Genomic DNA, 288,358 nt, shown 5'->3' with positions numbered 1-288,358 from the left:
TCTGAATAGACTGTAACTTTACAGAATGTTCCCTTTGTTCTTTAAAGTGCTGAATCATTTATTTTTAAATCTAGTTTAACCTAAAATGACTTTTATTTTTGTTTTTCTGTGCTTTATTTGACTTCATGTAACCTTTTGAAACTGATTGGGGATAGATTTATAACCAATGTAGCTTGAACCTGGCTTGGTAAGTCAACAGTTGCAAGCAATGAAAATCATAATTTTTTTTCTCTCTTGCAATGCTTAATATATTCATGCTTTTTATATTCATGCTTATTATACGTCTTCTCACAATAACTAGGTCAAATGGACCACTTGATGCAAACTTAATCCTACTGGTCTCTAAAATGCATCCGTACTTTAAACCAAGGCATATGAGAAGGTCAGTCTTAACCTGGAACCCCACCTTTAGCCAAGTCTACTGCTGTTACTGACCATGTTCTCCAGTTCCAAGGACTGCTGTTTCCCTCTCACCTCTGTGCCTGAGCCAGTCAGTGATAACCCAGTTTCCCCACAATGTGGTAAATAATTTGCTTTTATCCATTTTTTAAAAACATTTTATCCAGGAGTTGAAGCTGAGTTCTTTAACTTCATTTTTCAAAATGTTTAAGTATTTTTTGTTTAAGATTTTAACTGTAGAAATAAAAAACACTGTCACATTGGTTGTTCTTAATTTTCATGGACAATGTATTACTCTTTTTTGTATAATCTCTGTTCAATTCAAATACTTTTGAGTACTCACTGTATGTAGGAACTTTTTGAATTTGTTAGTAAATACAAAGGTGAGTGAGAAATTGAATTGCTAGCTTTCTGCATTTTTTTCTCTGATCTCTTTTTGCAGTGTTTACAGTCTAAAAAAAGAGATGATTGATATGCACAAAAATTATAAAGCAATACAAAAAATAATAAAGCAGAGCTCCAAGAGATGCTCACATAATGTTCTGTGAGGACCTCTGTGTTTCCAGCTGTGGAAACTCAGGAGGTTTTCTACTAGATGAGTCACATTTGAAATCATACTGAAAGTATGGGTAAGATTTTAATAGTAGAAGTAATAAGCCACTGGAAAAGGGAAAAGCATGAGAAGACTTGGGGAAGAAGGCAAGTCTAAAGAATGTCAAATGGGTTTGTTATACCGAAACATAATGTACAAATAACAAACGCATGGAGGTAGATATTGTAAGAATAGGGCACACCAGGGACATATTATGCAGCTTGGCGAACTTTTCTTTCCCAAAATATGGGAAACCATAAACCATATTTTGGCCCCCTAATTTTTGTGGGACTAACAAATGACCCTGTTTAATCTTTGTTCTACCCCAGAGCTTAGATATCCCTTTGACTTGTTTTCTGAAGAGAAGAACATAGTGACTTATTTTTCCTGTTCCTGGCTTAATGCTGAGTTCTAGTATTTACAAAATAAAATTATTTCCTGATGATTCATATGCTGGTTAGAAAGAAATGACTGCTTATCAACCCAAATGTTAGGATTCTGCTTTATAAATTTTATGCCTTTATAAATTCAGATTTTAGAATTGGAGATGTCTTTCTCAAAAGATACCAGTTCTAAACTTAACCTAGATTTTCCTGATTTGACTCCTTATCCAAACTTTTCTTTCCTTGGTTCTTTCAGGAAGTGGTCATACATCTTAGGGTTTCTGTTTGGTTCACAATGACCCCCCCTTAACCATATCTGCTCCCAGAGCCTACAGACTATGCTCCTGGAAGCCAGTGAACTCGATGATCCCCTCATCCAGTATGAGATATAATTGATAGGACCAGGACTCAACTGCATCCAAGCTGGGCCAGTTGGAGTCCTTATCTGCAGCTGGGTTTAGAAAAGGGTCTGTTTCTTCATATGGCAGGTACCATCATTTCTGAAAAGGAAAATGTTGTAAGTAAGTTATTATCCAGAAAATTTAGTTTGATTGCTCTTGATGACAAAGAAAGCCATAGCAGTGGTCAGGGAAAAATTATGTTTGAAAAGTTAGAACCAAAAGAGTCACTTCATGCTCAGTCATGGCATCACTGAGGCAGGGACAAGTTTGATCAGTTTTCACCCTGCTCAAGAGCCCTTGGGCCACAAGCAGGGCCCCCTATCTGATTATCTCTGTGTATACTGGGGCTGGTAGGAAGTAGGCTAGGAGGGCATGAAAATTTAACATTTAAATAGCTTGTGGTTTGTGACATCTAAATGGAGCTAGCAAACAGGCAATTGGATGAAGGCATTTAAATCTGAATTTTGAATGAAAACATAAATTTAGGCATTATCTATATAGAGCTTTCACTGCCTTTGAAGCCAGGGTAATGGATAAGTTAATGATATTATAGCAAGTCTGAAATTGTACCACTGACCTCTCTTTTTTACCCTGAACCTATAGTTTTTATTGCACAATTTTTGATGAGAGGTTACTTTTGGAATACCACTCTGGCATTACTTGTTAACAGACTATACTACCTTATGTTCTTTTCAGCAATGTGTTTCAGCTCTTATTTCTGTGCATCCCTGGCAATATTGTGTGTTAATTTTTCAAATCTTTACTAGATTTATATTTTAAAAAAAACAGAGAACATTGTTTTCTTTTAAAGATGTGTTTTTATTTATACAAGAACTGGGGTGTACGCCAGACATGCTGGGGGTGAGATGATTTACCAGAGACAGAGTGGGGAACAGACCAGGAGGATTTACTGAAATACACTGCTGAGGGGAGCAGCAGGCGAGACAGGAGAAGTCTGCTGCGCCATGTGGGTTAGTTTCCTGCCAGGGATCAAATTAATGCAGCAGTGGTGGTGATAGCTTGACCCTGCGCTACCAGGGAGGCCCCAGAGAACATTGTTTTGATCTGTATTTTTTGGGGGGGCTGTCAAGATTGAGCATTTTTCATTTATTTATTGATCATCTGTCTTTCTCCTTACATGAATTGCCTGTACATATCTTCTTGCTAATTAAATTTTTGTATTAACAATTAGTGAATTGAAAAATGAACAATGATGTAAAAAATAAAAAAAAGAAATTAAAAAGAAAATTAAACACTTGGCATAAGAAAAAAAAACAATTTGTGAACATTTTGCTATAACAAAGACATAATTCCTGTGGATGTCTTTTATACTGGAAATTTTACATTTCATTAAAAATTAAAAATTACTCTTGATTAATCTACATAATTAAGCTTATTAAACTTCAATCAATTATTTTGTTATTTTGTGGTTTTTACCTTTGGTATGTTGAGAAAAAGTACTTTTCTAACCAGATACTTAATATTTGCCTATTGTCTTAGTATAACAATTTCATTGGAAAAATTAATTCATCTTAGATTTATTTTGGTGTATGGTGAGATAAGGGTCTATTTTTGCCAAATAGTTTAATGTTATTACAGCATGGTATGTTTCTGTTCTGCTTATTTGGCAATTTAGGTCATCTAATAACATGATACAAAATAACCTATCTTTGACATGTTTCTGCCTCTAAGGGTTATTAAAACTTTTATTGATGATTTGGGGAAGGTAAAGTTTTAAGTCTTTAAGAGGAAAAAAACAAGAACACTTAAACTCCATTTTTCTCTGACATTATTACTATTACTACCTCCTCATAGTAAGCACGTTAGCACCCCAGATGCCATTTGAGGAACCCCTTTTGTTTTTTTTTTTTTGTTTTTTTGTTTTTTTTCTTGTGGAAGATTTTCTTCTTTTTTTTTTTTCCTTTTTAAATAATAAATTTTATTTTGTAATCGCCCTTGTGCTCTGAGCATTCTAGCACCTTCGTACATGACTGCTTTGTCCATCAGTTCACTTTTAGTAGAAAGATTGTAAAGATACTTGTAAAGATACAAGATGAGAGTGTGTATCTTCAATAGTCTAACTTACTCTTGTGAAAGTAAGAACATCCTACTGAAGGTGAGATTTACAAGCAAGAATGCTTAGGTAATTTTTCCTAACTATTTTTAAACTTCTCATTTTTCCATTAAAATCTTTTAAATTTTTTTGGACTTTTCCTAAACCTAAGAATATGAAATCAAATATCTTCTTGTAACAAGTTAAATGTCCATATCTATGTTCCCATTTTGTCAAAGCAGAGCACTCCTGGAATAAATGTGACTATTTCTATCTATGCTTGTCTACTCCTCTCTGTCTATCTAGTGAGACTAATTTAGTAAGAATAATAAGGAAATCCCAGTATAATGTAACACAAAGAGTAGGTTAAAAAGCATTTTTTATTTATAGACAATCATAAAGATAATGCTCATAAAATAACTTCCATATGCTTTTATGGTCTTGGATACAAGGAATGTTGATAGTTTTTAAAGTGAATTTTGCCTGTTACTAACCTGATATCTTCCTCAATTGAATTTTTTCTTCTATGCTCTTTTTACTTTTTTTTTTTTAACTCTTTGTTAGTTTACCCTTGATAAATGAACAATTCACTAAGGTTTGGATTCTCTTTTATCCCCCCATCCTTTTTTTAAATGTCTTCTACAATGGAACCTTATATCAATGCCAAATTATATTTGGAAAGGAGGAAAAACCAAAATAATAACTTATGAACTACACTAGAATTATACTGCCATTCCATTTCCAGGGAATGCTATATAGAATGAGGTAAAAAAGCAAAAATAAGTGGAAACTGAGTCCTTGTAGCTTATTTAAAAAGAAAAAAAGTTTAGAACTATGCTCTTATCTAGGATTCATGATTGACTTTGTGATGGGGAAGAAAGGAATGAGGTGAATTCCTAAGTACCCTAAAATTTGGTGCAAAATTTGCTATATATAATTATTTACATCTTGGGAGGGAGGTAGGGAAGATGTTTCATAGCTTTAATAATATATTCATAGGATTCTGTGATTACAAAATGGTGAAGAACCACTGATACAGAGTAACCAGAATTATAATAAATAGAAAGTTCCTCTCTTGAGTCTTGTAAAAAAGTTATTTTTTTTAAAGATTTTATTTATTTATTTATTTATTTATTTATTTATTTATACAAGCACTGGGTACAGTCAGAAGCGCGGGAGGGTGAGAGAATTCACCAGAGCCAGAGCAGGGAGCAGAGCAGGCAGAAGGACCGAAGTACACTGCTGAGGGGAGCAGTGGGCAGCAGGAGAGGTCTGCGCGCCATGTGGGACCCTCCTCTGGTGGCCGGGGAGCAGCCGGGGATCAAACCAGTGCTGCAGAGGCTGCGGGCAGCTTCACAACCCAGCGCTCAACCACTGCGCCACCGGGGAGGCCCTAAAAATGTTATTTTTAAAGATGTTTCTCTTCCTGCCTTTCCTTTCCTTTGCCCTTATTTTCTTGTTGGTAATTAAATATTTTGAGAGTTATTTTGTAAAAACTTACAGAAAATGAGCCATTTAGAAAAAATCTTGAGCTATTTGAGCTCACAAATCAGCAAAGGGCGCCTTAAATGTTCAGCATTGTATTTCTGAAGGGTGTGAGTGTGTGTGTGTGTGTGTGTGTGTGTGTAAGACAGAAAGCAGCAGGAAGTAGAAGCACCCTTCTACATTTGAGCCTATGCTGGGCCCCATCAGCTGACACTGTCATTCTGGATAATTTAGAAGCTCAATAAATTTGGCATAGGGAAAGTCAGTTGCCAAGCATCATGGAAAAATCATAGAATTCTTGCAGGATATTAATCCTCTACCTAAGTTGGCAAAGGGGAGAGGGCACATACCAGGAGGGTGAGTCAAAAAAACCATGGGTTGCATTCTTAGATGATCCAATGACTTGTCTGCGTATCAGCAGCTGCTGTTATCGGCTACTTCAGAGAAATATGGCAATCCCCCATAATGCACCTGCAAGTTCTGCCAAATATATGAAATTTTGGCAGAAGCGGTAAGGGTTACATGCTCCGCAGTTGGCATTCAGCTTAGGGATAAAGTTTGATGACTATCACATATCTCCTGTCACTTCTTTGCCCTTTCCATAATAAGAAAGACTTATATTTAAATCCAGAAATCCATTTTAACCCTAAAAATTATATGTAATTTAAAAATTACATTATATTAAATATATGCCCATACTTTTATCAAGTCAAGTATATTTCAAGATTTTGCTGTGAAATTTATTTTTAAATTGCTCAAGTGTTTTTAGAAAATATTTTCCAACATTGTCTGTCCTTAGCATCTTTGTAGATACATTGGTCAAATTAAAGTCATACCAGCCTTTTCTTTTTGGCTGCTGTAATGACCTTTGATAACTTTAGAATTAAGATCCTGTCTGTACCTCATGTAAAACAAGAGGATCATAGAATAGTTATAACTACTTCAGGCTCTCTCAATATCTCACAAGTAGATAGTAATATGCATAAATTACTTTTGCACAGAATTTTACATTTATAGAATGTTTATGGGATTGCTAAATTGTCATTTGTTATTCGGGGCCATCAAAATTTAATGAAGTGGATGTATTTTAATTCAAGGTTTCACGTCAAAAACTTCAAAAGAATTCTCCTTAGTATGGTTTTTAGGTACAAAATAAACATAGTCTTTACCAAAGTCTCCCTCAGAGCAATGAAAAATCTGTTTTGTCTGCCTTTGTTTAAGTCTGATTATAGTTATTTAGAGGTTTTGACTGATTCTATGACATTGGACAAGATTAGAATACTGAAATGGAATGGATATGGGCTTTGGTCTCCATTATGATTTCTTAGAGAAGACAAAGTAAGTAGAATTTTAGATGTAGACATGGCTTCAGAAAGAGCTGACATCAGGTGAAGTACATCTAACTTTAAAATACTGGTGACTTTTCTTCCAGTTTTGCAGTATGGATTCTCCATGCAAACTAACTAGTTGTAACAATAGGAAAAAAATCATTGGCCTTATTAATGGGGGGCCGGGAAGAAGGGAGGAAAATAGAAGCAATAACTAGAAGCATCATCTTCCTAAATGAAATATATCTATTTTATTACAGAGAACACAAATGGTAGTAATATTGAGCCAGCAAAATAATATTAAATCCAGTTTTCATCTGAGCTATATATTTGTTTTCAAAAGTAAGCAAATGAATCTCTCAATTTCTTTTCAAGCTCCCCTCCAATTATTATATTTGAGGCAAAATGAAAATTGAACTAAGACATTTAGTCAAATGTAAATGGGATAGAAATTTAATATTTTCTTTTAAAAATAGAGTACATACTAGACAAGAAGAAAAAGATAAAAATATTTTATTGGTTCAATTACATGGAATAAAGTGGGAGAGTGTACAAATCACAAAGAAATCATTTTTCATACATTAATTGCAATTACAAAAAATTCCACTTGAACTTAAGGACAAGTTTTGCAGGTTTACAGATTACTATTTGGGTTAAGCAATAAGAACAAATGTTAGTTTTTGGTTCTACAGATTAAATTGCAGGATACTGTCTCACCGGTATTGAAGTAAATTTGTTTCTTAAAAACTTTTACTGAATTATGTCAAAAGCAGGATTATATTCCTTATGGGAGGACAGGTTCTTTTGATCCATCAGAATGAAATTGTCACTGTCTGTCCTGCTCTGCCCTTCAAGAGGCTGGGGTGGTTGATTGTTGCCTGAATGACAGTTTTATCACCATCAACCTGTGATAGAAGACTGTAAAACTGCGGCAGCTGGGAGAAAAGATGAACTATTTAAAGAATATGAAGTTACTAAAGTTACACAAAGTACTTTGTATCCAGCATTATTAATGCATTGATATTTTAGAAAATTGGCTTGGGAGTGCAATGGTTTCATCAATGAAAAGGAAAGAAGCCAGATAATTTCTTTACATTTCTTTAAACTGATTGGATGAGAATACCAGCTTTCTTACTTGCTAATTGGGAAACCCTGAGTGAGTGACTTATCTGCTTGGTGCCTCCATGTCTACTTCATTGGTCATATTATTATAAATTAAGAACTGATATCTGCATAGATTTATTTCTGGGCTTTTGATTCTGTTCTGCTCATCCATGTATCTATTTTTCTGCCAATACCATATTGCTTTAATAATATCGCTTTATATTATAGTTTAAAGTTAGATAATATGATGCATCTGTGTCTCTTCTTTTTTCCTCAGGATTGCTTTTGCTTTTCAAGGCCTTTCATGATTCCATATAAAATACAATAATTTTTCTTCAATTTCTTTGAAAAATATTGTCAGTATTGCTGGTACATACCAGCAACTAATTTATGATTTGGTATGACTCTCACAATGTTCCCTAAATCCCTACCTTTCCATATTTAGTATTGTTTACTGTGGAGAAGTGGATCATGGGAAATGGTAGAACTGCCTTGGACATTTCTGTAGGAAGATAGCTGGAAATTCTGACAGCAATTCATATGACAGGATAGTCCATCTGAGTTACAAAGCTGTGATTTCCTCCAAATTGATCTTTCTGTTCACTAGTGACAAGCCATCGTACCAATTTTTTTTAAAGGTTCATTTACTTATGCACACAAGAACTGGGGTTCAGGACAGAGGTGAGGGGGTGGGGGTGAGATGATTCAACAGAGAGAGCGGGGAGCAGAACAGGCAGATCCACTGAAATACACTGCTGAGGGGAGAGGTCTGCTATGCCATGTTGGCTGCTCCCTGGCCCCATCTTACCAATTTTGTTGTTTCCAGTGGATGTCATTGTCAACCATCCATACTAATGTATGGAATTTTGTCCTTGCTGTTTTCTGGGTTGCTCTATACACAGATCTTCTCTGTATCGTTCCAATTTTAGTATATGTGCTGCCGAAGCGAGCACTATACACAGATCTTTCCTTTTAGATGGCTTTCCAGACATCTAAGTGTAACATAGCCCCCTCTTTCCAGTCACTTTATTATATGATCTGTCTTCTTTCTTTTATAGGACTTACTGAAATTAATTTACTTGCTTAATGTCTATAACCATCTCTGTAGTGACATCTCCATAACTGTAGGAACTTTTAATGTTTTTAAGCCCTATATTCACGTCAGTGATGTTCAATCCTTTAGAAAGAATGATGAAATGGCCATTTCTAACTTCAATTATTGTATTTAAGTCCAGTCAGCTTGCCCAACAGAGTCCATACTTGACCCACCCCATGCAGTGATATGCACTCAGGGGTTTGAGACACACTATGTTTGGGCTTGTAAGTATGTTTTGCTGGAGGTGCGTTCATGTTTGTATTTGAAACTAAGGAAAAGGGTCTTTCCCAACTCAGTACTATAAGTGGAGGTATGAAGTTAACTGTATCGTCACTCTTCATCTTATCAACTGTAACTGGAGTATTTATGAGCCCTTTTATAATAGATGACAATTTTTTTCATCTACAAAGAAAATAACATACACAATGTTTTGCAAGCCATAAAATACTGTACAAATGTAAACAATTAACTGTAGTCTCAAAACAAAACAAAACAAAAATCCCTTGATTTTAACTCTCAGGTAAATACATGATTAAATAAAGTCAAATAGTTCAAGTGATCTTAGGTGGCATGAAGTTCAAAGAATTGCATAACAGAACTCTGCATGCCACAGATCAAAATAAACCCTACATGTAAATATGAAAGTAGATAAGTTTTCAAGTGTAAATATTAAGAAAGATGAAGGTCATTTTGTAACGTCTTTCATGCAACTGTTTTTGGGGTCCACTACCTAAAAGCTAAATTAAGATTTTTAAAAAGTTTTTGTAACTCCCCTAATAATTTTGTTAGCTCTCAAATGCTTTTATCAGAGACTAGTTTTCTAAAACACATTTGCAATAGAATATCCAGCTTTTCTTAATCCAGGTGTTTCTTAATGTGTGTGGTCTGTAGATCACCTGCTTCAGAGTCACATGCATATAAATTAAAGTGCACAGGTATGTGGCTCACCCAATCCCTTACTTTTGTGAAATGACCTAATTTGAATGGCTAACAAAGAGCAAGCTCTTTTAGTAAATATTGGCAGCCTTATTAAATATATCTGGGGCTAGAAGGATCTACCTCCCCATTCTAATTATCAAGAGATATGTTTCAAGAAAAGCAAGTCTCTGACCAGATTCCCAAACTGTACATCCATTATTTACAGGCACAAAATAGTCATATGATTTGTCTTTGATTTTAGAAAGGTCATCAGCAAGTGAGGTTCACCAACCAGCACCTTGAATGAAGGGCTTATTCCAAACAGTTTCCTTGACATTGGGACACATGATCGTTGTTGTGTCAGTCAGCTGGGTCTGCGTAGGGCCAGAGGGCCTAGATTTATGCACTACATCAATGGCATATCAGTGCTGGACTTGCCCACGCAATTTTCTAGCTTATGTATAAGCTGTGGTCTAACAAATTTTCCCTATTCTTTATGCCACAATTTCATGAGTACAAAATTATTTATGTCCTTCAGAGTAAATAATACACTTTTCAGGGAAAATAGATGCAAACATGATAAGTAGCTACCTCTGAAGACACTAGGTTATGATTAGGATGCTATTAAACATGCCTATTGATCATTAATTTTGTGAACGAATACTTCATTGATACAGAAATAAAGCAAATATAATGCATCTATATAAATGTTTGCACAAGAGACCTGGAAATCTGTATTTATAACAAACATTCCCAAGTGATACTTTATCTTTTTAAAATATTTTATTTATTTATTTATACAAGCACTGGGTATAGTCAGAAGCGCGGGAGGGTGAGAGAATTCATCAGAGTCAGAGTGGAGAGCAGAGCAGGCAGACTGACGAAGTACACTGCTGAGGGGAGCAGTGGGCAGCAGGGGAGGTCTGCGCACCATGTGGGACCCTCGCCAGTGGCTGGGGATTGAACCAGTGCTGTAGAGGCTGTGGGCAGATTCGCAACCCAGCGCTCAACGGCTGAGCCACCACGGAGGCCCCCCAGGTGATACTTTAAAAACACATTTGGATACTTTTAAAAACACTTTAAGAGCTGGAATACCACCTTCCTGGCATGCCTTCTCCTATAGGAAGATAATTGACTGTCAACATTCATTTGAAAAAATATTTATTGTTCACTAAATTCGTCTTTTTTCCCACAAGATTTCTAAAATCCTTTAATGCTTGTACCAATATCCAAGTGCAGAGGAAATATTCCTTTTTCAATTTATTTTTTGCAATGTCCTTTTATCTGTTGGGTCAACAGCTAAAAAAAGCAATGCTGACTTGCTCTGCAGTGGTTTGTGAATCAAATACTCAGGTCAGACCCATAATTAAGTGGACAAGTAGACAAGTAAAATAACCAAATGCCATGTAATAGTGAAAATATCCAATGCTATAGGTAGGGGGTTGTCATTTTAATCCACATTTTACTGACCTAGTCCTGTCAGGCCTATCATTGAATACTGACAAGAGTGTTACTTGAACCAATGGTTTACAAAATGATTCATTATTCAAGGGCAGAGTGCATAGAAATACATTACAGAGATTCTCTTTACTAATCTTAAAAGAGTGAACACTCTAATGGGGATGAAGTAATATCTACAGTGGGCCTTCACTCTCCAAAGACTTCTTTAGCTTCACAGCTCTGTTCAAATGTAAGTTTTACCTATAAAATTCCTTATCTGTCTATTCCAATTTCTTTGAGTAATGCTGTGTCTTTGTGTCAATTGGGTTATTAATAATAGCCACCTGAGAGACTTTTTTTTCTTTGAATGAGGATTAGAGGTAAAGCTATACAGCAGAAGCACAGTAAGAGAGAGCTATTATATTTAACTGAGTGTGCTAATAATTATGGATGACTTTGCAGTCTGTGTTGTTTAGAATGGAAGAGTTAAGTGCCACTAAGAGTTAAAGAGGACACAGGGCTGTGTCAGAACTTCCAAAATTTTGATTGATGAAGACTATTTCTAAGAAATAAATAAGGAATAAATGGAATGATTTCAGGTGCTTTTTAAGAAAAAAATTCTTTGATTAACCTCATGTAATAGGTTTGTAATTTACGCACATGATTTTTTTTTGTTATTTTAAAGAAATCCGTGAGCTGGATAGAGTAAATATCAGTCTCCTTGTTTCAAAATGAAGAAAGGGCTTTCACCAATGAGGAGGTTAAGCCTTTATCCAAAATCAGATGTGTTAGAATACCAAGTGTTCAAACTCTATCAAGCATTAATTTCACTATGACTAATTATTAAATCAAACTAATAATAACTTTTCTTTCATAACTTTTTGCTTCTTATGAAGGAGTTCAGTTATAGAGTAAAGCATTACCCCAAAACAGTCACTGTGGTTTCTTAAAAAGAGACTCTATAATGTCCACAGAGATAGGACTTGGTTTTGTCCACTGGGGCTCCAGGCATGAAGGGACCATCATCTCTATTGAATCAGTGGATGCTGTGGCTTTTTTGCACTGTGGTCTGTGATACATGTCCAGATCTGTGGTGTGAACACACACATCCCTCCTAATACTCTCTAAGTGCCCAACCTCCCAATGTTTCTCTAGAGAAACCGAGCTAAACATGATTTAAATCTCATGGTTTCAGTTTAGCTAGTCAGTGCATATTTTCATATTTTCACAAAAGTCTACTTTATTCTTTCAGTCTTAGGGTTGAAAGATCAGACCACTGGATGGACATAATAGATCCTTCTTCTTTCTATTTCTAGTGCAGACAGAAACAAAAAGTTATGTTAGACTCCCCACCAGATTTAGGAAAGATTCTGGTCCTTTTAGCTAAAGGTGAAATAGCAAGATTCTAATGAAAGTCCTTTCTGATTTTGACTCCCTTGTACAAAAGTTTACTTTTGCAATTAATTTAGCCAGTAGAGTCTATATGCCTTACTCTGAATTTCCCCTCCTTTTCTTAAATTTTTTTCTCATAATGTTTCAGATGCACTGATCTCTAAAATGGCTGTGACTCTAAATAAATGAAGAACTTAAGAACTTTGAAAGATCTCTGATAGAGCATAACCCTTCCTTCAGCAATGACCCCAATAGAAAGGGCCTATAGGGTCTTCTCCTGGGACTTTTAGGACTCTGTTAGCTTCTAGAACCAGAAAACTTTGGAAAGGCTCTTAGGCAACAGTTTTCAACTGTGACTTGAAAGACAGTGGGTTTCAAAACTCCAGGGTTAAGAGTGAAAAGGTGTTGATTGCATTCCCTTACACCTAGTTTATCTGGCCCTGTGGTGGAGTTCCTTAATATGCAATACTAAGGCATTGCAATAGCAGTTCTAAATCCTTTAACACTATCCCAGACTCTGACTTTAACTAGTTGGTAAAGTTCCACATAACCTTTGTGCAACTGCTTGAAGATTACAAAATGCGGGAATGACAGATTGGCAAGTGCCTTAGTTTTCCGTCATCACCCAGGAGGCAGCCGGAACGAGTCTGGTGAGAAAGAACTCCAGGAAAAACACCTCCGAGATTCATGACTAAATTGCTTTTGAAATGGAGACCCACAGAGTCCAAAGGAGTTCTTGTGGGCCCTTGTGGCTAAGGCCCAAGCTCCAGTTAGAATGCAGCTTATGAGTGCGGTTGTCCAAGAAAAAAAAGGGCTGATTTTACACAGTGGTTTGATCTAGGGAAGATTAAATCCTGGCAGTGTTATCAATTCCTCATGTTGATAATTTTGGGGATGCCAGCTAGCCAGGTTAAGTTTGACATCCTTACAATGCAGTCTTTTGTTGCTCCAGTGCCAGGCTCCAAGAGTTCTCATAGATCCCCCCTGCAGAGCTGGTATGTGGTTGCTTGCAGCTGGCATTGCCGTTGCTACACTTTTCTATCCTATTTTTGTTTTTCGGTTAAGACTGTGTTTCTAGTCCTTTCCCCACTTCAATACTATACATATAGTGCCAAATTGTGTGCTGGTAAACATGAAGTTATTAGTAAAGGCCTTGGCTTCTTCCAAGGGTGCTCTAACTAGTAACATAGTTATTTTTGGGTATGGGGTTGACTGTGCCATTTATTTTGGTAGTTATGATATTTTTAAAGAATCATTTTAATTTTAAAATAAGATGTGGCAAATGAAACTTAGCTAAAAGTTTAAGCCCTTAGAGCATAAAGTTGGGTGGTGAGGAAGAAAGGTATCTTTTAGCAGCAGCTAGACGTAATAAAGGTTGAAGAAGAGAAAAAGAGGGTGTCTTTTATTAGATCAAGTATTGGCAGAATGTTCTAGCATGATAAACATGCCTTCTGTATGAGATGAGTATGACATCTACTCAAAAAACAGCCCAGTACAGGGAGAAATGCCAAGGGTAATAGAGATGACCTTTTAGTGTCTTGGCCATTGGCATTGCCCGAGGGTAATCCTAGATCACCCCTTTTTCCATTTGGATATAGATGAGACTGACAGGGCAGGTGTCCTGCCTAAAACAACTGATTTATGATCTGTTTTCAATATCCTTCCTACTACCTCTTTCAAAGTGAGCTTGAAAATCGGTTCTTTTTTTGTAGATCTACAAAGTACCTAGAGGTGAAGATCTGATATGTTATTTGTTGTAAAGCTGCTGTTGAACCCATGCAAGGATCAATGGTAAATGAATGCACTTTAGAGTTTTTTAGTATTGCTATTACGCTTAATAGGATTGAAATGCAAGCCACTGACAGAGGACTTGAACTGCAGTGTCTAGATGAAGCTAAATCAAGCACAACATAATCCCTTCATCATAAAATGAACAAGGAACAAAACAAAAGGTACCATGGCAGTTGGACACTGCCTGAGGCACCACAGTTTCTGGTCATTGAAATGAGGAGTGGATTGGCATTATAGCTCAGTTACTATAACACTGATGTCACCTGTCTGCCTTCTTAAACATCAGGGTTGTACCCCAAAAAATTCATCCCAAATCCAGGAGATGGACAGTAAAAGTTTGTTGGCATCTCAGTGAACCATGGCTCTCAGAGTATAAAACTGGGACTAGACAACACTGAATAGGGGAAGGAGAAACACATTCAGTTCCAATACATATCACAAACAGCACTTTTCGAATCCTGCCTCTCTTTGCTTTTTGTTCTCAACAGTAAACATGTTTAAAACCAATCCAGGGCAATGTCATGATTCCATTTGGGAGTGGATATATGTGAAGCTGTCTTTTCTGGATACTGAACTCCTGTCAGTGACTTGAATGGCAAACCTTTACCTCCACGGTCAGTTTCAGTTCTGTCTATTACCGTCCAGAACAGTTTTGCTGTCTGGACATTAGCACCGCACTGGTCTTTGCACCTAGACTTGGACTTCACTTTTGATTTGGAGTTGACCTTCTCTCACAGACACTGACTGTTTTACCTGCCTGGGGATCTTGCTTTGCGCCACCCACTCCCTTGCCTGCTAGCTCAGCCCGGCTTTGAATCCAGGATCCTTTTATCCTAGCCTGTTCTGTGACCTAGTTGAGTTAGACTCAGATGGCTATTTGACTAGAGGCTGGGAGTTCAGGCCGAGTGTCAACACTGTCCAGGGCCCCAAAGAACAGAGGAAAAGTGCAGGCTGGCTTGTCTGTGCAGTTCAGTGTTAAAAATCAAAGGGAAAACGTCTGGTGTAATTGGGAAAAGAGTGATAGCACTAAGAATGAGCCATTAATTATGTGCCACACAAATGACGTGTCCGAGGTTATGTGCTTGTAACTCAGGCGACATGAGTGGCCTTTGCATTTTAAGTTTCTCCACATTGTGAAAGATAATTTATAGGTATTTTCACTTTCAACTTAAATTTTTTGGAAGGGTAATAAGTTCATGTGGTTATAAAGTCGAAAGTATAAAAGGGTACACATTTTAAGAAATATCCCTCCTAAACTGCTATCTCAAAGAGAACAAAGTTATCAATTTCTTTCAAGTTCTTTAAGAGATATTTGATACATGTATATAGGAATAGCTGCATGTATTTTCTATTTTTAAAGATACAAATAGTATTATACTATATACATATTTTAACACCTTTCCCATGTTGAAATTTGATTACAGCAGAATTTATAAAGACTGCTTTTGTCTAGGAGGGGGAAACTTTATAGCATTGCATGGTATGGATTGACATTGTTTATTTAGTCATTCCTCAACTGATGGCATATAGATTACTTCTGATCACTATAAATTATGTTGAAATTAATGGCATTTATCTTTGGCACTGAGAGGAAAACTACTGGATAAAGAAAAAGGAGTTCAATAATATAAGTACCTTATAAATATAGGTTTTTGTTCTTTTTAGTGTGTTCTCATCTATATTTTATTAATACTATAGTAATGATATTTACATAGAAATAAAGATTATATTTATATGAGGAAAATCATGCATAAGAGAGTTTAGTGACATTTTTTAATTTTTTTAAGATTTATTTTATTTATTTATGCATACAAGAACTGGGATATAGGCCAGAGGTTCTGGGGCTGAGAGGATTCACCAGAGACAGAGTGGGGAGCTGAACAGGTGGATCTACTGAAATACACTGCTGAGGGGAGCAGTGGGTAAGACAGGAAAAGTCTGCTGCACCATGTGGGTAGCTCCCTGGCTGGGGATCGAACTTGTGCAGCAGTGGCTGTTGGTAGTGCTGAGACTTAACCCCTGTACCACCAGAGAGGCCCAGGTTAGTGAAATTTAGAAAAGGAAAGTTATCTTTTTGATACATCCTGAGTATCACTTTTTGGTGAAGTCCATTCTTACTTTCAGTGAAGGTGCTCAGACAAAATCCTTTTTGAGGCAATCTTCTTTTTTCAGGGCTTTTAAAAAATACCTGCTTCCTCACTAATATACAAAGTAAAAGAAAGAAAATATAGAATAAGGAATACTTACATGTTATCAAGTGCAGATTCCATCTAGAGTTACCTGTGGAAATTACTGAGACAATAGTAATTTGTCTAGAGAAGAGAGGTGTTTTTAAGGTAGTATGATAATAACCGCCTCAACTCTGTGTGTCTGTTTTTATTCCAACACCATATTATTTTTACTATTATGCTATTGCTCTGTAGAGTGTCAGAATTGAGTTTAATTACAGAACATCCAACTGGGGTCCAAAATTGCTTAGTGAACCGCCCACAACCCTCCCACTCATGTTGTAATTGATAATAGAATCCGTTTAAGAGATGAATTATTTTCTGATCTGATGTTGGTGGGGGCAGTAAGGAGACAGAACATTCTGTGCTTATGAGTAGCTATCAGATCCCCCTTTTCTATGTGTTATGAAGAGAGAGAGCGAGTGTTGAGAATCAGTGTTGATAACTAGAAATACAGCAAAATCAGAGAAGGTATTGATTGTTGAGCAAGGAAAACTCATAGCTGTGAATGAAGATTGCTATGCATAAACCTTGAAAAATATCATTCCAAAGTTGATTTTATGTAATTTAAGATTAAGGGTGAATATATAAAGAAAAAACACTTTAAAAGCATAGTGAGAAAGTTAACAAGTGGTTATTTAATTTTTTTATTTTAAAAATACACATACATTCTGTTATTTTAATAACTTAAAGCTAAACATTTGTTTTAATCAAACAATTTTACCAGTAATAAGCAAACTGTTTTTCCCCCTATTATTGAAAGATTAAGAACCTCTGCATATATTGATTGGCTGGGCTCTCTTCAGTGTCATTTAATTCTCAATTATTTGACTTAATTATCATGACACTATGTGGACTGAAAATTATATTCATTTCACAAATGGAGTGATTGAGGATGAAATATTTTGTCACTTTGCTGAAGTGACATTCTAGAATGGCAGTGTCGATATTTGATTCCATATCTTGCACATTCAGCTCAAGGATCTTTCCACTACATTCAGGAGTTTTAAGATTAAAAACACTTTGAATTTTCTCATCTAATATTTGCAAGAATCTGCACACAACCCTCCTGCAGTTCATCAGTGGGGTAAACTAGCTCAGGAGAAGATGTTGTATCACACCAGGGAGGACCTGGCCCCCCATTCCTCACCCTCAGCATCCACTTGTGCATTTGGAAGCATATTGAGCTTATTGAGCCTTAGTTTCCTTATCTGTAAAACAGATATAACAATATCAACTTAAAAGACTTATAAGCATCAGTAACGCTGTATTTAAAGAATCTGATGAAAAGAAAGCTCTAGGCAAATGGTAATTTTCTTCATATGAGATTATATAAGAGGAAAATGCTTTACAACCTATTAACTGATATAAGAATGCAAGGTACTATTACTTTATTTTCTTATATTTTCCAATATTCAGTCATGAATTTTGAATAATTTTAATAGCCAGGACCATTTAGTGCATTTACTTTAGTATGAAATTTCTTCTATGTCATAATTTTAAATTCAAATTTAGACATTAATTTAGGTGAAACAAATATCAGTACTTCAAAAATGCTTTCCCCCACTTTCATGTTATTTATTTATTTTTTTAAAAGATTTATTTATTTATTTATACAAGCACTGGGTACAGCCAGAAGCAGGGGAGGGTGAGAGAATTCACCAGAGCCAGAGTGGAGAGCAGAACAGGCAGACTGACGAAATACACTGCTGAGGGGAGCAGCGGGCGGCAGGCGAGGTCTGCACGCCATGTGGCACCCTCGCCCAGCGGCCAGGGATTGAACTGGCGCTGCAGAGGCTGCGGGCAGCCTCGCAGCCCAATGCTCAACTGCTGTGCCACCAGGGGAGGCCCTCATGTTATTTAATTTTAAAACTACTTTCTGCATGAACAAATAACCCTCAACTTTCCTTGGGATCAAGTATGATTAATACCCTGAAATCAGGGCATAGAGCTGCTTTATAGAAAAGTAAGAGAATAAAAGCACATGAAAATTCCCTAAATTCTTGTGCACTAGAGATAATGAAAGTAAAATTCCATCAACTCTTAAAAAACTTTATGCACTATAAAGTAATTCAGAAGTATTACATATTGCAGATTCTCACTTATCTGAAATTCCTTAAGTCATTTATGTTTCAGAATTCAGAATTTTCAGATCATATAAGACCACTACAAGGTCAATATTATGAAAGTAATTCCCTAAGTGGGGCCGGGGAGTACTCTCTGTAATTCTAACACTAATTTTTGGAACTAAATATATGAATAGTCATAATAAGTAGAATAAACAAGGGCTATAAAGAGATATGCATCTGTGTAGGTTAGGTTTGGCTCACAGGTGAGTTCAGTCAAGTCATACCAAATTTTTTGCAGAAAACTTTTGGTTTTCAGAAAGTTTTGCTTTGAAGAACAGGTTTATTAGAAAAGGCACAAAAGAGTAAAAGACACTTGCATAGACACAAGCGGGCAGGAAGAGCTTCCCCGAAAGGGGCAGGTTTGCTGAGAGGCCTGCATGGTTGGAGGCGGGCGGCCTTGAGGAGACCTGCCTCTGCTGAGGGAGGTCAGTGAAGAGAAGTCCCGGCAGGGTACAGGTCACAGGCAGGCAGGAAGCTGCTGCTCTGCAGAGGGAAAGAGTTGCTGAAAAGAAGCACCTGCATAGTCATGGGTGGACAGAGGGACAGCTGCTGGTTTTCAGAAAGTTTTGAATTTCAGAACTCTAGCCAAGGTCTTTCCATCCCCAATGCTGAATGGGTCAACACAATGACAATGTGAGTGGTAGGTAGGAAGACTACTGGATCTAGACTCAGGTGAAACTGAAGACCTGACCTCCCATTTGCTCCTTGGATGTCATTAAGGAAGTTGACTGACCTCTGTAAGCCTCTGTTTCCTTATCTGTTTTCTGATAGCTGGTGGGCACACTGTGTTATCATTGTTCATGGGAAGAGGTGTCCAAAGAAAATAGAATTGCATTTTCTTTTTCGTAAAGAATTTGAAGTAGCAGAAGAAAATGGTAGGAATTTTATATAAGAATTTCAGAAGAGTCCTTTAAGGAAAACAAGATTTTGACATTTCTTTCTGGGATTTAAACTTATTAAAACCTACTGAGCTATGCAGGGGAGTGCTGACCTAAACTCAGACTCTGGGAAGTTCCAAAGAACATCTGAAATGAAACCTCCAGAAAGAATTTGCTCAGTGTTCTTGGTACCACCTTCAAAAGAGAGGGGGCAAGAGTATCTGGGCCCATCAGGAATTAGATATAGGAAACTGTTCCACTCCAGGTATCTTGTGATCTCTCTTTTAGCAAGTGGGGTAACTATGCAAATTCACTTATTTATTTAGCATTTTTTGAACGTTGGATAATCAGTTTTATGAAAATATTTGAGAAACATACAGATATTTTCAAGGGTAGTATAGTTTATTGGTGACTTAAACAAGCAAATCACTAACATTGTAGTAAATTCTCTAAAGGATCAATGTAAGTAGGACTGGTAAGGGCAGGATGGACTACTTTAGATGAGGCAGACAGAGAAAGCCTATGGAATGAAGTGATTTTTTTAGCTGAGTTAAGAAGACACCAGTTGTGCAGGGGGAAGTGGGGTTATTTCTTTTGGCTGGAACGCTCCTTGCCTCTTATGTCACAAGCCTGGCTCTTTCCCATAATTCAGATTTCAGATCCAGTGGCCTTCCTGACCTCACTGAACTTAGCTTCTCTACTTTTGCCAGTCACTTTCTACCCATTACCCTGATTTATTTCTTCACAATTCTTCTCACCATCTAAAATTACCTTGTTTATTTTTACATTTGCTTATTGTGTGCATTCCCCCTTTAGAAGGAAAGTTTCATGAGAACCTTTGGCATTTTGTCCAGTGTCTGTGTCTAAATATTTGTTGAATGAATAATGGCAGACACTACACAGAGACCCTAAGGAAAAAAAGAGCTTTGCGTGTTCTAGGAAATCGGGTTTTTGATTGTGGGCTTTGTCACCCTAATTGCTCCCAATGAGTCCTGTTTCCAGGTGTCCCTTCTCATATTGACTCTGGGATTGACCACATGGCTCTTTTTGGCCAAGGGGACATCAGCAAACAACAAAAGCCAGCTTGACATGTGCCTCCTTCAAACACCAATTTGTCTCATGAGAATGCCATTCTTGCTCCTGTCCCCTTCAAAAGATATACCAGTGGGACAGCAAGTCTAGATTATCTTCACTGCCCCAACTAATTCAACCCTGACCAACTGGTCCTTTAGTTAAATACAGTTGCATGACTGAATCCAGGCGAAACTAGTAGAATAACCTCTTTATCTCTCCCACCACTCTACAGTGGCAGAAAGGGAAGCTGAAGAAAACAGACCAGTTTTGTCAAAGGTTTGTTTCTGTTTCTCTTCATCTGTGAAAGAACCCAGTGGAAGCCTCTTGCAATGGTGCTTTACATCTTGCTGACAATTTCATGGGGATTCTAACAAAGCCCATTCCACCACTACCCATGATAATGTGGGCATGTCTATTACCTTTGAAAGCTGGTCTCCATTAGACACCCTGGAACACTCAGATTCTGTGAAAACTTAGTCCTTAGGTGAATGTAAGCTGGCTCAAAACCCAGCCAGCTGGTACTGTGAATGATATACCAATGAGGAAATTAAATTCTTTGGAGGAATATGGAGAGCATGTGTTAATATCACATACAGATGCTTCCTGGTAGTATTTGGTTAAAAAGGGAAAATTTAAAAACAAAATGAAAGAGGATACAGAAAGAAATCTTGTGTTTCATTAAATCCTTGTCAATGTCATAACCCTTCATAAATCCTTTCAGAAAGATAAACAAATATGAAATTTTGTAGTCTTTTATCTGTTAAAATTTTTAATTATTTATTTTTTACATCATTGTTCATTTTTAAACAATATTTGCTTTGCCTCCCCCCACCAGGTGTAGTCCTTGTAGAATTTCCTTCACCAGTGCACCTGTGCACCATCACCTCAGTCCCCTGTGCTCCTCCCTCCCTATCTCATACCCTTCTCCTCTCCTCCTCCCCTGAAGGATGTCTCTGATTTATAATTGTCTGTTTTTGTTTTGTTGTGTTTTGTATTGTTATTATTTTTTTACACTGATGTCTTATTTGGGTTCCCTATATTCCTGCTATAAGTGAAACCATTAGACATTTTTCTCTTTAACACCACTTGCTTGAAAAATTCACTAACTTTGCTTCTTCAATAACAGCAACCAAGTCAACCTAATTTCATTTATAAGATGATGAAATATCGTTCCCTGAAAATAGGCATGTATATGTTCTAAAGACTCTTTTCTAGTCAGTATAAAAGGAAAAATTATATATCAAAATTGGCCTAAGCACTGAGCATTAAAACTTTTTTTAAAAATAAAAATGGAAGCTAGCAAAGTTAGAACATTCAAACTGTAACTTTTCTCCCATCTTCTATGGTTCTTCTTCCCAGTATTCCTGCTGCAAAGTCCTATTTTTAAAAAAGATTTATTTATTTATGCATATAAGAGCTGGGGTATAGGCCAGAGATGCAGAGGAGAGTGAGAGGATTCACCAGAGACAGAGTGGGGAATGGAACAGGCAGACTGAGTGAAATACACTGCTGAGGGGAGCAGTGGGAGAGGCAGGAGAGGTCTGCTGTGCCATGTGGGTTGCTCCGTGGCTGGCTGGGGACTGAACTCGTGCTGCAGAGGCTTTGGATTGCTTCATAGTGCGGTGCTTAACCCCTTGCAACACCAGGGAGGCCCAAGTCCTATTTCTTCTATCTATCTATCTATCTATCTATCTATCTATCTATCTATCTATCTATCTATCTATCTATTTTTGTAGAGAAGAACTAGGGTGTAGGCCAGAGGTGTGAGAGGTCAGAGGATTCACCAAAGATAGATGGGGAGCAGAACAGGTGCATTTGCTGAAATACACTGCTAAGGGGAGCAGAGGGCGAGACAAAGGAGGTCTGCTGTACCATATGTGGGTTCCATCCCTGACAGGGGATCAAACTCAGGCTTTAGAGGTGATAGCACTGAGACTTAACCCCTAGGCCATTAGGGAGGCCCTGAATTCCTATTTCTTGAGGAAGAACTCTAGGGATCCTCATTGAGAATTTCCCTTGATAAAATGTCCATATCAAATCACCAACAAGTTTGTTTCTTCTTCCTGAATATATTTTTATATTAGTTACATTCCTCAACTCCAAAGCCAACTCCTCATTTGCCACCATTTTCTTTTTTTTTTTTTTTTTTTGTTTAAAGATTTATTTATTTTTTATTTATTTATACAAGCACTGGGTACAGTCAGAAGCACGGAAGGGTGAGAGAATTCACCAGAGCCAGAGTGGAGAGCAGAGCAGGCAGACTGACGAAGTACACTGCTGAGGGGAGCAGCGGGCGGCAGGAGAGGTCTGCGCACCTGTGGGACCCTGACCCGGTGGCCAGGGATCGAACCGGCACTGCAGAGGCTGTGGACAACTTAACTAAGCACTCAACCGCTGCGCCACTGGGAAGGCCCAAGCCACCATTTTCTTTTGCAGAATCACTAGGTCCTAAAGAGATCACTCTTTCAAAGAAAATACTGGTTTTTCAAAAGTAATTAATCCCTCCGGGAAATGCACCCTCTCCCTTAAAAAACAAAATGAGGCTATAGAAACAAAGAGTTAGCTTTAGAGTATCATGTGGAGATGGTGCTGATGACAGTTCTGAGATGTAGGGCACTGGAATCCCAACACATAGTTCTCTCACTGAGACTTTTTTTTTAAGATTTATTTATTTATGCATACAATAGCTAGGGTACAGGCCAGAGTTGCGGGGGCAGAGGGGCTGTGAGAGGAGTCACCAGAGACAGAGTGGGGAACAGAACAGGCAGATCCACTGAAATACACTGCTGAGGGGAGCAGTGGGTGAGGCGGGAGAGGTCTGCTTTGTTGCTTCCTGGCCGGCCAGGGTCATAGTGTGATGCTTATCCCCTTGAGCCACAAGGGAGGCCTTGAGCCAAGACTCTTAAGGGAACTGAGCTGTTCAATGATTGGTGATGACTTTTGACTACCAACTTCTCTGATGGAACAAGGAACAAGGAACTTAGGAACAAGGAACTTAACAATTTGGAACTTAGAACTCCCTAATAATGTTGGAATGATGAGCTCACAATAATTCCAAATAATTTTGGAATTACGAGTTCACAATCAAAAACCACCAATGACTCAAGAAGACAAGCATATTATATCTCAGATATTTTAAAAGTTTGAAGAGATAAACACGTAATGCATTTAGCACATCTGAAATGCAATGGGGGCTCAATACATGGAAACTATTTGGATCCCACTACTTTTTTTTCTGAACCAAAACTTTTAGCACCAATTCTCCAGTCAATCTCAACCTGAGCAATGCATTATTCAAAAAATTTACCTCCCCCTGGGCTGGCAGTTCACAGCTTCGTGGTCCAGAGTGTATGGCAAGTGAGGTGTAATATAGTTCCTTATTGCTGCCACAACAAATTACCCAAAACCTAGGGACTTAAACGAATGAACAGTTATTCTCTAGTGAGAGAAATTGCAGTTTTCTTAATATTTAATCTCAAAATAAATGTTGGCCCATATTTTCCCAATCCCTGGTGGGGTGTCACGCACAGGAGCACAGTGCAACAAATATTTGTGTTCATGCAGGTAACGAATGCTGTCAAGTTCTCCCTATGCTAATCATTTAAGCAATGTAGACTTACATATTTTCCATGCAGATTTGTGAAAATGTTACTCCTTTAACTAAAAACTCAGTCTTTCTGCTAACAGCTCAACACTAACTGAATGACTTACTTGCCTGCACTCTGAGTTCTTCCTGCCTCCAGATAAACTCATCATTGTTCTCTGCCTCCAACGAGTCTATTGTTGCCACTATCATCTGGGCTCAAGCTAAGCCCACAGATTTAGAGTTACCTCTTATCCTTCCCTTTCCTTATTCCCACACATAAATGCTGTCAATTTTATTGCCACAGCACCTCTGACAGTTCTTCCTCCTTTTTACATTTTTACTTTCCATTGTCTTCACTGTCCGAGACTTCAAAGTCCTACTGTGAGAATAATAGCTTTGAAGGCCAGTTCCGGCCAACTTTCTCCTGGTCCCTTCATTTTAAAAACTTCCCACTGATTTGCATAAAAAGGTAAATTAAAAAAAAATTCAAGGGTGGGGAAAGGGCTAATACCACTACTAGTGGCCTTCAAGGGCCTCAAATCTACTTTTTCAGTCATTTCTCTCTAATTCTTACTATATTGCTTATGATTCAGTAAAGGAGAGTTATGTGATCTCCAAATTCTTGTTTTTCTCCATCTTCAGGTTTTGTCATGTGCTGCTCTTTCATGTGAAGCACCTAGTTTCCCATTCCAAACACGCAGAGGCACTTGTGAAAATAACCTGTGCTCCAAGTGCCTCTCACATGTTAAGTTTTCCTTAATGAAGTTCTTCATTAAACTCATTCTCATCTCTGTATTGCCATAGAATTTGTTTTTTTACCTCTTTTTGACACTTCTCCTATTCAAACCTTGATTAGATGTCTGTGCATATTTATCTTTCTACCAGATGATAGTAAGATTCTAGGGATCTTCCACCATCCTCAGTAGATACTAAAAAAAAAAAAAAAATTGTTAAATGTTTGGATGGACAAACAAGTGAATTGAATTTATTAATTTATTTCCTTGGGACATTTGTAACACTGTGAGCAAGCAATTTAGACCCACCAGGATAAAAGCCACCTGGACCTGGAATAACAGAATTTTAAGTAATCAGGTAAGACTACTATATAATACATACTCAGCAATGAAATATCTCATCTCTGAAAAATGTGTCAGAATCTTAGTACATCACTTTCAGTAGAGAGATACCATCTCTTTACCTAAGACTTGGTCTAATCTTAGTACCAGGAACCTGAACCCTCTTAACTGGAGAATAAATAAGTTTCAATTTTTGATACATCATAAACTGTGACAGAGCTGAGAGTATCGAATTAGCCCAAGCCTTAGTCACCCTGCAGTGCAAGGTGAGGATGGCATGGCTAGAGGATGCTGGGAGCTAGTGGGGCTCAGCTTCTAGGGGATGTAGTGGCAGCAACAGCTGCTACTTGGCTCTGAAGATATCCTCTGTTCTCCCTCTGTGGGCAAGAGATGCATGAGACCGCCAACCAAGAAGAGATCAAGATGAGACTAGAAGGTGGGTGGACAGATGGCATGGGAACACTTTATGAGGAACACTTTGGTCTCAGAAATGTGACTGAGATGTGTAAAACAGGATGATTAGTTAGATCATTATCATTTTATAAAACCATGGACATCTTTGAATTGAGCTATTATATCTGCTGAGAGACTACATGACCTCATTTGGGAGAAAGAATAACTTCTATATTCCAGAAACACAGGGTTATCTACAGAGTAAACTGACAGGCGCCTCATTTCAGAGCCACATGGACAAATTGCAGGCACATAAATCTACAAGTAGGTCATTTTAGCTCCATCTTAATGGATGATGAAATATGAGATTAAATGATTCTGAAACTTTGCTTGACCTGATAAACCTCCGTGACTTGAGAAAGTGAACCCTGCCTGGCTGGACACAGCCTCCCTGATATTATGGTAAAAGGAATTTCTCACGTTGCAGGCCGGGAAAGCGTCACACACCAGAGTGTCACACACCCATTCTTACACACAACTTTTACTTTAAGATCAACAATTGGTAGAATTGGCAAATTGCTTATTAGTCCTTGCTTGTGTTTTATTCTAAATACATTTAAAAAGGGTTGATTCACTTTTAATATACACCTGTAAAAGAGTTTAGACTTGTTAATTTATTTTTAAATTTATGGGGAACAACTGTGGCCATAATCTCTGACACAGATGAAGAAAACACAGATATTGAGAAAGAGAAAAATCTGATTGCACATCCTTGACTCCCTCCCTTTGCCAATGCCTGCTGGCAAGATTCAACCAGCAGAATAAGCTAAGTCTGGGGCCTCCAAAAAGGCATGGGTATCAGTGTTTATAGAACCTGGGGGATGGCAGTGGCTCCACACTGGACTAGGTTTGCTATTCTAGCCTGAGGTTAGAAACTCAGAAGCTTTGGCTACCTGAGTAGGCACAACCAATTAAGCCAGGTAGATTTCTTTAGGTCTTCAAAGAAAATTTGCCCTCTGCTGGTTTCCTGTGTACAGTCTGATTCTTCAGGTCACTTCCAGCAATGGTGGGGAAGAAATACAACTTTGAGCACAACTTGCTAATCTATACAGTTGAGGGAAGGAGAAACCCACCATGCCCTTTCTCACCCAGAACACAAAGAGGCCACCTTTTCCCCTTTGATGCCAAAAGAAGGTTGTTTGTTTTTGTTTTAGAAACTGCTTACCAATGACTGACAATATGTGAAAAAAAATGCTTTATGTGACCAATGTGCAGGAAAATGAAAATCAAGACTGTGATAAACCATAGGGGTGAAAGGCAAAATTCAAAATATTGATAATATTCCTCATGGGAACATGAAGTGCTGTAAATGATTGCTGTAAATCATTTATTGATAATACTTATTTGAATTATAAATGGATATAGTGTTGGGTGCCAAGTCTCATTTTTAGAACTCCATGCTAAAATTAACAAGAGTGATTTGAAATATCTGTACAAGGATGCTCATTAAACCAGTTTGTCAGAGCAGGCATTTCAAAATAACCCAAAGGCAGATGGATGAAATAATGATACTAAACAACTGTGTTTGTGATATTTTAAGTGTAAAAGATGAATTGCAGAGCAGTAACATAATATGATCCTGATTTTGCTTATAAAAACCATTTTTTATTGTGCATATACACATGCTTTCAGTGAGGAAAGAGTGGAAGGGTATCATCAACCTTGCAACGTTTGCTGCTTTAAGGGTAGTTTATTGGAAGAGACAAGAGATGAGTGACTATAGCTTGATTTACATGTATTGGTTAATAGTTACAATGAATGTATATTATTTTTGTAATAAAATTATTCTTTAAGACAAGAATTTAAACTCTATTTAAACTCAAAAGAGGAATAAGATCCATTTCTGCAGTTTCTCTGAGTCCACAGACATCTGCGAATACAGTTGTTGAGCTTCTTTTTAAATACCATTTGATTATTTTATAAAATGGCAAATGTACTCACCAAATGAACACATGGAGATTTTATTTTGTGAGATCTACACGATATTTATACTCCTATGTGGGAAAATACGTCCTTGTTTGACAAAAATCAAGGGAAAATATCCCACTCTATTCCATGGCATTAGGGAGGAAATGTCAGAAACTGATTAGAAAAAGAAAAAAGGAGTCATGAGCTCTGAAGCTCATAGTTACTTTAATACATTGACTCTCAAGGTTAGCGAATGTCAGAATTAACTGGAAGACTAAATAGATCAGAGATCATCTAGCCTCATCTTCAGAGTTTCTGATTCAGTAGTTCTAGGATAGAAACTGAGAATTTGCTTTTCTAACATATCCCCCAAATGATTTTAATGGTGCTGGGATGAAGGTCATAGAGAACCACTGCTTTAAAATTTTTCCTGTATAGGGGCCTTCCTGGTGGCACAAGGGGTTAAGACACAACCTATGAAGCTGTCTGCAGCCTCTGCAGCACGAGTTTGATTCCCCAGCCAGGGAGCTACCTACATGGTGCAGCAGACCTCTCCTGACTGGCCTGCTGCTCCCCTCAGCAGTGTATTTCAATCTGCCTATTCTGTTCCCCACTCTGTCTCTGGTGAATCCTTTCACCCACCCCCCCAGCTCTGGTCTGTACCCCAGTTCTTGTCTGCATAAATAAATAAATATAAAAAAAATTTTCCTGTATACTCTTTGTTAGAAATGACTTATATTTCCAGAAACAAGTATAGAAATACCAGCAAAAGGTACACAATTGCTATCTGATATTGGTATAGAAAATAAAGCAAGATTACCACTAAACTGTTACACTACATATGCTGAGATACTATTTTGTATATTATATAAGACAAATGAACAAATCAAAAGGATATAAGTGTATTAAAATTATTTGTTATTAAGTCTCGTTTTCTCTTCTTTGCCTATTTTAACTTTACAGTTTTCCAGCTAGCAGTTCACTTTAGAAAATAAACAGAGTATTGGGGAAAAAAGGGAAGGCAGAATATTTGTGAATTGCATTTGTAACTAAAATATATTCTATTTGTCTTTATTTTAGTATATAATACAAACATGTATTATTTTCTCATTTTCTTTGTATAAAACAAATACCTTTTTGATGATTGTGTTTATTATGGTTGAGGCAGTTGACATGTTCAGTATGGTCTTTGGGTTTCTATATAATTTAACTTTTCTTTTTTGGAAAAAGCAAAACATATTTCTAAGAGTTGCAGAGAAATATAATTCTGTAACATGTTTCTAAGATGATCTGACAGTGATACATGAAGCCTGGAGCTTCCAGACTTGTCACCAGCATGCCAGCCTCACAGCTTTCCTAACAAGGCCCTCCCTCCCAGAAAATAAATCAAACTTTCTCTTTGGACCTGAACCAAGTCTCTATACAAAGCTCCAAGGAGAGGGTTTTGGGGTCATGGGCTTTCTCCAGGGAGGTTCGGAATTTGCTTTCCTTGCAGCTGGAGTTTGAAGGTTGCAGCTCAGTGACAGACTGGGACAACTGACATTTTCAAAGAAGTAGCCACTTCTCTCCCTTCTCAGCTTTGTACCCTGCCCTTGGGATAATTCCCTCTGAGGGTCTCCCCCCTCTCCCAGTTAAATTGTGCATCGCAATTTGCATAGCCCTCTCAGATATAACTTTAAAACAACATGTTTACTTTGTGAAAGCTCTTTCTCACTTTAGGAAAATCAGAGGTCAGGATTGCATTTGGTTGACAGATCTGTGAAATGGTTTTGCCCTCCTACCTCCTTGTTCGTGTCCATTTCATCTTTCATGGTATTCTCTCCTTTCCAAGTTCACAGTTCCCTAATGCTGTCTCTTCAGTACCCCACTTTGGAGATCATTCCAGCTTGCCTAGGGCCTATCTCTCTAGCTTGCAACCAAGGTTAGTCATATTGTAATAAGTTCATATCACTGTATTAGAAACAGAAAATAGTTTAATATGTTTGCTTCTTCCAGTCACATCTGTTTTTTTATGGTAATTTTAAGATCAAAGAATCTTAAGTGGAAGAATACATTTATAACAATGGAATGACATGGACTAGTATTGGCTGGCAACGGAGAGATTTTTGATCTGAGTAGCTTCACAGGACCCCTCACATCTTAAACTCTAACTTGAGTTGCTGCAAGAGTTGTGCTAAATAGGAAGAAAAGTGATTTTTTTTTTAAACATACAAGAATCTAAGGTGGTGTAATATGAGTTCTTTGGTGGTGGGTAAGTTATGGTAACAATGCCAGAAGGGAGGGATCGTACACCTCTATTATGGAAACAACAACACAAACCAGTATTAATGAAAAATATTTTTTAAAAAGTACCTCTCAATATCTACCTGAAGGGGAAATAAGTGGGCAATATGGTATTGTGATGGATGGTTCCAATGTGTTCCCTTCCCCACCTACAACGGTTACTCATGTTAGTATATTGCTAATAGATTAGAACTTATGTTTATTTATGGTTAAGAAATTGTTACAGTCTCAGAGATGTATTTAGAGGGAAGGATTACAGTTCAATAAGAGGCCAGCTTTATATGATCAGCTAAGTTCAGATCTGTGGGCTTTTGCTCCAGAGAGGTTATGGTATCACTTTATGTGTAGTGATAAATAACATGCGCTGACTCTATTGGAAGAGAAAGCTGAAGTTACTTTCTATTTAATTTGTATACATTAAAAAAAAATCATCCCTATTTTTATGAGCATGCCAAGTCTCCCTAGTGGCATAGGGGTTAAAGACAGCACTAGCAAGCTATGGCCAGCCACTGCAGCACAAGTTCGATCCCCAGCCAGGGAACAACCCACATGGTGCAGCAGATCTCTCCTGCCTCACCTACTGCTCCCCTCAGCAGTGTATTTCAGTGAATCTGCCTTTTCTGCTCCCCACTCTCTGGTGAATCCTCTCACTCCCCACACCTCTGGCTTATACCCCAGTTCTTGTATGCATAAATAAATCAATCTTTAAAAATATTTTAAGGAACCTCTTAAAAAGAGCTGTGTGATCCCCCCCTGAAAGAAAAGGGCGTTGGATCAGTTTGCCTATGAAGCTGAGCCACTTCCTTAAGGGCTAGATGGTATGTAGAAGGGGTTAAGACTATTTTAGACAGGAATGGTTGTGTGTAAAATCTGTAACTTAGACACTCATAGAGTTTAGACTTCTGTTTATTCATGTTTATTTATATTGTTTTTCTATTCTGTTTGAAAATTCCAGATTAGCTCTGCAGGGGGAGTAAAGAAAAATAGTCTGTGGTCAGACAGCCACTTCTGGGGATAAGAATCATGGCAGTGGCTATCATGTGAACAATGAGAATCAAAGGAAACCAGGTTGAAGTCCTCTATATGTGTAAATTTCCCTTCCAGGATAAAACCTTAGAGGTTCCTTAAAATTTTTTTCAATGCATTTTCCTATTTTATTTTGAATATTTAACCAAGGGAGGGAGGATCCTTGTGATTACAATGGCTGATTCTATTCTTGTTAGCAGTTATGAAGCATCCTAGTTAATTTCTATAGCATGGAACTCAGTAACCATCTCTTAGTTTGTCCACTTGACTTGGCATGCTTATAAAAATAGGTATGATTGTTTTTATTTATACAAAGTATACAAAGTAACTTCAGCTTTCTATAAATGATAGGTCCTGTCTCTACAGTGTATATAGATATTCTATTTTTCATTTATGTCTTGAGTTTTCTTCCTCAATATTTGTTTATTGTCTTTTTTAAAGAATTTTTTTCAGTTCTACAAATTAAAGAATTATTTTTCAGTACTTAAAGATGCACAATTTAAAATTTCTTATTAGATCAAGACATAATTGACATACAAAGAAAAAAGCCTTTGTTAGGCAAAAATGGATCTTAAAGGTGTTTATGTTTTATACTGTTTTTCTGGATATTTGGGGAGTTTTTAATTTGATGCCATAGTTCTATATTTTTCCTTGTCTGTGCCTAGCATATATATTTCCAATAGAATATGATCCCTACGTGCCTCTCTATAAAACCCCCAACTGTTATGACTTCACCTCCATCTTTAGGATTGATTCACAAACTCTGGATCAACCATGTGTGGAGGTAGAGGGAATTTAAGGAGATTTAAATTAGATGCAAGATTCAATTACATTTCACACTGCTAAACTGATTTTGTGACCTGAGCCTGTATCACAGTGTGTATGAAGGGCTATATTTCTTTGCATAAATCTAAGACTCTGGCTTGGCAGTGGGTCCAGTGTCCCAGTCTTTGAGACTTTTTTTAATTCCTCTATTCACAGTGCCTAAAAGTTTTGGGACCTGTGATCTGCAGATTTTTTAAGCTCTACTATCAAACATTTATTAAACACCAACTCTGTTTACTACCTGCAAAACCCTTTCAAGGTTTTATAGATAAAAATATGAGTGAGAAGCTCAAAATATATTACAGGAGATAGATATAGAAATAAACAATAAAAAGTATTGCTTCTCTCTAAGCATAGACACAAGGCTAAGGGTTTTTCTTGTTTTTGTTCACCATATCTTCAAAGCAATTCTAGAGGAAGATGTATTATCTGCAAATAAAAAAAAAAAGCAAAATTGAGTGGATTGCACATCTGCCATGGATGAGTTGAAGATCAGACTTGAATCCAGGAAGGGCCATATTTTGGGGAATCCTGTTTGAGAAAAGCACATTACACTCATTAGATGATTATTATCAAAGACAAAGCAAAGCAAAACAAACAGAAGCTAAAATAGCAAGCTTTGGCAATGATGTGGAGAAATTGTAACCCCTTAGGCATTACTAATGAGAACAGGTAATGGTGCAACCACTGTGGGAAAATGGTGGTTCCTGAAATGTTAAACAAAATGACCATATGGTCCAACAATTCCACTTCTAGCCATAAACGTAAAAAATCAAAACTTCCTTGATATAACCACATATTTGTAACTTGCAGCATTATTCATAATAGTCAAACAATGGAAACAATCTACATGTTCATTGGAAGATGAATGGATAAGTAAAATGTAGTATATACAGGCAATGAATTATCATTCAGTGTTCAAAAGAAATGATGCATACTGCAACATGGGTTAACCGTGAAGACTATGCTAAGTGAAAAAGCCACACACAAAGGACAAAGAAATTTAATAAAATGGGGCCTGCCCTGATGGCACAGGTGGTTGAACAGAGCACTGTGAAGCTGTCTGCTGCCTCTGCAAAATAGGTTCGATCCCAGATGGCTGGCGAGAATCCCACATGGCGCAGCAGACCTCTCCTGTCTCACCCGCTGCTCCCCTCAGCAGTGTATTTCAGTCAATCTGCCTGTTCTGTTCCTCGCTCTGTCTCTGGTGAATCCTCTCACCTTCCCACACATCTGGCCTATGCTACAGTTCTTGTATGCATGAATAAATAAATCTTTTTTTAAAAAGAAATTTAATAAAATAGGTTTTGACTGTCATAGTAAAAGTTGTTTTTTCTAGGATTTTTGTAAAATAGTCAAATTCACAGACAGAAAGTGGTATAGTGATTGCCAGGGACTGAGGGAAGGGGGATTGGGTCATGGAGTCCTGGTTTGGGAAGATGAAATGGATACACTGGTGACAGTTGTGTGGCAATGCCAACAAACCTAGTGCCACAGGTCTATCTAAGATGCTTAAGATGGTAAATTTGGATTTGCCACAAAAAGGGATGTAAAACTGATAATAAAAATTAGTTACCAATAGTTTTGCCTTTTCCAAAATATCATTAGTTGAAACAATATAGTATATATCCTTTTAAGACTGACTTAATTACTTAACAATATGTATTTAAGGTTACTCCATGTCTTTCTATGACTTGATAGCTCATTTCTTGTAGCACTGAATAATATCCCCTTGACTGAATGCACCACAGTTTATTCATTCACTTACTGATTGCTCTGAAGTTCTGGCAGTTATTAATAAAGCTGTTATAAATATATATGTTCAGGACTGTGAGTAGTCATGTGTTTTGTGTTCATCCAGGCATATATCAAGGAACCTTAAGTGCTGGTTGTAGAAAAAAAGGAACACTATATACACTGTTGGTAATGTGAACTGGTGAAACCATTATAGAAAGCAATCTGGATTTATCTTAAAATATTAATAATGGAAATTCTATACAACCCATAATCCCCATCTTAGAAGTATATCCACAGAATACAAAACCATTAACAAAAAAATTCTATATCTTCCACCATATTCACAGCTGCATCATTTACAATAGCTAGGACATGGAAGCAATCTAAACGTCCATCAGTGGATGTTTGGATCAAGATGATATGGTATATAAACAACATGGAGTATTATATATCCATAAGAAAGGGTAAAATGTAATCATTTTCAACAGAGTTGAAGGAATTTGAGAGAATTATGTGCAGCAAAAAACAAATTTGATAAAAACAAATAATGGACATTTACATAACAGAAAAGTCAATAACATAAAATACTTTCAAAAACTAATGGGCATTTTGAGTTGATTTTTGTACCACTATGGAGAACTGTGTGGAGATTTCTTGACCTACTAAACATAGAGCTTCCATATGATCCAGCAATTCCACTCCTAGATATTTACCCAAAGGACACAGAAACATCAATTCCAAAGAGCACCTGCACACCTATGTTTATAGCAGCACTGTTTACAATAGCTAAGCTTTGGAAACAGCCCAAATGCCCAAAAAGAGATGACTGGATCAAGAAGATGTGGTACATATACACCATGGAATATTACTCAGCATTCAAAAAAGATAAACACATGCAATTTGCAGCAACATGGATGGCGCTGGAAGGGATCATGCTCAGCGAAATAAGCCAGAAAGAAAAAGAAAAATACCAGATGGTCTCACTCATAGCAGGAATCTAGAAAACTTAAATAAGGGACCAGGAAAATGAATAACTATAAGAAAGTGAAAATCAAAATCAACAAACAACTATGAACCAGAGACTCTATGGGGGGTAGGAGGCAGGAGGGGAGGGCTTGGGGTCAAAGTAAGGGGGTTGTAATTGTATGGGGAATATAAAAATAAAATTTATTATTAAAAAAACTAATGGGCATTAATAGACATCCTATTAATGAGGTTTAGAGGTTTAGAGGGAAGGGGAATGAAATGGACAAGGGGAGACAAGAAATGATGTGATGGTGGGGAAAGAAAACAAATGAGACTCAGATGGTTTGTAGTTTGCCTAGGATCAAAGATAACATAAGAATTGAATGAGCTGGAGCCAAGATTCAGGTCCAGGACTTCTGATTTCACAAATACTCTTTTTCCTACTTCCACATATGGTGAAGAGGGAATTTTTCAATTGGGTAGAGAACTGGACCAGATGAATTATAAGTTTTGAGATTGTGTTCTATGAATAACATCACTGAAGTGCTTTGACTTTGCAAATAATGCTTCTATAAGTTCTGACATTTACCATCTATGACACCTGTTTAGAGAAACCCTTTAAAGATGGAGCAGTTTCTAAAAATTTTCTGCAATAACTGAGTAGAGAGTATCAAATGTAAACACACAGAAGGAATATTTGAATATTCTGCTCTTACGTTAACACCAGGACCAGGCTGGCTAAATGTCTGTCTCTGGTGAGGACACATAGCTAGGCTGAGAGAAACTGACTTGGGCAGTATTTGCAAGTCATAGACAACTGGTCTACTTAGGGGTAATGGAAATGCACTGGCCTGGAATTGAGGCTGACACTGAAATCACCACAAAGGTTCTAAGGCAAGACAATAGTAATTCAACGGCCAGGTAATAGTTCCAAATTTACTTTAACTGGTCTACAGATCAAAATTTCTTTGTGACAAACTAGTTAACTGACAAGTTTTTCACCAAAAAAAAAAAGCAAATAAATATCTTTGTTACAGGTTAACAGGAAAAGGGTTCATACATATAAAAAAAAAATCTACAGGTAGTTTGAAGTTAATCATGTTAATTTCAATTTGTTTTCCTATTTCTTTATTCTCTATGGAGCTTTTAAAAGCTAGCCAACAGCCACCTAAGAACAAAAAAGAAACATACAAATATATATAATTTGTAAATTTTACAGTCAGCTCTTACTTTAGTGTGGAATTGGTTATAATACTTTAGAGGCAATTTACTCTAGATTTTTATAATTATAGTAGTTTGAAAATGTATTATTATAGAAAAATATTAAACTATGTGTTTTTCTGAATCAGTCCTGAGGTTAAAATGACACTCAAACTAAACATCACTTCTCTCTAAGTAAGAAAACACAGTAAAAATAAAAATATTCTTCATAAATCTCAAAGAAAGGGGTGAAAGTTAATTTCTTTAAATCATCATTGTGAAAGTTGCCAAGTCCACAAGTGTACAATCAATCAATCTTGCTCTTAGATTCAGTGCCATGACTCTGTAGAATTCAGACGAAGCTCTTTCTGATCTCAGATTTAATCGTCCATTTGGAACTATCACTCAAGATACAGGACTCTGAAGCTAGAGTCTCAAAATCCTTATCGGCAATGATGACATTTCTTTCTGCAGACAAGTGACTCCACCTGAAATTTAAGTCTGGCTTATGACTGTATTTAATGTCCGGTATCATATAATCATCACTGGCTGTCTCTGACCACCTCGCCTTTTGGAAAATGTCATCATATTTTTAGGTAACACAGAATTTAGTTCTGACAGAAGAAAGACAAGTGAAAAAAGATCAGTCAGACCTATTAGAAGATAAACGATAAATTAAAACCACCTAATAAGTAATGTGGTAAAAACATCCCTCTTTTTTTCCATGTGATTTATGTTGTAAGTTACTTTGTTCATATCATGAACTGATAACCATGTCAGCAGGTATCAGTATTAGGAGCCCTGCATCGTTAAGGCAAGTCCCCATCTTGGTTTGCACCACTGACTTGTTCCCTATGTCTCTCAGATTTAGTTGTATTACCTGTAAATGACTGGTTCTAAATACCATAGGGTGCTTGTAAGGCTTAACTAAGAGAATGTTCTAAAGTACTTATAGATGCCTACAGACTTCCAAGCTTTCAATAAACTGTAGATATTATAATTTTAAAATATTTTGCATACTGCATTAGCACGCATGATTTTTGTGTCCAACCACTATTTCTATCTAAAGTGTTTGATTCAAAATGATCTTTTTTTCCATAAATAATCATAACTTCGAGGATGGAGTCTTTGTAAAGAAAAAAGGCCTCTTACATTTTAATTTTGTTCATTTGTAAATTTAGTCATTTCATACAGTTTTTCTTAATTTCACCAAATCTTCTGAAATTTAATATACTACATGTAAACAAGATATGTGTATTTCCAGTTTAAGTAATTTCTGATTTTAAGTACAATCCTAAAATATGTTACTTATGCAATGTTCATGTTATGTTTTTAACAGCTCTTTCAATAAGATCTCCTTTTAAACTTTGAAAACATTAAAGACAGGAACAAGGAAGTGACAAACTTCCTCTGTTCTGGAAGTCAGAGCTATGCCATAGATCATAGCTTCTATTCTGGCCCTGATTTTCATATGCTCATTCCACTAGTCCTTAACTATTTTTTTTTTAAAGATTTATTGATTTATGCATATAAGAACTGGTGTACAGGCCAGAAGGGCGGGGGTGATAGGATTCGCCAGAGACAGTGGGGAGAAGAACAGGCAAATTTACTTAAATACACTACTGAGGGAAGCAGGGGGCAAGACAGGAGAGGTCTACAGCACCATGTGGGTCATCTCCCTGGCTGAGGCTGCAGATAGCTTCATAGTGCTGTGCTTAACCCCTTGTGCCACCAAGGAGGCCCCACTAGTCCTTAATTCTAATTTCCTATTTCTATTTTCTTAAATTCATACCTGTATAGTTTAATTTATGTAATTTCCATGTTTTCTAAAAATAAGTGGTACATTGTTAAAGAGTTTTATAACTACTATAAACTCAACAATGTGGGTTTCTGGCACTTCTGGGAGGTTTTCATTTGGGCATTTTTACTTTACAGTAGCTCTGTGATTGTACCATGTATATGATTCTTCTCTACTTAGGCTCAAGGGCAATAATTTCTCTCTTTCTTTCTTTTACTTCTTTTGTCTTATAAGAAATTTTTATTTTTGTTTCTACAAACCATTTATTGAGTGGATTCCACAAGCCAGGCACTGGATGAGGTGCTGAATACACAAAGATGAATCAGGCCCCATTGCGGCCCTCAATGAGGGTGCAGAGCAATGGAAGGGACAAGAATGAAAATTACTAAAATTCAATTATGACACATTTTATTTTGGAAATAGTTCTTGAAACAGCAAAGGAATAAGTGAGGAAGCAGGTAATTCTATTTTCTTTTATAACCACCCTTCAAGATATGTTAAGATATGATAAATATAATAAGCCACATTCAAAGGACTTATCTTTTGGGAATAACTCTCTGTGTGGCTCCATATCAATTAAACAAAATATAATATTGTAGTAATTTATGAATATTGTTCATAAAATTACAAATCTTTATTTGAAGTCCTACCAAAACTAAAAGAAATTTTATTTCTCTAGTTTACAGTCCTCTTGAGTTTTTCTGTGACTGCCACTTCCCAATCAGTTTTTCAAAGGTCAACATAAATATGGCTCCATAGTTGGAAGTGACTGAGAATGAACCCCAGGTTACTTCTGTCCAAACAATATAGATCTGTTTGTTTTTCTAGAGGACCCAGAAACAGAAAGAATTTTTCCTCCATTTACACTAGAGTAGTGAAAATTAGGTAGTGAATTTATTCAGGCACATTCAGGGTCAAATTTGGGAGCAGAGGGGCAAAGTTCTCCACTCACAGCAAATGTTCAATAAACTTTTGCTCAATGAATTCCCTGAAGGCATGTGTCCCCTAGAACTCTCACCTGGGTTATAATTATTTAAGAGACTGTCTTCTAGCCTCTGGCTTAGTAGTGTCAATGCCCAGAGGTTTAAGCTCTGTTCTAAAGTGTCTTGCAGAGCATGCTCAAATGTATTGGGACAGGGACCAGCTTTGTATTCGAGGAACCTGCCTGCACAAATGTCACTGAGGTTCAAGAAACTAGCCTTGTAAAGGAGAAGAAGCTGCCAGCCCTGGAGAGCTTGCAGAACCACCTACAGTTGACTGCCAACAGCTGTATAGGGCCCTGGGATGGGAAGGAGAGAGATCATCTAACTACAGAGAAAGTGTTCATAAATGGCCCACAGAACAGGATCTTTTCTCTACCCTGGGATTATAGAGACTCAGAGAAAAAGAAAAACTCACCTCAGAACCCTGTGTATGATTTGTTAAAGGAGTCATCAAAATGGAGGCAGTGCATACCTATCATAATTATAGATAAATTAGAATGCACAGGACATTGTGAAAAATTGTTTCTGCATTTTGGCTTAATTTTTCTGAACTTGATATTTTGATTGATAAACATAGATACCATGGATATGTGTGAATATATTTACCTAATGTGTATACTGGAAAAAGATAGAAACAAGAATAAGACCGAGAGAAATAATTGCAAACTTTCTAAATGTTATATATTGAAATTATTGGGTCACTTGACCCTGAAGGATGATGAGTTTTGGCTACTGATAGTTACGATCAGTGTCTGTAATAGTTATGATTAATGTCTATAATAAATGTCTGTGTGTAAATACCTAGACATAGCTAAACATGAGTAATGTTAATGAATTTAAAATCATTCATTCATTTAGTCAACAAATATTTTAATGCTCCTATGTGCTAGATAGATCGACCTCAAGAATATACTGCTAGGGCCTACCCGGTAGCGCAGCGGTTGAGCGCTGGGTTGCGAAGCTGCCCGCAGCCTCTGCAGCGCCAGTTCGATCCCCGGCTGCCGGGTGAGGGTCCCACATGGCGCAGACCTCTCCTGCCGCCCGCTGCTCCCCTCAGCAGTGTACTTCGGTCCTTCTGCCTGCTCTGCTCCCTGCTCTGGCTCTGGTGAATTCTCTCACCCTCCCACGCTTCTGACTGTACCCAGTGCTTGTATAAATAAATCTTAAAAAAAAAAAAAAAAGAATATACTGCTAAAGGAGAAAACACACTAACACACGGTAGGAGCATAGGGTGAGCTCTGCTGTTTTATATAAAGATATACCTGTTTGTAGTGGAAGTAATTACATCTGTTTTAGGGCAAATGAGGTAACACCTGTAAGATAAACAAGTGGAAAATTGAAAGTAAGAAATCTCACAGTTGGGGAAAGAGTTACAGAGGCATAAAATAATGAGAAAACAAGCTGGGTACACTGGACAGGATACTGTGTTGCAAGCAATAGAAACCAATGCTGGTTAACTTGAGCAGAAAAATAATGTATTAATAGAATATTTGCATTGCTCCCAGAATTCTCAGAAAGTCCAAAGACTAAGCTCAGAATAGAGAAAAATCAAGGGGCCACTGGGTGGCTAGAGTTGACTTGGGTAGATTCTGGATGTCTTTGTTAGTCATCCCATCACTGGCCCTGTCGCTGGTCACCATGACTGCCTCTTCTGAGGTCACTGCCTCTCACCAAAGAGTGTAAGGTGTAGTTGAACCAAGGAAGTTTTATTAGAGAGACAAATGCATGACTACGTCAGTGGGGAAAGGAGAATTTAACCTGACTCCTCAAAGGAAGTTAGGGGCCTCTCTGGTGGCACCAGGGGTTAAGCACAGCACTGTGAAGCTATAGACAGCCACTGCAGCACGATTTTGATCCCTGGCCAGGGAGCTACCCTCATGGCACAGCAGACCACTCCTGTCTCACCCGCTGTTCCCCTCAGCAGTGTATTTCAGTCAGTCTGGCTGTTCTATTCCCCTCTTCATCTCTGGTGAATCCTCTCACCCCCCACACCTTTGGCCTGGACCCCAGTTCTTGTATGCATAAATAAATCTTTAAAAAAAAAAGCTTTAAAAAAAATGAACGCAGTTAGGAGGAGATCTTTAAGGGTAAGTCCACAAGATGGTGAACAGTGTCATAGCTTGCTCTGGATTGGGCTATACCTGTGTATGTGCAGAAGGGTTTCAACTGTGCATATCAGCTCACAGCCTTTCCCTTCAGAAAACTGGGAGATAACCATTAGTCAGCAGGATCTAATGCTTTTTGTCTATCATGGTGCCTCATGGTCAGTGTGTGGGGCCAAATTGCTTGGACAGGGTTCCTCAGGCCATGAGTTAGTCCACTTGTTCAAACAGGACTTGGAGCAACTCATCCTATTAGTTGACAATTTCTTTCACCTGAGCTGTCTCACTATTATTATCAGCTACTTTTGTCCATATTGAAGCTCTGTAAAAAATTATCCCAAATCTAGTAGCTTAAACAACACCATTTATTATACATCATGAAACACTGGATAGTGGGTGGTTCTACTGACCTGGCTGCATCCTGCCATCTAGTCAGGGTTCACTCAGGCATCTGTGACCAACTGTTCAGTAGCTGGGGGCTGTCTGGTTCATGGGCTCAGCTAAGATGACTTGTATCTACTCTATGTGAAATCTCATCTTCACTCAAATTGATCTGGGAATGGTTTATGGCAGAGGCAGTGTTCTAAGAGAGAACACAAGCACATAGGCACTCTGGAGGACAACACTAGGAACAAGCACACCATCACATTCTATATGGCCATGCAAGTCACTAGGCCATTATATACTCAGGGAGTGAGAAAACTGGTAGATGCTTCAGGGTCACCCAGCAGTCCAGAGAGGTAGGGATCTCAGGTCATTTTTGCTCTTTATCTATGTCATTATGTGGGAATGCAAGAAGTATGTAACAGTGTAGTAGGAGGAGAGTGTGGGAAGTTTATAGTTTACTAGATCTTATAAATTGAGGTAAGAAATGTGAACTGGTGGGTCAAGAGAGGCTTGAAAGGACTGGAGGCAGAGTGGTGATAGGACCTGTTTAGCATGCTTTTGGAAAATAACTCTGGCAGCAATAAAGAGGATAGATGGGAGGGATTAGAACTTTTTCCTATAAACAAATATCTGAGATGGAATTCTGCATAGTTATTGAATTATTTATATCCCTACTTGTTTCAAAAGAGATAAGAAACCACAAATCTTCTACCATTGCTATCAAAAATATATGTGTTCATGCCCCGTCTTCTTCTGAAAGGAATTTGAAGCAGCTAGAGTTGAATTCTGCCCAAAGGCCATTTGGAAGTATGTTGCTCTCTGTATTAACTGAGGCTCCTAGAGTTTCTAGCCAAAGAATATTCCTGGAGGTGAAATAAACAGAGATGAATCTGGCTGCTTAAAAATACATGTAAGCTCTTTATTTAGAACTCTGATTCCATGGTGGCTGAAGAGAAAGAAAGGTATGGTAGGCAGGGTGAGTTCAAAAAGAATATTTACTATTCCAGTCATCTTTGGAAACACGGCAATGATTTCTGCTTAGCAGACACAAAAATAGGCTGGTCAAACTGATAGCTTGCTTGTAGAACAAAGCTTAAATAACCAAAAGACTCTGCAGAGATTGAACAAGCAACTGGCAAAGCTAAAGTTGCTTTTCAGCCTCTTGTTAATGTTGGAACAAACTTGAAAAGATCTATTTTGCTTTCACTCTCACATTTGCATATGAAAGCAAAGTAAAGTAGAAGTGAGTGTTAAGAGTACTCAGATTTTCATAGGAAGTTCTTCCTGAAATTCAATCAGTTTTATTTTTAATAACCAAGAAGGGAAATTCATTCTTAAGTTCAATATAGTAAGTCCCATAATTTCAGGATTCAGATACTTAGTCCTACCTTTTCATTCACTTCACATGCATTTATTGTGCAGCCCTGTTAAATACTGGGGCTACAGCGATGAATAAGATACCATCCTTATTCTTGAGAGTTTGTTTGGAAGTTCTAACAGGGGACGCAGATACTCATATACCCTTGACCAAAGAACTGCTCTGGTTCATCTCTATTCAGGGAAAGTTTTTCTCTTTGATCAAGTGCATAGCTTCTTGTGGAATGCTTGTGAAACAACGAGGGAGGAACAGCATATCCTCTGCTAGCCAGATCAGTCAAATCAACCCTGGCTATCAACAGATTGACAACATTATAGCCAGATCACCTTGACAACCAGATCTTTGTTTTTGAGTTGCTCACTGATAGTCACAGAATAAGAAAAAGGGCCGCACATCTTTTTAAGTGTTAGGGCCTATGTCTGGACAAAATGCTACAAAGCCATAGGAAAGAGGCAAAAGCTTTGGTTTCTCTGTATTACTGCCCTTTTGTCTTAGAGTTTATATTCTTGGGACAAAAGGTAAAACAGAACAATGTTCTTGCTTGCTGCACACTAACATGTCCTGAAGCTCACTTTATCAAGGACCTCTGTTACTTAAATGAAAGGCTGTGTGTCTAGCCAGTTCTAACTAGTGGACTTCTCTCATCCACATGGACTTCTGTCATCTAAAAAGACTCCAGAGAGTTTGGGACACTATGTGATGGATGTATGCAGTCTAGATGTTTGAGTTCTTCACATTTACCAAGATGCTTCTAATAGGTAAGTCCTCCAATTCCTAGTTCAAGGCCAGTTTGTCATCTCAGAGTATTTTTTAATAACACCTCCTCAAAAGAGCCCTGGTTTGAATGAAAAATAATATGGTCACTGGCAGCTCTGGTTGAACCTGAACAAGAAATCTGGTTTTCTCCAGTTGTGATTCTTTTTTGTGGGTTCCAAATTATCCATACTCTCTTATGCAAGCTCCTTTTTGAGCAGAGATGTGAACTTTCATGATGTCTGGCCTGGTTTACAATGTTGTTTGTAGTTGTGCAACCAAGTTTCTCTCAGAGCAGAATTGATTACTCTGGAGATCACAACCGTGGGGACCCATCGCTCTTCTGGACTAAGCGGGAAGTTGGCTCAGTAACAGACTGATATTTACAATGTTGGCAAAGGGAGGAGAGATACTCCCTTGGTACACTTTGCATCTCAATGAAAATTCACGTACCAATCCTGAATTTTCACCACTATCTGATATTTCAATATTTGTGTATTTGTTAAATTCTTGTCATGCTTCCCAAATATTATGAAAATAAAGTTTTGAAGAGAATTTTTAAGTACTGGGGTAAAACCTTTTCTGATTTGTGTGTCGGGGGAGGGCAGAGATTTTAGTCTCTGTCTTCTGCCTGTCCTAAATAATGTTTTGTTTTTTTATGTATATTGATGGTTCTTTAATTGACTAGACTTGGGTACTTTACAATTTGAATTTAATGCAACCATTATTTGGTTAGTAAGCTTTTATGGTTTGAATTTCTATACTAACTATTCTTTGGGATGGGCCTAGTTTGTGTTCTGTTATTACATAAACTACTATGAAATTAGACCATGATCTTTAGCTGATTTTGAGTAGGAGATGAGATTTCCCAGTCTGTAGCTTTAAGTTACTTATTTTTTCTGACCTCATTTGTATCTAAAATGGGGATACTAGAGTCTAGCTTTTTGTGTTGCTGTGAGAATTAATATAGGGATTTATATACAGTAGAGACTCAGTAAATGCTCACTTTCTCCTCTGCATCCTATTCCTAACCTTTGAGTGCTGCTACTCTACAATTTTAGGGATGTTAACTTATCGCATAAAACTTCCTATAATGAAAAAATTCCTTGAATATATATATATATATATATTCTGAGGATAATGTAAATATCTTTGGACACCAATGGTTCTTCAGATTGCAGATTTGGGGAACTCTTTCATTAATTCAAATGAAGTTGTATTTCTTAAGTAAATGAAAAAAAATAGGCTGCTTGCTATGTGTACATTTGTACAAATATATTGAATTTAACATTTATCAATTAATTTATAGATTTCCAAAATTAGCTAAAATATATTTTATAATTAATTATAAAACATTAATAACATGTAAAAAGACAGGCTCCACTAGTAAGAGAAAATCAGAGTCCACATAAAAATAATAGACACTGGCACCTTGTATTAGAAGAAACATATTGCAGCCTGTGAGGAAGATTCAGAAGGATGAACTTAGAGAGTATGTCATAAAGGAGAGTCTTCAGAGGGCATATATCTATTATCAGACACTCCTCATATAAATCAAAAGTTTCCTTGAATGCCATTGAGAGGAATAAATCTGTCTCCAGCTGGGAGAAAACACCTTCCATAGCACAGTGGAAAGATATTTGATGACGACTGGAAAAGGGTCAAGTATGCATGGAGGTGCTGGAGGTGGAAGAGCAGCACACAGAAACAGTGGTGTGTTTTACACGGGTAGCAGAGCTGCATGACAAATGGAAACACTGAAGGGGAAACATTTACCAATAGGGAAGTTATGTCAAGAAAAAAACCTTCTAGTTATTTGTACAAATATCACCCTCACAAATTGTAAAATCATGCTCACACATTTTTTCCTCAAAATTACTTTCATATTTTAAAATTCTATATAATTTATTTATCCATTTTGTGTATTATCTATCTCCCCTTGCTAAACATGCTTAGAAGGTCTAGCACATTCTGACAGCAATCAGACCTTGTTGGGGGTGGGCAGGAGTTTCTATCTGTTTCCATGCTCCTGAAAGTGAATATGGCAAATTATATATGAAAAAATAGAGAGTTTTAAAGACTGTTAGGAATTAGATATGGTATGAATGTTAATATTTCTAAATATTTCTTACTTTTACATATCTTAGCATAGAAAAAGGTGGTATCTTTAAAAGAAAGGAAAAATGTATATTAATTCTATTCAAAATTTATTGAGTTGCACACTTAAATGCATAAATACTGGCAGCATGTGAGGTGGATAGAAGGTCTCCAAATTATATAAAAACTTTCATGTTAATATACACCTGGAAAAGATTCCTTAGAATGAATCCTTTGTTAAGTTGCTTTGGGGGCCTTTTATTTGTTTTTGTGTATTTGTTTCCCCGACATAATTACTGATATGCCATATCCATCTGCATTGGATACATTAAAAAAAAATAAGAGGGAACATGTCCAGATATAAAATAATCAACATGAAACAGATATCTGTATGACATAATTCTCCATTGGACTGGCTCACAAATTAAAAACTATTTTGTAAATTAAGGAAGAGATGTTCAGAGAGGTTAAAACTGGCTTAAGGGCACACAGGTAGAGAATGATAAAGCAGGAATTTGAACCCAAATTTGACCAAAAGTTCATGGTGTTCCATTATATCATGCTTCCAACAGCAGCATGCTTGTGGGTAAGCATAAAAACTAAGTAACAGTGTAATTAGGTAAATTCACAAAGACTTGACTATACGCAAAACATGTTAATTCTTAGACTGACCTCATTCTGGTGAGATTTCCCCGGAGTGAAGGCCAGGTTCTAACTAGGGCTAGATTCCATTTGATGACCTTATGAACAATATAAATGAAGACAGAGAAGGTAGGCTGACCACATTTGCTGTTGACATAAAACTGGATGTGATAGTTAATATGCTCAATGACAGAAACAGGATTCGAAAAGATTTCATCAGAGTGGAATTCTGGCTGATATTAATACATGGTGGAGAGAGAATGGGTTAAAAAGGAATTTACATGAAAAAGACTCGGATATTTTAATTGAGAACCAGCTTAATATAATCCAAAGGTGTGAGCCAAAAAAGTTAAGACATTTTTATCCTGCATCAAAAGAAATGTGGTGTCCAGGAAAAGGAATGTAATTGTATTTCTGGTCACAACCCTTATCAGAAAAATTCTGAAGTCATTTGTTTCGTTTTATTTTGTTATTGTTAAGAAAAGAATCGACAAATTGGAATATATTCAAAGGAAAGAGATCAGGAGAGTGAAACTGTGTCAGGTGAAAAACTGGGGATATTGGCTTAATATAAAGACTTGGAAGGTGGGAGAAAGGAAGTAAAATACCTGTTTTCAAAGATTTGAAGGGATATATTAGGGTTGATAGTTTAATCTAATTCTATTTACTTTGAAGGACAGGATCAGGATCCACATCAACTGGTAAAACAGACATGCTCATAAATTAGTTTCAAATAATTGGAGTTCTGGAAAATAGAATAATATACTTAGGAATTTATTGAGCTGTTCATGGGAATCATTCAGGAATGGTTTGAATGACCACTTGTAGAGAGTTTACAGGCAATTCCTACTTCATTGAAGGTTAAACTCAAGGACCCAAAATTAAATTCACTTGACCTCAAAGAGCAAATAACAATAATTATCATCATCATCATCGTCATTATCACTCCTATTGTATCAGCTAATATCTAGTGAGAAATCGTCTGTAGTACGTATTCTATGTGCATTATTTAGCCCTGACAATACTGTAATGAAGTAGTTTTTTATCTCATTTATAGATGAGGAAGCCAGGGCCTTAGAATGACTTTCCCAAAGATGCATGTCTTTAGGAATAGAACAAACACAAAGTGAAGGTGCTATACTTTCAGAGCCTCAGACCTTAAATGCTCTCCTAAAAACTCTTTCAATCTTTGTTACTTAATGTGTTTTAATAGATAATGAGCTCATTTGTCTCAAATTTTATCTGTTCAGAGTGAATACATATGGGAGGGTGTTGTATTGTAAGATAGCCGAATAATTCAAGGTCAATAGGAACTCTTATCTTTGCGGAGAGTAAATGCCTCTTCAGTGGAATTTTAGGATTGACGTGTTTGGTGTTTAAAAAAGAAAATGGTTTAGCTCGTATTTTCATTCTTGGATTATTTTAAAGGAAACATTGCCAGAGTACACAAAAGCAGATAGCTTGGTTTCATATTTTCATTCCTGAATAGGGTTTTCAATAAGCGTGCCATGCTAGCAGATGCCTACTGGAGAATGGAAGGAGAAAGAAATGGAAATTACCATATTTACTCTTGTGTTAGGCAGCTGGCTTTCTGCAATTTTATTGATAATCTTATTCACCCATAAGTAGTGAACTAGTGATTAGCATGTTCTGTCTGATATGCCATTTGGGAAAATAAGTGTTTAACTTGAATATATAGGTCCTACCACAGGTTTAAGTCTTGGGAAGAAAGGAAGGGGACAATGTTTGCTTCAATAAATCATTATTTAGTTCAGAGGAACTGTGGGACATCAAATCTTAAGTAAATTCATTCATTGACTCATTGATTGATTTTAGAACACAAATAGTAAGTTAAATAACAATAAATTTTGACAAATAAAATTAAGAATATATATATAGAGCTTCCATATGATCCAGCAATTCCACTCCTAGGTATTTACCCAAAGGACACAGAAACATCAATTCCAAAGAGCACCTGTACCCCTATGTTTATAGCAGCACTGTTTACAATAGCTAAGCTTTGGAAACAACCCAAATGCCCAAAAAGAGATGACTGGATCAAGAAGATGTGGTACATATACACCATGGAATATTACTCAGCATTCAAAAAAGATAAACACATGCAATTTGCAGCAACATGGATGGTGCTGGAAGGGATCATGCTCAGCGAAATAAGCCAGAAAGAAAAAGAAAAATACCAGATGGTCTCACTCATAGCAGGAATTTAGAAAACCTAAATAAGGGACCAGGAAAATGAATAACTATAAGAAAGTGAAAATAAAAATCAACAAACAACTATGAACCAGAGACACTTTTTGGGGGGTGGAGGGCGGGGAGGGGAGCGATTGGGGTCAAAATAAGGGGGTTGCAATTGTATGGGGAATATAAAAATAAAATTTATTAATAAAAAAAGATGTGAAAAAAAAGAATATATTTGATGTTCTCATAAACTCAAGAATGAGTCTACTTTGATGGGGTGGCCAAGATACATTAATTTGAGTTTGTGATTTTTTAAGCGGAAGCCTGAATGATGGGTAAGAAATTGCTGTGTGTAGAATGCAGGGGGATGAACAATCTAGATAAAGTTTAGGGAAAGCCAACGTCCTGTGTCTGGGAGGAGTGTAGTACATTCTAGTCACACATGAATGGATGACCAAAGCCTGGATGAGGGATATCTATGACTTTAACTAGGATGCTGGCAGTGGAAGTGGAATAACTGGAGACATAGTTTGGAAATTGAAATCAAATAGTAGAATGAACTCTAAACATTTTTATAATGTCCAGATTGATCACAGATGTATACAAATAAATCTAGAATCCATATTATAGATTCTCTAATCACAAAAAGTCTCCAACATATTTCAGCTTTTATCAAAAAGTTTTAAAAAAACAAAGACAATTCCTTTTCCTTAAAGGGAGAGCATTACTCCTTCAGATAAATCACTTTCTGTTAGTTAGAACTCCCCCCCTCCCTACAGTCCTGCCTTCTTGGCTGTCAACCTTCCTTCATCAGTATTAACTGCATGACTACTTGCTGACAAAAGCTGGGCTAAGTATAGGGCATATGGTTATGAGCAAAACTGTCCTGATTTTTGCTTTCATGAAGTTACCATTTCATTGGCAGCTGATTACCCCAGGAAAAAAAATTATTTTATTTTGCTGTTTTTGAACCTAGTAATTACTTAAAGTTGATAAATGCTAGGTGCTGTTTTATGGGCTTTACATGTATTACCTTAATTAATCCTTAAAACAAACAAATCCCTGTTCTACTAATTCTAAGGAGGAAGCTGAAGCTCAAGGAAGTTGCTAGCCCTAAGTGGCAAAGATGGGTTTGGCACTCAGTCAGTTCTCTGAAACTCTAAGTTCTAGTTTTTAATTGCAATGCCTTGTGATTTCACTAGTTCTGTTTAAAAAAAACAAAAGTATTGAAGCAACTGTTCTAAACTAACATAAATAAATATAATACAATACATAAATAAAAATGAATGAACAATTAAACACTTACTCAATCATCAGTTGTTTCTTGCTACAGCTGAATCTGTATTCTTTAGTTGGGAGTGAACTGAGAAGTTTTCTACCTCCTTATTGCTGGTATTTCTGGTCTATCTGCATTTTAACTATATTTTAAGAGAAGTCAAGAAATGGACCTCACTAGGGGAAATATCAATGATCTGTTAGTTAACTTAAGTCTGATCTCCTACTGTGAAAAAAAAAAAAAAAGCATGTTTTGATATTTTCATTTTCTTTTTAAAATGGCAACCATGTTAAAATGCAAACTTGAATTTCATTTTTTCTTCTATGTGCAGTCATACAAATTTCACTAGTGGTACTGTGAACTCTATGTGAGATCTGCAGTAACATCACATGAAGGAAATGTTTGACTAGATCATAATAATGCTAATTATTATTCCTTGCTTGCTTTCTACATCCACTTCCACTCTATTTCCCATGAAGTCATTAGAACGATCTGCAAATTAGATCATGTCCTGTAGCATTATACTCTCCAACAACTTGCCACAGCTCTTCACTATGACTTACCTGGCCCTATCTGACCTGGACTCTGCCACCCTTTCTAAGGTTATCTTAATGTAGCACCTCTGGGGATTACTACCTTCTATCTGGGTGAGGTAGAATGTTGTGGTTGTGAGCAAAACTGTCCTGATTTTTGCTTTCATGTAGTTTTTATTTCATTGGAAGATGATTAATCCAGGAAAAAAAATTATCTTGTTTACTGTTTTTGAACTAGTAATTACTGAAATTTGATAGATGCTAGGCATTAGCAGGGTCAGGTGGAATTTTCTCTCCCTAAATTATTCTTTTTTTTTTTTTTTAAAGATTTACCCATTTATTTATATAAGCACTGGGTACAGTCAGAAGCATGGGAGGGTGAGAGAATTCACCAGAGCCAGAGCGGGGAACAGAACAGGGAGACTGACGAAACACACTGCTGAGGGGAGCAGGAGAGGTCTGCTGCGCAATGTGGGACCCTCGCCAGTGGCCAGGTATCGAACCAGCACTGCAAAGGCTGTGGGCAGCTTCTCAGCCCAGCGCTCAACCACTGTGCCACCAGGGGAGGCCCTCTTTTTTTTTTCTTAGGGTTTATTTATTTTTGCATACAAGAGCTGGGGTACAGACCAGTGATGCAGGTGTGTGTGTGAGAGAGGATTCACCAGAGACAGAGTGGGGAACAGACAGCAGATTGACTGAAGTAGTACACTGCTGAGGTGAGCAGCGGGTGAGTCAGGAGAGGTCTGCTGTGCCATGTGGGTTGCTCCCTGGCTGGCCGGGGATCGAACTCATGCTGCAGAGGCTGCGGATTGCTTCATAGTGTGGTGCTTAACCCCTTGTGCCACCAGAGAAGCCCCCTAAAACATTCGTTCTGAAAATTCTTTCAATAATGATATCCCATACTTTAGTTCTTTTATTTCACCCCCTTGGGAAAATGCTTCCATAATTACATCTACAGATCCCTCTTTTCCAATCTCCCCAGTGGATTTTTCTCTATAAGACACAATGCTAATTATTTGACTGTTTTTTGTCAATTTCTTTCTGGCTTACCACTACTCGGCTAGAAGGTCAATTGAATGAGAAGTATTTCTTCTCTATCTCTTTTAAAAAATATGTCTCTGCAGGCAGCAGGGAAAAGAAAAACTACAAGCAAAGTAACAACGCCTCAGAAAAAAGACACACCACAAAAAAAAAAAAAAAAAAACCCAAAAAAAACCACCAACCAGATGAGTGGGAGATCTTCTGAGCCTTCCAGAAAAAGAATTTAAAATTTCCGTGATGAAAAAACTGATCGAAGTCATTAAGGAAAACAATGCTCAGAAGAATGAAATTGAGTCCCTAAAGAGGGAAGTAAAAGAAATGGAGGAGATCAAAGAATTAATGGATGTGCTAAAGAACTCTGGGAAAAGCAATGAAAGCAGAATAGATGAAATGGAAGAACAAATAAGTACTCTTGAAGACACAGAAATAAAAAGAACCAAAACAGAAAAGGAAAGAGAAGTACGAAGGAAAAAGACCAAAGAAAGACTTTGGGAACTATCTGACTCCATGAGGAAAGGAAATATAAGAGTTATAGGAATCCCAGAAGGAGAGGAGAGAGATGTAGGAACAGAGAAAATATTCCAGGAGACAATTGAAGAGAATTTCCCAAACGTGAAGAAGGAGCTGAAAATTGATATATAAGAAGCAAAAAGAACACCAAACTTCCATGACGAAAGGAAAAACACAGCAAGACACATAATAGTAAAGCTCCCAAGAATCCAAGACAAGGAAAAAATAATGAAGCTGACAAGAGGGAAGAAACAGGTAACAGTCAAAGGAAAACCAATCAGACTGACATCAGACTTCTCCAAAGAAACACTACGGGCAAGGAGAGAGTGGAGGGACAAAGTCAACAGACTCCAAGAAAAAAGATGCCAACCAAGAATACTCTATCCCGCAAAGCTCTCCTTCCTCTATGAAGAAAGAATAAGGACCTTGGGCCTCCCCGGTGGCGCAGTGGTTGAGCGCTGGGTTGCGAAGCTGCCCACAGCCTCTGCAGCACCAGTTCAATCCCCGGCCGCCGGCGAGGGTCCCACATGGCGTGCAGACCTCTCCTGCCTCCCGCTGCTCCCCTCAGCAGTGTGCTTTGGTACTTCTGCCTATTCTGCTCCCCGCTCTGGCTCTGGTGAATTCTCTCACCCTCCCGCACTTCTGACTGTACCCAGTGCTTGTATAAATAAATAAATAAATCTTTAAAAAAAAAAAAAAAAAAGAATAAGGACCTTCCCAGACAAACAGAAACTCTGGAATTTCATTACGACTAAACCCCCACTCCAAAAAATACTACAAGGAGTCCTAAAGCCAGAACCTCAGAGGGAAGAATAACAAAGAAAGAAGGCCAAAAAAAAAAAGTCATTAAAAGAATAAATAAATAAAATCAAAGGAAAGAAACACAATGGCAAATACAGATGCTAACATATCAATATTAACTCTAAATGTAAATGAACTAAACTCTTCAATAAAAAGACACATAGTTGCAGGCTGGATTAAGAAACAAAACCCCGGCCTCCACGGTTGCGCAGCAGTTGAGCGCTGGGTTGCGAAGCTGCCTGCAGCCTCTGCAGCACCAGTTCGATCCCTGGCTGCTCCCCGGCCACCAAAGGAGGGTCCCACATGGCGCGCAGACATCTCCTGCTGCCCGCTGCTCCCCTCAGCAGTGTGCTTCGGTCCTTCTGCCTGCTCTGCTCCCTGCTCTGGCTCTGGTGAATTCTCTCACCCTCCCATGCTTCTGACTGTACCCAGTGCTTGTATAAATAAATAAATAAATAAATAAATAAAATAAATCTTAAAAAAAAAAAGAAACAAACAAACAAAACCCAACCTTTTGCTGTCTCCAGGAAGCACATTTAGCTACAAAAGATAAAAATAGACTCAAAGTTAAAGGATGGAAAACAATCCTACAAGCAAATGGACCAAAAAAGAAAGCAGGAACAGCTATACTTATATCAGTTAAAACAGATTTCAAACTCAAAAAGGTAAAAAGAGACCCCAATGGTCACTACATTATGATCAAGGGGACAATAATTCAAGAAGAAATAACACTCATTAACATATACTCACCAAACGAAGGAGCACCAAAATACATCAGACAACTATTATTATCTTTGAAAACAGACATCAGAGAAATCACATACGTAGTGGGAGACTTCAACACACCACTATCAACAATGGATAGATCAACAAGACAAAAAATAAGTAAAGACACTAAAGCTCTAAATAAGGATCTAGAGCGCTTGGGCTTACCAAACATCTATAGAACTCTAAACCCCCAAAAATCTGAATACACGTTTTTCTCAAGTGCACACGGATCATTCTCCAGGATCGATCACATATTGAGACTCAAGACAAACATCAACAGATACACCAAGATTGAAATCATACCAACCATCTTTTCTGACCATGAAGGCATCAAACTAGAAATAAACCATAAAAAGAAGGCAAGGAAATCTCCTACCTCATGGAGATTGAAAACCACACTACTGGAAGACCACTGGACTAATGAGGAGATCAAAGAAGAAATTAAAAAATTCTTTGAATTGAATGACAAGGAGGACACCAATTTCCTAAATGTATGAGATGCAGCAAAAGCAGTAATAAGAGGAATATAAATAGCAACAGAGGCTCACATCAAGAAACAAGAAAGAACTCAAAGAAACAACCTAATCTCAAAGCTCAAAGATCTAGAAAAAGAACAACAAAAAAAACCCAAAACCAGTGGAAGAAAAGAAATAATAAAAACCAAAGCAGAAATAAATGAAATTGAAATTAAAAAAACAATCCAAAAGATCAATGAAACCAAGAGCTGGTTCTTCAAAAAAATAAATAAAATAAATAAACCCCTAGCCAAGCTCACAAAGGAAAAAAGGGAGAAAGCACAAATAAACAGGATCATAAATGAAAGAGGAGAAATCACAACGGACACAGCAGAAATCAAAAGAATAATCAGAAACTACTATGAACAGTTATATGGAAACAAGTTCAACAATCTAGAGGAGATGGACAAATTCCGACAACTCTACAATCACCCAAAGCTAGATAAAGAAGAAATAGAACACCTAAGCAGACCAATTACAATTAGCAAAATTTAAATGGTAATCAAAAACCTCCCCAAAAACAAAAGCCCAGGACCTGATGGATTTACAAATGAATTCTACCAAACATTCAGAGACGAATTAGTGCCTATCCTTCACAAACTCTTCCAAAAAATTGAGAAGGAAGGGATAATATCAAACACATTCTATGAAGCCAACATTATACTAATATCAAAACTGAACAAGGACAACACAAAAAAAGAAAATTACAGGCCAATCTCGCTAATGAACACTGATGCAAAAATCCTCAATAAAATTTTAGCTATCAGAATCCAACAATGTATCCATAAGATAATTCACCACGACCAAGTAGGATTCATTCCAGGAACACAAGGATGGTTCAACATCCGAAAATCAATCAACGTTATCCAACATATCAACAAAAAGAAATATAAAAACCATATGATAATATCAATAGATGCCGAGAAAGCTTTTGACAAAATGCAACACCCATTCATGATAAAAGCCCTTGAAATTCTTGGGATACAAGGAACATACCTCAACATCATAAAGGCCATATATGACCAGCCAACAGCCAGTATCATTCTCAATGGTGAAAAGCTGAAAGCATTCCCATTAAGATCTGGAACAAGACAAGGATGTCCACTCTCACCACTGCTTTTCAATATAATACTGGAAGTCCTAGCCAGAGCAATAAGACAAGAGAAAGATATATAAGGAATCCAAATAGGAAAAGAAGTCAAACTATCACTATTTGCAGATGATATGATAATATACATAGAACCCCAAAAACTCCACAGAAAAACTAATTCAACTAATCAATCAGTTCAGTAAAGTGGCAGGATACAAAATCAACATGCAAAAGTTAGTAGCCTTCCTACACACAAACATAAATCTGAAGAAGAAGAAATCAATAAACCATCCCTTTTATTATCAAAACAAAAAAAATCAAATACTTGGGAATAAATCTAACAGAAGAGGTAAAGGACCTATACAAAGAAAACTATAAAACACTGTTAAAAGAAATAGAAGAAGACACAAAGAAATGGAAAGACATCCCCTGCTCATGGATTGGAAGAATAAACATTATTAAAATGGCCATCCTACCAAAAGCAATATACAGATTCAATGATATTCCAATAAAAATTTCAATGTCATTCTTCAAAGAAATAGAACAATTATTGATGAAATTCATATGGAATCACCAAAAACCCCGAATAGCCAAAGCTCTTCTGAAAAAAAAAAGAAGGGAATGGAGGCATCATACTTCCAGACTTCAAACTCTACTACAAAGCCATAATCATCAAAACTGCATGGTATTGGAACAAGAACAGACATACAGACCAATGGAATCGAATAGAAAATCCAGAAATAAACCCCCATATTTATGATCAACTAATCTTTGACAAAGGAGCAAAGAATATGCATTGGAGCAAAGAAAGTTTGTTCAATAAATAGTTTTGGGAAAACTGGGTCGCTACATGCAAAAGAATGAAGCTTGACTACCACCTCACACCATGCACAAAAAGCAACTCAAAATGGATTAAAGAACTAGACATAAGACCTGAAACCATAAAATACATAGAAGGAAATATAGGCAAAACACTACATGATATGCACATCAAAGACATCTTTATGGACACATCACCCAAAGCAGTGATAGTGAAGGCAAAGATCAACAGCTGGGACTACATCAAATTAAAGAGCTTCTGCACAGTAGAAGAGACAATAACCAAAACAAAGAGAAACCCCACTGTCTGGGAGAACATTTTTGCACACAACACTAATGATAAAGGACTGATCACAAAAATCTACAAAGAGCTGATGAGACTCAACAACAACAAAGAAAATAATCCAGTCAAAAAATGGGCAGAAGAGCTAAAAAGAAACTTCTCTGAAGAGAAAATGCAAATGGCCAACAGGCATATGAAAAAATGTTCAGCATCACTTGTAATCAGGGAAATGCAAATCAAAACTACCATGAGATACCATCTTACACCAGTGAGAATGGCACATATTAAAAAAACTAGCAACAACAAATGTTGGCGAGGATGTGGAGAAAAAGGAACTCTTCTGCACTGTTGGTGGGAGTGCAAACTGGTCCAACCACTATGGAGAGCTGTGTGGAGATTTCTGGACCTACTAAACATAGAGCTTCCATATGATCCAGCAATTCCACTCCTAGGTATTTACCCAAAGGACACAGAAACATCAATTCCAAAGAGCACCTGCATCCCTATGTTTATAGCAGCACTGTTTACAATAGCTAAGCTTTGGAAACAACCCAAATGCCCAAAAATAGATGACTGGATCAAGAAGATGTGGTACATATACACCATGGAATATTACTCAGCATTCAAAAAAGATAAACACATGCAATTTGCAGCAACATGGATGGCGCTGGAAGGGATCATGCTCAGCGAAATAAGCCAGAAAGAAAAAGAAAAATACCGGATGGTCTCACTCATAGCAGGAATCTAGAAAACTTAAATAAGGGACCAGGAAAATGAATAACTATAAGAAAGTGAAAATCAAAATCAACAAACAACTATGAACCAGAGACACTCTATGGGGGGTGGGGAGCGGGAAAAGGAGGACTTGGAGTCAAATAAGGGGGTTGTAATTGTATGGGGAATATAAAAATAAAATTTAAATAATAATAAATAAATAAATAAGAAAGGAATATAAAAGAAAATAGAGTAAAAACTAAAAAAAAAGAAAAAAAAGAAAAATATGTCTCTAGTGCCTAGACCAGATCTTAGCACATAGAAGGCATTAAATAACTGTGTTGAAAGGATATACTTTCAATTGTGTTCTTTAGGTATATTTTTAAATATTTAAAAAATCATTCCATTTGGCATTTATTACATTTGGTGGGTCAAATGTGCTCGTGGGAGTTTTAAAAGCAATAGGTATGTTTAGTCACCTGTATCCTGGGCTAGAGAACAATGTCAGGTCAGTCACTGAACAAAATAAATTCACTCTGCACCTTAGTGACTTAAAAAGTCATGGAGTGGAATGCAGTGACCTCAGAAGTTTCTGTCTGTTGGCAAAGAAATAATTTCTGAAAGATGAGATTGTGACATATCATTTATCAATGACTACAGTAAAAATCTAAGCTGAAGATATACACTCATCTCAAAGTATATTAAATTTATTAAATAAATTATTATAATATATATTTTCTATGAAATCCAATCCTTCAACATTGTTTTCAGTACTATTTCTGGATTTTTAAACATACCCCTTTTAAAAGAAAAGTACATTTTTTTACAGGACAAGTAATATTTACCCAGACAAGTAATATTTAACAATTCTATCTGGTTTACCACTGCCAAGGAAAATTTCTTTATTTCCTTAAATCATGTACCTTTCAAAAAGTCAACATAAATTTAAAGACCCATCATTTCAACAATGTGAAAGTGTGAAGAAATGATTATTACTGAATCAGAACTGAAGGATTCGCTTTTTATAATTCAATTTTGAGCCCATGCCACTTTCTAATTACAGTTTGTGCTGTATCAGACGTGCTTGGCTGATATCCATTTCTCTCATCACCCTGTCCCAGACTGGGCAGTGTTACGGATTGCAATTTGAGTACTGAACCCCAGACAATCATCCCATTATTCATCCTCTCAACTTCAAGGTGGGAAGTTTGTGACTTAGGCAAAAGATAAAAAAATCTGACCAGCTGTTCCGCTCAGGCTCAGTTCTGATCCCTGCGTGAAAAGGAGAATACCTTAGAAATGTAATCATGAGTGCAAAAACAATGCCAAACAAAGAATATCACCCTGTTTATTTTGGAAGAGCCATGTGCATCCATCTGGCTGTGAGCAAGGTATTCATATGTATGTTTCTGCCCAAGAGGGACAGAGGGATTCATCCATCTTATTTGAATGGCGATTTCTCTGTGTGAATTGTTTGTTTTCTCTAACCCTTCCTTGGCACCTTCTAAAAAGATGAATGTCTTTAAAGTCAATAATAAATGATTACTACCGTGTGTGAAAGTGAAAATCAAAAATCTCGTCAGAATAGCCACCCTTGAGGATTCAGGTTCTCTCAGGACAAAGGAATAAACTGTCCTAAGGGTTAATGGTGGTAGAATCTGGGAGTTTAATGAGGGATTTACTGGGAAGGCGGCAAGATAGATCTCCTCCAACCAACAGTAGGACACTCCTGGTCCCTGATCGTATTAGTTCCCATTGACCCACCATTTTCCCACTGGGAAAATGTCTGACCTTCTTATATAACAAGTCTAGATTAAACATTTCTTGGCCCTGAAATGTAGATATGCTTTCCAATTTTTTCATGTTGTTGGTATGTGAAAATACTAACAATGATAGATTCTCTGGTGTAAGGAGAAAGGAAATGTTTTCATTACACTGATAAAGGTGATCTGACTCTTCCATGCATTGCAATTCACCTCCACATAGCTTACAAGTACTTTTCATTCAGTTATATTCCATTTGCAATAGTATATTCTGAAGAGGTAAAGTTACAAAGACCAGTTCTAACTTCTCTTAATGTTGTGTTTCAAGGTTAAAATGCATTGGACCTTACAGAAGAATTTATTTAATGTTAGATACAAATTTGTGAGTCTTTTGAATTCACACAATACTTCTAATGTATAAAGAAAAACATTTTATTACATTTTATCTGACATGGAACTGTAATTCCTAAAGTCTTGATTCTAGTTACACTTTGAGTTGGCTCCTGGAAAGTATTTATCCTAGAATGTTACAAAACACATTTGTTTTAGACATAAATATTTATATTGATTGTCCTCTTTTAGCATTTTTACTTTTGCAGGGTTTCGTATGATTAGCCATTCACATTGCATTATGCTTTTCAAGAGCACAGAGAGACAAGATAGGGTGTGTTCAGAGTTGATGGCCATACACTGAAGGTTGCAGAGAGAGAAGTGTCTCTTTTTCTTGGGGAGAAACTGAAGCAGCATTTCAGAGCGGATATATTACAATTTTCATGATAAAATTCCTCTTCTAAAACTAGGTAAATGGCTTATATACCAGCACACATACAAGCAATAACTCAGTGTAGCTGTTTGCTCTCAAACTGGAATTTCCCCTTCCTAATTTTGGTTTCATACAAATGAGTTATGTATCATAATCACCTAGAAAACTTATGCAGCTTATCATATTGTGCTCCGTGATTGCATTTCTCCTTACAGTGATAATCATAAAAGAAGGAAGTTTCTGGTTTGAGAAAATTTACCTTGAGATTCAATACAGGTTTGAAATGATTTAAATGCCAAAGATGAAACTGCATGCCAGGGATTTCAATTGATGGTAATTTGTATGACAAACTACATGATACAGTATATAATGAATTTTTTTCCAAAACATTATAAATCAAAAGGATGGATTGGGCTAAGTAAATGTAATAAACAATATAGTAAAATTATGTCTAAACAAAAATACATTTTTTGAATAATGACAGGATAGTTATCATCATTAGAGACTAAATGACAAGTGCCAAATAACTTTCTAAAGACAACAGATAAAAATTGATCATAATTCAGCCTTAGTGTGTGAGCTAGGCTGATACACTATGGATGGGATTTTAAAATGCAGTGTATGAGTGAATCAACAACTTTTTTTTTTAGTGGAACACAGGATAATACCTCCTTTTAGAATAAACAGCATCTACATTTGAGGAATTTCAGATTTTAAGTAGCATTTCCTATAGAAGGAACTTTTTACTATTAAAAATACTAAAATTAGAAATAAAGAAAACTTGATAAAAGATTATAAACTTTCAGCTATAAGATCAAGTGTGAAAATCCAATATATAATATGGTAACTATAGTTAATAATATTTCATAGTATAATTGAAATTGCTTAGAGTAGAATTTAAATGTTCTCACACATTAAAAAAAGAACAAATATGTGAGGTGATGTGTTAACTAGACTGAGAAATTCTTTCACAATGTATAGGTATATCAGATCACCAAAATGCATACTTCCAATAGTTTGTGCTTTTGTCCATTATATCTCAACAAACATGATATCATGCATGCCATGATATCAACTGAAAATATTTTAAAAATAGGTTGTTTGATTAGTTTTTTGATAAAATAGCTGTCTAGTATTATGTTTCACTAATTCAAACATTCCTATTAGTCTTGATAGCTGAATTCTGAAAAAAAAATAATGATATTAAAAGGCTTTATTAGAAAATTAAATTAATGCAGATACTTTTCTGCTCTGTTATTCAGAAACTAGATGAAAAGTAATCTTTTATATCTCAATGCTTTCAAAGATGCCACAATTTCAGATTTACTAGGTTTGTGCTTTGCAAAATAGCCCTACAATTTAAAAAATGATGTTTTGAATTTCTTGCACAAAGCTCCTGCTCTTAAAATATTTATCCAATATTAAATGTATAACATGGTAACAATGACAAATGCAAATGTTAGTTTTTAGACTGCTTGCACATATATTACTTTGTCTGGGTCTAATAGCCAAGTGATGTTGCCAGGGCTGTCATTATTGTGAGACGTCACCTCAGCAGCAAGGACAACAATGTTTCACAGGAAAAGCCAGAAGTGGAACTGAGATTTTTCTAGTCCCTGTAGACCTCAAGTTGGGGCTTGATTTTTTTTCCCCAGAGAAGCAAAATAATTTGCATCACACTAGATGTGCATCACACATACCCATAAAACAATTAACACTGAAACAAATCAAAGTAACTCTAATAGCCTTGCCTTGGAATGAAAGCAGGGAGGAAAAGCAAGCAGTTTTATGAGACTGACAGCGCAGCCTCCTGTGCTAAGAGGTCTGGCCAAAAGCAAGCAGTTTTAATAGAGAGCAGATCTTAAAGATGAATACATGCTTTTCAGTGTGAAATCTTACATAAACACTCACTATACAATCTGCAAAACTGTTAATATAAGCAGTTTAGTTCTTTAGCAGGTACTGCAGGTGGTAAGGACAACAAATGAATCAAGGAGAATAGTCAGTGAGTAAACAGTGTGTGAAAAGCCATGGGGGGCGGGCAGGAGAAGTAAACTGTTGTGGGAAAAGTGAATGAAGCTCTGTAGCTGCGGCAGAAGGTGGGCAAATTTGGAAGGAAAGGATAGAATAAGACTGAAAGTAGGTACCATGGACTTCTGAAGAACTCGGAATGAATGCCATTTTGAAGAGTTGTAGGAATGATATTATTTTTAGTCCTTATCATCAGGAATTTTATTTAATTTTGCTATATTAGTTTAATGCATTGTGCATTAAATGCATTGTACATTGGTTGCATTCAGTTAAAAGGGCTTACTTTGATACCCACTGTGTGAAGGGACAACTGGCAATTCGATGGAGCCATTCAAAATAGTTTAAGGGTGAATGCTGTGGGATTCAATTTTATCTTTCATAAGCAGAAAGCGTCCTTATCTAAGTGGTTTCTGAGGGTTAGCATCTATGCTTTGAGACATGCACAGGAAGCCCTGTTTATGATGAATAAGGAACTAGGATTGTTTAGGGTAGGCGACTGCTCAGAGAGAAATTAGATAAAATGTATAAGGCACCATGCAAACTTTGCTGAGTGACTTACGCTGTGATAGTGCTTTAATATAATACCTCACTAAAGCCTCACAAGAATCTTGCAAGGCAGGCATTTATTCGCTCCATGTCAAGATGAGGTTCCTGATGCCAAAGATAATGTTAGGCAAATGCCACATAATGAAATATCAAAGCAAAACAAAACAAATTTCCACTTGCTAATGTTACAAGCATATACCATCATTGTTATTGAAAGCTAGACCTGATAATCTATATTTGATACTAAGAAAGTTATCATGAAGTTTAAGTAATGAGTTTTCCTCCATTGAAAATGCTAACGCTATACTTTAAAAGAATTTGTATTTGCAGGAAAAGAATTAAATTTATGAACCCTGATGATCAGATCTTACTTTATATTTGAGGAGTACTCACCTTTTGGATTCACACTCTCAGTTTCAAATGAAGTGACAGCTTAGATCGATACAGTTTAGTGAGAGACACCAATTGGGAGAAGGCCTCAGGCTACTCTCCTGCAAAGTTGCCATGAATAGGAGCCAAAATTTAAGATCTGATCCAAGAGACTCAGCTGTCATTGGTGACAAGCTCAAGAACTGGGACTATCATGTTCCTATAAAACATAGTGAGACAAGATCCTTGCCAATGTTCTTTTGGAACAATAAGATTATAGGAGAGGAAGGTAAAATTATATGTGACAGTTGAGTACATTAATTTATAATTTTATTAGTCATTTGTACATTTTGATCCTAGAGCTTGTTTCAATGAAAATAAAAATGAGTATAAAATACCTGCCTCTACAACATATAAATCATTAAAGCAAAATTACATAATTACTTCAAATCCCAATTTATACTTTGATCTCAGCTAAAAAAGTAAGCAATTCTCACTCTTTTTTCTTTTTTTCTAAGGTACTGAAAACACCTAGTGGTATCAACTTACAATGACTTGTTTACATTACTTTGCACCCTGAAAAATAAAATGTCAAATCAAGAGTAAAAATATATTTATATTTTATCACCTTAAAGCTTTTGAATTTATAATTTTAACAGAAACGTAGTTGATACTTCCAAAGGTAGACATTCTCTCCCACCATCTCACAATAACTTTTGTTTACCCAAATTTTTGTGCTCTCTCCCCCCCCAACTTTCACATTAATTCATACTAATTGTCCAATACATCCACTTTCCCATTATAGTATTGAACATTATCAATATTCTCGGGGATAATCTGCAGTTAATCATTCCTAGATTTTTCTGGCCTTTTTGGCCTAACAGTTTGCTTTTTTAACCCAGTTCCAGAAACCTCAAAAGTCTTGGCACAACTCGGAATTATCTTTTTGCTTTGTTGACTGGGAATTTTAAATTTATAAACAAACATGCCTGAGTAAATCAATTTAGATACAGATGATTAATTGGTGGTTTTGAAAAATAGATTATCAGCTAAAATGACACGATTCGATATAAATGGTCTTGAAATTCTAATTATTAACTTTCTCTTAAGAAAATATAATGAACACACCAATTATCATTTTCAAGACCATACACCTGAAATTATTAAATATTTCACTTTGCAAATTTTATGCAGTGTTTAAGATTACACGCCATTGTATGCATTATTATTTATTCATTATGCAGAGGCATGTATTTTAATGAATGACAAAGAGTCCATTTTTAACTATGAGTACATAGTAATAATATGATGAATTCTTAGACTGTTGACCTTGCTTGGTGTAAAGACTTTATTAAATGCTTTATCTGTATTACTACTGTATCAAATCATATGAAATTTAGTTACCAATCTTCTAGCCACACATTTCAGATAAAGAGAGAAGGTAACAATTTAGTGAATTGGGACAAGAACATAGTCTGCTGATACAAATAATGATGCCCTAGATGTGAAATAGAAAACAAGCCACAAGCTCCACCATGGCACTCTCACATTAAAGCAGAAAACTGTCCAGTTGTTGCAGCCCTGCAGAATTTCCCAACCAACACTGACATATTTGAGCTCAGAGTCTTAGGACATTTGCTTTTCTGTCTGCTTGGATTTTCCGAACTATCTCAGTTCTTGATTCCACACGGTTATTGTGCGGATCAAATAATCCTTGGTCACAAAAATACCCTGGGTTGTGACTCCCTGGCGTCCTGGTTATGAGTGTGGTCAGTCATTCCACATGCTTTGTGGATGAGCTATCTTTACCATGATGAGAGGTTTCTTTTTCAAGATTTGAAATCTCCAAAGGCAAAATACTAGCATCAATAAAAATCCAAGTAATTTAGGAAATGTATATTGCAACCTTGTTCAAAATAGCATGAAATTAGGTTTATCTTTGCTTGCTATCTTTTATAAAATTACTACAGATGTAGACTAAAGAGAAACTTTATAATACATTCCTAGAATTATAAATATCTAAAACCTGATTTCTTCAATGTGAGCCATTCCAGATGTTTAAAAATATATTTTAAAACTAATAAATATAATAAAATGTGTCTTTGATAAGTGCACATTGAATAGGCTGGTCCTAGTTTCCTTTTTATGTGATTCATAATATTACAAAACAACTCGAGAGGAGGAGGAAAAAATCATAGAAACCTTTTCCTCCTTTTCTTCAATCTTTCATTATGTCTTGGAGAGTGAGATCACACGTTTTGAACAATTAGATTCACTTTGTTTGTAAGCCTACAAGTGCTCCAGAATAGCCTCAATTTTTGTAGAGCAGAGGTATAGTTTATGGAGTCTGGATAATTCAGTTGCCCACTCGGGTTTGCAGAGATCCAGCCTTCTCCCCAGTTGCTGGAGCTGTCAGGGATCCAGCCCTCGGCGACCAGCAGACCAAAGAGATCCGCTAAGCTGGGACGAGCCGCCAGATGCGGTTTGGGGAACAGGGCGCTATTAGTCTCTTTAAGGATAACGGACTTAGAGAAACTGCGCTTCCAGTCTCTTTACACACATCCTTTGATCCTAGGATTTTATAAGTTGCCTGCACGGAAGTTAAACATCGGTCAGGCAAATAAACTTATTCTTTTCAGGCCCCATAACTGGATCGCTGGAGCGAAATAAACTTTCAGAAGCGTCCACATCGCAGTCAGACGGCCCGTCTGCGCTTCCAGCAAGTGCTAAGTGAGGTTGCAAGCCCAACCGGGGTGCAGACTTGAATTCGTGGCAAAGCACAGCTACGACTCACCATTACCCGCCCCCCCCCACCACCAACCTCAAAAAAAAAAAAAAAAAAAAATGCACGGAGGAGGGAGGAGGGTGCAGTGAAATTCGCCCGCATTTCTGCTGGTCAGCGCCGCTGTGTGTTAGAAAGCCCTGCGGCTTTTGGAGACCCGAGGGAGAGGTGGAGGGACCGGAGCTGCGGTTCCAGGAAGAGGGTAGGGAGGGGGTGGGGGCCCTGTGCCCATATCACCCCACCTCCCGCACCCCCCAACACCGACAGCTGTCCAACTCTTGGAATTCATTGGCTTCCTCTACTCCACCTCCCAAATACCACCCCAATCCAGTTTAGCCCCCCGCCCCACCCTCGCTGACCTAATAAGGCCATGCAATGTGTGGGGGACATATATAAAAGGCGCGGGTTCGCGGGGACTCTGCACGACGCCGGAGAGAGAAAGCAGGAGTCGTCCACTGCCCAGAAGGACAACCATGGCCAAGGAGTGGGGCTACGCCAGCCACAACGGTGAGTGCAGCAGCCACAGCCCTGGTCCCTGATCGGGTCTGAGGAGCCCCGGGGTTGCTCCGGAAGTGGGTAACTCTAGGGTATGCCTTTGAAAATGTGGGTGGAGGAGTCGGATGGGAACTAACATTTACTTAGTAAGTACTTATCAAGTATCCAATGCTCCTGACCTCTTTACCTTCCCCTCATTTAGTTTTCCCTGTAGGGAGCTGTAATTACTTCCACTGGAGGAAGCTGAAGCAGAGAGGCTCTGTAACTCGTCCCAGATCACACTACCTCTGACCAAGAAGTCAGATCACCTGAGGGCCATTCCTCACTGTCCCTTACTCCACCATACTGGGCAACCATGATCTGGTATTGGTATCAGAATCCCTGTTTTGTCTGGGCTCCTGCCTGACCCATGGGGAAAAGAATATGGGTGTGCACTGAAAAGCGCACTTGGTCAGTGTTATTTTATTCCAGCTCTATGACAGAAAATGGCATCAGTAAATTGTATGAAGTTCATTTCAAAAATAGGCCTTTGAAGTTTTATTCTTGGGCAGTCAGGGGTAATATCCTGAGTTCAATATACTCTCCAGATACACTATTTACAATACTATGAACAGGTGTCAAATGATAAGACTTGCATTTCCCAATGTGAAATCCAAGACCTTTTCATAATCATTGTCTAGCCTGTGTATTTTGCTGGTTTAGTCGATTGGGAAAAGGGCATGGATTGTGCCATAAGATAACTAAATCCCTCTATTTTATTTTCCAGGTCCTGATCACTGGCATGAGATTTACCCAATTGCCAAGGGAGACAACCAGTCACCCATTGAACTGCATACTAAAGACATCAAGCATGACCCTTCTCTGCAGCCATGGTCAACATCTTATGACCCCGGCTCTGCTAAGACCATCCTGAATAATGGAAAGACCTGCAGGGTTGTGTTTGATGATACTTATGATAGATCAAGTAAGTGTGACACTAAGGTAGAGGCACATTGACATTTTCAATGCTCATAATAGCAAAATGTGATTTATGACTCCACAGAATTAGTGGGAACAGGGGGCAACTTCCTCTCAGAAAATGGAGATGATATTTCATTTTGCTCCAGTCATGAAAATTTGTATTTATGCATTGAAGAGGAATGTCTCACGTTCTAACCTTAGTCACTTTGCTGCTGCAAAATGACCCCATGTACAAGTTAGATGTTGCCAGTTCAGTCCTGATGTGGGACTTGATAGGGAGGGGGTGGTAATGGGTCCAAACGAGGAGTCTTTGGGTTCTGATTACTATACCTGAGGGTTCATGTGCTTCTTGACCATGGTCTGCAGAGTGAGGGTCCTACTCCCAAATTTGGCAGAGATTCCATTCTACAAGCAAGAAAAATAGCAAAGAAACAAAGTGGGCACTTTCTTCCCCTGGTATGTTGGTGGGAGCCAGTCCAGGAGAGAGAATAGGGCTACTATATGAATCAAGAAGACTAGCCTTCAGTGCTTCAATGGATTGTTTATCTGGTTACTCCTTTTGTTGAGTGTTTTTGAAGTATCTGACAATTTTTTGACTAGTGATTTGTGTATGTGAAAATGAAAAAAACACATACTTAAAAACATCTCTTTATTTCACCTACGCTATTAAACAAATCCGTGAAATAAAAGAAATCTGATAAATGTTTTATTCACTATAAATGAAGTAATAATAATAAATTCATTAATGTTTGGGTGTTTAGTGTATAATAATACTTTTTCTTATAACCACATTTGTAAAAAGTTAAAATTATCCTTACTGGTGTATGAAAGTGAATATTCTCAATGATGTAGTAAAGAGTAAGAGTCATAATTTCTTCCTCCTAGGAGGCTCTGAGTAAGGAGTACCATAGAAATTTGTATTTTCTTAAACAATAATCTCATGGTGCTGTTACTTATCCCTTCCCCATGTAAGCCAAGTCCATTTTGAAGGATAAAGAACAAAACCAAACAGTATCTGTTAGCGCGAGTCATGTGAAATTGCCATTTTGAATACTGATAGTTTCATATGTCTCCTCCTAATAAATTGAACTCATCTGTCCAGATAATAGCTGTTCCTAGAGGTTGAACAGGAAAAATGCAATGTATCAAAACAGTCATTTCTACATGATAAAGCTTATGCATGCCTGGTTTTATTGTTTTAGACCTACATTATAGCATTCATTGTGTCATTTCATCATCAATAGTTGTTCAATCCTTTCTAGAATTGCTACCCTCTAAATTCTATTTTGATGTAGCTTCCACTGCTAAATCTTGATTTTGGGGTTTCTACATAGTTTCCAATATCCTTTGGAAAATATTTGAACCTCTAAATCACTGCCCAGCCTTAATGAAGTGAAACCAAATTAAATGACAAGTTGAGGTATTTGGACAAAAAGCTGAAATTAATGTTACCAAGAATTATCTACTTTAGCTGTCCACATTGATTGATTCCCTGGGAAATCTCTGAACTTTACATTTCATCTCATTTGAATAGACACAGACTAAAGGAGACATGGATGAAAGCGCTTGCTTATAGTCTTAAAAGAAAAGTATAGTTGGAGGCAAGACATGGAGAAGGAATTCACATTTGCTCAGCAATTGCATACTGGGTCCTGTGAAAATCTTTAATCTCATTTAATCCTTATAGAAACTTTGAAAGGTTACTATTATTATTGCTTTCATACAAATGCAAAAAACACCTTCCAAGAAGTTCAGCAACTTGCTTGAAAACACACAAGTAGCAGGGTGGGGGGAGAGGGGAGGCAGCCAGAACTGGAACCCAAATTTGTCTGGCTCTCAACTATCATGTTCTTCCCACTGCACTTGTGACTGACCCATTCTTTGGTTGTTTGCATCCTTATTGCCCATCTGTTACTTTAATTTTATTTTCATAAATGTTAAATTGACATTTTGAAAATAGTACAACAAATCTGCAAAATAAGAGAAATCATTTCTTTTGATATATCCCAAACCTTTATGTTGAGGCACCACCAGCCCAACAGACTGACAGCATTTTTTGCTCATCCAGCCTTGGCTCTCAGAGTGCCTGTTGAAAGCAGGCCTCTGCAAAGAGGTGTGAGTTTCACTGCTGACTTAGCTTCTTTGAATCACAGTGCTGAGAGGTGGTCCTCTCACTGGGCCCTACCGGCTCCGTCAATTTCATCTTCACTGGGGCTCATCTGACGACCATGGCTCGGAGCACACGGTGGATGGAGTCAAGTATGCCGCCGAGGTAGGCGAATGATCCTGACCCACTCTTCGTCTCACACAATGAAAACTAAAAAATGACAGTACAGCATGCACTGTGTTGCGTCAAGCTTGTAGTTATAAAAGAACTGTAGTCATTTTAATATAAGCTGAAACTGCCAAACATTCTAGGCTAGACAGTTAAGAGAGTATAGGTAAGTTACCATCATGCATTAGGAATTTCAAGGTTATTTTAAGAAACTGGATAACAGCTTAATTGAAAATAAAAAAGGGGATCAGACTTCTGGATGGAACTGAAAAGATAAGGATAGCTAACACTTATTTAGTGCTTACCAGTGTTAATTCACTTGATCCTGTCAGCAGCTCCATGGGTAAGGTTAAAGATGAAACTGAGAGATGTTTCATAAGAAAGGCACTCAACAGCCAGTGAGTGCTAGACCTAGTGTTCTATCTTCTGCAGATTGGTTTCAGAGTTCATCATTTTGTTCCATGCCCTAAGCTTCTTTTATAAGAAATTAGTGGTTTAAAAATAATATTTAGGAATTTGGGTTAATGTTCATGTTCTAGTCTCTTAATGTGGAATATGCATGAATATCTGTTCATATATGTATAAATGATATATATCTATATTTATGCATACATATATAGATACAGATACAATTTAATATGAGCAAATACTACTTGCTGTCTCATTAAACCCACCAAAGAAAAACATAATTTGTAGCTGAAATGCCCAAGAATTTTCCCCCCTTATTTTTCATCATTTCCCAATTAACTATAGTTTTAGGATGATAAAGTTTCATGTTTATAGCTTGTGTTACACTGTAATTTGGTAGAAAAAAGAACAATATTATAAAACGAAGTAAATTTTTTGACTTGTTTTAACAAGGTCAAAATTTTCATTGATCACTTATTCAAAATTCTAAATCTGTGTATCATAATTTATATACTTTCTGGTTGGACCATTAAAAAATCACCAAAATATTACATCATACTAGTTTCTATGACAGTGTTCAACCACCTTAGATCATACAATTATTGGCTTTAATAATTTTATACTTGTGTCCTTATTCTAGGAGTTTCCCTTATAACATTTATTCTATGGTTTCAGCTTCATTTGGTTCACTGGAATCCAAAGTACAACTCTTTTGCAGAAGCTCTGAAGCAACCTGATGGAATAGCTGTGGTTGGCATTTTTCTGAAGGTAAAATAAGAATTGGTCATATATGTGTGTGTACATACACATATATTTTAAGCTTTGATACTTTATCAACACTTAGAGTAGCATAAATTTCATTTCCTTCTTTTGTTTAAAGGGGAGAAAGGGATACAATTCATTATCCATTCCCCTATCAAAGAATCTCTGCTAAGGTCAATTCAAAATGTTTAGCTTTCCCTTAACTGTGCCTTTTGCCATACTCTAGTATGTACCCCCAAGTACTTCTAAATTTTCTCAAGGTTTGGGATATATATGAGTATGTGTGTGTGTGTGTGTGTGTGTGTGTGTGTGTGTTGGAGTTGGGACAAGAGTCTTTGAAGGAGCTTATTATAGTGGTGGTGAGGGCAAAGGGTGGTATTGTTCATTATCCTTTCTCTCTGCTCCATTTTGATTGCACTGGAAACCAGAAAAGCCAAATCTGTGAACCACTGGATGCCAAATCCCTGGCTGGATATCCCCTCGGCTTAGGGTGGTCACCACGCACATGATACCAGGCTAAGATAGCACATGGAATGTGTGTGTTGTTGAGCCAGTTGTGGTTTAAAGAGGGCTTAGTGTCATTACCACATGAATTTAGTGGTAACATAATCTAGATTTCAAGTCAGAGGTGAAAATCTAACTTCTTTCTTTTTGAATGACCTAATTTGTTGTATGTTCTGAATTCACTGGGTCATTTTCAGGGCTTGAACACAACACAATGGGAAGAAGAGTGGGTCTGAGACAAAGGCAGTGAGTTCAGTTTTGGATACATTGAGTCTATCCCAGCTCTAATTCTAATAAAACTAGAATGACTTTGCAGAGAAGGTCAAGGACAGTAGAAGTAGAGAAATAGAAGTAGATCATTGTGTACTTTTGTGGTTTTGTACTTCAAAGGCCTGGAGTCCAAGTTTAGTTCAGAAAATATATACTCTAACATCTTGGGGAAGATTAAGATTACGTTTTTTACTCAGAACAAGATATTCTGGAAGTTTTATAAATACTAGTTGTAGAGAATGGATCAAAATCAGTTTTCAAGACAATTCTAAATTATAGAGAAGAGAAAATATAATTATTGGTTTTCTATTTTCTTACAGATAGGACGTGAGAAAGGCGAGTTCCAGCTGGTGCTTGATGCACTGGACAAAATTAAGACAAAGGTAAAAAAAAAAAAATCCCCCTCCTAGAACATAAAGCAGGTTGTATCAATATTTTCTTTTTATATTTCAAGTGTAAGTCTTTCAGTTAAAATATAACTTAAAATATAATGTAAATATAACATTTTATTTTATATTTAACATTATATTTTAACTTTATAATGTAAATATAACATTTTAATTACACTTAAAATGTAAATGTACATATAAAAATAAACACTATCATGTTTTTAGTTTTTAGTATGGTTTCTAAATATTTATATATATATATAAGTTTTTAGTGCAATTTCACATATTGGCTTATTTAAACCTCACAGCCATCATCATCTTTCAGATAGTTATTTTCTCATGAAGCGTAAGAGAGAGAAATTGAGTGGTCAGCCTTTACCCCCACCTACCCCTCTGTGCCAATTTGCAGGGATAATAAATTTTTGAGTCCTTATTTTGCCCTTTCTCTACTAGGTAGCACCTATATATTTTAAATACCAGACTCATTTTGATTGTTTTTGGAACTACTCTAATCAAACGCTAGTACTTTTTACGGCTAAAGAAAGTATTCACTATTCAATAAAAATGCAAACCTATTTTATTATCAAGAACCAAGTCATTAACTTACGTAAAATAACTTCTGTAAAGTTCAGATGTGAACTCTTTCTGAGAATAGATTTAGAATTCTACAGTTAATAAGGAATAAAATGTTACAACAGCCAGAGAAAGTCATAACATGCAAATCAGCTTTACCCTCTTTGTCCTTTATTTCTGAAAGGTAGGCACTTTGTTGAAAAGTTACCTTTTTCTCTAACGCATTTGAAATCCATTCTCACAATTGGTAAGACCCCTAGGATGGGCGGTGCGCTTGCATGGGCTCACTGCGCATGCGCTTGCTCTCTCCCAGGGCAAAGAAGCACCTTTCACCAATTTCGACCCATCTTGCCTTTTTCCCGCCTGCCGGGACTACTGGTCCTACCATGGCTCCTTCACTACCCCGCCCTGCGAGGAGTGCATTGTGTGGCTCCTGCTCAAGGAGCCCATGACCGTGAGCTCCGACCAGGTAAGCAAGTGGCAGGGGCTAAGCCTACATATCGGCTGAGCCAATTTATATATTGGCTAAATGGATGCTTACAGAACAGTTCTACCCCTGGAGATTTCATTGTTTGCCCTGGTTAATTACGATCAATCTGTTTAACTTTCTAAATCTTTACTTCCAAAAGGGTACCAGGATAAACGCAAATAATTTAAAAGTGCTTATAATGCTGAAGAGTGGCTGAGTGTATAATTTAGAAACGTTTAAAGATTCAGATTATTAACAGACTTGGTTAATTTGGAGTACCCCCAAATGGAGACCAGTGATTAGGTATAGGCCTGGGTTGGGGAAGGGCGTTAATGAAGGGTATGTAAGATTCTTGAGATTGTATAATTTTTTCCCAGTAGTACAGATAAGTAATCTGAGGCTCAGAACAGTTAAGTAATTAGCCCGTGATCACATAGGCAAGTGTAGGATTTGAGTTTCAAACTCCATGTATGGAGGCAGCTCTGCTGAGGCATCCCTTCTCATTATTGATCAAAGAACTTCTTTGCAGTATTTGTTAAAGAGACTTTCAAGGAAAAGACTGGGAGAAAAAAAAATGGGCAGGAACACCAAGAGAGACAGGTTACAGACAGGTTAATACAGTGGAACACCACAGACACAACTTAGATCATGAATGTCTAATAGTAAAATCATTTTAATCAAAAGATCAGATTTAATGATCAGGTTCACTGGCTTACCTGTTTTCAAAGAGGAATGAAATTTTCTTAAGGAATAAAGCTAAAATATTTTAATATAAAAATATAGTGTTACTAATGAGATTTCCTAAATTTTCCCTTGAGAAACTCAGTTAACATTTAGAATGTAGCATGATTCTTAATTTCTTTCTGTTCCTTAAAAAAATTGACTCCTTAATCATGCTCAGCGAAATAAGCCAGAAAGAAAAGGAAAAATACCTGATGGTCTCACTCATCGCAGGAATTTAGAAAACCTAAATAAGGGGCCAGGAAAAAGACTAATTGTAATAAAGTAAAGATCAAAATCAACAAGCAACTATAGACCAGAGACACACTACAGTGAGGGGGAGGGGCGAGGAGAAGAGGGATTAGGGTCAGAATAAGGGGAATGGGAATTGTATGGGGAATAGAACCAAAATGAAAATGCATATACATTGTGCAAAAATGAAAAATGTTGTAAGAATTATATAAAATAAAATATTTTTTTAAAAAAGCACCATTTAAAGAATTGAGCATGGGGTAGACAAGTTCTAAAAAAAAAGAGGTTTGGAATGTCATTAGCCTTTTCTGGTTAAGGAAATCCTGGCAAGGATATTGCTAAAGTAAAAAGTACTTAAGTAAAAATAAAAAAAAATTGACTCCTTAAAGTTACACAGTAAAGGGCAGTTAAACTTCTTATTTGCACTGATACGTTAATATTGTCAACTCCTCCTATATAAAGTACCTCATACTGACCTCTCAAAATAATTGCTTCACAAAAGGTTTTGGCTAGAGGGCAATGGTCATCCTATATAAAATGAAGAAAGATGCTTCTACAATTAACCAAAAGGTTTATATGACTTGCTGGCTAAATAGCTCTGGACTGAATATTGGAAATCGGTATTCTGGTTTGTCTTCTTTGAAAACCTGGCGATTTCTAACTCTTTGTTGCATCATGTGTCCATGGTTCTGGTGGCTTGTGACACTCTGTCCTTGCCCTTGCAGATGGCCAAGCTGCGGAGCCTCTTCTCCAGTGCTGAGAACGAGCCCCCAGTGCCCCTGGTGGGGAACTGGCGCCCCCCACAGCCCATCAAGGGCAGGGTGGTGAGAGCCTCCTTCAAATGAGGTGATGGGAGCTTGCCCTCTTCAGGAAAAGAAATCTGCCATGGGAGAGCTTGGTTCTTTGCTCTTTTTGGTACCCCTTGCTCTAAGTATATTTCAGTTTTCCATATTAAGCAATGAATGGAAGAGATGAAATCACCAGGAAACCAAAGTTACTTTGCAAGATCTAATATGAAAACATTTGGCCTTTCTAATAATCATCTTTCCTAAAAAAAAAAAAAAAAAAAAGTAGCATTTCTAGTAAGATTTCAAAGAAGGAAGGAGTTGAAAAGAAAGAGAAAAATAGCTTCTGGGCACCATTTTCCTGTTATCTTAAATTTTACAGAGCTTCAGTTTTACTATTTTTACAGGTTGTCTGTCTCAAAGGAATAATGAGTAATTCTATATTTAGGAGTAGAGATGTATGAAGATCATATGTCAGTTAAACATAAGCCAGATATTAAAATGACAGCATAAGTTGAGATGACAGCGTGTTTCAACTCTTTAATAAAACTATCGAGAGTTTCATTATTTAATACAATTTCATCCACTAGAAATATTACCTGGTTTTGTTTATCAATACAAGGAAACACAGTGAGATCAGGAGTTTAAGAAAATGTTGACCTAGTATAGGAGTTTCTTCATAAGATAGTTGACTTTATCCTAACATTTTCTTTGCCTGAAGGGGGGCCATTTATTTTACATTTTTACTACTTTTATCTTTGCATGCTTGTTAAAATAAAAACTGCTGCTGATATCTTTCCAATTTGAGGATGGAATTAATGATTCCTAGAAGATGCAGGAATGAATGACTGCACTTGAAGAAAAAACAATTGTACTGCTCATCAAAACAAATAAAGAATGAATGCAGACAATCGAGTGTTGTGTTTTTTTAATGATAAAAAGGGTTATAAGTTTCAAAAAATGGTATAAAACAAAGTGGTAAAATTTCATTGTTTGTTTTTATAACTGTAGGGTGATAATAATGGGCTAAGTTTGAATTTTCTTGGCCACTACATTCTTCATGGAGCAGTTAACTCAATTAGTCTTCTGAGGAAATACACACACGAAGGAGGATTTGTGCACATACATTTGAAAGTTTGGAATAGTTTCCAGAGATCTCAAAGTTGGTTTAAGTTTCTGGGATTCATACCAGTACTGTGGGTGCTGCTTAGGGGCTTGGGATCAAGTCAGACTATAGCTTTTATGTCCTTATCTTTTTAAATGTGCATTAGGATGATAGTTTACCATGTCAAAAGTCCATGCACCAAGACATTCAAAACATTTAATATCTGCAAGCATGGCAAGCAGTGGCTTTGATGCATTTTTCATCACATCGCTGGCTAGTATGTTAACTTACTTTAGCAAATGGCAGCAATAAGTTCATTACTCTAAGGGATGAAAATGGTATTGGGTCAGGTGAGTCCTGTGATGCCAGAAGTCAAGTCATGTGACAGAGTCCTGGGAGGCTAAAGTTATTTAATATATTACCACTTGGGTGAAATAAAACCAGGTTGGTCAGTGCAAATGGATGTGTTAATTAAATCCCTTGAAATTAGGAGGTGTGGAGCTTTGATCATTAGTGGTAATACAGAGTTGATTCTCTCAGGGTACTCACTCAGTAATGTTTAGAGCACTGGAAAAATGTATCCAATATAACTTCTCTGTGGGGGAGGAACATATAACCTAGTCCAACTAAAATCTTACTTATTCAGGTTCACAGACAGCAGGTTTGGAATTGTTGTAAGGGAAAATATCCACTCAAAAGCAGCTATCTCCCTAGACCATGAACTCCATGAAGGTACTGATAAGAGTTTTATACACTGACATTCTCCTAATATTGTCTAATCTTGTGACTGCCATCTAATAAGCACTCAGTAAATGTTTGGTAAATAACTGATATCATGAACATGGGTGAACCCAGGACAAATACTCATTTTTTCCCCCGCAAACAGCACAATAAATGATTAAGGCTAATACTATTTATTTGTTATTTATTTATACATACAAGAGCTGGGGTGTGGGCCAGAGGTGCGGCGGGTGTAAGAGAAGTCACCAGAGACAGAGTGGGGAGCAGAACAGGTGGATCTACTGAAATACACTGCTGAGGGGCAACAGTGGAGAGACAGGAGAGGTCTGCTGCACCATGTGGATCAACTCCCCGGCCAGGGATCCCACTCATGCCACAGTGGCTGGTGATAGCTTAATAGCTTGAAAGCACTGAGACTTAACCCCTGCCCACCAGACAGGCCCAAGGGAAATACTGGTTTTTGTTCATTTTAGTTAGTTTAGAGCTCCTTGGGAAATGATCTCTTTAACTTCACATGATAGTTTTCCAAAAGAACATATTTTCCCCCTACTCTGGGTCATTGCCAATATTCACAGTTACCACCCAACATAAAACTTTCTCCCAAATTTTGTCCTTCATCAGGGAGGGGTTCATTTTCTTGATAATTCACAGCCCCCCAAGGGTTGCATTTCAGGCACAGGCAGCCTATAGAGAGGTTGTGGCTAGGAGATGCTATACTGAAAATGTTTCAGCAACTGCCAAATTTTGTTCTTCAGGGTATGATCATTGGTGACGTTTTACATTTTCAATAAAGGGCAGAAAGTAATTTGAATTAATGTTTCATAATATTCAGATGATTATATACTTAAAGCCTATGAATGGGGCATCACCAACAATAATTTGATGAACATATGACACTGATAGATTTTAACAATGTAAATATATTATAACCCCTACCCTTTTAATGGGGAGAAAGAATATTTTTATAAAGAAGAAATAACTATTCAGGACCACTGACCCAAAATCCCTTACGTGCAATCAGTGAATATTTATGTAGATGATAAGTATTCTTTTTTTTTTAAAGATTTATTTATTTATGCATACAAAAGCTGGGGTACCGGCCAGAGGTGTTGGGGTGGGGGTGAGAGGATTCACCAGAGACAGAATGGGGAACAGAACAGGCAGACTGACTGAAGCACACTGCTGAGGGGAGCAGCGGGCAAGTCAGGAGAGTCGTGGATTGCTCCCTGGCAGGCCGAGGATTGAACTTGTGCTGCAGTGGCTGCGGGTAGTTTCATAGGTTGCGTCTTAACCACTTGAGCCACCAGGGAGGCCCCAGATGATAAGTATTCTAAACTGAAAATGCAAAGCTGCTTTCAGTGTCTGACTGTAATCATTTATATAATTAAATATATGTGGTTGAATTTGGTCAACTATAAACAGTTCTGATACATGTGAAAAATTAGTATGTCAGCTATTTAAATAAAAATTGGCACAAATAACATTTGTCTAAAAAAAAATCTATGTTCCAAAACCATATCAAAAATCACACCTAAATAAAATGAATTAGATTTCAGATTCTAATATTTTTTTGATTTGATTTTAAAGAACAACTCTGGACGTGAGAAAAATATATTAGCATAACGAGAAAAGTGAGAAAAGACAAGGAAAGAATGATAATTGTGAGCATCAGATCTGAAACATTTTCAGATTTAATGTATACACATTTTATGATTTTTTAAAAAAGCTACACTAAAGTAGAACTTGACAAGTGCCAAACAAGTTTGCATGTTATTTTCATTTCTGTCACTAGATGGCAGCAAAATATTAAACAGTTTCATTCGGATCACTAGGTGGCAGCAAAATTACTAAAATGACTGAAATGAAAAGTCTTGCTGTGTTTTATTCCTTATTGTAGATCATTGAGTTATTTTATTAAAAAAATGAATACCATATTCCCTTTTCTCAAATGTTTATGATTAATCATTTATATCTATCTACAAAAGAAAAGATGGGAGAGATTCGTGTGTGTGTGTGTGTTTTGTGTGTGTGAATTTTAATAGCCTAATGGGAGACCTAGTCAATGAAAGGACAGTAGTTATTGAACTAAAACTTAAATAAATAAGAAATGAACATTTTACAGTCCTGTTCTGTCCTCAGGAGGCTTGGGTTCAAGTTATACAACGCTTGCTGTTTATGTCACTTCAGGCATGTTCATTTCTGTGCTTCAGTCTCCATCACCTGTAAATAGAAATGATATAGTATCTGCCCAGAGGTTGTTTCACATTTTAAAAAAGATAATGCATATAAGCCTCTTAAAATAGTTATTCTATCAGATAATAATAAAACTTACATTAGGGGTTGACTATTATCTTCTTCCGTAAGTTAATTTCACTTCAACGAAGAAGAATTCTAATGGCTTATTCAATGTCTAAAACAATGTTTCTCTCTTGATGTATCTGACGGAAGTTAAGAGAAGAAAATTTAGGATGGATGAGTCACAAGACTAGAAGCTGGAGGTTGGTGTAGAAATGATTAACATAGTCATTAAACCAGCTATAGAAATAAAAAATCCTTAGGCCCAGACTGATATAGCAACTATCAGGCTGTTAAAGAAATACTCAGAAGCACAGACCAGAGGTGGGGAATATGAAATGGGGGGCCATTGTAGATAATCACTGGCCCTTAAAAATCAAACTAGTCACACCCTAAAAGTAATTAATCCATCAATAGAGGATAATCCCCTCCCTAAAAGAACACACAATCAATACAATTTTTACACTGCCAAGATGCAGCTCTCCTGCCTGCCTGTGTCTATGCAGGTATATCTTTCTTCAATCTACCCCTATCAAACAGTCAGCTCTAGTCCCAACACTGCCAGCCGGTGTCTAACTGGATCTCTCTGAACAAACGTATCTCTTTCAGAGGCAGCTCTCCTGCTTGCTTATGTCTGTGCAAGCCTTTTCTTTCCTTTCTTTTTTTATATAAAAAACCTGCCCTTTTAGATATAACTAAATGTCTCTGCCTTATGAAGAAAGTTGCCATGTGCTGCTGAAAGGGGAACTCTGGTGCAACTTTTCTAAAGGGACCCCAAGGACCACATTCTCTTAACTCAACACCTCTCCAAACTGACATCATGCCTATTAGCAACATCATGAACACACATCTTAGCAATGCAGATAATATTAAAGCAGCCACTTAAGGGGGAGTCCCTTAGTGAGTTCCCCTCTGTGGCTGACATTGGAGGAAATATTGTTGAAAAACAACTAGGATAATTGCTGTCCCATCCTATGCAGTACAAAAACCAAGAAATGCCCACACCAGAAACCAGCACAGAGCTGGAAGGGGTAAATCCATGGAGACCAGAGACTTTTTCCTGAGGGTTGTTCTGTTCCAAAGCTCCACATCTGATTTGAGGAAGTGTACAATTAGCAAACATCCAGAAAATAAACCAAAGAACAGAGGCAGAGAGCCTTCGTGTTCATTCTGTTTTACTGACTTCTGAATGTTGGCAGGAAAGAGTCCCTTGGAGTGCTGCATGAAGTGGAAAAATATGTCCTTATCCTTAAATACAGAAAATCTCCTGCCACAAAATTAATTTGGGGCTTGTCTGGGCATGTCATAAAATCAGAATCCTGAATGAGGTGTATAAGTCAACCTGGGAGATGAGTTTATCCTTTCTAGGGTGATTCAACTCTAGTTGTACAAAAGGAAATAAAACAGTTTAGGCATAAAATCTAGGATCAAGGGAATGACGACAGAGCTCATGAGCTTGTTTATATTTGAAGCTGTTTAATGGTAGCCATGCAGCGACTTGACCAGGTAGATAATCACAGTTCATCAGCAGCAGCAAGAGGGAGTCAAATGGCAGCGTCACTGGGGACCAAGTGCACTGCAGCAGCATAAAACCCAGTGATCTGAAAGCTAATTTTAGCCAGAGGAGAATTGTCTCTGTGTAGTAAACAGGGAATCAGGTTCTCCCTTGTATATAAATCATTCCAGGTAGAGGACTCTGGAAGCTCAGGGAAAATACTTTGGGCATTAGTTATGCATATTCTGTGTTTCAACATGTCCCGTAAGTTTCTATCACACTCCTTCAATTCATTTGAAATTTGGATGTTTCCAAGCACATTTGTTGAAGGGAAGTCATTCCCCCAAGGGCTTGACTCCCATGAAAGTACATTACTAATGGAAGTATTTGAAAATACTATGCAACTTAGAGAATTCACACTTCTGCTCCTTTGTGCATGCAGTTTAACAGAGGATGCAGGGCAGTCACTAGGGCATATGGGTGGATCAGGATCCCAGAGAGAGGGGCTGGCAAGGCTAGAACATGTGTAAGTCAAGCAGGACAGTCCTGAGAAAAACAGAGCTAAACAGGAAAAGGTGCAATTAGAAAGCAATAAGGAGACTGCTGTACAGTGGATAGGGTTGGATTCTTCAATGGGAAACAGTTTTAGGAGTAACAAGAATACCTTTAAGTTCTATGTATAATGGAAGTGTGTGTGTGTGTGTGTGTGTGTGTGTGTGTGCGCGCGTGAGAGAGAGAGAGAGAGAGAGAGAGAGAGAGAGAGAGAGAGAGAGAGAGATGAATATGGGGACAGAGTTTCCAGGAGGGTAACAACTTTACCAATCTTGTTATATCACCGAGGCCCCAATACCTAACATGGTATCTGGAACCAAGTTGGTGGTCAAAAACTATTTGTTGAGTGAAGGGAGGAAGGGATAGATGACTGGGCAGATGGACGGACAGAAAGATAGAAAGGCAGATAGATCCAGGGATAGATGGATGGGTGGATGGATGGATGGACATACAGATGGACATAAAGATGGAAGGAGGGATGGGGCAATGAATATCCTAAAACACTCAATACTGGTCTGAGTCCATAAGATGGTGGGAGCTATGTCTTCATGCTAGGAAGGGCAGTGACTGCATCTCAAAAAGTTCTAGGAGGAAAGCAAAGACTGTTATTGCTGCCGAGGCTGCTCTATAAAGATATCATGCATGGAATGGGAGACTAGAAGCAGTTTTACACATATCTAAGCCTTGTCATTTGCAAATTCAAAGTTTCCAAACACATTTAACTTAGTATAGAAGAGACATATTTTTAAAGCTATAAAAGAAGAGTCTCCAATTGTATATTTGTATCTTTTTGCACCAGTGCTTCTAATGTGCATATTGAAGAGGCAGGTTGGCAATGAGTCTTTAAGTTTGGACTCATAATAATGGCATGATTCACTTCAATGCTGGAAGTTTTGTAAATTTGCCTCTATTTTTTTTTTTTTCATGTGTGACTTTAGTTCTCCATTCACTCAACTCCGTGTGAAGATGCTCACAGCACCTGCACATCCATCACAAAGAGAATTCTTCCAAACGTGTGCATCATGGCAGAGATGAGCAAAGCATACTTTTGATAATTCAATAAACTTTATCAACTGAGATTCCACCCTACTCAGCTAAACAGAGATTCAGCTCAGGTAAATTTCTTGCCCTCCAAAAACAAGATCATATTTGTACTCATGAATTTGTAATTACTACCTAGGGCTTATTTTATAATGTAGTTGGAAATTCTTTGCAAAAACTTGCACTCACATTAAGCTTATCAGAAATCACTCAGGGTCTATTTTTGGGTGGTGGTAGGGATGGTACATTGGCCCAACTCATAACTTGGGTAAATAAATCTCTAGCTCTCTATATAAACTTTTTTTAAAAATTAAAATAATATTTTAATGATATTTATTCAGAAGCCTAATTTCTTCCTTTTAATTTGTTTTCTCTAACAAAGGACCTGTTGTCAAGATTGTGAGGTATACTAAGCCTCTTGTCCTTAGCAGCTTAATTGATATGAAACATTGATTAGGCCCCTAGAGGGGTGGAGAGTTTCAGAGGAATTATGAAATAACCACAAAGCATAAAGAAGAGAGTTTGCAACTTGCTTAGTGAGTAATACTTTCAGCTGGGCAAAAGCATTCGATATTTGAAATGCGATTTTAAGGCATACACAAATGACTAAAAAGACCACTTCCAGAAAGGATTTTATGTTTCTCAGAAGTGTTTATATGTTCAATGAGAAAGAAATAAAAGAGGGCCAAGAATATACCTAGAAGCATTAAGGAGAAGAAAAAAAGAAAAAGTAAAAAGGGTGACCTCCAAATCCTCACTTGAGAGACATTATACTCTGGCTACTAAGGGAAATGCTTATCAGGCTTGACCATGGCGCCTAGCACACCGGGCATGCAACATATGTTAAACAGTGATATCAGTACCGTATGAAAGAAGGAACAGATAGCAGAACCAAGGGTACAGGCACCCTGCAAAACACGGCTCTGTGTCACCTGGACCATTAAGCCAGCACTGGACTCGTCTGTTTATTAGGCACAGAGTTAGTATTATCTCGTGCCACTTTAATATTGAGAGGGGATAAGAAACCCTAAAAATGGCTGGTATGGTGATATACCTTCTGTCTTATTATTGCAGACATAATTCTAAGTCATTTACTACAACACCATGAGACAGTAGCCTTTACAAGCATCTTGAAGACACTTAGCTAGCTCTCAGCAAGGCCTCCCCAGGTGGCTAAGAGCTCAAATGCTAGTGTTGAAGTACTTGATATCACACCTGGCTCGATCACTTCCTAGGGATCCCCAGCAAACTGACTTACACCTATGCCTCAGTGCCCCAGGGTTATAAGTAGGGCTACAGAAGACATTCAGAACTGTGCTTGAAGCATAATCAGTTTTCAGTAAGTGTTATTTTTATATAAGCACTAACTCCAAAAATACTCACTAAACAAATGTGAATTTTTCATCCAAGTTAGAGATACAGGAAAGCCAACTTATTATTTTACTTTGAGAAACACCACAATGGTAATTATGCCATTAGTAAGGAAAATGTGCAGAACCATAGCTGGTGGCAGTTCTCATCATAATGCTCCAGAGCTACCAATAGAATGTCCCCCTTGGCACCACAACGTAATCAAGTGAAGTTCAGAATAATTGTTTAGTTTGTTCAGGTTATGAAGTAAGTGTTAGATCCAAGTTTCCCAACTGGGGTCTGTTTTCTTACAAAGTTGACTCCCATTATACAATTCTCTACTTCTCTACTACAATAACAAGAATTCTACAGGAGAAGTTGACAATATACCAGGCATTATGCTAGTTCACATGACTAGGTCACATGAATTAGTTCATTTAACACTCATCAACATTGAGTACTTTTATTAAATTTTGGTTGTGTAAACTGAGGCTTAGGGAAGTGAAGTCAATCATTCAAGGTTATATAGTGGTAAGTCTTGAAAGCCCATTCCCAGGCTCTGGGTGAAAGTGTGAATGTACCTCTGTATCCTATGGTAGAGGACTTGGGGGCAAAAAAGAAAAATCAGGGCCAGAAATAAATGATTTTATATGTTGGGAAAAGGAGTTTGGGTCTTTTTGTGAAAGGTCATTTCTACAACAGTCAAAGGTAAGAAATTGTAGGAACAGTAAGAATCAGTCTGTGAAATTCTGCCAGTTTTCTCATCTATAAAATAAGCTCCAAGCTCCTTTTAGTTCTGAAACACAATATTGTGGCAGCTTGTGTCATTCCGTTTCTTACAACCTTTTAGTGGCTTCCCTGTACAATTAGCATAAGCTGTTCCTGGTACCATGCTGTATAAGGCTCTGCAGGCTGCCTGCCTCTGACTTAACCTATTCAATCATAATGGTCCAGTCACAGGATTTCTGTTCTGGAATTGTCCACTAGTAACCTCCTCTTATTGTTTCCTCTGCCTAAAATGTCCCTCCCCAGATCTTTCTTTATATGGTTCTTCATATGACATTTCCTAACTAGGTCTTTTATCACCACTGCCTCTAAAGTGACATCCCTTCCCTCATTATTCTCTGTCTCATTCCATTTTTTTCATGTTAATTACCATTACTGGAAATTTCCTTGTTCTGTTGCTTATTCTTCTATTGTAAACTACTCCGAGCCATCCCCACATAGACTCCATGTCAACAAGGGCTGAGTTGATCTGTTATGGCTGTAACCCTTTGCTGATGTATGGTACCTTATAGTATTGAGATTTGTCGAATGAATGAATAGATGACACTATATTTTATGGCCTACACATTATCCAAAATTAAACACATAATAGGAAATCAAAAACCATAGTAAGAATAACAATCATTTATCAAGTTCTAATTATTAGCATTGTGCTAAATCCTTTACAAAGTTTTTATCCTTCAGTCCTCACCACAACTCTATGAGGCAGTTATTACTATTATCCTAGCTTTACAGAGAAGGAAACTGTATATTTGCAAGACCAAGCTACTTGCCTCAGGTCATAAAGCTAGTAAATTAGCCCGATTCAAAAACCAAGTCTAATTTCAGCATAATGTTATTTGTTAACTGACTGACTTCTATAAAGAGAAACTGCTGTTAACTCCATTTGGGTTCGTAACTTTATAATTTCAAAGAGCATGACTTAGGGAGTTACCATGTCTGTCTTGGAGTTCAGGCTAGATAGAGGAGATAGGAACCTAGGCTACAGAGGTGAGTAATGTGATACTGTCCCCAATGTCAGAGGGCTCCTTTTAATAAGGAAAACAAATATGCAAATATGCTAGAATGGACATGGCCATGACCCAAATACTACTTCCCTTTCCTCACAAGAAACCTCAGGCTGCTGGAGTCTCATTCTTCTTAACTGTTCTCTTGCTTGGGTGTTTAATTTTGTATTCATTATATTACATTCTAACTGCTTAGTGCTTTCTAGGATAAGTTGAATGGGCATCATTTACTGAATGGCTTCATGTGACAGGTGATTTATATGTAGTCATTAATTGAATCGTAGCAACAACCCTGAGGTGGGAGCCATTATTCCTACTTTATAAAAGAGCAGTCAACAGCTTGTTGGGGGGGGGGTGGATTACAGCTTGATGACTACAATACAGTATCTAGTTAGAATACAGTATCCCCACTACTAGGATAGAGGATGTGTGTGGAAAGACCAATGCGAGCCCCAAGATGGTAGTGATTCTTAATCTCTATAAATATTTATTTTAATACTATAATGGTGACAAATATGAGACTATCTGTCTTACTATTTTCTAGCTTTTTAGTTAAACCATATAAACCAATAATAAAACACATATCTCAAACACTTCCATTTCATTTTATATTTTGACCAATATTAATATGTTGCAAGCTTTTTAAAATTGTAATAATTATAATGTATGTTTATTTATAATAATTATAATGTAGACTGCAAGATTTTTGTATTATATTTTCCTGATAAATCAACTGCCATTTTTAACTCATGGGGCAGAAAAAATAAGAATATTTTTTTAGGTACTGTACAAATTCTTTATTTAGAATAATTCTTAAATGAACAAGTCCTTCCCTATGGTAGAAACATAGGTGCTTGATAAGATTATTACTATTATCATTTTTTAAAAATCCAGTATTAGAGTAGTATCTTGTACCTAACTGAATCCTGAGGCTTGCTGAGAATGCCCCCAGCAAAATAAACGTGGATTCTGGTTGAGTTACATGAAAACATAAAACCATCTTCACCATAAAAAACAAACAAATGAACAAAAAACTGGCCAGAAAAAAAAGGCTAAGACTAATAAAAAAAAAAAAAAACATTTGGAACAAGGGAGGAGAAAAAACAAAGAGGGAAGGAGGCACACTGGACTATGGTGATGGAATATGGGTGAGTTAGTGGTGGGTGCACTATAGTGGTAATACCTGATGGGGGTACCCCAAATTACCTGTTAAAAATTAATTAATTAACTAATTAATTAATTAATTAAAGAAAATTTGGATTTCTGCTGAGTATTCAAAGGTGACTCACTTCCTGCCTTGCAGTGAGCATGTGACAGTCTCCCCAACAGCAGCTCTGCGGGGAGGGCCTGCTCCACTGAGAATTAGTTTTTTAGAAGACAGAGAGAAAGGGGAAATTTGAATAAGAATCCATTTTGTGAACTGCAGTTTGGTAGTGTTTGAAGTTGTAGAGATATTTAAAAATAAAAATATGCTGCCATTTCCTGTGTTGGTCAAGCCACAGTCCAACTTCACAGAAAATGAGAGACAAAGATTCTAGCAGGTTTAACTTCCAGCTACCCTCACTGAATCTTTAAAGCCCACTTTACATTTATAGGCTTTGTACTCAACTATTAGCACTTATCAGCTTTCTATCCCCAGGGCCTAGTGAAGGATCTCATAGCACTGAACACCCTCTCTGAGTTAAGTAAATATTTGAAAATTATGCAAAGAATCAAAATTATTTCACTGGGCTCAACAAAAGACTATGCAGCTGTAGAAGGCCCTTCTTAAGTATCAACTACACTTTGTGAAGGGCCCAGGAGCCTAAAATAACTCATTGCTGCATTTTTTTTTGCCTAAAAATTCATCTTAGAACAAGTAAATCTCAATGTGAAAAATATTTGTCTGTAAAGAACTAGGTGAAACAAACAGTAAATAATGATTTAAAGATTAGCATAGCAAAAACTTACACTAATGTTTTTATCCATTTAATATTAAGATATTAATCTTTATGTCAATGTAGTCATAAATATGTATGAGTGTGTATGGAAGAAAATACCCATTAATGCAAAAGTCACAATGCTGCCAATATCTCAAAATCTCTTCTTTTTTGGTAATTATTTCTTAGGTTTTCCAGATACCAAGTTTCCTTTGCCAGGAAAAGTTTTCACCTCTTTACAAGAAATTCTTTCTTATACCGGGTTTTTCTGAGAAAGGTGAATTTTTAGAAGTTTGGGTTGTATTAGATCAATATGTACCAAGCTCGTAAGTCCTTCCCTCAAAGTTAATTTTTAAAGAGAAGAAGGAAAGTAGGAGGATATGAGTGCTTCATATGATACCCTCACAGCTTGCATCGAAATGCAGTCTCGGGTGCTGGCCTCTCAGCGGACTTTCGCCGCAGACTCGTGCCTCTTTCTCGCTAATATTCCACGAACAGCCAGTAGGGGGCGCGTGGTTCTCTGCACCCGAAGCTGCACGCTCCCCAGCGCCTCAAGGACTGTATCCCTATTTGCCCCAAGGTCATAGCTCCTAACTGGGCTTGCAGCCCTGGGCCCGGGACACCAGGGAGCGAGCCTCCGGAGCTGGAGACCCTGGACCGGGCCGGGTCGTTAGGGTGGGGTAGGAGGTCACCGAGGCCAGGGATGCGATCACAATGGGGACCGAAGATGCCAGGCACGGGGGCCCGGATCCCCAGCAGTCAGCACCGCCGCCAGACTCCGCACCCAGGAGGGGGATGGGGTGCGCGTAGACGCTCGGCACCCCCAGTCCGACCCAGGAGCCCGGGTGCCGCCAGCTCCACCACCACCACCACCGGCGCCCAGCTCGGAGCCAGGTCTACCTGCCCAGGGCCCCGGGCCCCGGGCCCCGGGCCGAGGACTGCGGGGAACCGGGCGGCGGCAGAAGCGCCCCTGGGTCCAGCCGAGCGCCCGCCGAGAGGGCGTTCTCCCCGCCCCCGGCTCTTCCCAGCGGCCCGCCCAGACAGCGGGGAGATAACCTCCGCCCGCCACCTCCTCCCCCCTATCGCCCCGGTCCACGCTGGGCCCCCTCCCCCGGCCGCCCCCGAGCACAAGTTGGCGGGAGCCTATAAAAGCCGGGGACGGCGCGACCCGCGGACACACCGTGCAGGCTCCGAAACAGCCGCCGCTGGACAGGCACCAACTCCGGCTGTGCCCAGACCATCGGCGCGACCATGTCCCATCACTGGGGATACGGAAAGCACAACGGTGAGTGCCGGCGGCTGGGGCGCGCGGCGCGCGGGGAGCTGCGTCCCGGCCGGGGCCCCGCGGCGCCCGCACCTGCTGTTTACCGCCGCGACCGCGGGAACCCCAGGCTCAGGTGCGCCCCGGGAGTCTGCCCCGCCCGCCGCTCCCAGCGCGGGGATGTCCTTTCGCCCCGGCCCCAAGGCCACTGTCGAGGAATCCCCGCGGCTGGCGGCGGCGCGCGGGGCCCCGGGGAGGGGGCGCGCAGCCGCGGGACCCGACGACAGTCCCGAGCGGGTCTCGAGCCGGAGAGACCCTCCTCCCCGCAGCGAGGAGGGAGCGAGGAGGGCTCGTTACACATTTTTATTGTTGACCGCAGGGAATTTAGGGAGCCGCTCCCTCCCCTGCTGCATTCTCGGCACCACCTGTGGCTAAGACCCCGCAGCGCGAACTGTCCCGGGGCGTTTTTGTGGGTGGCTTGAATCCTTTGCGTTGGATTTTTTCTTTCACCTCTCTACTTATAACCTTCGGGGGTCACCAGGAATCGGACTATATAATGCCCGTGAATCTGGGTTTTCCTGCTTGTGAGAGAGAGGTGTTTGACGTATCTTGGTCATTTTGGGGAGACCTGGAGCTTCCCAGGTAGTTGGCTGAGGCCCGAGCAGTGACTCTGCCCTTGCAGCCAGCACTGGAGCCTGAGGAACGAGTTCCGGTCTGCTTCAATGTCCTAAGTGAGGTTGCATATCCCAAATCCTAATCACCGTCCTGAGGTGGGTGACTGCCCAGTTTCGTTTGTTGAATTTCAATAAACCGAGGCTTATAAAATAAGCTAATATTTATATGGTGCTTACTATTTATTCTAACAGTTTTAAATGTGTTATTCTAATTCTCACAACAGTCTTTACAAAGTCGATGTTATTATTACTTCAGAATACAAATGGGGAAACTGAGGCACAGGGTAAGTGTTTTCTCAAGGTTACTCAGTTGTCCAGGGGTGCCACCAAAATTGGAACAGAACAGCTTGGCTCCAGAATCTTTGCCCTTTTTTAGCAGTGTGACTGTGTCCTCTCCCACATTAGGAGATTCACTTGTCTCTTCTCAACCCTAGGACCTGAGACCTGGCATAAGGACTTCCCCATTGCCAAAGGACAGCGCCAGTCCCCCATTGACATTGACACCAAAGCAGCTGTCTTTGACCCTGCCTTGAAGCCTCTGTGTGTTTGCTATGAGCAAGCAAATTCTCACAAGATCTTGAACAATGGTCACTCTTTCAACGTGGAATTTGATGACTCTCAGGACAAAGCAGGTAGGTCAGTGTTAAGGAAAAAAAAAACCTTGTGCTTTGTAGCCAGTAGACCTTTCCCCGGCTTAAAAGGAAGAATAGGGAGCAGTGGCAGGAATCCCCTTAATACTACAATTTGTCTTAGTACTCGAAGATGCACTGCTGGTAATCTTCATTAGGTCCCACTCTCTGAGAAGTAGGCTAATTACTTTGAAGTGGCCTGAAGCTGTTTCTCCCCTGACAGATTCCTGGTTTCTTTGTAGGGCATTGAACAACTGTGTCATGCCTGTGAAAGTCACATAAAGTGAGGTACCCTGGTAATAAAGCTCAGCAATGATGAAATTTGCAAAAATTGAACTTATAAGATTCTCTCTAAAATAATTTGTTTTCCATATTTGATGCCTATTCAGAGTACTTAGAATAATGTTAAGGATAGCAGTGAGAAGAAGGATGAAGCTTGAAAATTTAAAAAATACTGAAATTCTTGGAAACACTGCCTTTCTGAGTATTTTCTAGGCATTGCACTACTCTAGTAAATGTGGGAACGCATCTTGATATCTACCTAGAAATTCATTCCACAAATACAGATGTTTTAGAGATGCTGGGCGAACAGCTATTGACAAAACCAATTTTCATAATTATTTGTAACAGAGTACTTATAGGATGCTCATTTACTGTCTTTTTCTTTATTTAAAAATAAAAGAACAGCCCCATTCAGACATAGCAGCAGCCTTCTTTTCCCACTGGTTGATATAATTGCCATTGCCCTGTTTTCCTGAGTGTTCTCTGAAGGTGAGGGAATGAATGATGCTACAGACCCAGTACGTGTGGTGGTGGTGTGGGAGTGGAGGATGAAGTGGGCCAAAATGGAAAAAGGTAGGGTAAACACTCAATAATGCTGTCAACAAATTGGAATAAGTACATCTAATACTAACACATAAATGCAATTATAGCTATTAGAGTTAAGTGGATTGTTACTTTTCATTAGCTTATCCAGTATATTTCATACAGTTTTGAAAAAAGTCTTCTGTCCTCCCCACTGTTAAAAATTTTTTTTTTTGAAACTTAACTTTCTGATATAGTGACTCTGGGAAATAATTCACTGAAGATAAATAAAGGGATCACTTAAAAATGTTTTCATCTACCTGTACCCTGTGTGTACTTCACCTCAGTACGGACATCATCCCCTCACACAAATGTCTTCCCTTCAGCATCACCCTCCCCCACTCCACACACATTCTGGCATGGTATCATGACTTACTAGATATGAGTATTAGATTCAGTGGAGAATATTCATTGAAGACAATCTCAGTGATTCTGCTACATTGCCTCGCCCCATCATGCCTCCCATGCAGGGTGTAAATGACTAAACTAAATATAAGGGAAACAATTTCTTCATGTAAAGAACACTATATATTTAGATTGTAATATTACAAGCCAAGGTCTTGGTGGTATTATATACATAGAGAAAGGGTGCTATAAAGTTTTGTGTAGCTATTTGAAAACCAAAAGAAGTAAGCTACTTTAGTTTATAGCTGTCAACTTACTTTAAAAGACAATGAATGTTTTCTAAATTCCTGCTATGAGTGAGACCATCTGGTATTTTTCTTTTTCTTTCTGGCTTATTTTGCTGAGCATGATCCCTTCCAGCTCCATCCATGTTGCTGAAAATTGCATGAGTTTATCTTTTTGATAACTGAGTAATATTCCATTGTGTATATATACCACATCGTCTTGATCCAGTCATCTATTTTTGGGCATTTGGGTTGTTTCCAATTATAATAAAGTAAAAATCAAAATCAACAAGCAACTATAAACCAGAGACACACTGGATGGGGAAGGAGAGAGTAGCATCAAAACAAGGGGGGGGGATTATATGGGGATTGTAACCAAGATGAAAATATATACATTGTATAAAAATTAAAAATGATGTAAAAATATATAAAATTAAAAAAATAATAATAGTAAATAAATTTTAAAAAGTTAAAGAAAAACCAAACAAACAAAAAAGACAATGAATGTATGTTTCAGTGTTGCCAAATAAATACTTTTTTCAGTGAATGTAATGGCCACCAATATATACCTCATTAGATGCTCCATACCAGTTGGGATACTTAAAGTCTTATTTTGAAACAAGGAGGAAACAAATGTCTAATGAATAGGACCAAAGTAGATAAAATCCTATATTCTTTACTAATTTAGTTGTGAAATATATGACTACTTGTCAGCATGTAGTCTGACAGCTGTGACCTTAGACTGTGGTAACAGACCTTGGCTCAAGTTCCAGCTCTGTCTCTCGGTGAGTGGCCCAGGATTGATAGCACTTAATCTCTTTATGTTATATTTCTCTCAACTATAAAATTGAAGTAGCAGCAGTATCTACCACAGAGGAAAGATTAGAAAAAAAGTACCTAGAGCAGTGGCAGGCATATAACAATTGCACCAAATGACTATCACTGTTGTCAGGTCTGCACATCGTTTAACTGCCTAAGCAATTGCTGTAATTCTTTTTGAAGATTTTTGAAGAAAATTTTTAATTAATGTTAAAATTACTTCCCATCACTTGATTGTAAAATTAAAATTTTTTTTACAAGTTCCCAAACATTCCATCATTTTAAAGCATGTGATGGATTTTAGAAATAGCTATTTAATTGCTTACTATGAATATGTCTAGTTCTAATGGATTTCTGCATGTGCAACAATTGATTTGAACTAGCCACACTTTTATAACTATCTCTGTGAGTAATACATAGATTTTTCAAGTAACTTGCACATTGAGATTGTGAAACAGATGAAAACCGAGTGGTTTAGCTAAGGGCTCTTACCCTGTGTCCTTGAGAGACTCGTATCATTCACCTAATTTTACACCAAAAAACATGCTTATTACACAGATTAAATGCATGTAAACCAGGCACTGTGAGGATGGGTTGGAGTCCTGGTCCCTGTCCTGTATCCCCAGAGCCCCCACTGGAGATACCTAGAGTCTAAAGACAAGGAAATAGAGACACTAACTGCGCCATTGATAATGCAACAAGGAGGTATGCTGTGGACACATGGAGGCTTAGGATTTGTCCTGAGTAAGTCAGGAGGGACTTTCCAGTGTAAATAAGGTTTACATTGAAGTATTTTGGTGTCTTGGAGGAAACACTAGGGACTTGAGAAAGCACACGATGTGCTCTAGACACCAAGGAGGTGCAGCAAAAACAAGGTGAGGGAGGAATGAATGTCAGAAAAACTTTCTCTTCTTGTACATGAAAGACTCCTTTGTAGTTTTGCCCATATCTCTTCCACATTTTCTGTTGTTTTTATTAAACAAGGAAGTGGAAGTTTTTTTCTAGAATGTAGAATATATGAAATGTTGTTATCAAGGGAAAAACATATCCAGAGCAATAAAAACCAGCCCAATCATACAATGCAGAGAAACACCCTTTTGACTTTATTTTTAAGCTCCTAGAGTCTCAAGTTAGAACTAGAGATACTCTAGTCCTCGTTAAACCCACTTAAAGTAAACATGAAGAAACCGAATACTTAAGGTTTCAGTAACTTGTTAGTCGTCATCTTCCTGGTGTGTTGTAGTGAGACTAAATGACAGTCACTTGAAAACAGATGTTAAACAAGAATCTTTGGATCATAACCATAGTTAACATTTAGTGTGTAAACTCCAATTAAAAGCTAGTATAATTTTCTGTGCAATTAAGTCTAAATAAAAATAATTATTTTGGTTACTTGATTTTTTTAAATAGACAGGTTACTATCATTTTCTGGTCAAAAATTTGTTGGGTTTTGCTTGTTTTTTTTTTTTTTTAGTGGTGATAACATTTTTAGATATCCTTTACCTTTTATTTTCTATATTTAAATGCTTCAGTTCATTTAATTTTTTACCCTCATTGAAATTTTAGCCTTCTACAACTCACAGATTCAGTTTTTTACTTCTATCATAAATATTATCTTATAATCCAACTTAAATACTTGGGTATTAGGAACTTGATTGGTTGAGTTTATTGCTATATTTAAGCCTGAGGGAATTCTTTTTAAATGTGAAAATTAAAACTTCACATTTAAATGTGGATTTAACTAGAATCTTGGGTTAAAGCTCTCATCAATCTTCTAAATTCTTTTAAAAATAAACCCCCTTAAATTAAGAAAAAATTTTAATCCTGTTTTTTTAATGATTAAAAATTAATTCTCCCTGCTTTAGATCTTTTATTACTAACTTTATCAGGGAGAAAAGAGTAGTAGTCAAATTATTAACTCCTGCTAACTTATTAACTTTTATTAATAAGTTTAAAACTTTCCTGCTTATAAGTTAAGGCAGATATTATTGAGAAATGAATGCCCAAATTATTGTGGTAACCCATACGTAACTCATATAATTTCTGGGGTTTTTTTTTTTTAGAAATAGGAATAGTGCAAAAATTCTTTTTTAATTGAAATAGCATTGCATTATAACATTGTGTAAGTTTCACGTAGCTGGTATTAAAAACTAACACTTGTATACACACTACACCAAGTTCCACACTAAAAGTTTAGTTCTATCTTTCATTATACAACTGACCCATTATGTTGCCTGCTTCCCTCCTGGTAACTACTAATTGGTCTTATCATCTAAAAACTTATTTTTGTTTTATCTCATTCATTCGTGTGTTTTCTCTATATACCACATGTGACTGAAGTCACACAGTGTTTTTCTCTGTCCGACTTAGAAGTTGGAATATTATGTTTGTATTATTTCAAGGAAATAGAAGGAAGCTGAGTTCACCTGTGCTCACATTCCCAGTAGGTCATTGTCTCTATGATATAATGGATCCTCATCCATGAGTCTTGCTTGGTTTCCAGGGGCTTGCTTTTTTTTTTTTTTTTCTTTTAAAGATTTATTTATTTATTTATACAAGCACTGGGTACATTCAGAAGCGTGGGAGGGTGAGAGAATTCACTAGAGCCAGAGCGGGGAGCAGAGCAGGCAGAAGGACCGAAGTACACTGCTGAGGGGAGCAGCGGGCGGCAGGAGAGGTCTGCGCGCCATGTGGGACCCTCCTCCGGTGGCCGGGGAGCAGAGGCTGCGGGCAGCTTCGCAACCCAGCGCTCAACAGCTGCGCCACCAGGGAGGCCCATCCATGGGCTTGCTTTTGAAGCCTTAAACATTTCCTTCAACAATAAGCTAAAAGGAAATACAATAACAAGTTTCAGGACTTGTCATGCATGCTGTTAGTGGTGTGAGCAGAACTGTTAATGGTGTGACGGAAGCATTATAAACACAGTGTTTAATTATGTTCATATCAAAAGAATTTTTTAAATTCTTATATAATTGCCACATTCATGAAACTAAAAACTGCTGTTCTCTTGAATTTTAATTGTGTTTACTCTAATGAAAGTGACAAGTAAACATTTCAGTACTTTTAAGAGAAATGGAATGTGCATGTCTTTTTTCTCAGATTTGTCTGCATCGACGTTCATTTTCTTAAGGTTACCGTGTAGTTCTATGATTATTGACTACTGCTAAAAAAGCACAACAATAAATGCAAGATTTAATGGTTTTCAAATTATTCATGGAGAAGATTGTTCACCTGCTAGAAATGATGTACTTTTAGTAGACTTGGTCATTTACTTCATTAATAGGAAATCCCTTAAATTTTGTTTTAAACTAAGGATATTGGAAATTGTTTACTTGTATTTTGAATTTCAGAGAGAATATTGACATAAACTAATGTCTTTAATCTATTATTTGTATGCATCTTATGTTCAGTATTCATGAGATTATTAGGAACAAAATTTTAAATTGTTAAAATTTCATTTTTAATTTCTATGGGTGGTTTGATTTATTTTATGGGTAGTTTGATTTATTTTAATATTCCAGGAGTAAATTTCTTAGCTTTCACAAACACATATAATTTGCATGATTTCCCCAATAATATATATATATATAAAATAAGGCAGGTTATCATGCTATATTTGGTTATTACTTTATGTTTCCTATATGCAGTATGTATAACTGATGGCAGACCATAAAAATTAAGATAGCTTGGAGCTCTTGGTGTTGAGATTTGGATTAAACTAAGTTTTGAGAGTATTGAGAAAATCCCATTTGTGTATCTCCACCTATTTTAAGTTATCAGCTCTCTAACATGGCTGGATTTGACAGAGAAATAATATGGTCAGCAATTTCTGCTAGCTTTTAAAATTGTTTTTGCATTAGAAAAGCAGGTTTTGTTTTAAGCTGGGGACAGTTTAGACAATGGCATTTAGCAATCAACTTAAGTAAATAAACAAGTAAATCTAAAATACAGCATAAACTTCCTTTCAAATGTTGTCTATTCTATTTCTCAAGTAAAAGATATATGTTTCCATTACTATAGATTATGGTAAATTACTATTATAATAATACTTTTTGAAGGTCTTTTTGACCAAACTCCAATCTACAAATTTGCTGCGAAATACCCAATTATTGAAGATGTACAGAAATGCTGCTTTTTTGTAGCAATTAAACTTTAAGGATTTCATAACCTTTCCAAATTATAATGGAGTTCTGATTTACATAGCATCCTAGTTTTATTTTAACAGCAGCTAAAACAGGTATCTGGTGATAATAGATTAGCACTGGGTATACTTAATTATTGAACCCAAGATTTTTCTCTTTCAGTATTAACAAGTCTTTAACAACAACAACTCATGTAATAGTAACAACTCACAGGCAGCAAAAACTTGCTTAATTCTAAATATTCTTGGAAACAAGTAAATTGGGATGGGATTTGAAGGACTTAAAAGAAGAGAATAAGAAATAGCAAGAAGCTTTATGATCTTTAAAATTTAAGATCCTGATATGACTCTTCACAGGGTAAAGGAGACACAAGTTAGTTACCTTGGATGTTGAATGTTGTCTTATTTAATTTTGCCACTTGGTAGAATGGCATTTGCCAATACAAATGGGATTTTTTTATGGTCAGTTCTAGCTTTATAAAGTTATTATAAAGGAATTACTTCAGGACCAAAAAAGACTTTTAAAAGTCTTTAACAGAATAATCAAATAAATTAATACTGCTACAATAAATTGTTTTTAGAGGCATAATTTTATCAGAATGTATCTATATTGATGTTTCTTAACAGATCTGTAATATTATAACACCATTTACAATTGGTTCTCTTTTTTCTCCTGTCCTATTGTTAGCAGAGCTGGTAGCCAGAGATTGTAGTAGAAAGGCCCAATTGCCTAGATATCTTCCAGTCAGCTTATCTTTACTTTGAATAGATAAATGGGGGTTGCTACCATCTAAGCACTTTTAGGTGAAGTTAAGCAAATGAACTTTGTTGTACATACTTTCTCCCTTTGTTTTGCAGAGCCAAAGTAAATTTGGGTTTACTATTTCATAGAATTATAAACCACAGCTAATAAAATATGCTTATAGACCAGATGTTTTAATGCCATCTCTAGGGGAATAAAATTGAAATTGTAAAACTAAACTAATTTTGAAGGTTCAACATGACTGTACTTAATATTATTGAACTGTACACTTAAAATGATGTTATATTCTATATACTTTACTACAATTAAAATAATAAAAATTAAAATATTGATTAAATCCTATTGATATAGATTAAAAAGTCTTAGGGATGGAATCAAGGAAAACAGTGATTTCTTACTATTTTAATCCTCTCTTAAGATACAACATGTGGAATATAGCTAGATTTTGGTCTAAGACTATAATTTCTGGTACTGATTTTGCTTTAACAAGGTCACATGAATATCAGAAGAGAAGAATCATGGGATAATTTTAAATTTAATACTTTAAGTTCTTTGAGATAATAGAGCACTATGCACTGTATACAGTAGATGATCAATAAGTTCTTAGTGAAGTAATAAATAATTGAATGTTTCCCTTTTACAGATCAGGAAGTAAAGGTCAGAGACATTAACTAAAAATAACTTAAGGGGAAAAATCTAGTTAGTAGCAGTGAGAATCTAAACTTTACAGAACCTAAAAAGCCTGTGTAAGAAAAGTTGGATTTATACTGCTAAGATCACGGGAATGCTTATTATTTCTCAGATCTCGATAAGTGAGAGCCAGTATCAGAGGTCAGGAGAGGCATTTACTGGGCCATGGAAGAAGAGAGGGTCCCACATTTGCAAATGCGCAGCAGACCAGCACTGGCAAGCAGCTGCGTGGGCACTTCCTACATGATTCACAGAGGAATGAAAAGTTCCATGTAAAATTTCCTTTCTCTGACCTGACTCCACGGCTGCCAAACAGACCAGAAGATGAGCATCACTGTGCTCAGACAGCAGATGGGAAATGCATCCCTCCTCTGGCGATCACAATTAGGAAAGAAATCAGTGGAGATGATTTTGTGCAGCGTGTAGACCAACCTGAGTCTGGATTTAATTTTCACAGAGTGAAACTATTGCTATATTTTAATTTTAATGCTATAAAATAGGATTAGAGATTGTAATATTTAGTGGCATGTGTTTTATGTGCCTATATATAAGCATGTGCATGTGTGTTATACAAACACAAATACATATATGTGTATATATGTTACTTATATATATTTAATTTTTTTTTATTCTAGTGCTTAAGGGAGGACCCCTCACTGGCACTTACAGGTTGATTCAGTTTCACTTCCACTGGGGTTCCTCTGATGGGATAGGTTCTGAGCATACTGTGGATAAAAAGAAATATGCTGCTGAGGTAAGCTGTGTTTTTTTTTTTTCAGGGAAAAATATTAATCGATATTTAGCCTTAATTTCAAAAACTGAATTTTGTAAATTCAACTCAAACCAAATGAATCACTTCTTTTACAAAAAACCTTCACATGTGCTTCTTATAACCTTTATCGTGATATTTCAGTTAATGATGGAAAACCTTATCCACTATCTCGGAAGAACCATTTGCAAAAAGTTACATGAATTTAAATTGGAGGATCCTATTTTAATATAAATCTGTGCATTAACATCATCTATAAACCTAAAAATTTATTTTCCCTCAAAATATGTAACTCTTGGTTGTAGAGTTGAGGAAATCATTTGCTATTAATTCAAATAGTTAATAACAAGAATTCAAAAGGAAGAAAACTTTGTATTTAAAATTGTCCACATTATTACTTTCTTTAGTAACCTGTAGCTATAAGAAGATTATTTTTTTTAAAATCTATGGACTTTTGTTTTGTAAGTCACTCACCATATGTGTTTTTTTTTTTTTCCCCCCTACTGCTTTAGCTTCATTTGGTTCATTGGAACACCAAATATGGGGAATTTGGAAAAGCGGTGCAACAACCAGATGGACTGGCTGTTTTGGGCATTTTTTTGACGGTTAGTTGATGGCTCAATTTCTTTTTCCCCTCTTTTCAAAGAAAATTAACCAGAAAAAACATTCCTAACAAGACGTTCTACAAAACAGCCTAGGAAATGCCTTTGGCTTGGAAGTATATTCAGGAATATTGTCTTCTTCATCCCTGCTATGAATGGAAAGATGGAGGACAATAGAGGACAATTTTAGGGGCATTAGGTGTCATTTGGATGTATATTTGAAGAGTTATATATGTTTGAAATGTGAAAATGAGAAAGAGGTCTACTTCAGATAGCCATTAGATATTTTTTAATTTAACTTTGGTTAGCTAGTACTAATTCATGGTAGACAATGCTAATTTAAGATTAAGTTTTGTAGGGATGAAGGATAATGACTTGATATTGGGACATATTGATTGAATTGCCCTCTAGACAGTTGTAAAGCAAACAGAGAAAGGCCTGGGTTGGAGATTCACAGCATTATATGTTAATGTGGATGCAAAAAATGTAGATGAAATCATCCAGGAGAGACTTGCAGAGGAGATGCTGAGCTGGCAATCCTGTGAAGCTGCAAGATGGAAGGTATTTGAGCCAGTAGGTGCTAATTGAATGACTAAAAAGGAATATAAGAGAAAAGAGATATTTGGGAGGCTTTAAGGCAGAGGTAAATCCGAGGAGTGAATTTTAAAAAGGATAACAATAGTGCAAAATCCAGCAAGAAGATTAATTAGCTCTTGAACAGTATCCATTGCTTTGGCAGTTGTAGGTTACTGGTGATATTTGAGAGGATAGTTTCAGGGAAACTAGGGGTAATCAAAACAGTGGTAGAAAGAGCACAAGGGACTATGGTGATGGTACATATGTGAATTGGTGGTGGGAATTTCACGGAACTATACCTGAGATGAGAAAGCATACATCGTATAAAAATGAAGAATGAGGCCTCCTCCGTGGCGCAGCGGTTGAGCGCTGGGTTGCGAAGCTGCCCGCGGCCTTTGCTGCGCCTGTTCGATCCCCGGCTGCTCCCCGGCCACCGGAGGAGGGTCCCACATGGCACGCAGACCTCTCCTGCCGCCCGCTGCTCCCCTCAGCAGTGTACATTGGTCCTTCTGCCTGTTCTGCTCCCTGCTCTAGCTCTGGTGAATTCTCTCACCCTCCCGCGCTTCTGACTGTACCCAGTGCATGTATAAAACAAGCAAAACAAACAAACAAATAAATAAATAAAAACATGCCTCTTTAAAAAAAAAAAATGAAGAATGATGTAAAAAAAACATATAAAATCATAAAAAGAAAAGAAATTAAAAGAAACTATAGGGATAAACAAAGAGGGTGGTTGTCCCTAAAGTAAGGAAGTCTAAAGCGTCAATGTAATAAAAAATAGGAAACAAAGACCGATAGGTGGCATGTAGCAAGTGGTAGATCTATTATTTAAAAAAATTTACAGATAATATTGCCCAAATCAAAATGTAGAATAGCAACTGGGTTACAGTGTCCTTTATGTTTTTCTATAGATTGGCAGTGCTAAACCAGCCCTACAGAAAATCATTGATGCAATGGACTCCATTAAAAACAAGGTAAAGTTGCCAACCCCCTTGTTTTCATCCTACTCTCTTCTCCCCTCCACGCCCCCCCCCACAGTGTGTCTCTGGTTTATAGTTGCTTGTTGATTTTGATTTTGATTTTATTATAATTAGTCTTTTTCCTGGTCCCTTATTTAGGTTTTCTAAATTTCTGGTATGAGTGAGACCATCCGGTATTTTTCTTTTTCTTTCTGACTTATTTCGTTGAGCATGATCCCTTCCAGTTCCATCCATGTTGCAAATTGGATGAGTTTATCTTTTTTGAATGCTGAATAATATTCCATGTTGTATATGTACCACATCTTCTTGATCCAGTCATCTATTTTTGGGCTTTCTCTGTACCTTCTACTCAATTTTTCTGTGAATCTAAAATGTTCTAAAAAATAAAATGTATGTGTGTGTGTGTGTGTGTGTGTGTGTGTGTGTAAAAAACAAGGTAAAGTTGAATTTTCTGTTACCACAATGGGGCACCTATTTTCCATATCCCTCTGTATTAGGAAATTCTTTTGACCAAATTGAATGGTTTCCATTTTGAGTGATCAATTAAAGATAAATTGTTGCTTGGATATTTAACCTTTCTTTAAAGATATTTTTTAATGACATTTAAAAAATAAAATTATTGATTTACCATTGGTTTAAAAAATAAGTATGTTTTAGGAGTACAGCTTCATACCTTGACATGTGTACATACTTCACTGTACCTACCACCAAAAGTCTAGTGCCATCAAACTATCAAATTGCCCCCTCTACCCAATCCTCCCCTTCCCCTCTGGTAATCACCATGGTTATCATAGTCTAACTATTTTTTGTGATGTTTCGTTAGTTTGCTTTGTTTATTGATATTCTACTTATACGTGAAATCACCCAACAATAGTCTGTCACTTTCAGACTTATTTTACTTAGCACAATCACCTTAAGATCCACCCATGCTGCACCTCCCTTGTGGTGCAGGGATTAAAGTCTCAGCACTATCAAGCTGTTGCCAGCCATTGCAGCATGAGTTCAATCCCCAGCCAGGGAGCTAACCCATATGGCACAGCAGACCTCTCATATCTCACCAGCTCCTCCCCTCAGCAGTGTATTTCAGTAGGTCTGCCTGTTCTGCTCCCTACTCTGTCTCTGTTAAATCTTCTCATACCTGTGCACCTCTGTCCTATACCCCAGTTCTTGTGTACATAAATAAATAAATCTTTTTTAATAAAAGATCCACCCATGTTATTGTAGAAGGCAAAATTTCATTTTTTTTAAATGGCTGAGTAGTATTCCATTGTGCATACTATATCTATCTATCTATCTATCTATCTATCTATCTATCTATCTATCTATCCACCATAACTTCTTTACCTAGTCATCTGTCAACGGGTATTTGGACTGTATTTATTTTATTTTTAACATTTTTGTTACTAGTATGTATTTTTACTTATCTCAAAGTTGATCCTAATGTTAGTATAATTGTAAGACTTTATTTAATATTGCTTTTAATTGCTTGAACATCCATAATCAGAAAATCTCATGATTGCAAGGAAGATTATCTGGTCAAATTATTCACTCATTCATACAATAGATGATTGTTGAGTACTTACTATGAGCTGGTCACTTTGCTAACCTAGGAGATACAGTGGTGAATGTGACCAATAAGGCCCTGCTCCATGGACATTTATATTCTGTGACCTCTTTGAATTCATCCAAGGGAAGTGTTTAAATCCTCTACATATAACAGTGGCATTGAGGTCATTGAGCATCTGCTTAAAAATTAAAATCACCAGTGGCAGCCCTAACTTTGTAAAGCTTACGGTCATATTGAAGCAACATCTATCTTCTGAAATGCTCACTGTTACTCCTAACTTGATTTTGAATCAGAAAAAAAATTAGGGCCTCCCCTGCTGGCGCAGTGGTTGAGCGCTGGGCTGCAAGACTGCCTGCAGCCTCTGCAGCGCCGGTTCAATCCCTGGCTGCCGGCAAGGGTCCCACATGGCACAACAGACCTCTCCTGCCATGACCGCTGCTCCCCTCAGCAGTGTGTTTCATCGGTCTGCCTGTTCTGCTCCCCGCTCTGGCTCTGGTGAATTCTCTTACCCTCCCGCGCTTCTGATTGTACCCAGTGCTTGTATAAATAAATAAATAAATCTTTAAAAAAAAAAAAAAAGAAAAAAAATTAAATCTGATCTCTCTTAACCTTGACTATTCTCTCTCCAATAACCTTTCACCTAGCCCAGGCAAGTCATCTTTAGTTTCCTTCAACTATTCTCCTAAGACAGCTTTCTCTTTGCAATAGTTTTGTCACTCTTCCTGTAACTCATTCTGGTTTTTATGTATTGGTTTCAAAGTATAGCATCCAGAACTGAATGCAGTTGTTTGGATTTACTCATCAAATAAGATAATATGACTATTGGGGTCTCCCCGGTGGTGCAGCGGTTGAGCGCTGGGCTGCAAAGCTGCCCGCAGCCTCTGCAGCGTTGGTTCGATCCCCGTCCAGCCGGGAGGGTCCCACGTGGCGCGCAGACCTCTCCTGCCATGCCCGCTGCTCCCCTCAGCAGTGTATTTCCTCAGTCTACCTGTTCTGCTCCCCGCTCTGTCTCTGGTGAATTCTCTCACCCTCCTGGGCTTTTGACTGTACCCAGTGCTTGTATAAATAAATAAATAAATCTTTAAAAAAAAAAAGATAATATGACTTACCTCATCACCCATACTGTAGTTATTGCAAACTAAAACACATGATTTCAGTGTCAGCAGTTTCACTTTAAAAATTAGGTAAGGCCAGTTAATACCTTAATTAGAAATATAAGGGACTATCTCAGAGAACAAGATGAGAAACAAACGTGAAAATAATAATCATGTGCTCCTGCTCATATCTGCCTTTATTCCCAAAGTAAAAGTTTTTTTGTTAATTTCTGTTTTATTTTTAGTGAACAATAAACTTCTCTTTAAAAGAACGTTTCTGGTTATCAGAGGGGAAATGTAACTGTTTACGTTCCCTGTTCTCTTGCTGTCAGTCTATGCTGATCGTGTGACTTTTTAACCCATGATTTTGCCTTGTTCCAGGGTAAGAGTGCTGACTTCTCTAACTTTGATCCTCGTGGCCTTCTTCCAGAAAGCCTGGACTACTGGACCTACCCAGGCTCACTGACTACCCCTCCTCTCCTGGAGTGTGTGACCTGGATTGTGCTCAGGGAACCCATCAGCATTAGCCATGAGCAGGTAGGTCAGTTTTCTAACAAGAAGTCTGTTTAGAAGTCTGTTAAACTTCTGTTTAACAAGAAGCAACTTTAGGACCAGCAGAAGAACTTGACCTTTGAAGTCAGGTAGACGTGGCATTAAATTCTTCTGCTGTTTCTAGTTGTAGAACTAATGTCTACAACACTGCTCAGCAAATAAACAGTATTCAGTAAATATTTGTTGTTGTTAACTATAGCCAGTTTGTTTACTCCATAAGACTGGATAATCATGAAGATTAAACAAGAAACTTGTCTGTCACCTAATGAGTGTTTTTTTGTAATCTGTGAAGAAACTAATGCCCAGAATAACAAGTATTCATAGTCAAAGTTATATCACTATCAGTGATAATTCCCACCTCTGCTTACTCACATAGGAGCCTACTACAGTTTTATTTGTATCAGAATGCATTTCTGAACTCTGACAAAGTGTCATACCTTGGAGAAAAATTATCAAAACTCATTCCAAGTTGCTTATCAGCTCAGATCAGAGATTCTTACATTTCTCCTACAATGTAGTATGCGATGTTCAAGTTGTTAATATACTTTCCAAGTCACCAGTGAGTATCCAGTAGATACAAATAACTTCTCTAGATTCTCTCTGTGCTCACAGTTGAATGTAGAAAATGGATATTTCTCAGCAGGATCCTCAAGAACTTGTATCCTGGATAATTTGAGATTCAGCAACCAACATTGAAAGTCATAACTGTTTGAGTACTTATAATGTGACTAAAACATTAAGAGTACAACACTCTTAATAGTTTATTGTTATTTTAAATTTAATAGTTAATTTATTTAATTTAATATTTAATAATATAACATTTTAATATTGAAGTTGGACTCATAGATGTCAAAAACTGCACTATGCAGTAGAGATCACTTTGTCCAACCTTCTCATTTGACAGAAAAATAGAAATACAGGAAAATTGAAGTGCTTTGCACCCAGCTACCTCATGGCAGAGTCAGCTCTGGGAGCAAGGATTTTATTCCTGTAGTCTTCTTTAGAATGCTAATTTATGAGTAGGTGATATTTCACACTTTTTTCAAAAGGGAATCTATATCTGACACTGGGAATTTACTTCCAGTATATCAAAGTGCACCAAGGAAAAATAGTATGCTTGGCTGACATATGACTTGAAAATTGGCCTTGTAGTCATAACATATTTGAACAAATTTCTTGAAATAATAGCATAAGGAAAAATTATGCCACTTCTTATTTGTATATGCTGTCTTTGAGGTACAATTTAAACAATGAATATTCTTTTTCTTCCTTTAATAATACAACTTGAAATCCACATTCTGACATTGAGAGCTATTATTAAATGGATTTATTGTGTACACACACACACACAAACACACACACACAGATTCACATACAGGTGTAGACAGTTGAATTTACTCCAAAGTCCCTTACACTTTAAGGTAACAAGTAATGTTAAAATAAAATTATTTATTGTATATCTTGACAAAATACCAATGGAGTTAATTTTCATATCTTAGAACATGGAGTCTGATGCAGGATCATGTTCAGCTGATAAATCTGGATTCTGGCACCTCCTTTTAGTGATTTCCCTAGTTCTGCCTTACCCATCAGAATTTTCATCCTCAAGGTGACTGCAAAAGGAGTTTGAGCATCATATACAGACACAACCACATCTTAAGGAGGAGAGGAACAGCTTCCTCTTCCACTGACTGGTTCCTTAAGAGTAGGGAAGCCTTTCCTTGAAATCTCCTTGTAGACCGTCTACATTTTACTGATTCGAATTGTGTTTTTACCCACTTCTTACCCAGTACTCAGCAAGAGTTCTTACCCACTTCTTACTCACTTTTTACCCAGTTCTCAACAAGAGAATGTGATCACCATGATCCATTAGACACACAGATTTACCTCTTCCAAGGCTTAAGGGGGAGACGAATTCCTGTGTATGAGAAAGTATGAGGGGATGAATGTTAAGTAAGCAATGTAAATAGACCTGCTATGTTCTGCTACCATTTTTCTGTATTCATTCTTGGTGTCTATGATGCTAAAATAATGAGTCAAGTTGACCAATGTGAGAAAGCAATTAATTGACCAGGTAGGGAGTAGACATTGGCCTATTGGTTTCGTCCAAAAGTTTGAGCTTATTGCACTTTATGAACAGATTTTAACTTTCAGATTACTGAAATTCTGTGGTAATGAAGCAATTCCTAGATGTTGTTAGCAATTTCCCTTGTCTTGTAGTATCAATGATTGTGCATGTTAAAATAGTTGACTTACATTGAAGTTGACTTTGGGGGTGGGAGGGTGTGACTGAGGGAATATTACTGGGCAGAAGTAATCAAATGAAGTTTTTGATTAATAGCTTGCTCTCAATTGCCCTTTCTTTTTTTATTCCCTTTCTTTAGTGGAAGGAAAGTACCCTTTTGCAAAACAACCTTAAAATATGCTCCCCTGGTGGCGCAGCAGTTGGTTGCTTGATTGCTGGGCTGCGAAGCTGCCCATAGTCTCTGCAGCACTGGTTCAATCCCCCCCCCCCCCCCCCCGCCACCGTTGGTTAGGGTCCCACATGGCACGCAGACCTCTCCTGCCGTGCCCGCTGCTCCCCTCAACCGTGTTCTTCATCAGTCTGCCTGTTCTATTCCCCGCTCTGGCTCTGGTGAATTCTCTCACCCTCCTGTGCTTCTGACTTTACCCAGTGCTTGTACAAATAATAAATAAATCTTTAAAAAAATGGGGAGATTAGTTGAAGGCTGCCTGTATCATATACTGGTCAGGGAACTGGACACATTTTGAAAGGGCCTAACAATCAACCAGTGACAAGAATTTGGAATCCCAGTTTGGGAAAATTCATTCCAGTATTTCTGTATATTTAAGCAGAGATGCCAGCCAATCACTTGGCTCATCGGCTTGTAGATCTTGATGCAGAATATCTAATTGAACAGATGTTGTAGTTAATCTTTCCTGGGGATAGAAAACCAAAAAAAATAATATGGATCTAAAATGATCATTTTGCATTTCAGAAGTATATTATAGACTCAGTGCTTAATTATAAAATAAAAGGGGCAAGAAACAAGCTCACAGGAATTTCCAAGTAACACCAATGATTTTGTATGTATTTTATATAAATGGATTTCTTATATAAAAGTATATTTATAATTCATATGTGGTTGTATAGCTATTGGAAATCAATTGAATTCTGACTATTGGTTTATGGAACGATGAATATTGGGGAATGTATTTAAAGATAGAATATGAGCCATAGTGAATATGTTATGAAACTTTTATTTTTTAATCTTTTATTTTGTCTTTTAGTTGATGAAATTCCGGAAGCTTAACTTCAATAAGGAGGGTGAACCCGAAGAGCTTATGGTAGACAACTGGCGCCCAGTTCAGCCACTGCACAGCAGGCAAATCAAAGCTTCCTTCAAATAAGATGGTCCCAGAGTCAGTGTCAAAAATGTCTTTGGGTTTAACTAAGCACAGATCTACTGCCATGGTGAATTTTGAACCCTGGCTGCTTTGTGTCTGGTTTTTTAGACCCCTCATCGCTCACCTGATGTGATTACTAATAAAATGTGAGCAGATTCACCAATTGTTATGCTTGACAGAATTGCTGTGATTGGTGCTTTGCTTATGGTAGTAGCCTTTCTGTAACAGAGACTATAATCTAAAGAATAGGAAAAAGTACCTTGACTTTGTTCACAGCACATGGGGTGATAAGCATTACAATTGTTCACTAAAATGCTATTTTTAAAACATAGGAAAGCAGACTAATTGAGTGCAAGTCCGTCCATACCATGAGATAAACTGAATTGTATAATGTAAATCAGGTAAAAGTAGGGATGATTCTATATAATGTAAATCAGATAAGATAAATGTTCATGATTTCAAAATGTGATATTAAAGAAAAATTTTTAAATTATCTATTTGTAGTAATGTTATCTTAAATATGAATCATGTTGTAATTTAGTGATTTTTGAATTACAGAGTTTAAAGTGAAGTATTATCTATAAAAATTGTTATAATTATAGTTGTGATACAGAGTATATTTCCATTCAAAAATATATCATAACTTAATCAATATTGTATTTTAGATATATTCACTAATAAAATTCAGAATTCTATTTTGCTTGTTTTATTTTGGGCAGTGGTTAATAATCAGGGAGCAAATGTCTACTTTTATAATTCATATTAATATATTACTAATAATAAGCCATCATAGTCAACTTACTGATAATTGAAGGCATTTCCACAAAAGGAGAAACAGTAAATGTCATTTACTATTTGTCAAGCACTGCTTTAAGTATGAGTATACATGCATGTGCTCTTCATGAGAACTCTGTTAGGATTAATCCTGCAAAAGTGAGCGCTGATTACATTAAAAGCAACAAAGTGGAAAAGGGAGCACATAATAAATCAATATAAGCTCCCGGGAAATGAATACAAGTCCATTTTACTGAAAAAAGAGTTCAAGTTTTACCCAGAAATAAAAGTAACCTTAATATTTGAAAGGTAAATTATACTTATTACAGTTCGGAAAAGGTGAATACATGAACTGAAAATCTACCACTATTATGGCTGATCTGAATTTAACACTGTGCCTGGACCATGGAATGTTTGGCTGATGAGTTATTCTGGAAAGTTAAATTTAACAAATAACTCATGTTTTACACTTGGGGAATAAAATATCTTTGTCACTTGAGATATAAAAATTTCAAACTCATTTGTATTCTCACCTATTTTCCTAAAGAACTATGCTGAGTTTATAAAAGTATAAAGATCATAAACTTTGAAGTTTGATTTGTTTTGAATCCTAGCTTTTCTCAACCCCTCTGATCCTAGGTGTAGGAATAGGGTAACACCCAGGGTTGTGATATTTATATTAGGTAATATCGGATGTATAGTCGATGCTTGAAAATAAATGTCTTCCCCCAGTGTCCTGGAATGAGGATTCTTCTTTAATTCATTAATTTATTTCTTATGTGGGTATGGGACTCACATAAGCAATAGAGAACTGCGTGTAAACTAAAAGTAAACTTTTAACATATCAACTTTTAGTTATACACTGAACTAGAAGCTTGTTACATCGGTGTAAAACATAATAGCAGACAAAATGCACAGAAAGTAAGTTGATTTCACAATAGGGAAGGTCTATCAGAACATATATCAAAATCACTATGCACACTCCACCTAGTCATATGGTGCTCCCAAAACTTCCTGAGGTTTCTTTAGCTCACTTGCTAAAATCTAGTAGACAGTTAACTTAGGTTTTCCCCCCCTTTTCCCTTCTGTCCTCACTCTTCCTGATTCCTACATTCATTATAAGAGATACATAGTGCTAAATGATACAAAAGGTAGTATCATTACTTTGGTATTTTTGGCAATTTGATAGAATGAAACAAAAGAGAACTCTGAAGTTTTTGAAAGTGAACAGTTCGTGTTCTGTGATAGAATTACACAATTTCCTTTATATGTGAAACTTGAGAGTTGAAAGTTCATTTTAAGGCATTTGGCAGGAGAATCACATTACACTGCCTTGAGATCCCATCCAGCACACATGATGGAAATACAGTCTGGAGAGCAGCTTGGTGGCCTCACTATTAGAACTTGTCTTACAGGTAAAGATGTCTGGAAAGAGTTTGAAAAACAAGCTTTTAGCCTCGGGTGACAGGGCCATGGTTGCCTGTGGGCAGTGGATCCAGGCACACTTATCTCCACGGTGGGCTGGCATGCTGTCCAAGATGGCAGCCCCGAGCATCTGAAGATTTTCTCCGCACACCTTTGGTCTTGAAGGAGTGATATCTCTGATGTTTTCAGAGAAGGCATTTTCCCTAGTCTTCCTCCTAGAAGAATGATTCTGGCTTGTTTTGCAGAAGCCAGCATTCCCTCTCAGAGAGGATCTCCCTAATGCTCAGTCACAAGTCTGTCCTCTCTCTCCCTCCTTCAACTCTACCTGGGCTTCTAATTCCCATAAGTTTCCTAGTCTTCACGCTTTGTTGTCTGAAGTCTGTTCTCAGAAAGACTTACAGGAGGAATGCCTTTCAGCCCTGAGAGCTGTGCCCAGAATACCTATGTGTGGAATTTCAAAACAGTTTTTTGTTACATACGCAAGTATATACACAGGTTGACAACATGTGAATTTATGATATATAAGTTCTTTTATTTAAGGTTTTCTTGCGAGCCAACTGGTTCCTTCAGGAGCCAATAAAAGAGGATTTAGTGTTCCTATCTTCCTTTGTCACAGTCCATGAATATACTTTCAAAAAACAGAAAATTCAAATATTACTGAACAATGTAGGCTGCAGATATCAGGGAGAGAACAAAAATGAGGCTTTATATCACAAAGTGTACAACATTTCAACATTCAAATCTAGACTCACTGACTCTATCTTCTTTTCCCTCTAGGACTCTGCCTCTCCTGGGGCTGAAGCCTCCTGGCCCTGCTGCCTCCCTTGGGCCTCATTTTCTGCTCTATTTCTAACACAGAGCATTTGGCTCCATCTTCCCCTCCTCCCTCCTAATACGTGTCCATGCTCATGTGTATGCACACACAAGGCACACATGAACATACATGCACCTGTGCACACACACATACTCTCTTGAAACTACGCAACACTAAGATATGCTAAAGGGTAGCAAAGAATAGCTAAAGGCTTCCAGTTTCAAGATCTACTCTCCATAAAAGTGGCTTAGGTATTATACACGTATTTTTGTTGTCATCATTTTTAATTCTTTTACCACACACGTATTATCTATCACCTTCTCAACACAGGAAAATGAAATTTATTCCTATTTTATAAAGAGACTTGGGGGGCTCAGAGGAACTGAGAAGCCTATTTAAGTTCCACAAAAAAACAGAGCACAAAGGACATGCAAATATACATTTAGTGCTCATACGCTTCACTATGCTATGAAGGGTGATGCTTGATGGTCCACGGCGTGTTCTCTGCTGGTGTCAAATCCTCCACCCCAACCCTCCCTTTCTCTAAACTGCTGGGGATTTTTATTGCCAACCCCACAAAGAATAGGGTTCACTAGGATGTGTTGGTCAACTACGTGGGGGCAATTTGCAAATGGGAAGTAGCACAATCTTTCCCACTACAGCACTTGGCTCAAGGCAAAGGCTCAACTAGACTTTCAATAGATATTGCTGAATGAATATATGTATTTTGAAGTCAAATTAATGACAAAATTATACACATCAATGTTGGTGATGATTATACAACAATATAAATATACTTAATACCTCTGAATTGTAACTAAAATATTGTTTAAAAATTATAACTAAAATATAACTTATCACATTTTTTTAAAAAGTTAAATATAAATTCTTTCTATATTATCTACTTTTTTTATTTACTTCTTTCCTGTCAGTTGAAAACAGGCATATTTTGAAAAAAAAATGCAAAAAAACCCTCAGATATTTATAAGCCTCACTAGAAAGATGAATAGGGCCTTGAACAAGACTAGGCCACCTAAATGAGTTGAATTTAAGCATGGCAAATGTTTGATTGATCATAACCAACACATTCTGGAATTAGAATGTCTAGATTTAATGTCTGGCTTTTTGTCTCTTTGCTGCATGAACTGGGGCATGATTTTTACTCTACTTTAGATTAGATAGTATGATGCTATCATGTCCTATTCTGGTGAGCTAGTTCATATAAGAGACATACTATTGTTCTTAGAAAGCATTTAAAAATATAAGCTATGAACAGTAAGAAGAGCTATGGATCCCAAAAGTGCTTAAAAATGAAGCATTAAGTATTATCTCAACTTTGGCCAGGATGCTGCTTGCAAATGGCTACCAATAACTTCATCTATCATTTTCCCTCCTTCTCTTAGGTATCAGAATACTATTTATGCTACATTCTTGGAAGATGCCCCCCAAAATCCTTCATGTCCTTATCATTCTACGAGGTAAGTTAAGTATAGGGACCAGTAATAATAGATGGGTATAGAATAAGCACTTCTCCTATTTGCTTTAAAGTCTATGCAACCAGAAAGTAAAATTCAATTGCCTCCTTATTGCATTGGTTCTGTAAATTACATTTCAGTATATATTTTAAGCTTTTTAAAAACATTTAAAATAAGATTTTGAAAACATCTATTGGGCAGGTAATCTACACTTACACTCCTCCGATTGGAATGGGCACAACTATTCTGCAGCTCCTGGGCTGGTATTGGAATCCAGGTGGTATTGGGGCCAAGCTCCAAACTGCCCTTTTATTTTTGCATTAATTTAAAATTTTTGAAAAAGGAGATGTTTCAGACTGACTTTCACTTGTTTTCTTACTGACAACTCTGGGGTATATTACCTACATGGAGAATAATTCCTTAGTTTCTTTTAGTATTATGTAATATGAAAACATAAACATCAGCTTTGAAGAAAAATAGTTAATATGCATCACTGTTACCAACAGGGATTAATGCATAAGGTATCAAATAAATAAAAATGAAAATGTTTTGAATAAAAGAATAAAGTTTAGAATATAGTTTTGGGAATCCTACTGAGCAACAAATTTTCCAACTCTTTGACTTTGAATTAATGATTGTTTTAATGATTCAAGTCTGTTTCTTCATGTGTAAAATGGGGATAAAAACACATGTCAGAGATTAATGTCAGAAGTGAGCTGGAAATGTACAAAAATTGTTAGTATCATCTGGCTCATAGTAAGTGCTCAATAAAATTTTGCTGCTATAAATATACTTGAAATGAGAACAACTTTCCCTTCAAACAAAAGGAAGCCTATATCCTTACTGCAGGATCTCAACAGCTTCTACCTGGCTGACTCAGGTATGGTCAGGCTTCTAATGTCTGAATGCTAGCTCTGCCTCCACGACATTGTGAGATAATAGTTAAGAACATGTAACTGTCTTGGGTTTCCTTTTCCTCATCTGTTCAATGAAGATATTAGAGTGGTTTTGAGGATTTAAAGAGCTAATCTAGGTAAAACACCATGCCTTGCTCATAACAAGTGCTCAACAAATATTAGCTAAGATCATTAAAAATTCATTGACTTAATAATGCAGAAATCCATTTTCTGATGTAGAAGTTGGATTTTTTCCAGGTTTCTGAAAATACATAATTAAATAAGTGAGTATATGGTTGCCTCTAATGGCCAAGTTGAGGCTTTTCACCTGAGAACAAAGATCGGTTAAGCCCAATATAATGACTGATTCTTCCCAGTATAATTTGAGGAACACCCACAGTGACAGCTCTGAAAATGGACACCATCTAGCAGATAAATGGTTCAGTAACTATGGAATGACAGTGTGGGAATAAGTTGGGGAAGATATGTATCTAATGTCTTTTTTGGTATAGAGATAGAATTGTCAGGGGCTGACAGTCTCTACCACTTTATTTTTCAATTGATCTTATAGAATGCAAAAAAAGCACTTTTTGCAGGGACACCCAATCATTGGCATAGTCTCATATGCCAGTGAGCAAGTCTTCAATATATGTGCTTTATTTTCATTTACATTCCTTTCATGTGAATTTACTGAGTAACTACAAAATAGATTGCTATAGCCATAAAGTTATATGTATTTTTTCAAAATGCCACTGTAGTTGAACTAATTAATTTATATTTGTATAAAAGACAGTAAGTTGACTTTAAGTGTACACCAGTAAGATTGCTATATCTGAATTTGCATATAAATCAGTAAACATTTACATGTACATTTCCAGTTTTGATGTTCCAATCTTACCTGATAGAATTGCAGAAAATTTGGTCTACAATAGATTTTTTCGATGCACATATTTCTTCAGATGGGGGTGGTATACATTTATTCAAAGAACATTCCTTGGGCATAACTTACTACTATTCCTGCTGATGGAACAGGAAAATAGATAGTGCTTGTGGGCAAGTTTCAGAGGTGATAGACCCGTGAATATATTTAGGTCTGGGTCTCTCCATCACTTGTGCTACCAGTAGGGAATGAGAGCTCTGCCCTTGCCATGGGGCCTAGGACCCCAGACACATCACTGACAGGGCTGTCACCCTGGCCATGACTTCCAGTTTAAGCATTTACAGTCCCGTGGCCTTAGTGCCATATAGATGATTATGCTCTTGGTGATCACTTTCCCTATCTGTGCATTACACTAACGTGGGGTGTCCCACGCACCACAGAGCTGTCTGAGCACCAAAATGCTGAGATGCAGTTATTTCACTAGTCTCTCCCTGCCCCCCATCTCTCTCACTCTTTGCTCCACCGCCCCTCATGTTTGCATCATTGTTTTTAGGGACCATGTAGACTTTGGGACCATGTAGACTTTGAGCTGTGAGCAATTCAGGGCTTCGTTTTCACTCATAATGCTTTTCTTTTCAGGCTTCGCCTGGTTTGAATAACATTCTACTCTGCCTACATGGATTTATAGACATTAATCACATTGCTTCTTTTTCAAAAGCAGATTTTTAGTTTTTACATATACTGATTCATTCTAATTGACTCAAGGGTATTGGCCAACCCAGCATCTCCACAGCATTCAAACTTAACATCTTTTTGGATTCCTTAAATGAAACGGGATTCCTAAATCCTTTCACCAGTAGTAGATAGCAATCCATATTAGTTTGCTTGGAGTCACAAAACACTTTTTTATTTCACAGTTCTGAATGCTGGCAGTCCAAGACCAAAGTGTTGTCTGATCTCTGAAGGTGCTAAAGAACAACCTGTTCCAAGGCTTTTTCCAAGCTTCTGGTAGTTCTTGGACTTATGGCAGCAAAACTCCTGTCTTCACAGGGTGTTCTCTTGGTGTGTCTGCATCCCAGTTTCCCTTCTTAGAAGGACATCAGTCACATTAGCTTAGGGACCCACCTTACAGCACTATGACCTCATCTTAACTAATTACATCTGCATGGGCCCTATTTCCAAGTAATGGCACTATCTGAGGAACTGGAGGAGGAAGGACATAATTCAATCCATAACACTATTTAACGATTCTTTTACATAATATTTGTATTTCTATGACAAAGTGAAATGCTATTCCTCAGAAATTCCTAAACATTTCCTTCACGGGCTTGTACTTAATTTCATCATTGTTTTTCATTTTCAAGGATTTTATGGACTATATATAACAACTTTTAATTACTGCAACAGAAATAAATATAAATTTTAAAGGAAGAGAAAATAAAACAGTCTAGGATCCCATGTATTTATATTAAATGTAAATTTTTGTCTCATAAAGGGCAGGTATTTTTGCAGAATATTTGTGTATTCTTCTGCCACACAGAAAAAAAAAAAAAAACAACAAAAACAAACCACTTACCAAGCTACACCCATGTCCTTAACATCTTCAAATAAATTTTTTAGAAGCCTTCAGTTTGGGGAAAACCAGTGAGACTTTTGCCTGTACCCTGTATTTTAGAGTCTCAGTTACAAGTCTTGTTCTTTTACATTGAGGGCAAAGCTCTTTCTATAGATATCAGAATATGGCCAACTGCTTCCAATGTATCAAATTTCTATAATCTAAAAGCATTAAGAGCCTTGTTAGCTGACAAAAATAATTTTTGTTCAAAGTAAGTGGCGCATGAATTTGGTTTTGTGTCAACTCGTTGAATGTAGGAGGAGAAGCAATTCACTTTCAAACTTTTAAAAGTGTCTAATATTCTGGCACATCTAGATTTCAGATTTGTTTCTCTTAAAATGAATTCTGAATTAACACTTCATACAATTTTCTCTTGTTCTTTAAGGACTGGAAACAAAGCATTAGACTCAGTGAAGTGACCTGAGCCTTTCAATTAAACTCCATGTTGCTTCATATAAATTAAAACAGACCTTTTGCTTAAAGATCCTAAGAACTAACACACTGGCCATAATCACCCTGTCAAGTTCACTTCCAGCTGAAGTTGTCATTCTATAGTTCTCTGCTTGGAAAAGGAGTGCTTGGTTGTTCTCTGATACAAATTTGGATCAAGAAAAGACTTGGAATAAAGATTTCTACCCCAAAGAGATAAGTGTGAATAGGTGAATCAATCTATCAGATCATCTTCCTTTACAAACTAGAATAGAAACTAAAAAGAAGATTGTTTAATAGAGAGAACAAAACAATACATACAGCCAAAAAAGCCTCGAAGCCCAGCAGGGAAGCAGGAGAAGCTGGACCCCAGAGCTTTCTGGGTTTTTGTCAGCTCTGTTTCCATCTGTGTGAATTTTTAGCGTCCCATTTAGTACAGCAACCCAAGTTATTCTTTCCTTCTTACAATCTAAAACACCTAACACACACATAATCAGAGATCACTGTATTCTGTGAATATTTAGTGAGCCTCTCCTGTTAGGTGCTGGGCTCTGAGCTTAAGATTTCTAGACTTCCAGAAGTACGTAAAAGAAATATTTTGTGAATTGCTCTTTTTAAAAATCGAAACAAGCAAGAGATGACTTAAATGTGTCTCTTCCACTAAGACAGCTGTGGATCTTTATTTTGTTTTCACTTCTGTATTCCTAAAAGACTGTAAATGGATTGCAAATCCATTTTGAACCAAGGATGTAGGCATTTCTTCCCTCGTGGATCATGTTCACATGAATGATATGTGATGTGCTGTCATGGCTAAGATGGTGCTTAGTAGAATTCTAAAAATTCATATATGATCCCATTTTTTTTTCAAAATAAACTTAAGCAAAAAATAAAGTGAGAAGTCATCATTCCACGACTAAGTATTTGCTAGCATGGAAGATGTTATTGTAAGATTGTTGGAGATGGAATTTGGTTAGAGAATGCATGCGTTCTCTGATATGTTATATTAAGGGATTAAATTAGCTGGGTCTCATTTTTGCCATCTTCAAAGATGTAGATAATAACCCTAAATAACCTGTCGTGAGAATCAAAAAAGATCATGCATTTTAAGTACTTAGTGTAGTACTCAGCACATGACTAATCAATAATTACTAGTTTCTTTCCTTTCTCCTTGCTCTTCCTTCCAAATTCCTTTTATCAATAAAATCAGGTGCAGCATTAAAAAGCTTACTTGAAAATTTACCTTAATGCCCACATCCCCAAACTTAAGTGTCAATGTATCTTATTCTTCTGAGTCATCTTATTTCATGTGACATCCACTTCCTATATCACATATTTTTGACCTTAAATAAAAACCAAAGAGAAACCACTTTTTTTGTATGTCATATATAAGTTTTCAGGTGACATAGAATAATTTTTAGCTCTTTCTACAACAGGATGTGGTTGAGAAACAGGAAATATTTCACTTCTGGAAATGGGACCCTGAAATATACATGCAGTTAACTCTTCCTGTGACAGGCAGGAATAGCTCCAGGAATAAAATGATCTACTAGGACCTCCTTAGTTGTGCAAGGGGTTAAGTCTCAACACTATGAAGATGTCAGCAGCCACTGCTGCGCGAGTTTGATCCCTGGCCAGGGAGGTGACCCACATGGCACAGCAGACCTCTCCTGTCTCGCCTGCTGCTCCCTTCAGCAGTGTATTTCAGTAGATCCACCTGTTCTATTCCCCACTGTCTCTGGTGAGTCCTCTCACCATGCGCACCTCTGGCCTGCACCCCAGTTCTTGTATGTATAAATAAATAAAATAAATCTTAAAAGAAAATAAAATGATCTGCTAGACTTCAACGTTGTTTGGGCCCTTCTCAACTATCTAGATTCCCAGACCTCCTGTCTAAAGGTTGGCTCTGACAGTGTCTTAATATCAGATAAGTGTCTAACTACAGTAAGATTTAATTAAGGATAAAAATTAAAGAAACAAAGCTTGGAAAATGCTCTTTAGGATGCAAATTAAATGAGAAATTTTAGTTAAAAACTTGTCTTTTTACCCATCAGAACAGCTGCTATTCAAGGCGAGGAACTGCCCACTTACTCTCCGTGCATACCATGCACAGTTTAGGTCAACTAGTTCAGCTACGCATACATGTCTTCATTCACAGGAAATCTCACACAATTGTCTATAATGGCACTATTTTTTTTTTAAGATTTATTTTTATTTATGCATACAAGAGCTGGGGTGTAGGCCAGAGGTATGTGGGGTGAGAGGATTCACCAGAGACAGAGTAGGTTGCAGAACAGGCTGATCTGCTGAAATACACTGCTAAGGGGAGCAGCGGGGGAGACAGGAGAGGTCTGCTGCACCATATGGGTTATCTTGCTGGCTGGGATCAACTCAGGCTGTGGCAGTGATAGTGCTGAGACTAACCACCATTTTTTCTTGCGGCTCCAGACCTCTTCTCTAGAACACAACCTCTCCTTTCCAATAGTCTTTTTAACTTTGCCACCTGGATGAATTTAAGGCACCTTTAAACTTTACTATAATCAAAAGGACCAATTGAGCTTGTTGTCTCTGTAATCTTCCTCATACTTGACTTTCTCCAGATCTGCAAATGGCATCACCTCCCATGCAGTTGTGCAAGCCAAAAACTTAGAAATATCATCTGATTCTTCTCTTTCCTAACAATTTCCACGAACCTCATCCAAGCCACGATTGTGTCTTCACTGAAATACTACAACACCATGTCTCCCTGCCTCTGTTCTATGTTCTGGCTACTGTGCTGTTGATTGCCCACATAGAACTCGGAGTTATCAATCTCAAACGTAGGTTGGATCACGTTGCTCCCCTCTAGCAATCCTTCCAACAGCTTCCCAACACTTTAGCAAGGAAATCGAAGCTCTGCTTTCAGAGCTCTAGGTGGTCAGCTGCAGTGTCTCCTACGCACTCTTTGCTCTTTATTCCAGTTTTACTGCATTCCAGTACACTTCCCTTATTTTGTGCCTTTAAGGGTTTCACATTTTCTATTCCTTCCCCTTGGAAGGTTTTCTTGGTAATTTTAAATTGGTAATTCCTCCCATTTGAGATCTCTGCTGAAATGCTGATGCCATTTTGTAAAAATCTTACTTTACTATCCTAGATAAACTAGCTCCCCAATGCCCCACCTCCATCCCTCTCTAGTCTGCCATTGTATTATTTCTGGAAAGCACCTTTATTTCTTCATTGAAGTAAAAGGTGAGGTTTCATAAAAGAGGGGTTATGCATAATTGAGATTTTGAGAGTTACACTTTTGGGAAGGATGAGGTAAAGGGTTCCTATCAAAATCAAGGGACCAGGAAAATGTAATTCAGTTAAGGGTCCTGAAGGCACTTGGTTGACTGATTAAAGAAACAAAGTGAGTGTTATTAATAATAATGGTGAAAAGATGCCTGATAGTCAATAAAGAAATATGACTTGTAGATTTACATCATCTTAATCATACAATTTTTAAAATGAAACAGATTCACCTTTCACTTCAATGAGAAAATACAGGCCTTTGGACACCAACATCAACTTTCCTCCTTCACCACTCAGGACTCATGGGTTCCTAACATGAACAAGTGTCTTTGTTTGCTTTGGTTGCTTGCATCGGTACGTTCCATATCATTGATGTCCTTTTTTTTTTTTTTAGATGTATTTATTTGTGCATACAAGAACTGGGGTACAGTCCACAGGTGTGGGGGTGGAGAGGTGAGAGGATTCACCGAGGTAGAGTGGGGAACAGAATAGGCAGACTAACTGAAATACACTGCTGAGGGGAGCAGCAGGTGAGACAGGAGAGGTCTGCTGTGCCATGTGGGTGGCCTCCCTGGCCAGGGATTGAACTCATGCTACAGTGGCTGCAGATAGCTTCATAGTGCTATGCTTAACCCCTTGCACCCCAGGGAGGCTCAGATGTCCTTCTTGCCAAAGTGTTTAATCAATATTTTGAATATGATTTGTGTCACCACTTCAAAATTACCAATATTTTTATTCAGAGAGAAAGATGAATACCTTTTCCTATCCTCAACTGATCTACCTAGTTTATTGAATGGTCTTCTAGTTTATTGAATGGTTCAATCACCTTAGTCATAAACACTTGTGAATCATCCTGAACTCTTCCTTCTCACTCTCCTCCACACATCCAATTAATTATTAAATAGCTCTATTCTTCCTAAGCAGTTTGAGTCAATGCCCCTATTTTTTTCCTATCTGACATGACTGTCCTCTCATTTATTCATCATTGTTCTACTTGAAATATTACAATAACCTCTTACCTTTGTTTACCCTCTACTAATCCCAGTTACTCATTGTTTTTCTATCTGAAATATTACAATGGTATCCTATCTTTGTTCCCCTCCCAGTTATCTCAGTTATTCAGTGAGATTCTTTCCTTTATTTGCCTTATATTTATCCTGGGGTGGGGGTGGGGCTTTTGAGATCACCTTCCATACTATCACTAGAATGACATATTTAAAATGCAAATCCAGGCCTCCCTGGTGGCGCAAAGGATTAAGATACAACTTATGAAGCTATCCTCAGCCACTATAGCATGAGTTCAATCCCCAGCCAGTGAGCTACCCACATGGTGTAGCAGACATCTCCTGACTCACTTGCTGCTCCCCTCAGCAGTGTACTTTGGCCAATCTGCCTATTCTGTTCCCCACTCTGTCTCTGGTGATTCTTCTCATCCCCCCCACACCTCTGGCCTGTACCCCAGTTCTTGTATACATAAATAAATAAATCTTTAAAAAAATAAATAAAATGCTAATCCAATCAGTTATTCCTCTCTTAAAACACTTCAAAGTCTTTCCATTATTTGCAGGAAAAAACAAGAGTCATATCAACACACATATGACTTTTATGACATACTCCTATCACTGTGGCCAAGATAGGCTTACCAAGAAAATCAAGTAGCTTGCCATTCCCCATCTAGGCCATTCTATTACAAAAGAATCCAAGTCTCTTGTCACCACTGTCCTAGTCAATATTGTCAGCATTTCTAATTTTGTGCTACTTTTGCACTCAAAATTTGCTGACATCTTCCCTCCCACCAACTTATGTGTCAGATGGTCACAAAATTCCTTTTTTATTTTTATTTTTTAATTTTATTTTTATGTTCCCCATACAATTGCAACCCCCTTATTTTGACCCCACAAAATTCCTTTTTTAAATCGTAGATGTGACCACACTATTCTTTTGTTTACTATTTTTGTTGAATAATCCGTCTCTCAAAACATTCATTCATTCACTCTTATTCATTTAGCAGTATCTAGCATATTACAGACATTGCACTAAAATTTTCCCAGTAACAAGGTAATGTATTCTTGGACCTGGCTGTACCTTTAACCTCTTCCTGTTTGTCCCTCTGTTTAAAATACTCATTACTAGTTCCATGTTGTTTACTCCTTTTCTCCCTTTAAGACTCAGCTCAACACCCATTTACTTAGGAAGTCACCCCCAAATTTCTTATTGAAATCCTTCTGCTCTTTTACCCAGGGTGTTATCACAGCATGTCATTCATTTCCTCCACCATACTTCGTATTTCATCAGCAAATAAAATAGTTATCTCTGTCCCTTAGGACTGAAAGTTCCTTAAAGACAAGAATTTCTTTTGCTCACCATTGGATGCCCAGTGCCAGGCACAGAGCTTGGTACATAGACATTACTTTTGAAGAGACTGATATCAGCATGAGTGAAATGATATAATGATCCTTTGTGTTTTTCAGCATCTAAAAGTTTCAAATTTATCATCAAAATAGATATCATTCCTTTCTTCATCAGAAACAATGATTCTCTTCTATGTGTTATGTATTTGTCATGAGTCTGCCTTTCATGATTTTTAAGGTAGTGAATATGCTCCCTATTGTATTATAGGTTTCCAAAGGTTCCTGTTCCCAAGCTATCATCTAAAGTGCACACATACTTCTTGCATACACAAACACTGTGGCACTGTGCTAAGCAAAACAGATGTTTATTTAATTCATTAAAAAAAATTTAAAAAACTTTGTTTTGCAGATAAATGATTTATGCAAGGTTAATAATGAGTTAATAAATAGTGGATCTGGAACTTAAAGTAAGTTTTATTTCAAGTTTGTTTCCCTTGCTCAACTTTGTATTTCAAAGACCTAGCTCAGTGTCTTCATACAATACACATCAAATGGAATATAAACTCAATTGAATTGAAACATGATAGGCATTTATTGCCTTTGAGGTTTACTAACCATGCATTGGGTAAATTCTCATAATTAGTGATTTTGTTCACAGTTTTAATATACACACCAAAAACATGCATGTTATTACTCTCTTGCTTTGCTGGACAGTAATACCTGCTTCTTGTCCTCATATTCTCATCCTAACCTCTCTCCTAGAAAAAAAAAAAAAAAGTTAAGAATTGTAAGAATTTCATTTCTTCTGATTATCAAGAAGATCATCTATTGATGATCTAAGTGCTTTCTAAATTCTACCCTACCTGAACAGCCTGCAAATCTTTAATTACATGAATAATGGATTAAGAACACATAACATCTAATACAATAGAAATTTACATAGGACCAGTCCAGGATACGTATTCTAAATACCTGTTCTGTAATAGTAGCCTTATGGAAAAATGCTACATAAAAGTAATCATCCAATTTCCCAAAGTATATCATACTTCCAGATTAAAAAGTAAAATTTAAATTATTCCAGCTGTAATGAAACACTTCTTATTATTTTACAAGTGCACTCCATATTGCACTTTGTTTATATTCTTACCTGTTTTTGAATCATTTGTAGCTTCAGAAAGAGATTATTTGTATTTGTACAGGATTCAGCAACGTTTTTTTTCATGATGGTATTTCAAAAACCCTCACCTAAGAAGGATATAAAATGATAGACCATTATGGAAGCATTTTCAACTGCAAGATTTATAACTGTCTTCCAAATCATTTGGTCAGTAAGATGTGTATTGAAAAGTACCAGAGAACTCCAACAGCAAAAACTGAGCAAGTCTGCATTGTTTTTGCCTGAATATATTTAGCACACTACTTTCTGGGAAGGTAGCCAGGGTAGGAGTTGCCATAACTAACAACACACTTCCTTTAAATGTAAAAGTGAACGTGATTGTAGCAATTGCTATTTGTGAGGTTCCAAAGAGATAACTGAATATTGCTACGTAATAGATCTGTCCCTAGGAATTTGAAAAGTTTCCTGAGTTGATCTCATTCGGCCCCCAGTTGCTTATTTTGGTCCTCAAATAAGGATTTAGAACCACAGTCTGTTCTTTTTCAAATATGCTTCATTGATACGAAGTACCCCTATTCACTCTTGGTAAGTAGGAGAGTATGATTTTATCTAACTTGCCATTCATTTATAGATTTTTCTGAAGTTAATGTTTTGAGTTCATCAAGGGTAAGCTTTCTCTCAATTAATGGGAAACTTTAATAATTCGTGGAGATTTTAGGAAGTACTATGGAAATCTACATAACTGCAGGTAGAAACTGGTTAAGCAACTTTAAGAATTGCTATGCTTTCTATGTTCAGTTTTCCTTAGGAAAACTGTAAGTATAGATGAAGAAGCTACAAAGACATTTCCCCTTAAAACAATGGAAAATGGAATATTGTACTCTAAATTAGGTTTTTAATTTCCATTAGGTGATTTGTTAGAAGATGTTCTCCAGGATCCCTAGTTCACAGGGGAAGTGCCAGCACTAGGAGTTAAGTTTACAATGAACAGATTGGGCCTAAGTACTGAGAAATTTAACTGGTTTCATATATCTATTAGGGTGATTAATTGTATTTATTAGTGTTATGTTTAATTTTGTCGGTTTCTTTCACTTCAATTTCAAAGTTCAACAACCCCCATCCCTCCCCCTCTCCTCCACTCCCACTGCAAAGTTCCATAGCTTTTGGATGACCTGTCCCAAACTTATTCTTCCCATAAGCTTTCATTTTTAGTGTGTAATTTTGCAGAAAGTAAGCATGCATTATAGTTGAAACACCTGTTATTTCCATTTTATAAACACAAGAAAATCTAACTGTTTAAGAGATTAAACCAAGGATAATACAATCCAGTGCAGACGCAGAGTTAAAATTAGAATTTATGATTCTTAACTCTTGTAACACTGTTTTAGTAGTACAAAGATGTCTTTGATGTGCAATGGCCAACAGGCATATGAAAAAATGTTCAACATCACTTATAATCAGGGAAATGCAAATCAAAACTACAATGAGATACCATCTTACACCAGTGAGAATGGCATATATTAAAAAAACTAGCAACAACAAATGTTGGCGAGGGTGTGGAGAAAAAGGAACTCTCCTGCACTGTTGTGGAGTGCAAACTGGTCCAACCACTATGGAGAGCTGTGTGGAGATTTCTGGACCTACTAAACATAGAGCTTCCATATGATCCAGCAATTCCACTCCTAGGTATTTACCCAAAGGACACAGAAACATCAATTCCAAAGAGCACCTGCACTCCTATGTTTATAGCAGCACTGTTTACAATAGCTAAGCTTTGGAAACAACCCAAATGCCCAAAAATAGATGACTGGATCAAGAAGATGTGGTACATATATACCATGGAATATTACTCAGCATTCAAAAAAGATAAACACATGCAATTTGCAGCAACATGGATGGCACTGGAAGGATCATGCTCAGCGAAATAAGCCAAAAAGAAAAAGAAAAATACCGGATGGTCTCACTCATAGCAGGAATCTAGAAAACTTAAATAAGGGACCAGGAAAATGAATATAAGAAAGTGAAAATCAAAATCAACAAAAAACTATGAACCAGAGACACTTTTAGGGGGGGGCGGGAGGGGAAGGATTGGGGTCAGAATGGGGCGTTTGCAATTGTATGGGGGAATATAAAAATAAAATTTAATATTTAAAAAAAAAAAAAAATTAGAATTTATGATTCTTAACTCTTGTAACACTGTTTTAGTAGTACTTGTTCATCTCTATCTACCACTGGAGGTATATGGTTGCATAAAATTTCAAGCTCTTCAACTACCCTATTTTTCCTTTTATTTTGTACATTTACTTATATTCAAAAAGAATTATGTAATCAAATTTTATATAAAAATGAACAGCAATGTAAGAAAATAAAAAAGTTTAATCAATAAAATTTTTTTGAAAGTTTCAGGTATGCATCATTAAAAATTGACATGTATACATATCACATTAGCCATTAAAAGTCCAATCATATCCTTTACCATACCATACCATTATTCCATTTTAGCTGATTTCCCCAATTCCACCCCCCATCCTCTTGCCTTGTAATCTAAAAGTATTATTTTTGTTTCATTTAGTTCATCTGTTTTCTCTATATACCACATATGAATAAAATTATGAAGTGTCTTTCTCTGTCTGACTTTCTTCATAAGCATAATACCATCTAGGTTCATCCATATTGTTGCAAATAACAGGATTTCATCTTATTTTATATAGCTGCATCTTATTCCACTATGTATATATTATACCTTCTTTATTCAATCACCTATCTCTGGGCACTTAGGCTATTTCTAGCTCTTGGTTATTATAAATAATGTTACAATAAGCCTGGGGGTGCATATATCTCTTCAAATTAGTGGTTTTTTGCATTCTTTGGGTAAATTTCCATAAGTGGGATAATTGGATCATTTGGAGTTTCTTTTAATGTTTTTGAGGAATGTCCATACTACTTTCCATAAGAGCTGCACCAATTTACATTCCCACCAACAGTGTGCAAGGGTTCTCTTCTCTCCTCATCCTCACCAACGCTAGTTTCTTGTCTTTTAGATAATAGCCATCCTCACAAGTGTGAGATGATCTCATTGCTGTTTTGATTTGCATTTCCTTAACGATAAGAGTTGATGATCATCTCTTCATAAGTCTATTGATCATCTATATGTCTTCTCTGGGGAAACATCTACTTAGATCTTTTTCCCATTATTTTAAATTGTTTTTTTTTTTAAGTTTTATGAATTCTTTATGTGTATATATATATTTATATATATATATATTTTTTGGATATTACAACCCCTTGTCAGGCAGATGATGTGCAAATATCTTCTCTCATTCAGTAGGATGTTTTTTCATTTTGATGCAAGTTTCTTTTTCTGTGCATAAACATTTTAGTTTGAGGTCACTCCATTTTTTAAATTTTTGCTTTTTTGTGCCCTTGAAATTAGAGTTGAGCCCCTAAATGCATCTCTAAGATAAGGCTCTGTATATATTCAAAAAGAGAGACGATAAGCTAAATCCTACTTGAGGCCTAGAAAATTCAACTAGCCCGTGGTTTTCCATTTTCCAAATTTGTCATCAGGAACAAAAGTAAACTGAGCTGCGATACTAGAACAATGCCCAAGCCACATTAGAGGAAAACCCCCACCCATGTTACGAATGGATCTGGTCTGAAGAGTTTGTGTGTTTTGTTTGAAATTAAGAAAACTTTATCTTATGGAAATAATCTTTCTCATTGTGGTTGGGCTCCCAGAAAGCTTTAAAATTTAACATGCAATATGCTTGCAATGTACACTGATAATGCTAGAAGCATACAATGCCAGTGGACCGCAATACTTAGTTCAATGACTTCTTCCGACCCCAGGAATAAAACTAAGATCCCTTACTCTCTCTCACAATGCTTTTTGTGCTGCTTTCTCTACTCCCTTTCAGACCTCATCTCACACCACTCTCCCCTCACACTTCTAGTCGCATTGATCTTTCTTGTGATTCTTGAATAAGTCATGGTTGTTTCCATATCTGGCAGCTGACTCTAGTTGTTTTCTCACTTAGATGAAATTCATTCTGATTTTAGCAAGGCTGGCTGCTTTTGTACTTCAGACATTCACAAAAATGTCACTGGGGATATCTGACTAGCAGACTCACCTTAATAGCCCTTCTTGACACTTATATTTGAATTAGCTACCTAGTCATTCGTTGACATACATATTTCTAGTTTCTAGCACCATGGAAGAGGAGGAGCTGCTGGCTTAGCAGGACTCTGACCCCATGTCCATGGTGAGGATGTGGGTCCCTGTGCCAGAGAGAAGGCTCAAGCTTACTTAACAGCTCCTTTGCCCTGGGATTCTCACACACTCAGTGACATCACTGACAAGCAGCAGCCTCACAGGAAGTTGTTAATGAGGTGGGAATTCTCATGCCTGCTAGTTTTTTTAAATAACAGGCAGCCTGGGAGCCAGTTGCGACTGTTTTCTGAGCAAAGTTTTTCTTAAAAGGGGCAATAAAATGCTATGAAAAGTCATTTTTGCTTTGAGCTAGAATTTGAGCAAATTTCAGTGTTTGAATCTTTGGTAAATATCAGAAACCGGAAGTTGGGATTCATAATTTTTAGGCTTCTCTCTGCAAGAGACTCCCTTTTGTGTATGCTTGGATTTCCTGTGAATAAAGGAAAATAAAAGAACTCAAAGTTTAGCAACTGAAGTAGTTACATAGTTGTCTCCTTGACATCCATTTTGTTCCCACCTTTGATATCTGCCTATTGTACCGTGTTCAGTGGGGAGTGTGTTAGCCCAAGATGGGGCAGTCCCCATTCTGGACCATGGTGATTGGCTAAGAACACAGGCAAAAGCCAATCTAGGCATGGCATTTCATGGGTCTTCAGAGACCGACTCAGAGTAATGATGGGGACTCCCTGGTGGCGCAGGCGGTTGAGGGCTACACTGTGAAGCTGTCTGCAGCCTCTGCAGTGTGGGTTCGATTCCTGGCCAGCCAGGGAGATACCCACATGGCACAGCAGACCTTTCCTGCCTCGCCTGCTGCTCCCCTCAGCAGTGTATTTCATCAGTCTGCCTGTTCTGTTCCCTGCTCTCTCTGGTGAATTCTCTCACCCTACCCCACATCTGGCCTGTACCCTGGTTCTTGTATAAATAAACAAATTAAAAAAATCTTTAAAAATAAAAATCAAGTAATGATGTCTTCCTAGATATTGCTCTCACCAACTGTGACATCTGGAATGTTTGAATCATTTTGCCCCTGTTAGGGAGATCCAGCTGAAAACAAAGCCAAACTGTAGAAGGGGACACCGCTACAGAATAGGACAGTGGAATGAAAATGCCGAGGACTCCAATTACATGAGTTTATCAGCCTGCTGCCACTACAGTTGGGATGTCTGTGACTCACATCAGAAAGCTTGTATATTAACCATGACTTAAATACTTCTTTCAATCTTTATTAGGCATTAACAATGAGTAGAGTTGCAAAAATGATTCATGTAAAGCGTTTTTTTTGTTTTGTAAAGTCAACTGTAGCTTGGGTGAAACCTAAGTCATAAATCAGTATTTGATGACTTTGACATAGAATTCTGCAGGCACAAAAAAGATGTTTAATTGGCTTCCTTTTGTAATTATATCTCAGCTTGTTTTCCATATAAACATGCACTTTATTAGTTGAAAATTATTATACCAGGCAGCTAGAGATATAGTCAAAACATTTTAAAAAATGATTGAAAATATTTTTAGAGATCAAAATCGTAACATTAGCTTATTATTTCATTGCCTTTTAGCAAGATCATTTGGGAACTTTGCTTTGCCTTGAAGGGATTAACTACTCACCTTATCTGGAAATAACTATGAAAAATCAGTAAGTCTGTTAACTAGAATGGTCACTCTTCATAGAAGAGTAGATAATGATTGCTGTAGGAAAAAACATTAAAATACACATTTTACAAGTAAATGGTCAGAAAATTTAAAACATATACCCATTTTCTGTTGTTGGGAATGAAAGTTAGATGGTGAAACAAATCCTAAACTCCTAGTTCAGCTGAAATATAGTCAATATTGCTCTGTGAATGCATTTGTTGGCATCTTTGCTCTTGGGATGAAGAGAAAAAGCTGACTTATGTGGCTTTACAGAAATTGCTAAATAATTAATTCACCTTCTCAAAAGTGGCCAGAGCACTCAGTGAATGAGATAAATTCTAAGGATAACAAAACTTAATTAACCATGTCTGTTATGGGTAATTGTGACTAATCTTTTAGTTTCTTCTTTTCTCTGTAGAATTAGATTAGTAGTCATAATAGGCAAGTCTGGCTTGCATTTGGGTTCTGTTATTACATTTCATTTTTGTCTAATGAAAAGGGTTATATAAAGTATAATTCATTGCCCTTCTCAGGCCTTGAGTTTCTTTATTCATATGCGAAAAAATAGTTTTGAGGATTAATTAATATCTCTAAAGATGTCAAAGAAACTCTGTTAGTGCCTAGCTTTACTGCTGCTATGTTCATAAATGTGTTTGGGCTGTAATTGAACTGCATGCCTCATGCATTAAAAAGTTCAATTTGGGCCTCCCGGGTGGTGCAGAGGGTTGAGCTGTGAAGCTGTCTGCAGCCTCTGCAGCGCAGGTTCAATTCCTGGCCGGCCAGGGAGAAACCCACATGGCACAGCAGGCCTCTCCTGCCTCTCCTGCTGCTCCCCTCAGCAGTATCTTCGGTCTGTCTGCCTGTTCTGCTCCCTGCTCTGTCTCTGGTGAATTCTCTCATCCTCCCGCGCCTCTGACTGTACCCCAGTTCTTGTATAAATTAATAAATCTTTAAAAAAATAGAAAGTTCAATTCACTATAGTTAAAATAGATTTAAAGGCTGTTTTATGTTGTAATACAAGAAAGCAAAACACCAAGTCAGTTTGTTCCTGTGAATCTTAATTTTAAACTTTTGGCTTGTCTAGTAGAGTAAGAAGTGAATAAGAAATTGCATTTCAAACATCACAATAACATTTGGATTTTTTTTTGAGGTTTTAGTGTCTATACAGTACCTTGAATAGTTCTGATAATATAATAAATCCTTAATAAATTCTTGCCAAATAAATAAAATCACTTTGCATCTATTGTATTTACTTAATATACTCCACCTATTTTTACACAGTATTGAGTAGGTTTTGGAGGTACATTATCTCTTAAAAAATTATCTGGTACTTGTTTTTCTCCTGACTTATTTCACTTGGCATAATCTACTCCAGTGTCATCCATTTTGTCATAAATGTCAAGACTTCATCTATTTTTTTTATAGCTGAGTAATATTCCATTGTGTATATATACCACATATTCTTAATGTATTCATCTGTCGTTTGGTACTTATGTTGTTTCTGTAACTTTGCTATTATAAATAGTGCCGCAATGAATATAGTTTACATATCCATTGAATTATTTTTGCTTTCTTTGGGTAGATACTTTGGAGTGGAATTGTTGTGTCATATCGTAGATCTATTTTTAATATTTTAATAAACCTCTATACTTTTTAAATATGTATTATGCTAGACTAAATGTTCTTTAACTTTTCCAGATCATGCTCTCTTCTGACATTCAATGAAGCCCATGGACCGCCTCTCAAAATAATATATTTTTTAAAAGATTTATTTATTTATTTATGTAAGAACTGGGGTACAGGCCAGCTGTGGGGTAGGGTAAGAGGATTCACCAGAGACAGAGCAGGGAACAGAACAGGCTGACTGACTGAAATACACTGCTGAGGGGAGCAGTGGGCAAGACAGGAGAGGTTTGCCGCGCTATATGGGTTGTTCTGTGGCCGGCGGGGATTGAACCAGCACTGCAGAGGCTGTGTACAGCTTCACAGGGCTGCGCTCAACCCCCTGCACTACCAGGGAGGCCCTCAAAATAATATTTTTAATGCATAATATGAAATAAAATTACAAGAGGAATTATTGAAAATAGTGAAATGCAGGTATAAAAAAATATCAAATGTTTGCTAGATTGGTGTATTTTCTTCTTGCTGACACATTTCACGCATTTCAGAACATGATGAGACATTAATGGAGGCAAGTTTTAAAAACAATCAGTATGCAGGCTGTTTTAGCTTAGTTAAAGGAAGAATGAATGGGAGGCTTAGGAACTAGTTTAACTAGGAGAGGTGTAGGGGGTATGAGTTTGGCTGGATCCTCTCTCCATTTGGACTGATTTCACCTGTGAACTTGGTTAGCCTCACTGTGGTTGTTTAATAGAATATAAACAGTCTATAACCTCTATCTTTATGCAATTTATCTCATACTTTGTCAAAAATGTTATTCAGAATAATTGACAATACATATTTAATCTAATCTAATATGGTTGTCAATACAATAAATTTCTCTTTTCACCAGTATTACTCAGAAATCTCTCCAATTACCTCCTTTCTAAACATCTCCCTCCAAAAGAAGTTCATCACTGCATTCTTACTTCAGAGTTTCCAAATGAGTTCACATTCATGTATAGTACAAAAGGTTATCTTAAAGTCAGTTATTTGGAGTCATAATGCATATTGGAATAAAATGTCATGAAAGTGGTAGCACAGTTGAGGTACTACTCAACTAACAATAAAAGGGAGAATAAATATTTTTGAGATTCTAAAAAAAAGAAATAACAAAACATGAGGAAAAGCTATTAACATTGAATAAGAAATAATGACATATGCCATTTAAATTTGATTTAATTAAAGGAAAATGGAGGGCACCTTCTGTGGAGATCATAATAAAGCTACCTTTTATTACTATGAGTAATTTCACCTATAAATAATTGACTGTATATTCTTAGATAAATATTTATACAGGACCCACTGGATATCACTCCAATCCCCTGATCACCATGGGGAAATATTTGCATGGGTCAGGGTAAAAGAGCCACCTTGTGATTTCTGATACTATTTTTTTCTTTTTCCTAACTCTTTGTACTCCTGCTCCCTGTTTAACCCTATTCTAATTTCCATGAAAAAGAAAAAGTAAAAATGATCATCTTAACAAGCATTTCATGGTGTTTGTAACTTTACTAAAGATCTAGAGGTGTCACTGAGGGGGAATGACATCACACTCTGAGCTCACTGGCTCCACATCACACTCGGCTCCCTCTTCAGAGCTTTCTCTCTGGACACTTGGGTCTACAGGAACTGTCCTCTTAGCCTCCCTTCCTGTGATGAATGACATAGAATCTCTCAGGTGGAGCAACACCATCAGGACCCTAACTCGGTTTCCTGGATTATTTCTCCTCCTCTCGAGCTTCTGCCAGTTTCCCTCCACACAGCTCTCCCCCTCTGGGGCTCGTCCTTGCTTGCCCTGCAGGTCTGGGCATGGTAGCGCCCTCTTGCCCTCTGGAGCTCTGAAGTCCACCATCCTATGAGATCCACTTCTGCCCACATTTTCAGAAGAGTTCCTTTATTAAACTGTCATCAAATTCCTTAATTGGTGCATACTTCTGTTTCTAGTCAGGACCCTGGCAGAAGGGAAACTATGCTTACCAAACTATTTTGGGGTCGTAAGCCAGTAGAAGAGCAAATCACATTAAGCAAATGTGAAAAGATTTCTCTAGGTAATGAACATCTAACAAATATTTTTTTAGGGTTATTTAGCTCGATCTTCCCAATTCAGCAATTTGGCAGTTAAAAAATGAATGAAACTGAGGGAGTGAAGCAGAATATGAATGAACTTGAAAAACATGATACTAAGTGAAAGAAGACAGTAACAAAAGATCACATACTGCGTGATTCAATTTCCATTAAATATCCAGAAAAGGCAAATGTATAGAGACAAAGTAGATGGGTGGTTACTAGGGATTTGGGGGATGGAGAAATGGTGAGTAATTGCTAATGCGTACAGTAGTTGCTAATGTTTTGGGGTGATAAAAATGTTCTAAAATTAAATATCAATGACAGTGGCACTTTAAGAGTGAATTTTATGGTGGATGAACTATATGTAAATAGAGCTGATAATTAAATTAAGTTTCAGGGGAGTTCAAAAGTAAGCTTAGTTTACTTCTTTCATAATACAGCAGGACAATGTTCAGTCTTAAATTACATTCTAACAATCTTCATTTGTTTAATGATTTTTATACCTATGGTCAGTTTACAGAAGGTTTGAATATAGCAACACTTACAAAGGAAGGATAAGTGACAGAATTTTTTAAAATTTCAATATTCAGTTAACTCTACCCTCATGTTCAAACAAGTTGGAACAAAACTTGAGACCTGGGGAAGGAGCCCTTTGACCTTCCACATTTTTTCTTAGTTCTCTGCCTCTTATGCCATTCTCTCTGAGAATATGACTTTTATTGTAGAGTTCTTATTGGGAAAAACCAACAATTTCAACTGTCTTGGATCCTAGTTTTCATGCTGACTTGTGTACTATCTCATGGAATCTCAATGTGATTGTTTTACAAAACAAGTGATTATTTACAGAAATTTTTCTGCAAGTAAGGTGAAAAAAGCCTCATTGAATCTAAATGGTTGATTTCAACAGGATCAAAACAAGTACAAACCTGACCCAGAGAATCAATTTTAATAAATGTGGAAAAGTATCTGAACTGAACACATCTATGTTACTTGAGATTGACTATAAACATCATAAAGATTATAACCCATCTGATGGTCTTTTAACAATTGAGTCACTGACTTCCCTAATGCTCTATTTTGACATGATACAGGTAACACCTGGTTCTCAAAATGGTGGGTCTCTCAGAGAGATTTATTCTCCTGAGAAATAAGTAAAAATTAACAAACTGAGTTCATGCAGGATGCAGATTTGCAATATTTATTGAAAGGTATTAAATATAAAAGGAACATCTACAAACTAACTCATGAGAAGAAAACAAAAGTGATTACAGTGATGCATCACTGTAAAGTGTACTACAACTGAGAAAACATAGGGTGAGCAGGAATGTAACAGGGGGCTTGTAGGGTAAATAAAAATTATGAGGCTTTTCTGCCCTCCGGCCATTAGGATTGATGACGGATCTGCGGCCCTGAATGCATGCCTGATGGCGGGCACCTGGAATAGGGTGTGGGCATATGGGATTCACCTGGGCTAAGACTGGGCTTATACGAGCAGCTTCACTGGGATGCGAGAAGAACCACGAGAGCAGCAGAGACCACCAGAGAAGGCCGGAGAGCCCAGATAGAGTGAAGACTTGCTGGGGACTGGGAGGCTGGCAGCCCACCGGGCTTCCCTGCCTGGTGTGTACCCAGTAAAATCCCAATAAAAACCTGCAAAAGCCACTGAGGGCTCCAGGACTCTCTCCTCCTTTACCCCAGCTGCTCGGATCATAGAAAACCTGCACTGTGCCCATTCCTGCCGCTACAGGGCTGAAGCCAAAGACTGCTACAGGTGGCGTCTCCTGGATGGGGTGCTAGTGAGGATTGGTAGCCCCAGGCAAACTACAACAAGTTTCGGTGGGGGTGGGGTCTGATAAGAAGTATAAGGGACAGGCTGAAGCAACTCCCAGGATTCAGCAGTCAGGATTTCAGCGTTTTCAGATCTTTAGCTGTCCCGGAAGCAGCCATTTCTTGGCCCCACCATGCCGATCATCCAGAAGGCTGTTGCATGCCTCCGAAGGATGCAGAAAGGCTTTCAGCAGCCAAACTCAGAGAAGAAAAGTTCAGAGGTTTTGTAGGTAGCTGAGTGATGGAAACTGTTCCCAGCTTTACTGCTGTTACAGCCAGGAGGGAAGGCAGAATACCTGGAGCCAGAAGCCTTGCTGAGCTGAGTGAGTACTGACCGTTTTTCGGGTTGTTTGGCTGCTGCAGTTTTTAGCGTCGCTTGTCTGGTGCTGTGTTGGCACATCTCAGCCGCTCCTGTGAGCATCTCCTGTTGCGTCTTTTGCTAGCTTTGTGAGTTGGATCCTGGCTTATAGTCTGGCTGTCTCATGCTCCAGGCCTTCTGTGGCGGGGAAAGGCCATGTTGGGAGTGTGTAGAGTTTAGAACACTAGATACTGGTGAGGTAAAGTGCCATTTGCGGCCTCAGTAACTCTTTGTTTTCCTTGGTTTGTTAAATCGATCCCATGATTGTTGCTATCTGAACCTGAGTGGTCTTGCAATTGTGCATGTGGGTGAAGAACTCTGATGGTGACTGATAAACTATTTGGGCAGTACCCATGGTTGGTTTTAGTGCCCCTGGCTGCCCTGTATCAGGAACATGTTGCCTTGTTTATTTTACACGATCCTTTAAGAAGAGTTGCTTGGGGTTTGAGGACAATTTTGGTAAAAAAAACGTTCTTACGATCTGTTCAAAAGTTATTGAATATTTTGTTCCCTTTTAGCCACATTTACAGATTCCTGGATGGTTTTTATGTCATAAATGTTTTGCAAAGCAAATATTTTTAATGAAGAAAAAAAATACTGTGTTCAATGATAACAGTGACCAAAAATAGTTCAGGAGAGCTTTTTAGGTAAGAATAGAACAGAAAGTGAAAGCTCTCGTGTCCTGAATAAAGTAGTGACAATTCCCAGGGAAATAAAAAAGGACCCTGGACTGAGGCCATAAATATTCTGCCATTTGGTTTTTAATTAATTTGTTTTAAAACACAGACTAAGTTTGTTTAGCATTTTATTAAACTGTGGAGAATTATTGTGATAGTGCTTTAGGCGATTCAAAATTCTTTTCAAAGGTATTTAAATATAGATTTTCTATGTAATTATATAAAACTAAAATTTGAAATGTCAGGTAATAAAATCTTTGGGGATACTTTTATGAAAAAATGATTAAAATGTCATCTTAGCAAATATTTGAATGGATGACATTTTCTTTTTCAAAAGAAACTGGTGCTTGGTTAATTCTTCGTTTTATGAAGTAGTGAGTTTATGAATCAGTAATCTTAATAGATTCATTGGGAAAATCAGTTATCTTTGTTTTTTTTTTTTTTTTTTTTTTTTTTATTTATTTATTTTTTAAGTTTTATTTATTTATTTTTTTTTTTAATAATAATTTTATTGTTGTATTCCCCATACAATTGCAGCCCCCCCATTCTGACCCCAATCCCTCCCCTCCCACCCCCACCCCTAAAAGTGTCTCTGGTTCATAGTTTTTTGTTGATTTTGATTTTCACTTTCTTATAGTTATTCGTTTTCCTGGTCCCTTATTTAAGTTTCTAGATTCCTGCTATGAGTGAGACCATCCGGTATTTTCTTTTTCTTTTTGGCTTATTTCGCTGAGCATGATCCCTTCCAGCGCCATCCATGTTGCTGCAAATTGCATGTGTTTATCTTTTTTGAATGCTGAGTAATATTCCATGGTATATATGGACCACATCTTCTTGATCCAGTCATCTATTTTTGGGCATTTGGGTTGTTTCCAAAGCTTAGCTATTGTAAACAGTGCTGCTATAAACATAGGGGTGCAGGTGTTCTTTGGAATTGATGTTTCTGTGTCCTTTGGGTAAATACCTAGGAGTGGAATTGCTGGATCATATGGAAGCTCTATGTTTAGTAGGTCCAGAAATCTCCACACAGCTTTCCACAGTGGTTGGACCAGTTTGCACTCCCACCAACAGTGTAGAAGAGTTCCTTTTTCTCCACACCCTCGCCAGCATTTGTTGTTGCTAGTTTTTTTAATATGTGCCATTCTCACTGGTGTAAGATGGTATCTCATGGTAGTTTTGATTTGCATTTCCCTGATGGCAAGTGATGTTGAACATTTTTTCATATGCCTGTTGGCCATTTGCATTTCCTCTTGAGAGAAGTTTCTTTTTAGCTCTTCTGCCCATTTTTTGACTGGATTATTTTCTTTGTTGTTGTTGAGTCTCATCAGCTCTTTGCAGATTTTTGTGATCAGTCCTTTATCATTAGTGTTGGGTGCAAAAATGTTCTCCCAGTTGGTGGGGTTTCTCTTTGTTTTTGTTATTGTCTCTTTTGCTGTGCAGAAGCTCTTTAATTTGATGTAGTCCCAGCTGTTTATCTTTGCCTTCACTATCACTGCTTTGGGTGATGTGTTTGTAAAGATGTCTTTGATGTGCAAATCACGTAGTGTTTCGCCTATATTTCCTTCTATATATTTTATGGTTTCAGGTCTTATGTCTAGTTCTTTAATCCATTTTGAGTTGATTTTTGTGTATGGTGTGAGGTAGTGGTCAAGCTTCATTCTTTTGCATGTAGCGACCCAGTTTTCCCAGCACCATTTATTGAACAAACTTTCTTTGCTCCAATGCATATTCTTTGCTCCTTTGTCAAAGATTAGTTGACCATAAATCTGTGGGTTTATTTCTGGATTTTCTATTCGATTCCATTGGTCTGTATGTCTGTTCTTGTTCCAATACCATGCAGTTTTGATGATTATGGCTTTGTAGTAGAGTTTGAAGTCTGGGAGTGTAATGCCTCCATTCCTTCTTTTTTTTCAGGAGAGCTTTGGCTATTCGGGTTTTTTGTGATTCCATATGAATTTCATCAATAATTGTTCTATTTCTTTGAAGAATGACATTGAAATTTTGATTGGAATAGCGTTGAATCTGTATATTGCTTTTGGAAGGATGGCCATTTTAATAATGTTTATTCTTCCAATCCACGAGCAGGGGATGTCTCTCCATTTCTTTGTGTCTTCTTCTATTTCTTTTAACAGTGTTTTATAGTTTTCTTTGTATAGGTCCTTTACCTCTTTTGTTAGATTGATTCCCAAATATTTGAGAAAATCAGTTATCTTTGGATTAAGGTGAAGTCCTACATTTGGATTGCGCTTTGAGTTATAGCATATAATATTATATGCAAATACTATATGCAAATAGTATATGCAAATGCATATATGTGATATGCAAACTGTATGTATCAGATTTTGTGTTTCTTTGGAGGGTAGAACTGTTTGATGTGTTTTGGCTTCATTTTGGAGACTTTAAAAATGAGTAGAAAATAGAGTTCAGATACCTTAAGAAGAAAACCATTAGTTTTAGGGTTGGGTGATGGGTTTTAGCTACAAGTTTTTCCATTTAAAACATATTTTACTCTCAGAGGACCAACAGGTAGCTACCTTCAGGTTTCTGGAACACTGAAAATGCCTACATGGTTGTGACCTTTCCTTCTCACAGTAATAGTCACATAAGTTTGAAACAGTTCCTTAACCATTGGATACTTGCAAACTTTCTGCCCTGGGAAAACTGGAGCAGCACTTGAGAATCTAGGTTTGAACTAGAATAGTTTTTGTCTGATCACATTCCAGTGGGAAACAGCCACTCAGCCAAATTTGCGTCAGCACTTTCTATGGGAGCTACTGGAAACGAACCACAGGTGAAAATGTTGTTATCCATTGCATTTGTTGGGATCTTGTAACCTGTGTAAAAGAAATGTGTTTTGACTCTTCCTTTCCACACTTTCCCACTGTGTTTCAAAATATTTTGAGCAAATACTGGCATGCTGGCATTTGATTATTTTTAAAATCCACAAAGTATAAGATATCGATGTATCATGCTATATTAGTTCCCTGTGGCTGCTGTAGCAAAGTAGCACAAACAGGTGACTTTAATCCACAGCAATTTATTGAATCAGTTATGGAGACTAGAGGATAGTAAATATTCATTGGTTAATTGCATAGTTCTTATTGATTTTGCTAGAAAAATTCAATATTGTGACTAACCGACTGGAGGCTTCAATGAAATGTATTTTCCTAATCTCTTTAGTTGCATATTTGGTTTTGTTTTAACAAAGGAGATTCAGGATTTAAAAACAATTGTTTTAATTGAGCTAACACTGATTTACAACACAATTTATTGTTTAGGGGAATAGGTTCACATCTGTCACCACACCACACCCATCATAAAAGCATTCATAGTCTTACAATGGACCTTTGGTTGTACATTTGAAAGAAAGGTGTTAAGTGATGAAAGGGACTAGTGGGGGTGGTGTCTGTGAGGGAAGACTGAGGCCTGAGAATGGAACAGGTTTGGTAATTAACGCTGTCAGTCAGCAACCCTCCAGAACAACTGGGATCTGTTGTCACCCACAGGACACTCAGTGACAGCATAGGGAACCCTTGTTATGAGTCTTCTTCTTTTTATTCATACCCCTCTTAAAAACCTCTACTTTTAGCTTAATCATTCATAAATGCATGTATATGGATATTAATGACATCAAAATTATGCAAGCTGAATGATGGAAGTAACAATATAAAGACATGCTACTTCAGGATGCATATCTGGAGGTTGGGGAAGAATTCTCCCTCAACATTAAGGGATGAAAGGTATACAACAATTTTTAGAGAGTTGTAGGATCTTGGTAATTATTAATAATTCTAAGGATACCTCTTTGATTGTCCCCTCTTTTTAGTTTGTTGTATATCTTTCATCCCCTTAATGTTGAGGGAGAAATTCTTCCCCATCGTCCAGGTATAAATCCTGAAGTAGCATGTCTTTATATTGTTACTTCCATCATTCAGCTTGCATAATTTTGATGTCATTAATATCCATATAACACTCCCCTTAAAATAATTATTAAATATATCTCTGGCTGGCAGTAACTGTAAATTCCACAGGTGTTTGTAAGAGTCCTTCCATTTGCTTGCTTCTAATAAAATGCCTATTAATTTCAACATGTGTCTTCTTGTCCTGACATTTGTGGATTCATCAAAAAGTTACATAGGCACTATCCTTTATTTTCCCTCTCCTCTAAAGCAAATATTGAGCATATCTATTTGCAGAAAAGGTTAAAAGAATTAATATTTATTTCAATATGTTGTCCAGATACCTGTGCCATGAGTTCAAGGGTCCTTAAATACTACCTCCTTAAGTTTTATTGATTTGTTAATCATTTCATAACAATATAATATTAGGAGTACAATTTTACACCTCCATATGTATACATACCTCACCATCCATCAAAATGCCAATGTTAATATCCTATCACCTTCCTTCCCCTCTCCCCTACTTCTTCCCACCCTTCCCCTATGTTAACCACTATATTTTTTCAGAATCTAAGAGTTATTTTTGTTGTGTCTTGCCAGTTTGTTTTCCTTGGTTATTCTGCAAATGAGTGAAGCCATCTAATAAATGTCTTTTATTTTCTGACTTATTTCACTTAGCATAATCACCTCAAGATCTAGCCATTTTGTCCCAAAAGGTATTGTTCTATCCTTTTAATAGCTAAAAATAGTCTATTGCTCATAAATATATATATTTGATATATATATATTTGTGGCATATATATCATATATATGCACACCTTAATGTCTTTATCCAGTCATCTGTTAATGGGAATTTTGATTCCATGTTTTGGATAATGCTACTATGAACATAGGAGTGCACGAATATTTTCGTAGAAGTGTTTTCATATTCTTTGGGTAAATACCTAGCAGTGGTATTGTTGGGTCAATGGTATCTCCATTTGTAGTTTTTTGAGGATTCTTCAAATAGTTTTCCATAGAGGTTTCACCAATTCAATTTACATTCCCACCAACACTGGATGAGTGTTCTTTTTCCTCAATAGCCTCATCAACATTTGTTGTTTCCAGTCCTTTTGATATTCTCTTTGTGGTTTTGATTTGCAGTTCTCTTATGATAGGTGGTGTAGAGCATTTTCCCCCACATGTGCCTAGAGGCCATCTGCATGTCTTCTTTGGAGAACTGTCTAGTTAGGTCTTTTGTTCATTTTTCAATTGGTTGTTTTTGTTTTGTTTGGTGTTTTTTCTTTTTTTTTTTGCTGGTGTGGAGTTGCATGAGGTCTCTGTATATTTTTGAAATTAACCCTTTGTCAGAAGTGCAATATGTTGCTTTTTTGTTTTTATGGGGGTTTCCTTCTCATTACAAAAACTTATTTGTTCTATGTAGCCCTGCTTGTTTACTTTTGCTTTTGTTTTCCTTGTCATTGGAATTGAATCTCCAAATATAGCTCTGTGGTTGATGTCCAGGTATGTATCACCTATGTTTTCTTTTATAAAACACTTCCTTTTATTTAATCTTGATAACAATTATATGAATTTTATATTGTGAATGGTGGGGTTATGAATTATATTTTACATATGAGAACATTGAGACACAAACTGTTTGCATAGTTGTATTGTGGTACATTCAGGATACTCTAACCCCAACAATTTGTTTTCTTAAATTTGTGCTAAATCTTTTTTTATAGTAAGAATCAAGTAGCAAATATCTTAGATGACACAAGTATCCTAAATTATTAGATTCCAGATGATCTTTATGATAATAGTAATTACAACTACAGTAATAACTGATATTTACTCAATGCTGCTTCTATGCTAGGTCAAGTTGTAAGTTCCTTATATATTTTTAATGAATACAACAGTTTTAAGAGAAAAACAGTTTTCTTCCTCCTATTTTAAACAAATAAATGAGGCACAGTGAGTAAAGAAGTTAGCCTCAATTTATTGAACTTCCAACTAGAGTCAGGATTTACAGTCTGTCAATCTCAGAACCTTCCTGCTTGACCCCTCCAGAGTCCTGTCTTTTCATTTTACACCTTAAGAAATTAAAGCTCAGAAGAAAAAAACCTTTGGGGAAGAGTTGTCAAGGATTCTGAAGAATGTTGGTTTTTGTCTTCAGGTTTTTGGAAGTTGTTAGATCTTTGTAGATCTCAGAATTTTGATCAGTAAGTAGACGTGAATGACAGTTATGAATGTATTTCTCCATTCTCTGCTTTTCTGTTTTGTACCCTTGAAGACACAATGAACTGATTTCTATAACACATACACACTCACACGCTCCTCCCACACTCCACCTATCTTCTTCAAAGCCTTGTTCATGATGTCCCATTTTCTAGAATGCTCCTCATGGAGTGCCATTCTACATCTCCCACCTCAATCTGAATCCCCACTCATCCTACTGGAATGAAGTAGGGGGTATCATTTCCAGGTAGCCTTCCCACCTACCTACACTTTCTACTCTGGAACCCCCAGTCTCAGGCTTAAGAAGGTGAAGTTCTTCTGTGTTCCCACAGGGCCCTGCTTAGACCTCAGCTACTATCTTTATCAGGCTGCTTTAAAAGATCATCTTTTGGTAATTTCTTGAGGAGAGAAAGTAGATATCTTAATCATCTGTAGTGCTTAGCAAAGTCCTTGGCAGATACTGAAAATGAATGCAGATACTGAAGATACTGCAGATACTGAAAAATGAAAGAATGAATAAATGCATAGATAGAAATGGAAAATGTGATAAGACTAGAAAAATGATCCCAGTTACTAAAGCTACCTCAACCCATCTAGACTTTATAAAATGGGCAGAAATGCTTAGTTAGGTCTTTGAGGCTAGTTTTTTTTTTTTGTTTGTTTGTTTCCAGTCTTCTCAGCCAAGAGGCTCCTTAAAAGAGGAGAGGAGGAGGGATTAGAGAGAGCGTGGGAGGCAGTGATTGTCAGGAGAAAAGTCACTAGATCAGAGAGCACACATTTCCCTTCCCTGGTGACAACATCCCGAGTCAGTGAAAGGGGCATCAGTGCTGAGTCACATGTAAGCAAGGGCTACCGAAAAGCTCCCCAGCAGTTTTATGTCTTATTGGGAAAAATTCACCCCCACATGTCTTCAGACTATCATCAAAGAAGAGGGGGAAGTGTAGTGATATTTGAAGCTGTGAAGTAGAATATTCTGAACTGTGGAAAGAAGGCGCATCTAATCATCAAGTCAGCCTCCTCTCCTCTGCGTGGCAAAGTGTTAAAAGACATTATTACTTTTCTAATGACTTTTACAAGTTGATTGATATTTAACTAAATCCTGCCAGTTTTCACTGCCCACTCCTTGTGGGACTGTGGAGAAATTCTAACAAAGACTTTGATGCTCTACTAGAAAATGTTATAAAGTTGATAATGAAAGGAATGATTAATACATTAGTAATGTTATGAAAAACTTGGTAAACTGAAAATTTGAGTTTATATTTTTCACTGTAGAAGAGAGAATGCCCCCCTACTATTTTAAGAAGAGGAAGCAGCTAAAATCAGCTGGAATCAGATATCTGGGTCTAAATCTGAGCTCCCTCTTTTACTGACCAAGATCTTGAAAAAGTTAACCAATTGTCCTGAGTGTAAGTTTCTTAATCAACAGGATGATAAAGTAAGGCCTACATTACAGGGTTATTATGAGGAGAAAATGAATTAATTATAAAATCAGCTGTGTCTTAAAGTTAATAATATATTATTTTAGTATCTTCATTATTTAGTGGATATGAACAATTTACCTGCTTTAATTGTTTAAAAAGCAACGATGTTTACTAAAATATGCCTTTTTTGAGTCAATAATCTCAAGTATAGTTTTAATCATTTGGCAAAATTAAATATTAAGTTCCTAATAGATTTCTAATGCAGTATTTTAAAATAGCTTCCATTTTTTGGTTAATCCCCAGCAGAAAGGGCTAAATGTGGTTAGCAGAAATCCTTGAAAAGGGAAGAGCAACAATTCAATTGAGACCCACTGTGGAGTTGGGAGGAGATTTATCTCTCAGCTATGCTCTGATTTTCCCTGGTAATGCTCAAAAAATGGATGATGCAATATAATACAGCTAAATGATGTGGAATTCTCTTAACTCAGTGACTTCCAGATTAAAAAATGAGAAAACCCAGCAGAACTTCCAAATGCAAACTCCTTGTTCCACTTCAGTTCTGAAGAAATAGAATCATTGGGAGCAAGACCAGATCTATGTAGCTTTAAAAACTTCCCAAGTGAATCTTCGGATCAGTCATTTTGAGGTGTCACTGTTGGAGGTGATACTTTAAGCTTTAGAGATAGTTCTTTTGACTTTGTTAATCATGACTTCAATGCACAAGGTATAATATACTATTTGTCAAATATGTAAAAGTCACTTAGAGTTCAATTGCAAACACATTTTTAATTTATTATATAAGCTGTCATTTTTTTCTTTCATTATTGTTATGATCCTTTGAATCTCAAGGGACCTTCAATAATAAAATTTAAAAAGTTTTTTTGTTGATGTATTGCCTTCTTCACATTGTGAATTGGATTCCTCATTAAATTATTTCCTATATACCAGATATTGTATACTTCAAAACTGAACTAGCCTGGTTTTCAAGACTCTTCACTACTAGCATCATTAGAAGGGAAGTTAATTCATTTAAAAATGTTTATTGCTCATGTACTACATGATAAGCAATTATTAGGCACTGAGAATACAACTATTGCTAACAACCAACCTTGACTTTAAGTTGATTACAGACTAATAGGGAATCAAGTGATAAAACAGGCAGTCACAGTGCAGTTTTAAAAGTGTAAGGTGGGGCGGCTCTAGGATTCATGAATGCACATAGAAAGGCATATTACCTGAACTAGGATTAATTACATCATGGGGAAATACAACTCTTGGAATTTAGCTACCTATATTTTAATTCCATAAGTACAGTACAACAGCTAAGGTCATAAGACTTTAGAACATTGTGCCTCAATGTCCTCTACTCTAAATTGAGTTAATATTGGTGCCCAAGTCATAAATTTGTTATGAGAACAAATGTAGCACATGTAAAAGATGGGTCACATAGCAAGTGCTCAGCACACATTGACATATGGTACTACTGCATGGCAGCTATGCTGAGACCTGAAGAGTATCTCAGCATGATCCTTATGAACAGAGGGGGTCATCAGAGTCTGTTCAATGAATAAGGTCTTGCATTGTTAATATCTTTTGAAGTCCTGATTCTCCTTCACTAGAATCACAGAATCCAAAACCAGAAAAAAAATATGAAGTTACTAGTCTGTCAGTGGAGCTATAAGACACTCAGCCACTGTTGATTAATCAGTTGACAAAGTAAGTTAGAGTAAAAACAATTTAAGTTCTCATGTACTTTCCTTTTATTTATTTTACTGAGCTTGTTTTTTTTTTTCTGAGAATATTTGTGAGAACTTTGCTATACTTATTGATTTAAAGAAACACAATTCATTTTGTAATCTTAAAAATATCAAGAGCAGCCTTAAGGGTACTTTTGCAATCTCCTTTTCTCTCTCACCTGGTAGCCCTCCAAGGTCTATCTATTCCATAATTATATTAAGTTCAAAGTTAAAATCTCAAACTCACTGGAAAAAAAATAGATTTTAAAACCCCTTAGGGAAAAATTCTAGTCTGCATTTTCTTGTTTTATTATTTGTTCAAAATTTTTAAAACTCAGTTTCTTATATTTTGCAATTCTATGCCAAAGAACAAACACTGTTCTACTGGGCAGACCTGGATGAAAAAGAAACAAAACTGAACATGTCAATGACAACATCGTGGTATTACCTAACTTGTACTGACATCTAACAATGGAGGAAGCTTTAAACATCAAGTAGAATTAGGAGTACTTATCCACTGGATTTGCTTCACCTAGAATGACAGTTTGATAAACCAAGCCTAATAAGTAGAGAATAAGTGACATTTACAGGTAAAATCTACCTGTCAAGTGACTGCAGTTACACGGGTATGAATTCTGTCACCTGTACTCTCAGGTGAGGTGGGCTCCAGGCCAACTGAAGTTAGGAAAGGTTATATCCTTGAGTCCTTTCTTCCCTTCTACCTTTTATTCTTCTAAATCTCAATTAAGATGGCTCTTATTTCCTCCTGCCAATTCCTGCTTAAATTATCAGTTGTAACTGCAGCAAGATTTATCAGTGGTGATAGGCAAGTAAGCAGATACATTACCTACTGAGAGCATTAAGTAGAAAGCCAATTCTCTTCAAGACCCCTGGAAATTATGCTTTAAAAATTGAGGTTTCATAGGTGAAACCTGGTATTCTTGAGTAGGGATCCTGCCCAGCTTCCCACTCAAATTCTTACTAAAATTTCCTTAGCTGATTCACGGGAATGTTCTGGCACTAGCTTCACTCAGGAAATACAAAAATGTCTTGAGAAAAAGTGACTCAGATTATGTCAAAGATAAACATTTTGAAAAGAGGCCATAGAGTTGACACATAGATGTGAATTATTTGTTCAGCCAATATTTATTGTGCAAACAAAACACACAGAGCAGATAAAAACCCCTGCCTTCAAGTAACTCACATTCTAGTAATATGATTCAAGTTGTTTTAGACAGAAGTTTAGGTAGGACAGCTTTGTTATTTTTAACAGAAAAGCACAAATAAACTTAAATTTTTACCTCTAGGCATCTTTTCTAGAGAAACGTACATTATGCATAATTAAGCATATATGTTAACATTGCATAATTGCAGCATAATTTCTACAATGAAAAATTGGAAATGATCTAAGAATCATACTATGTGTTTGATGCTGAAAATGGTACTGCACAGAAACCAGGCAGACTAAGTTCCACTGTCCAGTGAGTGTTGGGCGACGTCCACATGGAGGTGCACTATAAAAGTGCAATGGCAGCTGCCCAACAATACTGGGAGTTTCTGAAAGAAGAAGAAGGTCTGGGAAATGACCCAAGGTTAATAACACAAAGATTCACCTAGGATTTGCCCATGGTACACAGAGAGCCAGCTCTGCCTATTGACATCTTCTTCTAACTGGTTTGGTGAGATTGTAGCAGTTAATTAATAAGTTCAACTCCTTTAAGTAAGAAGTTTATGGAACTTGTCTAAAATTTTCCAAAAGAGGAGAAAATGTGAAGAAATAACACCAAAAGAACATTCTAAACAAGAGAATATGTTATAAATCTACCCAGAAATTATATTTCATTACTACTCCAGACATAAACTGACAAATGGTATGTTTGTTTCTCTGTAGTCAAAATTAAGGTGAGTGGTATTTTGTCATTCTTGGACATTTCTAGTTGGACAGGTCCACTTGGATCTGTCTTGGAAAAAGGAAAATGTCATCCTTCTTACCTTTCTATATCCATGTTGTTCAGAACTTCTTGGGTTCTCCATGCATGGCCTCTAGTCTAAATGGGAATGCCCCTGGGAAATGGGAAAGAAACTCGCTCAGCATAAAAATCAAATGACTGAAACTTTTTAAAATTGTAATGAAAAAATTTCTACATACATGATCTGTGTTGTGATTTTCTATGAAAGCCTTGTTGGATCATATTTAAATTAAAAATGATTAACAAACATTTCATAATTTAACCTTTAAAAACACAGTAGAGTGTAGAGTTGTTTTATTAGAAAAAATAACATATAAGAAAAAATATTTGGGAAATACCAAACAACATGAAGAAAAGAAAAACTTTCATTTCATCACAAAACAATCTTAATGTTTTAAATTATATCTTATCTCTCTCTTTAGTCTATGAATGTTTTAACATATTTGAAAATAAAATAGTGTATAAAGAGTTCATGTTCCAGAAATACATGAAAGATTTTAGTTTTGAAAGTTATAGGTTACCCTGATAGATTTCTTAATGCCTTCATGCAGAAAGAAGCAAACAACCTTCAGCATTGGCATAGAATAAAAAACAGTAAAGATATCCATCATGATTTCATAGGTTCTAAAAATGGTAAAAAAATCATTTTCTGTGTGATTAATTTTGGGTCCAGAGTTTTTAATATTTAACATTTCTATAAATGGACTATTCTAGAAATGGAGAATTGTGTCTCTTCCAAAGAGAATTATCGATTAGCCCTGGCTTTGCAACTAAGTACCTCGTCTTTATTTGGAACAAATGAGGCACTTAATAGGACCACCAACACATAATTCAATTATCTTTGTTTTCCAAAGAGAAAAATCAGTACAAATTGCATTTATGCTAATCTGTGGTTCATTACTTGAAATTTGTTGTGAATATAAAAGTATAAGTAAATAGAATAGCATTCTATTTATTTCCTTTCCCGACAATGGGTGCTTAAGATGCTTCTGGTGCCCACATGCATCCTCCTTGCCACCATCTCCATATTTAGCTGTGGTGGTTATAGACAGGTCTATACAGGTTTCAACTCACAGAATGAAGGCTTCCTGTATGTGCTGAGCTGTCTTCATTTTCTGCCCTGCGGCTCTGCAGACCGCAGGTGCTGGCAGAATCTTACTTGGTTGGGACTTTATGTACAATTCTCAACCTTGGGACAACTCTCCACCAATGGGCCCAGAAGCAGACTAAAAATTCCCCTTCTCTTCCATACTTCAGGTAGCATTCTAGGAGGCATGTAGTGCATTTTCCCTAGGTTCCATTGTCATAAAGTTGACATCATCAACATGTATTTTATTGGCTAGACAGCCTTCCCCTTCCCTGAGCTCACCCTCCAAATAAATTGCCTTCCAAAGTCCTGCATCAGACTTTGTTTTCAGGAGAAGCAACTAAGATGACAGATAAGGATGATCTAATCATTTATATACAAGTAGCATTCCAATGAAATGGAACCATGTTGTTCTGTATATGAGGTCAGAAGTTGCTAAACTGAAACCTAGAGTTTTTAATATAAGTGAGATTTAATTCAATTATCTTCATATTAAGGGTTATAACACTACCTCAAAGAATGGAACTCAAAAAGGGAACCTATAAAATGTTAAGAATCCTGAAGTTCCATGTAAATCATGAGAATTTTACATTATATCCTGAAGGCAATAGAGACTAGAAAAGATTTAAAAACTAAAGAATAACTGGTTAGATTCACACTCTAGAAAGATGACCTGCAATACAGTGGAAGATGTATATGAGGGAGCCAAGAATGAGAAAGCTGTGACAACATTGCCATAAGTGAGAAATGTGGTGACAGTAAGTCAGAAGAGATGGTCACATGAGTCAGAATAGATGGGGTAAGGGTGGTGAGAAGGGGGCAGATTTGCCCGAGAAACTTGGTAATCAAGCTGATGTTGAGAACAGGAACAGGGGAGTCAAAGATGACATTCATACTTCTGTTTTGGCGCACACTGTGGTTGAGGACAGAAACACACAAAGAGTTGGTTTGGTAGACTGTGGTGGCCTCGGATCTGTGTGTGCTGTTTGAATCACCTGTGACAATTTGCAGTGGCAAAATACAGTTAAAGGAGTATGGAGTCAGAGAGATTTCTATGGAAAGTGACAGCTAAGGTAAGACCTGAGTTGTGAATAGTGTTATTTATATATAAAAAAGGAACATATGCTGAAATTAAAAATGAAAGGCTAGATAATGAAGGGGTGGGGGTACATATGCAGTGAATTTGGAAGTAAATCACTGGACTGCCAAAAAGCTAAATGTTGGCAGTTATCCAGAAATATCCTTTTTGCTCTGAACACAATCATATTTTGATACTGTATTTTTTAGTTATCACAAATTATTTTTCTTTAGATCCAGCCTATTCTTTTCACCAAAACTTCTTTGAAAAATATTATTAACACATCATAATAGTCTTCTTTTATACCTTTTATTTCATAGCAGTGTGTTATTGGGTTGTCAACTAGGGGCTGCCAAGGTGGAGATGGTTTTCAGGGTATTTTCCAGAGAAAAAGATAGAGATGTCCTTCATCTAAAAACTTCATTTAGAATTAAAGACCAGCAAAAATATAGGTGTAGACACTGAGTGGCACACTTCAAAGTAAAATTAGAGTTTGGTTGTAAAATTGGTCTGTTGTTTAAAAACCACATCCTTTTAAAAGAACTCAGAGAAAGCTAAAAGCTTCTACCATTTTTTCCCACAAATATACAATATTTATAGCACATTCATTTATTTGTGTCTTTCATTATGCCGCCCACAGAGTAGAAACCTGCTGTAGACTTTAAAGCATGTCTGACCCTTGGCTATGTGATGAATCATGTAATCATGACACTGCAGTTAAGTTGCTAGAACAAATGCAGTCAGACACTGGAAGAGAGGGAAAAAGAAATCTCTTAAGTGGCAGAGCTAAAGGTATATTGCCTGAAAAAAGACTTGCTGATAAGGGAAGACACCCAGCATACATCACAATGAATCCACACATCAGAGTGGGAAGAATTTTGTTTCCTATTGCTTTAAGTCAATCACAAATACTGTGGATGCTTAATTATTCTAACATGCGCTTTCTAGATGAAGAGTGTTAATATGTTAAGACTTGAGAGTCTGGATTTCATTTAGTCCTAAATAAGCACTGAGTTTGACATTTTTTTGTTATTTTTGTAGTTGAAGCTATTTTAAACATTTATATATATAATAAACACACAACACATGTACATATAGTCATATATACATACACAGACATGCAAATATACATATGTAACTTCATGACTTCTAGACAAATAGTGGAAATGCCTTCAACACATACACATAATGCAGAGAATGTTAATGTTAGTAACTTTAACATGTTTGTGAAAGAACTAGTTAATTACTGGTCTATGGTTATCTTGAGAATGCCATAAAATAGTTTTAGGAAATGAAAGAAAAATTCACTTTCTAAGATATTTTTTTAAAAGGTATTGTGATCGCTGATTCATGGCAATTTAGTCAAGGTATAAACAAGTGTGCTTTGCTTGACTTAAATTTGTAGTCTCATCTCTTCTAGTTTCTTATTTGCTTGTCCTTTCTAAGTTTTCAAAAGAGTTCCTTGATTTTTGTCAACATTGGCACACTCTAAAAGGTCATCTGATACACTGGAGGTTTTATTAGTGTTTGAGCTTGCTGTTATGAAATACATTTCCACCCAGTAAAGAGTTTCAGATACACATTTTTACACATCTCACAGTATTTCAGCATATTCTGAGATAATTAAGAATTTTGTGATTTTTCCTGGGCTTTGATTAAAGCGCACAGGATCACTGATTTTTGTGGGTTTTATTTTGGTGATTGCTAACTTCCCTAGTTAAATAAAATATTCCCCCAAAAGATGCTTGTGTCTTTACTCAACCCTTGCTCGGTTTTCTTTTGTGAAGAACAAAATTTGGTCCCTTAAGACCCTAGTACCTGTCTGTCAGTCTGTGTCTCTTGTGCACTCTCTCTAATACACAAATTAACTCATTATTTGGCATCAAATGCCCATAACATCTTGTCATAATTGTTTGCCAATTGAGATATTTACTAATAAAGCTCCATAAATTTCAGTAGTATTGGTATTTTAATGAGATTTTTTTTTTTAGAGATCACTAAAACTTAGAGACTTAGAAAAGAATCTATTTGGGGGCAAAATGGGCAATGAATTAGGAATTTAAGACTGACCTTTTCCTAAAAGAGACACATCTGAGGAAAACGTTCTAGAAGGACCTTCATAAGACTGTGTGGAACAGGGAAGGAATTCAAGGGTGACTACACCATTTAAGTAAGAGGAGGAGAATTTGACTAACAACTACCAGGCATCCTACTAAAATATTTGGATTTATTGATGCAAGCATGTCTGGAGTGGAGTAAAGTGGGTGAGAGGGTCAGAGTAGATGTAGCACATGAGCCAGAGAATCCAGCACACAACAGGGTAACAATAGAGGGGCAGTTGAAAATAATAAGTAGATTAAAGTGGACTGGTATTAAACAAAGAATAAACAAACAGGTGCCCACAGCTCTTGAAGTGGCTGGAGAGAGACCTTGTTGGAAAGATGAGCTTTTCTCCTCATGGTTCAGAGGGATCTCTCTGTCATCACCCACCAGAAAAAAAGACCTAATCTAAGAGCCATGGTCAGCTGGAAAATTCTGACCTCTCCCCTGGGACATCCTCCCCTCCCCCCACCATGTCCGCTTCTCACTTTGTAAATCTGATGAGTAGTGTCTGGCATAGCAGACACAATGCTGTCATAGCCTAAGCATTATCCTAGAGGGGACTGCATTCTGAGTCTAGGCTGGAGTCCTCAATTGATGGAGGTCATTTAGAATATCTGTGATACTCACATAAATAGACACCAGTTCTCTAAGTATTGTCAGAGGAACCCACTGAAGGAGAGTACAGAATAGTTCTTTCTGAGACCCTCTCTTCCCCTTTGGGAGTCCCTGACGATATTAAAAGACTAAGAAAAGATTCTGATAGAATATTTAGGATAATTGAAAATTGATTTTTAAAAGTTTTTGTTTCCTTTTTCTTTTAAGACTGTCATCCTTAACTCCTTCACCTCTTGGCTCCATATTTCATGAAGGTGAGAGACAGTGAGTCATTTGTCAGCAAGTGGGGAAAGTGGAGCTATAAACAGGCATTCTGATGTTCACACTTATTTTAATTAGGAACAGTTTTTCTCATTTGGAACTTTCATATGGAAAAATTTTGTAAACCAGCAATTAATGTATACACATTTCTCAATAGAAAATATAGACAGATATGTAGACAGGATGCAGGAAAACAGATGGATGGATGGTAAGAGAATTAGTGCCTACTTCAAGTTCTACAAGTGACTTTTTTAAAAGATTTATTTATTTATTTATACAAGAACTGGGGGGTACAGGCCAGATGTCCGGGAGGATGAGAGGATTCACCAGAGACAGAGTGAGGAACAGAACAGTCAGACTGACTGAAATACACTGCTGAGGGGAGCAGCAGGCAAGACAGGAGAGGTCTGCCATGCCATGTGGGTATCTCCCCTGCTGGCCGGGATCAAACCCGCACTGCAGAGGCTGTGGACAGCTTCACAGCGCTGTGTTCAACTGCCTGTGCCACCAGGGAGGCCCTATGAGTGACTTTTGTTAAGTATTAGCTGATCCAAAGACTTTGTATGGGAGTCACATTATGGGGTCTAAAGAGTTTCAGATTTTGATCGATTACTAGCAGCTTGCTTGCTTGCATGCTTACTTTCTCTCACTCTTCAGTGAAGCTAAAGGAAAATGACTGTGATTCAACTAAAATTGACCCACTTTTAGGCCAATCCCAGTTTGGCATGACATTTGAAAACAACAACACAACTACAGCTCCAGAAATCATTGAAAAGTAATGTAAATCTCTGCTGAATAGCTCTTGAAGGCATGCAAGTGTCCAAGTGGGAATTACACAGTAGGGTTTTCTTAGTACATTATAAATTAAACTTCCTAAAATCCCTTGCTAGATATCTCTTCCTCTCTCCCAAATTTTCTGTGGTTATACAAATCTCAGCACCCCCCCCTTCTCATTTTCAGCTTGTCCTTTCAGATGACTTTTCTTTATGTAGAGCAATCCATTTCCACCCTAAAGGGTATTTCCTCCCTAATAGTGTGGGAGATGTGTATGTGTGTGACTGTAATTGCTTATGAATGTTTTTGCTTTCACAGTACTGAAAAAGCAAAAGATATGTGGAAATAATGACATTTTGGTGAAATTAATATTTCAAAAGTTATAAAACATATACCTAATGTGTTGTCCTTCCTTTAGTCCTGAGAGTTGGCATAATGCCAAGTCAAAGAGAGAGGAAGGAAGGAGAGGAAGGAAGCTCCAGGAATCATCCTGGGACTGCAGAGGAAATGCATGCCTTTCTCTCATGGAACAGCGGAAACCTCACGGGATCCAGAGTCTGAAGACCTGGCTCAGAGCCCTGGCATCCTGCTTCCTGCTGGGTGAACATTGGGCAGGTTATCAATCACATGGTGTCTAGCTCTTCCCGGCAATAACTGTGGAGCTATGGTATACCTAACCTCGTCCAGACTGCTGTCCCTGTAGTGAATCAGGAGGCTTTGGTGCTGATGTGTAGTCTGTCATGGAACAAGGCAACTCTTTACTCTCCTTTCAGCCGTCAGTCTCTCATTCATTAAAATGGATTTTGAGAGGCACACAGGAAATAATAGATATGAAGCTGTTTTGGAAACTGTAAGCACAATCCAAATGGAAGATAATCTTATAACCTCAGTATCAAGAGAAAGAACATGATTTTCTCTCCTTTGGTTAACTTCCTGGGGAGGTTTTCAGTGTAGGAACTGTGCTACTTTGCTAGGACTGGCATAACAAATACCATAGATTGGGTGGCATAAGCAACAGAAATTAATTTCTTAACTGTTATAGAGGCTGGAAGTCTAAGATCAAGGTGTCAGTAGGTTTGGTTTTATTCTGTAGTCTCTCTCCTTGGCTTCTAGATGGCCATCTTCTTCCTTCGTCCCTTTGTCCTTACATGATCTTCCCTCTGTGAAAGTCAGTGTCCTAATCTTTTCTTTTAAGGACACCATTCCATATTGGTTTGGATCTACTGCAGTGATCTGTTTTACCTTAATTACCTCTTCAAAAGCCTCATGTCCAAAAACAGTCACATTCTGGTATGCTGAATTTAGGACTTACCATGATTTGGAGGGGATGGGGGAATTTGGATACAACTCAATCCATAACATAACAGGAATTGTCACCTTTCTTTTTAAGATACTAATTTTTCATTATTTTGTTATGCTACTGTGTTATAACTGTTTTAAGTTGTATTGTGAACAGTCGGGCTAATGTCCTAATTTCTTCCACACTTGTCCACTTTCAATTTCAGGAAACATTGAAGATCTGAGTTCTTTATTTTTAGGTTTTGAGTTGGTTAAGTTTTCAGGCATGAGCAGTAATGTCCTTGAGAACTTATTCATCAATCTCCTTTGAGATTTGTTTATTTTTTTCCTGCCAATTCATAAAGAAGTAAACATCACTAATGATTCATCTTAGTTGATAGCCAGTTTCCAAAAAGGAAAACACATTTCCATTATCTAAGATTTAAAGTAGTAATTCATTGTAATTGACCAAATCATCATTTGATGACCAACTAAACCTAGTATTTTCTGTACTTTTGTAGATCAAAGATAAAGAAGTAAAACTATAATTTTCATTAGTCTCAGCAGAAACTACATAAAATGATGAACTACACAGAATAATAGCTTAGGAAATGCTTGCTTTTATATTTGCTAGGATGAAAAAGTAGATAATCCACTGCATTTTCAGACATATTCATATGTGTATATATGTTTGTATACATGTAATTAATTTTGTCAGGTTTCAGCACCTGCAACCTACAAATGGAGTCATCATAACAGAAATGATTAAAATCCACTAAATTTTATTTTTTTTTATTTATTTTTTTAATAATAAATTTTATTGTTATATTCCCCATACAATTGCAGCCCCCCCATTCTGACCCCAATCCCTCCCCTCCTGCCCCCGCCCCCCAAAAAAGTGTCTCTGGTTCATAGTTTTTTGTTGATTTTGATTTTCACTTTCTTATAGTTATTCATTTTCCTGGTCCCTTATTTAAGTTTTCTAGATTCCTGCTATGAGTGAGACCATCCGGTATTTTTCTTTTTCTTTTTGGCTTATTTCGCTGAGCATGATCCCTTCCAGCGCCATCCATGTTGCTGCAAATTGCATGTGTTTATCTTTTTTGAATGCTGAGTAATATTCCATGGTATATATGTACCACATCTTCTTGATCCAGTCATCTATTTTTGGGCATTTGAGTTGTTTCCAAAGCTTAGCTATTGTAAACAGTGCTGCTATAAACATAGGGGTGCAGGTGTTCTTTGGAATTGATGTTTCTGTGTCCTTTGGGTAAATACCTAGGAGTGGAATTGCTGGATCATATGGAAGCTCTATGTTTAGTAGGTCCAGAAATCTCCACACAGCTTTCCACAGTGGTTGGACCAGTTTGCACTCCCACCAACAGTGCAGAAGAGTTCCTTTTTCTCCACACCCTCGCCAGCATTTGTTGTTGCTAGTTTTTTTAATATGTGCCATTCTCACTGGTGTAAGATGGTATCTCATGGTAGTTTTGATTTGCATTTCCCTGATGACAAGTGATGTTGAACATTTTTTCATATGCCTGTTGGCCATTTGCATTTCCTCTTCAGAGAAGTTTCTTTTTAGCTCTTCTGCCCATTTTTTGACTGGATTATTTTCTTTGTTGTTGTTGAGTCTCATCAGCTCTTTGCAGATTTTTGTGATCAGTCCTTTATCATTAGTGTTGGGTGCAAAAATGTCTCCCAGTTGGTGGGTTTCTCTTTGTTTTTGTTATTGTCTCTTTTGCTGTGCAGAAGCTCTTTAATTTGATGTAGTCCCAGCTGTTTATCTTTGCCTTCACTATCACTGCTTTGGGTGATGTGTCTGTAAAGATGTCTTTGATGTGCAAATCACGTAGTGTTTCGCCTATATTTCCTTCTATATATTTTATGGTTTCAGGTCTTATGTCTAGTTCTTTAATCCATTTTGAGTTGATTTTTGTGTATGGTGTGAGGTAGTGGTCAAGCTTCATTCTTTTGCATGTAGCGACCCAGTTTTCCCAGCACCATTTATTGAACAGACTTTCTTTGCTCCAATGCATAGTCTTTGCTCCTTTGTCAAAGATTAGTTGACCATAAATCTGTGGGTTTATTTCTGGATTTTCTATTCGATTCCATTGGTCTGTATGTCTGTTCTTGTTCCAATACCATGCAGTTTTGATGATTATGGCTTTGTAGTATAGTTTGAAGTCTGGGAGTGTAATGCCTCCATTCCCTTCTTTTTTTTTCAGGAGAGCTTTGGCTATTCAGGGTTTTTTGTAGGGAGAACTGAGCTCAGTTGACTGTTAAACCTAACGTGAAATCTGTCATCATATTGACCTGAAAATCAACCCTTTTTTCTCAAGATTAAAGTTTCCTTACTGAGTTAATTATCTCTATCTAAATCTTCTAGTTAACATGCAGTCTTTCTTGGATGACTCTTCAACTCTCTTACAAATAGATTTTAGTTGACTTAGATGGCAAGTTCCCAAATATATCCTTGTGTTCTTGAGTCTTGGCAACAAGTCAAGCAAGGATTCCTGCCACTTATAAAATACCATATATTGAGAAATTCATACAAAGAACTTTCCCTTATATTATTTCTTTTCAAGTTCAAATTAGTGATGTTTGCTAAGTATAATCATTCTAGCTTTGTAGATGAGAAAAGTGAACTGTAACAAGTTTAAGTAATTTTCCAAGATTATACCGCTAGTGACAATCATGAGATTAGGGTACAGATATTTCAGAATCAAGCCCAGGAAGTAAAGAATCCCTATGTATATTTGGGGAATGGGACTGGGTGATATCTTCTCTCTGTAGTCTAACTACATTGATTGGCTTTATAATAACCAAGGAACTATCTATGAGAAGAACTGGAACCATGACTATGTTCCAGATTCAAATATGTATTTGTACCTAATAAAATGGAAGGGGGAAAAGGGGATAGAGAAGGAAATGTATGATAAGGAATCTGGAAAGAATCATCCCAAGTGAGAAGAACCAGAGGGGAGTAGCAGATCTGGATCCAGAGTGGGGCACTCTCAGGAAACCATCTTTATGACAGATAACCTAATGGCTCCTTATACTGTGTGAAAGATTTGTTTAAACTCAGTGAGTTTATAGCTTGGGTCAAACACAATTCTGATAACCATTCTGAAAGAGCTAATCCAGAGGAGAAAGAGGCTCTTTCCTCATTTGTTCAAAGGAGGAAGTTTATAAGCAGACAATCATGCCATGATTTGCAGTGAGTAGCAACATGCAGGAAAACTTGATCCTGAGGACATTACAAGGCAACTAGTGGCATCTGACTCAGTAAAACCTCATGAAAGCTGGTCTGGAAGTGCACCATGGAGATGAAGGGGCCAGACTGATTCATGAGCAAGCTGAGATAATCTCAGCAGACTCTAACAGATAAGGAGGAGGGAAAAGCACCCTCCAGAAATTATCTCAGCAGTGTCATTGAGGTGAAAAGTAAGTCTAAAAAATACAATGATCTAATTTGTTAAAATTTTAATGTTGGCGTTACATTTTTGCTCTTCCATATGTGCGCATACTCCATCATCCTCCACCAAATCACCCATCCTAATACCCTTTGAACTCAGTGAAATCTTGAAGCACCCTTAGAACCATTAAATTCTTTCACTGAGTTCAAGATTTATTACCACTGTATTTTGGCAGTGTATATATTCTTTTGTTATTTATATTTCACAGATGAGTGGAGCCATCCAATATCTGTCTTTCACTTTATGACTTAACACAATCACCTCGATGCACATCCATTTTGTCCCCAAAGACACTATTTCATCTTTTTCATTGCAGTGTAGTATTCCATTGAGTATATGTTCCACAATTTCTTTATCCATTTATCTGTTGAAGGGCGCATATGTTGGTTCCATAACTTGGAAATTGTAGACAATGCTGTTATGTACATGGGCTTATGTAAATATCATGCATCAATTTTCATATTTTTAGTATAAATAAAAGAGGTACTGCTAAAAGAGGTACTGCTGGATCATATGAAATTGCCAATTTTATTTTCTTAAGAAATCTCCATACCATTTTCCAAGGTTGCTGCACCAACTTGCATTCCCACCAAGAGTGGATGATTTTTAAATAAATGTCACAGAAGTATGCTATGGCAGCTTCGGAGTCCTACCTAAATCCTTTCTCCCATCTTACAAGCTATACGTACCCTACTTAGAAGAGTGAATAACCTGGGGTGGGGGCAAAATCTATATGTACAGTTTTCTTTAATAAAAATTGTTTTGCTAAATTTCTAAATGCTTTAAATGAAAAACAACAACGTATTTGTTACAGGAATCACTTTATTGCTTCAAGAGCTCCAGAGAAGGGAGGGTCTTGTGTTTACCAGTAAGTAAACTTTTATAATGAAAACTAATATACTACATTTGAAAATATGGTAAGTCAGAGTGTTTGTTTAAAAGAACAAGGAGAAGTATGGCAGTGAATTTAAGTAGTAGGACCTGATGATATTTCAAGAGTAAAAGATTGAGGAATTTTTTGGTGTTCGGATTTTTTTTAGGATGTGTGACATAAAATTCTGTAGGTATGAAGGAACTGTGACAGCTATCTAGCCCTTTACTGAGTCTTTTTTATATGTCAAGCATACAGGGCAATTATTAATTCATTCTAATAATCTCAGTGAATTTATGAGGTTTTAGTATTTTCATCCCATTTTGAAAATGAGGAGGCTGAATTTCAGAGACATTAAGCAACATCTTCAAGGTCATACAGCTTGCAAAATGGAGAAAAGATTTAGGTAGGATTCCAAAGCTGCCATAGTCTACTTCTTTGAGATAACTGTAGCAAAAAATTCAAAATATTTCCTGTTTTTCATTATATTATTAAAACTTACACATAGTATATGGCAAATGGTTTGAAATTTGAAATTTCACAGATGGAGAACTGTCTCAAAACTGGACCAATGTAAGAAATTATGTTGCATATTTGACAAAAATAATAACTTTTGTAATTAACTATATAAGTAACCTCATTAAATTTGTAATTGTATCAAGTACATTGTTTTACTTTAATATCAAAAATTAAGTGTGAATTTCTTCCAAGTGCTTAAAATTTATCTTGTATTTTACACATATATATATGCATTAATATGTATCTACTGTTAAGAGCAGAAAAGACGTACCATATATATAAAATGATGGAAGATATATATTTTACTTAAAAATTAGGAATTAATTCTTAGTATTTGAAAAGCTGTAATAAGATTGTTGAGCTCCTCTTTGAAAATAAGAAATGAGAATAATGTCAGAGTGTTGGGAATTCACTGAACTAAGAGATTGTTATCTACATGACTCACAAAATGCCTTCATGAGAACAAGCAGTCTACCATCACCATTTTTTTCTCACATTTTGTGATCTATTTGCACAGATAAATTTAAGAATTGTGTGTTTGCTTTTTTTCTAAAATAAATGTATCTTATGGAAATATGTGGTTTCAGATCTAGTATAATACTAACTTGCTCAATAGAGGGATTTTTATTTTTTATAATGAAAATCATTATTGAAGTGCCATGATTTTACATCCTTACTAGTGTTTTGCCAGTACAGGGTTTTCACCTCCTACCCAGGTATGGTCACCCCCAAAGCACCACCAAAGCACCCATAGTCAAATGAGGGATTTTTAGAAGGAAAGAAACCAATGAGTCAGATACAAGTCTAAGAAAAATACAAGTCATATTCCCTTATAAAGGGTGATTCCAAGGAGCTACTATTTCAAAACATGTTCATCCTTGTAAAGAAACAGGATAAAACACATCTCCATGAATCAGAAAATTTATGGTTGTAATTTTAGTGTGCCAGATCTTTAGAGAAAAGCAGGCTTTGCTTTTGTGGAGTAACAGTTAAAAATGATTGGTAATTGATGAACTGAAGGTTAATTTTGGGAAGGAAAAAAAGGCTGGCATAGAAAAGACAAAAAAAAAAAACCCACATGGTGACTTTTATAAATTTTATTTGTTAAATTAATAGAAAATATTAGAAAAGAAATATTTGAATAGAAAAAGATGAATCTGAGTCAGGGGGTTGAGCAGGAAATAGCACCAACAAAGTAATGAGAATTTTCTGTTTATGATGGAAGGATAAAATGAGAAAAAAGCCTTAGAAACTATGAAAACAAATTTCTTATGATTTTGGAAGTATGCTTTTTAAAATTACTTAAGCAGATTTAATTGTTTTGTGATATAAATACAGAAGCTAAAAAGAAAACTTTACTTGTAAAAGAACTCACATTCTACTCATTTAAACTCGCTAACCTATTAATTTAAACTCATAAATGGAAGTCTTTTAATCCGGAATTGGAATAATCCGTATATCCAGAAAGAGTGTGAAACCTTTGATTTGAGTTTACTTGAAAGATGTGATTTTGCTCTTAAAAGTCAAAAAACATTGCAGCTTGGACACAACACAATTTCACTTTCTTTGTCTGAAAGTAATTTTTTTTTTTTCATTCTGCCTGTGTGCCCAACACTGAAGTAGACAGTATGCAAGTATAAAAGAAAAGAGTAAAACACAATTTCTTCCTCAAAGAACTCACAAATATGGCCAAATTTTCTCTAGATAATTAGTTGGTCTTATTTCATTTGATGAACTCTAAAAATAAAACCAGGCATTATGAATGACAAAAATAAAAAATTGGAAAGAGTTTCAATAAAGTCTTTTTGTTTATAATTTTGAACAGATCATATCTACTATTACTTTACTTTATTGATAGGGTACATAGGATCTATACTTAACTTTGGTCCACCATAATCCAGCACTCAGACAATTTCCCACACAATTTAGGAATAGTTGTGTGAGGGCATATATATGATTACTAATAAGTAGTTTGGATCACTTGCCACATCATGCTCTATGTGAGTTGAGCTTTGGCTATTGAATAATCTTGGCCCCTCTCCACTCTCCTGGGATCTCCTTGCCATGTCATCTTTATTGTTTTGTCTGGTTTCCTATACCCCCTCCCCACCAAATTTCTTTCACCCTTATCTGTACTTGTCTGTACTTTGGTCCTCTATTTTTGGATTTTAGTCTTAACATACTAGCACTCATACTTGAATTGCTTCAGAATCAGAAGCAGAATTGTAGCTATATACATATCTGCAAATAACTATATTGGACTTTTAATATTTCCTTTATTAAAAAAACATAAACCATATACTAAAGATATTATATTTCCCTCCCATCTCAATAACTCTGCTCTTTTTCTTCCTCTCCCTTCACACTGATAAAGAACTTATTTCCATAACTCTGTAATCAGCATGCTGTAGGAGAAGGGGCATTTTTCTCATAACAGATGGCATTACATAGTCTGTGTCGGCAATGCTTAAGTAAAGCAGAGCTTTGTGTAATTATCTAAATGCACAGTTTATTGAAATAATTCCACCCAAGATCTTTCATTTCCTGAATTAGTGGGTTCTCCATATTGATTCCAATACCTACCATTAAAAATGAAAGAACCAACTGCTAGGAATTCCAATATTAGTCTCCTACTTTCTTTATCTCAGAGAATCACAGAGGTCCTCAGAACATAAAATAAATGAGATGTCTCAAAACCTAAAACTAATTGTTGTGGTGAGAAAGATGCAGCCTATGAGGATGAGGGGAGAAGACTCCCATTGTATCTTTATTTCTCTGTTATCTTCTTGCAAAAACAGATTCCCAGTTCCACACCATCCATATTTCCCCAACGAGAGTCATCCAGTTCTGATCCCCTGGATTAACACTCTTCTATCCACTGAGATCAATTACTCTCCTCAGTTATTGGCCTTGAGTCATCCAGTTGAATCTGATCTTAGCTACAATTACAAGAAATTGGCTCTTGTTTTGTTACTCTTTATGACCAAATTCCCAACTGCCATATTCCTCTGCACCTGGGGCATTGGGTGGATTACTGAGACACAGATTAATTTTCTTGTAACTAATAATTTGTCTTGCTATAAAGTTTAACAAGAGTCCTGTTCTTGAATGTTAAACTGAACTCCTTGTTCCTGCCCGTCTCAAAAATGAATGCTGGAAATGCCATTATCATTTAGATTCTGGATGCTATATTCCCCATGTTACTTCTTTTCTCCTTCTGGCAGATTCCACTATGCACCATCCAGAAAGTTCTGTCTATCCAGATTTTCTCTTCTGGGCCTCTCTAAGCTGCGATCTGACTACTTGCTCTGTCCATTTGGATACCAGCAAAGACTGATTTACCAGCCAGTTATTGTGTCTGTCACACTCCAGTTGAATTTTGGAGACCAGGACTAGTTAGTATAAGTCAGTGAAAACAATCACAAATTTTATAAGAGGCTAAAAATCATAATACATACACCCCATGCAGAATAAAGCAGTGTTTCTTTGCACGCAGAGGAGTTGCAGTATTTCAACTGACTATTTTTAACATGTTTGACATTTACCTATATTTTGTTTCATTTCCCTGGCTTAATGAAATTAAGACTGGTTTCTTTTTTTTTTTCCCAATGAATGCATCTCAATTAAGCCAGAATGTTCAATAAAAGCACTGTACTGGCTAATTGGACTTCATAGTGAAATGAAAAACTCAACAAACTACTCTTTTAGTTGACTTCTTGCAGAAACATTTTAAGATCTAGTAGTTTGGTTTTGCCTTAGTAAATAAAATGTAAAAAATGGATCCACTCTTATTTGTAGGGTTTTAGTTCCTGCTTTGTTTTAAGGTTCTAGATCTAATCATTCAGGAAAAGTTACTTATTCTTTCAATGTTTATTGTATATTAGAAACTTAATGATGAATAGACTCTGCCTTCAAAAACCAGAGGACAATGGGAATATAATACTCATAGAGCAGTGTTCATATGGAGCAGAATGCAGTGTCTTAGTAAAGAAAGAGATGATTTTTCTAAAAGGTTATAGGATATTGGGAAAACTAACAATGCATGTACTCATTCATTCAACTAACAATCACTGAGCACTTACTGTATGTTAGGACTTTCTAGGTCTTGAGATAAAGCAGTGATAAAAAAAAATTGTTCTTGTTCGAATGGGGTTCATTTTAGAGAGGTGGGTGAGGGAAAATAAACAAATACACCTGAATACACAGAGTCTTAAATGTCAATAGAAGCTAAGCAGAAAAACATGGCTGGGGGAGGGGATGAAGGCCTGTAGGGTGAGGGTTAGCAAATTGTTTGACACCAGATGTGCAAGGGAGATTGCAGGGATGATGCCATTTGAGCAGACCTGAAACAAGAAGGAGTCATCTGACAAATAAAAGATCTATCCAGAAAAGTGGAACAAGTGCAGAAATCCTGAGATACAAAATTTTCAGAGCTTATTGAGCTGGTGGTGTTTAAAGATGAACAAGGAGGCTCACGGGGGTTGACAGAGCAGAGGGGAATGTAAGAAAAGAAATAAGAAATCTGAGACATTTTACATCCTCCCTTTTGCCTTCTTTTTTTAAAAAATTAATTTCTTACATCATGGTCATTTTTTTAAAAAAAAATATTTATTTATACAAGCACTGGAGGGTGAGAGAATTCACCAGAGCCAGAGCTGGGAGCAGAACAGACAGACTGACAAATACACTGCTGAGGGGAGCAGCGGGTGGCAGGAAAGGTCTGCTGAGGGGAGCAGCGGGTGGCAGGAGAGGTCTGCGCACCATGTGGGCCCCTCTCCGGTGGCTGGGGATCGAACTGGCACTGCAGAGGCTGCAGGGAGCTTCTCAGCCCAATGCTCAACCGTTGCGCCACCAGGTGGGGAAGCCCACCCTTTTTGCCTTAACTCCGTCATTAAGTTTCATTATTTGCTATTTTCCTGTAAGGAAAAATTTGTTAATTAAGGGTTATGGAAAATCGGACTCCATTTAAATTGAGGAAGAATTATAATATATTGTTTTATATTTTATTCTTAAGTAATTTCACTTGGGTATTTTTCTCTTCCAAATTAAACTATATAGCAAATATTAACAAGCAATGAAAATCATAATCTTTCTTTTTTTTTTTTTTACCTATTTCCCTAAAATACCTGACACTACAAGATTTCATAGTGTAGTGATAACAGAATGTTTTTGTTTTATTTTTTAATTATTTTTTATTTACTTATTTAATTTAAATAACATTGTGTTGTAACATATACATTTTGGGTGTTCATCATTGAGAATCAAACAATTATACATATTACGTTAAGTTCACAGCTAAATGTCCAATTCTACCCATTGCCATACCATTTTTCTTTTCTTCTTCATTTACCTTATCCCATCCGTTCTGGTAACCACTAACTTATATTATAGTTAAAAAGTTTATCTTTCTTTAATTTATTTCATCTGTTTGTTTTCTCTATGTACTACATGTGGGTGAAATCATATGCTGTTGGTTTTTTTCCATCTGCCTTATTTCACCAAGCATAATACCCACAAATTTGTGGTTTTCCTCCTTTTTTTCTTTTGATTGATTTCTAGTTTCATACCATTATAATATGAAAAATATGCTTCATTTGATTTCAGTCTTCACAAATTTGTTGAGACTTGTTTTGTGTTCCAACATCTTTGAGAACGTTCTGTGAGAACTTGAAAAGAATATGTATTTTGGTGTTTGGGAATGGAATATTCTATGAAAATCTCAAGCATAACTCATCCAATTTCTCATTAAGGTCATGCTTGCCTTGCTGATTTTCTGTCTGATGACGTGTCCTTTGCTGTAAGTAAGGTGTTGAAGCCCTATACTAATATTGTGTTTGCTTTATATATTTTGGTGCTATTTTAGGTACATATATATTAGTAATTACCACCTCTTCCTCTTGTATCAATCTCTTTATCCTTATATACTGCCCGTCTTTGTCTCTTCTCTGAATGGATGTCTATCTGATAAAAGTATAGCAGTAGCTGCTTTAAATTTTTTTTACTGAGGGCCTCCCTGGTGGCACAGCGGTTGAGCGCTGGGTTGCGAAGCTGCCCGCAGACTCTGCAGCACTGGTTTGATCCCCAGCTGCTGGGCGAGGGTCCCACATGGTGCACACGCCTCTCCTGCAGCCCGCTGCTCCCCTCAGCAGTGTACTTCGTCAGTCTGCCTGTTCTGCTCTCCACTCTGGCTCTGGTGAATTCTCTCACCCTCCCGCACTTCTGACTGTACCCAGTGCTTCTATAAATAAATAAATAAATCTTTCAAAAAAATTTTTTTTACTGACTTGTAGTACCCAGTCTCCATAAAAAGGCAATGTACATTTACCTTTATAGCTTAAGTGAATATCTTCTAAGCAAAACTTATAGTTGAGTTTTGTTTTTAACCCATTCAACAATTTTGTGCCTTTTGATTGAATTCAGTCCATTTATATTAAGGGTGATCATTGATATTCGAGGGCTTGCTACTACCACTTTTATCTTTAATCTTCTGATTCTACCTATTTATTTCCCTGTTCAATTATTTGTAGACTTTCTTTTTTATTATTTTTATAGTAGAGCTCTTTTCAACAATTCTTGTAGGAGAGGTCAAAAGTTTGCAAACTCCTTCAGCTTTTTGTTTGAGAAAGCTTTTATTTCTCCCTTACATTGGAAAGAGTCTTTTGGGACATAATATTCTTGGCTGTAGTGCTAAAAGAATGAGTCAACTTTTAGTATTGTGTGCTATCATAGTCAGTAACTACTGGTAGATCATTCTTTTGTACTCTCTATAAATCTTATTCCCCATTCTCCCGGGCAAGCCCTTTCAAGCCACTGGATTGGGATTATAGTGAGAACAGTGTGTGATCTCACTGTTAACCATGTGTGATCGAAGGGAGACAGAAATCTGAAAATATAGAAAAAGAACCAACACTCACATTTTTGTTTTTGAGTTCAGTATTTTTTCTTTGATTAATTGTATTTGTTGATGGGGATAGCTTGAGGTTCAGGTTCAAACACTCTAATATTGCAAATAATATACAAAGAATGAATTTCCAAAGTTTAAAAATTCCTTTCCTAAATTGCACTCAGTTTATTGGCTATAAATATTTATGGATTTTCCCACAATGTAAGCAACCAAGTTGCTCTGACAATTGTTAAAGTCCTCTAAATTAAAGTCCAGGTTAAAAAATGATATTTCCCTGTTTTTTTCTTTAAGTTTGAAATAATTTTAGATTTACACAAAACATTAAAAAAATGCTAATGAGGGTTCTTGTACATACTTCAATTTCATCAAATGTTAACATCTCTCTTGACCATAATATAGTTGACCATAATACATTTTCTGAACCCAGAAAATGAATATCACTTAAATATAGGCACTATTAACTAGTCTAATAAAGTCCTCCAGTTTTTCCACAAATCTTCTATTTCTATTCCACAATGAAACCCAGACTCCACACATAACATTGTTTTGTTTCCTTAGATACTTCCTATCAGTGATAGCTCCTCCTTTTTTTTTTTTTTTTTTTTTTTTGACCTTTCATGAAGTTGACACTTGTTTTAAAAGGACACCCATTAGGTATTTTGTACAATGACCTTTGACTTGGGTTTATTTGATGCTTTTCTTGACTAAGTTGAGTTTATACATTTTTGTTAATGCTATCACAGAAGTGGTCAACTGAAGTTGATTTAGTTATATTGTCATCTATGTACCCAGACGAAAGCATTTTTGGCTTTTTATTATTTTTTTTCTTTTCTTTCCTAAGAACAACCTACCACCACCAGGTTGGCAATTAACCAAATCGTAGTGCTCTTGAGAAGAGAAGTAACTTATGCAATTATGTGGTTGTTATTTACACTTAAACTAACATCTATATCATCTTTATACATTTCTAGACTAGTTTCAGATGTGCTCTATTTTATTGTGTTATTTGACTTTATGGTGAGAAAATTAAGCAAACAAGGTATTTATTTTCATTTCAAACCATCAAATTTTATAACCAGGATAATGTTTAAGCCAATAGATAGTATTTGTTATTATCCCCATTTTACCTTTCTCTCCTAGCCAAAAAAGCCTAAGGGATAGTGATTGTGGTAGGTTGCTTCTAAAATAATCCAAGCTTGTTGATCCAAGCTTATTGATGTTCTCTCCCTTGCTCCCTTTCTCCTGTGTGGTCTGGAGCTCAGAACTTGCTTCTAGTTAACAGAATATGGAAGAAGTTATGGGATGTTACTTCTGAGATCAAATTATAAAAATTGAGATTTCTATCTTCTAGGGATTCTTTCTCTCCCTTCTTGTCTTGTTCACCTTGATGAAGCAAGAGGCCATGTTGGAAAAACCCTTATGCCAAAGGGCTAAGGATTGCCTTAGTCCAACAGCTTACAAAGAATTGAATCCTGTAATAACAACATGAGTGACCTTGGAAATAGATTTTTCTTCAATTGAACCTTGAGATGATAGAAACCCCATCCAACACTTGATTTCAACATTGAAAAAGGGAGCTTGAAGGAGAGCACTCAGCTAAACCATACCTAGATTGATCACCCACAGAAATTGAGAAATTAAATGTTGCTTTAATGTTTTGGGTTCATTGCAACAAAAGAAACATGGACAACTACAAATAAGAAGCTAGTTAATAATATTAAATAATGTCATTAATACATTAATACTAAAGTATTATATTAATAAAATATATTAATATTAAAGTATAGAATTTATTACCAGTGGTATAAAAGTGCATAATATAGATTATTATAATAATATTATAATATTGCAATGCTAAGGTTACCAATGAATTTCACAGGTAGAAAACACTATTCTAAGAATTCACATAGATTGGTTTCTGTGACTCTATGTAATCTTCACTGTATTCATGAGAGAGTTAACTACTCTTATTCATATTTTCTGGATGAGGAAACAGAAGTATTGAGCAAGATTTGAATCCAAATCCTGTTTTCTGAACAACTGTGCTGTGAGATTGCAAAGGTAAAGAAAGTAGAATTTACCCATCTGAATCTCTAGGTTTCCAAGAACTGTAATGTATTTCCTTTCCACAGGAGGTTTCTGCTTCCATTATTTGTGCTATTTGTTTCTGCTTCCATTGTTTCTGCTTCCAATATTTGTGCAAGTCAAGGGTTGACTTGACTGGCCTTAGTGTCTAGATACTGTAACTTCACTGTAAGCTGCCCAAGAGTGTATTACCAGGCACTATATGTGTAAGAGACAGACAGCTCTTTAGAGCATGGATCAATGTGTGATCGCATAGTCCCATCTTTGTAACTGAGGCAATCTTTGGTGCTGCTCTTACAGCTGCTGAAATGGAAGGAATGTGGGAGCTGTGAGTTGGATCTACAAATGTTAGGGCCAACTTGCCTTTAGAAGAGCAGAATTTACCATCTATACTTCCTTACAATGATTTCCTTGAATAGCTCTAACTATAGGCTCTGCTTATGACAGAAACATACATAAAGGGAATTTATCATCTTGTGTTCTTACTGTATCGTCATTGTAGGAAAAGATAATGACTGCAATTTTAGATGCTTTCAACTGAGACATGGATAATTTTTTTTTTAATCTTCTAAATGGTGCATCTCTTACATATAGCTAGTGGGGGTGTAAATCAGAAAATCTCTATGAACAATATTTTCGCAACATGTCAAAATCATAAGTGCACAGACTCTGACCCAGCAATTCAACTTCAAGTAATTTATATTACAAAGGCACTTACATGTGTGAAATAATAATATTTTTTAAAACAATGATTAAAAGTGACTTAATTGCCCATCATTAAGAGGTTAGTTCAGTAAATAATGGTATATATATCATTACAAGGGAATACTATGTCAATCTAAAACAAAACAAACAACAAATTTATCTCTTATGTTGATTTAGCATTAGATCCAAAATATATTATGTAAAACAAATTAAGGAGGAAAATAAGGACTTTTTGTACTTAATTTGTGTCAATAAAAATAGATGTTATATGCAGGATGTTTTTATAGTGTATAGACAATGTTTGACAGTATTCCTTTAAAAATGTGGAACCTAATTATCTTCTCTTTAAGATTGGGGATATGTTTGTTAATTGCTTACATAACCATAAAATCTGTTTAGACTGATATTTGAAACATTGACAATTTTTCTCTAGGGAATCTCTAGGAAAGAGAACTTGGTCACCTGGCACAGGGTAGGAAGGCATATTTCTCCTACATATACCCGCTGTGCCTTCCGGCTTTTGATTCATGTGTGTGATTACCTAATTAAAATAAAATAATGAAAAATACTAAGCTAAGAAACTCTATTTGATAAATATAATGCTACATCCCATTTTAAATTTCCAGGTATACTTTAAAATGCCTACAAATATCTCTCCATCTTAGAACAAAATGTTTCTGATGAAATTAAAATGGCATAATGTTGGCAGAGACAGTCTTGGAAGGAGATGTTAGAAAAATATGATGTCTGCTTGTTCTTAGTATCAAATAAAGAGGTAAGGGGCATTTCATAGGAGAAGAAGGGCCTGGGGCTTGTCTTGCTGGCTCTTTGTCACTCAGCTGTGAGGCAGCAGTCCCCCAGGGGAAAGGATCTTGAGATAGAGTGGCAGGCTGACAGAGGCAGGACTTCCAGACAGGCCAGTCATGCTGGGAGGCTGTTTGGGAGGCACTGAGTTCAGGTAATGGGGTAACGGAGCTAAGAAGGTGAGAGATGCTTTTCATCAGGATAGCAATGAGCTAGATAGATGTTCTTTCTGCTCTTTTCCCTGTAGGATACACCCTGCTTTGCAGAACAATTTTTTTTTTTGAGAAAGTTCTTTAATATACAGTGGTTCAGCACTAATGCATATTTCAACATAGAGGTTACAAGAATCTATATTTTTTTTATAATAAATTTTATTTTTATATTCCCCATACAATTTCAACCCCCCATTTTGACCCCAATCCCTCCCCTCCCTCCACCCAACCCCCCAAAAGTGTCTCTGGTTCATAGATTTTTGTTGATTTTGATTTTCACTTTCTTATAGTTATTCATTTTCCTGGTCCCTCATTTAAGTTTTCTAGATTCCTGCTATGAGTGAGACCATCCGGTATTTCTTTTTCTTTCTGGCTTATTTCGCTGAGCATGATCCCTTCTAGCGCCATCCATGTTGCTGCAAATTGCATGTGTTTATCTTTTTTGAATGCTGAGTAATATTCCATGGTATATATGTACCACATCTTCTTGATCCAGTCATCTATTTTTGGGCATTTGGGCTGTTTCCAAAGCTTAGCTATTGTAAATAGTGCTGCTGTAAACATAGGGGTGCAGGTGCTCTTTGGAATTGATGTTTCTGTGTCCTTTGGGTAAATACCTAGGCGTGGAATTGCTGGATCATATGGAAGCTCTATGTTTAGTAGGTCCAGAAATCTCCACACAGCTCTCCATAGTGGTTGGACCAGTTTGCACTCCCACCAACAGGGCAGGGGAGTTCCTTTTTCTCCACATCCTCGCCAACATTTGTTGTTGCTAGTTTTTTTTAATATGTGCCATTCTCACTGGTGTAAGATGGTATCTCATGGTAGTTTTGATTTGCATTTCCCTGATGACAAGTGATGTTGAACATTTTTCATATGCCTGTTGGCCATTTGCATTTCCTCTTCAGAGAAGTTTCTTTTTAGCTCTTCTGCCCATTTTTGACTGGATTATTTTCTTTGTTTGTTGTTGAGTCTCATCAGCTCTTTGCAGATTTTGTGATCAATCCTTTATCATTAGTGTTGTGTGCAAAAATGGTCTCCCAGTTGGTGGGGTTTCTCTTTGTTTTTGTTATTGTCTCTTTTGCTGTGCAGAAGCTCTTTAATTTGATGTAGTCCCAGCTGTTTATCTTTGCCTTCACTATCACTGCTTTGGGTGATGTGTCTGTAAAGATGTCTTTGATGTGCAAATCACGTAGTGTTTCGCCTATATTTCCTTCTATATATTTATGGTTTCAGGTCTTATGTCTAGTTCTTTAATCCATTTTGAGTTGATTTTTGTGTATGGTGTGAGGTAGTGGTCAAGCTTCATTCTTTTGCATGTAGCGGCCCAGTTTTCCCAGCACCATTTATTGAACAGACTTTCTTTGTTCCAATGCATATTCTTTGCTCCTTTGTCAAAGATTAGTTGACCATAAATCTGTGGGTTTATTTCTGGATTTTCTATTTGATTCCATTGGTTTGTATGTCTGTTCTTGTTCCAATACCATGCAGTTTTGATGATATGGCTTTGTAGTATAGCCTGAATCTGGGAGTGTGATGCCTCCATTCCCTTCTTTTTTTTCAGGAGAGCTTTGGCTATTCGGGGTTTTTGGTGATTCCATATGAATTTCATCAATAATAGTTCTATTTCTTTGAAGAATAACATTGAAATTTTTATTGGAATAGCATTGAATCAGTATATTGCTTTTGGTAGGATGGCCATTTTAATAATGTTTATTCTTCCAATCCATGAGCAGGGGATGTCTTTCCATTTCTTTGTATCTTCTTCTATTTCTTTTAACAGTGTTTTTATAGTTTTCTTTGTAAAGGTCCTTTACCTCTTTTGTTAGATTTATTCCCAAGTATTTGATTTTTTTTGTTTCGATAATAAGGGATGGTTTTTTTCATTTCTTCTTCAGATTTATTGTTAGTGTATAGGAAGGCTTCTGACTTTTGCATGTTGATTTTGTATCCTGCCACTTTGCTGAACTGATTGATGAGTTCAATTAGTTTTTCTATGGAGTTTTTGGGGTTCTCTATGTATATTATCATATCATCTGCAAATAGTGATAGTTTGACTTCTTTTTTTCCTATTTGGATTCCTTGTATGTCTTTCTCTTGTCTTATTGCTCCGGCTAGGACTTCCAGTATTATATTGAAAAGCAGTGGTGAGAGTGGACATCCTTGTCTTGTTCCAGATCTTAATGGAAATGCTTTCAGCTTTTCACCATTGAGAATGATACTGGCTGTTGGCTTGTCATAGATGGCCTTTATGATGTTGAGGTATGTTCCTTGTATCCCAAGAATTTCAAGGGCTTTTATCATGAATGGGTGTTGCACTTTGTCGAAAGCTTTCTCAGCATCTATTGATATTATCATATGGTTTTTATATTTCTTTTTGTTGATGTGTTGGATAACGTTGATTGATTTTCGGATGTTGAACCATCCTTGTGTCCCTGGAATGAATCCTACTTGGTCGTGGTGAATTACCTTATGGATACACTGTTGGATTCTGATAGCTAAAATTTTATTGAGGATTTTTGCATCAGTGTTCATTAGGGAGATTGGCCTATAGTTTTCTTTTTTTTGTGTTGTCCTTGTTCAGTTTTGGTATTAGTGTAATGTTGGCTTCATAGAACGTGTTAGGTATTATACCTTCCTTCTCAATTTTTTGGAAGAGTTTGTGAAGGATAGGCACCAATTCGTCTCTGAATGTTTGGTAGAATTCATTTGTAAATCCATCAGGTCCTCGGCTTTTGTTTTTGGGGAGGTTTTTGATTACCATTTCAATTTCGCTAATTGTAATTGGTCTGTTTAGGTGTTCTATTTCTTCTTATCTAGCTTTGGGTGATTGTAGAGTTGTCGGAATTTGTCCATCTCCTCTAGATTGTTGAACTTGTTTCCATATAACTGTTCATAGTAGTTATTAATTATTCTTTTGATTTCTGCTGTGTCCGTTGTGATTTCTCCTCTTTCATTGATTATCCTATTTATTTGTGCTTTCTCCCTTTTTGCCCTTGTGAGCCTGGCTAGGGGTTTATCTATTTTATTTATTTTTTCGAAGAACCAGCTCTTGGTTTCATTGATCTTTTGGATTGTTTTTTTAGTTTTGATTTCATTTATTTCTGCTTTGGTTTTTATTATTTCTTTTCTTCTACTGGTTTTGGGGTTGTTTTTTTGTTCTTTTTCTAGATCTTTGAGCTTCGAGATTAGGTTGTTTCTTTGAGTTCTTTCTTGTTTCTTGATGTGAGCATCTATTGCTATATATTTTCCTCTTATTACTGCTTTTGCTGCATCCCATACATTTAGGAAATTGGTGTCCTCCTTGTCATTCAATTCAAAGAATTTTTTAATTTCTTCTTTTATCTCCTCGTTAGTCCAGTGGACTTCCAGTAGTGTGGGTTTCAATCTCCACGAGGTAGGAGAGTACCTTGCCTTCTTTTTATGGTTTATTTCTAGTTTGATGCCTTCATGGTCAGAAAAGATGGTTGGTATGATTTCAATCTTGGTGTATCTGTTGATGTTTGTCTTGTGCCCCAGTATATGATCGATCCTAGAGAATGATCCGTGTGCGCTTGAGAAAAATGTATACTCAGATTTCTTTTGGGTTTAGTGTTCTATATATGTCTGTTAAGCCCAAGCACTCTAGATCCTTATTTAGAGCTTTAGTGTCTTTACTTATTTTTTGTCTTGTTGATCTATCCATTGTTGATAGTGGTGTGTTGAAGTCTCCCACTATGTGTTTTCTCTGATGTCTGTTTTCAGAGATGCCAATAGTTGTCTGATATATTTTGGTGCTCCTTCGTTTGGTGAATATATGTTAATGAGTGTTATTTCTTCTTGAAGTATTGTCCCCTTGATCATAATGTAATGACCACTGGGGTCTCTTTTTATCTTTTTAAGTTTGAAATCTGTTTTATCTGATATAAGTATAGCTGTTCCTGCCTTCTTTTTTGGTCCATTTGCTTGTAGAATTGTTTTCCATCCTTTAACTTTGAGTCTATTTTTATCTTTTGCAGCTAAATGTGTTTCCTGGAGACAGCAAAAGGTTGGGTTTTGTTTCTTAATCCAGCCTGCAACTCTGTGTCTTTTTATTGAAGAGTTTAGTCCATTTACATTTAGAGTTAGTATTGATATGTTAGCATCTGTATTTGCCATTGTGTTTGTCTTTCCTTTGATTTTATTTATTTATTCTTTTAATAACTTTCTTTGGCCTTCTTTTGTTGTTATTCGTCCCTCTGAGGTTCTGGCTTTAGGACGCCTTGTAGTATTTTTTGGAGTGGGGGTTTAGTCGTAATAAAATTCCAGAGTTTCTGTTTGTCTGGGAAGGTCCTTATACTTTCTTCAAAGAGGAAGGAGAGCTTTGCGGGATAGAGTATTCCTGGTTGGCATCTGTTTTCTTGGAGTCTGTTGACTATGTCCCTCCACTCTCTCCTTGCCCGTAGTGTTTCTTCAGAGAAGTCTGATGTCAGTCTGATTGGTTTCCCTTTGAATATTATCTGTTTCTTCCCTCTTGTTAGTTTCATTATTTTTTCCTTGTCTTGGATTCTTGGGAGCTTTACTATTATGTGTCTTGCTGTATTTTTCCTTTCGTCATGGAAGTTTGGTGTTCTTCTTGCTTCTTGTATATCAATTTTCGCTCCTTCTTCGCGTTTGGGAAGTTCTCTTCAATTATATCCATGAATATTTTCTCTGTTCCTACATCTCTCTCCTCTCCTTCTGGGATTCCTATAACTCTTATATTTCCTTTCCTCATGGAGTCAGATAGTTCCCGAAGTCTTTCTTTGGTCTTTTTCCTTCGTACTTCTCTTTCCTTTTCTGTTTTGGTTCTTTTTATTTCTGTGTCTTCAAGAGTACTTCCCTCTTTAGGGACTCAATTTCATTCTTCTGGTCATTAATTATTTTCCCCTTATCATTGTTTTCCTTTATGACTTCTGTCAGTTTTTTAATCACAGCAATTTTAAATTCTCTATCTGGAAGGCTCAGAAGTTCTTCTAAGTTACTGTCATTGCAATCTGGTAGATGGTTTTCTTTTTGTGGTGTGCTTTTTTGCTGAGGAGTTGCTGGGTTGCATGTGGTTTTTCTACTCCCTACTGCCTGTTTTCTAATTTGCCGTATTCCTTGTGACACTGTGTTGCTGGTACTGGCCAGCATCTTGGGCGACCTTCCCAGATCACCACTGGCTCCTCTGGGGAACTTCTGCTGGGTTCACAAGTCTCCAGCAAAGAAAGGTCCCTGCTGCAAAATGGTGATGCGGGAATGCGCTCCCCTGCACGCCAGGTCTGCCCCAGCGGTGGGTGCTGCTCCCTTCTGGGCTGGAACTGCAGGCTAGAAGGCACCCAGCATGGGCAAGCCTCCCAGCTTACCTCTGGCTCCTCGGTAAGCCTTCTGCTGGGTTCACACAGTCTCCAGCAAGAAAGGTCCCTGCTGCAAAATGCCGGTGCAGGGGACGCGCTACCCTGCACACCCGGTCTGCCCCAGCGGTGGGTGCTGCTCCCCTCTGGGCTGGAACTGCAGGCTAGAAGGCACCCGGCATGGGCAAGCCTCCCAGCTTACCTCTGTCTCCTCGGTGAGCCTTCTCCAGAACAATTTTTTTTTATAATTTTATTTTTATATTCCCCATACAATTGTAACCCCCTTTTTTGACCCCAATCCCTCCCCTCCCACCCCCCCCACCCCCATAGAATGTCTCTGGTTCATAGTTTTTTGTTGATTTTGATTTTTACTTTCTTATAGTTATTCATTTTCCTGGTCCCTTATTTAAGTTTTCTAGATTCCTGCTATGAGTGAGACCATCCGGTATTTTTCTTTTTCTTTCTGGCTTATTTCGCTGAGCATGATCCCTTCCAGCACCATCCATGTTGCTGCAAATTGCATGTGTTTATCTTTTTTGAATGCTGAGTAATATTCCATGGTGTATATGTACCACATTTCTTGATCCAGTCATCTATTTTTGGGCATTTGGGTTGTTTCCAAAGCTTAGCTATTGTAAACAGTGCTGCTATAAACATAGGGGTGCAGGTGCTCTTTGGAATTGATGTTTCTGTGTCCTTTGGGTAAATACCTAGGCGTGGAATTGCTGGATCATATGGAAGCTCTATGTTTAGTAGGTCCAGAAATCTCCACACAGCTCTCCATAGTGGTTGGACCAGTTTGCACTCTCACCAACAGTGCAGAAGAGTTCCTTTTTCTCCACACCCTCACCAACATTTGTTGTTGCTAGTTTTTTTAATATGTGCCATTCTCACTGGTGTAAGATGGTATCTCATGGTAGTTTTGATTTGCATTTCCCTGATTACAAGTGATGTTGAACATTTTTTCATATGCCTGTTGGCCATTTTTGCAGAACAATTTTATCATGTTTTTTGGTAAGGTGTGAGGGCCATTATAGCAAAAATCTTTCCAAAGTTTATGTATGGATTAAAGTTATCATAGTCCCAGACCACTGCATTTGTTTTGAAAGATCACTTTTCCTCTCTTTGTAATGTCAGAACAAGAACATTCTCCCTCTTAGTCTCTTTGAGTGGATTTCATGGACTGCGGTCAACTGAGTGCCACAATCATTCCTCCTTCCCCTCCATAGCCCTGGCAACCCAGGCTACTCTCCTCTGAGGAGGCACTGCCACCCACACCACATTGCCTGCGTTCCAGCACAGTATGTGCCGTGCTCTGTCCTGTAAAGTGCCCAACATTGTGTGGAGGAATCTTGGAAAAATCATACACAATTTATGGAGACGTCCTCACAAGTCAGCCAGGTGAAGGTTCACTCTTCTGACTCAGGCTGCACAACTAGCTTGAGGTAGAACTACAAAGTAACTGCAGCCCACTGCTCCCCCCTTCCCCTTGTTCCTCTGCTGGCCTGGATGAAGGTATCTGAAGGTTACCTAGGCAACCACAAATCACTGATAAATCATCACTCATGCTTATGCCCTTAGTTGTGTTTTTCTTTCTTTCTTTTTTTTTAAGATTTATTTATGTATACAAGAACTTGGGTACAGGTCAGATGCACGGGAGGGTGAGAGGATTCACCAGTGACAGAGTGGGGAACTGACCATGCAGACTGACTGAAATACACTGTGGAGGGGAGCAGCGGGCAAGTCAGGAGAGGTCTGCTGTGCCATGTGGGCAGCTCCCTGGCCGGGGGTCGAAGTCATGAAGCAGTGCTTGCGGATTGCTTCATATGTTGTGTCTTAACCCCTTGTGCCACCATGGAGACCCTTAGCTTTGTTTTTCTGAGAAGGTATTGCAGTGAAATGAATTCAACACTTACACTCTGGAATTTGGTGTCTGGGCTCAATACAAGTTTCACCACTTACTAGCTTTATAATGTTGGGCAAGTAGCTTAACTTTTCTGTGCTTTCATATTTTTTATCTTTCAAATGGGATCATGGGGTTGTAGAGAGGAATTAATGAAGCAAACACATGTAAAGTCCTAGATCAGTGCTGGGTACATGGTTATTATTCAATTAATGATAATTCAATTTCTTTTTATAGATGTTTGTAGTAGGAATTCACAAACACCATCTAATTAATCCTGATAACACCTCTATGAATCAATAATTAAAGCTCAAATTTATGCCTAAGAAACTGTGGCTTAAGCTTGCCCTAAATAAAAGTGGTGATAATAATAAGCATTGGTTGCTTGCTTATTATGTTCTTGGCACTTTGCACATATGGACCCATTCAGTCCTCAAAATATTTATGGGGAAGATAACATCCTGATGACAGTTTACAGATGGCAATGTGTAAATATGGATTAGTGTATTTTAAAAACTATACATACCAGTCACTCCACATTTACCTTCCTCCTTTTGAGAATATCCAACACAGGATTGGACAGGACGCTTGCTTCTAACTGATCTTAGTACCCCCCCCCCAGTTCCAACAATTGTTCAAAGTGGTGGGCATGCTGGGTCAATCAGAATTTTCCTTAGGGTTTTTCAAACTAACATTAGGAGAAAGGAAAGCATTTCCTCTTTGTTATGGCAGTGTTAAAAGATGAGCTCAGAAGGATGTCTTTTCTTAGACACCAAGGGGAGGGCTCATGGAGGAGCTGGCTAAGCTAATGCAACATGCAGAAAGACATGGAGTGGGGGACACCAGTGCACCCTGGTGACATTCAAGTCCCCAAGTATAGACTTTTTAAAGACCAATACCACTCTTGTCCCTCTCAAATTTGGCTCAGTAATTTACTCTCTTTATGCTTATTTCAGTTCCTATTCAGATTCAGGAATTTAATTCCTGTAAATACAAAGGAATCGTGCAAATGCCACCATTGACAACATTGGAGAGAGAGCTCACATTCACTGGGATGGGGGCATCAGCTTTTTGGAGGAATGACAGTTTGATTGTATTTTATAATATATAAAAGAAAAATTTATAATTGCAAAATCCCTTGGCCCAGAAACTTCATATTTAGAAATATCTACTACAGAAATAGTAACAACCTCCTTAAAGGATGTATGGAAAAGGTGCTCACTGAAATACTGGATTTTTGGATTAACAAAAAAAAATGAAATTTTGGATTAATCAAAAACTGGTGATAACTTAATTATCTATCATAGAAAGTGCCGAAAATAAGTAATGGCCTCCCAACATAGAATGCCCATAAGGAAATAATATTTTATGTGTGGAAAAATGTCCATAGCATGTATTGAAAAAAAAATCAAATTGTAGAAGTATAATTACACTTTGGTAGCAAAAACCAAAAATCAAAGAGTATACATACATTGTGAATATTTCATATGTGCATGATAAGAGATCTGTACGTGTATAATCAAGAGTAAGGAAAGGGAAGCTTTGGACTTTAATATTTCACTGTATAGATTTCTGTGTTGTTGTTTTCAACTTATATGTATACATATATTCATTAATATTTAAAGCAATTAAAAATAGTTCTGTCTCCTTGGGAAAAGTAGAGGGTATAAATTGGGCGGAGACCTCAGGACTTGGCTTCAGCACTGCCTCTAACAAGCTTTGTGAATAGATCCATCTCTCTGATTGTTCATTCATGTGAAAAGCAGGAGATTAAAGCTGTATAGTTATTCATGTCCTTTCAGTTTTAACAATTTATGAACTCAATTTTTTTTAGATTTTATAATATATGCAAACACAATTTTGAAGTTAGAATGTCATTTAGAAGATATATATTAAACATGATGCATAAGAATTAAATGTATCTTAATGAGAGCATCATGACTAATATTTTAAACACAAAATTTCTTTTTTCTAGAGATTGTTTCTAGTGAAATGATTACTGTGCATTAACTTTGTAACATATAAAATCAAAGCTCATGATACATTTGTTTGCCTTTTATTTTGAGTTCCCCCTTCATGGATGAAACATCTGAAAAAAAATAAAGGAAATTCTAATGGGTAAGTTCTTACTAGAGTAGGAAAGTGAATGACAACTTTCTATCCACCAAATTTGTCCAAGCTACTAGGAGAACCCAGTGCACTGGGCATGAAGCCCTAGTATATGATATTTATTATTTTAGTCAGACCTAAGAAGCTGGTCACAGGCAAGCTGAATCAGGTCTCTAGACCTTTCTTTGGCCTGTACCTTTTCTCCTCACAAGAGCAAGTGCAGTCTTAGAAGGGCATGTGTTCTCCAGTTCGACACAGCCCCCACCTTGATATTGCCCTGGGCTAGTCACTTTACATATTACCCTGTCTGACAGGCTCCAGAAGTCCTGTGATTTCTGTAAATCCTGATTAAGTATTAAAACCACCTATGGAATAACAGTTTTCTCAAACTTAGTCATAAGAACAAGTAATCACAACTTTTGGTCTTATTCAAACGCGTAGTCCCTTTGAAACAGATTTAACAGTCTTGGCAAGCAGTCATATGCCTTTCCTTTTTTCTTTTTTTTAAAGATCTATTTATTTATTTTTATTTATTTATACAAGCACTGGGTACAGTCAGAAGCACGGGAGGGTGAGAGAATTCACCAGAGCGGGGAGCAGAGCAGGCAGACTGACAAAACACACTACTGAGGGGAGCAGTGGGCGGCAGGAGAGGTCTGCGCACTATGTGGGACCCTCCTCCAGTGGCCGGGGAGCAGCCAGGGATTGAACCGGCGCTGCAGAGCTGGCAGCTTTGCAATCCAGCGCTCAACCACTGCTCCACTGGGGAGGCCCCGGTATGCCTTTTTGCCACTGCCATAGTACAGCAAGTCCTTTTCTAAGTGGGATACTTTGCTAGAACAAATGCCAAATTATCAGATAAGTAACTCTTTCTTAAAGATTCACTTACTAGCTTATCATTATATATATCTATATATATCTATATAATAAATTGTATCATCCACTAGACAGTGAAAGTCTTGAAGGAGTCTTGCCATCCACTTAATTCAAAGCGAACCATTTGGAAGAGCCCAACAAATCTGAAGCTTTTTGAGTTCCCTAGTGAAGAACAGTGTCTAGATAATTCTGTTTGAATTATGAAAGAATAAACCAATGACTATCCCATAACTTTATTCAGTTTTGTCCACAATCTGAAGTTAATTGATATTTCTAGAATGTAGACTTCACAAAAGCAAGGATTTTTGTTGTTTCCTTGATGGGTGGATTCCAAGTCCCTGGGAACTACCTATCTCCATCTTCATTCCCACACATAGCTTCTTCACTATACTTACATACTTTAATATAGGTTTCCCTAATATTTGAAAGTAGAATATTCCCATTTGGTATTGTTTAGTTGGTTATTTTGGCATTCAATTACCACTAATTTATATGGAAAAAAGAACTGAGCATTCCCAAATGCAAAAAATAACCAACCAAGTAGGAACATTCTATTTTCAGATAGTAGAGGAAAACTGTATTCCATTGTCTTCATTGATATAGATTTTTCATTTGAGAAGACGTTTGCCCAGGCATATAACTTGATTGTTCATTACACTAATTACCATAAAGACCTATCAACTAGTAGGGGGTGAAAAATAATTTTCTCTCCACTTTTCTAGGTCATTGACTGACATTCCCTCTCCCATACCACCCAGCTATGATTTAAAGAAAAAGATTGAGGGCCTCCCTGGTGGCACAGCGGTTGAGCACTGGGTTGTGAGGCTGCCCGCGGCCTCTGCAGTGCCGGTTCAATCCCTGGCTGCTCCTGGCCACCGGGCGAGGGTCCCACATGATGCGCAGACCTCTCTTGCTGCCCGCTGCTCCCCTCAGCAGTGTACTTCGGTCCTTCTGCCTGCTCTGCTCCCTGCTCTGGCTCTGGTGAATTCTCTCACCCTCCCCCACTTCTGACTGTATCCAGTGCTTGTATAAATAAATAAATAAATCTTTAAAAAAAAATTGACATGAGAAAAATTACTTGAATTACATGTGTACATATGGGAACTCCAAAAAGGCATGAGATCAAAGGAGTGATCAGAGAAATAAGCTTTTCTACCTTTTAGACAAAGAAACAATGAATTTGTGAAGAGTTGACAAGGCAAAGAGGTTTGGGCTGGGAGTGCTAAAATGGTGAAGAAATAAGGTTTTTTTATACAGCCTTCTTGACCCTAAATTCCCTGTCTGTGGTAATAAAAATGCTTTCTATCCTACTAGTATAGGGAAGGTTCTTTTAACATGGGAAATTTATCTTTGGCTTTCAAGGGGGAACAAGGAATGCTCAGACTGTCCTCAATTCAACTATTTCTCAGGTACTTTTAATTCAAAATAATCAATATGCCAAAAGGCATAGTTAATGTGATACATGCTGAACCCTTATCATATCTTCAACAGAAAACACACAGTTAACTGGTAAATATCCAGTGAATCCCATTTTTCAAAATTCCCTACCTTGCTCTTTCCATCAATTCTAAACTACTGTATCTCGATTCTTAGCCAATCCTAATCAAGCCCTCTTCTTCCATTATAATTCCTACGTTAAACCAAACTTCCACTTCTCAATAAATTCCAACCTTGCCTTCTCATTAGAGACATTGCCACAGCTTTGTCAAACTGGTGCTGCCTCTGACCAATAAATTCAAATTCACCTTGGTTTTGTTTTTCTGGTGATATTTGAGAAGCCAGAACACCTAGAATAGCATTGGGCACAGAATAGGCACCCAATAAACATTTGTTGAATGAATAAGTGGATGCCATATAATCATATGCGAAGGGATTTCAAAAACTCTATTATGCCTAAATTGGAATGGAGTCAACCCATGTAAATCCTCACTGCCAGTATGGCTAAATCTGGGGGACATGTTACACTTTAAACATTGACAGTGTACTGGGTGACTCCTTAGGCAGAGTTGGCATATTTACCATATCTTCTTCATCTTAAATTATTTTGTAGACTTTGAGACAAATAATATAAGTCAATGGTTCATGAAAAGCAGTGATGAAAGATTTTGAACCCACCTGTCTTTAAAAAATAGCTGAGGTGATATGAAACGATCCTAGTTCATCATTGAAAAATGTCTGTTGGTTTACTTCAGATTTTCACAGAAGACATTTTTATTCTATTATTGTTATTTTCCAGGAAAACAAGTTACCCTGGGGAGTTTTTTAAGTTGAACTAAAACCTTCCCTGTTTTATATTTAGGGCACCCAGATGACAGTGAGAAGCCAACTTATCTGATTTGTACACACATTTGCACCTCATTATAATTCAACCCATTGCTGCATGCAAAGAGCCAGTAGAACGTCTAACATGATGCATTATTTAATTAAAGAGAAAGAAAAATGAGGGTAAAGTCATTTATAATGAAGAATTTAAATATGGAAAAAGATCATTCAACTGAAATAGCAATAGGAAGTAGTATGTAACATAAATTTCAGAAAGGCTTGTTGGCGTCAAGGGATAGGAACCTCCAAGATGATCAGAACAACCCTTCCGGAGATGTGTCATTTTGGCATGTGAATTATTTCAAGCTGAGGTCAACTGAGGCCCTGTAGACTCAAGAGAAACTTTCACCATTCCTTTACCTACCCAGAGGAAGTGTTACTCGGAATTAGGGCTTTTACCCAACATAAACTTTCTATTGAAGAAACCTGTTTATATGAAAGGGCAAATATTTCATTACAGAGCATCTGGCCTTCCTCATATCAGTCCCCCTTTCCTTGCCATGTTAAACTTTCTGTTTTTCTCTCCTGCTTTTTCCTATCTTTTTTATTCTATCCATTCAACCCCCATATCCTATGAAATAATAGAAATGGCTGAACTGTAAGTAATGCTAATTAGGTGTTGAAAATTGTACTAAGTGTTAACAAGCCTGGCCTTATTGAGACAGTCTGCATAGCACAACATGCAGGAACTATTTAGAGGCCTAATTTATAGTTGTAGTTGAACTGATGCTTGTGGGACTGAGATAACACAGAACTGTCTGACCAAAAATCCTCCCCACTGAGCTAAAACCACAGACTTCACAGTGAAGCATAGCAGGATGTGCCACCCCAAAATACACCTCTTTCCACTTAGGGATTATTTTGATCTGATTATTTTTAAAAGTCTACTGATATAGAAGAAGCTCTGTAAACAGAGTGGAAGTTACCCTTTTATAAGAGAAGTATACACTTATAAAGGAAATCTGCATTATAAAGCGAACCTGTGCCAGGAAGAAAGCTATTATAGGAGATTAATTTTGTACCTGGGAGATTTACCTGTAAGACAGAGCAACCTTTGTTTACCCAACATTTTTTGTTCTAACCTTCCAGGTGAACTGTCTTCTCAACCTTTGAAGCTCCAAACACTTATCCCTTTCCTTGGCTCAGGATTGTTTATAAGCTTCAATTGTCTGGCTGCCTTTTGAGTCTCATATCTTCATGGGGCTCCTGTATGTAATTAAATTTTTTTTCCCTGCCAATCTGTCTCTCATATGTGTGTTGGGGGAGGGGTGTGTGTAGGAGGAGAAGAGTGTTCAGCTTTTATTACTGAGACGATTAAAGGAAAAATGTATTTCTTCTCCTAAAACAGATACTTTTGTCTGAGACTTTCTGCATAAAGCATGACTGGTAGAACCTACATTCTGAAAAGTATTTTCTCTAATTCATTGTAATATTTATACCTGGAACAAAACCACATGGGACATGCAAAGGCATTTAGCAAACTTTGTGGCTATAAGCAAATTAAACCTACAGAAACTCCCCCCCACCACCACCATTCCTTGTGTTTCTCTTCCTGTCCCTCTCCCTCTTCCCCTTAACCTCAGAGCCCTCAAGATGTCTGTTGATGCCCAGTAGTAATTGAAAATGTTTTATGTTGTCAAATTGCATCCTACCTGTCTAATGCTTGCTTTAATTGTTCTGATTTGCTTTGCTGTATATATAGTTGTTTTTTTTTTTTTTTTTCAAATTCCTTCCTTCTTGTTGAAATGGTTGCTTTCCAACCTTTCTTTTGGTTATATAATAGTCCATGGTATATATGTACCACTTCCTTTTGATTCATTCCTTTGTTGAAGGAGATTTATGTAGGTATCATGTCCTAGCTATTGCAAATAATACTGCTATGAGTATTATAGGACATAAAGGGTTTTATGTTGATGGTTTCATATTCTGCAGATATATACCTGAGTGGGATTGCTAGGTCATACAATATTCATATTTTTAGTTTTTAAAGATGAATCCAGATTGTTTTCCATAATGGTTTTACCAGTTCACATTCCCACAAATAGTGAATAAGATTCCTTTTTTTCCCTGCAATCTCTCTAGCACTTGTTTTTGGTGGTCTTTTAGATATGTGCCATATTCATGGGTATTAGGTTGTATCTCATTGTAGTTTTAATCTGTATCTTGCTTCTTAGGAATGATGATAAACATTTTTCTTTTGTGTCTTTTGGCCTTCTAGATATCCTGCTTAGTGAATTGTTCAAATCTGCTGCTTATTTGTTAACTGGGTTATTTGAAGTTTTTTTTAATTGAATTGTGTGAGATTTTTATATATCTTGGATATTAGCCCCTTATCTATTATATACTGTATAAATGTTTTTCCCATTCAATAGGGTGTCCATTTAATCATTGTGTATTTTGCTGCATAGCTTTACAACTTGAGGTAATCCCACTTGTTTATAGTAGTTCTTCATTCTATTGCCACAAGTGGTTGAATCATCAAAAATATTTTTTTTCTCTCACTGAACATATCTATGTGTTTTATTGTTTTATTGTTGCATGTCTTACATTATTTATGTATGCAAGAACTGGGGTATAGGCCATAGGTGTGGGGAGTGAGAGGATTCACCAGAGACAGAATGGGGAGCAGAGCAGGCAGGTCTACTGAAGTACACTGCTGAGGGGAGCAGCGGGTGTGTCAGGAGAGGTCTGCTGCAACATGTAGGTAGCTCCCTGGCTGGCCAGGGATCAAACTCGTGTTACAGTGGCTGCGGATAACTTCATAGGTTGCGTCTTAACCCCTTGTGCTGCTAGGGAGGCCCCATACAGATCACTTTAAAAAAAAAAAAAAACAACAGCATTATAAAATTATTAGGTGCTTTGGAACAGCTTAAGGATTAAGTTGCCTCAAAATTTCCTATGACACTGACAACTATTAGCATTTAAATATCCTTGGAATTTGTCACAGGATGTGTCACAATAAAATAGGGAGCAGAGCATCACTGTGGCTGCAGAACAGGCACCATTTTCCCTACTCATACACTTCTATGCCATCAACATCTCAGATGCTTTGGGATATAACTCCCAGCATACCATGGACTGGACTTCCTGAATGGGGGCTGCTAGGAGGCAGATATATATATTGAGGCAGAACAAAGAAAGAAGGAGAGACGTGGAGAGGCAACTTCAGGAACTTAGTGCTTTGGCAGGACAATGGCAGCTATCTTCCTGACCTTCCGATGGGATAGCCAGTCTGGATGGCACATGGTGAATTTTGGATTTTTCCCTTTCTCAGAGTCCAGTGTGCCCTGCCCAACTTGTAGCAGGCTTTTCCTTCTCAGGAGTTACCTTAGATTCCTGTCAAGCTTTCAAGCTCAGCCACCTACTATAAGCTGAACTTAAGGGGATGAGTGATTTTCTCTGGCTTTTGAATTTCAAATCAATTAAATATTTTTGAGCACACTAAGAGCTTGCTTTCTTTGCCTTTGTGCATGTAAATGGCCAGACCATTTGAACAGGAAAGTTTGTCTTTCCCCCCCTCAGTAGTCTGGAGTCCCTGGGTAACCCTCAGTTTTACCTGGCATCAAATTTAAAGGAATTAAGTAGGGAGAAAATGAAAACTGAAATGTAGTCTCTATCACTATTAAAGAAAAACTAGTGAAATAAACAAATTATTCCTTCACAACCACCAATTTAAAGTAAAAAACAATCACAAATCCCCTTAGAAAGTTGATTACCAAGCATGTATTTTTAAACACCTAGAGATTACAGAATGGATACTCCTTTGCTAAGATTTTCACAAATAAGTGGATTTCAGTCAGCTTTGATTATTTGAGAATGAAAAATGAAGGGAAGAAATATGCTTTTGCCCTTATGGGATATATTTAATAACCTCCTGAAAGCAAAAAAAAAAAAAAAAAAAAAAAGCAAAAATATCACAAGATATAGAAGGAATACAGAAATGTGACATTTGTTTAAGACATTTTGTGGGGAAAATGCTCATTTAGGCTGAGCAATTCCGCGTTGAAACTAACAAAATAAGACAAATATTGTTATGAATTGTGTATTTTACGACTGAAAAATATTAATATGTTGCCTTTAGTAGATTTTATAAAATCTATTTAAAATGAATGATTCAGTTGCAATTGCAATTTAATAAACAAATGTTTCATAATGACCATGAACATTTTTTATTGTATTTCTACTACATTTGGAGTAATTGTGAGAATTTTGAGAAACTTTGGAATTTTTATATCTCTCAGTCAAAGGCAAATTTGGAGAAGGAACACTCCATTTGGTATTATAACTGCATAACAAAAAGGTTAAAAAGGTAAAATTAATTAGTGGTTTTCAACCACCATAATACTATGCTACAATCTCCAACTTTTACTGGCCCCTTGATAATTAGCAGGTAGGATGTTACATTCTTTATAAAAGCATCTCAGCATCACCTTGCCCAGAATGCTTTGTGTAATCAACTTAAACTCATGTTACAGGCCAGGGTTAACATTCAGCCTGAAAAAATAGAACATGTCACTAATTTTAGTGACCACAAGTGATGTTAATAATTTTCACTGACAATATTCTGTATCAGTAACTCAAACTCAAAATAGTTTTTGGACAACCCTTTATTATGTTTACATATTATTATGTATTACTATTTTGTACCTCTAATTATATTTACCTCTGTTATGAAACTCCAGACTCTTTACAGATCTAACAGTCTATGATTTTTTTTTTTTTGGTCACTTATATTGAGTTTTTGAGTGTGGATCTGAATTAAGGGTAGGAAGAAAAAAATTAAATCTAACTTTTTTGGTTATTGTAACATAGAAGTGTTAGGATTTTTTTTTTTTCTGTTTTGAGAGCCAATATGCTCTTAGAACATTGCTGGCCAAGCAGCAAGGACTCAATACATGCTAACTAGTTGCTAAGTGACATGCTAGTACTTACTGATAGATGACATTTGTTGTTTATGAGTGCCTGTTGTCTCATTTTATGTTTTTGCTTATATCACTGGCCCAGTAACTATAAGTTTCTCATCCTTGCCCTGTCTTTCCTTGCTTTGCTCCTCTTTCTCTATTTTAGAGACAAAAATTAGAAATCCAGGTAAAACTAGCTGAACCAAGGTTGAGGCAGAAGTTAAGACAATGGTTATGCTTCAGTCTCATTACTATAGTAAAAAGTGCACTCACCAACACCATGACAGATCTAGTTAAGACCAAAGTTGGAGGAAAAGGGACATGAATGCAGGTTCTGGAAATCTCCATCTATTTCTCTGAAATCCTGCTGATGTAGACACTTCAGCCTCTTAGCTCCTTAGAACACCCCCATATAATCCCCTGCTTCTTTCCAATTCTGGAAGATGAGCTCAGAGACCATAGTCTGCCATTTCCTCAGGTTGCTGGCTCCTGATTCAACTTGATTTCCTTCCCACCAACTCTAGTCTCTCAAGTATTGGCTTTTGAGGGGTAGACAGCTGGACCCTACTCTGCTAATACTTGTTTATGATAACACCCTGAATTTCCCATGTGCCATCTTTGGACTCAGATGGCACATGAAACATGTTCTTCATCTATGCGTAAGCCAAGCAGGGCTTTCTACCAACCTAATCACAAGACTCAACTCATGTCAGTTGAGAAAACTGAAATTCTACTTCATTTTCACTTGGGACAATGTAGGGCTGTAATTATATTATCATAGGAACCCTGATATTGAAACTAATAGAGAAAAGGTGGGCAAAAGATAGAAGACTACAACTAATACAATAGTAAAGTAACTATCAATGACTTCTTTTTTATTTACTTAGATTTAAGAACAAGCATACTCTTAAAACCTCTCCTCAAGAATGAATCAATTGGATCAATATTAATTTTGTAGGAAAGTAAGTCTTTTCTTCCCTGACCATTATTTGCAGTGGGAACAGTCCTTCAGTTCTGCAAAATATTTCTTGGGCATAAAGTTGTCACACTAGTCTGTTTATTTTAAAAAAGATGGTTTGTGTAATTTGGTTGGATATTATACCTTTTATAACTCACATGGACATAACTATAAACTCTCTTTGGGGAAGAAAGGGTAAGGAAAAAATACATCAAAGCAAATATGAACTGAAAAATAACAAAAAAGCTAAGAAGAACAGAATACTGAAAATCCAAATATTGTTAGTTATATAAATGCTTAGAAATTTAGAATTTCTTAACCAGCTTGTTCTACTAATCAGCACATCTACAGAACAAAACACCGTAATTATTTCTTGATGTAACGACGATTAAGTACTACCCTTACACATGCCAAACTTACTATAGTTCTGATAACTTTGATATAAACTCTCCTGACTACGTCCTAGTTTCCCAATAGTATGCTCATACAGAGCGGATATTTTTTCTTTGATTGTTCTCAGCATAGACCATAGGAAGCAAAAAACCAGAAAGAACAAAAGGACCAGGGTAGGTATTGGGAGTTGATGAATATGAAGAAATAACCTGGGACTCTTGGACACAGACAACGTATTTAGACACAGCCTGAGACAATGAAAATGATTTTCTCCGGAGGACAAAAATAGACAAAAAATTACCAGGTGCTAGTAGAAGTAGTGTGAAGCAAGCTGTGAAAATAGCACATTTATAGGAAGGCTGTTGTGATTTGCAACCTTAATTAAGCATATTTTCTGCCTTTATGAAGAGCCAGAATCACTATTATTACCACAATTGAATAATTTTTTTAAAAACCTAGAATAAATGGAATGCATCTAAGTGATTTATGATCAAAACAAAGCCATCCCATAACAGCATGATATTTTCTCTAGTGGAGTTTCCACTACTTTGTCAACATTTGTTACTCCAATCAGGTAATTAAATGATTGCAGTATGTCCGAGTAAACATATTTTAACCCTATCAATTAAATGATAATTGACCCAACATTACACACAAGTCTGTCTCATACTCCCATCACATAGCTATGTGTATCAGCACTTATCATTGTCTGTTACTTTTTTTCTCTCCTAGTGGGCCATGAAACCTTGAAGTAAGTACGTCTTCATTATAAGAAGCTCCAACACCTATTGAGTGGTCAATTATGTGCTATATTATATGTGTCAGACTGGTTATTTTATTTAAACCTGACAAAGCCTCGTGACAAGGACATAATTCACAAACTATAAGGAAATAAAAAGTCAGAGACACTAATTTTCTTGAGTTTATAAAGAAAGCTAGAAAGTAATAGACTTGAGATATGAACCCAGGCAGCCTCACCCACTGATCTTGTTCTTAATCATTATGCAATTCCAGCAAAGAAGGTTCCATGTTGATTAAAACCAAGAATATTATAATAATTAATGTTTATGCTTACTATGTGCTGGGAATGTATATCAAGCTCTATATATTAACTCATTTCTATTTTGCAACCCTGTAAGGTGAATACTAATATTGACCCTATATATTGGGTGAGGAAACAGCAGAGATGGTAAGTAACAGTAAGAATCAGGATTTGAACCCTGGCTCTCTGGCTCCTGAGCTCTCATGAGACACTTACCATTGTAATATACACTATTGACACATGACAAGGATGCTAAGATCCAAATCAACGTGGTCATATCTCTAGACATGGTAAGGTAGCTGCACTCATTGTGTTCCTTCCATGCAACTGAGCCTGTTTATGTTTTTGTCATTATCACATATAGTTTAACTATACCCAAATGGGAAAGATACCAGCACCTGTATTTACAGTTAAGTATCAGCTAGAGTTGATACTTGAGCATTGGTTAGCTGAGTTTCTTGACAAAGAAGTAAAAAACAAAGAAATTGGTGTGATTTTAATTCCCTGATAAAGAAGCATACCTGAAAAATAATGTTTGTCTTAGCACTGGATTAAAAAAAACAAATCATAAAAAGAAATGTTTTCTTTCCCATATCTGATACCATACCATACCATACCATAATGATAATCCATCATATTTGAAATTCACCTCTAAACTGGGCTTTATCATTCTGACTCCTAAGACTTCCAAGTTCCCTTTCTTCCTGGATCCTGGACTGTTTAAATATGTTGTCAAATTCTGATACTATTCTTTTAATGTCATTTTGTAGTCTTGTTACTAGTTCTCATTCATTGATTCACTGATTAATTCAATATCAATAATAATATAATGCACTGCATGAAATAATGCACCATAAAATGCACTGCACATTAAAAAAAAAAGCCAACTGTCTTGAAATTTACAGCTTGACAATAACCAATAACTGGGTAGAAGGGCATTTTAATGATGTTCTTCTGCCTCATACTCATCAAACTTTTGCTGGCATTTGGTGTTCGAATCCAAGCATTGCTTGTTAATATTTCAGCAAATAGAAATAAGAGAAAACTGTCTTTAACATCACAGGTTGTTAAGAATCTTCCAGTTTAGTTGGATTGTAAAAACATCTTCATGAAAGTAAAACACAGGAGAAAAACTTAGTTAGCTTGAGCTGGATTGTTGATAGTTAAAATGAAAGACTGAGAAGATTGTTTTTAACTTAGGAGAAATTGGGGACCTACTGAAAATGATTGGAATTTTGCTTCAGTAAAATTTATCTTAAGCTCCACAAGGAGAGAAATTCATTTTATGGATAAAGTATTCCAAGCACCTAGCACAGTGCCTAGCATAAAGTAGGTACCCCATAAATTTATTGCTGAATGAATAGAAGGTTTATATGCTCTAGAGAGTAGTCAAGGGGTTAGAAACATTAGCAATTCCTTCTGGTAATATATTTTACCAAATCCTTGCCCAGACACAGAACTAATTTTTCTTCCATACTTATGCACTAGATAGGTAAATATTTATGGTGTTTCCTCACTTGAAGAAAGAATCCAGAAATATATTTAGGATGGTCATGGGTGAAACAAGAAATATTTATTTAAGAAATACAATTTTCTTCTATTTATATTAGCCTGAAAGATTTTGACACTGCTTTTAAATATCCTATCTGAAGTCTTCAGAAGGATTCACATAAAACACAAAGCATTTCTTTTAAAGGGCAATGTTTATTTTTAGAGAGAACTCTTTTACAAGCTTGAGCTGAGGAGCTAATGTATTCTCACACAGGAATGGGTATGAATGCCAGCAGACCTTGACTCTTCATTTCCCTCAATCCTTTGATCACGTGCTGTGATCATTGTTCTGTGATTTTATTCCAAGTAATTTTACATTGACAACTTTTCGTGTGCTAACACAGGGACTACATTAGCTGAGATAGTTCAGTGATTCTTATACTTTATTTATTTGTTCTGGTCATGCACCGGGTACAGTCTGAGAGAATTCACCAGAGCAGAGTGATACACTGCAGGAGAGGTCTGCGCGCCATGTGGGACCTCCTCCGGTTGGGGATCGAATTCGCAACCCAGGATTCAGTGATTCTTAACTTTTTTCTTCCCTTCTTCAACAAGTATTGCAAGTAATGTTCAAATTTGGGATACAGTTCCATGGAAATATCTATAATTATGCAAAAATAATCAAAGTATAACTTAAGTTGCCATCCTTTTCTTCTCATTCAGGATTGCATCTATGCTAAGGACTGAGTGTTTGTGTCCCTCTATGTTCCTATAATTCCCATGAATAGGTGGATTAGGTGTGGGGCCTTTGAGAAAAATTAGCTCATGTTGGTGGACCCCTCATGAATAGAATTAGTGCCTTCAGAATAAAAGACATGAGATGTGCTTTCTCTTGGCCTTTTGAGGGTACAACTAGAAGGCAGTAGTCTACAAGCCAGGAAGTGGGCCCTTCCCAGGCCTTAAACCTACAGGTATCTTGATCTTAGACTTCTCAACCTCTAGAACTGTGAGAAAGACCTTTGTTGTTTAAGTCATTCAGTTTCTGATATTTTCATAAGCTTGATAGCTCATTTTTTTTCAGTGCTGATTAATTTTCAGCTCTGGTTATATCATAGTTATTTACCTATTTACCAACTCAAGGACATCTTGGTTGCCTCCAACTTTGGGCATTTATGCACAAACTTTACATAAACATCTGTTTATAACCTGTGTGCATGTTTTTGTGTGTAAGTTTGCAACTCCTTTGGGTAAATACCATGGAGTATGTTTGCTGAATAGTATGGTAAGAGTAAGTTTAGTTTTATAATAAACTGCTAAACCATTTTCCAAAGTAATGTATCATTTACATTTCTACCAGCAATGAAGGACAGTTTCTATTGCTCCACATTCTTGTTAGCATTTAGTGCTGTTGGTGTACTTAAATATATTATGTTGAATTTATTACTACTTGATGTAGTTACCCATTTCCTTCAATTTTTGTTTTCAACATAACACATGAAGCTTGTTAAATAAGAAGGAAGTTCAGATTTTTTTTTGGTTATTCATCACATTTTTATATTTCTTTTTGGTGAGGGTTTGAAGCTATGTAGATTTAACAAACTAACAACTTTACATTGGTAGTTTATAGGTCCTGCACATTTATTAGACATCAAATAAGCACATAATGGGCTGAGTAATGAGCTCCTACAATGCTCCAAAATATTAATTGTAGAAAACTCAATTTGCAGTGCTAAAAATCTGACTATCTGTGCTCTTCATTTGCTAGTTTGTAAAAAACAAAAACCTGGCTTACCCTATATTTGCCACAACTGTACCTCTTTTAAACCAAAATCTGATAATGTCTACCTATATCTCTTCAAAATTTTTAATGATCTAAATGCATATTGCTTTTGAGACAATGATAGAACTTCTAAAAATGGACTGTAAGGACTTGTCTATCTAGCCTATACCTTTCTCTCCACCGTTATTTCTGGCTCCTTTTGTTCTCTGGAGAAACTGACTTTGTAGTTAGCTCCTACTTCTCCTTCAGACACTGTCTTATATATTTCTTCTTCTGAGTCTTTTTTCTAAAGACTGCACCTCCTGTCTAGTTAAGTATCTATCCTAGACTCATTGTCACTATCACTATGTTCTCCTACTTGTAGGGTATTTTTATGGTGATTAGGATTGTTTGAGAAAGGTCTATCACTACATGATAAGAAAATAGAGACTATTTTTCTTCCCCATTATGCTAAGCATAGTGAAAACACAACATGCATTCAATAAATATTCAACTAGGTAAGTAAGTGGACAGATATATAGAGATATATCTTTAAAAAACCACTGAGTTCCTTAACCCCTTGAGAATTCTCAAGCTGCTGTCAATCTTCTTTGAGCATATTTTAAAACTAAATGCTGAACCCAGAACACTAAAAGATTGTCATCAACATACAACTAAGGCACTGTCACTCACTCACAACCAGCACACCCTTGTTATTCTCAACTCTAAACTTGAATTAGAGCCTTCTGATGATCTAATATTTATTCTTCTCATAGATGGCTAGTGCAAGCAGTTCGATTTTTGTTTCTTGGTTTGTTTTTGTCTTTCAAAAATTTTCTCCTAGGACCATTGTTCATGAAATTATGAGAATCCTGGGAGAGTATCTGGGGGGATATAAATGTTTGCTGAAAATATGCCACAAGACAACTTGATTCTGTTTACTCCTAAAATGATTCAATAATATTTCATTATACCTAACAGGTTTCTGGCTTCTCAGTGAGTCAATTTCACATAGTATATATGTGAAAGGCTTTTAATGATTAAAAAAAACAAAACAAATAGCCCCATCCATCCTTATGCAGGTCCAGACCTGGGGACAGATCCCAAAGACCTGCCTTCCATGTCGCACAGCATCATGAACATAAATACTTTATTTTTCGTCCTTATTTTACTGGATTATAAATGTGGACTTTGGTTGTTACCATACGGGAACTAACTTCCAAACAGAACTAGTGGCTAGACTCATTAGCAGATTGAAAATGATTTTAACTTCCTGAGGGCAAGAGTCTACTTATTTTGTATGTGCTTGCACAGCTCATCGCCCCTCTTCTTTACCCATCATTGAGCCCAATTATATGAAAAATGCTTTCTGCATAACTACCTGAAGTAATAATTTGCATGATCTTTACAAAAGCAAGATGTGACCAGAATAACTTTCTGTACCTTTGAAACTATTTTAAATTTCAAGTAAAGTGGGCTTTATTACTCATTTCATAGGGAGACATGTGATGTTGAATGTATTCATTAATGGATGAGAACTTAAAAAATAGCTCAATTATATTAAAATATTGGGCAACCATCATATTCAACAGAAATGCTAAACCACCTATTAATGCAATCACTCTCTTTGATTGCACCTACACTTGTTTTGAATATCTCTATGGAAACCAGAGAAACTGTCCTTAGTCAAACATAATGGGGCTTTTAAAAATACATTTTAAAATCACCTGCAAACAATAGCCTTCAAGTCAAAAGCTCTAGAAACAATTTCTTCCTCTTTAGGGTCCTAAACATAATTAATATAATTCATTATAATCATAATATAATTACATAACAAAGAGCAGTGAGCTGCTTTTGAATAAAGAAACTTATCTCCAATATTTCTTTAGATTGGAACAAATGGAATAAGTAAGCCTTTGTTTTTTGGTTCATTTTTCTGATGATTCGGAACTATGACAGACAAATGAGAGTACACTAGGATACAAGGGTCGTCTGAGTTCAAGTTGCTCCAAACTTGGCTGAAACAGGAAATGCTGGAGATCTCATGAGAAAACAGTTATATTTGTTGAAGGAAAAACTTTTGAGAATAAACTTTGTATCAATTGATTTTCTTTTTTAGAATTGCCCTCAGTGCTGAGATGACTGATTGCATGTTTGAGAGATGAGATGAATGGGTATGTGGTTTCATCTAGCACTGGTAGTAGATTGAAGCAACCTACTTGTTTCCTGGAGGACAAGACACTACATTCTGATTGTCACTCTATTTTAAGCATCTGGTTGGAGGGCATGGGACAAGCATTCATGAAGTTTATCAAATGTTGAAAAAATGAGATGCAAGGAACGTTGAATAGTTACTGAATGTTGAACAAATATAAATGAAGGAAGCTAAATTATCAGTGCATATCCACTGACAAAATCCATAGTTTTTCTAGTACCTGAGAAGAAATTGAGGATTGTAGAGAAAAGACAAGGAATGGAATGATATTATGTTTTTGTTTGTGATGAACTAATGTAGTTAGTTATTAGCTCTGCCTGTACCTAGAATACTTTGGAAAAACTGTGGGACAAGTATGAGTAGTCATCATTTGGAATAATAAACTTGCATTTTCATCTCTTTCCAAAGTATTTAATTAGACCAAAGGCAATACAGTGGTTTCAAGAAACAAGAAGAAAGTATGGTCATCCCACTGGGCATTTTCTGTTTCTAATATTATGATACTTTTGCAGGATATACACTCACTGTAGCCTTTGGATTATGGTATTCCATGCCAAAGTAGGTTGAAACTCCCAAGTGGCATTATGTTTAGTGCCCAACTGTTGTATTTCAAGCATCATCTTTTTATTCAAGGCAGATTGTTCTTCACCATTAAGTCAGCCACGTTGCTCTTCCAGTTCTCTTTTCTGGCACCATGACTTTGACTCAGGTCAGTCCAGACAAGATCCTTTCTTGTGTTTGTTCTTAGGGTTTCTGATAACGTTGGATATCAGCTGCCTTTGTTAGGAACACACAGTCCATTCAATATTCTCAAACTACACTGAACATTCATGGTAAGGCTTTGGGATACATACTTCTTCCTATGAAATGACTCTTTCACCCAAAATAAAGTCAATGCTTCAAATAGATATTTGTGGAATGTATATAAGAGGAGAATGTACCTAATTTCACCAACCTCCACCTTTTGTATCCAAGATTCTTGTAAAGCTAAAAAGTACTCTTATTTCTTATCCTTAGGATATTTGCTTTTCCTTTTTTTAAAATTAAAATGACCATCTGTTGACTATCACTGAACAAAGAAAATCTATGAAATCTATGATTATATTTCTATATCACTCAAAACAGAGGCTGTTAATAGCTTTTAAATGCTAATTTTCTCACATAAAAATTATTGTTAAAAATCCAGAAAACCACAAAATTTGAAATGTTTCTGCTGTGATTTAGCAATAATATAACCAATTTGTCATCTGCTAAAGCTACTATGCACAGTAATTTTATTCTGCAAAATAATGGTGTTCCTAATGGGTTTTAATTTGAAGACAAAAATTTATGTTGTAGATAAAAGGATGTAATTATAAAAAAAAATTCTCAGAAAGCTGTGTTTGGGTAATTTCATCTATGATAACAATGGCAGAAGACTATAGGCAAGATTTGAATGTTATATTTCAATTTTTAGTGGTTTTATGTATACTTAATGGTGTTACTAAGTTTCTTATATTTATATTTGATCCTTATGCACATTGGAATTTTTTCTTTTTTTTTAATGAATTGGCTGAAGTAAAAAATACTATCAAATTAGTAACTGTTTTTGGCCTTGAAGTCTTACATTGAATGCATTGATTATTTTTTCAATTAAACAATGACTAGGAGCCATAAAATTTTTCTATTTAAACCTCTGTGAAAGAAGAGGAAATACCATTCTGGTTTTCAAAAACATCAATAGTCCAAAGAAGAAATGCAAAGATCTAAAAGCAAAAATCTTTTCTTAATCTTTAAAAACCAGGATTTTGTTCTGTGAAATTACAAACCACTGATGGTGTTCTCTGTAATGTATTTGGTGAATCTGCACACAGTATCTGGCCCAACTTCTTGCTAGTGGGCTTTTCGGTACAGCAGAGAATGAAAGTTAAAATTGTGTATTTAAGGGACTCTTTCAGTAAGAGTTCTAGTAGTGATGAGGATGGGCTGTTCAGTTCTTCTTCTTTGGAAGGTGGTAAAGTGGCAGAGACCAAGCTTCCTTGCTTCTGCTTCTGCTGCTTTTTGATTTTCCTGTGGTAGAATTAGCGATGGTGCAAGGCCCTAGCTAGTTTCAGGCTTTGAGTGGCAGGACGTGGACATCCCTTTTTTTCTGGCATAGAAGGCAGCAGGCACTATAAGGCCTGGAGCTGGCTGTAGAAACAGCAGCTTCCTGTCTACAATAGCTTCCTGATTACATTATTGTGGCAGGTTCTTCATTGTCACCAGGAAGGCTTGATCTGGTGCCACTGCTTAGGACGAGCCTGGACTGTGTTTCTTCTGTCCTCTTAATGATACTTAAAGCCATTTCATATACTGTAAAAGTTGCTTCCTGCTGAAAATAATTTTTATGCAGCTAAACACTGACTGACATATTCACTCTATTTTAATACCTGTTTATTATAAAATGTGTTGTCAATATTCTCTTCTACTTAAGCCAGATAGTGTGAAATCTGTTCTCTGTAACTGAACACTGATGAATATATTCACTCTATATTAATGCCTGGTTAATATAGGGTCTGTTATTGTTATTATTAAACTATTGACTCTGTAGGCACAGACTAGGCCCATTTTTTATAAATCAATCCCATTGAATAGATGTAACACAATGAAACATAATACATGTTCAGTAAATACTTTTTAAAATGTGTTAACATACTATAATTCAAAGAATTTCACATTCTTTTCATATACTGAAATGGTCAAACTAGAAGAATTTATTATTTACTGTGCTTTCACCTTGCTCATTTAATTCCATAAAGGCAAAAAAAAAAAAAACTTTCATAATTTGAATACACCAGCAATCTGTGTTTGTGTGTATATGTGTAATATATATACATATTTCCACATTGTGTAGCAGAAACTTTTAAAATTCTTTTGCAAGAAGCTTATTTCTCAAGTCTTTCCTGCTTGCAAATGTCAAAAGCAGAACACAAAAAAAAGTGAAATAAAGTAACTTAAATTGATCAAATGAACACATACATAAATAGAAATCTTGAATGCCTTCTATAATTGGGTTTAGCCATATATCTAGATGCAGAGTTTCAAATAAGCCTGTGATTGTTCTTCCTCTTACAGTGACTTTCGCCATGCAGGAGGTAAATCTGCTGCCAGCAATCTCACATGTGTTTCTTACTAGTCGAGCATCTCTGTGTGGCAATGAAAGTCTTTCCTGATTGCTTTGGCAGAAAAATGATTGAGAGGACCCAACTTGGCATACCTTGAATTAAAGCTAATCTGGATTTTTCTGGATTCTGGAGTGTTTTTAGTGGCTAGGTCCCAGTCATATGCTATTTTTGAGGTTGGGAGACTGAGATACCTCCACCTGAAAAATCTGAAATAGGTACCTATAAAGGATGTGTGATGTGCAGGTTTTGGTCAGCAAAGAAAACATCAGGTCCATAGATTGTTCACATGAATAATTTAATAATATTTGGTGTTACCACTATGGAGGGAGAGTAAGGTGTCGTGAAATGATATTTAGCAACTTTGAAAATCCTGACTATTTATTAAATCAGAATACCTGGAGAAGCCTTAATACTCCCACTACATTAGACTAGCTTCCTCTTATACCTTTCTCAATTTTATGAAGCACAGTTTACATATACAAGCTACATCCTATTAATTTGTACTTTAGGTAACTTCTTTTATAGGGGTCATGATCTGGACAAATGTTCTTCAATAAGATTCCATAATTCTGCTATAGTTTTCCCCAAATGGATTCCATTATCAACAGGAGGGAATGGGTGGGTGGTAGACAGGCCAAAGTAGCATATGTTACACAGTACATATGTGTATATACATATATATATGTATATACACATATATGCAATTTTCAAATTTATGTAATTTCAAAAATTCCTTCTTTTATCATAAACAAATTTGAAAGTACATTCACCCACACTGCAAAAGTGAGGCAACTTAAAGTTCCATCCAGTTACTGCAGAAAATTCCAGGTTCAAAATCTCTGGATGATTGTTATTTTTCCTTAGTTCAAGTGAAGATTCAAAAACTTTATTTATAAGCCTATCTAAAAGTCCCCATTTGGAAAAGAGTGTGGTAATTTTCATGGAATTGAATAGAATTTTTAAATTGCTGTGACAGCAGGTTTTCTATTCTCTCTTTTCTATATAATATATAGATTTAGTTTTGTTATCTATATAATATATAGATTCATATTACAAGGCACAACTTTAGGAGTAACACAACACAAATCTCTTTCCTATAACAAATTAAAAGCAAGTGCTAAATAAATGAAGAGTAACAAGTACCACAGTATATTTAATAGAAATATTTATTTTAAATCTTGAAATAATTTCCTGCCTTTCAGATCCTAAATATTACTGATCACAATTGTTTCTCAGAATTTTTAATTAAAATATGAGAAAACATGAAATGTTATTTGGAAAATGCTAAATAAAATCCGTGCCCCAAATTAGCAATTTTCACAAGATGATTTTATTATCTTGGCAAATAAATGTTTCGAATGAGAGTCTTGATCATGCAACAGAACTAATGTTTTGTCAGTTGGAAATTCAGTTGTGTAATTAGTGATCAATCAAAATCAAAATTGTGTAATGAATCACTGATCATGCAGGAGGCTGAATGAATCTCTACGAATTTCAAGCCAAGTCCAGCTGAACATGTGTAAATATAAAACTTGGACTTAAATCTGGTGGATAACATAAAAGGAAAGAGAAGAACATCAAAAACAACAGAGGACATCACAGCTACCTAAGAAGGTGAATCACTATTAACTTGAATTCATTGTGCTTTGTCTGCCCTGGCTGAACTTGAACTGTGGGTTTGGAACTGTACTTAGAAACACTTGAAGACCAAGAAATAGAAATGATAAAGTATCTATTAGGAAATGTAATGAGAAGAAATCTACAATGTCTATTATATAACATATCAGTTCTGTGAAAATAAATATAAAAAAGCTAACCTTGCCTAAAATGCATCTATTCTTTCCTCCAGGAAATATAATCTCTATGTATCAAAACTTTACTTTTGTAAGGATAAAATGATTTAATACTTAGAATCAAGTTAAAAAAGAAGGCCAAGTATGAAAAAGGATGAGTTATTTTTGGTAGAATTGTTAATAAATGGGGACAGGCAAGAATCAAGCAAATGATAATATCAAGTTACATCAAAAGATTTGATTATAATAAAGATCAAGAGAACACTCACCTCAATTATAATTTTTGGCAGCATTTGACAATTTTGAGATACTTGTAGTGGCTTAGAACCTCATTACAAAATGCTGCTTCTGTCTAATAAGATTTCAAGTGTTACCTAATCTGAAGTTTGGATTAAAAATTATCTCTTCTGTTTAGTATTAACCAAAATGAAGTTGTCAAAGGTTTCCTTAGTTCATTCAATAAATGACTAATTTTACTCTTAAAAAATGTCTTTTACTCTTACAGAAAAACAATTTGGGGGTAATCTTTAGTTCAGAATTATTTCCTAATTTTTAAAAATTTTTATGGAATGCTTAATTGAGATTTGCACGTAATTAGTGCCCCAAGATTGATGACTGAAAGAATTAGACTTTATTTATATTTAATTCACACCATTTTAGGAAAGTGGTACATACTTAAAGGATGCCATTTTCATTTAAGTTCTAGGGTGGTATTTATGCTGCTAATTTTTTTTGACCACTAAACATTTGCTCAGAAAAAGTTAAGATACACTTCAAAACATCATAATAGCAATGAAACAATAATGACTACTAAATCCCATATCCATTGAGAATTAAACTGATACCCAAAGGAAGGCAGTTGAATCTGCATCATATAGAGTGAAGTGGGGATTTGGCAGCTGTCTGATTCATTTTCTCAATTACCAAATAATTAATCAAATTTATTGTGTTTTTTGCTTTGTTGTTTGGTGCTGTTTTGTGTTTGGTAGAATTTTTGGCCTGAAATAGTTCCTGAATTTTCATATGAAATAAATCCTTTCTTATATATACTTTTCAAATGAAGAGATCATATTCTCAACAGTTTAGCCAGGCTAATTTTAATGCTTACCTAAAAGGTTGATTAAAAGGACAGACTTGTGTGAAATAGATCTCACTGTCATCAAAACATATGCAGCTAATGCAGCTACTATCTTGTCACATATCCACATGTCTCTACTGGAAAACAATACCCAGACATATGAATCTATCAGACTGTTTGCTTCCATGAGGCCATCATTCCAAAATAGCTGGTCTAGACAACACTCTGAAAATATTTTCAGGCTCAATATTATATCCTAAAAAAATCATTTAAGATTGCCTTTACTGTAGTTGAAGATTATGTAAGAGAAGAGAAAAACATCTTAGCAAATAACTATAGGTCTCTCTACAGATGTGGCAACCACCTCATCATTTAAAGAAATGTAACACTGGACTACATAATTTTTGGATATGCAATTGGCTTTTCATCTATCTTAGTTTAATATGGCACATGTGACAGTCTCATCACATAGAATCACATGTACATTTTTTTCTTGAATCAGTTTTGTATTCTGTTTATAGTTATTTGTGAATATAGATTTTAGTGATGAGACTTTAAAAATCTTTTATTGAAAGTCAAGTTTCTAATCAAAAATACATGGTGAGGATGAGATTGTGTCTCAGGAATATTATTGACTCTTCCTCTCTGATTTTTTTTTCCCAGATATTTGGATGTTTATCTTACTACTTTTTTGTAATTATAAAAGTAATCAAAGCTGTAGATAAAATGAGAGCACAAGCAAAATTGATTTATCAAATAGTTGTGTGTATAAGCAATATTTTAGCAATACTCTTTGTGTCAGGGTAACATGGCCAAATAATACTGATAGGTCATATTTCATAAGCTTTTACTGTGCAGCCCACACTCTTCTAAAGGTGGCATACATTGTCTTACTTTACCTCTACACAACTCATAAAGTAGATATATTCTTATCATGACTCTTCAGAGAGGAAACTGAACATAGAGATTAATTTTCTTGCAGTATGGAGAAGGAAAAGGATGTAGATATAACTTGACTCTTCAGTTTTCATAATACATTTAACATTGTAGAAAAATATCATTTAAAAACTTTTATACAATTAAAATAGATTGTATTGTTTCTCCTAAATATTCACTACCCCTCCCAGGGGAAAAAATTATTTCCTGGCTTCACTGATGTCAGCCTTGGCATGTGGTTTTCTTAGGTCAATTAAATGCTATAATTTCCATCAGTAGTTTTGAAAGTTATTCTATTGTTTGCTTTGATATAGCTCTTCTGCTGCAAGGAGCAGTGGCCCAGGAAGGAGCTGTTCTTTTTGACCGGGTACTGAAGTGAACATGGCTACATGGAGCACAGCCAAGCTGATAGGAGCTCTAATAAATATACCTTTACACTTGTAAATCATTGAAGTTTTGAAGATGTGGGGTTGCTTATTATTGTAGCATAAGTTAGCCTGCATTGACACAGAAGCTGGTGGTGAAACAAACAAAAAAAAAACAACTTAAAAGTTATATGTGAATATAAAGAAATAGTTATTTTAGGTAGGCCGTATGGTAAGTTATATTATGAAATGGTGAAATATTTCATAAAACTGTGGTCTCTAATAACTTTAAAAGAAAATCACTCCTAATGAGGTTGTAGGTTTAGGCCAAATGAGCTAGTAAACAGGGTTTTGTCTCCATTGCTGTCGATTGCATTGACAAAACATATTTCACAAAGAAGAGCTAAGAAATTATTGGTCAATTTGCAAGAAAGGAATGGGAAAAAGTAGGGAAAGTTAAGGAATTTAGAAATGTGAAGGGCTGAAAGATGTAACTGCTTTTTCATCTATAATCCATGACTGATAAAACTGAGCCTGCTTTTTGTATAACAAAGGAAGACCACTAAAATTCAGCCAAGTACAAATCAAGCAAATGGTCATTGTACTGTTGTTAAAACCCTTGAATTGATCAGTGTGGCACTTAGTGCATCTTGAATTGATAAATGACTGTAGAAACAGAGACTAATGCTGTGGCACTCCCAAGTGAGCATGAAACTTTTAAGAGACTATAGAGAGAGAAACATGTCTATTGGCAAGCAGAGTTGGTGGAACCATATAGATAAGAAACCAATCATGTTTCTGAGTGTTACTGCCAAATAATACCAAATGGACTAGGAGACTGTGACTTCTTGAAACTTGAGCTCCAAAACTTCCATGGGTAGAAACAGATTGAGAATGCACCTTAGTGTCCAATGAGAGCATGATCTCCAATATTTCCTTCAGTTGTTGCCAATGAGGATAATGGAAAGGAAGTCTTCTTGGAGGGCAGTTAGAGACCATGGGGGTTAGGTGGGGATGAACCTTGAATTCATTCCCAGGGTAGAATCAGAGAATTATTAAAGACCACTCTCCACCTTCAGGGAAGGGCCATTTACAACAACTTCCCAGTGTGATTTCAGACTTTAATGGGCCAGTGACTGCTGTAGCTTCCATTCTTCCCTCTTCTGAGTGAGAAAACTTAACTGCAGTTATCCAGATCCTGCTCATTCACCGTATATGGATGTGTATGGGATGGACAACTTGCTTGTCAGGCTCCAGGTCAATGAAAACAGCATCATGTGCCCTTGGAGTTTGAACCGATGCCATGACTAATAGTGTTATCTTCCATGAGGAACAGGTATGTGTGTTCTGTACATGGGAGTTGAAAGAAGTGAATATTTGTGATGTTTGATGTCCCTTCCTGAAAGCATGTTACATTATCCCAATCCATTGATGTCACACTTATGCATGTGACTCTCCTTGGGAATGAGAGGAGCAACATGAACAAAGCCACAGCTGATCCTGATGGACAAAAAGCAAAATAAAAAAAGAACGTTTGAAATCATTTGCTACTGCAGCACCAGACTATCCTGATCTTTACAATATGTAATAATTTATTCATTAGGTACCTGAGGTACAACAATGTTGTCAGAGGAAAGAGTAATTGCTGTAGAGCAAGAAGGTGAATAGTTAATCTGTGCTGAGTAAAGAATACAGATGAGGATTCAGGATATGAAATTTAAAATGCACTTTTAATGTTTAGGATTGATCATTTAATCCATGATTTTGTGTGTGTGTGTGCATATTATATATACATATAGAGTATAAATTATATATATATTTGTAACTAATATATTTGTGTGCATGTATATTTAAACTATGGGGAGCCTGTGGGGGGTGGAAAGCAGTAAGACATGGAAGTGTATCTTTTAGATGCATGTTTGCCATCACAAGTTTACTTTTTGGACTTGCAATGAAGCATTCTTGCTCCATTTAAAAAAAAAAAGAAAAAATGCAAAAGCATCCTCAGAACAGCAGGGGAACCCTAGTTGCCTTTGTGGGTGCTATTTTTAGCCTGCCCTGCTTCTGTCAGACAGGGTCAGTGCTGAATGCCATGGGCAAGACGGTGTCCTTGGCAGAAGCAAGAGTGCGGTAGTGTTGTTTTTAAAAAGCTGCATCTAAAGTACTCAGAGAGTGTGTAATGAACTAATTCTTACTTTAAAAGGATAGGATTGTGAACTCTTAAATGTCAAAGACTTTAAATGGAGGATATTCCACAAATGCCCTTGATCAAGCACACTAAGCACAATTGACCGCCTTGGCCCGTCTTTCAAAGCACTTTAGTTTGGGTACCGTAGTGCTGACAGAGCACGCTCCATGAAGGCCGGAGTGCCCCAGATCTTTATTTGGAAAGATGATCTAATCATCACAATCTCTTACTGTTCAATTTACATGACAGGCAGAAGCAAATCCTAAACTGTAGATGAAAGCAACATCTCAGGATGAAAGAGATTAATCTTCATTCTTGGGTTCTCATAATCATTACACAGCTCTGCTAATTCTCATACATTCTTCTAAAAGGACACTGCTTTGTTGTTTTTATTTTTTCTTAAGTTTTTGCTAAGAAAGCAGGATAATTATTGCATTGTTTCTTGAATCCAGGTGAAGGATGAAAGATGTAGTTTAATATTCTCAAACAGAAGGCGTTCCATATTTAGTGCTGAGCTGGAGGAATCAGCTGCTGAGGTTCCAAGGTCAATTCCAAAAGGCAGGCGTTAGATGCAGTCATTGTCTGAAACTCATCATTTGTACTCTGGTTCCTCCAAACTTGGACATCAATACATAATATTCATACCTACCCAACGTGAGAAACTCTCTCTGTATCACATTTTACTATCTAGGATTCCACTTATGTAGAGCTTTGTACTTTTAAGTTTTTCTAGTATTCACTGAGGAAATATTCCAAAAAAAGCAGCATAGAATTTAAGCCTCTAATTATCCCCAGTTTATTCACAAAGGAAATTAAATTGTCTTCCAAAATTTGGACAAGGAATAATACATAAGAGTCAACAGACCAAATCTGGTCAGGATAGATATCACTGAGTAACAAGTTGAAACAACTACTAAGCTTTATTCTTAGAAAGCATGACTGTGACCAATATAGAAATCTGCACAAATAATCCCTTGCTTGCTTACTAAGATATACAATTAAAGTCATAACCTCCCAAATAGTGGAGTGCTATTTTTCTGTGCCATAAAGTACATGTCGTGGATACAAAACACACACTTGTGCTCTAGATATTTTCATTTAAAAAATATCTAAATTCAAATGAGCAAATTAAGCAAGGTAAAGTTATATGCTGAATCCTAACTATTGATTTATCTCATCACAAAGAAAGAGTACCCTCTTATCTAAAAGGAAACAGTTACACAATCTGACTTAACCTCTTTAGTGAAGTCACACTCTGTTTTCACTGTAGTGGCTGAAAGAAAATTCCCCTCTAACACCTTGGGCTTTTCTTGTACTGATTGAACAATGAAATTAACATCAGATAGATTAGTAGGAGAAAAAAATAAATGGAGAATCTACATGGATACAAATTCTTAAGCAAAATGAAGGTATATATCCTAAGGTAAGGAATGGCATAGTGACGTGGGGTGTCAAGGCAGGGAACTCACATGACAGGGGAGGGTGACTCATATGCCAGTCACCAGATCACTACCATGGGATATTTCTCCTGTTAAATAGGTTTCTCCGATAGAAAGGTTATTTCTGGTAAAGTCCTAATTCTGGTTCATACATCCCATTTTCATTCTTCTAAGCAGTTAAGGGAGTGATAAAAAATTCTAATTACTTTATTACATCCTTATTCCTCACCACAACCCAAAGAAGTAGGCATTATTTTTATTCCCCCATTTTAGATAAAGAAATGAAGGCTCCTAGAAGTTTATTTATTCAACGTTACATCTTTATTTAAGTGTTCATGTTTTCTTTGTCATGGTGTAACAAGGTGGTCCCCAAGGAAATGGGAGGTTCCAGGTTCCCTGCCCCACCCAGGAAAGAGTGGGGCTGAGCAGGGAGGAGAAGCTGGAGAGGAGAGACTGGGGGAAGAAGGATGGAGAGCGAGAAGGTGACCTGGAGGAGGCACATGGGACAAAGAGACAGGTAAAGGAGCTGTACTTTTGTTTCAGCCTTGGACTTGTACCAGGGACTTGGGGGACATAAAAGAAGATACTTGAAAGAGATGTGGGTGAGAGGCCCGTAGGGAGGTTAACAGTGGCAGTGTTATAGGACAGGGAGAGGGGCAGCCCAAACCCCGCAAACCTGCCTATTCTAAATGGGTTCTGCCATCCGCCGCATCAACACAAAACATATGACACTTTAATGGGAAGGAACTTTAATAAAAACTAGGAAACAATACAGGTAAGGCAAAGAGTCTAGTTTCTAAATGAAGCACCCAAAGTTACCCATCCCCTCGTGGGTAAAACTCCATCCATATGGGGTCGGCCCAGAGCAAGGCCCCAAAGCCTGCCACAAGTCTAAAACATCTTCCAGTGGGGACCCACAGAAAAGGGTCACAAACAACCGGACAAGCCCGGAAGGAAAAGAGCAAAATCAACATCAAGATAAAAACTGCCATTGTCACCTCCCCACGGGTCTCACCCACATCTGTGTCACCCAGTCCACGACCAAAAGACAAGCGCAGTTTCTTCACGTGTCTCTAGGCTCCATGCGCCTCCTCCAGGTCTCCTTCTGGCTCCATCCTGCTTCCTTCCTTAGTCTCTTCTGCCGCTTCTCCTCTTCCTGCTCAGCTCCACCCTCCCTTGGGTGGGGCAGGGAACCTCCCCCTTTCCTGGGGACCACCCTGTTACAGCAGCTCTTATCTTGATTTTTGATTTTGCTCATTTCCTTTCAGACTTATCTGGCCCCTTCTGCCCTTTTCCTATGGGTCCCCACCAGGAGGTGCCTTAGCCTTGTGGCAAGCTTTTGGGCCTCAGTGGCCCTGCTTTGGGCCAATCCTGTTTGGCTGGACAGTTACCCATGAGGGGATGGATAACTTCCGGTGCTTGATTTGGAAACTGTTTTCTTTGTCTCTTCTTCATTGCACGCTAATTATATTAAAATTCCTTTCCATTAAAAGTCTTATGCACTGCAGTATGATTTGTCTTGTTGAGGTGGATGGCAGAACCTATTTAGAGTGGGCAGGTTTGGGGGTCCTGGGGTGCCTCTCACCCTACCCTGTAACAATGGCTGCATTTGGGTTACTTTTATTTTTTTTAATATTGCAATAAAATACTAATCATTTCAATAACTGAAGTTTTTGATGGTCCTTTTAATTTCGCACCTGAATGACTGTCTCACCTTACTCTACTCCTGGTCCTGAATTGTTTATCTCTGAGTGGTTGTGGGCCTTAGATGGTGCCCACCATCTAAGTCATTTGACTTTGCTTGCCAGTAGCCTATTAAGTGGCAGCTGTCATTATAATTATTCCTTCATGTAAACAAGGAAAAAGAAGTGCTAAATAACTTTTCTAAGCACATAATGGCAATTTGAAGAATTCAAAAGTAATACCTCTCCACATAATAGCACATATTTTTAAAAGTCTGCTTTTATTGCCCAAGTTGCTATAATATCCATAATGCTGTCTCCTTTTCTAAAATATTTTCATAAATAATATGTATTATATATACTATATCATATATATATGATATATAACATATCAATTGATCTACAATAAATTGACATTTACAACAAGATTAGATAGATAGGGAAAATATTTTTGTTATCTTCTTAATTTTTTTTTAAATGGGAGACAAAGTTTTATTTTTTATTTATTTTTTAAGATTTATTTATTTATACAAGCACTGGATACAGTCAGAAGCGCAGGAGGGTGAGAGAATTCACCAGAGCCAGAGCAGAGAGCAGAGCAGGCAGAAGGACCGAAGTACACTGTTGAGGGGAGCAGCGGGCGGCAGGACTGCCGCCATGTGGGACCCTCCTCCGGCAGCCGGGGAGCAGCCGGGGATTAGCACTGCAGAGGCTGTGGGCAGCGCAGCAACCCAGCGCTCAACCGCTGCGCCTCTGGGGAGGCCCTATCTTCTTAATTTTTAGGAAGGCAAAAACTCAGTGGGATTTAGTGGTGTTTGCTTGTTGGAGACCCAGCCAAGAAGTCATGAAGTTTGACATTGTCTTTGCCACCCATTTAAGGAAAATTCTTAGTAATTGCAGAGCCAGATACCTTCTTGTCTCAGAATCTTTATAATGTCAGTTCAAGGGTTTGATGCACGTGTGTTTTAGCTACTCCATACTTCCAGACTTTAGAAGGAGTCTCCTGAAGGATTCCTAACTACTTGCTGCTTTTACTGGAATCAAGGACGCAGGGGCACCAAGAGGAATGATTATTGTAATTAGCACTGAAATGAACTTCATGTTTTCAAAATTATCTGTAAGAAATATGTGTTGATGTTGCCATTTTATTTGTGAAATATTTTTAAAAATTTGAGTATTTAGTAAAGTTCTTAAAACCCTACTATTCTTTATTGATGTGTTTAGAAAATCCAGGGTGGGAAATGACTGTTATGATTTTATTTCCTCAAATAATTTAAAGAATTTTTATTTCTATCCTTCAGGAGTAATCTGATCTTGTCCTTTCTCATTTCCAAATTTGATTATAGTTGTCTAATTATAGGCTGCAATTAATCACAGTGCCAAAGATAATGCCCTTATATCTCTAAAAATAACACATGATCTTATGACTTCTGAAATCAGCTCTTCACACTTATGTTCTTGCAGGAAAAGGGCATCTTTTGGCACAAACATCTTTTGCAAAGAAAATAAAAACAGCAAAGATATATCAATAAAATAGTCAAGGTAAAACATTTTTCTCTTAATTTTTTATCTGAAAAATAGTTCAAATTCTAGTGATACTCTTTTAAAAAATATTGATATTATGTGATAAACCCTACCTCTAAAGTATTTTAAATTCCGATCTTTTATTTTTTCATTTTTATTGGTGTTTCTCTCATTTTGAAGTCAAAACACCATGCTCATGAAATATGGAGGGATTACAATTAACAACCATGGAAAAGTCAATGAATATTTAATACAGAATAAATTCCTTTAATTGACTTTCATAATTTAACAATAACTGTTATTTATTGAGCATTTCTTTGATCCGAAATGTCACCCAGAGACTAGCAGGATAGACACTACAATTTGTCTGGCTTGGCATCTGGCAAATTCTGTAACATTGGGTGAGTTATTCTATCTCTCTAAGCTTCATTTTCAACCTTCATAAAATAGGACAAAGTAGAATTTCACTGATTGAGTGTAGAATCAGGATGGGAATTTTCAATTTGGGGAAATAGGTCTTCTAAAGTCTAGAGATTGTGTAACTCTGCAACCCATGAAATTCCATCTCTAGTGAAAAGATTGCTCTCACCTCCCAAATGCATTCTGTCTTCCATTTGTACTCTGCTTCCTCCATAAATAGGGCTAAGTGATTCTTGGTCTTGTATTGATAAGTCAATATGCTGTCTTTCCTGCTGACTGCTCCTTCTTTCTTTAGCTGCACTCACTTCCTTTATATGCAAAGCTGCATCTGGTCCAAGGCACAACTAGGCTAGTCTTTATGCCTGGAGGCATTTTGTATTCTCCCATTATGTGTTGATTTAAGTAGGCCATTTCTCAGAATTCCCTGACACCATACTTACAGAACTCACAAAGGACTGTGGAATTCTCTACAGCTACAAATTCACCAGTTCTCAGCCAGCACCTGTATGGTCAATCTCTTACAAAGTATAGCTTTTCTCAAATTGTTACACGACCACCCTGTTACAAAATCAACTCCCTTTTTCGTATAGAGGATATGCAAGCTTAAAACCCTGGAAATGAATCAAAGTTTGTTTTCTTTTTTTAAAATTATATTTATTGAGGTCATGTTGATTTACTTCACAGTAGATGTCTTTAGGGCATAGGTTTATACCTCTACAACTATATATTGTTTCACTGAGTTGTTTTTTTTTCAAGTACTATTTTAATTTTTCTGAAAGAGGACATGTTGATCATAAGGAGGGGGATATATAAAGGTAGTAGCAAAGCGCTCTGATTCAGTAAAAATAGGAAGGATTAAATGCACAATTGTACAATCAGCATGCCAGAGACAGGATCTCCCTCATGCCCTCACTATGGTGCATGATGCACTAAGACAATGGTTTGGTATCAAAATGATACTGGAATTGTCAGGCCTAGTCTCCCAGCCAGGAACAGATCCCAGGCTGCAGGGGCAGCGCTGAGCCCCAGCCGCTAAACCCCCATGGGTTGGTGTCTCACGAAGCCGCAGCAGGAACTTCGCAGACGCTCAGGCAAGCAAGCGAGAAGAGGCAGGTTTGTTTAGAGAAATAAAAGTTAATTGAGAAGAAAAAGAACAGAAATAAAGTGGGACTCCCAGGCCAGGGAACCAGGCCTGGGAGGGGCAAGGAAGCCAAAGTGGAGTTGTGTCTCAGGGAATATATACCTTTTTTTCCCTTATATTCTAAAGCTCCACCAGTCTCTTTGTGATTGGTTAGTTCTTGTCTGTCTCACTTAATTTGCTACTGAGTGGGGGATCTTCACATTCCTTATCTAACAGCTTTCTCTTTCCCCATTTGTCACTTCTTTATCTTTATGGACCAGTCCTCTGGATGGACATCCCTGCATTGAAGTTTTTTTTTTTTTTTTTTTTTTTTTTATACATGTTTTCTTTCTTTCTTTCTTTATTTGTTTGTTTTCTAACATGCACTGGGTACAGTCAGAAGCGCGGGAGGGTGAGAGAATTCAAGAGCCAGAGCGGGGAGCAGAGCAGGCAGAAGGACCGAAGTTGCTCTCCAATCTGCGCGCCATGTGGGACTCCTTGGCCAGCAGCTCGAACCGGCGCCACAACTGCGGGCACTTCGCAAGCCAGCGCTCAACAATGCATTGTCAGCTGCCCTTCTAATGTGTCCATAAATTATCTCCATTTCTCCAATCTCTGCCTCACTTTACCACCTCAGGACCAACGTGGATATTGGTTACATTCCCTCGGTTGTCCTTATCTCTGAAGCCTCCCTAAATTCTTCAGAGGTCCCCTCCTGCACTGTCCCTGAAACTGCCTAATAACCCTAGCTTGCCCTGTGTCTCAAAAAGAAACCCTCAAACTGGGCTGGGGAAGAGTATAGTCATCCCTGCTTATGCCAGTTCTAAATATTGAATGGATTCCATCTTCTTTTCACTATTTCCTCTGGCATACACAAATGGTTCAAAGCTTTTAAAAATTTAAATTGTCTCTGTGTCTTGGAACAAATTGTATGATTAGTTCCTTAAGTGAAATGAATTCTGTGTGATAATGTACATTTTTTTTTACTATTTTATTTTTCACCTCATTCATCCCTCAAAGATTATTTGTTCATATTGTTTCAAGAGCTGGTCAACAAATTGTGCTCACTTTACTCACACTGTTCTTTGTTTCCAGTTTTCATCTTTGATCCTTTTCAGTCTTTGAGGTTACAAACCAACGAGCTCTAGATTGAGTAAGATATTAACATGGGCTTCATTGATCTGCTATTCTTAGATAATTTTAGAAAGCTTGAAGATGATAACTGTAATTAGTAACTACTTAGAAAATAAGATAGTGGTTGATAGAAGAGGATCATGTTAGTTTTTAACAAACTTAGTGACTGAAAGCAACTGAAGTTTATTATCTAACAGTTTCTGCAGGCTAGATGTTCAGGCATGCTGAGGCAGGAATTTCTGCTCAGGGCTCAAAGCCTGGAACCACAGTGCTAGGCAGGGCGGTAGTTTTCACGTGGCACTCAGGGAGGTTCTCTTCCAAGCTCACTGATTGCTGAAGAATGTATTTCCTTGTAGTTGTAGGTCAGAGGTTCCCCCAATCTGGCTAGTTTTTGCCTTGGGATTATTCTCAATTCCTTGAAACTGCCTTCAGTTATGTGCAAGTGACCTCCATAGTCATGGAGATTTGCTTTCTTCCTGGCCATCTGAAGCACATCTCTCTGATTTCTATTTCGTGATCAGTGGGGAAAAAAAAATAACAAAACTTTAGGATCCTGGAAGGCTTTCCTACTAATTAGGTCAAGGCTTATCTAGGGTAATCTCCTGATCTGAACATCAATCAACCTGGGAATTTAATTACATCTTTAAAACCCTTCCTTTAGTATGTAAATTGGTCTTCAATTGATTAACTAGGTAGGAGTAAGTGTGGGTAAGCCAGGGCTTAGAATCTTGGAAACATCTTACAATTTTTTTAACCAAAATGATATAGGCAGAAATGAAGTTTTTATGCTAAACAATGTACAGAAAATGAATTTATCCTGACTGGTGGGTGTAAGGGATGAAGTCATGACCTAGGTGCAGGCAGTTTCTCAGTAGGGGTTTTTGGGCCAAGAGAATTTTTCTTCAACAGCCTTTCCTGTTTTTAAACAATGGCAAGCTTGGCGAAGAAAATCCAACTCTTAATGAACATGGTGACTTCTGAACCTAATGTCAATCTACAACCTGTTAGTTGGTTCATATTTTAAAAATAAACTTTATTATTTAAGTATTACAGAAAAGCAACAAGGTCAAAAGTATACAGCTCAATAAATTATCACAAAGCAAACATGCTCTCATATCCACACTCCACTCAAGAAATAAGATTGCCGGGCCTCCCCGGTGGCGCAGCGGTTGAGAGCTGGTTTGTGAAGCTACCCACAGCCTCTGCAGCACCGGTTTGATCCCCAGCCGCTGGGCAAGGGTCCCACATGGCTTGACAGACCTTTCCTGTCTGGCCCGCTGCTCCCCTCAACATTGCACTTTGTCAGTCTGCCTGGTCTGCTCTCCACTCTGGCTCTGGTGAATTCTCTCACCCTCCCGCGCTTCTGACTATACCCAGTGCTTGTATAAATAAATAAATAAATCTTTAAAAAAAAAGAAAGAAAGAAGGTTGCCAGTGTCTGCAAGGTCCCTCTACCACCCCCAAATTAACCATTGCCCATTTAAAACCTGAATTTTTCCTCTTTCTTTGAACTTTTTTATAATTAGAAATTGTCAATAGGTAACATTTTGTGTCTGATTTCTTTCATTGAATATGATGCTTGCAAGTTCCTATGGTAAGAATATTACACAGGGGCTCCCTGGTGGTGCAGGTTCTTGTATAAATAAATCTTTAAAAAAAAGAATATTACACAAATAATTTTTCCATTCTGTTGCTGTTCTGTGAGACTTTGAGTTGATTTCAAATTTTGACAATGAATAGAGCTTCTGAAAGGCATATACACCTGCTGTTCTGTATATTCCTACCAGTGGAACTGGTAGGTTATAGCATATATAGGAGTTCCTCTTGGCTAGTTACTGCTCAGGACATCTCTCAGTCTGGAAACTGTCTCTTCATCCTCTAAAAGAAGAAACTGTCACCTGATGTGTGGAAATATTCTGAGGATCCAGCAGCTTCTTAATTGTAGTTTCAATTCATTATCATTTCAGGTAATCCTTATTTTCTCTTCAACCTCTGCCAGAGTGCCTGGTTCTGTCAGCTCCAGAACACTGGGGTATTCACAGTATAAATCAGTTCTCAGTTTTTCCTACTACCAGCTGTAAGTTCATCTTTCTTGAGTCTGCTCCATTTTGCCTCTTTTCATTTTTCATGAATTTGATGTTGTCATCCCCCTTCCTATGTCCTTAAGGAGGGCTTATCCCTTTAAAACTAAATGCATTTGGTTTTTGTTTGTTGCTTTATTTGGGAGTAAGACAAGCACAAAAGAAGAAAGTAAATGTGTTCAATCCAGTCTATCTGGTAACTTTCCTAAGTGTTCAGTATTCCTCCCAGAGTAACAGAAGTGGCTTTGTGTAGTGGCTCACAGCCTCATAAAATAAGATTCTAGGCTGCTTCCTGTGATTTGGAGTTTGCCCTTTTTCTGTTATTTTGGAGGTACTTGTGCATTTTTATCTTGCCCATAAAGTGTCACAATAACACAACATCTGCAGCAACAAGTTTAATACCACATAACTGTATGTTGATAGAACCAAGATATTTATGAGCTGTGACTTCCACAGTAATGGGTTAGTTAAAATGTTCCAGAATTATTTTTATGGTTTGTTGCTGTTTGATGGAAAACTATGAGAAACTATGTAGTTTGGATCAGAATATAAACTGTTTTATGGATAAATTTTGGAGGAACAGATAACAATGTTGCATTATTGTCCAGTTGATAGATTCACACAGAAAGTCAAAGGTTGAAGGGGTGTTTAGTGAGATGGAACTTGGAAAACTGTCAGATGTTTCCATAGTCAGCTTGAAGCTGAGGTGCTTACCTTAGTTACATATCTATTACGCTGGAAGGAAAAAAATAATAGAGCCATGTTTGGTCTCCTGCAGGTGGTCTTTAAACACCACTTAGAAATGGAACTAGTCCTGAGGGAAAAGTTATCAGCCATCAAGGAACTACTTGGAAGTACAGAGATCCAGACCCCTTCCTTTTGGGATCTGAGCTTTAGAAAAACCTCCCTACTGTGCTAGAATGGCTTCACTGGTATCTGGAAGGAGAAGCCATCACAGACTAGAGGGAAAGCTGCCATGGAGGAAGGTAGAGAATGTACTATACTGGGGGCTGGAAATTCAGGATCAAGAAGTGATTCTGGCAAAGTGGGCAGACAGGTTGATAATCTTACAGACCCAATCCCCTCAGGCATGGATATAGAGGCTGTTTGGGGGACAGTAGTTGAATATGTGAGTATAAAATAGCCTATGTAGGTGGGTTTTCCAGCAGCATCTGCAAGACCTGAGGCCAGTATAGGTTTCACTGAAGAATAATTTTTGGATCTTTGGGCGCTAAGAAAGAGTTCAATAGGACATGGTGGGACAGTCACAGACACTATGGGAGAGTAAGGAATCAAAGACGTGATGGGCCAGCCAGATGCTTGTTTTCTCTGCCAGACAGAGGGAGGGTCATTTCTTTTGACTTGAGTAGGCTCATGGGGTTCTTAAATAGTTTCCTTGAGAGGCTATGCATATGGACTTCCTAAGTGCAATCCTAGACTTTCTAATAATGAGTGCATGTGAATTCCTAAACAGTTAGTTGAAAAATTAGGAGGTAGGGTATATTTTCAGTTGGTGAGACAGGCCTTCCACTGCTTGGGGCAGGGGTGCAGGGAAACAAGTTGAGGGCTAACTGAAGAAACAATCACTCATGGTTGTGACTGGCGAGGCCAGCGTTGCAGAGAACTGGGGGCACTGGGACTCAGGGGAGGAGCAAGACAGGTCTCTCCGCCACTGTGATTATCCATCTTTTCTTACTTGCTGTCACTCTTTTGGACTGATTTCCCTGGCAATAGGATGCATTTTTGTTGTTGTTGTTCTGCTATTGGGAATGATTCCCTGTACTTTAGAACACCAGCTTCTGAGGCTGGAATGCTGGCCTCATTCCAGTCAGTCAGCCTCCTAGTGCTTCCATCTCCTCTAGCCATCCTTCTCCTCCCTTTCATTCCCAGCACTCTGCCCCATGTGTCCAGCAATTATCGAGTCATAACATCACTTTTCTTGCCCTTAGCTGCTCTGCAATAAATGGAGGCTTGTTAACAGCTGTTGAATTACCTTCTGGAGACATCAGCCTTGCTGCAATGGAAGCACTGTTTTTATTGAATTTTTACAGGGTTTCCAACCAGGGGGGTCTCCTGTAAATCAAGGCACTTTGTGGTGACTGTGAGTGGAATGGGCAACAGTGAGAGGTGCCAACATTGGACACAGATTTCTACTGCCTGTAGCAATTAAAGGTACTGTTATTCCTTGCCAGACTAGTGACCAATTGTTCTTTTCTTTCTTTCTTTTTTTTCTTAATCAGAACTCAGTGACTCTGCTTATATTTTTCAGATATTTCATTTTAAAAAGGAATACACTAATGTGAGGTTCCCCCCACTCCTTATCAGCATCCCTGGGATTGGGGGGACTGGACTGGATTCAGAACTGTGGGCAACTATCTTCTGTGGGATCTCCAACTTTTCCAAACGACTTCAAGGTCACTTTCCTTTCACAATACCTTCATACAATTGTTCATATGGTTTGTGGAAGTTTAGGGGTAAAAGAGTATGTAGTCTAGGGAAAACCCTACACACTGACTTTATATAAACTTGGTCAATTTGAAAAGAATGCCAAACAGATGAAGAGACCAGGAGTTAGTAGACTCACTCTTGAGGCATTGAAACTAGCCTGGATATCTCAAGAATTTGACTTTTAAATGTTTGCCTCCAAGTGAAAATACTCATTCCTCCACTACTACACGTGGCTGTTCATTTTCCGTATGTTAATCAGCCTTGCTTCAGTAAAAGAAAGGGTACTTTGAGGATGAATGGTACTTTCAGATTCTTGCTAGTATCAGGAAAGACTCTCACCCCACATCCATTTTCTTTTTTTTTTTTTTAAAGATTTATATATTTTTATACAAGAGCTAGGGTACAGGCCAGAGGCGCAGGAGGGTAAGAGGATTCACCAGAGACAGAGTGGACAGCAGAACAGGCAGATGACCCGAAATACACCGCTGAGGGAAGCAACGGGCGAGACAGGAGAGGTCTGCCCTGCCATGTGGGTATCTCCCTGGCCAGCCGGGAATCCAACCGGTGCTACAGAGGCTGCAGACAGCTTCACAGTGCTGCGCTCAACCCGCTGCGCCACGGGAGAGGCCCCCATGTCCATTTTCATGAAGGGAAGATATCAAGATCTCATATCTAAGAGGGTCCACCCATAGCTACTGTCTTCTATATAATATTTTGTCATTGTCAACTTTTTGAGACTCAATGGGCTTTTTATTAAAATCTTTATCACAATCCTTTATTGAAATCCTTTAGTGGTCGTTCATTATCTGTATCAAAAATTAATTGTTTTAAATCTCTATTAAAGACTCATTCATCAGTGTTTGGCCCCCTCCTCCCTTTTAGACTCATACTATGGGATGGGGTGGGGATGGCATGGCCATTCCAATGCGCCACACTCTAATGGAGACTCATGTTGTTAGGTGGTCAGGCTCAGTAAGTTCTGTGAGTGTGCCAAAGCCTGGCTACAAATGTGTCTATTACACCTCCAGGGAATTTTCAAACTGAAGAGAATTAAAGCTGCAATTATGGCTAATCAACAAAAGGATCCACACACCTTGGCAGCAAAGCATAGTCATACAATTTCCCAATGTAAGAAAATAAATGTAACTTAAGAAACACCAATAATTTCAATGAATCATTCAAATGGCTTCATTTAACTATATAGTTTCAAACATCTATATTTTTATACACTCTTTGTAAATCATAATCCTGGCCTTTATTTTAGAGGATTAAAGTCAAGTATACATAAAACATGATACTTTGAAATTCCAAGCTCACCTTGATTCATACAAAGAAATATGCTTTGTCTGAACTGAAATGAAAAAATTTCACTGACAATCACTGTGTTTAAAAACACCTACCAAAAGGCAGTAGGAATTAATCCTTTACATGTTCTATTTCTCAAGATGTTGGAACAACCAACAAAGCTAGCAGAACACTTTGACTTCCTTTGAAGATAACACATTTGCTAATTTTAAACATTATCTTCAGAGAACATTAAGTGATAAGAAAATGATAATAGCAGCATAATACTAGAGTTGTATATTACCACATATACATGTAGAGAACGTGAGCCAGAAAGGAGGAATAAGATATTTGGAGAGCTAGAGAATAAGATATTTGGAGAGTGCTTTACCCACGGGTCCCAGGAGCAATATTAGTCTCACCTGTTAGTCTGCAGACCTGAAACTCTAAAAGGACAATGCTCAGAATGAGCATGAGCTGGGGAAGGTGAGGTCAGCACCATTTGCCCTTTGGTTTGCACTGTCAGAGATAATTTTTTTTTTTTTAAGAATTTTTTAAGATTTATTTATTTATTTATACAAGCACTGGGTACAGTCAGAAGCGTGGGAGGGTGAGAGAATTCACCAGAGCCAGAGTGGGGAACACAACAGGCAGACTGATGAAATATACTGCTGAGGGGAGCAGTGGGTGCGGCAGGAGAGGTCTGTCATGCCATGTGGGACCCTCACCGGCTGCCGGGGATCGAACCTGCGCTGCAGAGGCTGCAGGCAGCTTCGTAGCCCAGAGCTCAACCACTGCGCCACCAAGGGAGGTGCTGTCAGAGATATCTTGACCGCTTTGCTCCCTGGGTATTTACTTCTGCAAATGGAAGCTTATGATGCTAAGTTCCTGTTTTAATAAAAACAGTAAAGGAGAAATATTTTGCTGCTCCCATTAACATGCGAGTACCAAGGACAGAGAAGATGCTCTTCTCATTCCAGCTTCATGCCCATCACAGAATCCAGTGGCCACACCCTTAGCATCATCCTTGAGCCTTGGACTCATAGCTTGGTTTCTCTGCCAGTGCAGATATTGGTGTGTGGCTTCAGACTGTGAACAGGCAGTTCACATTCTATTTCATAGATTTCATCTCTAAAAATGAAGGCTCAGATTTTATAAATGCTGTATAAAACATTTGAAACTTCCTTGTTATCCTCTTACTATGATTGATTTTCTTATAATTCAAGCTAAGAGCAAAAGAAATGTAGGGTTGTGGGTAGAAGGCAGGGGGGATAATCAACTTAGTAGACTGTAGCAAGACCATTAGACCTCAGGGCTTTTGTATTTGACGAGAGGTTTCTCACAGTAAACAGTCCAAAGGCACATTGCCCGGATATACAGCTTCTCTTAAGTGTTCCTTGTGCTATCTTTACATTTATTTTTTTAAAGATTTATTTATTTATGCATACAAGAACTGGGGTGTAGGCCAGAGGTGTGGGTGGTGAGAGGATTCACCTGAGAGAATGGGGAGCAGAACAGGTGGATTGACTAAAATTAACTGCTGAGGGGAGCAGCGGGCAAGACAGGAGAAGTCTGCTGCACCATATGGGTTAGCTCCCTGGCCGGGGATTGAACTCTGCTATAGTGGCTGCTGATAGCTTCATAGTGCTGAGACTTAACCCTTGCACCACCAGGGAGGCCCACCATTTTTACATTTTAAGGATAGTTAGGAGTTAGGGACTTCACATTTTTCAGTTTTGATTTCCTTAGCTAAAGAGTAGCTGCTGATATCCCCTCTAAAGAAATTTTTTTTGGTAGAAGATTTAAATCATGGTGGGAAATAATAATGTTGTTTATTGAAAGTCTTGAGTTCAAAGGGTAAAAGTCTTACCTCTTCCTTGCTATACTTTGCTTTAAATAAACAAAAAAGAATCACATCACCAGACCTTAAGCCTTACCCTGGGCCATGATCCTGCCAGTTTTCTCTCATTTCTCTGAGGCAATTTGGCTGCTTCTCTTCTTTCAGCTTACCCCAGCATCACTGCGGCATCATCACGCTGGCCCCTATTGCCCACATTAGAAGGACCTTTATGTTCTATTTTAGCTCTTCTGCCCCACAGGTATGGCATAAATACGGACTGTCAGATATGTACAAAGTGCCTACATGCTGCTATTTACTCTTGGTTTTTAGTGGGTTGCTGGCATAAGTCCCAGCTTTTATTCCACTAAAAAGAGAATAGGTCTGAACCTGGAAAAGGCCCAGATCTACTGTTTAAGCAGAATATGTGACAGCCAACATAATGGGGCTTTAAGGGTGAGACACTGAGCCTGTCCCTCTTTACATTATTATCTAAAATTTAATTTGGGGAGTACTATCCCTTTATCTTTAAATGCTTATAAACTGCAGAGTATGGAGAAAGTAGGAAAGGAGTAACATTGTTGAAATCTACTAAGTGTGCCAGGCTGTCTTTCAAGAAAAATCACTTAACATCATCTTGTTTAATCTATACTTTACCCATTTGGGGCCTCAGGTTAGACAGATAGTAAGCCTTCGTGTACTACCAGTCGGTAATTAGGAAAAACAAGACTTGACCTCTTCAAACTGCTTGCTCTCCTCACCATATGCTGGGAGCAATCTCAGAGCAGTCTTTCCAGTTAGGGACTAGCATGTCTAGGAAATATCGGTCACTGCCACAGGAAGAAGGAAAAGGAACCAGAGGCTGAATTCCCCGAATAGCAACGGCTGCTTGCTGATGTTGGCCTGGAGGTGACCCTGTGGGTGGGGGCTTGCAGACTGGGTTTCTCTTGGGATGCCAGTGGAAGTAAATCTTGCCAATGTATAATCAGGAATGCAAGAGCTGTATGGGACCCTAGAGACCACTCAGTCCTGTCTCTGTCCTTTATAGATGAAGAAACAGAAGGAAAGGACTTGCCCAGGAAGACAGAGCATGTGAGGGCCAGAGCTGAGCTGATAGTTGGGTCCTCCAATTTCCCAGTATCTTCAGGTTATCAAGCTCTCTATCTCCTTGATCTGCTGTCCTGGTCCACATTTCAAAAGCCATCATTTATTAATGTGGCAGCTTCCTACAAACTACAGAAGTGAATTATGAGGAATTGTTTATTAATTTTATACCTTTCTTTTTTTTTTTTATTAGATAATAAATTTTATTGTTATATTCCCCATTGATTTGATTTTCACTTTCTTATAGTTATTCATTTCCTGGTCCCTTATTTAAGTTTCTAGATTCTGCTATAATTTCGCTGAGCATGATAGCGCCAGTTGCTGCAAATTGCATGTGTTTATCTTTTTTGAATGCTGAAATATTCCATGGTATATATGTATCTTCTTGATCCAGTCATCTATTCATTTGGATTAGCTACAGTATATAACATAGGGGTGCAGGTGTTCCTGCCTAAATACCTAGGAGTGGAATTGCTGGATCACTCTACAGTAGGTCTCTCCACACAGCTTTCACAGTTTGCACTCACCACCAGAAGAGTTCATCGCAACATTGTTGTTGCTAGTTTTTTACCATTCTCACTAGTGTACTCATAATGCTTTAGCCCAGGAGCACACTAATGTATGTATAAGTTTCTCATATTGTACTAACACTCACGCCTACCACATTGTACATCTGTCACAATCACACCCATCCAATGCCTCTAGTGACATAACACATTTTCATTACACATTTGCATTCTGTCTTCCTTTGCTTATGTCTTAAAATTATAGCAGAATATTTTCATTATTCCAAGATGACTAAGGTAGAGCAAAGCTCCAGCTTAGAGAGTTAATTATTATCTTTTAATTTCAAATTTACCTCTTCATAAGGTCACTTACAGACTTAAGGACCATTTTACCCAAAATTGCCTGCAGCTCATATTTCCTTCTGGCTTTCCAAGATTCTGCTGACTCATACCATAAAATCATGTTACATTCTGGTGCCTCAGGCTTCTCATTTGTAAACTGGAGTGGCTAATACACACTAAGTTTTGGGCATTTCTTTGACAAGTAATGAAAACAATAGCAAGCTTAACAGTAGCTATCCTATACTTAAGGATTTAAGTGTCTGTTCAGTCCAACAAATCAATAGCACATCTGATTCAATTTTTTTAGATTTTGTTTTTAAATTCTAACATATAATCTAATATAAGAGAAGACATTAACTTGTGACTTAAGTTAATGTCTTATGTTGAATTCTGAGCTGAAGAGGGTCAATTTGGCCAAAAGTAGGTCCAGGAAGTGATCAGAATTCTCACATTTTACAGATTCAGGATCATCATAATCTGTAGCAAAGAAAGGAAAATTGAATTATCTTGCTGGAATTAAAGACACTTAAAAGGCAAATATAAAATTTCATTTCTCTATATATCTGTTATTACTTCTTTTGTCACTGTTGTCATACTTTGTTTCCATGAAAGAAAATGATTATAATCTACATGTGGTATGTTGCATAGAGGTTTAGTACTTTAAAATATGTTCTCCTTTGTTGAATTACATTGACAGGGATAAACATAGTTTTGTATTCAAAATTCTTCCTTCAAAAACTATTCACAGACTACCTCCAGCTAGTGTTGTCTCTGTGCAATTTTTGTGTCCTTGTGTGGATCTTCTGGTCTTTAGCTAGATAGTTTATGGTATTGAGTCAGCAGGCAGTCTCCCTTACAAAATGGGAGTCCCTTCAGGCTTTTTAAAAAGTCTTGTTTCAATACAGATTTTGATTCATTATTTCTGGGTTGGGGGCCTGACGATATTTCTTTCTTTCTTTTTTTTTTTTTTAAGATTTTATTTATTTATTTTTACAAGCACTGGGTACAGTCAGAAGCACGGGAGGGTGAGTGAACTGACCAGAGCCAGAGCAGGGAATAGAACAGACAGACCGACAAAATACACTGCTGAGGGGAGCAGCGGGTGCAGCAGGAGAGGTCTGCACACCAGGATATGTATTTCTAACAACTTCCCATGTGATACTAATGCTACTGATCCATGGTTTGAGTAGCAAGACTTCCAAAGAGAAGCAGATGGCAAAAATGATGGGACAACCTTGTGAGTGACTAACATGGGGCATGCACAAAACATGAAGGACCCTGCAATTGATATTACAGTGAATTCTTGTTATGTGTAGGAATTCTGTAAAGTCACTACGCATTGAATCAGTAAATAAGGAAATAGAGAGTTAGGTTCCATGAGCTTCTGGTCAAAGGTTTTCTATCAACCAAAAAATATATCACCTTGCTTTGTGTATTTTTCTCTTTAAAGGTACTACTTATTAATTAGAGGTGTTTAATACATGCCATTTATTCATTATAAATCTAGGGTCACCAACACTATCTGAAATGAAGTTTATATAACACATGCGTTTTCACCATGAGCCATCTCACAGCCTTCTTGCACTTAGGAACATGAGATACAATATTTAAGGGTCATCATAAACAGCAAAATCCGGGGCCTCCCCGGTGGCACAGTGGATTGAGCTCAGTGCTGTGAAGCTGTCCACAGCCTCTGTAGTGCCAGTCTGATTCCTGGCCAGCCAGGGAGAATCCCACACGGCCCAGCAGACCTCTCCTGTCACACCCATTGCTCTCCTCAACAGTGTATTTCATCAGTCTGCCTGTTCTGCTCCCCTCTCTGTCTCTGGTGAATCCTCTCACAGTCCCATGCCTCTGGACTGTACCCCAGCTCTTGTATAAAAATTAAAAATAAATCTTTAAAAATATAAAAAAAACAGCAAAATCCCCAACAAAAAGCACAAAAATACAAAAAATATTACACTCAATATACTGCAAAAAGTGCACTTGTTTACAGTTTGGCAGCTGAAAATAGAGGGCAGAATGTCACACTGTTTGACCTCAGCTGGGATCTGGCAACTCAAATTTTATGCCTCTCTGCATGACTGCTACTGACTGTGAAAATGGCATATTGATTTGGGGGTTACAAATAGATTTTAGTGAGTAGGCAAAATCACAAATGTGGAATCTGTGAATAATGACTATTATGCAGATGTGGGCTGAGCCAGAAAAAAAACATAATAAATGCAGCAACTTCAGCAGAATAATAGCAGAAAACTTCAGGATATACTGAAATAATCAGATTCTGGCAAAATTCAGATAAGATCAGAGAGTTATACTGGCCAGTAGGTAGTGACCACTGAAATCCTGGAAGAATATGAGAAGTTTATTTGTTTTACAACAATGCAATAGTTTCAGCACTAGCCAAGCTTCAGACTTTTGTAGGAAAATGAAGGTGATCCAATGAGATTAAATGGTGTTCTCATCTAGAGACTATTTACAGAGGAGCATCTCTGAGTCTGCATGAAACTTTCCCACCAAAGTTTCTCTAAAAGGAAAAGAGAGTCAAAAATGTATTCTCAAGAGTCAGACTCAATAAAGGCTGGTGTTCTCTATTCACAGGATATCTGGGTTTGTTTTAATATGAAAGTATTTCATATTATTTACTAACAGGTAAACTGATCTTCCTTCAAGAGGGACCTCACAGATTCTCGTCCTCCTAGTATATCATGGTACAGGGGTCAGTCTGCACGCTGGTCATCGAGATCAGTGATTGGTAAACTACCACCTGTGGCCAAATCTGGCCCATGCTATTTTTTTTAAGAGATTTATTTATTCATGCATATAAGAGCTGGGGTACAGGCCAGAGGTATGGGAGGTGAGAGGATTCACCAGAGAAGAGGGGGAACAGAACAGGCAGATCTACTGAAATACACTGCTGAGGGGAGCAGCAGGTAAAACAGGAAAGGTCTGCTGTGCCATGTGGGTAGCTCCCTGGCCAGCCAGGGATCAAACTCGTGCTGCAGAGGCTGTGGACAGCTTCACAGTGCTGTGCTTAACCCCTTGCGCCACCAGGGAGGCCCAATGCTATTTCTGTAAATGAAAGCACTATTGGACTCAGCCATGTCCTCTCATTTACTGTTGGCCACGACGGCTTAAATGTGACAAAGGCAGAGGAGAATAATTGTAATCAGGATTATATGGTCCATAAAGTCAAAATATTTGTTATCTGAGTCTCTTACAGAATAAGTTGACCCACTTCTGGTCTTTATTATTGCGCTGCTTTTTCTTAATAATTGATGTTATTACTTTCTCAACTTTGCATTCAAAAATATTCTTCAGATCTGGAAAAACCAGGCAAGTCTGACTTGTAAGATCCAGCAGATAATCAGTTCAGATACTGATTTCTATGGAGCGAGCCAGATCTGCAGTTATATGGACTCATGTAACTCAAGGGGAGCCAAACAGGGACTGGACCTGCCAAAGTAAACCAGCTTGACATGCCTGCGTTGAGCCTGTCCCGCCTAATTGGGGGAGCCTAGTGAAGTAAATGCAAAAGCCCCCATATGCAGGTGATTCTGAACTGAGTGATCAATTGGAAGATTAATTTTAAGATTGCTTAGTACCGGATTTAAGGAAGAGATTTAAAGTTAACGAGAGGAGAGAGCACCAGGAAAAGGAAGAAGTGTCCACATGCCGGGATTTGGATTTGTGGAGCCTGACAGTCCAAGGCAGTCAAGAGCAGAACAGGCTAGGGCAGAGTTCAAGCAAAGCTTTGAGAAAATGCCAAGGGTTTAATCTGGGATAAATATGACTGACAAATCCAAAGGACAGGCATGGGGCTAAAAATAGTGCATAAGCCCAGGGAAAGGAAACACAAATTTGAAAGCAAGAGGAAGAGTGATAGTAAAGCTAGGGAATATCTAGAAAGTTGTACTACAAAAAGGAAACTGCCTTGCCTATAATAAATTTGGATTTAGTATTTGGAGTTTGGCAATATGAATCAGAAGAAATTGAAGGCATCTAGGAGGATCATCCATTCAATAAATAGTTTTCAAAATGCTTCTGAAATTGTTTATTTCAGAATATGTGAGATTGAAGGCAAGAGTTAGAGAATCACACAAGAAGACCTTGATTCCTCAGGCATTGGGAGTGGATAATTCTGGGAACCAGGGAGTGAAAGAGCAAAATGGAAATTGTGAGATAAGGCAAATTTCTGGAGCAAAGGTGGAAAGTTTGGCTATAAGCAATATGGACACATTCAAGCCTGGGGAAATCTTAAAGATGGTTTTTCTTAAACTGGATAAATATAATCTATGTAATTATATATATAAGATCTGATTGGCTTTATATCTGGGGAAAAGACCCCAAATGTTCTTCCCTCCTCCCTGCAAATAAAATGATTATAGTTGTTGATTATTCACTGTTAACTAGAGGGGCAGAACTATAAAGGACAGGGACTTCTTCCTGAACAAGCCCACCCATAGTTGCCTCGCTTCCCCCTAGTAGCCATGTTGGTGAATAGAACAAGTCAGAATAATAAAGATGACATAGAGGATAACTAAATTGTGAAATTGATAAAAACTTAATTCTTGGCATCATGGGGTAACTGGTATATACCATGCTGGACTTTCAGTTATAAGACAGATTGCATTTCTATTTTGTTTAGGTCAATTTGAGTTGGAATTTCTATAACTTTCAGATAAAATAATGATATACATCTAACTGTGTCAGATTTTCCTCCTTACTGTGAGACTACAATGGTGAATAGAGGTTATACAAGGATTACTTGCAAGGACAAACAAAGAAACCAGGCAATTTTAGTAGCATGATCAATGATGGCTATCTGACCCCCAAATTCTGATGGCCTGTCAAAACTGCTCTGGACTGAATGATTTGAATTTAGGGAAGGGGATGGATGCTCTGGGAGCAATATCAAATCCATAGCAGGAGTCAAGATCTAAAGATAAAGGAAGATCTACATGGTAAGTTGAGGGAAATGGGAGCTGTTTTTGCAGGGGAGGTAGGTCTGGGTAGGAAGGATGTTTCTACTAGGGAACTCCTTTGAGGGCGCCTTGGAAGGAATATTTAAGGATCTGGAGGAAAACCAGGAGAATATAGAATCAGGCAGCCAACAAAGGAGGCAATGGTCAAAAGCAGCCAAGAGGTCAAGAAAGATGCAGGCTATAATAAGTCCATCAGATTCATACATAGAGGTCAATGAAAGCCATAATGAAAATAGATTCTGTGTAGAGAGGGGTAGCTATTGGAATGGAGTGAGTTAAACAGGAAAACAAGATGAAGAAGTAGGTAGATAAGCAGCTTAGCTGGAAAAGGAAGATGTGGGAGGTTGTGCAAATTAGTGAGGGAATTGGAAGTTGCGTAAGAAATTCTGCGTGGCCCTCCTGATTGAGAGCCGCTAACATAAAGGAATGATTGGGTTCCTTTCACCCCATGATGGAAACTTATCATACTATTGGTATTTGAAAAGGGCCTGTTGTAAAAGGTCCACCTTGTGATTTCACACTGAAAAGGGGAATTAAATTCCCAGCATATTAGATTTATTGAGTTTGCTTGTCAAGGCTTTTAATTCCTAATGTAAGATTGTTAAGTATCTTCCTCAACAAGATGTGCTGACCCTATGTTTTAAAAGCAAGTTCAGAGTTTATTCAACAAAATTTTAAATGTTTTAGTTGTAAAAGTGCTATGCTTATGCTATCAGTGATGGCGAAATCACCCTAGTCCTACTATAAAGGGAGAAAATAAACTCTTTAAACATTTTGATATAGTTCCATTCTTCTTGCTGTTCTTCACTAGATCACATCATCAAGAGCAGTTACGAACTGTGAGCTTTAGATTCCCAATCTTTCTATATTTGAGAAAATAACTCATACAGATGTGAGCCCTGGACTCACAGCCAGGGCTAAGACTGGAGTGAGGTTAATGACACTGCATCGTGGAAGTCCAGTATCAAATTCTGTCTTTATGAAAGAAGTCTATATTTTATCTATAAAGGAGTTCAGAATTGGCTTCCCCATATGAGTCACTTTACAGGTGGATTATTTTGAGCTCAAATCAATAGAAGATTCCAGGCTCAAAAAAAAATTTTACCGGTCCCTTAACTGTCTCGAAGAAATAGATTGGAGCTCTTACCCACCATTAGGGTTATTACCAGAAATAACCTTTCTACCTGATATCTACATGGCAGAGCAAACATCTAAGTGAACGTCTGGTCTTCCTTCTATCACATGAATTATCATCTGGTCTTCTTTCTATCACGTGAATTATCTCCCTCCCCCATTAGCTGCCCCAGGCTCCTATCCCATTCCTTAGCTCAAGATGGCATAGACACCTCCTTTTACCTTTCTATTTTCAGAACCCTTATGTCTATTGTAGGCTCCCAGTAGGCAAGAAATTAAATTTGTTTTTTCCTCCTATTAATCTACCTGATGGTAATTTGATTATTTCATCAACCTGCGAAGAACCTAGAGGGGTGAAGAAAAATTTCTCCTCTCTTCCATATCCATTAGGTACTTTTTACACCAATTTTAATTTTAAAATATTCCACTAAAATATTATGTATCTTAGTTACAAGTTTTTTTAGTATCCCACAGATTTTGTGTTTTAAGATGAATGCTCTACTCACTCTCCCCTAGTTATGTCCAGGTAAACAGCCTGGATGGGAGATGAGTTTTAAATTCAGAGAAATGTCTTTTGAACCACAGAAGTATGACTTGAGCATGTCACCTGAGCTATGTAAGTTAACTAGCCTTGTTTTTAAAGTGGAGATCATCAAATTAAGTGATTTTATGCAAGTAAAGTGCCTGACTTAGGGACAGCAAATGTTTAACAGAATATCATTCTTAAAAAATGCATAATCTAGATACTTACTATTTGATAGCAGCATATAGTAGAAATTGAATGTAAACCATATATTTGATTTAATTATTTTCTAGTAGTCACTTTTTAACAAGCTAAAAACAAAAGGTGAAGATAGTTTTAATTTTTTGTCTAAACTTATATATCCAAAATTTTATTATTTCAATAAGAATACTATCTTTGGGCCTCCCCAGTGGTGCAGTGGTTGAGCGCTCGGTTACGAGGCTGCCCGCAGCCTCTGCAGCGCCGGTTCGTTCCCCGGCCACCGGGCGAGGGTCCCACATGTAACGCAGACCTCTCCTGCCGCCCTCTGCTCCCCTCAGCAGTGTACTTTGTCAGTCTGCCTGTTCTGCTCTCCGCTCTGGCTCTGGTGGATTCTCTCACCCTCCCGCGTTTCTGACTGTACCCAGTGCTTATATAAATAAATAAATAAATCTTAAAAAAAAATTATGAAAGAATATTATCTTTTGCATTTCTTATACTAAGCTGGGGAAAGTGGGTATTCATTTATACTTGCAGAACACCTCAATTTGGATAAGCTGGATTTCAAGTGTTCAGTAACCACACTCACTGGAAGCTACCATATTACAATAGGTATACATATATAGATGTTCTCAGAAGATTGCTGGAGGAGAGATCTATTGGGGCAAAAATATGAAAAAAAGTAAGACATTTTCCTAACTTTTAGAAAAAAGGAGAACTTTGGGAAGCTCACAACCTCCAAGTATAGGCCAGTTTTTACTTTCTTTTGAATAACTTTCATGTAGTCTTTGAACTGTGAAAGACTGTGATTATTTGGAAACACAATTAAAAAAGAATATTCATTAAAAAGAATACAGTATTCCCTCTTATATTTTTACCAATTTATCTAATACTATATGCTTCTGCGCATTACCCCCATTCTTTTTTTCTTGGAATGTAAGAGTCTAAGAGTACCTTAGTATGATGTATAAGCACATAAATTTGAAATATTAAAAAATAAAAAAACTTTGTTTACCTTACAATAGTGCTACTTAAAAATATCTGTGACTTAAATATTACTTGTAAAATGTCTTCCTGTAATCTACAAGTATCACTGTAATATAAACTGGTATTCACAATGTGGGAAGCTGTTCTTAGGACAGTGCTTCTGATACAGTTAAGAAGTTTGTCTTTCCCCATTTCTTGCAATTCCCCTTATCTAGCATTGGCAGGATTGATGGCTTGTCTTTCCTATTTGTTGCAGCTTCCCCTCCCCTTGGGAAGAAAAACAAGCTGGCGCCAACTGGTTTCCCTGCAGACCCTTCCTCCTCGCCCTAAGAAAAACAAGTTGGCGCCCTAAGAAAAACAAGTTGGCGATCACCCGTCTCTGTGCCTTGACACCTTCCCCTTCCCTTAAGATGAATGAGCTGACACCCATCCATCTCCCTGTTGAGCTGGCGCCCACTTGTCTCTGTGCGGACCCCTTCCCCCTCCCCTTCGCGGACCCCTACCTATCTCCCCCTGTATAAATACCCCTGCCCACTGCCAAAGAGCAGGACGGTGGTTTTTCGGGAGGTGAGTCTGCCGCCCTCCTCATTTGTCGACAAATAAAACTGTTTCCCTTTTCCTCAAACTCAGTTTCCTTTTATTGGCTGAGGGAAACTGAGGCCGGCGTTCGGTAACAATTTTGGCGAGCCAGCCAGGAGGTGGATGCCACTTCGGCTCTCCCAACCCCAACTCTGACTTCCAACTGACAGAGCTGTTGCCTGCTGCAGCGCACCAGGGCTCACCTATCTATGCTGGTCTATGCTGTCAGAGAGGGGCCTGGGCATCCCGGGTGGCATCCTGACCCTCCTGCTGAGAGGGAGCGCCCTCTCTCCAGGAGGATGAGGGAGAGTCCCAGCAGCTGCCGGAGTTCTTTTTCCTCCGGGGAACTTCCCAAGTCCTCCTGGGGAGAGGCACAGCTCTTCTCTGCACCCTGGATTTACCTTTGAGGAGATGGAAACTGGACGGAAAACCGCGGTCCCCTGGCGTTTGGTGTAAGTTCCCCTGGCGTGCACGCCAAGACCTTGGCCTTCATACATTCGGGAGGTATCTAAGTCCCCTCGCGGAGGGAGTTCAGGTCTCCTCATTTGGGAGGGAGTCTATGAGTCTCCCTCAATTTGGAGCGCTCTTTGGTGTGTTAGGCCCGGTTGAGTGGGAATTGGGAAACATTTGGTGTTTTTTTTTTTTTTTACTTGATGTCTATTTGGTATTTGGTATTTGGAGTTTCCCGTTTGTTTTTGGAAGCCAGGGATTTAGTTAAACTTATGAGAGGCGCCGTATTTGTTTCATCTAAAAGCCCCTTGGGGAAAATATTAACTGAGTGGTCGACCTGTAGCTACAAACCTATGTCTAAAATGCAGCTCCTATCACTGTTTCCCTGCAGGAGCCCAGGAACAACTGATAGTGGGGAACAGACTGATGTTTTTTTTGTTAACACAAAAGCCAGGCAATCTACTCTCCTTTTTCCACATTGGCCGGCTCACCTATGAGTCCCTTTTATCTATGCTCTTCTAAAATCTTACCCTGACATTCCATGTCAATTCAGATGCTTTGGCTTTAGGCAACCTAAGATAACTCTGACTCTTCTAGGACATTGGCAGATGACTGGAAGGACTGGAATTGTTCCAATGAGAAAACTGGGCCTGGACCAGGGCTTCTACTTGATGTTGTTTTTGGAGTTAGTGGGTCTGGAGTGCGGGGTCCTTGGGTTCACTCTGGGAAGGGTGTTACCAGAGCTCCTGTTTCAGAGACATGCAGCAAGCTTCCCAGGTGAGTTTCTCCACGAGAGAGACATTAGTTATATTTAAAGGGCAGGTTTATTAGGGAAAGGGGACAGGAAAGTAAAGGAGACACAAGCGGGCAGGAACAGCTGCCCCAGAAGGGACAGGTTTGCTGAAAAAGGTCTGCGTGGTTGCAGGAGGGTGGCTTTGAGGGGAGTGGCCTCCACTGAGGGACCTCAGTGAGGAGAGGCTCCAGAGGGACAGGTCATGGGCAGGCAGGGAGGCTGCTGCCCTGCAGAGGGAGAGGGTTGGTGAAAAGAGGAACCTGCTTAAGCACAGGTGGGCAGGCGGAGTGCTGCTGGGAGCCTGTGCAGAGACTGCACGGATATAGTTGTCTTCTGTTTGGGAGGGACTCACCCCTTGTGAGCCTTTGGGTTAGTTGCTGATTCTGAATAACCATGTAGAATCAGAGAGAGAGCAGAGATTCTACAATGGGCTCAATCTCCATATCCTTACCTTTGGAGTCTGCTGGGCTCAATCTCCATATCTTTATACCTGCTTGGGTGTTGTGCTTTGTAATCAAGGCATTGGAGCCTGAGGATCTTGGTTTCCATAACTGTGTCAATGGCTATGCTAATCCCTTCTAAAACCTGTGCCTCTAGCTCTTGGCATTTTGTGAGCCAGGTTTTTGGTCTTGTGGACACCTCTTTTTCAGTTTTTCTATTCTTGTCCTCTATCATACTAACCTTACCTTTTCCCCATTTTATGCAAATAGATTTGTGAATCTGATCTTTGTGCCTGTGTAAGGAATTCAAGCAAGTATCTGGAATCAGGTCTTGGATAATTTAAAATTTTGATATTTTTCTGCTTTTTATGTTTTAGTCAGATACCTAACTCAGTATTTACCAGTCACTGTAATAATTGGATGTAAAGTAAGCTGAAGAGAGTGTTCTCCACTTTAAGGAGGTGTTTTCTTCCTCTAAATTCACAGGCTTTTTCTGATCACGTGCTGAGACTTCTGAGATCAGGCTCAGTTGGTTTTGTCAAGATTACTTTGGACTTTCTACTTAGCTATAAAGGAAGCTTGCAAGTTGGTTGGAAAATTTCTAAACTTCTTATTGACCATAAAATTTTAGGTTTCCTTGAAAATCTAAGTCTCTTAAAATAATCAATTTACTAATCAAACTACATAGTAGGTTTCTGTAAATAATATTCCTTATCAAATTTCTAGTAAGAATCTAAGAACAGATAAGCTGCCAAGTAAGGTCTTAATCTGCCTCTTCTGCTGTCCTTCTCGTGGCCCATGTATATTTCATGGCCCATGTTCTGTCTTTCTTAGGACCAGGCCTCATCCGTGAGGTCAAACAGAAACTAGGACTCCGTGAAGCAATTTGAATTTTCTATGCTTGTCTTTAAAAATGGTTCCAATCTTGGGTTCTAGAGGTTTTAAAATGATTAAAATAGGATGCTTATTAGCACACGTAAGGACTTTAACTTCCATCTCTTATTGGAAACCTCCTTGATTAAAAAAAAAAAAAGAAACAACAGAACTTAGATGGCTATATCAACTTAACTTGAAAACTTAAGTTGTTTTAGGAATTAGTCCCTCTCTGTGTTGAAAAGGGATATAGTTTTGGTGAAACTGTCTACCCATCCAATATCTCTTCTAGGAATTTAAAGGAATATGTGGCCTTAGAAAACTGATAGGGAATTTTATGTCCCACTTTCTTTAGAACCTAAGGGGCATTCTTACAAATATAACTTGAGAAATGTTTTCTTATCTGAAGGAGTTAGTTAGAAAGGATATTAAAAAGTAAATTAATTAATTGTTGTCAGTGTTGTCAGAAATATTGGTAAAATAACTATCTCTAAAAATTAGTGCAAATGGCCAAATTCTAAATGAGAGATCTCTGTGTCTATGTCTTTGCCTTTGTGGTTTTTTTTTTTGTCTCTGGAGGGTTGCTGTGTTAGAAATCATTATAAATGGCGCCTATATAAATTCTAATAGAAAAAAACCCCAAATTTTGAGATCACGATCTAAAATTTTTGGTAAACAAAAACTAGTTCAAAATGTAATGGTTTGGGCCTCCCCGGTGGCGCAGCGGTTGAGCGCTGGGTTGCGAAGCTGCGCGCGGCCTCTGCGGCGCCGGTTCGATCCCTGGCTGCTCCCCGGCCACCGGAGGAGGGTCCCACATGGCGCGCAGACCTCTCCTGCCGCCCGCTGCTCCCCTCAGCAGTGTACTTCGGTCCTTCTGCCTGCTCTGCTCCCCGCTCTGGCTCTGGTGAATTCTCTCGCCCTCCCGCGCTTCTGACTGTACCCAGTGCATGTATAAACAAAAACAAAACAAAAGAAACCAGCAAACAAATAAATAAAGCATGCCTCTATAAAAAAAAAAAAAAATGTAATGGTTTAATTAAAGCACATATGTCTTAGATTTACAATGTTGGGAGTTAAAAGTTTTATTGTATGTTAAATGTGTTTGAAAAAGTTTGGAGTGGTCAAAAGAAAAAAAATTATTGACCTGGTCTATGTTAACAGAGACAAGTGGGCGCCAGCTCAACAGGGAGATGGATGGGTGTCAGCTCATTCATCTTAAGGGAAGGGGAAGGTGTCAAGGCACAGAGACAGGGTGATCGCCAACTTGTTTTTCTTAGGGCGAGGAGGAAGGGTCTGCAGGGAAACCGGTTGGCACCAGCTTGTTTTTCTTTCCAAGGGGAAGGGAAGCTGCAACAAATAGGAAAGAGAAGCCATCAATCCTGCCAATGCTAGATAAGGGGAATTGCAAGAAATGGGGAAAGACGAACTTGTTAACTGTATCACTTCTGTGGATAAGACCTGGACATGGGTTTTTTTTAAAAGTTCCTTTGGGAAGCTAATTTGCAGTCAGGGCTGAGAGCCACTGATCTGTCTCCAGAATATTTAATCCACAGGCCTCAAGGCCTTGTTGGGATCCAGAAGCAATATGACTGGTATCTTTTGTACCTGATTTCAGCTCTCATTCATTTAAAATGTGTAGTGTCCCGGAGGACTGACATAATGAGGGTTTCCTCCCTGCCTGTCCTTGTCTCTCAATGATTTTCAAGTTCTCAATTACACCCTGAACACTCATTTTTATATCTTCTGCCACAATTTGATTCATTAATCATTTCTTTCACACTTCTGGTATCTTTCCAGTTTTCCATAGTTTTTCTGGGACCCAGAAGACTGAAAATAGCCTTCCAGATGCATCTACCTCCATTCTCCTCCCTCCCTGCTCTATGATAGTCTTTAGAGACAGCCCAAAATAGCATTGGCCTTTTCTTGCCTGGACTTCAACATTCTCAGGCAGTTTTGCATTTTTTAAAAGAAAAAAAAAATCTGGAATAGTTAAATTAGATATGAAAATCAACAAGCAACTATAAACCAGAGACACACTAGGGGGGAGGGGCGGGGAGAGGAGGGTTTGGGGTCAAAATAAGGGGGGTGCAAATGTATGGGGAATATAAAAAAAATCTTTAAAAATTTTTTTAAAATCTAAAATAAAAATTAGATATCCAGCAATTCAGATCACAAATTCATTTTCTACAAAGTCATAGGCTATTTTTTAAAACTAGAGATAGTTTTGGAAAAGGTAGCTGAGCTCAGAATCCAGTAAGTTTCAGCCTGCTTCTCTGTAACCCTGATAAAGGACTGGTTTCTGTGCTTGAGCAAGGAGCAGATGACACCCCTTTCCTGCTGTGTTCATTTTAAAAACATTTAAAATTTCTTCTTGGATAAATATATTTAAAAATCCCAAGAACAATGAATTTAACCAAACTAAGTTAATTCTCTAAGAATAAGTTAATATCTTAAAAACCATTCTGGCCAACTTTTCCACATAATTTAGAAAATATGCATAGTTCACAACTAGAGGACCAACATGGATTGGAGAATATAATTGTTAGAATGAGTGACATACCCTATTTCTCTCTACTTCATCTGAGAACTGTTTTGATAAGCTCTTAGATGGAAAAGACACTGCTAAAAGAAGAAACGGAAACCGTTGTTTTCCTATTTGCTGTCTTGTGGCTAGAAAGCAAGAGTGCTGGATCCTGTTTTCTAATTCAGGAATTGTAACAGGGTGGTCCCCAGGAAAGGGGGAGGTTCCAGGTTCCCTGCCCCACCCAAGGAAGGGTGGAGCTGAGCAGCAAGAGGAGAAGCTGCAGAAGAGACTGAGGAAGGAAGCAGGATGGAGCCAGGAGACCTGGAGGAGGCACATGGAGCCTAGAGACATGTGAAGAAACTGAGCTTGTCTTTTGGTCGTGGACTGGGTGACACAGATGTGGGTGAGACCCGTGGGGAGGTGACAATGGCAGCTTTTATCTGGATGTTGATTTTGCTCTTTTCCTTCCGGGCTTGTCCGGTTGTTTGTGACCCTTTTCTGTGGGTCCCCACTGGAAGATGTTTTAGACTTGTGGCAGGCTTTGGGGCCTTGCTCTGGGCCGACCCCATATGGATGGAGTTTTACCCACAAGGGAATGGGTAACTTTGGGTGCTTCATCTAGAAACTAGACTCTTTGCCTCACCTGTATTGTTTCCTAGTTTTTATTAAAGATCCTTCCCATTAAAGTGTCATATGTTTTGTGTTGATGCGGCGGATGGCAGAACCCATGTAGAATAGGCAGGTTTGCGGGGTTTGGGCTGCCCCTCTCCCTGTCCTATAACAGATTTGGCGACCACGAAGATTTAGGACAGAGCCATCTGTGGTTAGTCAGCCCCATGGGGAAATTGGGCTTCCCTATGGCACTGGCTACTCCCATTAAAGTGTCATATGTTTTGTGTTGATGCGGCGGATGGCAGAACCCATGTAGAATAGGCAGGTTTGCGGGGTTTGGGCTGCCCCTCTCCCTGTCCTATAACAGAATCACTTAGGTTTTTTTACCCTCTGCCCAAGCTTCCCCTAGCTTTGGATTGCAGGTTGAGATCTCTGCATCCTGTAGCATACTTTTTCACTTGATCAGTCTCCTACTTTGTTCTTTAAATAATTCACATCTGCATTGAACACTAAGATAGGAAGTCCATCAAGCTGGCACAATGGGAAAACCAATTTAAATATGGAAAAGAACATAAAACGATTGCCTTAGGTTTTAAGTTTACTGTGAGAACTGAAAGTGTGCATGGGCCTGGATTTATGCAACTTCTTCAACAGTATGTTGGGCAGCCAAAGCATCCAAAATCAACTATAATTTGCCAGGAAATGTACTTTTCAAGAAAGTGCTTCAAAGATAATGATTAAAAGTACTTTATGAACCTTAATGGGATTATTATCATCCAAAGGCATGCTTAAAAGTTAAACTTTTACTAGAAAAGAAAACAATATAATTAAAGATTAGATCATTAATGCTTTAAAGTGTAAATTAGCAAAACTTAAATTTTCAAAAATGGGTTAGGAGTTAGCAAATGAAACAGTTATCGAAGTTAAATTGTTTTCTGATTAAAGCCAATATGCAAATGAATAAACTTTAAAAGTTTTTTAGTACTATCAAATAGGCTATGTAGTACTCAGTAAAGTTTTTCCAAAGAAAGAGACATGCCCTCCCACCACAAACCACACATTTTAATATATTGTTGTTAATTCTTCATTATGTAGTTTGCCTTCTCTGTGGACTAATAAAGGCCCCACTGAAATTCTGAGCTGACTTCCTCTTGCTGACCCATATTCAACCCATTTCCAGCTGTCTTTTCTATTTTACCCAGCTAGCATGTGCCCAGCTTGATTTTAGTGCCAGCAAAGACAAATCCACTGATTAAGAGAAAAAAAACTTAACCCCAACAAGCAACCCTCATTTCTTTAGGCCAGCACAATCATAGGGGGAAATCTGGGGCTTTGTTGGCTTAGCTTTATTCACTGACATTTACTCTTTTGAGTCTAGATCTCCTTGCACTGTCTGGCCAGTCAATACTACATGGTGACCAGTGACCATTGACAAGTATGGAACTGGTGGAGGAGGAGCCCAAGGTGGGAGGAGCCCGTTTCCTGAAACAGGGGCTCCCTTTGCGCCCTACTATTTTGCTCCCGGGGAATACTGCCCCACCCTCCTCCAGCCATTCCACCATCACTACAGCCAGGCCCGAGCTGACCTCCATTGTGCCCCAGGAAAGCCCAGCACACATGCCCAAAAGAAAAAGAGATTTTACGTCCAGATGAATTGTTTCAGACACAGATTCAGCTGGTTTGGAATGTGAAGAGGGATATATGGCAAGGAATGCAGGTGGCCTCTAAGAAAAGACAATGCCTGAGACTGACAGGAATAAAACGGAAAGTCAGACATACATCCTGTGACAAGAGATAGGATTCTGCCAAATACATGAATGCTCTCGTAAGTAAATTCTTCCCTAGAACCTCCAGATAAACTCAACCCACCTGATACCTTGACCTCAGCCTTGGGAGATGCCAGAGAGCAGAGAACCCAGGCCTTGCTGGACTTCTGACCTACAGAAACGAGAGTGCATAAGAAGCTGTTTGTGTTAAGGTGATAAAGTTGCTGTAATTTGCATAGCAATAGAAATCAAATACTGGTAACTTGCCCAAGATGAGCCAGACAGTAAGCAATAAAGCCACGATTTAAATTCAGGCAATATGGGTCATCAGCTCTTTCCAATTACTTTAAATTCTCATATTCAATGCATTCAAGTTGCATTAAATGATAAATACCATACTGTTCTCCCCCAGGGATCACTTCCTGACTGAGACTTTGCAATTAGGTCAAATGTCTTCATCTGACTATCTCTTCCTTTCTGAAGAAGTCACCCAGCAGGCTGCTTAGTCCCTCAGGCAAAACTTTTTGGAAGATTTGCATCACATTCCTCAGAATTGACTTCATTTGTCCTTAGGTTGGAATGTAACATCCTCTGTACACAGATTTAGTTCTTGTTGTCAGGAATGTATAACACTTACTACTAAAGAAGGTCAGAGCTGTTTATAACAGGGTCCATTCATTGCCCATGTTCAGCCTGCATGATGACATCTGATACAAGATTCAGATATAGGACTCATTCCTTTGGATTCTCAACTACCTCAGCATGTAGGTCACTGAGATATTTACATTTCCTTCCTAGTAGGACTGATAGTGAGAATACATTGGTCAGCATGTAATCACTCTTATTTGTATAGCTCTAAGAATTTTTATTTACTGAATGACAACTACATGATAGGTAGTGATACCGGAATTGTCAGGCCTCGTCTCCCAGCCAGGAACAGATCCCAGGCTGCAGGGGCAATGCTGAGCCCCAGCCGCTAGACCCCTACGGGTTGGTGTCTCACAAAGCCTCAGCAGGAACTTCGCAGACGCTCAGGCAAGCAAGCGAGAAGAGGCAGGTTTGTTTATAGAAAGAAAAAGTTTATTGAGGAGAAAAAGAGCAGAAATAAAGTGGGACTCCCAGGCCATGAAACCAGGCCTGGGAGGGGCAAGGAAGCCAAAGTGGAGTCGTGTCCCAGGGAATATATACCTTCTTTCCCTAATTATTCTAAAGCTCCACCAGTCTCTTTGTGATTGGTTAGTTCTCGTCTGTCTCACTTAATTTGCTACTGAGTGGGGGATCTTCACATTCCTTATCTAACAGCTTTCTCTTTCCCCATTTGTCACTTCTTTATCTTTATGGCCCAGTCCTCTGGATGGGCATCCCTGCATTGAAGTTAAACAGCTGCCCTTCTAATGTGTCCATAAATTAAACCACTCTCCATTTCTCCAATCTCTGCCTCCCTTTACCACCTGAAACTTTAACAATGTTGTCCTTGGTCCTAAGATGTTTGTTTTTCCTAGTGGAATTGGTTACATTCCCTTGGTTGTCCTTATTTCTGAAGCCTCCCTAAATTCTTCAGAGGTCCCCTCCTGCACTGTCCCTAAAACTGCATAATTCCTAGCTTGCCCTGTGTCTCAGTAGTATGCTAACTGCTTTGCAAATCACATCAAAGCCCCTGCATTTGAATGAAAAGCCTGTAGTTTTTATTTATCTTCTGAGCATGCTTTAGAAGTGGACCAAGGCTCGAAGTCCCTAACAAAGTCAGTCTTCAAGCAACTCCTACATTAGCTTGCTGTGCTCTTAATCACATACCTACACATATGGTGCTAGCTTAGGTATGTTGCCACTGACTTTTTAAAGCTAATTAGATGAAAAGCTGGAGATAAAAAACATCCTTATGTGCATCCATTCTTAATCCTACTGAATTCATTTGGGACAAATCGATCACACAGATTCTCAGAGGTGCCTCTAAAACTTTGTTACCTGATTAAAGAAAATGTTTACCATATGCATCAAGAGGTCTATTGTTATTATGAATTAGTCCTATATAAATTAAGCATTCTACACTCTATCATGTTAGTGTGCTACCAAGGGGCATCCAGGGACACCAAACTTAGAGGTACATGCTCTAAAATGGAATCCTGGGGTCTCCCTGCTGCTGCAAGGGTTAAGTCGCAGCACCATGAATCTGTCTGCAGCCACTGCAGCACAAGTTTGATTCTTGGCCAGGAAGGTGACCCACATGGCACAGCAGACCTCTCCTGTCTTGCCCGTTGCTCCCCTCAGCAGTGTATTTCAATCAGTATGCCTGTTCTACTCCCCACTCTGTCTCTGGTGAATCCTCTCACCCTCCCACCTCTGGCCTCTACCCCAGTTCTTGTAGGCATAAATAAATAAATCTTAAAAAAAATAAAATGGAGTCCTGCCATCTTCCGCATGAAAACAAATGAAGCAAAATCTTAGTGTGAAAGATCTTTAATAGAATTCATGTACAGAGAGAGAACAGAGCCCAGCAAAACTCCCCAAATTATCTACCTTTTGTGGGAAAATGGCCAGTGAAATAGCCCACAGCAGGGTAGCTGAAGCACTAAAGCTTGCCACAAATCTAAGACAACTTTTGATAGAGAACCAAAAGAAGGGGAATAGGCTGGTCCTAGAGAGTGGGACAATGGGAGCAAGTCAGAATTCAAAATGTACCAAACGATCACTGTGTAGTCAGGATAAGGATTGCTACTGTCTCTGCCAAGGACCAGGACAGCAGCCTCTCCACATTTTCTACATGTTTCTGCTCCACATGTCTCCTTCCCAGTAGTACGGGGGAGCAAGGCAGGCAGCAGAAGCAAGCCCACCTGCTTTCCATGCTATCTGTGGGTCACTCAGCACAGCCCCTGGTACCCAGAAGTTCGCCTGCATGGCATCATGGGACTTGTCATGTAAATGGAAAAATAGTGCCCATTTACTTCTTTTTTTAAAAAAAAAAAATTTATACAAGCACTGGGTATAGTCAGAAGTGCGGGAGGGTGAGAGAGTTCACAAGAGTCAGAGTGGGGAGCCGAACAGGCAGACTGATGAAATACACTGCTGGGGGGAGCAGTGGGCAGCAGGAGAGGTCTGCATACCATGTGGGACCCTGACCCTGTGGCTGGGGATCGAACTGGTGCTGCAGAGGCTGCGGGCAGCTTCGCAACCCAGCGCTCAACCGCTGCACCACTGAGGAGGCCCCCATTTACTTCTTATGGAGATGTTATTGTAACAAAAATTCAATCAATAGCAATTACTTCTGGGCTCCCTGGTGGCACAAGGGGTTAAGCACTGCACTATGAAGTAATCCACAGCCTCTGTAGCACGAGCTCGATCCCTGGTCAACCAGGGAGCTACCCATATGGCGCAGCAGATCTCTAGTGCCTCGCCCACTGCTTCCCTCAGCAGTGTATTTCAGTCAATCTGCCTGTTCTGTTCCCCACTCTGTCTCTGGTGAATCCTTTCACACCCCACACCCCTGGCCTGTACCCCAGCTCTTGTATGCATAAATAAATAAATCTTAAAAAAAAAAACAATGACTTCTTCTTGATGTCCACAAATTTGCTAATTAAGTAAACTTCAGATTAAAATTGAGTTTATTCCTTAATCTGCAAACAAAATCAGATTAAGGAATGAAATTATCACTTTTTCCTTTTCTACTAAATCCTAAGGAGAAGTTTGTGAAATTTTAACGGGGAAATGAGTATCCAGAAGAATAATATTATATAGGTTTGAATGTGCTCTGGAGTGGGAATTAGGACACCTGACATTTTACACTGGCCCACTCTCCTCATGAGTCTCTGAATCCATTTTATATAGAAAATAAAATGTCCATAGCACTATATAAATTTTTTAATATGTATATTAAAGTATCAATACTATTATTTATCAATATTTATTATACTATTATTAAAATTGAGACTTAACAGTAGGTAGTTATCCTGAATCACAGTGGCCATGAGTCCTTTGTCAGAAGCTGTTCTGATGCAGCCTTGGTTATCCAGTTAACTTCCTTATTGTTTAGCCTGTCTGGCCTTTCCATCTGGCCTGTCAGCAAGATGATCCTATTATTGCAAAAATAATTGGTACATGTGTTGTCCAGAGCTGATTATCTTCCCACCAGGAGCATTTGGGTTTTGGAAAACTGTAGCGCAAAAAACTGAGCCTAACAAATACTAGGAGAAAGATTCCTTCAGGATCTGCCCAGCACCCACCTCACTAAGTTACTTGATAAAGTGATTAATGAAGTAAAAGAAAGAATAGCTTTATATCCTCAAATGGAGCCCAGATTTAATAACCAGTCTAGAAAAAAGGGATCATTTAGTTCCTTTAGGAGATTGTTAATCAGAATTTTTATCTCTAGGAAATAAAACCTGAATTATAACCTTTCTTGAGGTATGAAGTTCAAGTGTTAAATAATGTCGTTAAAAAATAAGAATATAAAAAATGTGTATTTTACCAGTAAGCAGTATCACTCATTCATTTAGTCACATATTTTACCAGAGCATGAATAAAACTATTGATTTTTTTCCTGCTTGGTAAATGTATCCATTTGATAAATACTCTCTGAGTTCCAGGCACCTTGGTAAGCCAAATATTTACTCAGGTGAAGCTGCTAATGATCAAAACATTTCCAGAACATCTTTTTCATTTGTTTCCAGGGCCTGTCGATTATATAACCCCTTTCATGCATGGAGTAGGTGCACAATCCTCAGAAGAACCCCAAGTGATCGTGGTGGGTGTGCAGGGAGCACATGTGACAGTGGCTTACACAATTGAAAAGATCAGTATTAACCCTGTTTGCCAAATGAAGAAGCAGAGACACAAAGAAAGAAACAACATTCACAAAGTCAGCATTCTAAGTGTAAGAACTGAGACTCAAATTCTGACTCCAATTAGTTGTTTTTTAAATTTAACATTTCAGTATTTTCAACAGTGACAAATCATTACAACTCAGAGGAGAATTTGGTATTTTGGAAACACTCAAAATTCACTTAGAGCTAGTTATTATAAATAAGGTGGGGAACCAAATTGGATAACAACAGCAAGGTGGATTGTATTGTTTTGTTTTTGCTAAAATTGAGGCATTGATGATTAGGTAATGAACCATATTTTCTTAGGCTTATCAGTGGTTCTGCAGGCAACTCTGGGAAATTAGTTTTCAATTTTTCTGAGCAGTGTCAGTTTCTCTAAGAGAAGCGTATATGCAATTCTACAGGACTGTTCAAGGAGCGGAAGGTTTTTGTAGAAAAGGAGATCTCAGTGAGTTCCAGGAATCTTGGTTCCAGGCTTTATCTTTCCAGGCTTTATCATACACAGCACTAATTGCATTTGCTATTTACAAAACAGACAATAGAGCATGAGACCTGAAGTTTAATGGCCACAAAAACCAATTTTATAAATAGGCATATTTTTGTTTGTATGTATATATGTGTGTGTATACAATTATATATAATTTGTTTGATATGTATGAAACAAAAGCAACTGATAATTCTCCTCTGAGTTGTAATGATTTGTCACTGTTGAAGATACTGGAATGTTAAATTTAAAAAACATCTAGAACAGGGAATAAGGATGGCCTTACAGACCTAGAAAGCTTTGCCCAGGCCTTCCCTTTCTCAAGATTGGACCCTTCATTGTACAGGAATGAGGCCACCCAGACGAGGCATACAGAACAGTAAAGTTTTTTAAGAATTAAAAGTAAATGGAGTAAGCCACTAAGGCAGAAACCCTTGATTGTGGTTTCTAGATAGTATTTGTAGCCCTTTAACCTCTGTGATGAGGCCAAGGAGAGAACATTACATAAATAAAGCCAGGAGGAATTTGGGCTTAGACATCCTTGTGATGCAGGCTGATCTGCTGAACCATTTTACCCTCAGGGGTAAACACAATGCGGAGTGTGGTTGCACAGCCCAGGAAAGCACAAATTCATTGCTTTTTATTTCTTCGTTTTAACTTTTAGTCCATGGCTAGGATCTGAGTAGTTTTCTAGATACCACAGCCCTCCAATAACAGGAAGCAATCTATGCCTGGCCATTTTGCAGGAGGAAGGTAGAAAATAGCAAATGGAATTATCAAAAATAATCTTTGACTCTTGGCATGTGTGTTTTGTTTTTTCTAAGTTCCTGCAAAAGGGCACTTCTTAAGGTGAACTTTCGAATGCAATGACGTTTTTAGAGGTTACATGAAAAGAAAGTTAAGTGCCAGCTTTATCATCCATGACCTGAGAAACTCAGCTAAGGAAAAAAACATTTATAAATATGAAGGCCAATACTGAAAGAAATGGATGGACAAAGCAAGACTGAATAAATTGCAGTAATGGTTATTATCTATCAAAACAAAATTTGCAAAACTGTGACCATAGGAACAAAGTAATTATTGTTAGGCTAGAGATGGATAACCGAAGATTGAGGTATACTTAATTAAGATCACCGCCATGAAGAGTTAATTTGAACATCCAGAAATGTTGGGCTCAAATTAGCTCCACAAGAACCAGAGACAGTGTCTAAGCACTTTTTCCCTCTTCTCTCTGGAAGTGGAAAAGTTTACAATCAGTGGATCGTTTACTCATTCTTTTATTATTTGTAACAAGTACAAAGGGACAGACAAGATATTTGTAGGGTAAATGGTTTTTCAGGCTTTTCTGCCCTCCCACCATTAGGATTGCCCTGCCTGATGGGGTACCTGCAGTTGTTACATTGTTGCAAGCTATCTTATTTTCTTCTGTGGGTCATGGGAGGCATATTAAGATAGTCACCAAGAGAAGGAGGAGAAGCAGCAGGAGAAGAGGCAGGAGAGAGGCAGGAGAGAGAAGGGGCAAAAAGAGGCCTGAGAAGCCCAGAGTGAACACTTGTCTGGGCCTGGAGGCCTACTGGCCTCCTGGCCCCCAGACACCCCTGCCTGCTGTGTACCTGGTTGCTGCTCTACATGTAACAGCTCAATAAAAGCCTGAGAAAGTCACTGAGGGCTCCAAGACTCTCCTTAACCTGTCTGCGGGATCAGAAAACCTGTTCTCTGCCTATCCTGCCCCTACAATACTGTAAAATATAAGGGAGCATTAGGATATTTAGAATTTTTCACAGTCCCTTTCTACTCGAGATCTACTCAACATTTCTTATGGGAAGAAGAGAGGCATGCTGGAAGCCAGTCACCATTTTGGAAGCATGGATGTAGTGATGCCCTTACCTCAGACTTGAGATTATGTGACTCATTAACTTGCCCTGTTGAGAATGACCTTCAGCACTTCCCCAACCACACCTGCCACACTCATTACTACTCCCTAGAAGAGAGCAGTACTGGAGAAATGACTCTTGGTTGCACACCATAACCACTAATGTTGCTACCAAGTCTTACTCCACACACCAAAGAGGGCATTAATCCACCTTCCACTCATTTCTGGATTTACACGTTACTACTCATGAAAAGCCCCTTTATTGAGCCAAGCTGTCCCCTCCACACTGTTTAAACACAAATTCCTATTATTCCCTTGCCTCCTAAGCACTGTGGCTTCTGCTTTAGGAACATAATAATTATATGGCCTTCTATGCTCAACTTCCTCAGTCACCTGTCTTACCTGAAACCTAGCTATTCTCAGAGGGCCCCACCTTTCCCACAACACTCTCAAGTGAAGATGTTGCTTCTTTTAATTTTCATGCAAATTAGGGTAAGAAGTGGGGACAGTATCGTCTTTGCTTCCCTATCCCACTCTTGGGCCATTGCTCCATGGCTCCTCATTGCTTGATTATTGCCCACTTACCCTTAAGATCTCAGCTAAACATTCTTTAGAGTTTTCCTTGATCTATGGGACTATTTTTCCTTGTTGGATTTCCAACTAAATAAAATACTATATATGAGAAAACCAAATATGATAAAATTATAAATAAAATCAAATATAACTGAATAAGACACATTTTTTATTTATTTATTTATTTATTTTTAATAATAAATTTTATTTTTATATTCCCCATACAATTGCAACCCCCCCATTCTGACCCCCATCCCTCCCCTCCCGCCCCCCACCCCCCAAAAAGAAGACACATATTTTTTAAATTATGTATTTAATGAGTGTACCCCCTCCTTGACTGTAAAGAAACCATACTGGTCTTTTTTGCTACTCTGCCTCTAATTGGGGGGCCACTCATGCTGGCTTGTTCAAACTGAGGGAGTTCCTAAGATGGGACTTTCAGTTTTAAAATCGAGCAAGTCCTAGGCACACTGAGAGAGGCCCCAGATCTAATATTTAAAAAACTTCCATTCCCAACATGGTTAACTTTGGAACTGAGAAGAATAGTTCTATAAGATCTGGAAATATATATAAGTATAGCAAGAGATATACTCCAGTGCCTAGAACAATCTTCATGACAGACACTCAAAAGTGTAGATTCTTCTAGACCATGTGTTCCTAGCTTCTTCTGTTAAAATCTCTGAAGCTTTTCCTGACCATTTCTACCCTCTCTTGGCCTTTCACCCAATTCCATTATAGGACTGCCCCCCACTCGGTACCCACAACACTGTTTACAAGACTCTTAAGCACTTATGACATTGTATGGCCCTTCTAATGGTGCATTCAAATATCTACCTTCCTCCACCAGACGTGGTACTCCTTTCAGATAAAGATTGTGAGTTTCTAATCTATAAAATGCCTGGCACTTAGAAGACGCTAATAGATATATGAGGAAAGAAGGGAAATAGAAAGGGAAAGACAATAAAAGAAATGAAAGAAGGAAGGAGGGAGAAAGGAACAGAGGCAAAAAGGAGCAAGGTAACAAGGCAGTGGTCCTGGTTGATACAAATGTGTGAAACCACATGTAGCCTAGTTGATGTGCTAATTATGTCTGGTGGTTTAATTCCTCTAGTGAGAAATGGCAAGCAATGGAATAAACTAATGGAACAGACAATCATGCTAAATGATTATCGCTTGCTATACTTATATATATTTCCAGATCTTATAGAACTATTCTTCTCAGTTCCAAAGTGTTTAACCTTAACCATGTTGGGAATGGAAGTTTTTTAAATATTATATCTGGGGCCTCCCTGGTGGCACAGGGGTTAAGTATCAGCAATATCAAGCTGCTGCCAGCCACTGTGGCATGAGTTTGATCCCAGCCAGGGAGCTAACCCATGTGGCACAGCAGACCTCTCTTGTCTCACCTGCTGCTCCCCTCAGCAGTGTATTTCAGTAGATCCACCTGTTCTGCTCCTGACTCTAATGAATCCTCTCACCCCCCACACCTCTGGACTACAACCCAGTTCTTGTATGGATAAATAAATAAAAATCTTTTTTCTAAAAAAAAATTAGATCTGTGCATGTAACTTAATGCAAGAGCTCTCATCCCCTTTCCTGTCCCCAGTGCCCTATTGATGGAATAATAATCTTGGAAACTGATACCAACTTGCCTTTTTAACTGCTATGTAACCTAAGTCTGAATTACCTTCCTGGGACAAAACTGGTTTCTTAATCTATAAAATGAGGCTGTTGGTTTATTTTCTTTGATCGAATCTGAAATCTTATGAAAGCGTGCATCTATTTTGCTTCTGTGGTTCCTTTCTATATACTTACATGCTTTCTCGTACATAATGTAGTGTGAGGCTTGGGGGGCTTCCCAGATAGATGAACTATTTAGAGTACACTAGAAATGGATCGAGTAGAAGGAAAGGGAGATATTCTGGGCATAAAAGGTAACTATCTAAATTAGGACAGCTGATGAATTTTTTAGAATTCCTCTTTTGAATAAAAACCATGCAAATTATTCCAGCAGGGTGTATTGCTTGAAAAAATATAGAAAGTCTATCTATCGATTGAAGCACAAATGCCCCTTTTGTAATCCCAGGTGCTTGTCTCATAAGGTAGGGTTATGAATTGTACAGTTTCTTTGGCTGCCGGGTACTTAATACACCCTGCAGGTGTCATTGATTCAACTCTTCAACTTCTGTGAAGTAAAAGGAAAGCATGGGCTTTTTAAATAGTGGAAAATAAATTAGAGGAGATAAAATTAGTGAGTTTGTGAGGAAAATGACAGTAAAGAGATTAAAAACAAAAACAACTTATCTCTATTATAATCTCCAGAATGTACATGTGCCATTTTTCAGAAATCAGAGCTGTCAGCTGCAGTTTGGGTATTTATATGGCAATAACTCAAAGCTGTATTTGTTAAATATGGGAGAAAATGAGATAATCACACATGAACTCACATGCGGACACACAAACTGCTGCTCATGCAATTTTACAACTTCTTGTGGTAATTGTAACACAAATTCATTTTTCATAAACTTTTGCTCTTAAACCTTCATTTGCTTAACATTTGTGTGCAATGGTAACTTCACTCCTTTCTTAAGCCTAAACAAGTATTTTTAAAAGGGAAAGACAGAAGATACTGCTGTTTCTATATCTTTGTATCTATAGCTACAAATATCCTCAAATGTTGATCACTCACATGTTTCATGAGCCTATTTAATTATATGTCCAGAAGGGTCAATCTACACCTGCCATATTCCCCTCCTTATCTCCCATGGTATTTGATGTAAGAAGGAGGAAGCACAGAAAATGTATTAATAGTAGTAAACTCAGGCAGCAACTTGTACTAAGCAACTTGACTTTGGAATCAACCATTTCCCTAAGTAAGGATCTTTGGTGATAGTGTCCGTTGTTGAAGCAATATATAAAAATTGGTTAGTGATCTGAACGAGAATGATAACAAATGTAGGGAATTAACTAAAAGTCTGTTATAATACAGCAGAACTGGCAAGAGTTTGAACTGAAGTTCTGTAGGGAAGATGGAGATAAAGTTATGGATCTAAGAGGTATTAGGGAGCAGCTCTAGGCCTTGGTGACTGAGCAGGAGAACTGGGGTGTGACATGAAGGCATTCGGGCCAAGGCTCATATTTTCATGGTAGGAAATGTAGGTTTGCTGAGGGCAGTCCTGGTTTGGTGTGGGTATTCTTATAAGAATTCAAGAATAAGGACAGAATTGAAGGTTCAAGATGATAAATTCAAATTTTACCTGCTAACTTTAAAGTGCCTGAGAAATTTAAGAGAGACATGCCATTGGTCATTGGATTTTGATGCTAGACTTCAGGGCAGTTGTCTGAGCTAGAAATGAGTATTTCAATGTCACCAGCATCTATATGTGGCCAGTACATAATATAGTGGTAAGGTGGGCTTTAGAGAAAAATAAGAGAACCAAAGATGATGATTGTGATAGTAATGCATACTGTGTATTTTCTCATTTCAACAAGTGGCCTGTATGTGGGTGAGTTTTCCCCAAATACCAGAGTCACTTCAAATTTTAGAATATTCTGACTCAGTAATAGTGAGTGGTCAATAAATATTTATAAACTGTATGACCTCATACTTTTAAAAACTTATATCAACCAAAAATATGATTTATCTATGGAGATGCCTATGGATTATCAGAATGTTTTCATTGGAAAATGATTGGCTTAGGAATAAGATCATCCAGGCTTTGTTCTCATTTTTACCACTAACTTGTGATCTCAGGAAAATCCTTTCCATCTCTAACCTTTAGTCTCTGCATATAATATTATGGGATAGGATCCCATTCAATTGAAATATTTTGTTTATAAACCTTTAAAATTGTGTAAAAATCCCAACCAGCCAAGTTAAACAGAGTAAAGGTGGATTTGTTTCTCTTTGCCTAGTAAGGAAATTTAATGGTCATGCGGGTTCAAAAAATGAAGATAGGCTAGAATCTGCATTGTATAACTAAAGAATGAGAATGGAAAAGAACCAACTATGCAAAGTCGCTGTTTAAAAAAACCTTTTGGGGAGAACTTCTGACTCATCCGTAATGTATTCATTGATGCTTGTTTATTTGTTTACTTGGGGAAATGTAGTTCTGGGGAGAATGGATCTCATATAATAATAGAACCAGAAGGCTTGCAACAGTGTTTCTTTAAGTATCTTTCATTAATATCCTGTCTCTTTAAACTGAAAAAGGAAACTAAGATAGACTTTATTATTACTTATTCACTTCTACTTAGAGATTAAATACATAAGGCTCTTTCAAAGATTGTCTGGTGCATACCCAAGAAATGTTTGTCTTCCATGTTTAATAATGGTGTAGCCCCATGATATGTAAACATGATTAACCAGTTTAGTTAAGACCAAAAAGAAAAAAGAGAGAGACACTCTTTACTTAAAAAATGTCAACCACCAGCAGTTGAAAGTTGTTTTTTTTTTTTTTAAATTATGGTCAGTATATTTGAAAAACTAAATAAATAGTCAAATTTATGTCAGTAGTATTTTAAATAGTCATTTAAAAATATAAAAATGGACATTTTCTTGTATTCCAAAAGAAAGAGCTTTTATTTGACCCAAAGTAAGATGTTATTATAGTTCTTAGTGACATTTAAATCAATTTAACTCAATGCCCATCATGACTGTTTAAGAACCTTGAACTGCTACAATGTTTAATATGTTTAATAAAACAAACAGTGTGTTTGCTAATCAAATTAATGTTTTAAACAGCAAGCTGTTCCTTAAACATTGTGAAGTAGTCCACATTAGGAACTAGGAGACATCAATGACACCAGTTCTATGTGTAAAGAGTTCTGGGGAAAAACATGTTAAAGGTGACAATGTTTCTTGACTGCGGGACATTTCAAAGGCTTAATGCTAAAGTGTGTTTTTAATGTTCAAAGACATTTTGCAAATACAAATTAGTTTGGTCATGAAAACCTTCCTCTCATGCACCTTGCCAGCCTCTCTTGTGACTAATGAACCACAGAAAGCACTCTGCTCCTCTCCAGAGACTCAAATCTATCCCTGCATTGATTAACCCAGCACAGAGTTGCAAGACAGCACCGAGCACACAATAGGCCTCTAAAATTACTTTTACTGAATTAGTTTTGGCATGCATTAAGCCCCAAATCACAGGCCGCTAAGAAATCTCTATGTGCTTGTTTTTGGAAGGCTATCACCGAGAATACCTTACATAGTAGGTCTTCGAGAGGATTCATGCTAGAATCCTCGATTATCAGCCGGAGAAACGTTGTCCTTTACCTTGGTGCTGCTTATTTCCATCTTTTGGATACAGCGAGTTAGGTTGCCCTCTTAGTACAAGCTGCTAGACTGTTTAGAGCCAAGTTTGTGACTTGCCTGTTATAAAGCTTACAAACATGAAGGAAGAATCTGACATTTATTTTGAAAGTCTCCTCATTTCTGATTTCTTTCTCTTGTTCTCCCTCTGTCTTGATGTACTCACAACACAGAATTTTACTTTGACTTGATCTGGTCATGTTTCTTGTTGTATTTCTTTTTAAAGCTGCCTTAGATCCTTTCTAGGTGGGGAGGAAAAAAAAAAGGGAGGGAATGAGAGAGGCAGCAGGAGAGAGAAAGAAAAGAGGGAAACTGCCCTTTCATGTTACAAGCCTTGTGTGTCTTGCTGGTTTCTTCTACCTATGTACAACCATAGGAAGATGACCAAGAAATTTTTGCAGTTTCCAAGTAAGTTTCGACAGATAGAAAGCTTTCCCCAATTTTACCAAGGAAAATGCAAAAGATTAAACTAATCTTAAAGAGGGTGGGAAGCTAAGCTTGGTGATGATATAATAAAGAAAAAAAATCATTCTGTAAGACAGTAGATCAAAGATATGAATTGTGCAGCAAAGTCCGCAAATGGAGGAGGGCCACAGGTGAGAACAAGAAACTGGAAGGGAAGAGCTGACCAGATTGCAAGACAAAATTTCAGCACAACAAGAAGTGAGAATGAGAGAAGTGAGAAGTGAGAGAAGAGATGACAGGACAAAGCCTCATCCCTGAATCAGAGTTCACTGCAATCAGGACAGTCAAAGAAAAAAGGATTAGCGTAATAACATTTTATAAGAACCATGCTTCACTAATATATAATTTGGCTTTATCCCCACATACACCTAACTTGTAATTCAACTGCCGCTACGTCATTCCTTAACAACCCCACCATCTCCTCCACTGAAATGAGGAAAGGGAAGTATTACTCCTTTAAACTATAATTATCTAGGCTTTCACCAGACTCTGCTTTTATATTGAGCTGAGAGAGAGATTTATAAAGTTAGTAAAGCTTAGCTTAAAAAAAAAAAACCTTAATTCCACAAACAAGAGACTAAAAGGATGAGATAGACGGTATAGTCTCAACACTAGAAGGGATCTAAGCAGTTATCTAAACCAATTTCCTTATGTTATCATGAGGAAAAGCTGAAGCCCCTGAAAAAGCAACTTGACATTTAATCTGTTTATAAATTGAGCACAAATCAATGTAAATAAACAATAAAACAAACAAAACCACACAAAATGTGTTGAGTATCAGGAATAGGATAACATTCAAATTCTTTAAGGAGTTCTGGAGGCCTACCCTACGGGGCCTACCACCTCCTTCCAGCCTGCTCCCTCTTCACACCAATTTCCTGGAAACCCTTTCCTTGAAACGTCTTTGGTCAAGCAAATAAGAAAGGAATTTAAACCAAATCAGAGTGGACTAATTGCCTCTTTCCAACTCATGCCTGAAAGATAAAACATGGCTTTTTAAAAAATAGTACTGAAAATATGTTATTGTTATTATTATTAATACTATCAAAGATACTTTAATAATAACTTAATGAAATCAATGTGTTAATTGTATTGCCAATTTATTGATTTCATATTAATATCAAATATTAAAAGGCTTAGAAATATGTGTTTTAAATGGAATTGGTTCCAAATCAAGTAGAAATCTGTTGACTCCTGTATAAATATTCATGTTCAAGTAAAATCTTTCCCACTGGATGTTCTGAATGGATGTTTATCAACAGGAATGAAGGCAAGAATTATGAGTTGCAATTGTCACTAACTACCCTTGTGACACCACAAGACAATGAGAATAATCTATGGTATGTGTTTCATTCCCATTTAAATGGGAAAAAATAGCTTCTGTATTCTGTTGCAGCTCTGACATGATCTTATGAATGAACTTTTGTCCTTCCCTGGCTATTGTTTGGTTGTACATATGCAGCCTGGTGCTTTTGTAACCAGATATAGAAAGTTTAGTGATCATGAAGATTAATACTAGTATACAGTTTAGAGTCTGAAAACAGTAACAAAAAACATTATCTATTGTGATTTCTGAGTTGGGAAACACATTACAAAATTGTACTAAGTTGGCTTTTAAAGAAAAACAAAATCAAAATATTCTGTATATCTTTGGTTTGATTTCTTTTAGTCAGACAAAAAGCCTTAGCTTTGGAATGGAGCCTCTACAGTGACACCATATAATTAGTAGGTGACTAACCTCCAATTTGGTAATCCCCAGTCTACCTCTGCACTTTTCTGCTCCCTTCCACCTAACTTTTAACCTTCCTTTGGGAATTAAGTGCTCGTTTCTAAGGTAACTTCTTCCATTTGCTTTGTTTTTGGCAGAGGAGATAAGAAATAGCCTTATATAGTCAGGCCCCAGATGACCTTAGAGTTTATTTAGGGTTTTGCAGAAAAAAGATTTGCTGGAGATATCAGCACTGAGTGTATTGTAATGCTTTCAAACCCACTAAAGGAGTTTAAATCCATTTTCACGTGGCTTGTTACAGCATGACTTCTGATGAGCAAAAATCATCGTCCTGGAAGTTTAGAAATGGTTGGACTCTTCTCCTATTCTTTTATGATTCCCCAGACACATCAACCAAGGGAGTTGCCAATTGTCCCTTCACTTCCTTGTACCTCTCCAATAATTGACTTCCTCCTCATTCTCACTATTTCTATGTGTCTTTCTATGATCTCTTCCAAGAATGATGTTAGTAGCTTCACTTACTTATTGAGTGACTTTGAATGACAAAGGAATTGTTATTTAACATTTTTTTCTTTTCAAAATTGAGATAATTTTAGTATCCACCTCAGAGACATGGCATCCAGATTAAATTATATGATAATCTCTGTAACAATGCCAAACTAAATATTTGCTAAATACTAGAATACAATATTCCTAATACATATATTTACATGCTTGAATTCATAAAAATGATGCAAGTTTTTGTGTCTAGATTTTCATCAAAGATAGTGATTTTTTTGTTGCTGACACAAACAAAGTCTATTTTTCCCAAACAAAAGTTGAATCACTCTGGAGCAGCACAGAGGCACAAGAGAAGCATATGACCCAGTAATTGTGTAGTAAGGAAGCTTTTGAATAATGATTTCTGGTCCTTTTAAGGACTGTAATTATAGTGTTTAAATGTTCACAGCAATCATCAGGGGACCATTTACTGAAAGTACGTTTGTCCTAAAAATTATTGAAAACTTCATTCATAACCCTGTTTTCATTAATGAGGATTATGTCAATAGAATGTTAAATGTTTTTATTTCTGACTTTGGAGGTTTAAGCTGGTAACAACCTGAAAATGCATCAGAATGAGCCCTGAAGTGGGGGAGCAGCTGAAACCCAGGGTAGTAAGGTCTCATTGGATGTCTGAGTTGGCTGAAATGTTCTCTTCCAGACAATGGGTGTACTCTCTTACAAACAATGGAGGGTGGTAGGAACTTAGAGTAATTGTTAGTTCTAACTGTGCAAATCAAAATTTGAATGCTTAGCTTATCAAATAATTGCTTTACTGTGTCAGGCACAATAGTGTTTTACCACAGAAATTTATTATCAAAATCAAATGAACTCTAGGCGTGTTACTAAGTAACGCAAAGGAATGAAGATGAAGATTTCATGGGATTTTCCAAGATGTTTAATTATTTGTCTTATTTCTCAACCAGAACATGTGGGCTAGAGCTAATTAGAATGAAGGTTAAATCATTTGATTTCTACTTACAGTCAAGTCTGAATCTGTGCGATAAATTTCCTTGGAAAAATTTGCCATATTTTACTAAATTCAAAGCCATTTCCTCCCTAAAGTTTTCATGTTGAATTTTGACCTTTTCCTCGGTGTCTGTATATTACATCGTTTGGCAAGATTCACATATTCCCAGGTAGATCCTGACATTTTGTTGTTTAGAAAATGAATAATTTTTAAATTGTGGTAGCATTGTTTACAACATTGTATATGATTTAGAAGAATAAGTTAATACCTCTTCAGATGTATGTTACCACACCGCACCCATGGTCCTCCATCATAGTCCAATAGCCCCCCACCCTTTTCCTCTATATCTCCTTCCCCCTCGGGTACATTCAATTCTATGGTCAAATTTCTAGAGTTTGTTTTTGGTTTGGTTTTGTCTCACTCTTTGTTTTGTTTCTCTAAAAGGAATATTGATTTTAATTAGTTCCAGTGGATCAGCAGTTCTCAATTCAGATAAACTGAAAACTAACATGCCAAGATACTTTTGCTTTACTATTCTTTCCTTCCAAAGGAAGGGAGAAAATATTTTCCCACATTTGAACAGCAATAGAAGTGTTGCAGACCAAGAGCTCTGTGCCAACAGAGCTGATCCATGAATAACCAAAATAATAAAGAAAATGGTTGCTTCCCTTCTGTTGTACTACACAATTACTTATAGGCATACCTATTGAGGATCTAGAGACAGAACATGAAACTACAAAGATATAACCCCAAAGTCAGTGTATGATAAAGAATAAAACTACCATTTGAGAAAATAAAACCCAGATAGTATGACTCAGGATTGCAAACATTTAGAGTTGCCAAATGCTCCAGTTGGACCTTTGGTAGTTTTCCATGGAGGTATTCGACTCAGGTTTTACCTGATGACATGATCTGAATTTACACTGTACTTCCTTTCATGAAGCAGTGAACATTATATATTTTTCCAATTGTTCCAAATATCAAGTTAATTTCAAACTTTAGAAGGATGTTTTGGGGTGGGGGGTGTAACTTAATTTGCCATTTTTTAAAACCCTCTTATTAATTTCTGAGTTTATAAATTAAAACGTGAGCCCTAAAGATTGATTCTAGAACTGCAAACAAATTAGATCTTTTCTAAGTATATTTGTTTTTCATAATACCTTTTATGCAGCAACCATAATATTTTGTGTGTGCTGTTAGACTGAGGAGCTGTGAAGAAAGGAGATATAAACAAGGAAGATCACTGTCGAGTTGGAATGAAATTGGAGATATAAACTCATTATTTATAATATATAGAATAACCTGGCAGCAAAGACGACTGCTATCAGCTTCTCTCTAGACACACATGCCATTGTCTATATAAAGTGGAGGAAGCTTTGAGGATACCTCCTTCTAACCCTGAATTTCAAGAACAATCTAATGGTAAGGGTTTTTTTTTTTTTTTTAAACATTTATTTATTTATACAAGAACTGGGGTACAGGCCAGATGCGCAGCAGGGTGAGAGGATTCACCAGAGACAGAGTGGGGAACAGAACAGACAGACTGATGAAATACACTGCTGAGGGGAGCAGCGAGAGAGACAGGAGAGGTCTGCTGCGCCATGTGGGACCTTCGCCGGCTGGCCAGGATCGAACCAGCGCTGCAGAGGCTGCGGACAAATTCACAGCACAGCGCTCAACCACCTGCGCCACCAGGGGAGCCTTAATGATAAGGGTTTAATACAAAAATTGTGGTAAAATATGATATTTAAATTTGGGATACCCAAAAAGAGAAATTCTAGTCAAAGTCAGACATGCTTCCTAAAATTTAGGAAGTTAAATATCAAAATGTCCAAAGACAGTTAGACATAGATCCATCTTAAAAGGGGAAAAGTGACTCAAGAAAAGCATAGTGATTGTTCTACATTTAACATTTTTGAATAAGAAGAAATAACTTACTGTGTAAAACTTTATGGTGATTCCTCAAAGTTAAAATAGAGGTATCATATAATCCAGTAATTCCACTTCTGGGTATCTACCTCAAGAATATGAAAACATTCATTCAAATGATATATGCACTTTTATGTTCATTGCAGTACTATTCACAATTGCTGGAACCCAAGTGTCCAACAACTGATGGGTGGATTTAAGTTGTAATATACATGTGGAATACTAGTCAGCTATGAAAAAGATGAGATCTTAACATTTGAGACAACAAGGATAGACCTTGAGGGGATCATTCTATGTGGAATAGGTCAGAAGGAGAAAGACAAATGCTGTATAAGTTCACTCATTTTTAGAATATAAAAGGAAAAAAGCAATTGAACAAATAAAACAAAAACGCGTAGGTTGGTGGTAGATGTTGATTGGACATTTGGTGGTGGGCATGGTATGATAAATAGAGCTGCTGAGGTGAGAAACTATACACCTGAATTCTACAGTGTCATAAACAAATGTTACTTCAATAAGAAGAAAAGGGGGGAAGGGAAGAAGGGACTTACTAATATAATTACAAAGGATATGTCTAGATTTTAAATGGCCAGTAGAAAATAAGGAAGAATAACAAATATATCGTAGTAGAGATTAGACTCCAAAATAAAATTGCTTCTTTTAGTCTAGCTTCATTACAGATACCTGACTTTGTCAAAGTACTTAATTTCTTATCTGTAAAACAGGTTAATAATACAAACCTTACATGATATTGTGAGTGTAAATAAGATAATGTATACAAAATTACCAATAAAGATTAGGTTAAAGCACAGCACATAGTTAAGGTAAACATTAAATGTGAAACAGGCCCACTATAAAAACTGTAAAACAAAAGTTAAAGCTAGAAACAAACCAAGACTTGCAACAAAATCAAGAATAAACAAAAAATATTTTTTTAGTTAAGTCCAGCTCAGGTGTCCCAGAGCAGAGTGAAAATTTTCAGTTTATTCATTAAGCCATTGTCTGCAACTTTAAGGAAATGATCTCATAAAACCGTCTTTGGAGATAGAAGAAAGGTTACTATTTTTCCAAATTTGAAAAATGGTAAATCTGTAAACTCTAAGCTGGTGACTTTGACATCAGTCTCTCACACAAATGTGATTTTTGGAATACTTAGACTAAAAGCTCATTAATATTAACAAGTGATTAAGGAAGTTTTTTTCATTTTTTAAGAGAGTTTAAAAAGGTGCTATTACAGATATAGTAACACAAACAAAAAATTGACTAAAGGACAAAATTAAATTAGAGTGAGGCTTTGTAATAATATTGTGCCATTGACTGTCCAAGGCTATGTAAATGTGTGTTTATGCATAAAATTTTAGTCATTGACTGTAGTGATGACAAATTGGCAATGTTTTTAAATAAGAAATCATTAAGGTGACATGAAGGCAGCAGCAATAAATGTCACAGAGGCATTTTTCAGGAAGATACACGACAATGGTGTTTGGTAAATTAATACTATGGGGACAGGAGGAGAAAAATGTAGAGTGTTTGATATGAAAAGGAAAGGTTTTTCAAATGATATGCTGGAGAGACTGTTTTAGAGATGACTGGATTTGAAATGCTGAAGATTAGACAAATTCCTTTGCAACTCCTTAGAACAGAATGGAAACAATTGCAGTCATATCCACCCACAGAGTCCATGGTTCAACCTACCTCTCAGGATTTGGAGAAAAGTAAGATAAGAAAAATACTTAACACAGTGCCTGACACCTACCAACTGCTCTTATACAGGGTAGCTATTGCTATTGTTTATTCTCTGGATTTTTTTTTCTTCCTTCATTGGTTTTCTTACTGATCTGAAAACAAATCCAATATAAATTCAGACTTATTCAATCAATTGCTATATATCACTTTTAGAATTCGATGACAATGAAGGAGATGAATAAAATTTTAGAAAGCAAATAAGAATAAAATTTATTATGGCTGCCATTATTTCCCAGTGATATTCTCCCAAGAGGCACTGCCCCTTATTCACTCATCCATCAGAGATGGTAGCAGAGAAGAAACAATTAATTAGATTTTCTTTTAACTGAGAAGAGCTATTCTTATTTTCTATTCCTGGACTCGGGGATTTACCTGTGGGGACTGTTTCAGACACTTTAAAGTGGTGCTTCTATACTGAACTAAATACTTGACAAGCCAGCCCTCAGCAAATTTGCCACGCATATTTATGTAACCTAGTAACGAGACTCTGGTGGAGACGTATTTCCAATAGAAAACATCACCGAACCATGCTACAATTGGTTAATGAATGACTACAATAGTTAAACCTTCCTGAAATAATTGCCTTGCATTAAAGTGGCTCCTGAGTCATTAAGTTTCAAAGACATTTATTTGGTCTTGTTTTCTTGTAGTGTTCAAGGTCACCTGTGACTTTTCCACAGTCAAGAAAATAGACTTCATATTTATGAAAATACTTCAGCTTATGGTAAACCTGATACACTCCTTAACAATAAGCAAATTTTAAAATACACATTACAGTAGTGTGATTTATCATCATCATCATTTCTATCAGCATCATTAAAGAAAGAGAAATAATTAGAAATTACCCAAAATTTTTCAGAAAACCAATTCCAACTTCAAATTTGTGTGAAAATTTGAGGGATGCTATAAGAACTTAACATAGTTTCCTTGAATTTATGAGTACTTTACTCCACCTTGTTCTTTTTCTCCATTATCATTTATTTTCTTACAATCATTCTTATTCAATCATTCTTGTCTCTCTCATAGTCTTTTCTCTCCACTGCTCATTATGGAAAAGTCAAAGAAAACCCAGAGTTTATATGTGAAATCTCTAATAGACTATATTAGGAAATATACTTGGCCTTTATCCCCAGTTCTGCCCCTTAAATTTCCTGAATGACAGGAGGGTAATTTCTTACTCATAACAAGCCCTTTTTGATGACACTTGTTTGTAAGGAGATGATATAGGATGGGGTCCTCAGATAATATCAGCATGGAGCTGATGGCCAGACTAAGAGATTAGAGGCATGAAATTTTTAGCTTCCTTCATCCAACTCCTAGAAGGGAAGGGCTTATTGGAGATTACATTCTATAAAAGCTCTGGGAGCTTCGAGGTTGGTTAACATGCTGATATTCTGGGAAGATGCTCCAGTGTGCACCTGGAGACAGTGCGTAAGGTGGTTCTACCTTGTTCTGTACATCTCCCTCATTTGAATGATCCCGAGTTGTACCTTTTATATTAAACTGGTAAAAATAAATGTTTTCATAAATTCTTTGAGCTATTCTAGTGATGTAGCAAACCTAAAGAGGGGCTGAGGGAACCCACAATATATAGCCAGTCAATCAGAAGTATGAGTCGCCCTGGGCTTTCCACTGAAGTCTGGAGTGCGGCAGCCTTGTGGGACTTAGTCTTTAATCTGTGGGCAACAAAACTAACCCCAGGTATGTAGCATAGAAACTGAATGGAATTGCTAAACACCCAGATAGTGTTGGAGAATTGGCTGATAATGAAAAACACTGTACTACAAATGCTTCAAAATTAATAGCTAATTAGATAACTGCCTGCAATAATTAGTTCCTTGTTTATTAATGAAGTATTCAAGGGTTATTTATTATATTTGTATTTTGTACTCAAGAGCTGAATGTTGCTCACATTTTAAATTTATTTTTTTTTGTAAGATTTATTTATACAAGCACTGGGCACAGTTAAATGCGCAGGAGGGTGAGAGAATTCACCAGAGCCAGAGCTGGGAGCAGAACAGGCAAAAGGACCGAAGTACACTGCTGAGGGGAGCAGCGGGCGGCAGGAGAGGTCTCCACACCATGTGGGACCCTCGCCCCGTGGCCAGGGATCGAACTGGTGCTGCAGAGGCTGCGGGCAGCTTCGCAGCCCAGTGCTTAACTGCTGTGTCACCAGGGGAGGCCCTCACATTTTAAATTTAAATGTAGATTTAAAAGTAGAACAGGTGGGACATTCTGATGTAACCTTCTCTCTCAAAGGTCACTGAATTTATAAATGCCAAGCAGTATGAAGACATTTTACGTAAATTTTACATAATAGGTCTTATTTAGGGGTCTCCCTGGTGGCGCAGCAGTTGAGCGCTGGGTTGCGAAGCTGCCCGAACGAGGCCTCCGCAGTGCCGGTTCGATCCCCGGTTGCTCCCTGGCCACCGGAGGAGGGTCCCACATGGTGCGCAGACCTCTCCTGCTGCCCGCTGCTCCCCTCAGCAGTGCACTTTGTCTGTCTGCCTGCTCTGTTCCCCACTCTGGCTCTGGTGAATTCTCTCACCCTCCCGCGCTTCTGACTGTACCCAGTGCTTGTATAAATAAATAAATAAATCTTTAAAAAAAAAATCTATAAAAAAAATTAAAAAAATAAAATATACATGGAATATGTGATTATTATTACACTAGCTGAGAGAATTTTCTCAAATTTCAAGAGCCATCGCTTCATGTGGGGTTAATACCAGGTGGACAAATGGTTGCCTTAGATGAAAATGTTAAATCAGAGGCATTGTGTTTATTTTAAAATATGTATATATACATATATATGTGTGTATATAATTTATAATATATATATGTGTATATGTGTGTATATACATATATAATTTGTGAAACATCTGTATTAGAATAAGATTTGCATTACAGATAATTTCTTCACATACTATTTATATTAGATTCTCTTATAAAATTATTTGAAATATTTTTTCAATGGTTTAGGGGATGGCCAAAAAACAAGCTAGATCTAAGCTATTGGGTAGTGGTGAGAACTCTGAAATATTATATTTGCAAGTAAAAGCTTTCATAATTAACCTATTAAAAAATAGAAAGTGGGAAAATAATTAAAATTTCAATAATACTATGGAATGTAAAACCCTGTCTACAATAACAGCAAAAGAAATAAAATCAAGACAAATAATCATAAAATGGCAAAACTATGAAGAATTTAATTATAAACCCTCAGTCTACAAATTTAAGAACTGCAAACAAATTTTGATCTTTCCTTGGTGACTTGCTTTTCATCATGGTATATGTATATAGCAATCCTGAAACTACTTTGTGTTGTGTTATTAAACTAGACAAGAATGGCAATACCAACAAGGGAGATCTTTTTGGAGTTGGAATGAAATGAAAGGCTTCAGTATAAATTCATCTTTTCCTATATAAATAGTGACTTGTCTCCAAAGATGGTTACTATCAATGTCTTTCCTCCTGTACATGCATACCAGTCTGCTTTAGACAGTGGTATCTATTTCTCCAGTCTGGGCTTGTCTAGGTCTACTTCCACCAATAGAATATTCAGGAAGGGACACTGCTCCACTTCCAGTCTTTGTCTTTAAGAGGATTGTCAGTTCCGCTTCCTCCTCTCCCTGTTGGGACACCTCCTGTCAGAACCCACCTGTCATGTTGTGGAAGCCCAACTGCATTAAGAGGCCACCAAGAGCTGCTCCAGGTGAGAGGTCTAGCTGATCTCTCAACCAACAGCCTCTACTGCCTGCCCTTAGATGTCCATTCCAGTTGAGTCCTCTTTTTTTAAGAGATATTTATTTATGCAAGAACCAGGGTACTGGCCAGGTGTGTGGGAGGGTGAGAACAGGTAGACTGACTGAAATACACTGCTGAGGGAAGCAGTGGGCGAAACAGAAGAAGTCTGCCATGCCATGTGGGTATCTCCTCAGCCAGCTGGGATGGAACCCGCACTGCAGAGGCTGCAGACAGCTTCACAGCACTGTGCTCAAACCACCTGCACCACCAGGGAGGTCCCATTCCAGTTGAGTCTTTAGACAACTTCATATCTAGTCATCATTTAACAACAGCATGGGAGATGCAAGTGAGAATTGCTCAACAGCATGGGAGATGCAAGTGAGAATTGCTTAACTAAACCTCTTTAACACACACAACTGTGAAAAACAATAATATATTGTTTTTTCAGTTAGCTGTGTTTTGAGCTTAGTTGTGTAAAAATAGAGTTGAAAACTGCTAAAAGTCCCTGGAATCAATACATCACAAGAAACAATGATCTCAGTGTCCAGATTTTTCAAAATTCATTTCCCACTAAGAAGAAACCTATTGATTGTTTTAGAAATATTTGATTCTGCAGCTGAGGCAGGAATGTACAAAATGAGTCTAGAACAACTCATATTAGAAGATGCATAGAAGATAGACAGATAGATAATCAAGTTGAAAGGACACAAGTACACAGTTTGAAAGAGATATGGAACAATTTTAGAATCAAATTAAATGAGTAAGTAATGGATCAAAAGATAGTTGAGTAAGAAGTAATCTATGAGCTCATACTGATAAGAAAGAGAGAGGAAGACAGGAGGGAGGGACAGAGGAAGGAAAGGAAAAAAAGAGATACTAAAATGATATTTCTTCCATAAAACATAGTGCTCTCGAATTTAGTTTATCCTCCTAGCTTTCCTTCCAACTCTTCTCCTTATTCCTCTACACTTCTACCACCTGGGATTAACTACCAATCTCTAAACAAGTCATGCATTATCACACTTCCTTCTCTGTGATCTGTGTTCTCCTGTTTTTCCTATTCAGGAGAAAAACTTCACCCACATTTTACTTAGCCTTTAAGACCTTGACTCAAAGTCACCTCTTTGTAAGGCCTTCCTCCCATCACAGCTTTGCCCTTCTCTCAGATGACGTGATGATGTGATCACAGTGCAGTAGAGTTCGCCAAAGTAGTTTATGTAAATTATATTATATACTTTAAACAAACAAGCCTGTGAACGCCTTCATAAATCATTGGTCTGTGAAGGCCAAAACTGTCTTATTTTTATCTTTGCCTGATACCCAACACCATGTACCTTCAAAGGCTCAATGAAAGTTGTGGAATTCTTTGCTTAGGGACGTTGTACCCTACAGTTGGCCTCTCCTTTCAAAAGACCTTATTTTCAAGTTAAGTGGTGGAGGCAGTGATCTTTCCACTGCAATGAAGATCAAAAGTGAAACTAGTCCACAGGCATCTTATGTATATAGAAGGTTTATCAAAGATAGCATTTATGACGAATTGTAATTCTTTTTTCTTTTAGTAACATCTTCCAAAGTGTTATCCCAGGAATATTATTCTTATGAGATATGAAACAAAGGAAAAGAAAATACAGTGATTTAATAAATACGTCTGCTTCACTGAATATTTGATGGCTTCAAACTAATAATCACACATCTCAGGAATAAAGTATGACCATTAACCTCTTTTTTTTTTTCTAAACCATTTTTAGCTTTCCTGATTCATGATGAGTGTGACAGAGTATCTCATGGTACTGTGAGGGGACCAGATTACCCCAGGAAGGGGGTGGTGAGTCAGAACCATGAAGTTCCTGGTTAACCAAGACTACACTGCCTTAAGTACTTAAGAATTAATGGATGATGTTAAGAAAATCTCATGCAAAGAAGAAGGTATTTATTGCCTTTGTGGTTACAACTTATGACCTGCTGTATATAAAAATAATCATGTGTCACTCCAGAGGATAATACAGTGCTTGTTAGTTAACTGGATGCTAAGCTAGTAGTAAAAATAACATTGATTACTTCGAGAGCAACAGGAGATCCTATACCAGGAGGTTTTAACTATTTCTATACCACAAGACTTTTTTTTTTTAAAGATTTATTTATTTATTTATATAAGCACTGGGTACAGTCATAAGCACAGGAGGGTGAGAGAATTCACCAGAGCCAGAGCGGGGAGCAGAGCAGGCAGACTGACGAAACACACTGCTGAGGGGAGCAGCGGGCAGCAGGAGAGGTCTGTGCACCATGTGGGACCCTCACCTGGTGGCTGGGGATCGAACTGGAGCTGCAGAGGCTTCAGGCTTCAGGCAGCTTCGCAACCCAGCGCTCAACCGCTGCGCCAACGGGGAGGCCCTATACCAAAGATTTTTTGAGACGCTAAGGAGAATAGTTATCAAATCTTTATATGTCATGCTCTTGAGATGACAGGCTAACAGGTCCTAGTGCCTCTTTTCTCTGCCATGGTTGCATAATTTTTGTGTGAAATTAATTATTTGTGTGTGCTGTGCTTTTTCAAAATCACTCTTGGGACATCAAACAACTTCTTAGAACTCTAAACATTCATTTAACTTCTCCAGAAACTTTTTGGCAGAAATACTAAAGCCCAAGACTCATTGCAAACTTCCTAACGAAACTTTTTTTCCATAAATAGAAAATGTTGAATTGCATGGTTTATAAGTTCCAAGATAATCTTTTTCCTAATAAAATGTAAAATATATAAATAAGGTGTTTATATACAAAGGAATTAGATCTACTCTTTACTGTCTTATATGGGCCCTCCTAAGTCACCAGTTGTCAATAAAAAATTTTATAAATTCCTAATTACACAGCCAATATTGAAGTTAATATGACTATTCTATATATTTGAATCAATATATTATTTTCTTTATTAATCCTGAAACAGCAGAACTACTTTTATGACTGATTCTATGTTAAAAGAAACTCTTCTTTACAATAATATATTCACTTACTACTATATTTTCCTAAAAATGATAAGAAAAAAAAAGCTCAGGCTACAAAATTCCACAAATGTACAAGCAGCTCTAAGAATTCAGCTGAAGGGAGTATAATTAAGGTTTTTTTTTTTTTTAATTTTGGTATTTGACCTCAAAATAGAATGGGAGATCTACAGCAGCTGCAGCCTATACATGGTTCGGATTATTTCTCTCTTCTAAAGTTGACATTAACTATTAAGTTATAACACTTGAAAAATCCAGTTAAGTGTGTACTATAGAGTTAAAAATAATTCAGTTAGGTTTCAACAAGATTTGATTTAGGGAGCTACTTTAAGAATAGGAAATAAAAACATCACAAAAAGAATTCTGTGATATACAACTAACTTCCTAAGACCTAAAATATGGAGAAACTTGAACATCTTGTCCAATTTTTCGTCCCTGTGTCTCATTTGTGTTGTGGTGAGAGCTTTATAAACACAAGGTTGATGTATAATCAGCCAAGGTCTCAAAGGGCAGCAATTTCTTACTCTGTTTTGGTTGGGACTTTGATCTTATCTCTTCTGCTTATCCCAAACCAAATTCCTGTTCCCCCAACAGTTACTCCAGTTTGGGAGCCAAGGAGAGCAAAAATACTCTTCTATTGGGAGAGAGACTGACTGGAGAGCTGGGTCGGGGAACAGGAGAAAGGCTAAAAAGCAAAGAGCATTTGAGCCATGGGGCGAATCCCAGACATCTTACAAGAGAGAACTCAGGGCCGGGCCACATGGAGTCAGAGTCTAGTGAGGAACTCTGTATTTAGCCACTCTGTAAAAATTAAACCACAATAAATGGTTGCTTAATAATAAACTATTTTATTGCAATGTTTTACAAAGTATTGCCTCCGAAATCATTCAAATTGCCCAGAATTAGATATGCAGACTTAAAACTGACATACAGGTTTAGAAAACTCTATCAGAAGAAAAAGGGAGATATATTTTGTCAATGTTCCTGTGGCATTTTACTCATATCCTATCAGGTTACCTCAGTCTTCTGAGGGGTAAGCTGGTTGATATCAATACGAATGTATCTCTGATTACTTGTCTGACTCTAAGAAGTAAGCCTAAGGTACTTCTAAAGGCATGGCTTAATATTTCATGACTGTGTAATATCAGTATGATATGGCCTCTCTCTTCTTCACTCTCCATGTCACCTTAGTCACAAGTTTCACCTATTTGAAATGATTCTCGAATAAGGTCCCTCTTCCATCATCTGTTATTACATCAATTCACTCTTTCTGGTGGGCTATCCCCAAGGTTGCCAAGGTTATCATTTCAATAAGCATGTGGTAAACTCACTCTCTCTTGCATGCAGGATAAAGCCCAACTCTTTGGCATGGTCTATAGCACCTTTTGCAGCCTGGCTTCATTTGACCATCATCTAAGCTCATGGCTACCATCCCAGTCTGTCACCTGTGCACTTGGGATTCTGCTTTATTTCTCCAACTGTGCTAGACCTTCTGCCTCTTCCTAGGCTATTCCCTCTCCCCAGAAAGACATTTCTTTGGCCTTTCCCTGTTGAGTTCCTATAAATCTTTCAAATATTAACTTCTCCGTAAAGTTTTCTTTGATCCACCCACCACCCATCCTCACTCCTACAGGGATAGATTAAGTGTGCACCTTTGTTCCTATCACATTTTGCTCATACGCTATCAGGGTACCTAATACATTTTCCTGGTAGGACATAGAGACCAACTTTAAGGATGACTCTGTCACAAATCAATATGTGACCTCATTCAGACCACTGTACCTCCCCTTATTTAATTTCTATAAATTGGGAAGTTGTCTGTAAAATGGGAATAAATTTAGCTACCAAATGGAGTTGTCATAACAAATCAAAAATGCATTAAAGCATTAACACAGTTCCTGACCACATTAAAATTCATCAAATAAAATATAGCTATTCTTAATTGCAATAGTCATTATGTTAATTGTTTAAGCATCTATATAAGGCTTATTAAAACTCTGTGAGGGTGGGGGCCTCCCTGGTGACGCAGGGGGTTAAGCACTGCACTATGAAGCAATCTGCAGCCTCTGCAGCATGAGTTTGATCCCTGGCTGGCCAGCGAGCAATCCACATGGCACAGCAGTCCTCTCCTGTCTCACCTGCTGCTCCCCTCAGCAGTGTATTTCAGTCAGTCTGCCTGTTCCGTTCCCTACTCTGTCTCTGGTGAATCCTCACCAACCCCCCACATCTCTGGCCTGTACCCCAGTTCTTGTATGCATAAATAAATAAATCTTAAAAAAAAAAAAAAAAACTCCATGAGGGTAACAACTGACATTTTATATAGTCACATAAACACACACATTTAGTTTTTTAGTTTATCTCCTACATATCTAAGTATATTTTCTCTTTTCTGCTCTAACTCCCTTTTCTGACATAGGAACATGTCCAATCTGAAATGGATGCACTGAGGCCTGGCTGCCATGATCACATAGGGCTTACAGGAAAACATGCTTTCTAGTGACTACAGAGGTTAAGTAATATGCTGAGAATTTTTATTCTAAATTTATATAGTTCCTTTCTTTTAATAAGTCCCAAAGTATGTTTGGTGAAAGTAATAGCAATGAGTAGGGTGAATGCTTGGAAGTGCACATGGACAGCATATTTATGATGAGGGAATAAATAATTCATAATAAATATGTTTATACTTGTTTGTGACTTCCCAATAATTCTTTCAGATGTCCTAAACATTCCTCAATTCTCCTAAAGGGATTAAATTAATAAGCTATATGGAATCAATGTGAACAAAATTTTCATCATAAATATCCCTTAGCATTTTATATGTTAGATTATATTAAGGTCCCATGAAGAAATATGCCATTTCACAAACTGTATTTCTAACCACCAAATAGATTCCAATGAGTGATTTGCATCTTGTAAACAAATGAGTGACAGTTGAAATCACACTGCTGAAAACAAAACACGGAATTCTTGATTTCTGTGTTGTGATAGCATTTATTGACATGAACAGTGCTTACTTCTTGCATCATCCAGAGTTTTGCAGAATCTTTAAAATTATGTGTTTTAATTATCTTTATATTACATATTTAGTTAAATTTAAACCATTATTACATATTTGTATATATTTGAATATTAAATTTAAATTTCTCCATATTTAGATAGTATAAAAAATTCTTAATTCTCCATACCTGAAATGAGCAATGACACTGGAAATTCTTTTAAGTGTAAATGTTTCTATTGAGGCTGCAATGGAGCCAACGCTGCAGAAAACAGTACTTCACCTCCATTATTTTATCTAGATGTCAGAGGCTTGAAAATAACTTGGATTTCTTTAAAGGAACCACTTCCCAAAGAAATAATGATATTAAAAAATCAAAATCCATTAGGCATAAAGAACAAGTTTTTAAAGTTCAGAAATGGATGGATTTTCTGTGCTCATAAAAACCAGGCATATGGGCATCAAGATTCCAAGAACTGTCTTCAGACGCTGAGAAATGTTAAAAAAGACTTCCAGTCTGCTCTCTCCTTCCTACTTCCAGGCGGACACCGCAGGAGAATGTACATTATTTGACCTGCAGCCTCAGTGAGCCCACCTCACAGCCTCGCCCTGGCCGGACATGGTGGGACTGTTCTCTCTGGACACGGACATCGCAGTTCGCAGACCAGCAGCAATGCAAAGACACCTGACTGAACAGCTGGGACTCATGATACAGAGGGTTCTGAGGATAAACACATCTTTTTCTTAAAGGTGTAACTAGAGTACTGACTAATACGAAAAGGGAATGCATCTTGAGGATCGTAAATCATTTTAGAATGAGAATATGGGTGCTGAGTGAGGAGAGCACAATGGACTATGGTGGAGGACTAAGAGTACTTTGGTGGAAAACTATGGGGACCACACCTGAGGGGAGAAATCCTATATTGTGGGAAAACAAACAAGGATATAAAATAATGGTATGTCTTTAAAAAATTTTTAAATCATTTTAGAATGAGAGCAAAGTATTCAAATAATCTTATTTTCTTTGGAATTTATATATGTAAACTTTACCTGAATTGGTGAAATGAATATTAACTATAAGAATGTGCAGAGTCAAATAAATTTATTACAGAATTTGGAGAAAAAGGGTCTTGCAAAATTTGGACAGTGATGTCTGGTTAAATAGTAAAACAACATTTCTAAGAAGATATTCAGTAAAAAAAAGTAAAGATATTGGTCATTTTAGCATTACTGTATCATGAAGTTTATTTTAGTCCATCTACCACCCAAAATATATTACCTTGAGTGTTTATTATTGGTTCAACAAAATGAACTAAATTGGAAGTTAACCACCTGCACTGTGATTTTTATTTTTAAAATTTTCTCTTTTAAAACATTCCTTTAATTAAAAATTAATGTAACATCACCACAGCTACACTAATGCAATCCTGTGGTTTTAGAGGTGCAAATAAAGGTTAAGCCTCATCAAACGCTACATTTTAAACATGTGCAGCTTATTGCATGTCAGCTACCCCTCCATAAAACTGCTAAATATCTACAGCAGTATCTAGGAAATTATATTAATACTACCTGTTGTGTTCATAGTATTATTTAAGGGAGAGTGTTTCAGGGAAAGGTTGGTATTATTGTTTTATCAGACTGTAAATCTATTCAGCTAGCCCTTCTTTGAGAAGTAGAACTTATCGTCGAAGCAACTGTGATGAAAGGATAATAACATTAAATCATCAGCCAAATTAGAGACAATTGTGAGGTAGGTGAATAATGACGATAAAATTATAATAGCTGCACTTGCTATAAAGCTGGCAACATCACTAAACCTTTACTAAACTTGGGTGCAAAATGCTAGGCAATATCAAAGTCTACAGATTATAAAAAGTCATCTCAGACTGAAAACAGATATAACAAATACTACGTATGACATTTTATTCATGCTTGTTCCAGAACTCCAAATATATCAACTATTTTATAGCTGTAGGAGAGAAATTCCTCTTAAATTTCAGCAATTTAATTTGTTTCCTTCAATGACATTCTCCTGAAAGAAATTAGATAAATTCTTATACTATCTCTTTTCTCAATTAATTTTCACAAGTTCTTTCAAATAAACTCAAGAAGAAAAGAACAACAAAAAATATGTTTAAAGTCAGTGTCATGCCAGCAGGAAAAGACTCTAGGTTAAAAAAGAATTGTCTTGGCCAGTGCTCTCCACCCTTTTCAATTTTTGAATATCATAAACCAAACACCGGATAACCCAGTGTAACTAAAGGGGACTATACATGTAAACAGTTAATACATCTGCTGTTTGAGGTTTTGAACTGAACGGCAGATAAAAATAAAACAGGAAAAAGAATGAGAGTAACAGGAGGGGAAAAAAAACCTGTACTTGCTTCTGATTTTATGTACACACACACACACACACACAGAAATAAGATATAGCATGGGATTTGAAATACCAAAAAAGCAAGAAAACGTGCATTTTATTTAAAACAATTTGCAAAGACCTTTAAGAACACACCTTGTCAAATTCCGTGTGAAGACAGTGAGACGTGTTTGCTGAGGGTGGCCCAGTGTGGGCTGAATAAGGGCTAATTGGCAGTGTTAGATCCTCATGACCTTGAGTGAGTGGCACATGTACTGGCATTTTGGCAGATTTTGATCTGTGGTTATGCAAAAGGAGGGTTTTCAGAAGTTAATCATCCAAAAGGATGAACATCACACAATTCCACTTTAAACTACAAAGTCTTTTGGTCTATAAAATCTTTTGAGAGTACAACTGACTTTATTTAAAAAAATGAATGGCAGACTGGTTAATCCTTACATGTGCAAGGAAGAAAGAATTTACATGATTAAAACATCAACTCAAAATGTTGTGGCTTGTTTTCATGAACTTTGTTCTCTGCCATCACCAAATAACACTGCCTTGAAGAACATGTATGGGCGATGTGGACATGAAAATGACACAAATGTAATAAAGTCTAGAATGATTTTTGGATAATGACTACTCAGCAGAGAAATACAGCAATCATGTTCCTTGAAGAGTGTTTTTTTTTTTTTTTTTTAATAGAGGCATGTTTTTTTTTTTTTTTTGTTTGTTTGTTTGTTTGTTTATACATGCACTGGGTACAGTCAGAAGCGCGGGAGGGTGAGAGAATTCACCAGAGCCAGAGCAGGGAGCAGAGCAGGCAGAAGGACCGAAGTACACTGCTGAGGGGAGCAGCGGGCAGGAGAGGTCTGCGCGCCATGTGGGACCCTCCTCCGGTGGCCGGGGAGCAGCTGGGGATCGAACGGGCGTCGCAGAGGCCGCGGGCAGCTTCGCAACCCAGCGCTCAACCGCTGCGCCACCGGGGAGGCCCTTGAAGAGTTATTTTTTTAACTTGGCTTCAGTGACTTATTAGCAATAAAATCATCCATCTCTACTGGATCTGGAGTGATGGATTATCCCAGTTTTTGTGGCCTCTCCTTACAGTGGCAAATTAATTCTGTCATAGGAGAAAAAGTGAGATGAAATTCAAGTGAATTTTCAAGCTAAGGTGTAACTTGGTGAGAAATCAATACTGTAAATTAATAAGAGTCAAACACTTGTTATTATCTATAGAAACAGTGAAAGTGTGAAGCAGGTATACTGTTTCTGAGGAGTCTGACTTGACTTATTGCAAATCCCCTCCCCCCTTCTTGGCTACTAATTGTGCAACCTTGGGAAATTTGCTCAATTTTGCTAAGTACCCATTTTTTCATCTGTATAACATGAAGAATAATATGTATTCAATAATTTTTGTGAGCATTAATATAGATTTTTAAAATTTTTTAGACTTTTTAATGAATTATTTTATATAATTCTTACATCATTTTTCATTTTTGCATAATGTATGCATTTTCATTTTGGTTATATTACCCATACAATTCCCACCCCCTTTTTCTGACCCTAATCCCTCTTCTTCTCTCCCTTTCCCCCACTGTAGTGTGTCTCTGGTCTATAGTTGCTTGTAGATGATATTTTTAAAGCTCATCCCTGCACATAGTAGAAACACAACAAACAGAAGCTGTTAGCATGTTTGTTACTGTGTCCCTTTATAATTATCACTGGTAGTTGAAAGTTGCTTCATGACCAGCTCTACACAACATTCCCAGGGAGCTTCTTCATGAGAATCAAGTTAGTTTGCAGTTGCAGTAAGTAAGAGAAAATGTTCTACCCCAGAAGCAGAGTCACAGACCTAAGCTATTGTAGATATATCAGTCTTTTAAATGACAATTAGATCTGTTCATAAGAAAAATCTGTCATACTGAAAGATTATAATATACATGTAGTAGATAGAACTAAATGAAACATTGGAAGCTCTGCAGATCTGTTTCTCCAATCACTCATCTGTGTGCAAGACCACCCATCACATTAAAACACTATTTGATATGTCTCAAAGTGATTAATTTGTGCTTAGATGGCATTTTTCTATCTTTCCTTTAGCAATAAACATTGTAATATTGTTTATCAAAGGAATAAATACAAAAAACATTGCTTTGAGATGATGGATAGACCCCCCCCCAACGCAACTACAGTTTGAGGTGCAATTCCTAAAATTCAAATTCTTAGAAAGGGTGATGAAAGAAACTCAACTCTTGAGAAAGCTTTAGTGGCAGCTTCAATCTCAATAGAAAGTTAATATGTTTGTATCTAGTAATAAGTTAAGATTCAAAAGGGGATCTAATAAATAAAAACAAATGGATGGCTTTGAACTGTTAATTTGAAAGTATTAACTTTTTTTCAAAGCAACTGAGAGGATTGTTAAGTTTGATATGTCACAGGAGATTCAAGTAGTCACTAACCCTGTATGCCTTGGTAGGTGAACAATATAATGGAGTCCTCACCTGGGAAGTTGGGGTCTGGGCCCATCTCTAGCTCTGTGCAATCACTGGAGTTGGATGTTGGGCAAGTTCACTCACTTTCTCTGGACCTCACTCTGCTCATTTATTCATATAATGCATGGGGTGAACTAGACTGTCAATGAGGTACTCTCTGTCTACAGTGACTTGTTCCTTGAGTCCTGCTAACTAAGCAATCCAAGAAACATGTAAAATCTTAGCCCTGAGAGAAATAGTATAAAAAAAAAGAAAAAGAATTTAATAGGAATTGTGTCTTTTCATTCAAATGAACAGGGTTCAGCACATAAAGGGCACAAAAAGATAAAGCTTCAGTCAAATTTTCATATTTGCATAGACATTACACAATTGTAGATATCTAAGAATAATTTTAATAATAGACTAAAATGTTCTAATTAATGTTTTCATAGTCTTTTGACTGCCCAATGTTATTAAACTCTGTGAAGAAATTATTTTATATTCTCTAGGTAAGTATTATGTGAGGTAATGCAAAAAGCATCTGATTATAGTGTACACCAGCAAAATGAGAGAGGATAGATGAATGGAAGGAAAGAAGGAAGGAAGGAGGCGAGAGGGAAGTTTTCTACTGGGTGGATTCCCCCTCCACAAATAGAAAATTTCTCTTGCAGATACTAGAGAGTAGCCTGCATGTGTCTGGGAGGATAAAAAGTGACAAGCCCAGAAATAAACCAATAGCTTCTCTACTAAGATATTTTGGTGCTGGGAATGGGGCTTGTGTTCAGACTGTAGCTATCTTTCTTTTCCGTGAAAGTGTTTGTTTTATGTTTGTTTTTTCTTTTTGAGAAAACATATGCCTTATTCAGCCGATCTGCAAAGTGAATATTTCTTCTTATTTCTACTCCCATCTCGTTTTCTTTTCTAGTTCCTTTCCTGTTCTTTGCAGCCCACAGGGAAAAAGCAGGCTGAGTAGGAGGTAAGGGAAGAGTAGTCATTCTACTATGACTCCCTGAGTCATCGCCCTGCCGATCAGCAACTCATAGCACTAGAGGGTGAGTCAGTCCCTCTGTGCCATTCAGAGTCCCTGAAGGTAAAGTAGCAGGTCATTTAGTCTGGTCTTTTCCCACATTGGAGTTATTTCATTGCCACCATCACACTTTTTCTACATGGCTATCAACTATGCTATCAACTATGCTCTGTAAATATATTTACAATTCAAATTAAAAAAAAAAGATAAAAAACAAATGATCTTTAACTAACCAGATTCATTTAACCAAAAAGAGAAGTTAAACGTAAAAATGTATACAAAGAAAGACAGTATTATTAAATTTAAATTACTATAGTATTATTTAATTCCCACAAAATACTGTTAGCTGCTAAAAATGCAGTCTGATCCCAGACCTCTCTTTGTTAACAAAGAATATTACTAAGATGATAAAGTCTCATTAACTTTGAACTGAGACACCTTTCCTTGATATAATCAGAAGGAAACATAATTGAGAAGGAAAATTTTTCTCACTTTATGATTCAAGGTTATTTAATGTCTATCTATGAATCATTAATAATCTTTCCATACAAAGCAGGGCTAAAAACAAAATGGAAATATAGTATCTTTTGCTGACATTGTACAGGGTAAAAAAAATCCATTTATTCCGTAAGACTCATAAATTTTGGATTGATATATTTGAAAGCAATTTACTTTTCCTCATTACACAGCATTTATTCTTTTGTTGCATTAAATACCTGAAAAATTTAAACAAAAACAAAAACTTTGTCCTTGATGAAAATCTTGTGACTCTTTTTGAGATGAAAACAACCACATGAACTGGCAGACACAGGAATCCTCTATGCATGAGTGTCAGATAAAGTAATGATAATTGACTTTGATATTCTTTTTTTTTTTTTTAAAGATTTATTTATTTATTTATTTATTTATACAAGCACTGGGTACAGTCAGAAGCGTGGGAGGGTGAGAGAATTCACCAGAGCCAGAGCGGGGAGCAGAGCAGGCAGAAGGACGGAATTACACTGCTGAGGAGAGCAGCGGGTGGCGGGAAGAGGTCTGTGCTCCATGTGGGACCCTCCTCTGGTGGCCGAGGAGCAGCCGGGGATCGAACCGGCGCCGCAGAGGCCGCGGGCAGCTTCGCAACCCAGCGCTCAACAGCTGCGCCACCGGGGAGGCCCAACTTTGATTTTTTTTTTTTTTTTATAGAGGCATGTTTTATTTATTTATTTGTTTGTTTGTTTGTTTTGTTTGTTTATACATGCACTGGGTACAGTCAGAAGCGCGGGAGGGTGAGAGAACTCACCAGAGCCAGAGCGGGAGGCAGAGCAGGCAGAAGGACCGAAGTACACTGCTGAGGGGAGCAGCGGGTGGCAGGAAAGGTCCGCGCGCCATGTGGGACCCTCCTCCGGTGGCCGGGGAGCAGCTGGGGATCGAACTGGCGCCGCAGAGGCCGCGGGCAGCTTCCCAACCCAGCACTCAACCGCTGCGCCACTGGGGAGGCCCCCAACTTTGATATTCTTTTAATGAACATATATTGAGCATCTAGTATGGGCCAGGCATATTGTTTATTGCTTTACAAACATTATTTCATTTAATCTTCCTACCAATCTCATGAACTACAGGATGAGGAAACTGAAGTTCAAAGAGGAAAATAAACCCAAGAAAGCACAGCTGGTAGTAGGATTCAAACAGCCCATCTCAGTTCTCTATAATATTATTGCATAGTTTGTTGGATATTATTGGATAAGGAATAAAGAAGTCTAACTTAACAAGTATGATTTTCATTTTGGTGGCGCATTTCAGATTTCCAACGTTTAGGTGCAATTTAACTCCCGACAGCAGCCAGAACTGTCAGAACTTCTCTGGAGCCCAGATTTCATGGGAGATTTTATTGTGGGTGCCCAGTGGCTAAATGGTTGGGTAAGCTTAAGTATATAAATGTATCTGCATAGATATGTGTATGTATTTGTGTGTGTGTGTGTGTGTGTGTGTACATAGAAGGTTATCAGAGAAGATTGTATTGCAATGCTCTAATCTGCCTTAACTAGAACACAGGTTATGAAATTAGCCTAAGCACTTAGGTTTAAAAGCCAAGGAAACAAACAGCAGACCTTTCTGTCTTGCCCTGCTGCTCCTCTTAGCAGTGTATTTCAATAAATCTGCCTTTTCTCTCTCCACTCCATCTCTGGTGAATTCTTTTACCCCCTGTGCCTCCAGTTTGCACCCTGATTTCTCCCCACTACCATGACTTCTTCACATGTCTTTCTGTTCCATGTGCCTCCTCCAGTCTTCCCCCTCCATCTCTGCTTCTCCTTTCTCTTCTCTAGCTCCTCCTCCCTGCAGTTACGCCCTTCCTTAGGGTGGGGCAGGGAACCTGGAATATTGTGGATATCACACTGTTAAAATAGCTTCATATAACACCTCTGTCAATTGCACATGGGTTAATAATGAAAATGAGATGTCAGGTTTTGTTATTTTTAATTAACTCATAGATTTAAAGCTCCAGAAGCATAGCGTTTTAGCCTTTACTATCTTGCTCATGCCCATGATTAAATAAATAAATAAATAAATAAATGCCAATAAATTATTTAAATAAATAAATAAATAAATAAAAGTGTGTGTGGGAGGCCCAATGGTATCTGGTGAATTTGGGGTAACTTTGGTGGTGAGATGATGTTATAATGTACATCAAGAGGTATGAACCTATATGCCAAATGATATACAGTGTTGTAAATAATTTGTTACCTCAAAAATATTACAACAAAAATTTTAAAACACAGAACATTGGCCACATGATAACCGTGTCCAGCCCAAGAGGAGAAGCCAGCAAAAGTATATTGCTCTTAGGCATCACTATGGGGACAGAGGATAAACAATTTGTTTTCCCAAAGCCTCAAGCTTACGCTGAAGAGTGACTCAAAATTGAAAGGCAAATTCAAATCATGCACAAAAATGTAATGAAAGGAATGTTATTGAAAGAGCCACCTGAACACCTGGGGAGAAAGCTCAAATTACTGTGTAGGTAGACACAGCTGGAGGGTATTATGTGAAGCTAAATCCCACCCTGAGCCAGGCTATTCAGGCATGTTGCTGCCTTGTTTTAGGAGCTCCAGCAGATGTTGTCTGGAGGTGGACCAAAACCCTCTCCAAGCCATTCTAGGCATAAACCACAGTTCCTGGTATGCTCTCCACCCTCCTCCTCCAATCTGGTCCAGCTTCCTAGGTCCCATTATTTAAAAATGCATGTATTTAACAGCAATTTAAAGCTCTATTAAGATGAATTGCCAATAAGTATTAATATCTACTGTGTCAACAGCCTGAACTGTGTCCTGCCTAGACTCATTTCTAGCCAGGAAAATTTATTTGATTTTAGAAATAAAGGTGCAAAAATTCACAAATTTTTGCACACTTAGAGAATATATCTGTTTATTTTTTTAAGTAGCTTACATGAAACTGTATCAGGGTGGTCCCCAGGAAAGGGGGAGGTTCCAGGTTCCCTGCCCCACCCAAGGGAGGGTAGAGCTGAGCAGGAAGAGAAGAGGATGTAGAGGAGACTGAGGAAGGAAGGAAGCAGGATGGAGCCAGAAGGAGAACTGGAGGAGGCGCCTGGAGCCTAGAGACACGTGAAGAAACTGCGCTTGTCTTTTGGTCGTGGACTAGGTGACACAGATGTGGGTGAGACCCGTGGGGAGGTGACCATGGCAGCTTTTATCTTGATCTTGATTTTGCTCTTTTCCTTCAGGGCTTGTCTGGTTGTTTCTGACCCTTTTCTGTGGGTCTCCACTGGAAGAGCTTTAGACTTGTGTCAGGCTTTGGGGCCTTGTTCTGGGCCGATCCCATATGGATGGACTTTTACCCACGAGGGGATGGGTAACTTTGGGTGCTTTTTTTATAAACTAGACTCTTTGCCTTTCCTGTATTGTTTCCTAGTTTTATTAAAGTTCCTTCCCATTAAAGTCTCATATGTTTTTTGTTGATGCAGCGGATGGCAGAACCCATTTAGAATAGGCAGGTTTGCGGGGTTTGGGCTGTCCCTCTCCCTGTCCTATAACAAAACCACTGGTTACAGCAAGCCCTCGGGCCAAATAGAATATTCCTGCAGGGCCTCCCCGGTGGCGCAGCGGTTGAGCGCTGGGTTGCGAAGCTGCCCGCAGCCTCTGCAGCGCCGGTTCGATCCCCTGGTGCTCCCCGGCCACCACAGGAGGGTCCCGCATGGCACGCAGACCTCTCCTGCCACCCGCTGCTCCCCTCAGCAGTGTACTTCGGTCCTTCTGCCTGCTCTGCTCCCTGCTCTGGCTCTGGTGAATTCTCTCACCCTCCCGTGCTTCTGACTGTACCCAGTGCATGTATAAATAAATAAATAAATAAATAAATAAATAAATCTTCAAAAAAAAAGAATAAAAGTGAAGATCTCTAAAAAAAAAAAAAAGAATATTCCTGCAGCTGCTTTGCTTTCCAAGAACCCCGTTGCTGACATTAGCCACATTAGCCACAGAGGATATCAAATATAGGTGAAACAGCTGTGATATGCATGCCTTAGGCACTGTCTTTAAATTTGCATGTTTTTATTTAACATGTATTTGCAATTATTATTGAAAATCATATTCAGTTGATGATTAAACAACAAAAAATGAGTAAATATAATATCTGGTATGTACAATATAATACATAGGTAGCATACTTATCTCACGTAATCAGTTTTTGAGATTTCATCAGTATAGAAAGTCAGATCCAGCAACTAAGGTTATCTGTGGAGCTTCTTAAAAATACCAGTATGGAGCCCTACTTCAGGTATGTTAAATGAAAATCTTTGCAGATGAGGTCCTAACATTGGTGGTTTTGCAAGTTTCCCAGGTCATTCAAAAGCACTGGCAGAATTGAGAACAGTTATTTTAGGTTTAGAAGTCTTGCACATAAAAAGTAGTACAATGCAATGACTTAAAAGAAAAAAGGTTTATTTTGTACCTGGGCAAATATATGTATATGTGCGTACACACACACACACACACACACACACACACACGCACATCAAAGGCTTAGTCAAATTCACTGTAACAAATTTTGTATAAATTGATATTCTGATTTCATCTTTTTTCAAAGGGAGAGAAAGAAAGCATTGACTTAGGAAGCAAAGGATCCAAGTTACTTCTAGTCAAAAATAGTTTCAAAAAGTCAATTTGAACTCATAAATAGTTTCATTCTAGGAAGATTACTAGGTAGGGCACCAGTTTTTATGTCATAAGTAGAAACTTAAAGAGTTGTCTAAATTGTATTTAGGATCAGCCCAAGTAGAAGCATAATGATTGTTTTGTACACATATTTTAGGGGTGGTAGCCTGAGTTGCTGGATATCTTGTTGAACTCTTGCAGCAATAATTAATAAATATAAATTGGAATCCAAATCCTTTAGAATGATGATATAATTATGATTCTCTTTAACCTATACTGACCTCTGAGATGGAAAAAAATACATATCTAAAATATTTAGAAGACTGGAGGAATTCTTAGTGTTTTCTAATGAAGATAAGGATGAGAAATTAGCCTCTCTAGATCTTTTAACATATTTCAATGGCAGTTTTAAACATTATTTTCTCCTATATACTTTCTACTTCATAACTTCTTTACAGATTTATCATCTTTATCATTTTCCTAAAGTTCCCCTTCCTTCCTGTGAATCATCAAGTTTATATAGGAAAAGGAAAAAAAGAGCATACTCATATTTTCTTATTAATATGTGATGTGAATTTGGGAGGCACCAGAGGAATAAATGAATGTTACTATAATATCAGTCAGTAGAAAAAAGCAGTCAGATCAATACATGATAAAGAGTTATCTTTTCTTTCCCTGATGCCTTTAGAACCGTATTTGTGTTGATACCTTTCACAGGATGAGAAAAATTCTTCTGTACTCATTTCTTCTGTGCATTTGCTTCTAGCTATGAAATCATGCCAGTGTTACTCAGGGAAATGCTGCTTTGCTTAAAAAAAAAAGGGGGGGGGGCTCTCTCAAACCAATAATTACCAACAAATAAAGGAGGAAATTGATTTGGTTGTCATTTCTAGAGTCATTCACTAAATCTTTAAAAATAAAGTTAGTTTTGAGATTTCCAAATTTCTAACAACACTCCTGGGAGAGTTTTGATTTTGAGGGTCTTCCAGTTCCTCAAATTACCAACCCCTCACAATAAAACTGAGATAAATATTAATATCTACGGTTTTTATAAATGATGAATCAGAGATGCAGATAAGTGAGATTCATGCCTGGGCACAAAGTATTAGATGATCCAGCTGGATTCATGTTGCTTTACCACCTCTCATAATTATGTACTGTCCACATAGGGTTCCAGCTTGATTTGTGCTTAAGTTACCATAAATTGGGGACTTAATTCTTATATTTCTAGTTCAGCATTTCAGAAGCTATGATTACCAACAGTATAATCAATATTTTGGAGGGATGATGTTCTATAAAACTATTTCAAAGAGTCTACTTATATTACAATTTTATACATTTTGAAACACCAAGAAAAGGAGCGGCCCAAACTTATTTACACAAACGTATTTACTGCAAAACTCTTTAAGTATGAGTGGGTGGATTGAGAGGATGATGATCAAGAAGAAAATATTTATCATCCCTAGAGATATTGACTGTCCACAAAATTAAAACAATACTGAGGTAAAAGATCAAATGTAAAATATTTTAATTTAAGACAGCATTTCAGTGATTTAAGACTTTACTTCATCTTTTCAGAATTCATGTTTTTGCACTAGAAAACAACTTTACCAATTTTAAATGAAATACTAAGGAGAGCAAATGTTATTAGAGAGGAGGTCTGCCATTTTACAACTAAATTCTTTCTTTAACTTGACATTCTTTATTGAAGAACTGGGGTGCAAACCAGAGGTGCAAGGAATGAGAGGGCTCACAAGAGACAGAGGGGGAGCAGAACTGACAGATCTGAAATACACTGCTGAGGGGAGCTGTTGGGAAGACAGAAGAGGTCTGCTGTGCCATGTGGGTTTGCTCCCTAACTGGGGGCAGAGCTCATGCCACAGTGGCTGGCGATAGCTTGATAACGCTGAGATTTTAAACCCCTGGGCCACCAGGGAGGCCCATACCAAAAATATTTAAAAGAAAATGATGACAGCAGCCGAAACACCTTCTTGCTACAAGTCTGACAAGAATAGCTCCCCCCAGTGATGCCCTGTCTGGCTTTTGGAGACAGAAGACATAGACATTGGACATTTAGCCATCTGTCAACAAGCCTCAGACCCTCCTGCCAGGAAAATTCAGCCCTGTAAACTACAAACATCCATGAAGATTCTAAATGCCATTCATAGAAGGCGTTTTAAAAATATTAGCATATTTTATTTGATTTGGTTTCAAGAGCAGAGTTCAGGTTATAATTAGTATAAGCACTGTGTAAAGAAATTAAAGTAAGTTTTTCATATAGTGAGAAGTATCAGGTACTCAGAACATTCCATAAAATGGATTTCAAAATTCAGGCAAGTAAAGGGCAGGGCTTTACACTTATTTGTACTATGATAAAAATGTACTGTTATCACATCCAGAGCAAGGCGCTGCCAGCTTACTGAAGAATTTTACTGACAAATCAAATATGTTTATGACTGAGTATAACTGGAATCAAGTTTTCCTTGTGCTACTACTGCTCCTGTGACAGTCTTATACTCACATTGAAATTAAATTTGAATTTTGGTGGAGAGTTGGTCAAGATGCCAACATTACAGACAAGTCAGTGGTATTATTAAGGGACAAAGTATGAAAATGTTCACTTAATGTTTTTTTAATTGGAATTTAGAGTGTCTACAGTGATGGACCCAATAAAAGCCAGATCTCAGATTCTTCATTGAAACATTAGTCAGAGTGTATAGAGAACAAAAAGTTGTAATTGATCAAAACCACGGTGCTTACTGAGTCTTCTTCTAAAGGGAGAAATTTTAGAATGGTCTAGTCTTAACTTTTAGAATGACCTGAGGTCAAAACAGAAAGTGTGTTTGTGGCTTTTGCAATGTCATTTCAGACATATTTGGAAATCCATTCTGCACTTCCCCTCCGTGTGCAGCAAGGAGAGTCATTTCCCAGTAAAGTGCTATTGGGGTTCTAGTCTGGACATAGCACAAGCTATGAGACATCCTCCAGCTGCAAGAATTCAGGCTGGCAGAAATTCTCAGTCCCCTAAGCCAACTTTGGTCAAGACACAGTCCATCCTAAGGGATTGATTTTATAGAGTTTTCCTTCATTTACTGTGTTTATTGGAATGAATTCTCTCCTAATAGATAAAGCATGGGTTTTTAATTAGATAGAATAGACTTTGAATACCTCCTTGTCATCTATAAGCTGCATGATTTGGGACATACAACACATATTCCTTGGCCCTTATTTTTTTCTATAAATGAGAGCTAATAAATAAATACTATAAATTGAAAGGAATTCAAGGAGGAGTAAATGAAAAAAGCATGTAAAATGCACCTAATAGAATGTCATGTTTGTAACAGGTATTTCTGAAATGTTTGTTCAACCTTGAAAGTCATATATGTGGTTTTCTTGGAGAAGTAGAAAAGTGACACTTCAATATTTCTCATTGGTAATCATTAACTAAAAGATGGAGCTCCTAGAGCTGTAGCCAAGAATATCATTTTTCTTGGGGCATATTGATGAAATCTTAGAAGGTATAGTTGGAAACTTATTAGTTTACTTTGGTTAATGGTTAAATTGAGGAGTCAATCTATTTAAACTCAAATAATTTTTAGTTGGGCTATCTTGCTACTTTATCTCTAATCTCTCAGTGTCTCCTTTATAAAGTACAAATCATATTAATAATTACCTCAGTTTTAAGTGTCTGACACATAGTATATATGAAATCCTTATCAGCAAGTATTAGAATTATTATTGGTTGCCTTAAAAATTATTAGTAATTATTATTAATTTTTTCTCTGTATAAGTTAGGTTGTGGTTATATTGTGCTAAATGACAAACAAAAACACTGAAATTTTTTTTCAGTGGTTAAAACAACAGATTTCTCTCAAGCTTATGCTAATGACTAAAGTGGGTTTGCATGGGTTCTGTTCATTGCTGAGCTCATCCTAGTCCCTCAAGGACCCAAACTGATGTCAGACCCATCTTTACATGTTCCATTGTTACTGTTGTAGCAGAAGAACCCTCTGGAGCATCCATCACTGGCTACTAAATGCTTAGCTATGTTGCTGACCCCAATCCAGCAGCTGGAACCAGTAAATAGCTCCACTCAAATGCAAGGATATTGAGGGGTAATAAACCTCTAACGTGCCTCGATATATAGAGTATACCAATTTGAATGAATAGTGGGAAAGTTTACCACATTTTCCATTTGCTTTCTTTAATAGTGTCTCTTATACATGCTGACATAAGCAAAAAAGCAGTGACAGATTTGGGAAAAGGGAACAAGGATTATTTCATCTCAAAACTAAAGGATGAAAATTCTTAAGCAAGGGTGGCAGACATGTACAAGAAAGGGGAATTTATTCATTCACGTATCTTCATGTTAATGAAATAAGAACACATCTGTTGAACTCTAGATTCCAATTACAGATATAAAAAAATTTAAAGGAAATTATAAGTATCATGGATAATGACATATATCTATAATGGGAATAATTACTCATTCAAGAAATAGCATTTACCATAATTATCACAGAAAATATAAATTCTCTATCAATTTCCATTTTATATTACAAAAAAATGTATTATTCTTCAAGATTTAACTGTCTCTTATGGAGGAACAATATTCTTCTCCATTATCTGAAAAGTTTGGGAAACTAACTCGTCAATAAATACTGTTATCCTGGTAGCCTGTGATATTTGCTTTGCTTCACAAGAATAGGAAATCTATTCCTGGTATCTGACTAGTGTCACATGATTATAAATGCAGCAGTTTGCAAAATGAAAAAATCTAAATGCATAATATTGACATATGCATATTACATATCCTCCATATGCTTGGTCTTCATTATTAATCCACAAAATATTAAAAAAAACCTTCACTAAATTCACCTCAGGATTGTTTCTTTAAGGTTGATCAAGCTCTGTGTAAAAATAGAATGATTTGGAAAACTTCACTTTTAAACTCTACAATATTCTTCTTTTCCCTTTTAACAGAATGACATCTAAACATCCCTTCTGAATTTGCTGTCTTTTGGTTCAATCTTCAGAAATACTGGCAAGACTGTTGTTAAAAATATAGGCAGCAATCTCTGCTCAAAATCATTCAAATTGCATCCTTTTCATCCCCCATTAACTCATGATTATTGATACATGTTTAAAAGCTTAGAGAGTGGGATTTTCACTTTGCCCACACTTCTTTTCAACACTGAAGTCATTAGCGAAAGTGGCAATCGTCTCCTGCTGACAGAATATACTCCTTTTTCTAGTTCAGTAATCACAACATTGCAGGCTATTCATAAAACCACTTAGAAACTATGATTTTTGAGAATATCTCTTTATACATATAAAGAAATCACATATAAAAGAACCTTATCCTACTGAGTCATTGCCAGCCAGAGCCAGCAGTCCTCCATCACAAACTGAAGTCTTCCACTCCTTTTCTGTCGTGTCTGAATGACAATTTCTATAACAATTGATGCCCACTGTGGTGATGGCTTTAGTGGCTGTCCTACTTCCCCAGCATGTGACACATACTGGGTCTGCCAGGTCACTAGAACTTCAGTTCAAAAGTCCATTAGCTACTTAAAATTAGACGCAAAATTTTACATATATTTGCTTTTTTTTTCTGCAGTGAGCATTTACAGTTCTCATCAGCTGCTCAAAATGGATTCACGACCTTCCAAATTTTTAGGAGTGGCCACAGTTACTGGGCTTCCTTTACAGGATATATGGTCATTTAGAACTCAGGAAATGGCCTTGTGGGTTGTGGAAGGACAATTCAGGTGTGAGCAGAGATACAGTCTGGCAGGTGGGTAGAGCATGAGATTATGGGTCTACACTACAGCCAGTATCCAGGAAGAGTGTCCAAGGGGCTCACAGAAAATAAGAAACCGGGAGCAGTGATAATGTGACAGATGTGACAAAAAGATACTACTGGGGATTCTCCCACTGTCAACAGTACAGCCCAGGCCCTGGGTACTAAACCTCCTGAAAGAATGACAGGAAGGAGGCTGGGACTCAGGACTAGACAGGAGAGAGGCGTTACCGATAAAAGGTCTTCAGTATAGAAATTGAAATGAGGTTCTTCTAGTCATCAAAATAAGAAGATGGAAATTATCATTGGGAACAAAGGGTACCTCAGACTGCCAGCTGACCATGAAAAAACATATTTTTCTTCATCCAGAGTAAAGAATTACAGCTGAGTATGTATGTATATGTATATATATATATATATACACACACATTCATATTTCAATATAAATAAATGTGATGTATCATATAAATATAGTACATATACATATACATACAATATACACACATATGCATGTGGTTTATGTGTGTTTCAAAATTTTTACAGAGACCCAATATTTACAGAGACTATCTTAGTCCAGGCATTGTGCTCAATTCAGTAGCCACAAAAGTAGAAAAAAAGATTCTTTTTTTTTTTGTTTTTTTTTTTTTGTTTTTTAAGATTTATTTATTATTTATACAAGCACTGGGTACAGTCAGAAGCGTGGGAGGGTGAGAGAATTCACCAGAGCCAGAGCGGGGAGCAGAGCTGGCAGAAGGACCAAGGTACACTGCTGAGGGGAGCAGCGGGCGGCAGGAGAGGTCTGCGCGCCATGTGGGACCCTCCTCCGTGGCCGGGGAGCAGCCGGGGATCAAACTGGCGCCGCAGAGGCTGCGGGCAGCTTTGCAACCCAGCGCTCAACCGCTGTGCCACCGGGGAGGCCCAAGAAAAGATTCTTAAGCTCATGGGTGCAAAGACATCTATGGCAAAAAATTTTACCCTAACTAGTTATGTTAGAGGCACAGAGGAGCCATGGATATTGAGAGGAAGGTGTGCCTAAATCTTCTTGGGATGTCAGGGCAAATTGCCACACAAGTGAGGCTTATGGGCCAGAGATACCAATCTTTCCTCCCTGGAGCCATGCTGGGGCCACAGACAGCCATCAAGTGCTCCTGTCGTGAGGAACAGGTGGGACATGGTGTGTATTCATGAAACCCAATGTCTTCCTCTGTCTGGGCTGCTGCAATAGCATACCATAGACTAGGTTTCTTACAAACAGAAAGATGGGGAACTTGGATGGATGAATGCATGGATGGATGGATGGATGGATGGATGGATAGATAATGGAGAGGTAGAGAAACAGATAAGCAGGTATTTAACCTTCGATATGCAATAAACCTACTATGTTTAAAGCCCTACATCCTACTAGCTTGCTCTTATTTTTTTATGTCATTGCCAGATTGTTACATAAGAGTGTTAGGTTAAAAATAAGGGACTTGATATTTTTATCAGGCACTGATATTTTTATTTTAGTGGTTCTGGGACAATTCCTCTTGAAGTCAGAAGCTAGAACTGACAGAATCATGGAGCTCAGTATCTAAAGGGTCACTAATTGGACTTTGGTTTCTAAATGAAATTATAAGGAAATAATTTGGGAACACAGGACATATTCTATCTCCCTATGACTAAACTAAAATATTTTAATCATTAATTTATGTTTTGAATAGATTTAAAGAGATTCTAAGGCATTAAGACACTAGATTGGAAATTAGAGAGCTTGTATTTTTGTTCTAGCTTTCCCACTTAACAACCAAATCACTTCAGGCAAGTTTTCTACACATCTGAATGTCAGTTTCCTCATCTGCAATTTAGAGTTAATAATAATTATCCTACCTCCCACCTCCTACCTTTGAGGTGCACTTTGAAAATGATAAAGTATTTCTACAAATGTAAAGATTATTATCACTGTAATTCCAATGAATAATTAGTACATAAAAAAGGAGAAAAGAAAACTCAAACTAAATAAAATTTTCCATCAAACAGTAAAATGAAAACAATTCTACTTTTAGGTGAAATGAGAAATTTGAGATTTTTTTTCCTCATATCCTTATGGATAAAAATAAGAAAGATTGCCTAGGGCTGTAGTCAGATATATCTATGAATCAAAGAAACAGTCCAAGTTCAGGTTCTGCCTAAAGCCCTGTTCCACCTACCTTGCCTCCCAAGCAGGCCTTTGATGAAAGTATTTTTTTATTCTAATATTTTTTTAATTTTTAAATAATTTTTTAATATTTTTATATCATGTCATTCGCAGCAATGTAGATGGAGGTAGAAGGAATTATGCTCAGTGAAATAAGCCAGAAGGAAAAAGAAAAATATTGGATGGTTTCACTTATAGGAGGAATATAGGGGAACCAAATAAGATATCAATGATGAAAATCTTCTTAGTCTCTGCAGTTGATCTACCGCTATCTAACTCCAAAGGTTGCGACCTTACACTTACTTCATTTGCCACAAACTTCTTTAGAGCCAAGTTTTAGGGAAAACATACCACATCCCATTTCCAGTTTTGAGCAAAAACGGCTTGTATTATGTTTATTGATGCTTACAAGTTGTTCCCTCCTTAAAAAAAAAAAAATAATAATGGCTTTAAACAACAAGCGTCTGTTTTTTCTCGTATTTTCTGACAATGAGGAATCTAAGAGCCACTTATCAAGGTGTTTCTGACTCAGGATCTCTATATGAGGTTACGTCAAGTTTTTTTAATTATTATTTCTATATTTTTACATCATTGTTCATTTGTTTGTTTTCTCCTCTCACGTGTTGACTACATAAAATTACCACCACTGAGACACCCATTAACCATCACTGTAGACTCTTGTGCTCTTCCCTCTCATTTTGATCCCTTTCCCTCCCCTCTCTGATGGATGTCCCCAATTTAGAGTTTGACTGCTAGTTTTGTCTTCCCCTCCATCCTTTGTATGGCTTCCCTATGTTCCTCCTATATGTGAAACCATCCAATATTTTTCTTTTTCCTTCTGACTTATTTCACTGAGCATAATCCCTTCCAGCTCCATCCATGTTGTTGTGAATGGCAAAAGTTTATCTTTTTGATTGCTGCATAGTATTCCATTGGGTATATAGACCACAGCTTCTTGATCCAGTCATCTGTTTTGGGGCATTTAGGTTGTTTGTTTCCATATTTTAGCTATTGTAAATAGTGCTGCAATGAACATAGGAGTGCAAGTATCTTTTTGAATTAATGTTTTTGTGAAATCAGCCCCTACATCAAGATTTGACTGTGGCTACAATAATCTGAAGAGGTCAGAAGACTATTTCTAGATGACTCATTCACAGAGTGACTGGCTAGAAACATCAATCCATTTCCACATAGATTTTGCCATAAAACTGCTTGAGAGTTTTCACATTGTGGCAACTACCTTCCATCAGATTGAACAATCCAGTGAGAGGGAAAGGTAAGTCTAATGCCTTTCAGACCTAACTTTTCCAGTCACCTGACTATATTCTGATAGTCACACCAAGAAACCCTAACACATTGGGGCAGGGAATATAAAAGAGGCTGAGTCCAAGTGGGATTATTAAAGGCCACTGCAAGGCCTAAATGTAAATAAAAGTTCTATTAAAACACACACATAAGAGCCTCCCTGGTGGTGCATCGGTTGAGCGCTGGGCTGCAAAGCTGCCTGCAGCCTCTGCAGCGCCGGTTTGATCCCGAGGCACCAGGCGAGGGTCCCACATGGCTTGACAGACCTCTCCTGTTTGGCCCACTGCTCCCCTCAGCAGTGCACTTCATCAGTCTGCCTGGTCTGCTCTCCACTCTGGCTCTGGTGAATTCTCTCACCCTCCCACGCTTCTGACTGTACCTAGTGCTTGTATAAATAAATAAATAAATAAATCTTAAAACACACACACACACACACACACATACCAGCAAAATATCCCACAAGCAATCAAGGATTTCTCTTTAGTCCAACCCCCACTATTTGACTACTTTGCTGAAGTTCCATATCCAATCCAGAAATACAAGCAAAGCAGTGCTTAGACAATTCCCAATACACTACAACCCATTGATTCTTCACTTTCTTGCCCTTACCCCATCTTCTTTGTTTGCAAATTCTAGACTAGCTCAATGATGGTCTTAAATGGGAAACTACTGGCTCCAATCCCAGACTATGAGAAATCTTGTTTCTCATTCACCAGAAATCATTCCAGGAAAGTGCAGGAAAAATTGCAACAGAAAGTCATTAAAAGACAGGAAACTTGTCACCTTGTTGGGGTCCTCAGTATATATCACTGTGTTGAGTTCAGTTTATGTTGCTGAGGTAGACATCGTCTCCCAGCTTATTTCAAGTTGTTCCTTATTAGTTTTCCCTCAGTTTTCTTTAAGAACTCCATGAATCCCAGAAATGATTCTCAATGCAATGTTTTTTTTACTAATAACATTCAACAAATTAATCACAGTGGCAAGGACAGTCTTCTTGATTATGAATTACAATTAAACTATGTGCAATCTAGGCTAGAAGTTATCATTTAGCTGAATTCTGTACTATTCTTTCCTTTAATGCTATCTCTTTTTCCTTCTTGAAATGAGACCAAGAAAAGATTTAGTAATCATATTTTCCTAAAAGTAAAAAATAGGAAGCAAGGGCACAGAGGGATGATGGAAAATATCCATTTCCTTTGATCTTTTTGACAATTTTTAGATTGCTGTTTCCCATCTCTTTGTCCCACCAAATTATCTTTCTGTTTTCTAGACTAAATTTATACAAGTGTATATCTCAATTTAATTTGGAATCTGGCCCAGGGGATGTATAGGAATGTAGAGGAACAGTGTTAGAAGGCTCAGACTTCAGTGAGCATGTGTCTTTCTATTCTTTACAAACAGAGGCACAAATGCCACAACATGTTCTTTCTCATCACGCAGATTCTGCAGGTTTATCTCCTCTACTTGCTCTTTCTCTGTGTCTGTAGTTAGCTTCTCCTCCTACATTTAATCTTTCAAAGTTGCTGTGTGTCATTGCTTGGTCCTCTGCTTTGAGCTCTTTGTAATTCTCTTCCAAAGTTATTTCACTTTTTCTGTAACTTTACAAGTGCCCTCTGTGTTCTAGCAGTGCCCAATTTCCTTTCCCAGTAAATTCTCTCTCTGAGTTCCAGTCTCGTATGTGCACTGCCAAATAATATCATCATTGCATATCCTATAGTTTTCTCAATACATGTCAAAAACCCAAGCTTGATCCTCTATCATGTCATTCTTTTCTTTTTTTTTTTTTTTTTTTTTTTTGGGACCCTCGCTGGCAGCCGGGGAACGAACCAGTGCTGCAGAGGCTGCAGGCAGCCTCGCAGCCCAGGGCTCAACTGCTGACCACCAGGGGAGGCCCCCTGTCATTCTTTTTTTTAAAAAAAAAAAGATTATTTATGCATACAGGAGCTGTGGTACAGGCCAGAGGTGCGAGGGTGGAGAGGATTCACTGGAGACAATGGGGAACAGAACAGGCAGACTGACTGAAACACACTGCTGAGGGGAGCAGCGGGCAAGACAGGAGAGGTCTGCTGTGCCATGTGGGTTTCTCCATGGCCAGATGGGGCTCTAACTTGTGCTGCAGAGGCTGCGGATAGCTTCACAGTGCTGTGCTTAACCTCTTGCGCAACCAGGGAGGCCCTCTGTCATGTCATTCTCCCCAACATTTTCTCGTCTCTCAGTCTTCACATTTCTGTAAATGACACCAGGCAGCTGCATAAACCAAAAGCTCTAAAATCATTCTTGAATCTTTCTCTCTCATGCTCCTTATATGGGATCTATCACAAAAGTCTGGTCATTTCTGCCCCTGAAATAGATTGCAATGCTATTTTGCTCCATTCCTTTGCTCATTGCTCCAATCTAAGTCATTTCTCACCTGTTTCTTAGAATTGCCTCCTTGTTGCTCTTTAGATCTCTTTCAACTTTATAAATCATCTATCACACAGCAGCCAGAATAATCAGTTTAAAGTTTCATCTGCTCTTTCCAGGGATTTTCCATCATACATAGAAACAAGCTTAAGTTTCCAACCATGACCTGTGATGTCTGTAGAAGTGATTCACACATATATACAATAAATTACTGTGGTGTTAGGAGACAGGAACCTGAAATCTTAATGATGAGAAGAGGCCTGAGAGTCACAGGCAGTGACAGGGTCAACTGTATTATTAAATCACAGTATTATAGTAAATCACAGTATTTTATTAAGAAAAGATATAACATGCTTTACTCTTTAGAAAGCATTTGAACACATCTTTTAATATTTTTTCACACTTGGTAAAGTAGGACTCTGTGGGGAAAGACATCTAACATTTGTTCAATATCTGGGTCAGGAACTGGGCCACATCTTAAATCTTTTATCCAAAACTACCCATCTGTTTGGCAACTTTTGTTCTTTCGGACACATTCTTGGAATT

The 288,358-nt window shown here is 37.4% G+C and overlaps 2 protein-coding genes and 2 long non-coding RNA genes across 43 annotated transcripts; 3 read left to right on the top strand and 1 right to left on the bottom strand.

The window, feature by feature from the left end:
* Nucleotides 1-64,839: 64,839 nt before the first annotated feature.
* On the top strand, nucleotides 64,840-74,459 carry CA3 (carbonic anhydrase 3). The gene is made up of 7 exons (XM_037504596.2): nucleotides 64,840-65,201; nucleotides 65,956-66,153; nucleotides 68,303-68,421; nucleotides 69,508-69,600; nucleotides 70,689-70,751; nucleotides 71,644-71,799; nucleotides 73,497-74,459. Exons 1-7 carry the CDS (start codon nucleotides 65,168-65,170, stop codon nucleotides 73,614-73,616), a joined length of 783 nt encoding a protein of 260 aa, XP_037360493.1. The 5' UTR covers nucleotides 64,840-65,167; the 3' UTR covers nucleotides 73,617-74,459.
* Nucleotides 74,460-77,403: 2,944 nt separating this feature from the next.
* On the bottom strand, nucleotides 77,404-86,496 carry LOC129145394 (uncharacterized). 2 transcript variants are annotated; one of them, XR_008550927.1, is made up of 3 exons: nucleotides 86,248-86,496; nucleotides 77,735-77,840; nucleotides 77,404-77,622 (listed from the first exon to the last, which is right to left on the bottom strand). It is a non-coding gene; the product is annotated as an uncharacterized LOC129145394 (long non-coding RNA). The 2 variants fall into 2 exon arrangements; XR_008550928.1 differs by lacking the exon at nucleotides 86,248-86,496 and adding an exon at nucleotides 86,167-86,236.
* Nucleotides 86,497-86,973: 477 nt separating this feature from the next.
* CA2 (carbonic anhydrase 2) lies at nucleotides 86,974-270,946 on the top strand. Of its 39 annotated transcripts, none has more exons than XM_037504498.2 (11): nucleotides 86,974-87,132; nucleotides 88,217-88,414; nucleotides 96,953-97,071; nucleotides 97,599-97,691; nucleotides 99,176-99,238; nucleotides 102,287-102,442; nucleotides 105,749-105,843; nucleotides 110,282-110,356; nucleotides 156,074-156,127; nucleotides 176,662-176,713; nucleotides 180,992-181,089. In XM_037504498.2, the coding sequence occupies exons 1-10, from the start codon at nucleotides 87,099-87,101 to the stop codon at nucleotides 176,696-176,698; spliced, it is 924 nt and encodes a 307-aa protein (XP_037360395.1). In that variant the 5' UTR covers nucleotides 86,974-87,098; the 3' UTR covers nucleotides 176,699-176,713; nucleotides 180,992-181,089. The 39 variants fall into 39 exon arrangements, 38 of the variants coding, with proteins under 38 accessions (XP_037360395.1, XP_054548109.1, XP_054548107.1 ...); XM_054692134.1 differs by lacking the exon at nucleotides 180,992-181,089 and adding an exon at nucleotides 179,880-179,905; XR_008550617.1 differs by lacking the exons at nucleotides 156,074-156,127; nucleotides 176,662-176,713; nucleotides 180,992-181,089 and adding exons at nucleotides 113,047-113,191; nucleotides 114,130-114,159.
* LOC119240107 (uncharacterized) lies at nucleotides 252,890-266,143 on the top strand. The gene is made up of 3 exons (XR_005124079.2): nucleotides 252,890-253,136; nucleotides 260,882-261,059; nucleotides 265,666-266,143. It is a non-coding gene; the product is annotated as an uncharacterized LOC119240107 (long non-coding RNA).
* Nucleotides 270,947-288,358: the final 17,412 nt, after the last annotated feature.

This window comes from Talpa occidentalis, unplaced genomic scaffold (genome assembly GCF_014898055.3).
Source record: "Talpa occidentalis isolate TD23 unplaced genomic scaffold, MPIMG_talOcc4v2.1, whole genome shotgun sequence".
NCBI classification, from domain to species: Eukaryota; Metazoa; Chordata; class Mammalia; order Eulipotyphla; family Talpidae; genus Talpa; species Talpa occidentalis.
This window is presented reverse-complemented; position numbering and strand designations above follow the sequence as displayed.

Bases quoted from the DNA above. Each gene is read 5' to 3' on its own strand.
- CA3 (XM_037504596.2), top strand. From the start codon at position 65,168: ATGGCCAAGGAGTGGGGCTACGCCAGCCACAACG. The intron at 65,202-65,955 runs GTGAGTGCAGCA...TTTATTTTCCAG, and splicing joins GGGCTACGCCAGCCACAACG to GTCCTGATCACTGGCATGAG. The intron at 70,752-71,643 runs GTAAAAAAAAAA...GCTCTCTCCCAG, and splicing joins TGGACAAAATTAAGACAAAG to GGCAAAGAAGCACCTTTCAC.
- CA2 (XM_037504478.2), top strand. From the start codon at position 87,099: ATGTCCCATCACTGGGGATACGGAAAGCACAACG. The intron at 102,443-105,748 runs GTAGGTCAGTTT...TTTGTCTTTTAG, and splicing joins TCAGCATTAGCCATGAGCAG to TTGATGAAATTCCGGAAGCT. The intron at 110,357-126,152 runs GTAAGTTAAGTA...TGCCCCTGTTAG, and splicing joins TGTCCTTATCATTCTACGAG to GGAGATCCAGCTGAAAACAA.